This window comes from Anas platyrhynchos, chromosome 2 (genome assembly GCF_047663525.1).
Source record: "Anas platyrhynchos isolate ZD024472 breed Pekin duck chromosome 2, IASCAAS_PekinDuck_T2T, whole genome shotgun sequence".
Classification (NCBI taxonomy): domain Eukaryota; kingdom Metazoa; phylum Chordata; class Aves; order Anseriformes; family Anatidae; genus Anas; species Anas platyrhynchos.
In genome coordinates, this window is record NC_092588.1 from 33,467,134 (window position 1) to 33,755,491 (window position 288,358).

The window sequence follows — 288,358 nt, forward strand, 5'->3', positions numbered from 1 at the left end:
GGTGGTGGAGTCACTGTCCCTGGGGGTGTTAAGGAAAGGCTGGATGTGGTGCTCAGGGACATGGGTCAGTGGGTGACGTTGGCGGTAGGGGGATGGTTGGACCAGATGACCTTGAAGGTCTTTTCCAACCTTAATGATTCTGAGATTCTAAGTGAGGGTGTGAACACAGGCAAAGAGCAGCCCAGAGATGCTGGTGAAATGTCCTGGGAGAAAGGCAGGAAGTGGGGCTGTAAGGGACAGATCTGGGTGTCAGAGTGCATTTATGTCTTTAAGAGCACTTTTATTGTTTTAAGGCATTTTTGCCGTTATTTCCTGGATCTTAGAAGGAAATAAATATGCAGAAAGGATATAGGATATAGGTAGCCTGAACTTGACTTTTTTATTTTTTTTATTTTAAAAGTGGGCCTGACAGACTTCTCTGACAGAATGCAGATGTCACCAGTTGGTCCAAGCTTATAAAGTTTTTAAGTTTCAAGAGTGTTAGATTAAGCTTATTTTTTGGTAGTTTTTGTTGTTGTTCTGTTTTGTTGTTGTTTATTTGTTTGTTTCTTGGAAAATACCTTGAGATCCAGTGGCAAACTATTGTTTTCGTTGCTAATCAGTAATATATTCTGGCACTTCTGACGTTTTAGAGTCCCTGAAAAATATTCTTTCCCTTCCGCCCCCCCCAAAAAAAAAATAAAATATTAGTGGTTTCCATGTTCTGAAGGCCTTCCTTTTGTAGATCTCTACATAAATTGATCTTACATATATTTTACCTTACCTCAAGCAGACTCAAGAGTCCTAATCAAAAATAGCAGACAAGCTAGTGAGGTGAACAAAAAATAGGTTGCGAACTGAAAACTCCAAGGTCCCCTTTGCCTGCAGAAGTCTTTGTAGTGTTAATCCAGTTTATCCCCTTAGCTGTCTTTTCTTCCTAAAAGGCTCACTTTCAAAGGTGCTGAGCTTTTTCAGGAGTGTTGTACTACAAGGTTTGATGGTGTGACAAAGATGCTTCTTGGTTCACGCACCGTAATTTCTCCTGAATGTTACCTCACAGTTTCTTGTTTTATCTCATCAGTTGTGCTGAGCCATGAGAGGAACTGAGCCAGTAGACTTTAGAATAATGCACATATAAATCTTCATGACCATGTACCATACCTTTAGTTATAATAGTGGTTATATAGTATTAAATGCTGTTATTTTGAAACAAAGGTGAAAGAGAAGGTTTTTATACTTGATACACATTTAATCAACCCAAATGCTGCTCTATTGTAATATACCTCATTGAATTAGTTCAATGGCAGTAGTTATTCAATATAGAGCAATGAAAAAATCAAAGTAACAGAGCCTCAAAAGTTCACTTAAAAGAATATTACTGAAGTTATTCACTATATATAGAAAAAAAGGATCAGACCAGAGTTCTGATGTAATGCTGTCAAAAATAACAGAGGCTGGAAAATCACCTCTGCCTAGAAATTACCGGAAGTAACTTTCCATTCAGTGAAGGACTTTATGATTATGCTAAGATTATGAAAGGATAATGTCACAGAAATTTTGCAGAGGAATTGATATTGTTGTTTAGGCAATTGTACAGAAGGAAGGAGATGCAGTGAATTTCTCAGAGGAGAAAAATACAATGGGTGAGGTCTGCGATACAAAATAGTTACAGCTCTGCAAATGTATTCTGTCTTTCCTTGGTCCTCTGGTTACATGTCCGCAGTGGCTGTAAATGCTTTGGGCTTTGCAGACAAATATGGTTTAGTGGAGGACTTGTTAGTGTTAGGTCAGAGGTTGGACTTGATGATCTTGAGGTCTCTTCCAACCTAGATAATTCTGTGATTCTGTGAAAAGTGACAAGGCTGAACCAATGACTAGCTTGTACAGGCTGAGTACTGGGAAATTCCTGGGGTGCCATCTAAAAGCAAGATTCCTGTATGAGTACCTGTTTGGAAGATCTGGAAATCACTACAAAAGCAGCTTTGTGGCTCGATATTGTTGCTTCCAGGGGAACAGATTCCTTGTGTGACTCTAATCGGAGGGAGGGAAGAGCTTTCTGGTTAATAAAACAGAGGAAGTGTAAGAGAAAATGAGTGGAATCTTCTGGGACCTGATCAGGACAAGGGTATTGTTATCCAGTATACAGGTTCACATTTTGCCTTTCCTAACTTAGGTTACTTCATTCCAAATTACAGATTTCTCCTGCTTTATTTGTAAATAGATGTATTCTATGGATAGAATGAAAGGGGAAATAAAAGTAAATGAGCGACTAGATTTCCTGTGTTGTGAGTACTATTAACACATGCTAACACATTTGATTTCTGAAGCTTAAGCTATAGATCTCACAGTATGCTTTAAATACTAAACATCTTAATGGCTCATTAAGCTAATATATGTATGAAATAATAAAGGCTGCATTCTTCTCAGTTAATGTATTCTTCTCAGTTATTATGATGCAATTTTAGAGACAAATGTATTAAACTATTCAATATAATGAACTCAGCAGGGTCTCCTCCCCTTTGCTGAGATCCATTCAAAAGCAGAGAAGGCATCTCTAAGTATTTATTCTGCCCCAGCTGAAGATCGATTTTAGATGGTCAAATGGGTTAAAGGCAAGGAAGCTGACTACACTGTCACCACCAACCATGTCCACTAGCACATTTGCCTCACTGAGTATCAAAACAAAACAACAACAACAAAAAAAAACCACAACCTTTTCATGCTGCAGGGCACTGACCAGTCCGTCTTGCTACCAGAAGCAAATACTTGCTACATTTTGGCTTTGCTCTCTGTTATTTGTTTTAAGCAGGGGCATGTTTTCACAGCCCATATGCCAAACGCCTGATAAAGTTGTATGGAATTCTCCTTGACTGAGATTCAGGGCCAGGCACTTAAATCAATTAAACAAATTCATGGTGCTTAAATGCTTTAATGAATTTAAGTGATCTTTATAGATTATATTTTCTCTAAATGAAGACTGTCTGGTAAAGATATGCAGAATGAGGCCCTGCGTTACTGGTCAAGTACTGATCTCTGTGATGTACTGAGTAGTGGCTGACATTCTGCACTGTTTTCTTCACAGAAAACATTATCTCTGGGCTGATGATTGTTAGGAACCTTTTGGAAACTGCTTATTTAGAAGTAATAATTTATTTATGTGTTTATTTATTTTGCTTAGTGTGCCAGCCAGTAGGAACTAATAGCTTTGAAACTGTTCCCACTGTGAAAAAAAGGTCTTGGAAATGTGATTCTCTGGCTCTGCTGATTAGCTGAACATTGTTAAGTGTTTAGCAGACTTGGAGAACAGAGGATGGAGTTACAACATCATGAAATTGTGAAAATATTAAAAAGAGACATAACTTATGTATCTGTAAAACTGACAGAGATGAGTTATAGATAATACCAGAAAAACAGAAAATCTGAGATTCAGCTGAGTGAAACTGTATCTGGTGCTGTCATCAACCTAAGCTTCCAAATCAAAGGGAACATTTACATTTCCAAATAAAAGTAAACAACATTTACTGTTGTTTAAAATGTAAAAGTGGGAGGTTGCAGACTTGTTCTTATTTTTAACAGTTTGTAGCTAAATGGCTATTGTGATGGGCAATTCTTCTGAACATGTACATGATAACAAAGTAGTTTGTAACAATGCACTCCTGAAATGACAATTTTATTCATTCAGGGCTCTGGATACATTCCTGACAATTCCTGTGATTCAGTTCTGCAGAAGTCATGATTAGAAACTAAGGAAAACAAGACACACGGATTATTCAAAGATCAGTGTTAACTGTGGGTATGTACTGACGCGAAAGGAGGCAGAAGTAGCTGCATGTGCATGTGATGGTGCCTCTTTTTCTTTTCTTTTTTTCTTTTTTTTTTTTTTTCCTCCTGTGTGAGAATGAAGGTTCAGAGATATGAAAAAAAGTCTATATGTAGTTACTCTCCTCTGGTACTTTTTAGCTCTGTAGAACTCATATTTGTATTTACTATGTTCTTTATTTGTTCTGATTATTGGGTATCTTATTCTGTAGAACACTTTCACCAGTCCATGCTAAGGTAAACATACTGGTGGAACGTGTCTGAAGTGATCACACAGGGCTTGCTCATGTGGTCCTGATGAGAAGAGGGTTCAGGGAAGCAAAAGCAGGGAAGAATTAAGGCAGTAGCTCTACTGCTGCTGCAATAAGGAACTTCTGACTTAGGAGGTGTAACGTTTCATGCCCGAATGAAAATATTCCATGTGTGCTTTCATTTACTACCCTACACATAAGCCTCGGAGCTTCTGTCGTACAGCTTCTTTCAGTTCATTTAGGAATTAGAGCTGTGAGAAGTGTGAGATCCTTTTATCTGCTGTGCCTTGGGGCATGCAAAATGCCTGTATGTTTTGGCCACAGTGTAGCACAGGAGAGAGGTACTGAACAGCTCTGGCTTGCAGGCCGCTGTGCTGATACTGTGCCAGGCTGTGTATGTGCCCTGTGCGGGTATGGGTGTACATACATGGGTGGATATGGAGGCACTTGCTCCAGTTGTCATCGGTCTTGCTGCTGGAAAATGAGTCACAAATGTAAGATGTTTCTATCATGCAGCTTCCTGCTGAGGGACCGAAGAACGGGAGACAATGTTCCTTCCTAAGAATGGTACGATTATGCTTGCTTTTCACTTGGCTTTAATAAATCATTAAACTGACAGCATTAAAACATTAAAAAGGAAAAGGTGGTAAATGCAAGTAGTTCCTTGAGTGTCTGAGCTAATGAATCCTACTTCTTTATGGGTCTGTGGTTTGTGCTTGGATTCCTTCGTGTTTAGTAAGCTGCAAACACTGAAACGTTTCCTTCAGTTGGGGCATTCAGGATGGCTCCATTCATTGTGGATCTTCTGGAGTCTAATCGGAGTGAAGTTCACTTTGAGCCCTTTTCCTTAATGAATGCACTAAGTTGGAACAATCTCTTAAGAGGCTTTTTAACTTTAATAGTGGGGACATAGATACTGTACTGATACTTCACAGTCTACAGCTCACATCCTGCCACTGAGTAGAAACAAATAGACATGAATAGAGAATATGAAGAATAACTTCACTTTTTATGTCATCTGAAAAAACATAATGTAAGAGAGCAAATTATAAAAATAAGTAGATTTCTTTTGTGAACAAAGCCAATAATTTCATTGCTAGTTTAAATAGCTGCAAACATTAACATTACCCAACTTTTTAATATATATATTTTTTATTTTATTCTTTTCAGTAGGAATACTTAAATGGAATGGTAGTTTAATAGTGATTAGCAATGAATTGTTGCTGTGCTGATTTCCAGCATGGGACGGATGAAAATCTGTAGAAAATATGAGGATGAAGAGTGAGAAATATTAAAGAAATCATGCTTTTTATTATAATTTTAAAAATTGTTCCTTTTGGCAGTATTCATGTTTGGCTTATCTTTACTTTCTGCAGGTAAGATCCATTTTAGAGTTGTAATAGTTCTAAATGATTAAATACTTTTTAGGATACAGATTAATGCATTTGAAGGCACATTGGTGATTAACAAATATTTTTGTCTCTCTGACCCTGCTTCTGGTGGTCTTGTCTTCATTAAGGAGAAAAAATAGTATGTGTTTCACTACATCTTGATTTACCTGTGGCAACTAATACCTGCTGAAATCCTCATTAAGACAAAGTCAGTCAGTAGTTTTAAACCATGTTAACAGCTCTCAGTAAACTCTTCTTCTCTTGGGGCCCTGTTATGTTGTCTAACAAAACCACAGACCATTTTCTTCTCCATCTGCTTAATTTCACTCTGTCAAGCATCAGTAACTTTGGGTGTCTAAACAGTGAAAGTCCTCTGATGAATTAGTCACTATGAGTCAATAATGCATTTATTTATTTATTTATGGTGGGGATTATGTGATCTTCTTGTTTGAGCAGTACTTTTTCAAACCAAGCTAAAAAGAAAGAATTTTGTAAATTATTCAACACTGAATCATTTAGATACTTTTATAAAAAAAAAAAAAACTTCCATTGAAGCAGGTTCTCAGGCTTCATTGGGCTCATAGTGTTCAGCAGGGCCTTTGTTCAGCAGTAGGGTTTTGTTAACACAAAATGACAAAATATGAAGAATCCTAGGGTGGTAAGGCAGCGATAGTTTTCATAGATGTTGACTTGTTTTGGTTGGATTTCAGGTCAGTCCTGTACAATGCTGAGTATCTATAGATGATGGATTTGGGAGAAGTGAGTAAAATTCAGTCTCATTTTAAAAGCAAACATTAGAAGCTGCACAAATGTCTGTGCTTTATATGCTGGAGATCAGGCTTTGCATCCCTCTGGCTGAGGCCCCATGCTGCAGACATTTAGTTAATAGGACCCAGAGTCGCACATCCCCTACGTACTCCTTGTGGCTGAGGACACGGAATAAGTTCAGTCCCTTCCAACCCCAGCTGACCATCAGTTTAGCCCTGGAATGAGGGGCATTAATTGACGGAAGCCTTTGATTCCTGATCTATGGGCAGTGAAGGTAATGCCATGTCTAAGTTCCCATTTTCATTCTAGCAGAGAACAAAAATTTGAGTCAAAACCCCTGTGTTTTTTGCAAGATGCAGTTATGATTCTAATTTGTGTTTTCATTATGAACTAATGAAAAAAAAAGCAAAGTTACGTTTTGTAATGATGGTATCATTACACTGTGTGACTGAGGAGAAAATAATGCTGAAATACTGAAAGCTAGCTGCTTACTTATGTTAAATTGATTTAGAAATTTAATAGCTGTTTATGAATATAATAACTTCAGGAATGGAATCTGTGGTGCACATAGATGTCTGCTTGTATTTCAGTTTTTGGATGAAAACCTGTAAATAGTGAAAAATGCTATTTGAGAAGTAATTTGAGTTATTTTACTGGGGGAGAATTTATTGTCTGACAGTCTAAAAATGAGTCAGCTCTGTTAACAACCTGTCTTGGATACATCCATTAGAAGTAGGTTTTTCATTTGGAGAAAGCTACAGTTTAGGCAGTTAAGAATCCTATATCTTTTCAGAAAACAAAACAAAACAAAACATTTTTTGTGTGTGTGTGTGTGTGTGGCCTGGAAAATGTCTTTCTGTCACCGCAGACAGGTAATGAAGATCTTTGTAGACTCTTTCTCCATTTGCTTATGGAGGTAATTGAGAGTTGTGATTCATGAGGTGCTGTGAAACCTTTAAAAACGTCCAACCTACTACATAATACAATATAGCCTTTTGTTTGTTTTTCCATTTCTATCATTCATAAAGATAGAAGAATGGACATGGGTTTGTAGAGACTAAAAACAGAAGGCCTGAACAGACGTTACTCAGTTTTTGATTCTTTTTTTTTTTCTTTTTTTCTACATTCAATGAAAATTTGCATTAATGGAGTCAGCAGAAACACGGTATAAGCCTCTACAGTAAATTAAGGTTTAATGTAATGATATCCTGAGTAGGTTGATTTCTTTCCTAATATTTATATTAGAATAGCTTGAAATTTGTCTCCTGAATACATCAGAGTGGTGTACTTTTACCCTAGCCTGTTGGCATCTTAGTACATTGTGAATGAGATCTCTACCACCTGCTCAATTACAAGTCTGCTAGTACTTCTTCCTTTAGGACCTAAGTCCTACTGCATGCTGCCTTTGCATCTTAGCATAAAATGGTTTGACTGCTTTCTCTCTGTGCTTGTGTTCAGCCACAGGTCAGACTGCTCCAGTAGAATGGTGCATTTTCTGTACTTGTCTTTTTCTTGCTATGGAGTTGGAATGAGATGCTAGGGTGCTAGATATAAACTTATGTATTATTATACATGTTTACATGAGCTCCATAAACAAGAAATGAGAGAGAGGAGGAAACAGGAAAAGGTAAATAACCTAGAATGTGAAAGATCACATAATCTCACAGCATGACCGCAGAGATTTTTATCTGTGTCTAAACTACCGTGGTGTATCCTGCTCCCTTGACTGCCCAGACTCAGTGACTATTGGAAAATGCACCCACTCCATTACTCCTGTGTGGCTTAGTTTCCTTTCCATGCAGTCAAAATTTGGAGAGGAAGACTTGCACAGCCCTGAAGATGCGCTGTGGTGTGGGATTATAATGGAGTTGGAATGTGAACTTTTATCAGTTTTTTTGGTGATAACTTCAGGTACTATGGATATGTGTGTGGGCTGCAGAGAGCTTGTATATTGAGTAATATATTGAATAATATACAAAACTCAAAGTCCTCTCCTTAAAATGCAATTATTCTGATCAATGGTAAGAAGGGGAGACTGGGAAAAGCAATTAGAAGGATGTGGGGTTTGTTTTTAAAGGAAAGAGGAAGCTAGAAATGTGTTTAAGGTAGAACAGAAAGATGGAACAAATTTAGATTTATGGGCAGTACTACACATTCGGAAAAAGAACCAGAGAACCAGAGAAAGAATATTTGTAAATAAAAATTATACTCCTTACTTTTTGAACCATACAGATACTCTATAAAAGTTGCATTTGCAGCAAAACTATGCCTGTAAAAAAGATTAGTTATTTCCATGATTCATTTTGAAGGAAAAATGAAACAAACAAAACAAAACAAAAAATATTTTATTCCCAATACAAATTATACTTTCTCACAGTTTTGGGGCTATAAAAAGGTGGTCCACTTGCAGGTCCAAGTTAGGTTGTTGCTTACTAGCAAGGTGAACATGATAGTGGTTTATCTACCACTTCCAAATGTTAGGCTGAGGTACCTTGGTTTGAATATCCAGAACAAGCTACTAGGTATTTCCACACTTCTGCAGTAATGTTTACTCACCCTTGTAAAGCAATTTGAGGTCTTATATCTCTGACAGTGCAAGTAGTAATTAGCAGTAATGCTGAAGAGAGAGGAAAAAAAGGCTTAGAAGCACTGTATTTTTTTTAATAAACAATGGATTCTGACTTTATTTGCATAGCCAAATGAGTTATTTCTGTACACATTGTCTGCCAGAGATCCCTGTATAATAAAGTCAAGTAATGAAATCTAAGGACACTATGGATTATTATTTTGGTATATATGCAATGCTCAATGTAAAGTGGTTTCATGCAGAGAACTGAAATGAGACACAGATGATTCATTTACACATTTATTTACTATCCTGCTTATTCTATCAGACTGAAATGGAGAACAATGCATTTATTTTACAGACATTTGACATAAATTAAACAGATATTTTGATGTTGAACAATTGTACAGACTACAACATGCATATTAATATGTAGATTGGTGCAGAAATATTTAGTTGATCAGCAAAACCTAGTATGACAAAAATAATAACCACATTTCCTTTTTTATGAAGTTAAAATGCAGCTGATATGAAGACATTGATACGAATACCACTAAATGTGAAAAGTTATTACTCTAATGGAATCAGATGGTTAGCTGGAAAAATAACGCTATTGTCAAACAGTCTTAGCTACAAAAAGAAATTAAATCAAAATGTTTCTAACAAATACAACAATAATGAAAAAAGCATGTTTGATGCAATTACCATTGCAAAATGCCCTATTATTTCCCTGCCCCACCCCCAAATGCGAAGCAAAAGCAGCATATTCTCCCACAAAATGTCTGGGGCATTTTGTAAAGGCAGATGAATGAGATTAGACAAGACTTATCACATAAGCTTTTATCTCCTAGTGACAGTTCTTTGAAAGAAAGATATGTTGTTAATAGAGCAGTTTATGACGAAATGTTGCTAATTCTGTAAAATTGACCAATAGTGAAGACACTGCTATCGCGCCAAGAGAACTTGAAAAATACTGTTGTGCTTTTTTGTTTGCAGCATTCAGAGCATTCACAGAGGAATACAAAGTAAAGTTCATTAAATCAATAGAACTAGTAGTAGTCATGCTACCGTACCTATGAAACTAACACAGTAATAACTTATAAACATGAATCAGTACATATTCTTAGTTGATATTTACAGTGATCTTAAAGCAATAGGCTATGTATTCAACTCTCAGGTTCTTTGTACTCTAATCCCTCCATGTTTCAGCTTATCAGCACGGCTCCTTTGACTTTTGAGTTACATAGGTAAAACTCTGCATAACTCTTTGAAAATTTAGAGGTATAAATCCAGAACTCTGCATCCTAGCAGAAGTACCCATGATTGTCCCCAACTGTGTTTTTTCTTCTTTTTTTTTTTTTCTTTTTGCAATGTGTGTTAGAAACTGTTCCTTTTGACTAAAGCTATAATATATTGCTCCATCCTTCAGTTTTATATAGGCAGAATTCCCATCGGCTTTCTGCTTAAGGACTTCAAGAACAGGCATAAATGTTTTGTATTTGTATCTCCACTGAGAGATGCTATCTGAGCAAAACTTAGAGCCAAAACATCAATATAGAACATATGTCCTTAACCTTACAATCATTAAAAAAGTAATAATAATAATAATAAAAAAAGAATAGGCTTTTTGTTTCTTGCATTCCCTTTTACAAGATATGCCCTAGAGATCAGAGCAACTAAGCACATCATCAAACCCTCCTAACCATGCAACATAAATCAATTCCAACTGATGACCCACATGGAAAGATACCTAGGCATAGTAGTTGGGCACAAAATAGTTCTGATCTTCCATCACTGCTTAGCCGTTTGCACAGACATTCACTTTTATTCATACCAGTATAAAGAGTTACTGTTAAGTTAGAATTACTTGCAGTCAGTTTTATCATTCTGCTGATTTAACAATTTTGGAGTGAGAGTCAAACTAGGGCTGTCAGTACTGCTTTAGTCAAACATAATACCAACTTTGGAGTAAATTGACTGTAGAAATATGCAATATTCAAGTGTGCAGCCCAAATTGCAAACCACAACTATTCCAGTGTTCTGAAGAATATCAGACTGATTGGTTGAATATTTCCACCTAGGATAAGTGGGAGAATAGTCTGGGGACAATTTAATCTTTGGCTGTATATTACTCTTTTCATACATCACCATGGATGACAATAGCAAAATTTGCTTGAGTAAGAGATTTAGCCTGATTTCTGCAAAAATGTCAGTGTAAACATAACCAAATAATTCTAGATTTAGAAACACGCAGATACATATGCCTGAAGAATCCAGCCCCTTAATTAATGAATTACTTTTGCTGCACAAGTCATAGCCCCTCAATAGAAAATACTTAAAAAACAGTACCTCAACTTCATTTTGTTACAGTAAATTTCTAAGATAATGTAATGCAAGACACAGCCTTTAGGTCTTTCTTATGTACCAAAATTTTTCTTTTGGTAAGTGTACTCTGTTACTCCTGCTGAAGTTAAGAATGAATTTATATATTTGAGATAAAAATTACTAATGAAAATAATAAAATGATATTAATCACCCACACTGCTCTTACATTCAGGATTTGCATTAAACGCAGGACTACAATCAATGTCTAATGTAATGACATGTCACCATTCTGTTTGGTTCATGGGTATAATTAGGATAATCATGTAGGATAATAATATCTTTTGAATTAAATATTAGCTAATAGAATGTTCTTCACCTCAATTACCTCACTCCTCATTAGAGACACCAATAATATTTGTGTTCTACTTCCTTCTTCTATGATGGGATCCATATGGGCTTGTGTTAGGTGTCATAAAAGAAAATTAAATGGCAATTAGTAGTAATATAGGACTATGATGCCACTGCTGTTTTGAAAGAAATCTCCATTATGACTAAAAGGTAATACTTCTTAAATATTATAACACAATGTTTCCAAAATATATTATTTAACCCTGCAATGGAAGAAATACAAGGACAAGTATGTTAATCCATCTGTAATGTCACATGGTGTATGATTTCCAAACAAGAAACCATTGCATGGTTCAAACAATTTTGCATATGTCTGCCAGTCATCTAACCTTTCTTTGCTGATGGAACTGATATGGTGGCTGTGAAGGATTTTACTTCCAGAACACTCGATCTGCTTTACAATATGAAAATATTTCAGACAGAGTTTAAACTGAGTACCATTATGCTGGACAACAGACAAATTTTCATACTGGTACTGATAGCTATCTTATTAGCATGTAGCAGTGAGTTAGAAACTGCAAAGCTCTTGCAAAAGCACTGAACAAATGCATTGAAACATCTTGCAGGATGAGGAAGATACCAGAGGAGACAGAGCATTTTAAAGCCAGAAAACTTGTGCAGTTGTGTGATGGTATGGCTGCAACAATAACAGAAAGAAAGGTCACCCAGTACTTGTTCCTCAGTTCAAATGCAATAGAGCCCCAGAGTTAATATCTATCTGGCCATTTGCACCTGACTACAAAAATATTTTTCTGATAAATAAGACACAGCTTATTTGTTGGGTTATCTTCTGACTAATCCTAAGTAGAGGAGAATGTTGGTGTTTGGAGGGAAAAGATCAACAATGATAAGAATGCAGACTATCTTCTTTTTCAGGAAAGTCTTTTGGAAAACAGTTACAGATCAGATGTCCATATTAGATAAGTGGGTAACAACATTACTGAAAATCTCAGTAGAGATATATATGTTAGTTCTTGGATAAAAATTAAGATGGGCTAGGACTGTAATTAATCTTTTGTTACTGACATTTTTGCTTCATTAAGTGTGACCAAGGGCTATATAATATATGTTTTATTATATCTCTAGTTTATATAGTATATTAAAACATGCCTTGTCTACTTACGGTTTTCTGCCTTTCTTCCCCTTTGTTGTATTTGCATTTCCTGCTTGATCTGTGCTGACTACTTTCAAAAAAAATACATATGTTTTTCTTTTTTTTTCTTTGATTTTTTTTTTTTTTTTTCATGAACAAAATATAAATCTTCATTTTCTATCCAAATGACCCCAAAATTAACTGAATGAAAAGAAGACAGTTAGGAAAGCCCTGGACATTTTTAGTCCATTTTCAATGGGACTTGAAAAAGACAAGTGGTATTTGTACTAAACTGTGCCTCAGAGATGAGGTTGCAGTAGTTAATTAAACAAATTGAAGCCAAAACTTGTTTCAAACAGATTTAAGGAAACGGAAACAAGCTCAGGCTACGTGTAGGGGAAGAGATCTGGTTTTAAGTGAACAAGTTGTTTTTCATTTAGAGAGGAGTATAAGAGTCAAGAAGTCAATTGCCATTTTGAATTATGTATGTGTTATAGGCAAAAATACAGTTTTCTGCACGCACTTTTGGTTACATAATCTTGTGCTAAAAAGAAACGGCTCTTTAAGTCAGTTGCTCTAGTGTTTGGATCAGATATCACCTCTTTTCCATTGCTAATGGTTGAATTTTGAGACCAATTTTGAAGTGAGGACACAGTGCATTAGATTTCTGCATTAGCACAGAAGCTCCTATATTCTATACAATGAAGCATTAAAAGGCCTTTTGTGTTTTTGTTTAAAAAAGTGTATTTTATAGAAATTCTCTAGTGCAATAACTTCCTACACCATGTTACATTCTTATTTGCTTCCCCTGTAAACAACTTTCCTGCATGAACTTACTTTGCAGTTTGTGCGATATATTATTCCCCCCACCCTGGATTTGGATTAATGTGACTGTTTACCCCCAAATTGTTCTGATTACTCTGTGAGCATCCTTTAAATGTGTACATTTGGTTTAATCATTGAAAATTAATTAAAACTTTGAATAAGGATTTTGCAGTTAGTACAAAATATAAAAAATAGGTTGATTGCAAAGCTATCTCCCTGAACAATCTTCATTTTCCAGCAATACAAAGATTCAGACTCCTTTCAGGTGCACAGGGGAAGAACCTAATCTCAAGACTCCTTAAGCTGTTTTGGAATTCCACAACTTTTGGAGACTGACTACAGAACTCCCCTTACTGTGGTGGATGGGCAATAGGTCTGAAATGGCTTTGAAATTTTAGAACAGCAGAAAATATACTCAGGTAGTTTTGCATAATTCGCTACATAGCAATTCAAATTCACGATGAATGAAGAGATCCTGGACTGCGTTTCTTATACATGCTGTGCTAAAATAAAAGCTAGGTCCAGCCCTGAAACTACTCAAGTAAATACTTGGATCAGGAGTTAGCCATGAGCTAGGTATTCAGGAGTGGATCACATGTATGCGGCCAAGACTGGAAATACCAAATGTCTAAACCTGTGATTCTGGAAATAATATTCAGCATAGTCAAAAGCATATAACGAATCAATGAAATTTTAACAAAAGCACTTCTAAAGCTTGACCTTTTTTCTTTCAAAATTAAACAAACAAACAAACAAACAAACCACGTCTGTTAATAAAGAGAATTGCATTTCTTTTGCTTGTACAATTTCAGAATAACTGTGCTTCTCTGAAAACATTTAAAATATGACAGTGAATAAAGGCCTGGTCTTTTCATCTGGCTTATACAGTTAAAGCTCCTGTTGATTTTACTCAAGAGTCTTGCTGTCCTCATTTACTTTCAGTCATTCCCTTTTTCTGGCAGACTTACATTGGTTTCAGGGGGAATTCATATGCACAAGGATTGAGGTTTTAATTTTACCACTATTGAATTTTTAGTGATTTTCATAGGGCAGAATCAGGTTTGCATCAAGTACTGTTTTAGCTCAGGAGAGCTTAGAGCTCAAATTTCTGCTCCTGCAAAAAAGTTCCCTATGGCTGGACTTCTCCCTTTCCAAAAAGTGGCACAGATCTGAGGGGACTTTCTGAAAGTGTAAGGGTCAGCTGAGAGAAAAAGCACACAGTAGGAACAGGACACAGACCTCAGTCTTGCCAGAACAACACCATTATATTGAATGGGATTTTTCTGCGGATCCAGAGCATGGGATCAAGTCCTGTTTGGACTTAATTTGGTCTTCATTAGTCCACTAGGATGTAAAGGCAGATAGAACAGGCCCATGTGATTTCATTAAAACTGCACATAGAAAATACAAACCAACGCTTTAGGCATATAAAAATTGACCGGCATTTAGTTTTTGTCACTGAAAATATCTAGCAAAAAAAAAAAAAAAAAAAAAAGATTAATGACTATAAAGTACTTGAGAGCTAAGTTTTGGAACAGTGAGACAATATGATCAAAATGTTAAGCAGGATGCCATATAAATAGGTAAAATTGAATGCAGCAACAAGTTGCAATGAACTGCAACTAAGGACAAAAAACAGTTATTATTATTATTATTTTTTTTAATTTTGAGAATTAATGACCAGACATTGTTCTGAAGAAATAATATTATATTCCCAGTGTTTCGAATGACTGAAGATATACCTTGATGTTTACCTTGTTGTGGAAATCTACACTTACATATATATATATATATATATATATATATATATATATATATATATATATATATGTGTGTGTGTGTGTGTGTGTGTGTGTGTGTGTATGTAAGTACACATATATATATGTGTACATATATATATAAGTACATATATATATATGTGTATGTATATATATATATATATGTATGTATTTTTTTTAAACAAAGGGACTGTTCTGTGCTCATTATTTGGTCCAGCCACCAGAGTCCGTGTTTCAGAACTTTTCAAACTTGCCTCTTTTCCATGTGGCAGGCTTGAATGAGGTCTGTGGCATCAGCCCAGTTATCTCAAGCAGAGGGCAATGTTGCAATAAAATGCTTGTTCTTTTGCATTATATGTACTAGGTGCTATTTTTTACTCATTTAGATGACAGAAAATGACACATGAGTAAAAAGTAATCAAGTTCCACTATGGGAAATAGAAGCCTGTTGTTTTCAACCACATCTTGGTTAGTCTAAAGTGCTTTTAAGGCTCCCATTCTTGTCTCAGTCTTTTCATGTTTATTGTTAGACTCCTGACCTGGATTATCTCCCTTTTGTGCTTAGGGAAGTGAGAGGCTCAGTCTCAGGCAACAGGCCCATGGAGGGAATTCATGCTCATCAGACTTAACTGCTGGACCCTCTGACTGTGAGACTGGACTTACTGCTCTTACAAAACTTACAGCTTTGTAAGAAATTGGTTGAGGAAGCATCCAAATTCAGCAGAAATCAGAGGACAGAAAAAAAAAAAAAAAAGACATTCTGTTTTCAAAAAAAAAAATATAAAAAAGGACATTTCATAGGGCATGTATGTGTAGCTGCATAGTTTTGCTTATGATTAGGATTTTTTGATTTAGGAAATTCAAGCAATCTATAGTTATTTTATTATTATTATTATAGCACAGGAAGGTACTGGTGCTGGATAAAAAATTAATAGCTTTTTTCAGACAGTGGTTAAGTTCATACTTTGTAATGAAGGCTTTGGTTCAACATCTTTTACAGAATGGATACATAGCTGGAGAATATCAGGGAAAACAAAGATGCTTTGGCAGGTGTCTATGGAACTACTGACATTTCCCTTTGCAAGGAAAAACCTATGCTCAGCTTTTGCAACAGCCATTGGATTATGGGTTGAGGCAAAGCTGGTGAGTCAGGTGATACCTCCTGTCAGTTTAAGCTTGTCTCTTACGACCTTACCCCGTAATGACTTTAGTAGCACTGCCATTACTGAAGTGTGGGCACTGATTTGGAGCTAGAAGGGAAGGAGAGCTGTCAAGAGTTCTCAAAGATCACGTAGAAGCAAATATTTTTAAATCAAAGGAAAAAAAGAACATGGGTTATATTTTTGTTAAGATCAAATATACTATGATTGAGAACTTTTGAATATGTCTATATAGCCTTTGGCACAATTTATTGCCACAGAAATAATTCTATGTTGTTTGTTTTTTTTTTTATTTTATTAATTTTAAAATGGAACATTTTTTTTTTATTTCTTAGTTATGAGATGTTGGCAGTATTCTATAAAAGTATCAAATGCTTCAAGTTCTGGTCATTAAATCTTTGCTTTTCCTCACAGGATCATTAATTAAAATGACAAATGCAATAACAAAAATTATGCAAATTGAAAAAAAAAAAAAAAAACACAACAAAAACCAACTACAATTTACAGCACAGGTAAATTAAAATACTGTAGTCCCTTAATTAACAGATATATCATGAGCTTTTTAACAGAAAGCAAGATATGTGAGATGCTTTAAGTAGAAGTTGCAATTTTGCAACATAAGTCTGTACAAAACCTCCAGGCAGCACGCTGTGAAGGAAGTACCTGTGTCCCAGGAAATTCTTTTTCCATAAATCCTTGTTAACAGTAGCTTTCCCCCCAACCCCAAACTATTTACATATATATGCATTTTGCAAGCTCGAAGCACCTTGTTTCACATCATTATGAATGCATGCATTGACATTTCATCCTTTCATGTGCAAATTCTAAAATTCATTGTAACCAAGAAAACAAAAAAGTTAAAAGAGTTCAAAACCTGTCTACAATCATAAGTGAAAGGATCAAAAATGTCAGATGTTGCAGAACACTGGCTCCTAACAGAGCTCTCTTTATTTTATTCACTGTTCTTGAGTCAATTTTTTTCCTTTTTTTTTTTTTTTGTTTTCAATTTGTTACAAAAAGCAGTCTTATTTTTTAATTAAACAGTATTTAAACTAAACAATTCTTCATGCCATGCAAAAATAACATTTTATGCACTTTTTGAGGCTTTCCATGTTTTAGTTCATAGGCATTACTAACTGTGGCTTAAGAAACAGTTTTTTTATTGCTCTTGTAACTAGTCACATGCTAGTTTCACGTGTGGGACAGTAACCAGTTTCTCCTGGACTTGAATGAATTTCTGGGGCAAATAAATGGTTTTCCATTTTGTGACCTTCTTGGTTACTGTCTTTCTTTACCTCACCCACAGCATGGTAAATGTCTTGAGTACAGTTGTGACTCATGCTTTTGGGTGAAGAGCTGACCTGTGGCTCCTCTGTTAAATGGTTGCCATCACCGTGTTTATCCCCACAGCAATTTGTCTTGATATCCTGTTGTTTCTCATGTTTTATACCGTGTAACTCCATAAACTCTTCTTCTTCTCCAGTGTCTATTTCGGTGAAGCTTCTCCTTTCTTTTGACGGGAAAGTGAAAATTTTTTGTTTGGGAAACAGAGGGGATGATTTTTTGGAAGATCCCTGACAAAGTCCTGGTGCATCAGCACCAAGTAAAGGTCGTTCACCTTGGGGTGAATTTTCTTCCAGGAGAATGGTGCTGATGTGCTGAGGGGTAGCCTGGGTAAAGTCTGCTCCTGCCGTCACTGGCAGTGGCCTTGCAGTGCTAGGTGGCGTTTGTGGAGCACCACCTCTATTGTCTTTAAAATTAACCTTAAGGGATCTGGATTTTAATGGATTGCTACCTTTCAGAGAACTTTTGGGGCTTTCCATGGCACTGTCAAAATGTAAGTGACCATGCAAAACAGCTTGGGATCCACTGCCATCACTAAGAGCTCTGTCAATTGGATTATAGTCAAAGGTGATATCTGTTGGAGAAAACATTCTGTCTTTTGTGAATGGTATAAACTGAGAACTCCTTACTCTTTGGTTGTCTTCTGGGTTAACAGAATCAGTTGGGAATCTCATTTGCAAGTGAGAGCTAGGAAACAAAGAAAGGGGAGACCTCTCCGTTTCCGTGAAGTCAGTGGCACAGCTGGCAAAGCTGTCAATACTGGATGTGCTTCTCATGTCCGTTATGATGTCTGTAGGTCCAGGTGGCAACGGATCTCTCTGGCCTGTAACTTCTTCCATCTCTATTTCTTCTTCATACATGGGTGGCTTTGCTGACTGGTCTTGGTAACCGGCATTCAGATTAGGCTGAGACTGAGTTTTAGTAATTTCATTATATAGCATTTCCAATTTCTGGGCACTGAGGTGCTGTGGGCTGGAGGATGCTGCAGCATTGTTTAATTGCTCGTGGGAGTCTTGTTGACTAACTTCTTGGTATTTGTTATCATAAGACTTGTTTGAGCTTGTTTCAGACATTGTCCTTCTGGCCCATTTCCACCGGCTTGGGGAGAGGTGGTTGTCATCGACTGTCTCCTTCGGGTTAGCTGCTTCTCCAGGCTTACTTGGATCTACTGCTACATCTATCATTTCCATACTGCGAGCAAAGGCATCTTTCAGGTTCATGGAGACAATGCTGCCATTTCTTTTAGCTCGCTCAAGTGCTTCTCTCCTCTTAATTGCCTTCTCTTGTCTTTTCTGCTCCTTGTAAAACTCTGAGAAATTGTTCACAATAATTGGTATGGGCAGGGCTATGACCAGCACTCCAGCAATACAGCAAAGTCCTCCAACTATTTTACCTAACAAAGTCTTAGGATAAATGTCGCCGTATCCTACAGTAGTCATAGTAATTGTTGCCCACCAGAATGATGCAGGAATACTGGTAAATTTTGTAGCATCCTCATCCTTTTCAGCAAAGAATACAAGACTTGAAAATATCATTATTCCCATGGCTAAAAACAATATCAACAAGCCCAATTCATTGTAACTCCGCCTGAGAGTAAAACCTAAAGACTGAAGGCCTGTTGAATGTCTGGCAAGTTTAAGAATCCTTAAGATCCTCATAATACGAAATATCTGAACCACACGTCTGACGTTTTGGAACTGCAGTACACTTTTATTGGACTCTGTGAGGAAAATAGTGACATAGTATGGCAAGATAGCCAGTAAGTCAATGACATTTAATGGGCCTTTGAAGAATTTCCACTTATTTGGTGAGGACAGAAAACGCAAAAGGTACTCCATGGTAAACCAAGCAATACACACAGCTTCAACGTGTGCTAGCTGAGGGTTGTCATTTGGCTGCCCAAATTCATCTATTTCTTGAAGCTCTGGCAGTGTGTTAAGAGACAAAGCAATAGTGGACAGTACGATGAACAGAATGGACACAATGGCCAAAATCTGTAAAACAAAATAAACAATGTTTTGGTTAGACTGATGCAAGTGTATTTGTCAGGGTCTGTTTGTGTCAAATAAACTCAGAATGATGGAAGCTGTTTTGACTCTTGCATTCATTATTTGGTTTTAACGTTTTGATTTTTCCACAGAGAGAAAACATTAAAATCATCTAGACATGGTCAAAATCCTATTGTTTTACTGTCTGTGGTAAGCCAGTTCATTTCAGAAAGGCAAGCCATATCTCATCTTACTATTTCTTAAATTACAAATGAAAGTATTATGTAGTGTTGTGAGTTATCAAGTGAAGAATATAAAGGTCCTATCAGTGTGCAGAACATTAATCTATTAGTTTTCTGCATGAAGTGTAATTATGTAAAACTGTATCCAGTGCAGAGAAATGATTGGGTAATACAGTGTGTAAGCTGTCAGTTTAGTATGTGCGTACCTTCCTAGTCATGCATTAATTTATGAGTCAAAAGCCAAAACTAAGAAAACAAGAGGTATTTTTCAGGGGACTAGGCCTGTCTAATTGCAATATCTGGACAAATTTTAGGTGTTACAAGAACTGAAGATATTGACTCTGAATTAGGTAGAGAGGATTAATACATTAGAAAGTACACAGCAGGAAGAGAGTAAACCCAGTTTCTCATAATCATTAAAATATGGAAGTAGATGAATGTTTTATATTAATAATGCTTTGATTTCAGTCTCAGGAGATGGGTTCTATGAAATAGTTATCATTCATTTTGGTGAGTTTCAGGCACCTCATGCCTGATGCCCTGTCATGTTGCCCAGAATTGCAGGTCATCCTCATTTACAGAACCAATATTATGAAAACAAATAGATTTATCAGAGAACATAATGTTTTTATTACAAAGTTTGCTTATTCATATTCAAGGTAATATACATGTAGACAACTTTGAGATGGTGTGCAAAGTGTTAAAGTGATGAGAAAACTATTATAACATTTTACTTGGATAAAAATACATTATTGCTTTGGTTAGGAGTCCCAAGTAAATCCAGGTTTTCATTAGAAATACTGAAATTATTTTCTGTTTTAAAGCTCAGTTTAAGCTCATTCTTAAAAACATTTGCTTTCATTTCTCAGAAATGATGCTGTTAAATCCATTTGGTGATGTTTCGTGTACTTCCAAGGACACACTAGGTCTGATAAAATTGCTGTGATACCCAACCAGAATGAGATGCAGCTGGGCAGACTGCAGGTGTGATTAGTGTAAGGGAAGCGATTGGCCACAGCAGTGATAACAGTTCTAGAGATGGAAATGCCACCTCATTGTATCTGTGAGAAAAATAGCAGTAAGCCTGTTTCAGATGTGGGTTAATAAACACAAAGTTGGCTCTCTAAGCACAAACCAAAATTACTCATGAGGGTTCATATTTAGCATCATGTACTTATGTGCTGTATTTGTCCCTCTTCAGCTAAAAATAGTACAGAACAGGTAACACCTTTCATATTTTGAAGTGTTTCAGAAAAATTTGTATTCCTCCCTTCCAGTGCTGCTTCTGCCATTTTTCTTTTGAGTTATATTTGTTAGTGGAATAAGATTCATTTATTCCTCCTGTCAGGTGAGGTGTGAACCAACTGTCTTTGTTCTTCAAACAGCCCATCCAGAAGACATATTCTGGTTCATCTGTGCTGTTTAGGGGGTCATACATCCTTTTAAAGCTTCTGCTACCCACAACAGAAAAAGAGGCCAATCTTAGTAAAGATTTTGTCAACATGATAAATAAAATGTGGGCAATAACACTGAACACATAGGCAGGGCTGAATAATGGAATTTGTGATGGCCTGTAGCCAGGGCAGAGGCAGACAAAAAGAAACACTATTGTGGAGCAACAACTGCCATCTAGACTGTGAAAGTTGGCTGTATCACATTTCACTGTGAAAAGGTTTGATGCTTAAATAAAGTATAGTAGGTTCTCCGCTTCAATGAAATTACTGTGAAATAAATAGTGCATGCTTGAGTTCTCTAACCTACTCAATAATATAATTATGCTTTCAAAATTCAAAGAACAAATAAACACATACTAAGCATGGCACAGATCTGAATTGTTGAGCTTGCAGTTTCTGTCAGTCAAACTGATGGCTTCCTCATTTTGGCCTGCATCAGCATGTTAATAATAGTATGGAAAAAAAAAAGTTGTAGAATACAAGGACACAATTATTTGACATGCATTGTTCTTAGAAAATAAAATCATGAGAACATAGCTGTCTGATTATCATCACATTGATTTTAATTAGGAAACACTGGTCTTTCAAAGTCTCTCATATGGAATTTATTTTATGCCTAAATATTCACCAGCATACAAAACATCCTAGGAAAGAGGTGAGTCACTTTATAGCACCCCTTCTTTCACTGTGTGACAGTGTTAAAATTGCATACAAGACAGGTTATTTCATAGGTCTTGAATATATAATTTGCATGTCCAGAGTTGCTACCCAGAGTATTTCATTTACAATAACTAGCTATTTGTTCAAGCCATGCATTCAGATGGTGGTAACATGCAAATCTGAACTCTGCCAGCTCTTTTAATAAAATATACACAATAACAAGCCTGAGATTTTTGGTGTTTTATGTATACAGAATTCCAGAATGGTTTGGGTTGGAATGGACCTTAAAAATCATCTAGTTCCAACTCCCTGCCGTGGGCAGGGACACCTCCCACCAGACCAGGCTTCTCCAAGCCCCATCCAGCCTGGCCCTGAACACCTCCAGGGATGGGGCATCCACAGCTTCTCTGGGCAACCTATTCCAGTGCCTCACCACCCTCTGAGTGATGAATTTCCTCCTAACATCTAATATAAATCACCCCTCATTTAGTTTAAAGTCATTCCACTTTGTCCTATCACTACATCCCCTGATTCAGACTCCCTCCCCAGCTTTCCTACAGGCCCCCTTTAGGTACTGGAAGACCACTGTAAGGTGAGCCTTCTCCAGAGCCTTCTCCAGGCTGAACAAACCTAACTCCCTCAGCCTGTCTTTGTAAGAGAGGTGCTCCAGCCCTCTAATCATCCTTGTGATCCTCCTCTGGACTTTCTCAAAAGATGTTGAAGTCCTTATACTTGGAGTGCCCAAACCTGAACACAAGGTGACCACAGTGTAAGGTCTTACAAGAGTGGAATAGAGGGAGAGAATCAGTCCCTTGATATTATCTGTAAGTATGATGTAAGTACCATTGGGGAAAAAATACAGCAAAGGAAAGTGCTTTGGTTTATTCTGCTTCTAGAATCTCAAACTTTCATTTGTCTGAGACTTTGTTCTGTAATTAAAGTTCTGCATGAATCACACACAGCATGTTTTAATTATTGCAATTGATTAAATTTTCTAAGTCATTAGACAAAGAGTGACAGAGGATCAGTAGAAAGAACAATAGCAACTATGAGAAGAAGAGGAAGTGATTCTCTTTTCTGAGTCTACACTGCAGATCACATTTTCCTGGTAAATCCCCATTGAACAGATGTAGTTTATACCAAAAGAAGCACTGAGTTTATAAGAAAGGTCTGTAGCAATCTGCTAGGCGAGCTATGCTGATACAGAATAATAATAATAATAATAATAATAATAATAATAATAATAATAATAATAATAATAATAATAATAAACAATTCCCTGATTGGATCTTTGTTAGCAAAACTTCCTGTCTGTTGGGACATGTTTCTGGAACTGTATTCTGGACTGAAATGCCTTGAAAATTTTGTGCACTTCAGGTAATTAATCCATGATCACAGCTTAGCAATTCTTGACATATTATTTCTAATTTGCACACAGAAAATAAACAATATTCTGCTTAAGTAAGTTATTCTGGCATCTTATGTCATTTAGCTATGGTTCTACAAAAACACATTAAAAATTCAACTCTTATTAAACTTTAAAAATATTTCCTTATAAATTGCAAAAAGTTTCCAGAAGAATGGACATACTGAAAGTCCTTCCTTATGAGCTGAGTATAAGGCATTTGAATCTACTGCTGATTAAATGAGTAAAACATCCCTTAACAGGCTTCTCCAGATACTGTTGTTTCTCTTTTTTGTGTGTCAGGGAGTGGCAGCAGTCTCCTGAAAATTAAGTGGTCTTCCAGTATTAAATTGTGACTAAAACTCAGCTTTTTTTGGTATGCATCCAAGCAATATACTTTCTCATCTCATCACTCAGTATTGCAAGCACTGTGAGGACTTCTGCATAGAATGAGCATACAAACTGAGGCAGGAGATAAAGATAATAATAGAACAGGCTTCAAATTGCTCCTTGCAGTTCCGCAACAACTAACACTATGAAAAGGCTTCTGACATAATCAAGACACCAGTGCAATTGTTATATAAAGCAGAGAAAAAGTATACATTAAGTTCACACTTGGGGAAAATTCACTTGAGCCATATCTAACAGCCAAGGCAGTATATTTGATTAATACAGGTTTCAAACTGTAATTAAGTTAAAACAGTATTAGCAATGTTTCCTAAATTTTTATTCCAGGGTAGGATCTAGACCATTTAAGTAACAGATGACAATAAAGTTTCATTACTTTTCAGATCTGAGTTTGCATAGGCACTGAAGTTTATCAGGCCATTACATATTCTTCTCCTTCTGCATCTAAATTTATGACATTATCTTCTTATAAAGCATTCTGGCAGTATCTTTAGCTCTGGCTTTAGAAAAGCAGAACAGACAAAGAGTCATTGTTCAGCTCCTTAAAGACTTATAAGCAAACTGTTATTTTTGGAGAACTAACCAAGTTTTCCGGGCACTTAGCTATAGTTGCCTATATATTCTCTGAAGTGTTTGCTCTTGGGATAAGTGTGTTTAGATCTCAATTTGGGCAGATAGATAGATGAAGCTGGTTTAGGTTCTTCAGAGAAAAGTACAAGAGCTAGTCACAGGACTCCCAGCTTCCTTTGCAGTTGTGTTACAGTTATATTACAATTATGTTTGCAGTTATGCAAACCATCACTACAAATGGAAAATTTCCACTATTTATGTGTATCTACCCTTTCAGAGTACACCTTTCATCTCTTTCTACTTCTCTGGCATAACCTCTGGTTTCAGATGCCGGGAACAGGTCTAACAGTCCACATAGACTACAGTGTTTAATTTTTGAAAAATAAGATGGAGGAGAGGGGAATAATTTAACAGAACAACATGAATTTAATCCATTTTACAGCTCTATCACAATTGCCCTTTCAAGAACATGTCAGATAATGGCTCTGACAACATGTGTAATCACTGAACAGCTTCTCTCTGCTACTCTTGATCTCTTTCCTTGATGACATTATTTAGAATTCTGACCTTTCATTTCCTCTTTTCCATGGATCATTATTATTAATATTTTTAAGGACTCCATCTGAATGTTCTGCATTGATCTTTCAGGGATATTCATTAAGCCTGACATTAGCTCTCCTTGTTGTTCTCATCTGGGGACTAAGTGATTTGCAGTCTTTTCTTTTGTCTCTTTGCACTGGGATGAATGTCACCTTAAAAGCTTAGGGTAGAAATGCTCATCTGGGAGATTTTCACTGAAGATTTCTTGTCTAGCTCCATGCATACTCCTTATCATATCCTCAGCTATGAGAAGTGACTACTTTTTCACCAGTAGATGAGTAGCCACTCATCTGTTTTCAGCTCAGCCTGACAGAAGCAAGTTCTCAATAAGCTAGTGAATTCAAGTACTTCTAGATGCTTATTCATGGTTCGATGAAGTTCAATGGTGGCTCCACCTGAGTAGTCACTTCTTAAGTGGCATGTGTTCAGGGATGGGCTGTCCTGCACAGACTAGGAGCCAACACCTGTTGTAATGAAGATGAGGGCAGGTAGTCAACAGGACAGCCACTTCTGCAAAATGACCTGACCTTCAGGTCCCGCAGGTCTGAGGAGTAGCTGTTTGCTGCATACTAATTTCAGTATGTATGGGAGACTAATGATAAAACAATCATGATCTCAATGATTATAATAAGTCTAGCAGAAGAAAGAGTAATCAGTTTTAGGTGAGATTTTACCATTAGGTCATTGAAACCTCTTAGCACAGTTATATTTGAGCTAGGTATTTTAAAACCAGCTTATACTACTAGCTCAGGTCTACCTGAGCTGGAAGAATACTACTGCCTTGGCATAATTTTTCCTTCAGAATTTCAATCATGAAGCCTTTCTGTGTAACTGATATCCTTTCCTGCTTGAGAGCCCTGCATGAACTCATTTTTCTTTCCACAAAGTCTTACCATGTCTACTGGTCTTCCACGTTGTGCTGAACTTTCCATTCCATAGACTAGTATTTGCCTTAGAAGACCTAGATCCTCAGAGAGGATAAATCTGCTTAGTGAACGTTCCCATTTTACGTAGCCTGGTGTACTTCTGGTTTAAAGTAACAGTAACAAAAATGCATTTCTCCTGCATTCTGTCACAGGTAAATTACTGCTTTTTGCATTAATGCTATTCAGATAACAGTAACAGAATATGTCTTTCCTGCACTCTGTGGTGGCCAAACTGAATTTACTTACAGACTTAATTATTGCTTTAAGGAAGAAAGACTTTAGGGTTTGCACCACCTAGAATTTCAGCATCAAGATTTAGTAAAATGTGGCTTTGTCCACTTGATCGTGGCTGAATACAGAGGTCATTTGGTATAAGCCAATCTTCCCATGGATAACATGGGAAAATGAGGGCCCAGGGAGTATGAACTGAGTCTGTATGCATCTGAATATGGAGACCATTAAAGTTCACTAGAACACTAGTGGCGTATTAGGTACATAGTAGAAAATCAAGTACATATCCCTAAAATTTACTGGATATATTTATGTGCTGGTTTTACTCAGCTGGACAGCCAAGCTCCACCACAATCAGTGGCAACACAGGCCTGAAGAAACCTGCTGTAAGTGATTATGAGCATGACATGAGGATGATACTTGAGGGACCTGTTTGGCAAATATCAGAGACCTTAAGTAGTCACAGATGAAGGCTCTCTACACAGCCTGGGAAGAAGCATATTTATTCAGTTCAGCGTGAATGGAGACAACCCTGAATACTGTTTATTTAACACAATGCCACTCAGCATTTCTTGGATTTGCTAACAAAGATTAAGAGCCATACTGAGTCAGTTCTAATATTTTCTGTAGAATAGCAAAAGGCAATCTCAGCTGGATGCTTGAAATCAATTATGTCATGATAAATAGCAATTTTCCTACTACTTCTTAATGTAGAACAGCTAGAAGATCCAGAGCTGGTGGAAGTTAATGGGAATTGCTGGTACTGCTTTATTTGTTTACTTATTTATTTATTTTTTAATTTATTTTTTAGTAGGATTTGCATAAGTCCATGAATTTTTCAGTCATTATTGAAAGCAGAGGAGCTAGTACTTGCTCATAATTATTATGCAACTATTTTAATCAATTCATTGATTTCATATAGGTGAAAATATAAAGTATATCTAGCAAAAGTTTTATTTGCTGTATAAGAGTAGGAGGGATTTAACTCCACATTACAGATAAACACACAAAAAATAACTTCAGGAGTCATGCTAAAGGCTTTATAAAATAAATTCATGTCTGCAGAGCTTTTTGCCAGTTTCATTTGACCTCCCTACATTTCGTTTAGGGTTTCAAAACTTTTTCAAAAGCAAAGCAAAGCAAACCAAGCCAAGCCTCCCCCCTCCCTCCCCTAACAAACTGAAGAGGCAGGATGCTCCGCGACTCTGTTCTCCATCCAGCAGCTGGGCTGACGGTCAGCTCTAGGGAAGCGAGGGGAGGTTGGAAGAGGAGCCGCGGGGCGCGGGCAGGGGCGGGGAGCTGTCTCCTGCCGCGGTGCTGAATGCGGGCAGAGGCAAGAATCATCGAATGGCTCGGGTTGGAAGGGACATTAAAGATCATCTAACTCCAACCCCCTGCCATAGGCAGGGACCCGAACCACTAGATCAGGTTGCCCAAAGCCCCATCCAACCTGGCCTTGAACACCTCCAAAGATGGGACATCCACAGCTTCTCTGGGCAACCTTTCCAGTGCCTCACCACCCTCTGAGTGAAGAATTCCAAGAGTGAGCTATTGTGATGCACCCACTTACACTGCAGAACCATTTTATGCTATCACCTCAAATAGAGGAAAGTATGGAAAATAAAACACAAAGATGATACTGGAAAAAAAAAAAAAAACATCAACAAAAACAAAACAAAACAAAAAACCAAACAGATAATGCTGGCACAATATTTCTCAGACAAAATACCATTGAAGTAGGCTGTGAAATGTCTCCAGGGCTAAGAGATGTCTTTTTACTATGTGTTAATAAACAGGCTATTAATAACAGCTGGCAAAACTGTAATTGTTTTGCTCTAAATGTGGTGGAGCTAAACTCTAAGAACTTTTGGTTCAGTCTCCATATTGGGAGGAATCCTCAGATCTGTTGTACTCAGATCTGGTTATTTTGATATTACTCATTTTGATGTTAACATATATCTTAAAACATAAAGTTGTATGTAACTGTTTTCAAAAAGAGATACTATGAAAACTGAAAATTCATTTTCTTGGTTGTCACTGTTTGTATTTATCATTTAGTTTTAATGAAATTTGTCTCCAGTTGAGACCTCATATTATTAACCTGGAGTGTACACTCAAGTCTAATTTGCTGACAACCATGTTATGATTATTGCTAAACTGTCCTCCTTCTATTATCTTTCTACCATTGTCTGAAACTGTCTTTTAGCAATTTAATACAGTGAGCAGGGATGACCTCCCACCTGAAGACTGCTGTTATCTATCAAAGAGATTTGCTAGTCAGCCGTATTTGAAATTATGACAGGCACAGAAGCCAGACATAATCTTTACTCACACTTTTAAAATAGTTTTTCTATCTTGGCTTCATGTCAACTTCTATATATATGTCAGAACTGCAGCTCTATATAAAATGTCTACATCAATCTATAGTTTTATATAAAGAGTATGCCAATATTTCCCCACGCTTGTGGAATCAGAGAAATTGTTAGGGAAATGAATCTAGTGTGTTGCTTCCTCTTTTGTGATATAGTCATGTGTAGTTAAAGGCCTACAAATTTTATCTTTCTTCTTCTATTTTTTTTTTTTCTCCTAACTGTAAGGTGCCTCTCCTTTCTTTCTCTCTTTTCCACATGAACATTTTAGACTTCTACAGGAAATATACACTATATGATACATCTTCTCATTAGAACAGAACAGAACAGAACAGAATAGTTCAATTGGAAGAGACCTTCAAAGATCATCTAGTCCAACTGCCTGACCTCTTCAGGGCTAAGCTCATTTTTATGATATTAAAAATATTAGCTATAGCTTCAACAGAAATATATAAATCTTTCATATAATATTGTATGTTTGAGGATGCTATCACATTCTAGCACATGTTGCTTTATTAGTTACATATATTTCATGCCTCTAAGACTTTGCCCATAACAATGGGGACTATGGACTTATATTAATTAAACAAACAAACAAATAAATAAATAAAGTGGATGATAATAAATAGATCTGTTTATCAGCCTTTCAGTTTTGTATTTCCTGGAAAGAATAAATTCTATCCTACAGAGAGAAAGTGCCATATATATATATTTCCCCTCACAACCTAAAGGACTTAATTCACTGTGGGGTTTTCAGCTCTCTGAATTAATACTATTTTCAAATTGTAAATACAAATTTGAAAATACAAATATATCTAAAAGGAACTTTGATTTAACTTAAGAGTCACGTCCTGATATATAATATTTTTGTTTTATGTCTATCTTTTTACAACTCTTTACAGAATATTATACTGCAGGTAATTGATATCTTTTCAGTATATTTTATTAAAATATATTTAGTATACTTTAATTTGTTTTACAGTATGTTTCTAAGTATACAACAATCTTACCAAAGCATACTGATAGCACGGTCATCAAATAATGCAATTACTTGATAATTCCTTTTTAACTTCCCTGTGATAGAAGGAACTTCTTAATCATTCAATCTCATGCTGACATTTTAAAGATTTTTTTGTCCTCCTGTCTCTGGTTCACTGCATTATGATTTTCATTAAGTTTTAAAGTCTAGAATCTCTTTTCTTAAATAAAACCCTAAAAGTTAAATACACTATTAAGGAAAATTAATTCTAAGAGATGAGAAAATACGCATCAGCTTAAATAAGATTCTAGTCTTAATCCAACCATTAAAGAAACAAAATTGATTTAGTCAGATGTAGATATACTGTGAAAATTTCCTACCACATTCAGCACCAGAAAAATAAATTACTGGGAAGCAAAACTGACCACTTGGGAAATGAGAATAAACCAAGCAGTTAGTAAAGCCAAAGTATTATGTAAACATAAAGCAAAAGGTAGCATTCAGAACATTCTACATTGCACACTGAGGCAGAACATAATCCTGTTTAGACTAGTTCTAAACAAACCATCAAGGACAGCAAAAACAATGAAGTTGTCACAGAACAGAATCTGTGTTTCTTGCATAAAATATTAAGCAGCTTAAGTATCAGCATCATCAAAAATCAGATGGCAAACTTCAGTGAGTGCTGTTGGAGTAACATTACAACACACAGCAGTCTGCTGAATACATTCATGGAACTCAATCTCTGATATTCCCTACCACAAATCATTTAAGGAACCTGAATGGTGGATCCTTTGTAACTGTTTGCATTATTCTTGTTGCTGTTTGAAAGGATGTAACTCAGGAAGCATGGGTTTTACCACTGTTAAGTAAAATTGCACTCTGATGCTTTAAGCACCTTAGTGGAAACAGGATACTTAAAATAAGGCCTAAGCCAGCCATAGATTCAGAGAGCCTCTGAAGGTGTAGTAAATATTTGAGTACCCTATCAAATGATGTAAATGAGGTATAATCAGATCTAATTGCTGATAACTGGTAGTGAATTTAGTGTTTATCGTCTTCTAATCATTCAACTTCAGCAGCTATGGAATTCCAAACATTTAGGAAAAGATACAGTCAGAATATTTATAAATTCATGCAGAGTTTAGCCAACCTTTATTCCAAATGAGGAGCATGACATTGTTGTGCTGCTTTGGTCTTCTTTTTAACCATGGAGAAACAGTCCTGGTAGAGCTATCATGAAAAGACTGATGGGATGAATCTGGGAACAGAGCTAGGTATTTTGAGTAGAATTCCTTGCCTTCTTTTTCAAGTTTGTCATTGATGTGGTTAAGAATGTTAAAGCTGTGCTGCCAGGAGTTTCATCTCCCACTGTGGCTACACAGACAAGATGTGCAAGGATAGGTATAGATTAAGAATAGTTCTTTGGCTGAGTTAGACATTAAGCAAAGGGCTAAGTATTCCAGACTCAGGAAAGATTTACAAAGCCATGCCAAGATAGCCATTACAGCAAACAGGATGACAGATAGGGATGGTAGAGCCCGACACCCCAAGTGATGTCTGATAGCACAAGAGGGACTGAATTATGCCCTAAACTGTTCAGATTCTTTCTCTATATAGTCAAAATTTAACTGAAGCTGCAGAAAGTTAGTATGAAGTCACAACTATGCATTTGTGATTCTTTTGTAGGGTATGTACAGTCTTTATTGGATAATCATGCTCTATTCCTACATAAGCCAACGTTCTGATTTTGTTCATTGTATGATCATGTTTTAAATTAGCAAATTTATTTAAGCCATTTGGAATATGGTATTTTGAAAATGCATAATAAACATTCCCCAGATAAAATGACCTAGAGGAGGTATAAAATGCAAATGTTGGTTCTACCATTTCAAGCCTTTTTAAACCATTTTCAAGCCTTTATAATTTATTTATTTCAAGCCTTATGTATTCTGATGTATCCTGTAGCACATTCACAGTGTACCAGTGCTCTTTAAACAAATATATAGAAGTCCTCACATCATGTTTTGAAAGGTGAAGTGGTAATGTTATGATGATCTGATTCACAAAATATATTATCTATTATTAAATTATTATAAGGTACTGCTCATGCTGCTGTGAGCTCAGACTAACTACATACTAGATAGAAAAATGCCTACAAGTTACATGAACAAGTTTAGGGCCATAATTTAGACTCAGATTTTAGCAGGCATAATCTGAGCAGGTGCTGAATAGGGTGTTCTAGGAATGTCCATTTTTTCCTATGAGGTAGGCCAGAAACTGGCTGAATATTCACTGTTCTGCAGAGAAGGCAAGTTTTGTCTAGTTTCGTATAAATCTCTATTCAAACACTCATATATAATCTCTCTTCAAACACTCATATTCTACCTGTGCCATGGAGCCTGGTTTTGTTCTCAGGAAATCAAAGGAAATTTTGCTATTGCCTTCAACCAGAGTACTCAAGTGGAATTTGAATACCTTGAAAAGAGTTATTTGGAATGTGCTGATCCCCAAGGGAAGAAGGCTGCCTATTTAAAGGAAAACATATTTTGGACATCAGTAGTGGAGTGAGGAGGCAAAGGAAGTCTGACAAGCCTTAATCTAGCATTCCACAAAAGGTATTTTGGTGTTTTTCCTATTTTGTGTTTTAGCCAGTAGATGTCTCTGTTTTATCATGCAGCTATTGACAAGGACACAGTATTCCTGTTGTCACAACATATATTTAGTAAAAAACATTTTTTTTTTCCCTATGGAATGAATATAGACGAATGTAAAAATACTTATTTAATGCTCTTGGCATAGCTTGCTGATTTTCTGACCGACCAAAGCCCCTGGAAGCTTAGGCAAGAGCTCTGGCTGCTAAGCAACTTTGAAAATCATCCTTATGGAAATGTCCCATAGGATTTTAAAAGGACAAAAGAGGAATTGAAGGGATTATATGGACATTCATCTAAAAAATTAATAACTTTATTACAGCATTCTTTATCACATGGGAAGGCTCTCTGAAACAGCTTATAGAACAATATAGAGTATTCTATTTCTACTCAATGCCTCAGGAAAATTCCAAGATGTGATAGATGAATTATCTTCTCTGCTTCATGAATGTGTAAGATAATATTATTTCAGTATCTGTAACTATCAAGAATAATAATGTAGATGATTTGAAACATTCACACACAAACTGAATATCAGGGATGCAATTCTATTCAGACATTTATGCTTTCCTCATCATTGAGAAACAATTAAGATATACATATATAGTTATTTTAAAGTCTTTACAGAAGAGATCACTAGTTTTAAAATTATATTTAATTTAATTTTAAGTGTATATAAAAATTAGATATAATTTCAGAAAGTATTACTTCTTGAATTTCAGGAATTTCAGCAATTATCAGAGAATATATATATATTTTTTCTATCTATCTATCTATCTATCTATCTATCTATCTATCTATCTATCTATCTATCTATCTATCTACCTATCTATATATAAAGCTTTAACCTTATTGTCCTATGGCAGTAGTCCATAAATTCAATATCAGGACCTAGTTTCTTGGCTTTGTTTTGCAGAGTATCTTTACATTTGATATCCTGAATTAACTCAGCAGAGAGACAAAAACTAGAGACTGTGTCTGCGCTGAGCTCTGAACTGCAGCAAAGATTTTTATTTGCAGGTTGCTCCATCATGGTCAGGTGTTCCCTTGTTTGAAATTCCCCCAGAAGTTGTTGGGATTTGTGATTGTGCCACATACTAATTATATTGCATAAGTATATTACCCTGGAGGAGAAAAAATGTTGCTTAGTTTAGGTGGTAGATGTGCCCTCATGAATCAAGACGTTCTCTCCGGCTGGAGGGAGCACTGCATCAAGGAAATACAATGCATTACAGAGTTCTCCCACGTGTTCACACTTTCACACCCTGTGGCTGTTTCTTCACCTGTTAAGTGGAGCCAAAGGAGAGCTAGTTTTCAGTCTACATTTATACTCTGAATGCACTGTGATGAGAGCTGTGGAAGGCCAATCTCTAAATGCCATTAGTCCTGTGCTACTGGTTCGGCCTCCTCACAATGTGGCCATTTCTGGGAGCCAAGCAGAATATGAAGTGGTAGAGAGAAATATAAGGTCTTAAACTGAAATGAGTTACTGTTAGAAACCAGTGTTCCCCAAATGTATGGACAATAAGGAGCTGATTGCAGAAGGGGAAATAAGTGTTGAATAGCAGCAAAAGAAGGTCCCAAATGTCTGCCGAATCTTCCTGATTGTCAAACTGACTGCCAGGCCACAGAAACCCCAGAGGTTTCCATGGCTGCATGTATACAGCAGAGTTTCTACAGTTCACTCAAACTTAAGAAATAAACCTGAAAATAAATTTGTCAGGTATTAACTGTTACAATACAGCTATTTGCAGCATGGCTATGGACAATAAAAGTCATCCTCAAAGAACCCTTGAGCAGGGCACAAATACATAATACTCTAGCTGTTCCCGAGGAAATAACTTTCCCAGGTGACAATTTCATAATACACACATATTTTTTCCTTTAACTGCCAGCACCTGCCAATTTATGATAAAGACTTGGAATGGAGGCTTTGGGGTATTTACAACTGCTTGTATCTACACAGAAATTATGCAGAGGCCTATTTCCACTTCCTGAAAGCCATATAACAGAGACTACCACCAACAAAAAATCAAGAATTTACTGTAAGGGCAATGATACTCTACATTTTGCATGTCTTTATGATAAGGGGTAGCATTGCATGAGGAAGTTATAAAGACAAAAAATTGTGCTATTATTTCATCAGAAGTTCTAATTAAAATAAAGTAAATATTTTCTTATTTATTTATTTACTTATTTATTTATTTTTACTGTGGAATATATTTAAAAAAAAAAAAAACAAACAAAAACTTGGGACTTCTAGTACTTTATAAAGAATCCTGTCAGTACTTGAAAAGGACAGTATAATTCAGGTAGCAGTAAATTACACCTGGAATAAACAGGATCCACTGTGTATAAAGAATATATGTAATACACTGTACATGATGTTACATATGATATCTCTTAGATGCAAACATACACTTATGTTCTTTCAAAAGGATTATTTACTATCGATCTTGCAGATTGAAATTTCTTCTGCTTTACACTGGGTCCTTCATGTCCAACTATTTTTTATAAAAAATGTAATGAGAAACATATTTTTTTTAACAGGAAAATACCTTTTTTACTATACCTGTAAGCAAACAGACATTGATATATTTCACTGCTATTAATAGAAATGTGGCAACGGCACCATGGCTGTGGTTTGCTTTTTGCAAAATGATTTATCTTATAGTCATGGAAGTACATACTCCTATAATTATCCCATGCTTCTCTGAAGGTTTAGAATTGGGAAGGAGATGATTTGTTGCCTTCAGTACAATGTTTGACATGACAGAAAAGTTGATGTTAGTCTGAAAGCAAGTAAGTGCCAATACTGCCTTTGCTGTCATATAAGATGCAGAAATTCATGTGATGGGGAGATTACAAAGTCAAAGCATAGGAATAATGAGGTGCTCTTCAAAATTTGGGACTTGAGTTGTGAAATGAATTTTTCAACATCTAAGAAAACATTCCTCATCTTTGAGCTCTTGCTTATCTCACCTCTAACAGATCCTACAATATCTCAACTTCTGTCTTAATGGTAATATTTCAAAAGCAATCTCTTTTCAAAAACAATATGGGAATATGGGTTTTTATTAATTTACAGTGATTTGGGGAAATATACCATCCTCCATTAACCCTAACATCACAGCCTGAGGATACATACATGTATATGTTCAAATAACTACTTCCCTGTTTTGTTTAGAGGTCTTAGTTCACTTCCAGGCTCTTTCTGGAGGCAGGTAATCACTTCCCTCTGAAATGAATCCAATTTTATTGATAATATACTTAAAAAGAGCAGTATGAACAAAACACTGAAGTCTAAAAGCAGGAACATGGACCTTTAGACTAAATTTGCTCATGACATCCATCCCTGCACAGAGCTCTTTTGCTGTAGATGCCCCTACTGGCACCACTAAAAATGACGTATTCTTTCAGGGGATGAGGTTGTCTATATGCTCATGCTGAGCCAAGACAGACTTTTTCATCACTGTCAAAAACACATTTTCAAATGTACATGTTATAGCTAGAACCTGGCACTGTATCTGATTTATAAGAGAAAGTACTCATATAGTAACTGTGTGATGTTACTGTGCATATTTAATGCATCTGTTGGGGGAAGCATACTATATGTAACTCAACAAGATAAAAAGCAATTTCTATGGATTTTTATCAGCAGGAGGCTTGTTTCAGAGCAGCATGATTTGGGTAAGAAATTCCCCTAAAGGCATGAGAAATTGTAAAACAGGAATGCAGTTTCCAAATCTCTCTCCATGGAAATCAGAGATCCAAACAGTAAAATGGTGCCAAGCAGAGAAAGCGAGTAACAGATGCACTTCCATTTCCTCATCCTTCTACTTACTGTTAGTCTTGCAATATGATGAACATCAATGTTAACATGAAAACATGCAAAATAAATCACATTAAAAATGTTAAGCATAAACAACATCAGTAGGGTCGCTAGCTGCACACTGAATCTGAAAGCTGAGTTGAAAGAGATTAAGTCAACCATCACATCAAAGGAAAGCATGGCTCATCTAAAATACCCTATCAGCCAGAAAAAGACACAGTTCCCTCCCCAACAGAAAACATTGTTCTTTTATTAAAATTAATATAGTTTCTAACTCAGAGGATGAAAAGAAAAGCAATATTTATTTTGGAGTTTCCAATTGCTTTTGAACTTGACAAATGAGTTAAATTATTTGCTTATCAGATTTAGTTTAAGAATGAATTGCATATTTTTTTCCAGAGGGTGTTACTTTTGATAAACTGTTTCATCAATTTTCCATTAGTGTAAGTCAGTCTTGGTAGTAATTACTAAAGCAGTGGCATCATATTAACCTCCTTGTACTAGAAGTTGGGATTAACATATTATTACTTAAGCAACATGGTCCATTGGTGACAAGAGATTAACCTGTAGAATGCTGTGCCACCTGTGAATGAATCTACTGCATCTGGTCTTGTACATTTTAAGTAGTGCACAAATCCTTATCCAGATCCACAGAACAGAGCTGGCATTCACTTGCTAACATCATGAGCCAAAGGCCCAGGTAAACAAGGTGTCAGGGATCCAAAATGCTACCGCAGTTTTCTGTATCTTAAACCAGCTCAAAAGACTGAATGTTCAGCTGTTTCTTAAGTTTTCTATTTGTGCACTCTCTACAATAATTACTATATTTTTGTATGAGGTGGTAAATTTCAAGTTCTTTTGATTTGTTAAAGCATAGAAATTAGAGATAGATAAGACCTATTAAGACATGGAGATTAATGCTCTGATAACATCACAGAAATTAATTTGCCTTTTGCTGTCCAACAATGCTGGAATTGACAATATATCTAAAACAAGAATATATTTTTGTAGCTGAAACATTATCACTATAATATGTATATTTTTTGATCCATAATTTATGCACCAATATATGCTTTGAAATCTGATCACCACAGTAACCCCAGCTGTAATAGTCTCATTGCTTTAAGCTAAAATCTTCTAGAAAGGTTTAAAAAATGGCTTGGTAGAATTATGGTGGCAAGTAGTCCAATTTTAAATTCATTGACTGAAACAGTTTCTGTCTGGTTTAAATCGCTATCTTTTTTTTTAATTTATTTATTTTTAATTGAACTAGTAGTTAGACATTGCAAGGTAGAAAAGAAGCAGCAAATATATAGGCATAGACAGCTTATAGAAAGTATTGACTTTTCCTTCCTTCCTTCCTTCCTTCCTTCCTTCCTTCCTTCCTTCCTTCCTTCCTTCCTTCCTTCCTTCCTTCCTTTTAAAGGTAACATGTCAGGAGTATCATGGGAATAAATTTATGAAAATAATTTGTTCTGCATAATTATTGCCTTAAGCTTTGATGGCCCATGGGTTACCAGAACTTACAGTTAGGTTCTGAAATTGAAAACTAGATGTCAAGAGTTAGCCTTTCTAGGCACAAGCTGTTTAATTTTTGAGAGAATCAAATGCAAAGTGCTCCTGGTGGAGGGCCATGGAATATCATGTCTACTGCATCATTTTTCCTAGCTCTAAATTTCCAAATATAAAACTTCTACTTAAAACCTCATGTATAATAGCTTCCAACTTTGCATTGGTCTTCTGAGGATCAATTAATTCTGTTTGGCATTCAGTAAACTTTCAGAGATCAATTCCCATTTAAATCAAAGAACCTACACACCTTTTAGAACCTTATCCACTCTCTTTCGTACAAAAGAATAAAAGATGGGGTGTTACTGTTACTGTCCTACCATGCAAGCACTCAAATGTGTGTTGGCCACAGTCTAAGTCTCTGCATTGTTGCTATCAGTTTTTGAGTGGTTTGGGGAATGATACCACACTGCACCAACTATTATCATTAGCCACAACTCCACCATCTCTCTAAAGTAGTGGTTCACATGACATGATTTTGTAGCATTGGATAATCTCTTTTCTTTATAACTTATTATTTACTACTATCCACATTGCATTGCAGGGAGAATGTAATTCACTTTAAATTGTACTCTTTACAGACAATTGGCAGACTCTTGTCTAGGTCTAAATTAAGCTTGATACAAAATGAACACAATTAAAAAAATAAAGAAAGATAGAAAGACAGGAACACTACCCTTACTGGTCAAAGCTTAATAACACATATTATATGCTTTGTATGGTTTTTGTATGAGTGCCTTTAGATGGAATGAGTTCCTTTACGAGTTCTGAGCACTACGTAATGTTAAGCACTCATGGTTAAAAAATACAATTATTTTCTGTGATCATTATATTTACATATGATTTATATATGCAAGGCCTGTTTGTAATCATAAGAAAGGTAAAAGTGCTCTTAGATTAAATGAGGTTATTACATTAATAAGAATTTTTGCTTTGTCACAATTAATGAGAGTCCTCAAATACAAGGAAAAGGCCTTAGATGGGTAAACACTGATCCAGAGTTTCCTAAGATCAACTAGTGAGGGTGTATTACATTAATTCTCTTCACTTTCTCCCACACCTCTGACAAATAGCAGATAACATTTCCAACTACTGTTTGACTGTTCATTCCTTCCCTTTTGAAAGGCACTCGCAGAAGTTTTGCCAAAAACATGAAAACATGAATAATGTATTTATTTTAGGCATCTTTCATGGGAGAAGGGAGATGTAAGTATCCCATCTGAAGAAAAGCCTCTTAACAAACTGGAACTCATCATTCTCCTCTGCTCCCCAGTAGCCTGACAAGCTGGAAGACTTACAGTAATAGTTATTCTCACTGAACCATCTTTTCACTACATTTTGTTAGGTCTTTAAAGTTCCAATTTAAAATTGTATAAGCTTTCCCTTCAGAAATCTGTATGAAAAGACAATATTTATAGCATGCATTTGTGTGGGGGTATCTATCTTAACTACAGCATCTACAAAAGCAGAAACCTTAATGACCTTAATGTAATCAGGAAAGCAACTTTTGAATCCTTTCAATACAAATGCCTTCTTAATGGCTTCTACAGTTGATTTGCAGAAACATGTGAGAATCGCTGATTTTATGCTGATAGACAAGAAGTGAAATATCTATAGGGACACATGCATGTATATTACTGCTGAAAGCTTAAGCAATTTCTTGCATGCATGATTACTTATAGTGTTGAACAGTGAAAAAAAGGGTATTGGTTTCTGATTCATATCTCAGATACATAAAGAAAACTGAATGTGAAACAGATGTTCATGAAGCTTGTCTGGTTGACAGATGCCATTTGAATAAACTTTATTAAATATTAATGGCCACTTAAGCGGATTTCCTCTGCTTTTTTTTTTTTTTTTTTTTCCCTTGGAAAATTCATCAAATCCCAAGTGATCTGGGCTGCACTGCGGTTCATGAAATATGCCTATACTACTTCAAGGTCATGGCTAAGGCCCTTACATGAAGAACCTTCTTCTTTCTAAATCTCCACAGCTGTGGAAGTGAACCTATCACTTGGAGCAGGAAGACTCACAAGTAGCTGTGGAACAGGAAGTATGGGTTGTAAGAATCAAGACTTCATGTTCAACATAAAACCTGCTCCAGATCATTAGAGGTACCAGCTAGATCAGAAGTTTGAGTTCATGCATTATTGGGACTAGTTTCTCTTTACATACTTTTAGGGATGATTATTCTACTTTAAAAATGTTCTTGGATGCAAGGACACGTTGCATGGTTATGAATAAAACAACAATAAAAATGTTATGTGTAGTTTATGAATAGAAGTATGTAAAATAAATTTTGCTTAAAATGATCCAAGGGTTCTTAAAACTTAGAATGTTTGATTGCCATGAATGTTATGATGAATAAATAGTGCCTGGGAAGCCCACAACTTTCTTTTGAATAGATATATGACCAGGAACTGCTCCTGTTGCTCCTAGCATTACCATAGAAATGACACATGAAAAAAATAAAGCTGGGGACTTCTGAAAACCTTTGTGTTTTGTAACACACAAAACAATGCAGTTCAGAACAAAGGGCAGCATCTTTTCAGGATACATGAAAAAAGCTAAGCAGTATAGAAGCAGGAACTTTAAATAGAATGAGCCACTTCTCATACCATGCTTTGTAGTAGCCTCTAGTAACAGTAAAATACATTCCCTCAGAGTGAGCTTAATTTTAAGACATCTTCTTAATAGTGTATTAATATTTTGCAGCAGTAGGGAGCATTTGAATCACAAGCAAGAGGTTGAGACTATCTGAATTACCATTTCAACACTCTCTTACAAAGATTACACTCCAGATCTCCACAGCTGTTCATATATTCATATATTGTACAGATGAGGGGGACAAAGATATCCGCTCAGACTACTTACCTCTTGCTGTCTTTTAGATACTTAGAGTAATCTAAAATGTACAAAATGTAAATCTAAAACATCAGAACATTGTCAACATTGTCTCAAGATTACAAATTCTGCAGCAGTCACCAAATCTCAGATTTACTCTTACACAAAACTGCCATTTACAAATCCCTAGATTTCATGAGAGGAGCAGATGGCGAAAATACATTTCTCTGCTATGCAGTGGGATGAATTCTTTTTGCTCTCCTCATAAGTATCCTTCCAGTATAATTCTAATTTATCTTAAAAACCGAAACTGGTTATGAGGTTGTTTTTTTCCTCCATTTAAGTTTGTTTTGTGTTTGAAGCAGAGAATAAGTAAGGCTTATCTTCACCTATATTTCAAATGCAGCACCTGTCAGCATTCATGTGCATATTAAAAAATACATATAAACACACATACACATGGATATATACATGTGTATGTATACTTCTACAGAGAGAAAGCCTTGTTAAAGATTTTCAAATCTAAAAGACAAAGGCTTAATTTAGGAACATTCAGAGTTTTGGGCTACATTGCTGGCATGGTGCTAAATGCAATTTACTAAGCCCTTTATGCAATGTTTTATTATACAAAAAAAATGCAGATGTGCCAAAAGTAACAAAGCAGATTGGTTTGGAAGATTTAATGAATTTATGTCAGCTCTAAAAGCCCGAGTCAAACATATTCCTGAAGCTTAATTCAGATTGTTAGTGCTTTCTAAAGTAATTAAGAGCAGAAACTTAGCAGACATTCAAACTAGGCTGGAAATACTGTTGGAAAATATAGTTTTGTTACTTTTTTTTTTTCTTCATTGTGTTATGTTGGTTTCCTTTCTTTTTTACTGTATACTGCTTTGCCAAAGTATATGCTAGTACTGCTCAGACTTGCACTTCCAGTTACGTCAATGTTCTCATCCCCCACTGATTTCTGCAAGAATCTCACCTATGGGCGAACGGCAAGAAAGAATAGCTCAAAAATAACAATGAAAATGCATATGTTCCATGTCAAACATCCACAGACTCTAAGGATTTCATATAATAAATACATGTAATATGATTTTTTGTTCATTCGGTATGATAAAACACCTAGAATACTTCTTCCTGAAGTTCTGTCATGTTTTTCTAAAAAAATCCAGTCACAATATTTCCTGATTTGGTTCACCAACCTGATTTCATTTCAGCAGTTCTCTTTGTGAGGAAGATGGAATAGAGATCTTCTGACAGTCAGTTCAACTCTAAATTCAGTTATACAGAAATGTTTTTAATGTAATATCATACTTTGATTTATGCCCATTTAGCAAGGACAAGCAGTAATCAAATCAAGAGAAAAAAAAAAAGAATGAAAATTATTACTAGGTCTCACCACATTCTTTTACAGGAAAAGCAAAATAAAAGGGTCTCAAGACCCACTGCTGCCCACTACAATAGTTATCCAGGTAATATTGATAAGTTAAAATTTGGAGTATCTACAGAATACTGAATGAAGCCTGGAGGTATTTAATTAGTGCTTTGCTATTCATATGTATCATAACCATTGATAACTAGAACACATGAGTAAGCAATTATTGAGGAAAATTTTGGATGAAATGAAATAAATATTTTCTCTATATATCTTCTTCTGTTTGAATGGTAAAAGAGAAATATTTTTAGAAACCTTCTCAGCCATTGCAAATGTTAAGATGTTAAGATTTTTATTTAGAGGGAAAAGCTTTTTAAAACGAATTTCAAACAGTAAATTTCTAACTCAACTAGAAAATGAGAATTGAGCTCTGAGTACATGCAGAAAACAATAATATACTCTTGGTGTTACTGTATTACTTCATTGATTCTGGCAATCTGCATCACCAGTTGGAATGGTCAAATTCTATTTTCCCAATTTAGCTACCACTTTGCCTATATTCAGGTGGATGAATCTCAGCACAAATGTTTAACATGTCCATCACAAGGTGATGTGTTTCACTGAACAGCAAACTAATCCTTGAAAGCAAAGCTAGCTCAGTATGTCCTGTATGAGATCATGTTCCTGTCACTTGTACATGTGTAGCTCTGGAGATAACACCACAGGCACAATGGAAGAGTATCTGTCTTCCATCTATACTGAATTTAGGAGGATACCATTGTGACAACTCTTTTGAGTCCATAAAAATTAAGGGTGTTAAGTTTAAGTGGAATGGATCTGAATTCTGATATCCATGACATTTCCCAATAGTTCATATAATCATTACTTCACATATAATTTCTCTCTCTCTCTCTCTCTCTAAAGGTAAGATTGAATAATTACAGTGTATTAACCTTCTCTTAGCTTGTAGATGATATATATGGGAAAAGTAAAATTCATTTATCTAATTGCAAGGGTTTTTAATATTATTCAGTGGGGTATCCTCATGGAAGGCATGTTCAACCACTTCCACCATATCCTTCACAAAACAAAGTAGAAAACACAGTTCACCAAGCAATGTCATAAATGGGATTTTACAGAATCACTAAGGCTAGAAGGGACCTCTGGATATCACCTAGTCCAACTGTTCACTCAAAGCTGGTCATTGTCAACTAGAGCAAATTTTTCTGGGCTGTGTACAGTCAGATTTTTAGTCAGATTTTGCCTATCTTCAGGGACAGAGACTATACAACATCCCTACTGCTTGACCACTGTCATAGTAAAAAAGATTTTTTCTTTTATATAAATGGATATTTAGATAAAATGGAAATTCCTGTTGATTTATTTAATTTTATTTTTACTAACTTAAATAATCAACCAGCTTTCCTGGACAACTTTTCTCTTCAGGACTGTCTTCCATCCATCATATTTATCCTAACAGATATATGAACAGGGCTGCATCTGTTTATATATTTATAAAATGTCTATCATGACATCCAGTGTTGTGGTCCCATTATTTACATTGTTCCTTCTTCTCAGGAGCCTGAAATATTCCCAAGTTACTGTGCCAAGGCTGCACCTGATCTTCATATCTGACCCTGACCACTTATTACTTGTTTGTGAGCTTGAGGTCCATGAGAGTACATGTCATTGTTGACATGTCATTGTAATCATCTGTGTCAGGAAGTTGTCATGAATGTGCTCCAGAAATTTCCTGTATTGTTTAGGACTTCCCTTGTTTCTAGGGTCAGAGATACCTGAGGGTTACTCTTAGCAGTGAAGAATGAAGCAAAGAAAGCATTCACTAATTCTGCCTTCTCTGTATCCTTTGTCACCAGGGCACCCACCTCATTAAGTAGTGGGTTCACATTTTCCTTAGTTTGCCATCTGCTATTGATATATTTGAAAAAGCCCTTCCTGTTGTCCTTGACACCCTTTGCCAGATTTAACTCCAAATATCTTCTACTTTTCAAAGTTCCCCCAATAAGCAGATAAAAGGAGAAGAGTAGGTCATAAATAAGTAATGGAACACATGGAAAGCAGTTACCATAATTTTTGTTTATATTATAGTGCTGAAAAATTTCCACTCTGAAGAGCAGTTTTATGTTCCATGTAGAAGAACATTTTGTTACTATGAAGTACTGAAAGTCACATCTTATGACTTGTTAGATACGGCAGAAATTGATTTTAGCACAGAAAGTACAAAGCCACAACAAAATGATCAAAACTATAAATTATAGCTGAAGACCACCTTTTTTTTTTTTTTTTTTGTCAGGTGATTATATATAACACATCATAAATTCAAATGCACTTTGAATGAAAGAATTTAACAGATAAGATGAATAACTATGGAAAGGATTTCCTGGAACTGAGAAAGGCCAAAGTGAAAATAAGAATGAAACATAATTATAATAAAGATGACTGCTCATGAAATATCTACTGTTTGAAATTTCCTGAGACTCTCTTCCAGCTTCTCTTATGCTGTAATAGGCTGATTTCTAACAAGTTGTTTCTTTGTCTTACTGATACCTTGCTCTCACCTCTGAAAAGTGATAAGAAGGATATATTATACCAGGTAATGAAAAATGTCTTTACCAAAGAAATATTTTCCAAATATTTCTGATTCTTTCTAAGTTCAAACAGGAGAGAAAAAAAAAAAAAGGCCTATGATAATAAAACAAACTTTTGCATGCTCATCTTTTCATTAGTTTTGTTGATACGGTGCAAATAAGTCAGTAATAGGCCATCTTCAAAAAGATTTAGAGGCCATAGTCAAAAGGACACTTAGAAGGTCACCACCTATATGGAGACCAACTGTATGCAAAATTCTCCAGTACATGGAGATGAGACATGTGCCAAGGATCTTGGGGACAGTGCTCAAAGTGCCTGTGCGGTGGGTTGTCTGAGTGGGTAGGCATTAGGGGAAGGAATTGGGTTCACAGTCACACTTTTAGTCCCGCTGACCAGCAACACTACTTAATGCCTGCAGATAAGAGTCATTTGCATAGCCTGGGATGTGCAGGGGGATTGACTGTATCTGCTGAAGGGTGTAGATGAGTATGAGATGCTGGGGCAGAGACATGGCGTATCTCAAAATATATGCCATTTCGCCATTTTTCTTTGAGATTCAGGCATAGATAACCTGTTAGAGTACATGTAGTTTGGGGATTAATTAATGTACCCTGGGTGTGAAGTGGAACTAAAAGATACTTACTTGCTTACCACTGTAGTCACAAAACAGCTCCTTTTTGCAACCTCTGGCTTGAAAAATAATTAAATGACATTTCTGAACTGTCATTGGTGGATTATTGTATTTCCCCACGGACATATATATGAGCTTTCTTGCCTCTGGCTGGAGCATGCACTTCATTTTCTGAACCTTAGAATTTATTTAATATATTTACATTGTAGGACTGTCATTCTATAGCACATACCTAAAGTCCTGAGATCATTAATCATCTAATATGAAAGATATAAAGTTGCTTGAATAGAATATTGTCACCAGACAAATTACAGTATATTTTTGACCTTGTACCTTAAATATTTATCATTTCTGTAAGTAGATTTGTGGGACTGCTATTTTTGTGGGACTGCTATTTTTGTGAATATGAAGAAAGTTGCAGTGAAGGGAAGCTTGTCACTTTTTTCTATAGATAAATAGAGCACTTCAAGATCCTTCAATCTGAAGGATCAAAACAATAAATGCATTTTCAAAAGGAAAACCTTACACCTTCATTTTTAGATTTAATCTGTCATCATTGTACACATATGTTTGAATTGATGATTTAAGAGAAAATTTTAAGCGATACAATTTGGTAGTTAAAAACATTTAAAAAATATATTTACAAGGTATAATGTTGAGCTTCACTTTGAATTCTATGTCATTATGCTCAAATCCATTTCCAGACTTTTTTAGGGAGTGTGGTAGAGAAAACTCATTGAATCAATCAGAACTTCTGAAGATAGGTTTGTTACAGTTGTCATTTATACTTCCCGGTTCTGACATGCCCCAGAGAAAACACTCTCACCCTTCCCCTTTTGGTTGTGTCTTTCACAAACAGGAGATATCTCCCACCTTCATTCCCTATAGTAAATGAATCTTAGACATGAAATGCAGATATGCCATGAGATAATGCACTGCAGAGTTCAGTTCCCATGGGAAGGGAGTAACAAAAAAAAATAGAAAGTATATATATATGTGTATATATGTAAAATTTTTATTTTATATTTATTTTTTATTTTTACTTTTTCCCAAGAGATTGTCCTCAAGAAAGACAAGTCTAAGCTGAGGAAAGTGTCTCATGAATCCTGTGAGATTTTTCTTCCCTCCCTAAGCTGAACAGCAGACACTAATGAAACAGAAAGCTTCCTCATAGGCTTGGTGGCCATTTGGACTGATACTTGAACCACACTGTTAACATTTGGCAAAAGAGATGTTTAGAAAATCCTTATTGCTAGCATTAAAATTTTGAATACAGCTGCACAAGGATGTTATGACAGACACGCAGACACACAGTTCTGCTCTCTGGAGGCTGCAGCGCAGAATTTATTGGTATTACCAGATGCAAAACTTGGTCTCTCATAATAATATATACAATAATTTGTAGCTTTGGTTGAATGAGAACTGTACACAGCTCAACACCTCTGAAAAATATATGTCCATAATATATGTCCATCAGCTGGAGGCCACAAACACTTGAAATTTTATTTATGTTGGAAGGTTAACAAATGAAAGTTAATTGCTTTTTATTTATTTATTCTTTAATTTTGTTGCCAGTCGTGATTACGAGACAAAATGAGCAGTCCTGATTGAGAATTTATCCTTAAGCTTATGCCTGATGATTGAGTCTCTGTGCATCAGCACTGTCCACGCGCAGCTTGCATCCCTGCAATGGCAGCTAGCTGTTCTGCAAGGAGACCTGTGCAGAGCAGCAGGTGGCACATAATGCCACACCTCACTCCTGTGAAAATCTGGAACTAAAGCATGACAACACATGACAGAGAAACTGGAATAGCATATTGCTACAGACACCAACAGAGGCATTTTGTGATTTGCATGTAACCAATAGAAGCATATTCTATTATGGCAGCCCAGGCAAATCAAGTGTATCTTCTTATGTCATATAGTATGCGATTCAAAAGCATATGTGAATAATGTAATATTAACAATACCAAAGTAGTGTTACAGAAAGGATAGACATGTACAGTCAATACAAGACTCCTAGTTTCACAGAATATTTTGCCCCTAAATGGAACGTACATTTGTGGAGATCAGGCTTCGTTTCCTCCAGGCTTGCATCAAGCACAACTGCAGCAAGAAATTAGTTGATGAGTTGATAAACTATGTTTTTAACTTACAGAATAAGGTCATGGTCAATTCCCTTGGGAATCAGTTCATGAAACACAGGTCACTGACAAAATTCTTATTGATTTTTGGCCACAATCTCTTCAGCTGGGAATCTCATTTCAGCAGGATCAGGACCAGTTTCTTAGATGCCAAAGGGACAATTGTCTAAAATAGAGAGATGACTCCATGTGTACTGTGGACTGCATTCTGCAAATACTGGGATAACACATTGGGTATTCATGATTTAGTAGATAGTAAGTCAAGGAAGGTGTTTCAGTTCTGGAAATATCATCCTGTATAACACAATATAATGAAAAACTCCCACCCCTAACCTTTTTTTGAGTCCTCTTTTTGATGGTTCCTTGCAATTCTGAGTATTATTTGCAAGTGTGTTAGTTGATTCAGTTTAGTATGTGTTTGTATTAAAAAAACAGCCAGTAAGTAAGCTATACATGTATATCCTGTGCACTGACATCAGTAAAATTCTTGTCCTCTCCTCTACTCTCATGTGATTGATGGCTTTCAGGTGCTACATTTCATTACAGTTTTAGCCATTTCAGATCAGCAGTTGACCTTTTCATTTGTTGTATAAAACTCCATACATATTCCTGGAGCCACACAAATGTTAAATTAAAAACACCTTGTCCTTAGCTGGTGCACAGCAGAAACCCTCCATGCTAAATTTTCCAAAATCACAATCTGCCCCTAGGGGTTCATTATTGTTAACAGCCAATGATTAGGCCATGGCCTAGAAAAGCTTTTTAGAATGATGTATTTTAAGCAGTTGAGAGGAAATACATAAATAACTCAGTTTCCAAGTTTGGTTAATAGAAAAAATAATACATACAGAAATCTTGCTTTACAGCTCTAGCTCTAGCTCTAGTTCTGCCTCTATTCTTTTAGACTTCATTTCTTGAGCTTCTTTAATTCATCTTCCTATCTGTGGTCTGTGTTTGTTTTAATGGCCTAGTATCTCATGCATGTCATTCAATTAAGTAATAATCTAATAATGCCTAAAAATGGTTCTCTTCTGAAATGCTCTTGAAGAAATATCAGACAGTTTGTCACCCTGTACTAAGAAAGAATGAGTAAGTGCTAAAAGTGGCTTCACATCCTTACTATATATAGAAATCCTATTACAATTACCCTTAACCGTCCTTTGCCTTTCTGTAGTAGTTTCCTCTCTGTGTCCTCTGTAGCTGCATAGGTAAATACTGTAAGATGACAAGGCTAACTTGTGTGTATAGAAAGCAGAGGAAATCCCAATCCATTTTTAGTGTATAGATAATTTCCAAGCAAACATGAACTATCCTCATCATTATCCTCACCTTTGTTTCACAGTAACTGTTCTTTATGCCGTATCTATTTCTACATTTTGTCAACTGAAGTATTCTTCAGAGTAATTTCCACTGACAGATCTCTTATTTGGAGTACAAAGGAATCAGAAAAGAGTCGGAAACATTAATATTGTCAGAAAGCAAATCCGTGAAGAATTCATGGTCTGTATAAGAAGAGAAAGTGGATTTTAGTGAGGGAATATTAGCACATGCCACAGATGGATAACAGTTGTAATGACCATCAGTGTATCTAATCACATTTTTAGCAGTTCTTTAAAAGCCTTCTTTGCTGCCAATTTTTTTCTTCCCCTTGCTGTAAGTGCATAGCCTGTTCCTTTGTTTCCAAAGATTAATGGTCAGTAAACTGCTCATGGCTGAGCAATGCTCATTAAAGCAATATTCTCTAATCATCCACAACATTGCCAGTCTCTCCTTATTCTAAGCATATAATTTTGTGGAAACAGGATCAGAGATTAATTCAGTCAATTAGCAGCTAGATTTACAGAGAGTTTGGGAGAACTGAGATTTCCCACTTACTGTATTGATTTGTGTGCAAAATGGCATCTAATTTTCTACACTTCTAGGACTGGCAGGCATCCAGTCTGTTCTCATTCTATTCTAATGGCTAAGAAAACGTCACATGATCTTTGCTAATAAATTGCATATATATATATATATATATATATATATATATATATTTTTTTTTTTCAATCTTCAATCTGAATCCAGTTATTCCATTTAGGTATTTGGGGGTGTTTAATAAAATTTTCAAAAATCAAGATATGTTGCTGAAATACATGCCTGGCCAAGCTTACTTCTAAGACATTAGCTGTAAATCAGCAAATTACATTGATTTTCCAACTGACAATGGTCCAAGTTCTGTACTAAGTGATAACATCTGAACTTCTAGTGAATCATTACTTTTCTCAGAAGAGGATTAGCCAACAGCAAATTCCCCAGAATGCATATATATTTTAAAAGTTTTGGCTTAAATACATCATCCTTTGAATAAAATATCCACTCTTCTCTCTCTTCCCAGGTCTGGTCTCTGTTATTTTTTATCTCAAGACAGAGCTGACAAAATTGACAGACATCATTTGGCCATTAACAGGGATCAGGACCTGGGACTGGGTTTTGAGTCCAGAAAAAGAACTGCTACCGTTTCCTAGTGTGCTAGACATATGTCAGAACAATTTCATGAAACTAAACACTGATGCTCAAAGGGTGAAAACTGCATCAGAGAAAGTCCTTCCTATTTAGCCTTTTGTCTTCCATCCTAGTAGTTCTCAGGTACCTCCCAATCATTAACAGCAGAAAGCTCTTATTATGTCTTTACAGGATGTGACAGAAATCAACCATTCAATTTGTAGGCATGTTTGTTAAAATAAATGAGATTTCATGTGGCAGAGTACAGTTTTGTGGCTAGCTCTGAAAGCTGTAAGGTTCTGTCTTCTTTTACGGAGTTGATCCCCCTGGGTGGTGTGGGGCCTACACCCTCCCACACCTCTTCCTCCCAGCCATTGCTTCCACAGTTGAGTGTGGGCAGTTGCTGCAGGTGAATGTCAGGGATTCAGAAGCACAACATGTCCTTGGTTCACATTAGAAACCAGGTTCTGAAAGTGTTGGTGAGCTGGCACAGCACACTGTTAAACTGCTCCTGCTGAAGTGTGTGGCTTCTTTTGTTGCCTCCTCCTTTTTCCTGCCATCTGAGATGCTCTGCTCTTCCCATCATGCCACGCAAACCCTGGTATTTGCTCTCTCTCTGATGGGAATCAATTTTATTTTATTTTATTTTATTTTATTTTATTTTATTTTATTTTATTTTATTTTATTTTATTTTATTTTATTTTATTTTATTTTATTTTATTTTATTTTATTTTTTTCCCTCTTCTGGGATCCTGCTTTTTCTGCTGGAACTTGGGGAATTCTATTCCACCTGACACATAACAAAGGGTTTCTATCTCCTTCCTTCTTAATTCTTACCTTTGGTCTCCTCACTGCCCTGTTTTTTCTACTCTCCCATGTGCTTCATGAATGCCCACATTGCCTGTCACCAGCCACTGCAGGATGGCTGAAGGGCCTTCCTCCAGCTCTCTGTAATCAAACCCCATGCTGTCTCAGGGACCCTATTAATTCTGTTTTGCATAACCTACCAAGAGGCAAAGTGAGAAGACCCAGTCACTGCTGAGGACGACCATGCTGGCAGAACCATATTCTCCTCCTGCACAAGTAGATATACACTTACTGATGAATCTCTCTAGACTTGTTTGACCTGAAGCCTCAAAAATGGTTTTGAACACAACTTTTCCTGTCAGAAGTAGAATACTGTGAATACTGTGAAGAACGTGTGTGGAATACATACAGCTTGTTATGATAATGGGTAAAGAAGTGGGCATTCATATGTTTCTGTAAAGGACTGTAACACTAATCTTTTTATTTCTCTCTTAAAATAGAAGTTAGTGAGGCAAAAACAAAGGTAGGAAGAGAACAACTTCAAAGCCTGATCCAGACAGCATTTAAGTCATTGAGAAGTGTCTCAATTATTTGTGGGCTTTCACAAGGATGAAAGAACCTCCATTACAGAATGTAAACATTTTTAAGTTATGGATTGTGATCACCTACGACTCAAATAGGGCTATGCTTCATGAGACAATCAGGCTCCACTGTACCAGGTCACGTTCTTTGCCCCCACTATTCCTACTGGCAGGATATTCCTGGTCATTACAGCTCTGATAGAAACATTCTTCTATTTTCCAGTTTACATTCATTGTTAACTAGTGTGTACTGGTTTGTTCTTGTGCCAATATAGTTAAGGTAGCTGTCTTCCGCCCTGGTATTTGCTTCTCTTATTTACCTACAGAAAGTCTTCAGTTTGGAAGGCTAAGCAAGCCTTTTTGAAGCTAGATAAGTCCTTAAGTCTCTTCCAGTAGAACAGGCTCTCTACTGCTCTGATTATAATAGTGACCCTTTCTTGCCCTTGCTTCAATTATCCTTGCTTGAGCAAGGAGTCAGAACTTCAGTGTCCAACATTTTCATCTAGAAGCTTTTTGCTGTTCGTGTATCTGGAGCCTAAAAAGAAATTCAGAGTTTTAATCTGCTTGTTTAATAAGGTCCTTAACAGCCTTATTATCCACCTCCACAGTTTTCTATTGGCAGGTACTACTACGCAACAGAGTGGAGAAAGAACAGACCTAACTGCCTGAAAGAAAGAAAAGACAAATAATGCAAGATTACATGAGCTGGTTCATTAGTGAGTTTCCTCTTCAAATCCAAAGGGAAATTCAGTGCTCTGGGTTGGTGTTGCACATACTTTTTTATTCCTGAATATTATTCAGTGAAGTTGGCAAGAAATGTGTTATTATAAGAAAACACAGCTTTCATTTGCTTAGTGGATATAACAGACTCTCAGCTACTTTCTGTAATCAGATTTGCTTCTTTAGCTAAATCATGGTATCATCTTAGCTTTAAAAAGTATGTGAAACCTTGCTTTTAACTCCAGCAGTCTTCAGCCTTTTTCTCATCTGCTAGAAAATGTTACATGCTTGCCATTTTCTTTTCAGGATAGGGGAACAACTCTTGTGCCATTTTCTTTGAAAGAAGCATTTGTAACTGGCTTTTTTTTTTTTTTTTTTTCTTCTATTTTTGATCTCCATTATCAAGTGCCCTTTTGCTCCATGGCAGGTAGATATTCTTCAAGGTGACAAAGCACTATAGGAGGAACACTGCAGAAATGAGAAACTTGCAGTTGGATGACAGACCCAGAGTCACATACAGCAGAAGTTCTGGTGAAAGTTGACCCCAGAATTTGCCATAGGACAGATAGCTGAGCAGGCAATTATTAAAAATAGTGTGATTAGCCTCTGACTTCCCAAGAGAGAATCAACAATTGTGTGAAGAAGATAACTGAAGTCTTTACACCATACTGAAGAACAGCAAACCTCTCCAGAATTATGTATCTCGTACTGGAAACGAAGTTCCTACTCACTGTATGCTGCCATGTCCCTGCTGTATTTTTCAGTACACAGCAAAGTTAAAACTTTTCTGTTCTGTGAAACTGACCATCTTGCACAAGTTTAAGGGCTCTAAGGATAAGGAATACTAAATTCTATTTTTTATAATACTGGTGACACAGTAGACATTCAATATCACAAGCAAAGAGGGGAGGATCCTTTAGGTAAATAGACCTCAGTGTATGAATAAAAGTTCCAGACATAGTGCAAGTTCCCCTCTCAACCTTTTAAAGCTACTCAAACCCTACAAAGTTGTAGAAAAGACCATAAACCTCAGGTCTGTAGCTATCTCTTAAAGCTATCTCTGATGTCTAAGCTAACCTTTGCTATTGTGCTTCACTGTTAATGAGGCACCAGTGCAGTAATACACTTGAGCATGGAGCTGCATAAGCTTCTCTGGAATTGATGGATTGAAAGCATATTTCTGAAGTGAAATGCATTCAAGAACTTTACTCAGTTGTACTGTGTGTGACAGTGGATATTAATGGTGCTTTAGAGCACATGGCCAGAGCCAAAAAAAAGCATCTGCAACTGGATTTAGATAGACATTAGTCATGGAAGTCTAAAATAATTTTAAAAATACACTGCTTAAAGAACTACTTGGAGGTCTATAAACTCTCTTGGTGTCTTTCCACTTGAAAGTCTCCTTGGAGAGGCTGCACGTGGGCAGAATGACCCCATGTGAACTGCAACCCTAAGCTGTCTCTAAAGAAACTAGGCAGACCAAAGCTTATGAACAGCAAAGCCAGGTTTGAACTTCAGGATAAGAGTGTTGCAATGTGCCCTGCAGTCCTGTGTCTCTGCCAGTAATGACTGAGAGACCGACTGTAATTTTTCTTCTGGTGGAAGCCAAAGCACAGGGGACCTGTGACACAGGGGGTGGGAAGGCTGTGGGCACCTCAGTCCCAACCTGATAAATACTCAGGATGTAGCTGGGATGCACAGCCAAGCCTGAGAGCAGGACAGTGCTTTTGCACCCCACAGCTGAGCTGCGGTCTGAGGTCCAGAACTGCCAGGCAGCTTTTCTTTTGTCTAACAAGAGGCATCTCTGATACACAAGCCATATAAAGCAGCAAATGTGTGTCCCCTGTTGAGATCTCTCTTTTAATGGTATCCCATTTACAAGCTGGTGAAATGCACTGGGGTAGCTTTTCATAGCTCTGATTTTCTAAACTCAACCAGCCTCTTAGTAACCCAAGGAAAGCAAAATTCAGCTGCATTTATTTGCCCATCTTAAAAAGCATGCTATTAAACACACTGCAATGCAAAGAGAGGACAAATTAGCACATCTGACCACAAACAGTCATTCTTCTAAGAGTGGTATGTTTAGAGAGAAATGATTACTCAGTAATGAAATAGCAGCAGCAGTGATGAACCTATTTCCTCAGTTCTAATTACATGGGCTCCAAAAAGGTGTAAGCTATGTTCTCCGAAAAGCTAATTATTGCAGCAAGAGCACTTTCTGCATTACAAATAACTTAATTCCTGCAGCAATAACTGAGCTGAAGTAAATCTGACAGTGTTTTTCCCACAGGGAAAAACACAGGGAAAACATTTCCCATAGGGAAAAACATTTGCTCCAGAATTGTTAATCTTTCAAATACTGGAAAAGCTTGTTCCACCCCAGCTCCCCACTCTGTACTCTATACCCTCCTCCTCCCCCCAAGTTTTTTTTTTTTTTTTTTTTTTTTTAAGGTTCTTGTCCTCTTTCTATTTAGTTATTCATTACAATGACCATTTTAATCCCTTTCAGATTTTTCAGAAGACATTACCTCTGATTTCCTGTCTAAAGTTAGTTACTCATTATCTTTAAAGCACCTTAATAAATGCTTTAATATGACTTATAAAAGGGATTAAAAAAGATAAAGTCAAATGTGCTAAAACCGCAACAAGTGCTGGACTGAAGAGAAGTTCTTCATATAACCTTAATGCGGTAATAAAAATTAATAAAATAAAAATGATCTAAAGTACATTGCTGCATTATAGCCTATTGCCTAGCAGTAAAGGAGATGCTTACTGAGAGCTCAAAGGCTCCCAGAAGTCAAGACATATAAAGGGGACTTTGGCACTTGTGTTCAAAGCCCTTTGTTTACAGACATACCGCACAAGCCTGGGCAAATCTGTAAGACTGCTGCTTTCCTAATGCTGCTAAAATGCAGGATGCTGTAGCAGAAAAGACTTGTCTGGGGTCATATAGGAGACACTGACAGACCAAAGGCTAGAGAAACTGAAGATGAAGGTTTTTCATCCCAGCTTGCTTCATTGTCCAATTCTAAAATAAGATATAATTGATTTTATTTATAAAGATATACTCCCTCTTGCAGCTCATATACTCTAGCCCAGGCACTCAGGTGACTGGACAACATGTTATTATGTAAAGAGCCTGAGTACCCTTGGGCTGCATGCTGAGAAACAGCTCAGCAGCCTCTTTCCAACCCTGAGATGAGTTATACACCCCTCATCACCACAACCAAATTTCTTTCTCTTTCTACAAGAAGCAAAGCCTGTCAGGCTATGGAGTGAAGTTACCCATTATCACAGAAAGAAAGAAAAATGTTTTCTTGTGGTGCAGTCTCAGCATGAGAAAGAAAGTATGCTCATCTTTCACAGGAGCTGTCACCAAGCAAAGTGCTTAAGTGTTCTTCTGATCCCCCCTGGCTTTAGCTCTCTGAATTTTGGTAAACCACATAGACTCTCTGTTCCCCAACCTGTAAAGCACAAAAATACATTCCTTTACCTATACCACAGAGATGATGAGAGGGCTAGTTAATAAAGCTGTTTACCAATCAAATATTTTTAAGGTGAAAAGAACAAGGGACCCTTATTCACCCTCAAAACTAGACATGCGTTTTAGTTGTCTGGTCAGCTTATGTTGCAAAATATGAGTAGACAGTATTTAAAAATAAGCAAAATAATTCTTGTTTGCAGCTTTGAAATCTGGGATACTTGTGACACATTCTTCCTCCTCCTCACCACTTCCTGAGACTAACAGCAACAGAGTTGGAAATTGAAGGAAAGAGCAAAGTCCATGTGGCTTGCAGCACCTCTAATTACTCCCTCCTCTTGCCCTACTGCTGGGAAGATAAATGCAGTTCATCCCTATGTACCTAAATGCATTGGCCAATACACGCCAGTGGGGACAAAGAGAATTGTCACACTCAGTTCTAGCACCATTTGGGAACTTTTCCACTTTCTATTTCTTATTTATTTTGTTTGTCTGGTTTTTATTTTGAAGAAAACCACCAAATTGAAATAAACTTTGACAGTCACAGATTTTTTTTTTTTGTATATTAAAGCATTAGCTTATCTTAAGCTAAACTTAAGAAATTTCTTGTGAAAACCACCCACTAACCCACCCTGCAGATAAGAAGAAGGGAGTGAGCAAGATGCATTTTTAGCTTGTTAAAGAACACATTCAATACCCATGAAAAGTGCAATAATATATTTTAATCAGGTAAGTTATAGTATGATCAGAATAGTAACTGGCTTCAAATATTTAAGTTTCAACCAACAGATTGAGAAGGATAGTTTATATTCACTGAATGTTTTATAGTACCTAATTTAAGTACTTAACATTACAAAGAGGATTGATAGAACTAATCCAAAATCTTCATATACAATTAAAGAACATGAAAATGAGAGGACATACAGTTGCAAGCTATGAATAAGGTTAGAGCCTTATGCCTAGAGTAATAAGAATAAAAAGCACTTAATTTTGAACAAATATAACCAAAGGGTATAATGGACACAATAAAATAATAAAAATACTGGGGAAATTACCTCAGTGTTCCTTTGTTCCTCTAACAAATTGTCCTTATGGATCTACATGGGTAATTTGACATAACTGCCCACGATAAAGAAATGAAACAGCAGTTTGTTGAGGAGCTATAGTCTTGTCATAACATTGGGATGCTGCATTATGTTTTTAGTATGGCAATTACATTGAACTGAGATGGATGAGACTTTCATTTAGTTTTCTCTTTTACAATCTGATCCCCTTTATTTAACTGAAAAACAGTAAAAATAAAGAAAAACAGAACAAAGTAATTGCTTTGCAATCCATTAGATGAGGAAACATGTATGTCTTTGGCTAGGTAATAGTTTTCTGGGAACTAATGAATACTTGAGATTCAGTCTGGTAATGATGCAGCATAAGAATACGGCAAGGGAAGGAAATACTAAATGCAACGTGGAAATCAAAGGCTTGAGGCAAAAGCAGAGGCAATTTAAAAAACAATGAATATGTTAGAAGAACGACAGATGCAGACCCGTGTAGAAACAAACTTTCACTGTTTAAATGTAAGAGTGTATTTTAAAACTGGTTTACTTAAACAGTGAAAGTGTGTGAGTAAAAGTGTACTTTGATGTGTTTCAGGCTCAATCCAGCAAGATGATAAATTGAATCAATGTAAGTATTTGAACAGAACAGGCCTAACACCTGATACCTCCACAACAAACTTTAGTACTGAAGGATGCCAGCTTGAACGGAGAGAGGAGACCTGTTTTCCTCAGCACTACAAACTTGACAAGCCTGGCCGCTGTGCTTTACACTGTTCTCTGTACAATGCAGACCCAAGTGAAGGTCATAGTCATCATTTTCAAGGCATCTCCTGGCTGAAATGGAGTATTTGTAATATTGACTGAAACAAAAGGATGTAGACAAATGACAACTCTTCTCATCTGCTGGAAAGGGATGATGAGCTTATCTCTACAGAAAATGAGGCTGGCACGTTCGAATGCTGAGCTAAAAGAGCATCAGAAACCTTCAGGTACAAACAGAAAGCACATTTCTTTCACCTTGTCTTCTTACATGGGTATTAACATCTCGTGGTTAATGTGTATGTGAGTTTTCAAAACAAAACTCTCAAGTACTCATTTCTGTCTCTGTCAAAAGGATAGGAGAACAAACACTGCTTGTGAGGTATTTTATACAGCACTTAATGCAAGATAGTAAGGTATTTCAATACAATTTCAAAGGTATTTCACACAATACAGAGAGCCAACAAAGAGGGGGTTAAGATGTAAAACTCTTGGAAGAAAATAATATACAGAGGTATTAGAGTGTAGGAGGAAGAGGGCAGGGATGGAGGGAAAGAGTGAAGGAAGGGATTAAGACAAGCACTTTTAAATAGCTTCCTTGTCCTGCTCTGACTTTATGCTTTCTCCATTCATTAGCCTTTCTTTTAATTGATGCAAGAAGCATTTGACTTTTGGAATGGGAAGAATAAAGGGAAGTGCCCTTGAAACATACTCAGCTGCAGAAATCACCTATGCTTTTCTTCTGCTTTTCGGTATTAATTTCCAAGAACAAGCAGGTATTTTATTTTATTATTATTATTATTTTTTTTCAATTTCTCCTATTAAAAAGGTCTTATTCCTTTCCTAATGCACAGTCCACTTTCTATAAGAAAGAACCAGATTGCTCTGAACAGTGATTCCATCTAATTCTTGACAGTATTTGGTTACCAGAGAGAGACAGATTGCTAGTCTAGCATTACAGGCAAACGCATCTTTGTTTGACAAAAGAAGTCACAATGACTGTACAACCTCATTTCCATGGCACTTGCAAAGGAACCAGTGCTGATAATTAAGGAGATGGCAACTATTCCCCCATAGAGCTACTGGCAGAATTTTGTCAGAGACAAATTCCTTCATAAACCCTGTCTTCTGCATGGCCATTCAACAGTATGCCCTGGGGCTGAGACCTTCTGTGGAACTGAGCTTTTAGCAGATCATAATCTCATGCTTTGGCACCTTTTGCAATGAGGGCATGTGAGGTGATCTCAGGCTTTAGCCACTGCAGACTTAGAAACCAATTCTATTATTATCAATAGAGAAATGATAGCAAATGCATGTAAGATTTATTGCATGTCACTAATTCGCTTATATATGACTGTGTAGAAAGGTACTTAATGTTTTCTAGGAAAAGACCAGTATCTCCCCAGCTGGGGAGATCTATGGGATTAGACTGCATCTCTGAAGACTGGGCAGATGAAATTTAAAGTGATTAATATTCCACAACAAGAATTTATCATGTTAGAGCAATAGTTACTGAAGTATGAATGAAGAAAGAGAGGAAATTCTACTGAATCATGAAGCAACTTCTTTGGAGGAACTTGTGGTTCTTCAAAGGTTTAGATCAGTCAAATGACAGATCCTGTAATATCTATATTCCAAGTGCTTATTCTCACCAAATTGTGATAAAAATATGATAGGTAAAAGCTTTCCAGGATGGCCTTAATAGAACAGCCTCTCATCTGATGATCTCACATTTTAAATTCACCTTCAACATTATACATGACAGAAAAATGCTTATTTCCCAGACTTCAATAAGCTTACATTATACTTTTAGGTTGCATGAGACGAGGGTCTAGTTGTGTCAGATATTGCTGTGGCAGATTTAAATCCATGCTAGCTAACTTTAGTCAGGTTTCTGAAACATTTCCATCCAAGTCTTTCCAGAAAGTAGCAGCATAACTGAGGGTAAACAGGCAGGAGAAATACTTCATTAGCATCACTTCTGAGTATTTTTTTTTTTTTCTTGCATGAGATGCTGGAGATACATGGAAGCTATTTCTAGCATGTGAAAGAAAGGACTGTAGTATTTCTTGAAAATTATTATTTCTGACAACCAAATGTCTTATATTGCAACCTGCAATTTTAGCACATACATGCCCTCTAATAGAGTAGCCAGTTCCTTGTTTTGATTAATGTCAGCAAAACCAAGCAGCCAAGGACTTGTCCTCAGATAGCTGAACTTATCATTTCAGAGTGGTATTCATCAGGGCATGTTCTGCTTTTTTTTTTTTTTTTTTTTTTTTTTTTTTTCCAGAGGACCAGAAGAGCCAATAAGCCACAGGAACACCAGGGAGCAGCTGCAGTGCAGATGCCCTCAGCCAAATTGCCTGGGCACATTTCTGCTCTGGAGGTGTGCTGGTTCCATCTCTGCTCATTCTGAGCCTCCTCACCAACACTGGAGTCTCCCCAAGAAATTCCCCAAATGTTCTTGCCAGAACCAGCTGCTGGGGAACTGAATATATTCAGGCAATCTGCTTTATTACCAGAGATATGATTCTTTTAAAAGCACAAGGGTGAAAGGCAATTAGTACTCATGGTGAGACATTAAATTAAAATTCTTCTGGAGAGGGAACACTAGGAGAAAGAAACATTTTTGTCTGATGTTTTTCAGCTACCAAGACTATTTCTAGAAAAAAACTAATAAGTGATTCACTCTGAGCTTTTTTGTCACTTTTTATTTAAAAGGAATTATCATGGCTTGGCATTAGTTCTGAGGTATAATTCACAATGTTTATTATAATAAATCTGTAAGTTCCTTTTGGAAAACAGATCAATAGAAAGGGCAGGCAGATGGAGGTCTGCATACTGTTTTATGTCCAGCATTTCTTACATTTGGTAACCACTGAAACCCTTAAGCTTTAAATCTGCTCTTTCTCTTATAAAATACTGTGAGATTAAGAGGCCTGCACTAATCAAATGCCAACATAAAAAACAAGCAAGCAAACAAACAAACAAACAAAAAAACCCCACACCACACACACAAAACACCCAGTGTGAAGCATCCCGTGAAGGCCAAGAGAAAGACTTGCCCCAAGTTCTCAAAGATAGATCTCAAGTATATTTTTCTCAGCTGATACGATTTGCTAAAATTTCAAGGTAAATGCTTATTTCTGAATCTCAGTAATTATTCCACAAGAGAATAATGCACTAGTTAACATAGCAAATAAATAAATAAATAAATAAATAAATTAAAAAAGACCTGTTTCATTTGATCTCTTCAGAGCCTGTGGGATTCACACTCAGATTTTCTCCAATGCATTGTGAAAAGAAATATATATCTATATATTTAAGCTTCTTAATCTTATGGTTGGGGTAGACGAAGTGATCCTAGTGTAGATGCCGAAAGAAGTAGAAAATAGCAGAAGAATCACAAAGGAAATTTTCAAAGGTATCTACTACAGGTACAACTGTGATTTGGAAACGTAACTTGTTCACACATTTTTGTACACACCACAAGGCATTTATTCACACCCTTCTGTGCCTAAATACCTTTGTCTAGTTTCTTATTTGCCAGAAAATGCAGCAACATGATTCTTTAAATATTCAGATAGGTTGTACTAATTTTGTTAATACTTTTGTAAAAAAAGTTCTGGAAAGCTTTCCTTTCTGACATTTTTAAAGGAAATGCTTTAAATTTGAAGTTACATTTTAAAATAATAACAAATACACAAAAAAAGAGAATCTTTTTAGGTCAAGCAAAATATCACTTTAATTAAAGATGATTTTTTTTTCACTTTGCTGTGATATTTTCAAACATGAAACTGAAAAATCTACAGCTACTAAATGTATATCTATCAATCTTATCTAGATACATATATTTACGAAGTCCCAGAGACTGTATTGATATTTTGATTTCTATATTGTTTGGCTTCATGGAAAATCTATATCCTCTTTCTAAGTTCTCCAGAGATAAAAGAGAATATTAGAGAAGTGCTAGTATTAGTTCATTAGAGTCTTGTGATTGAGGGCTGTAAGCTGAATATGTGTCATATTTTACTCTTGAAAAGATTCCCCCCATATTAATAGAATTTTCTAAACATCCTTTAAAGCATATTCCTTCTATCATTATTATCTTATCTCTTTATTGAAATCAAAGCCCAAGAGTATTTAAAATGAGGCCAATTTTGCTACATTAAGAATAACGATTATCAGCTATATTGAGGACAGGACTATGCTGCCTTACATTAGCTACTCAAGAAGGAATAATATAATTAACTTAATTAACAAGGCTTCCTCTTCTTCCTTCTAAATTTGTCAATATAATTTGATTTAAAATTCCCATTTTTTTAATCTTATGAGCCAGGGGCTGGCTGAGTGACTGGAATTTGGAAGAAAAATTTTTAGCGTGATGTATGTGTCATAAAGGGGTTGCACTGAAGCCAATAGGAACTATGTAACAGACTCAACCAAAAGATGCATTTCAACTGTGAAGTTCAAGGTTGTTCAGTAACCTCTTAGCTAGTAAATATGACCTATATTTTGTTGTGTAGCAGGGCTTAATATCAAGAATATTACAGAAATCAGCAAGGAAAAGACGTAAGGCACCAAACCATTAACAAAGTGTTCATTTCAGTTTTGGTTTAAGCATAAGAATGCTTAAACCAATGCCTCTTGACCACTTCCTGCATTCCCCAAAATGTTCTGGGACTGAGGGTCAGCCATAAGCAAAAGTTACAAAACAATAACTCTATTTTTTCTCCCCCATATGAATGATCATCACAATATAATGGAAAAATCTCCACCCCTGTAAGATTCATTTCATCAGAATGCCAGAGGGTAATGGAACATGGAAGTGAATGAGTTGGCAAGCCCACTGTGGATTTTCTTCTGTCTTTTATAAAGGTTGAAGTTGGACCAGATGATCTTTGATATCTTTTCAAACCTTAATGATTCTATAATCTGAAAGGCTGGCATTTTGAAGGCAGGTGTATAGTATTTTAGAACCTAAAAGTATAAAAGCATGTTCGCAGTCCTCCATATAATCCTCTGATTTTCAGAGGTACAAAACACTTCCATCTTGCCCTTGATCTTAAGAGACCTAAGCAGTTCTGAAACACAGAAGAGGGGACTTTGTCCTGGGCATTCAGAAGCTGAAACATACAAGAAGTGAACATTTGAAATGCATGTTCAGGAAAAAATCTTAGCAGGTCTGGATTTGAAATCTGCCCATTTTAAAACCTAATTCAGAAGCACATCTGTAAAACTGTTCTGTCATTAAAAACAAGGATTTAGAATCAACTGTATGATGTAGATATCATGGGAATAAATACAGAAAGCTTTCCAGAGAGGTCAGCTTTTGGTCATAGCAGTCTTAAAACTGTTACTTTGAACAGCAGGGACTATCAAACATCTCAAAATATTTGATGTAAAGCTGCAGCTCAGCTTTCACTGGCTTTTAACCTTCACAACTGTGAAGAACAGCTTGGAAATGTGACAGTCAGAGTATGATTCAGTGACCTAAACATAGGCATCTGGTGTCATTTTGGATGCCCTACAGGACCCTGACTAGCCTCCAGCTACTGCTCCAGAAGGGCACAGGTCTGCTGCTCCAGTGTCACATCTGCGAGAGTCATGCAGATGCCCAGTATAAGGCCCAGGGCATCTCAAATGATAATAGATGTCTATATTTAGGCAACTGAATGTAGTCCTCTGTGTGAAAAGAATGCAAGCAGTAGGATCCAAAAGAGATTCCTCAGATACATAATTATTTTAAAATTATTATAATTATGGAAAGCTCACCAGTGATTTCAGAATGCTTCAGCTGGCAATACTGGAGTATGCAAAGTAATTTTTTCAGATGTCTGCAATTAATTAGGCACTGGAAGTATTCAGCAAAGTCTTCTCTCTGATGAGCATTTACAGAGAGGATAGTATTTTGGTGCAATTCTTCCACTAACAGGCTGCTTGTGAAACTGCAGTGTTTTGTGAAAAATTTGGACTGACTGCTTCAAAACCTTGACAATATGTTTAGTCTGCATAAATGAGGGAAAACATATTTTGTTTTGTTCAGCATGCTCTGAACTTTCACAGTTACATAATTATCTGCTCAGATGGTCCCCACAGTCTTATTTTGACTGAAAGGGAAATTGGAAATGTTGATAAAATAAACCCAGGCTGGAAGCTTGGCAGCTCTACTATTTGATATAGACAAAGACACCCAGGTTCAGGACTTTTTTTAGCGTAAGATATTTATCACTGCAAGCCTTTCACAGACACAGTGAGAGCTAGCAACTATAAGGAGACAAGAAATTTCTGGATTATGCTTTTCTGGCCTTCTCTTGAAGACAGATATTGTGAGAGGGTTGATTTGCATCTTTTTTTTTTTTTTTTTTTTTTTTTTTTGATATACTGGCACTACATATTACCCAGAATCTGAATCAAAGTGACTGATCTGACTTTTGAAATGAAACATTCAAGGGTTTTGTTTCAAAACTTTAAACTCAGAAAGCTGTGTCTTCCCTTTCTGAGTACCACATACATAAAATGATAATGACAATGGTGTCCTTTGCAAAGCACTTAGATGTTACTAACACTATGGGTTGCTTCACAGACAGGTATGAAAAATGAAAAGAGGCATGTGTGACTTGAATAATAATAATAGTAAAAAAGGATAAAAATAAAACTGAACCAAAACATTGAGATACATTCCCATCAAATATTTTGACAAGCCCAGTGCATTCTCATGAAATGGATTTCAACAGTTGCCCTCCGTGGAATTTTCTGCTGGGAATTCTCCAAAAACGGTTATCATTTGTTTCTTCTCAACAAGCCCATGCATTCAGGTGCACTTGTATAGGATAAGAAAGCTCTTGCTCTCCAGCTCTTTGTTTTAAGACTGGGTTACAGCAGAGGTGTCTAATTTCATATTAGCCAAAACAAATATGGCCTGAAAGTACAACTGACCATGTATCTAGTCTACCTTGGCAAAGAGTGCAATTTGTCTCTGAAACTCTAGTTGTAAAAACATTAGCTTACATTCCTCATCCTGAGGTATAAATGCCATCACAGTGTTCAAGCCACCTGAGGCTCACATTGTTATTTTCAGTGTGTTCCCCAAATGTATATTCTTGCTTCTTATAATTTCAGTGGGCGTCTTATTTATGGAAAAATCCAAACCGCCTGCTACTGAACCAGCAGTGAATAGATAGGCTTTAGGCAAATCAGGAAGTTATGTCTGCTCAAGATTAATGGCTGCAGGAAGTGCATTTTGATAAAAAAAAATAAAAATAAAATCTAGGATTGCTAAAGAAATGCATTGTTTTTGGCTATTTACTTTAGAAGTTTCACAGCAAAACTTTTCTGCTTACTTCAGATTCTGCTGTTTTCATGCTTTCTTTCTTTTCAAAGAAGTTGAATAAGTCTATCAGGGACCCAAGGGCACCCCGAGCCCTGCCCATCCTGGGGCTCCTCCAACCCTGCCCAGTACCCCATCAGAAAGGCCTAAGCAAGGCCATGGCAGGGTTGGTCTTCAGCTCCCTGCAGCCCATCCCTGTCCTGGCTCATCCTGCCATGGGCCCCACCAAGCTGGGCCTGTCTGTGGGCCATGTCCTGGACTAGCCTCAAGTCAGCCCCAAGCTGGGGCTGCCCTGGTGCCCCCCAGCTGCCCAGTTCCTGGTTTGGGGCAGTGGGATGAGATGGGCTGCCTGGCCCAACCCTGCTGCCTGGGGGACCTCCAGGAGCCTCTGGCCCTCACCATGCCCTGACAAAAGCCTCTCAATTGTTATCAATAACTCAACATTTCCATTAATAAACATGGCTATTATATGGGCAGATAGTGATAGGACAAGGGGGAATGGTTGTAAATGAAAAGAGGGGAGATTTAGACGAGATGTTAGGAGGAAATTCTTCACTCAGAGGGTGGTTGAGACATGGGCACAGGTTGCTCAGAGAAACTGTGGATACCCCATTCGTGGAGGTGTTCAAGGCCAGGTTGGATGAGGCCCTGGGCAGCCTGATCTGGTGGATGGCATCCACTAGATGGGTGGGGGCTTGGAACAATAATCCTTTAGGTCCCTTCCAACCCAGGCCATTCTATAATACTATAGTTCTATGATTTTATGATTCTGTGATTCTATAAAACCATACCAGAGTGGATCAACGCCTTTGGTAGTTATTTGGGAAGTCCTTACCCAGGAAGTGGTTTAACACTTAATTGACCCAGCAGATAACCACTGCAATCATATTACTGGAATACCAAGCTCTTGTACCATGCCTCCACACCAGTTAAACAGAGATCAGGAAATCAAGTTCACCTTCTCAAAAAATCCCGTGTGTGTCAGGATGACACGAAAACTTTGGTGAAAACTGCAAAACCTGACCTCTCCTCAGAGCAGGATAAAGTTAGCTGTAAAAATACTATCTGTTTTCATACTGTATAATGCTCTTGATTAAACATGAACTGCTCAAATTTTTTTTGAGCCTAGGGCAGTCACCAAGCACCAGCTGATAAATGTTGCTTAAATGAAAAGACATTTTTGTTGTGCTCCTGGCTATTAAATAATGATGTGGACAAATCTCTGCCAGACCCTGCAGATTTTCAAATATATATATATATCTATTTCAAACGGCAAGATAACAATAGAACAAATCACTAATTTTTGGCCCAGAATCAAATCCCACAAGTATAAAGTTAATTTCTTCATAACTCCTCCACGACCCTGAAAAAAATTTTGTTTGATTTCGAAAAAGGTTCCAGAAACACACACAAATCCATGAGCTGAAATACAGAATATATATATAAACCCTTATAAATGGCACAACAGATGAGACATTTTGTTTTCTGATAATGCCTGAGGGCCTCTGAAGGAACCAGGTCCTATGGTGCTAGGTGCAATAAGCATGTAGTAGTATCACTGCGGAATCTTGAAGATTTTGCAGTCAGAAAAGGAGTTTGCAGCACAAAGCACAATATAATTGCTGTTCCAGGTCTTGAAGTTAGTCCTATAAAATGCCTCAGGTAAGGTAAGAGGGGAATAACTTACCTCATTTTGGTGTAGGCTCTAGTATTACAATTATATTATAAATGCCATGTCATGACACAGGATGTTATGTAGGCAAGCTCTCTCATATATCCAGTTGCTGAAACTGGGAAAACTCTTCTTGATGAGCAAGTTAAATTCTTTAGCAGTTTAACTTTTAGTATTAATCATAATGTTAATGATAATAAAGTTCATGCTAATAGCAGCATTCTATAATTTAGGGATCTAAATATAGCAATTTCTTGAGGCTCTTACAATGTGAGGTATTAGTCTTTCCTGACTGGTATACTGAATGGGACTCTCTGCTGGGAGCAGTATGAATCATGGATTTAATGTATGTAAATTCTTTAGTGTAAAATCTTTCCATGGTTTACAACCAGACTGCTTAGACTCATAGTCCACATTTGATATCACTATAAGAAGGAGTTATGCAATATTTTTTTTATGGTGGCATACCATAAAGGAAAAGAGTAGTTACATGTTACAGGGGAAAGGTAGAAGTTACAAATTCCTCCTTGTAGTACAATATTAATGAGAATGAAAAAAAAAAAAAAATGCAATCTCTACAGCACTAGTGTTTTAAATTTCTGAGTCATTAGCTTTCTAGTACAATAAGCAATAAACATCTTTTAATAGGCAAAGCATAACAAAGAAATCTTGTTGATGCATTTTAAGTGATTAGACAGCAGTGATCAGCAGGTCTTAAAATTAGAAATAATTTAAAATAATAATTTAAATAAACAGAATTACTTCACTTATTTGCTTAAAAATTCCATTCCCAAGAAACTCTCACTTTGTAAAGAAGACACATTTAGAGAAGACCTACATGCTGTTTCTGCCACAGTGAGAAATGGGAAAAAGAAAATGGCCAATGCCCTGCCTTATGTAAAGGATATTGCCTATCCAAACAAGAACAGACTGCTTTTGTTACAGCTACAATATGCTGTTCCCAAGGAGGTGATGGGAACATGTTTGCACAACATATAGCATGTCTGTGGAAAACAATAATCCCTTTTACTTCTTAGTCTTAGGGAAAAAGTCTAGAGCTAAGAAGTCAGATGTAAATTTAACTTGACTGGGGAATTTAATCAATTTTGGACAAGATTAGGTGTCCTTCCATGCAATCCAGCAGCTGGGTAGTGAGGCAGCAGTCTTATGAAAGAACATGAACCACTCAAGTACTGAGTTTGTGACCACTGCCTGACCTCAAATGCATTCTACACAGACAACATTCTCACTTGGCTGCTGGCTTCTGTAACATGGAGATGAATCCAACAAATCTCATCTCCTGGTGAACCTGCTGACTAACTAACTGAAGGAAGCAGGGGGCTTCTCACCCTGTGGTCCTGGGAACAGGTGCATGTGCCATCAGGGTGGTCTACCTGCTACCACCAAAATCACTCAGAGGCACCTCTGAGATCCATTGCGTGCAGTGAACATTGACTGGTTTCAGGGTCCCAATGAAAAAATTATGGCCATCAGCTCTTGAACTTCATGGTCTCTTTCTCCTTTCTTCCAAGTAGAGAAGAAGGTTTCCATCCTGCTATATCCTTTTTTTTTTTCAGTAACTTGACCCATCTTCACAGAGTATTTATGGTGGTAATAATAACAGGCCCTGACAGCTTTGCCTGGATTCTCTCTGAATAGGAAACAAAGTATGGGACTCCTGCTGGCAGGCTTTTTCATCTTACCTAAGGGAATTTTGTTCAGAGTAGTCTAGAGAAAGCAAAGGCTCAACTGTCCTGCTCATAGTTCTAATGCTCACTGAGATTCTTTCAAATCACAGGCCCCACAGCCTGGTCAAGTAGTGGTATATTGGTACCCCCTGCATGAGGCATTAGGACAGAAGAGAGGGGAGAATGTTGCTCTCATGAATGTATGGGTAAAATCTAGACAATGGTCCCTTATTTACAGGGGAAAGATAGACAATTAATACCAAGAATAACTTTATTACTGTATGCGTATACATGACTGTATCCCAGTGTTCCAGCTGGTTTCCAAGACTCCCAGGGTCTGTGGGGGAGATTACAGTACCCACAGCAGTGTGACCCTAACTACAGGTCCTGCAAATTATTCTGTTGCATAGGTATATTAATATTTCTATATGTTTTATATATACTATATGTGAAATCATGCATAATATTTTATCTTATACCACCAATTTACTGGTACAAAGAGTAGGAAAAAAATCAACATCAAGAACATTTTTTTTTTCTACTATTGCTTTTTCCATATTTACCTACTGCCCTACTTATCTATTAGTTTTCAGTATTTTAACTCATTTGATACTTGAAATAATATAATAGGGTATTTTTATTGTCAGGAAAACTTCATCTATTTTATTTTTTATTCATCTGATATAGTTTTCTCTCATCTATATTTTAGCTTTCCTGGATAAGCACGTATACTGCACATGTGTACCTGCTCCTTTAGTTCTCTGAAAGTAAGATGACCTTAGCAATGAAATTCAAAATCATTTTTACTTCTGAATAGGGGTGGGCCAACTAAAAAGTTGAAACATTATTTTAGTGTGATCAGAAACTAAATCTAGAGCTGTATTTTTGAAAATGATCAAACCAGAAGAAGCATGATCTATCAAAAATCCTTGTCTAGAGCCTTGTCATTTTTTAGTTATGAGCCAATTTCTAGAATTTTCTATTTTTTACCACCATAAGTAAATTACAAATGTCCCCTTCTTTTATATTTTCTTGAGAGAGGGAAAGAAAGGAGAATTGTCTTGAAGTACTTTTATTCTTTGTTTCCCACATATTTACCAGAAGTTACAGGAACTTTTTAGGTGGAACTATATTAGCATACAAAACCTTTTTAATCATAATCATTATCCTCCCCATAAAAAATAGTGCTTTGTATCCTTCTAAGTAATGTTATGGGATGTTTGCAGGATGTAATAGTGCTACATCAGTCATAATTTCAACACAAATATAGGAACTCAGTTTGGTCTAAATTTTCTGCTCTAGTAACATAGCCAGTGGCATGTGAGCTACACCAGGAATATATGTTCTGTATGGTTCAATAACAAACCCTTTTATATTCTCTTCTTTTGTCAGTGCTGGGCTGAAGTACTTGATAAATGGAAAGGAAAGTAGTCTCTGAAGTACTTTTGTGATGGGTCTTGATGGATATAGCTGTGGAATAAAGTCAAGATCTAGTGAAGAGTCTATAAATCCAGAGGATTTCCAGCTTTGTATTAAAATCTGTCCATAGATGAGGAAGAAGTAGCACATGTTCAGAAACAGAGGGCCTTTGTGTATAGGCACAAAACATGTGAGAAGCCTGAGTAAGTGCCTGAGAATGTATTCTGGAGAAACAAAGCAAGGTGAAGAAGGTAGGAGGTTTGGGACAACAAAACAGGTGACTTCCTAATTCAGGAATGAACCTCAAAGTACAAATGTTCAGCTTGAAGTCAGTGTCCAAATGCAGCTTTCTGAATGGATTGAACTTTACTGTATTCATTGCTCTGGTTTATGAGAATCCTAGACAAAGTCCTCCGAGCAGCTGTGGGGATCTAAAGTGATCAAATGGAGCCAATGTTATTGCAATAAGAGTACACGTCTACACATTTTTGAATATGTCACCCTTGACTTTTCCAATGTTGGTATTAAGTTATAACTTAATTCAGTGAGAAGAGTAAATGATGAGTAAACAGTGATTAAAGAAGAAAAAGAGTAAACAATACTTGCTACAAAGTATCTATGTATCTATGCTATTTCAATCACATTAATCACTTGTTTTGAGCATATGGGCTTTTATTTCTTGCACAGTGAAAAAATAATAGTTCTTACAGTGTTTTCTTATTTTAACTGATTTTTCAACATGTCTCTATATCAGAGCCATCTGACTGCTCAGTGCGTGCCATTAGCCAATGCCAGTATGGAACACTGATCAGTCTCCTCTATTTCAAGTCATGTGTGTGATTAAGAATGGGCCCTGACCATCTTAGGTCCAATGAAAAATCAGAAAATTGCAGGTACTTTTTTAGTTTGCCTCATAAAGACCCATAGGAGCACAAGAGTTTAGTCCACATAGTTGCTGTGAAAGCTACATTCTCTGAAAATATTTTGGGGAGTGTGAAATATGGGAATGCAATTCATACATTTGTTAATCCACCTGCTCAGATTCTTTTTTTTTTTTTTTTTTTTTTTTTTTTTCTTTTAAGAAAGCACTCTGCTACCAACACATAATGCACAGGAATGTTGGCTAAATGAGTTTTGGCTAGGTCAAAATGTCTGTGATGTTTTCAGAAAAGACAGATTATTCCTACAGAATCTCCTTGAGTGCTGCCACCACAAGAAATAAGTTAACAAGTCACAGCCCTGCAAAGTAAAAGGCAAGCTTGAGAAGATGAGGCATCTTTGGGCAGGGTGGCACTGCATTTTGCATGCATCCCAGCACTCACAGCTTTTGAAAGGGGGCTTTAGGCTTCTATTAGAAACTTAACACCTGCTTCCTGCAAAGATCAAAAGCCAAAACACTCCAATCCAGCGACCCCTTTGTTTCTAACAACAATAACTTTCTCACATTTCATTTAAGGCAAACAAAATGGAAGTTTCAGCTAATGAGCTGTGGCAGGACAAGCACTGCCTGCTGAGCAGAGCAAATTCAGGGAGCAGTAAATCCCTCCACCCATTAAATCCAGGTGGTCCTCTACCCAGTAAATGATTTGTGAATTGAATATTATTGCTACTATATTCCTGGTGAAAAAAAAGGACCTCCTGTCTCCAATTCCACACTGTTAAATCTTGGGACAGTTTTTCCTGGGGTATTACAGGTATGAAATCATTCATGTATTACATGATGGAGCAGTGGTACTGGTTTAGCTGTGATGGTTTAAAGACACATGGCACAAGATTTGCATGGAGATACGATATATTTTACTAGATTAACCAGCAAAGTGTGAAAAAAAGGATAAGCTATTGAGTGAAAAAAATCCTTTTTTTTTTTTTCTTCTTTTCAATATCTAAGAGCTGCTATAATTGGCAAGTATTTGACTAAGGATGATCACCATTTCTTAATATTTGATTATCCTGTCCTGTGGTCATATGATAGTAATTTCTACAGTCTATTTAGCAATTCATCATGTTATAATGACAATGATAAGAACAACCTTTGGATGAAACATTAAATATCAAGGGGAATTTTGCCATTTATTCTGCTATTTCCAAAGCCTGATCCAGTTTTCCACTGTTCTTATTACTTCCAAAGGATTTTTTCAATGTTTCATTATTTTCTTATCTCAGACCGTGGCTCATGATTGAAGGATCGTGAAGAGAATAAAAGAAAAAAAGTGGGAAGATTATCTTATTTCTTTTTGGAAGAGGAGTCAATTATTTGGGTCAGCTGTCACAACAAATGATGTCATGTATATCTTACTTAGCAACATAATACAAATAATAAATATTGTTCCAGTGAGTTCAAAATACTGTAGATTGTGTAGATAACGAGTTTTTAATGGCCAAGTTCACTTGGTGCAGTCTTAGAAATGTTCCAGTAAATGTTGTTTACATCATGAAAAGTGCACATTAAGTACAGTACAGTTTACCACTCTGTACTCACTGCACTTACTGGAGCACCATTAGAAAAGAAATGTGAAGAGATTCAAATTCTGCTGCAATTACTTCGCATGAAAGAGAAGACTTATATCAACAGCCAGTGAAAAGGGATATTTTAGTAACAATATAAAGTTAAAGTACCACAAAGGGGCCTAGAATTTCGTAAGTATTTTGTCCTACACTTTAATCGGCTACAATTTAATTTCAGGTTAAATCTAGAATTGTAGCTATACAAAACCCAAAATCTTCTATTTCACTTGACCTTCGATTTGCTATTATAGAGCTATTCGTGAACACTGTAGCTTTTCATTATGGAGAAAGGAACATATATACAGACATATGCATTTTGTTAAGAGAGAAAAATAATGAATAAAAGACAAATTTTGAACCTCCTCACTATTATAGTACCTTTTAGCTAGCAATGGTTCAGTTAATTACAAAAGTTATGACACCCTGGCTTCCCAGAGTCCACACATGCTTCCTTTGGAAATCAGGAGCATTTTAATACGACTTCAAGTGTATTCATGATATCTTCCTCCCTGAAAATGCTATGTGCATCCTGAATATTCTGTGCTTTGTATAACTTGAATATGTTGTTTCTAGAGTAGCTGCTGAGGAATTAATTTGAATGTAAAAATCTAGTAATTTCAGCAACAGCAGGGTCAAAGTTCTAATTATACCCTTGACTATTGTAAAGTGGCTTTATAATTGCATGTTGATAAATATAGCAGTATCATTGGAAATGTTTGATTTGGGTAGAATTAAACCATTTTGTTTTCATTTCTACTTAGCCTTACAATTTATTGTGTAAAATTTAAAAATTGAACACATTCACTATGAATAGAAAATGTTCCAAAAGGTTAAAAACAGTTAATTTTGGTTCTGTTCTTTTTGTTAAATCTATATTTTTCAGTGGAAAAATATTCTGTCTGAAATTTCCTAATTAGCTTCAGTGGTAGATGCAGTACATAAAAACTGCATGGCAATTAGTACTCTTTATCTCAGGAAATTCTGCATGGCATGGCTACTTTGCAGTTCCTAGTATATAGAAATAAAGCAGATCAAACATTTACTCATATTTCTATTTCTCCCAGTAAATTACCTGAGAATTTACAAATTTATTTGTTTTGGTTCATTATCACAACCTCCATCTTGTATAAATTAAAATTATTTCCAATGTCTTGCCTTTTCTGATCCTGGTTTCCAAAATTTGCTGTTAGTTTATTTTCACATAACCTTGTTATCCAGTGATCACAGATTGCCTTTGCTGTGAGTTTTCTCCATTTCCTTGCCAAACATGCTTACCCTTTGACAACACTTCACCAGTGTTCATTGTCACTTTGTCAGAAATCTGCAAATGCCCATTCAAGCACTAAAAAGAAATCCAGAGATTCTAAAATTTTGTATGAATGTTTCTCGGGTAGCTTAAAATGAGCACTATGGTGCCTACCCTGGCTACATACACGAAACTGAGAATTAACTCTTTATTGATCTCTAATTTGTTGATTAAATATTTGCTAGCTGTCCTTTCACCTCTACTCCATCCTGTTGGCCATGGCTGTTTGCTTACTCATCAACCCTTTGAAACCAATCAGCCACCACAGTAATTATCAGCAGTGTTCATAAACCCCACTGACTTTGTAACAATAAGGTACTGCTGTTTATTATGGACTTCACAGTGATGAGGAATATAGACAGCAGTTTTACCCCACAATTGCAATGTGGCTATTTGGCTGCAGACAATCTGAGCCACAAAAGCAATTCTGCACACGAAATGTCTGTATCACCTCACTTGTGTGGAGAAACACAGCTGTGGCATGAATGTCATCTCTGCACCTCTGGCTGACTTGGAAATCACCACATTCCCGTAACAGCAGACTGAAATGTTGATCTATTTTTTACTGGATGCTATAAAACCTAGTAGGTTGAGAAATAATAACTTTGTATTGATTTGCTATTCCTTTTAAAAGACTGTGCCAGAAGTATTAGGATTATACCATCTTTAAGTTAATGACATACTAGTTTTTATAGCTTGTTTCTATTGCCACCATAGAGAACAAGACCATAGAAATAGCAAGACAATTTGTTCTACATTACAGAAGAGACTGTAGTCAATATTTTGACTGGGCCTGTGAAGAATAGCACAAATAAGGTTATACGAAAAAAAAAAAAAAACACAAAGATGTCACTTATTAAAAAGGTGGTTTTGTAAAACAATACACAATGGGTCAAACCTGTTAGGAAGAAAAAGAAGTATCAAGAATTGGCTGGGGTGAATGCTTAGCAGCATTCATAAATTAGCTGATGCTTAAAATATTACTTATTATGCTCTATTTATCAGCTTGCAAAGCCTCTCATTTTAATTTATAATAACACTCCTCCTCAGTCATCAACCTTCTGCCTCTTTTCATTAGATTAGAAAATTCAGTATTGCATACCCTCTTCTTCCACAGAGGAGCAGAAATTTGCTTTCCTGCTCAACTTTTGACTACAACATGCATTCTTGCCAAGATCCTCCTGACTTTTACTGGTATAATAATTTACTGGACAACTCCACAGGTCTCTTGGTGGGTCATCCAAGAATGTGCTCATGCGGAGCACACTGCATCTTGATTTTTCTTCCTGACAGAGTAGAATATTGAAATCAATTCCAAAGATAAAAACGCCATCCAGTTTGATTCATCAAGTGGAATAAAGACCTCTTGCTGAGAAAGCCATTTGAGCACGGGTTAACTGTGACCTGTGCTCCTCTACAGTCCTTGGAACATCTGGCCATATGGGCTGTAAGCAGATTAATCCAGTGCTTTGCACTCTCCTCCTTTAAACAGCTTAAAGGTTGCTGTTTAAATAGCACGGCATGCAATTTTTTTAAAAAAGATCAGCAAATATCTGAAATAACCGAGACCAGATGAATAACCCCTCTCCACAGGGTTTTTTTTCAGAGGACCTGAAGAAGCAAAATGTTTGAAAATTACTTGATTTTATTGTCTTTTTTGTTCTTCTATTTTAACTTGATATATCTAAATTTAATCTTTCCCAAAGTTGTCAAATCCTATCTAGCTTACATGATTGAATGAGACGTACAACTTCCACTATCCCTGCTTCTGACAATTGTAATAGACAGTTTTAAGGTCTGGCTAACCAGGGAGCTGTGGGTAAGAAGGACCTGTAGTAGCACCAGCTTGTCTGGATGAAGGCTGTGTGCCCAGAATGCTGGTAGCAACGTACTTGTAACTTCAGCTGTAGCTCCGATAAGCTGTGAAGTACAGCCTCACAGCACTGACCACCCAGCTGGTGTGTGTTAGTGCCCAGAGCTATGTCAGCATCTCACTCCATATGTCCTCTATGGAGCAGGGAGCCCGGGCTCTGGCTATTCCTCATGCTTGTTTCTGGCTGCAGGAGCAATCACAACTGGATCATACTGATGTGCCAGAGGTCATATGGAAGGCACAGACAGAGATTATTTTTTTTTTTCCTTCCCAACAGCACTTGAAATACTGTAGCTGCTCAAATAGCTTGTATTTTTTTTTTCAACTTTCTATAAAGTTTTGTTTTCTTCTTTTTCAACTGAAAATGGCAAGCTCCCCACAGATGAGAATTAGATTTTTTTTTTTTTTGAAAGCAGGAAAAGAAAAAAACAAACAAACAAACTTAAAATCTAAGGTTTTCTAGAGAAATAATTATTTTAAACATGAGTCAGGGTGAGGGCAAGTTCTGAAAAACATGAAGTCAATACCAGAACCCTCTAATCCTCATCACTGCTTCTGGGATTTTATCTAGTAAAAGCAAAAGCTAAACCTCCCGGCACCAAACCTTTGACTTGTTTGACATTGTACTTTCAGGTTGTGAATTGCATCTGAATTCCTGTTTTGCTGTTGATTTCTTCCAAGCATTTCTTCTCTCAGCTGTTATATCCCATAGTCACTTCACTTTAGCCTCAGATGACTATGCTTTATGTGTGTATAAATGATGAAACCCGACCTTTTTCTATATTGTTTGAAGAAGTTTTCTTCTTCACAGGTGCTGGTGACCATTTCTGATTCGAAGACAGTCTGAAATTGTATTAATTTTGTGTAACTACTAATTTTAATGTTGCCTATCAAGGTTACTTCTGGAAGTAGATCCTGCCAGTTCCCGACCAGTGTGTGTTCAAGAGTGTCTCTCACAGTTTTAAGAGGGGAACAACCTTGTACAATGGTAGGTACTGCGAGAAAACTTGGCTGCTACGCTTTGAAGCAGTAGTGGAAAACAGCTTGTAAAGTTGGAAATCTTATTAACATGCAGAGCAGCACATTGCCTATTACTCTGCATTCCTAGTTAATGGGGAAATTATTAGGAGACAGCACTAAATTAAGAAAAGGAATGATATTTTGATTCAGTTATTGAACCGGCTCTGTTAAAGAAGACTCCATCATTGAGCTGACAGTCCCTGGGCCTCATTCTGTTGTGCATCTTCTAGGAGGGGACCTGAATGAGAGCTGCGTGCCAAAGTCTCCATATAAAGCAGATTACGGGAGCATTACCACAGCTAAGGCACTTGTTTTAGGGACTAGATCTCACTTCTTGCTTAGGTTGTCTGCATTGTGCACTCCAAAAGGCCAGTTTGAAAGAGAAAACTGGCAGCAATCCACAAACTTTTGGCCTGATCCTGCCACTGGCAATACTCCATCAGCCAAGTTAGGTCAAAAGAGTGTGTGATACATAATCTTTGTTAGCAATTAACAAAGGACTTTGTGAAACACTGGAGCAGTGAGCAATTCTCTCTTTCAACTAAAACACATGCAGCATTGACACAAGAATTCTCTCTTTCCTTGTAATTTCATTATGATTATTCTAAAAGCATGGTGGAAAATAATTTTTCAGTCCTCCAAATGTTTCTGATTTTACATTTTTCCCATCCCATCTGGGTTGAAAATAAGACCCCTCCATCAAAAGTCCAGATCTCAGGATAAAATAAGAGGTTAGGATTCTCCTCTACAGTGGAAGATAATCCCATCTGAATTTCCTTCAGCTCCCAATTTCTGCCAGACATTTCTATTTTAGCAGCTCAGTTGGGATTCCTGACTACTAGGTTACAGACTCGATATCTCTTGCTGTGCCCTGGTAACTACTCAATAATTTAAACATGGAATAGCTCCAACAGATGCTATTACAAGAAACATACTTCATGACAGAGCCGTCAGAGCATTCATCTGGGACACTGGAAATCAAGGGTCAAGTCCTTATACTACAGAATTTTAAAATCTTCATACAAAGAATTAAATTTATGCTAGGAGAACAACAATATCACTAGGTCAGGATATATTGGGGAACATAAGTTCAAATGCTTGTTCTGGGCTATATCCTCTCCTAGCATGGAATGAACTCTGTCTTGTGTTATTGGGAAAATAATTCATCTATTGAATTTTGGAAGAAGTGAGCTGTTGCATCTTGTATGACTGCATCCTTAGAAGCAACAGAAAACCTCTCAATTCCATAGAGCAAAGGTCTAATTGGCAGTGTTACAGATGCTCTGGTAACTATGGGTTATTTAAAAAAGCTATTTTGTGGAAGTACAGAAGTTTTCTTGAAATGGTATGGTATTAAAGCAAAGGGCAAAGGGTCCTATGCAGCATTCAGGAGCTGCCATCCATTGGTTCAGCCCTGGCTGCCCTGACACAACCAGGCTGTACCATGTCTGGGGTTTCTGAAATCGGTATGGGGGGTGGAAAGCACTGGATTAATCTGTAAGAAAAGCAATGATTCACAGCAAACGGTCTTGATTTCTTGTTTCTGAAACTCAATGGTTTTATGCTATGAATAATTCTCTGACTCCTGTTATGATAATGTCTTTGTTCAAAGTGATATCCTGTAATAATTTATATAAAGACTGTAAATTACATATTTGCACTGTATATCAATTTTATGTTTGTGCCCACTGGCGTCTCTCATAAAACAGACAAAATTTAACACACTTTTCAGATGCATCCCTGGCAGCTTGCCTGATTTCTTAAAAGCAAACAAAAACAGTGTAGGTGACAGTCGAGACTGGCCAACTCAGGCACTCCCAAAACATATTTACCTTTCATCACTGCCTTTTCTTTTCTGATTCATCTATAATGAATATCCTTCTCTTTTTAGTAGATTCAGTTACTGTATCTTTGTATACAGCAACATAATCCACATGGTTTAAAAACACAATTCACCTCCACATGCCTATTCCTTTCCTCTTACCATTAACATAATTACAATGAAACTTTGTGCATGAGACCTACAGATGGAGTTCCCAGTACTGAGAAAGAGGAGGTTAGAAGTGAGACCTTTATGGATAAAACAAACATACCATAATATCTACTTAGTGAACAAGCCTGGGTTTCGTGATTATCTCAGCACCTGCTGCCAGAGTTACATACCAAGAACTAAATGTGATGCTCAAAGGCAGCATGAGTGTGTCTGACAAGGTGGGATGCTTTCCCCTTGCCATTTGCTTCCAGGCAGAGCAGGAGTGGAGCCAGGTCCTAAAGGCCACCTTGCAGCAGCTTCTCAGTCACTGCTGCTGCTGCCAACGATGTTCAGGAAAGCACCTGGAGGTCTCCTTACGGCTCTCCAAAATATCACTGGAAGGTAATGGGGTGTCACAAGAAAAAATGGAAATGATTTTGACAAGATGCAAATTACAAGACTTCTATACTTTGGAAAATAAATCCCTCCCTCCCGCCCTTCCCCCACTAATTTATCTTTTCTGGGATTATTTTTGCAGCCATGGATTTCCCTTACTTCTTCACTAAGTGAATCTCCAAAGTAAGACTTCAGTTCTAAACCATATGGAAATCAAACAAATCAAGATGCATATAAGCTGATGCCCTCTGGATAACCTGTCATGTGTGGAAACCGACTTAATCCCCAGATTTTGGAGCACATCCAGTCTACAGAAGCACATGGACTCAGAGGAGTGGGCTGGGAATCAGGCAGAGCCATGGGAGGCAGCAGGTGCTGTAGCTGCTCAACAGTACCCTCAAAAAGGCCCCATCAGAGCATACCCCACCTCCTCCCCATCCCCATCCCCAAAATCTGCAGGGGGGTGCTGCTTCTCAGGTGCTGCTTCTATTTGGTTCTACTTGTAATGGAGAATGCGTTGTGAGGTTACGAGCTGCCACAGCCTATTGAACTGGCTTTAATTAGTGCTAAAGTGCAACCTTCAGGTCTCATCTCTTGACACTGAGGGTTAGAGTTAATGCTGCAGCACATGTGCTGGTATTTGTTTCTGCCAGAAGTGCTCTATTTCACATTGAGGGGGGAAAAGAGCAAGCTTCTAACTGGTGTTTATTTCAGTTCTCTTGCATTTCTAGAACAAAATCCAGCATGAACAGTGAGCATCATTTGGAAAGCATGCATTAGGAACGTTTTACAGTAAAGAACTGAAGTCATCCCTTGGTGTAATGCTGCCTGCTCTCTGTTGGTGTTTTATAAGTTAGCGGCTGCCCCTGTTCTGCTGCTGCACATGTGCCTGTAACTTACCCTGCTTGCTGCAGATGGAGTGGATGGCACTGCCTCACTATTAAACCACTGACTGCCAGAATGAACCAAAGTGCTTCAGTGAGCATAAGAGGACCATGCCAGAGATTTCCCAAAGAAATACATTGTAAAATGGCAGTACGTGAGACCTCTGAATCCACCTTGTGCTGCATGCTGGCAGGGAGGCAGGGTGAGGATTAGTGTTCCCAACCCCAGTGGTGTAGCAGCACCATGCTAGTCCTGCCTGCCAGCTGAGCCCATCGGCACCACGAGTGAGTTTGCTCATTGAGCCATGCCACTGGCCAGTGGGTCTCTCCTAGCCCATGGGCCAGAAATGGGAAGCAGGTGGCAAACTCAGTGTGAGCCAGAGACATGAGTCTAAGGGGCTGAAGGATGCACCGGTCCAGAGCCCAGAAAGGTGGGAAGAAGGAGGCAAGGCTCAGTACTCCTGTCCGCAGGAGGAGCCAGGGCAAGGATCAAGGAGCAGAAATGGGTGTGCTAGGGGAAGGATGAGGAACAAGGGCTCAGTAACAAGAGGGGTGCACAACTATAGCTGAGAGAGGTGGTGAACAGACAGTGCCAGTCATGGGATTCTCCTCTACCAAACAAGCAGGGCACACATTTTACCTCATTTTAGCGGATCATCTTAGCTGAAGAGTTGGGCTGCCAGGCTACTAGCTTGAGCAGAGCCTGACAAAGCCCAACCCAGAGCACATGCTGCATTAGCAGAGGGCTGAGGAGGTGCTGATGGAGGAGGAAAGCAGCTTGAATAACTTATTTCTCCTTACTAAACCTACCTGTGCTTGTGGATAGCTGGAACTAGAAATGTTTTGGCAGAAAAACGGATTAGATCTATTTATTTATTTATTTATTTATTTATGAACGCTAAAGAATCTTTTCACAAAGAATAATTGCCTTGGGATCTTAGGAACATGGTGAAAAAACTGGAAGGAGGCTGAAAGGAGAAGCACAAATGGCCGCAGTGTTCTGTAAACAGGCAGGGCTGGCTGGAGGTGGCTGGAGCAGGACAGCCCATGCCACCATGACCTCCTGCTCTGGTCCTCCTTGCTCCACAGCATGGTTAGCTCCATCAGTCCTAAACATTGCTACAGAGTCTTAAAGGAGGCCACAGTGCAACAAACTTTCAGAAAAATGTACTGGTGTGCAGAGCAGACTCAAGGACATTTTTTGCCTCTTGATATTTAACAAAGTTTCCAGACTCCTTTAAGCCCTCGCTTGTGGTCTCATAAATAATATTCTCTCGCAGGAGGAGCACAGGAAAGAAAAGGTTCCTTCTAAAGTTCATTACAGAAATACTGCATAAAGCAGTACGCTTGAAATGGTCGTTAGGTAAGATATTAATGTAACTGAAAATGGCTGAATTATATAAGCTCTAGTATAAGATTTTTCACATTTCATGGAAACACAACTACAAAACAGCACATTTGTTATTCATGACATGAATCTCCATAAAACCCCAGTCTTGTAAAATGTAATGTCAGGAAAAATCTGATTAAATGGTGCTGTCCTCCCTCAGGGAAAACCTACTTCAATTAGAAGAAATTGTGTTAAAGTCTGCATTTCCTGCTCCATTTCATGTTATTTATCATTTCAATAACTTTCTTTATGCTAGGCTAAAAAAAATACAAAAATCAGTGAGTGGCAGGTGAACATTAAAAAATATATGCATTTATTATACTTACTCCTTTATACTTGATGTTATTCAGTTTTCTAGTTCCAAAGCTTAAGTACTATCTTTGGGCTTAGTTTTGTCAGTTTGACATTTTTAATGATCTAAATACATAGCTATGTCATTCTCCGGCACAACTGGAATCTAACTGCTCTAACTGGGAGCAATAAACTTGGTCAAGAACAGCCTTTGAACTGGGGTCGTCAAGGCTTTTCAAAACTACATTTAAGTTTTCTCTGGTATTAAGTGAAGCAGCTAGCTTTTAATCAATTAAGATATTTGGTGGTTCTTTCCATTAATTACATCTAACTTTGATTTAGGAAGCCAGTTGCTGTATTTTGAATGATTAGACAATTACTGAGGATATATTTCTGGAGATTATCGACTATAATAGATGTTTTGTCTTTTTCTGCCTCTGATTTGAGTTTCTCTACTATACAGCTGTGAATTTCAGTGATTATGTTATTATTCAAGTGAATATGGTTGCTTCTCTGTTTTGTTAACACACAACCAACTTAAGAAACACTAGCTAAGTTTGTACCTTTGACCACCGATACATATGGCAGAGGTAATGAAAATGGAGCATGGTACATGGTTCCTAAAAAAATACTGATGTTCTTTGCGTGTTTTCTATTGCATATGCTAGACTGCAAGAGAATATGTTGCCCTTGCGTGAAGTGCATGACATCTGCTTTGGCTAACAGATATTAATGAGCTTGCACATCTGTTCTCATTTGATTCATTGAGCTTGGTGTAAAACTGTGAAGGCTAATGCAAAGGCAGCTTTCATTGAGCACTTCCTACATGTTGAAGGCAGCTAGGGATAGCTACTAGAGAAGCTCAGGGAAAACTTGGGTGAATTGTCTTGTGATACGATAGGGGACACTACTCAGCCAGCTACCAGTTATCACATCAGTGCAGCAGTCTCTGCCAGCCTGTCCTTGCCAATTGCATGCTCTCCTCTACTTCAAAGTTTATGCATGTTTTATTGGTGATAATTTTGGTTGCCTTCAACGCTGCCTAATGAATCAGATGTACAGGGACAAGGCCAAGTACTACTTGTCTCTGTGCAAGTAGGACCTGTTTTGCAGCATTAAGTGGTATTGAGAATATTCATTTCAGGACAGTGACTTTTTTAGTAGAAGAAACTTTAGAATTTATGAGCCTTTGGTAGTTTTTTTTTTTTTTTCTTTTTTTTTTTTTTTTCTTTTTCGTTTCACTACCTTTTCCAGTAGTAGGGAGGGACCATCTGAAAATGGACATTTTTATAAAAGGCCAAGATGTGGATTATTCAAACTTTTCAACTGATTTTTCAACAGAGAAAAAAACCTACAAACAGAAAAAAGGGACTTACATGTCACACCCACTTTTTCTATCTGCTTATTGATAAACACAGGAGTTCAATAAGAAAGCAAAACAAATGTATCACTCCTCAGTTCTGATTTTTCAGAAATTAACTTTCATCAAGTACAGACCGCATGGTGTTTAGCAGGATATCACAATGCAAAGTGCACAATATTAATCCTTATGCTTTCAGTAAGATAGTTTGCTGATGTACTTGAGGGCAATAAGAACTTTGTCATTCTAATGTTGAGCACTAGGATGTGGCTTAACTGAAACCTTAAGGTTTAGAAAAGGATAATTTTGGCTAAAAGGATGCAGAAATTCAGCGTCAAACTGCAGGTAACACTTGGAATAGAACTTTTAAAAACAATAAACAAGGCAGAAAGGAAAACAAAAATAATCAGTACACCACAAATAGCAGGGACTTGATGGAAGAGTTTGTTATAATATATATATAAAATCTCTATGTAAGTAATAAAAAATTATAAAAAAAGAGGAACAGAATAAATTTCGGACTGTAATAGACTCAGTTGGACATAGATAATGTATAATGATGTGGCAAAGACAGAAGTTTTCACAAAACAGCAGAATGAAGTATTGTAAGAGAAAGATTAAGTACTTAAGGTCACTTTTACAAAGGATGTATTGCACTTTCAAACCTCATGTGCAGGGAATAAGTAATTTTCAAGATGCAGTCCTGAAATACTTGCACCAAGTAGTCCTTGTAGAAATGCCTGAGAGATATAAGCCTAACTGTTGCAATTTTAAAGATAGCCAACGACTGGAAAAAGACTAAATGTTATGCTGGTATTCATTCTAAAAAGGCAGTGGATCTTCTGAACAACAACACAGGTTGTTGGAAAAAATAATATGGACATCAACTGATGTGGAATTAAAAGATAGGGTATAATTCCCGTTAGTCATCATGGCTGTGTACCAGACAAATCGAGCACATGACTGGATGAACACTGAAGCACATTGTCATAGTAAGTAGCAACTAGTAGATGAAATGGTGTAAGAATTAGTTCTTCAGTGCAGAAAGACTTAATTCACTTCATATATAGGAGACAGGAAATACATTGTTCAGCTGCAGGAAAGCAGAACAATCACAAGGATAATGAAATTATTTGAATCGTTGTATTAGGCATCACTGAACAATGCAACCAAGTTATGAAACACTTTCCTGAGGACAGGTTTGCAATAGGTCCTTATATCTCTGGAACTCACTAGGGCTCTTGAACAGCAGAGAGCTCATGTACCTTTTATTAAAACCTGTATTCAGTTAATACTTAGTGACCTATAGTTTGCTTAAAATGCTAACTCTACAGCTTGTCAATACCTCAACTCCAAACAAACACAGTGTTTATAACTCATTAGCAAATAATTTGGCATGACAGGATATGACCAGTGGATCAAAAGACTCAGTGCTGAGGCTTCTACATAATTTCAGATACAGTTAAAGGATTTTACTTTGAAGTAGAGTTTGCCTGGTTCCTGAGACTGAAGATCCCCACCTTGTTCCAGCTCAAAGCTGCTCAAAGGCCAGTTGTTTTGGACTCTGCTCTCAGAGCTGTCATGCATTAATGACCACCTGGTAGGGATTGTCCAACTTAGCTTCTTCCAAAACAAATTTAAAATTCAAAATTGTTTTGCCAACTAAACCGAAACATACTATACAGAGATGATAAGGGAATTTTCTGCAAACCAACAAAGCCCTGCTAAGCATTCATCTAAAGTAACAGAATAAGGGCAACGATTTCCTTACCCTCCATATCTCATCTGACTGATTCTGCCAAAAATCTTCCCTGTGTTTAAGAGGGATAATTCATAATACAACCAAAGTGTTGCAAGAAAAAAAAAATATCACATTACATCACTGTGTGTCTTCTCTAAAGTTCTCTGGAGGATTAGCTCTCATTTTGGCAGCTAGACAGTTCTAGTTAGCACCCTGTCAGCTGGTAGGCTGAATAAGCAGTTGTGCGGGTGTCATGTCGCATGTCATCTTCCTCAGGTAAGCTAGGTGAAGGGGAGAGCAAAAGCCATGAATCAGTTTATAAGGCAAAGACCTACAACACCAGAATTATGACCACTGCTGGAAAGTTTTACTGCCTGAGGGAAATAAACAAACAAACAAACAAAAAAACCAGCAGGGCATGAAAGAATGAAAAGCAGAAACTTACACAACTTCTTCAGGGCTAAAATGGTATCTCATATTTAGGAGCTCTTGGCATCAAGTATCCTTAGGTACCCATGGAAACTAGGCCTTGTGTGAGTCAAAAGCACACAGCTGAATAAAAATAAACACAACTGAAAATTTTCATTTGAGTTGATGCAGACAATCATATTTCAATGTGTTTTCTTCACTAAATAGAAAAGAATATTTGAAAACTGTAATAATTTGAGACCATTTACAATGAAACTAAGGAGAGTAAGGAAATTGTGAACTCCTTGCATAACAAGATTCAATTACCTTTCAAACACCAAGGAAGATGTAGCTATGAAACCTGTGCAGATACTATTATATTCTGTAACTCAAGTTGGCCAACAATGAGCAAGGCATTTCCCTGGCACGAGAACCTCCTGCTCAAATAGTCTGACTGATTCAGTGCAGTAACTGGAACTTTGTGGTGGTTTAACACCAGTGTGAGAGCTAGGCATCACCATGTTGCTCTCTCACTCCCCCTCAGAAGAACAGGGGGAGAAAATACGATGGGAAAAAACTTGTGTGTTGGGATAAGGACAGCAGAATCATTCACTAACTACCATTATGGGCAAAATAGACTCAGCATAAGGGAGATGTAAATAATTTATTGCCTATCACTAGCAGACTAGAAGAGTAAGAAACAAAAAGCTAACAACAAATACCTTTCCCCTGCCTACCCTCTTCTACCTCCTCCAAGAAAGGGGCACAGGGGAATGGGGGCTGTGGTCAGTCTCTGACACTTCATCTCCTCAGCCCCTTCACGGTCACTCTCTGCCCCTGCTCCACGTGGGGTACCTCCCACGGGATGCCCTCCTTCCCAAACTGAGCCTTCGAGGGCTGCCCACAGGCAGCAGCTCTTCAAGAACTGCTCCCACATGGCTTCATACCACGGGGTCCATCCCCCAGGAGCAAACTGCTCCAGCACAGGGTCCCCCATGGGCGGCAGCTCCCCACAGACTCCCTGCTCCTGCGTGGGCTCCTCTCCACGGGCTGCAGCTCCAGCCTGAGGCCTACTCCATTGGGGGCTGCTCCACGGGCTGCAGTGCGGAGATCTGCTCCATGTGGGACCCATGGGCTGCAGGGGGACAGCCTGCTCCACCAGGGGCCTCTCCACAGGCCACAGGGGAACTGCTGCTCCCTGCCTGGAGCACCTCCTGCCCTCCTTCTACACTGACCTTGGGGAATGCAGGGCTGGTTCTCTCACATTTCTCACTCCTCTTTCTCCCAGCTGCTGTTTGTTTGTTTGTTTTTCCTTTCTTCAATCTGCTCTCCCAGAGGCCCAAACAGCATTGCTCCCTGGCTCGGCTCTGGCCAGCAGCAGGTCCCTTTTGGGGCCAGAGCTGCCTCTGACATGTCTCTGTCTCAAGGGGCAGCTGCTGGGCTCTGCTCACAGAGGCCAACGCTGCAGCCCCCTCACTACCAAAATCTTGCTACATAAACCCAATACAAACTTATCTCTCTACTCTAAACACAGAACTGTAGCCATCAGACTGTATGTATGGTGTAGACAATGAGGAGTCTCCTTCAGTTCCTTATTTTGGCTGAACTACTACAAATGAATTTAGAGTCTCAGTTATGGAAAGAGAGAGAATGATGCTGAGCCTGTAGCTACTGCGCTAATAATGAGTGGTTACTACTTTTCAAATTAAAACTAGAAAGTTTTAATTCATTTTCCTGTCAGTTTTTAAAGAAAACATGCTTCCACTGACTAGAAAAATATTTTTTCTAGAAAAAGTTCATGCTTTCTGCAACATCTTCAGTCTAGTCCATGGTGACATGGATGCTGACTTTTTCATTTGCATCAGCATCAAAGTCAGCATCAAGACCATTCTGCGAGTACAGTCATAAGATAGATGTGTACCAAGTACAAAAGTAGAAGAGGTTACAAATTGAACATTTGGTAAAGATGGTTAGTTTTTTTTTTTTTTTTTTTTTTTTTTTTTTTTTTTTTTTTTAATAAAAGACTTTTGTTTAACTATTCCGAGCTGCAGTAATTTATATAGAAATGGGCTTTTGAGTGTTAATGTATGTGTGCATATATAAATAGACATACACACACATCGTGGTCTTAGTTCAAACAATGTGAATATGCCAATCTTGTCTCATTACTCATAGTTATGTTAATAAATCCAGAATAAAGAAGCATATGTAATTCTTTGTCTTGCCTACATCTAAGCACAGTGTTTCTTTGAATCCTGATTTGGAAGGAATACTCGTCCTCCTAAACTTCTACTTGACTTACTTCTTTTCAGGTGAATAACAAGATATGTGGGTTCCCAGAAATGATAAGCCTAGCAGACATTCCAAAATAGTTCAGGATTTGAAACCTCAGAGATGTGAGCAGGAAACCAAAGAAAAACTATCTTTCATATACTTTTGACACTTCTCGATTCTAAACCTAGCCTTTTGCATATCTTAACTAGTACCAAAATTCAAATGACATTTCACAGCTACATTATTTGCTCCCCAGTGGGAGATACCCTTATGCCCTTCCACTTCAATAGCTCTTATTTCTCCTTCGCACATGACAATCACAATATAAGGGACAACGTGCCAGTCTTTGGGAAAACGTTCTTCTACAAACAAGTCTTCCAAAGGTCTGTTCTGTAGTGTGAAGGAAGTTCTTTGGATCAGCAATGAAGATTTCTCGGCTTCTTTTGAATGTCACATTAATGGCTTGATTTGCTAATGCGTTCCATTTTAGAGACTGAGAATTTGTTCTTGGTAAGTAGCAAGTCCTATTTTTTTTTTTTTTAATAATTTTTATTTTTTAATTTAAGATATTTGACCTTGTGTATACTATATGTGAAAGAACAACCACCTCAGGTACAATGTAGCCTTGATATTTCACACTTAGTTTCATATTCTTTTTATACAGAATGGTCTGGCATATTTTTATTCAACTATATGAAGTTTCATGTTATGACTCCTGCCAAGTTATTTTAAAGAGATTTATAAAGACAGCTCATAACATCTTCAGAGGCTGAAAACCCGTTATGTCAGTAGGAGGGAAGGAAAGAGAATCTGAAAACTGTTTTCTGGAAGGGACTAATGGCTGAAAGCATGAGAAGAACCTGAGAACAATTTCAATGATATTTACAAGAATGCATTTTTCATTTAGCTCTTGGAAGAGGCTCTTACACAGGTCAAATGTGTCTTGGCAATTTGTCAGGAAAATGCAATTTGAGTTTGAAGCACTTTGAATTAAGGTTTCCAGGGTCTCATTTTTGGCTTGAAGAGGAAGGTTTCATTTCAGTAACTGGAAACCTGTTTTTCTACATCTTTCCTGAAACCACTAATGTCACTGACTCAGTGAATACGTTCCCAAAGTGATATAAAAATCAGCTCCTGAATGTCAACACTAGGGCAGCTATCACCAGGACATCGTGCTATAGAACACTGGGTTATAAAGGTGGCTGGATTTCTGTCATGTAGATAAGGGAAAGGTCAAAGGCAAAAGTGGAGATAAGAGAAACAGATCTTAGCCACAAACCTTTTTACTCTGTGACCCCTCATTGTGACCTAGGCCTTTTTTCAGATTAGTCTCAGAAACCAGATGAACTCTGAGGCTGAATAATCTATGCCAGCTGGTCAGAAGAGTTCCCCACTGAACAGGCTGTATGAAATAATGATGAGAAACAATAACAAATAAAGCTAGTAGGCACCCGGGGTTGGATTAAATCCAGAAGCATTTAAATGCTGACAGAAAGGAAAACCTTAAAAAAAATCCTACTCACAGAGATGACAAATTTATTTAAAAACTGCATGGCAATTGAGGGCAATCCACTACCCCTGTATACACATTCCTTGTGAAACAGCTGCTTCACAGTCATAGAGAAGTTGTGGTCCATGACCCTCCATACCTCACTTTCCACAGATTCCATGTGGAAATTTTAATGTCTAAGTCCTGCTTCTGGTCAAATATAACTTCTATTGAGTTCTAATGCTCAGATACAAAGGAAAGAATTCATAGGAATTTGGGGAAACTCTTCTGAACAACACACCCTGTTGATGTACTTTTATGACAGTAGTTGTAGTTTTCTATTTAAACTCATGCCTGTATTTCACACACATCCAACCAAACTAGAGTGCCATTTTTTTTTTCCTAAGTAAAAGGAAATAAAATTTAATCCTGGTTTGAAGAAAGAGCACCTAATAAAAATAATTTATCCTCAGAGATAACAGCATTTAATTTTTATTTTATTTTTGGTTCCAGTCATGAGAAAGAACAATGACACTTCATGAAAAATGTTTCAATTTCCACATAACAATCCTTATCAAATTGCAAATGATTTTGCGTTATCACTGGAAGTGATAGTAGGATGCCTACACCTCAGATAGTCTTTTGAAAAAAACAACCAAAACCAAAAACATAACAATGCAGTGAGGAGGACATAGAGGTAAAATATCCGTTAAGGATAACACATTCATCTAAAGTAACACTATTGTTTAGGATAAAAACTATCATTTTCCAAAAAACAAACAAACAAAAAAGGATGAAAAAATGCCTCTGTTTTTTACTATGCTACTACATAGACACTTGGTGAAGAAACATGCTATTACTCTAAGTCAAGCACCACTAGTAAATACATCATTACATGGAACACTGTCACAGAACAGTGACTTCCACAAAACTTATCTTAGACTGGTCAATTCTAGTAATTTATGCCTAACATCACCATAAGCAAATGAGATGAAGAACTCATTTGTTTTATTGCTAGCTGAAAGAAGATACAAGAGTATAAGAAGTAATGGCCTGGATCAATATTTAATATTATTTTTATTTTATTTTATTTTATTTTATTTTATTTTATTTTATTTTATTTTATTTTATTTTATTTTATTTTATTTTATTTTTATTTTATTTTATTTTATTTATTTTATTTATTTTAATTTCCTCATTTAAAAAATGGGTCTGCTTGTCATCTGTAAAAACATAAAAAAGGCACAATGTTGTGCATTGACTACGACATTGGCAAATGCTGCATTATAAAAAGAATCTATAAGTGTATATGTATCTCCAAGTGGTTAACTAATGACAATAAGAATACAGAAAGAATAAGAAAACAGTAAGAATAGAAGTGGATTTTTTTGGATTTTGTAAAGTCAATAAAACTCTTGATTGCATACTGTAAATGGGTTCTTTTTTGTAGTCCTCAGTCTGAAACTTATCTCATGTTCTGTATAGAAATGAACGGCTTGTCCAACTCACCTATGATCACACTTAGAAAATAAATGCCTTCTATGGCGTCTTAAAAAGTTATTAGCTCAATTTCTGATTGATTCGTGACTTAAAGCCAGGACATCTTAATTAATTAAATATTAATTAATTAATGTGTAAATATTATTTTTAAGGTTGCTTATAGAATAAAGGAGGATGAAGGCAAGACTCAGAAATATGCATATTTCTCTTTCTATATAATATATATGTATATTATTTGATAAGACTCCCACATGAGCATCATTTTCCCCGGAATTGAAATATTTCCAGGTCTAATGTAGATAAGCACACCTAGTTTGAACAAAATGACCAATAATGCAGAAATGGTTAGAGAGGAGGAAAGAAAAATATTTTTTCTTTTAGATAAACTCCAGAGGGAATTTCTTAGATAGAATGCATGAAAGCCAGTTAATTAATATCAGATAGTGTTTTTGACAAATGCTACAATATTTTTGAAAAAAAAAATAAATACTGTTATATATCCAGTTTAGAGATCTAGCTGAATCACTCACAAATACATTTTTGAATATGTTCTTTGACATGTTCCATGGCATTTTAAGAAAAATGTACAATGAATACATTTGCCCATTTCTCATATAATTCAAACAATTAACCAAAACTGGGATTTGTCCAGGACAAAAGGACTAACAAACTTAGTCTTATAAAAATGTCATGGGATTTTTTAATGACTCAAGAATTATAATACAGCTTCCATTGTGTTTTCTGGACTCATTGGAGAAGGTTAATTAGGTGCAGGAACATGGTCTAGTGAATGAGCAGAAATACTGTCTGTGGTTAATTACTGGTAACCTGTATCCAAGCTGCAGTATGACTACCTTAAAGTAGGAGAACTAGCAGGGTCTCAGCATGAACCAAAAGCAAGGAATATGGGGCAGGATAGAAAATATGAAATGTAGAAGCTGGGGATGTCTTCACATTCAAAGACCCCATTTCAATGAAAGAATTTCATAAATGTAAAGATATTAAGCACAGGGAGTTTAGGAAATGCTGGAATTAAGAAATACTAGAACAGTTTCTACTCAACGTTTGTCCTTAATTTACCCTTCCCCCTCAAGTATTATAATAGTTTTTAATGTGTTGAGCACATATGATTTTTTCCATATGTCTCCTATCTCATTCAGTGACTGCATTAAATAGCGCATCATGTTCTGTTTTCTTCTTGCTCAACACATTGTGTACACTTCAGCAGAGAAGTTATCTCCTGAATATAATAGATATCCTCCTGGGCTGTTCTGCAGTACGCACAGAACCACCATACATTTTGCAAATTAAATGTATTTATTTTCTTTACCTGTAAAATGAGGGGAACCGAGGCAAAATTAAAATTAAAAGTATCTACTAGATTTAAGCTGTCATTTTGAGATGCTGTAAGATGGACTTTTTGGCACAGTTTGTGCAGTGGTTAACATATTCTGAGAACAGCTTGCAAGTTCACCTATGGCTGGCATTACCCATGTCCCACCAATTAAAAACCATATTGCTCTCTGGATAGGCACAAATATACCAAGAAACAAGGCAGTAGTACACCAAGAAATATACCGAATGACTGCACAAAGTCTGGTTTATGTGACTTGCCCACTAAGGCAAAGGAAGCAGCAGGAACTAAGGAAAGAAGTTTATTTCTGTGGACCAAAATAGCCTTGAATATGAAACTATACAATCTCCTCTGGTAGTCCCCTGTCTCATGCATTGCACACCTCAGCTTTCACAGTGACAGAACAGCACTCTTCTTAATGATACTTAATACTTTGACTGAGTAACTGGCAACATAAAGTAGCACTCCCTTATGACAGTGCAAGAGGATCCCCTTCCAAAGATAATGAAATTGTCAGGACTAGCTTGAAAAAAATTACAGAAATGTTTTTAATTAAAAATATAAAATAAAAATAATTTGAACAAACTATTCTAATTCTTGTAATAAATACAATTAATACAGGACCTGATTGTATTATTCAGTTCACAGAGAAGGGGAATGAAGTGGCAGTCACCAGGAATGAGCAAGGTATGTGTGGTTTATTTATCTGTTGTGACATGTATCTGTAACTTCCCAATATAATCTCCAATATATGCAGAAGCAAGCCTCATCTGAATGGATTCATTAGTTCAGAGAATCTGAACTGCCATATCCACCCCCACATTTATGATGACAGGAACCAGTTGCATTTTGCCACTTACTCCTAGAAATTTCATTATTTCAAATGGAAAATATTTTAACTTTCTAATATAAACTCATTATAATAATAGCTATTTCTTTCCTTTTTAAATAACTTAGAGCAGTTGGGGACTGCTGCCAACCTGGTTCCCTGAGTCTCAGAAAGCATTAATAGAATTATTACCTTAGTGTCACCCTTCCCTAGTCTTAACAGCATAAATCAAATTATAAACTCAGCAATCACAATCCCAGTCTTGGTACTGCAGCCTAGCTACTTTTCTGCAATATCTTTCTGAGAACATTGTGTTTTCCTAAATACACTGGTAGCTTATTAGACTTATAAGGTAAATGAGGTTCTATTACCCTATGACATCAATATTGCTGTGGAAGTAAATCAATACAGAGCCTTGTATAGTCAACAGCAAAGACATTAGATTATCGCTCTTTTTCTGCTGCAGAAAAAGCAGAGAAAGAGCATTTTATTCTGAAATCAGTGCAACAGCTTTCCTAGCTAGTGGGCTGTGCTGGTGAGTACTGCTCTGTTGCTGCAAAGATCTGTGTTTAAGTCACTCCAGAGAGGGCTGATGAAAGGACCTCTCATCAGGTGAGGCTTGTCGAAGGTAGCTCATGTTTCAGCTGATATTGTATTCTGGTGCTGAAAGCTGAAGGCTAAAGTTCTGTTTAATCCAGTTTCCTTTCACCATAAACACTTTATTTTTTCCCCTGAAGATTCATCAAATTTAGAAAACCAACGGTCCTTGGCAGCGCTGGCTATTTTTCTGTAGTCACTAAATATGCAAGAGGGCTTTGACTTGTAACTTCTCTCCAGATTTTCAGATCTCTCTGGATTCTCCTGAATGAGCGAGCAAAAGAACATAGTTTCAGCAAAGCAATCACTGACATATTTACAGCAATGGACAGTTCTCTCTGAAGTATTTTTTAGTCTCTGCACAGGCAAATAAAGAATTTAAGTGGGAGTTTTGCCTGTGTAATGAATTTAGAAAGGCTTCCAAAATAGGAATAGGATGTGTGGGTAGCGAGAGTGCAATAAATAGCCAACTTCTCGCCCCCCACCCCCCCAATTATCTGCAGAGCAGGAATAGAGATAGGACTGAAGAACAGAATTTGGATCCATATTCATGTTTTAAACTACCAGTAAAATGATGGCATTCAGATATAAAATTTATTTCTGACCTATGTACCCCAAAAAGACAGACATGCACATTACATATAGATACCAAGAGAAAGCTACAATTATTTCCTCTGAGTTTAGAAGCATTTTAAAAAGTATTTGATATTAATTTTAATTATTCATAGCAGGACACATGAAGATAGATTCCTGTTCTGCAAAGGACAGGCCTGTGTGGAGTTTGTAAAAGAAAATTCCAGATGTGCAGCTAAGTCTTCTCTGAGTTATAATCACATTATGTTAATATTTATCGTTTACCAGATTGCTTTCCTGGGTTTTGTTCACTTTGTTTTGCTGCAGAAAAAGAAATAATGTATGCCGTGAAACTGTTTATTAATCCTGAAGACATGTTCTTGAGGAGAATAAATTAGTGTAAATGCTGCTTATTAGATGGACAATCAAAAGTGACATAAATTGGGACTTGAGGCAGAGCAGGGGACAGAACTGTAGTCTCCTACATCCTTTGAAAGGAACATAATTACTGAGCTCTTGGGTAAAATCAGTACTTTTGTCTTGAGACTCCTGTGACTCCAGCTTGTTTCCCATAGGCTTTTATGACAAGCACAAGAAAGCTCATACTCTGTTTTCTGTTGAAATAATTACTTTCTTCAGCTGGGAGTGAATGGAATTAAGAATTCCATCTGAGTAAGAAAATCTAAAATGTCTATCTGCCATATTGATCTGACTAATATTTGGTTTTGAAGTGGACTCTGAACAACAACAAGAAAAAAAATCTATTGTTACATCCCTTTAGTGAAACAGAATTAGACCTAGCAGGAAGTTTTTAGGTCGTTTAATGTAACGACCTTCATCCATGGTGGTGTTGAAGAATTAGGGTAAGAAACCCAATCAATGCTAACTCTGACCAGTCAGCATTCTCATGCAAATAAACAATGTTAAGAGGCAGGGAAAAAGAGCCATGTTAGTACAGGTGGCTGATCCCAGGCCCTGAGTGAAGCTCTTTGTGCTGTCTCCACTAAAACAAGTGCTACAAGCTGGATTCTGACACTAATGTGCAGATACCCTTCAGGTGGGCTTTCTTAGCTACCTTGATTTCTCTATAACAAACTTCAGAAGTTACTCCCCGTGTGCCAAGCCTGTGCATGCCAGCCTTTCATGAGATGTCTGCTTAAAGCAATAATTTGTTGTTTGGAACAAAGACTTTTGGCACAATATGTATGACTCTGTCCATTTACATAATAAAATGCTATGTTAGTCTATTATCTTACCCATTGACCAGTCTTCTATGAAGTATATCATGAGCTAGTTGCTAAAGTATTTGAAATAATGATGCTGAAAATAAAATAGGCTTTAATTTTACACAGGCTGAGGCACAGCTGAAATCTCTCCAAAGTCAATGTGTTACACAAACAAATAATGATTTCAATGTGAATTACGGAAATATAACCTCATGTGAGCCCTTCTAACAGGCTGGAATATTTGGGATCTGAACAGTTGAGGTTTATCTGCCAAAATACAAGTGACAGTGAGAAGAATGGCAAGTGCTAACAAGGAGTTTAGGAAGCCAGAATCCTTTCATCTTTCTCATTTATATATCCTTGGGCTGGCTGGGCATAGCACTAATGTGCTGTCTAGACATTTATATAGAAGCTGATTTGGTTTGTACAATGATGAATTATATAAATGACTAATTACCCTGTATCTTACATGAGTTGTCTTTGACTGACATATATTTTATTGAGATGAGCATATTAAGAGGCATAAACTCTACATGGCAAATCTTGAAAAGTCCCATGTAACTTAATTTTCATAGATAAGAAATGCAAAATAGTCTTTCCAGTGTATAGTGATTTTCTTCAGGGAGTAAATCCATTAGAAAAATAAAGCTTCCTAATGCAATGGCAGGGAGCACAGTCTTGTCCTCTGCAGATAGGTCTGGGACTCACAAATTATTGTACCAGCTTCCACCAGGCAGCTGTCTTTACCAGATCTAATTTACCCATCTTTTATCAAGCTATGTAAGAGACATCTTAGTCAAGAAGGGAGGGATTCATCCCACCAAATGTCAGCTGTCTGAAGTTAGGCAGATGGTACCAGCTAGTCCTCAAGGCTATGCTTACAGTCAGAGGAGAGGGATATCTCTTTTAGATATGTTTGGTTGGAGTCAGTGACCCTCTGGAACGTGCCACCTCTTGCTGCAGACTATCAAGAGACCATAGACATCTGGCTTAGACATTGTTTTTAGCTTGCTGAAGCGAGGTGGGTTGAATCCCATATTTCTTTCACAGAATCATAGAATCATAGAATATCCTGAGTTGGAAGGGACCCTTAAGGATCATCAAGTCCAACTCTTGAACATTGACAGAACATTGTCAGAGGTGAACCAAGGGTTTAAAATTCAATTCTGAAGCCTAAGTTTTTTCCCCAAATGCAATGTCTTTGATTTTATTTTATTTTATTTTATTTTATTTTATTTTATTTTATTTTATTTTATTTTATTTTATTTTATTTTATTTTTTCTCCAATCTATTACAGAAAGAAGATCTCACAGGTGTTTAGACTGATACTGAGCTCAGTCAGGATAAACTAAAGGAAATGTCCCCGTGAGAAATAAAACACCCACCTGATATGACTGCTTGACCCTTAAGGCAGCTGAAGACACAAGAGAACAACACAATTGGTGACATTGCTGTTGCAATAGTTAGTATGTACAAAATGTGACACAAGAACAATGCAAATAACAGATTTTCCTTATTTTCAGCATGAATATGAATGATAAATATGAGGCATTATGAATATAAATACTTCATCTGATGCTTTGTAGCACAATTCTGAATTTGAATAGACTGAAATAATAATAATATGAAGGTGTTGAGATAGTTGCCTAGATCATGCTGGATATCTCAGTCAGCAGAGATAATGAAGAAATGCTTAGATAAGAACACGAAAAAGATGTTTAATTTGAACATTAGATATGATTTTCCACAAGAACTTGTTGAAAACACATTCTCATCTGCACTTCCTTAAACAGTCTCACACTTGAACTTTGCTGTGCCCTTGAAACAAGCAGGTTGAAAGCTTCTTTAAAACACAAAAAAATCAATAGTGCTCAGAGATGCTGTGGTTAAGATGGAAAGCAGTGCAGGGTCCATAATGTTACATCACGAACCTGAACTGTTAAATCTTCATTAATACCTTAACAAAAACATAAGGTTATGTCCTGTAACACTGGTTAAGATAAATATACTTACAGGTTTTATTATTACCAAATAGAAAACCATATGTATTAAAATAAGAGTACATGCATACTTTTCACTAAAAAAATTATAATAAAAAAATAATTATACTGACCAGCTTCAGTAAAATCACAGAGATGGACCTTGATGTTAGTCAAGTAATTTTCACAAATATGTATCTTATATTTTCCCTTTTCCTTTCCTGCAAATGAAGTTAATCTATATATAAGCAGTGTAAAATAGAATGAATAACTGCTGTGAGGTCAGAAGTGGTTCAAAGATGGATAAAGATGAACTAATTTGAAGACCAAAGACCATTGTATTTCAGATATTCAGGTTTAAAGGTGGAATAACTCTAGAAAACATTAATGCAGCTTGGCAGTTGGTGTGACTGACAACATATTCTGGCAGTCACATTCAGTTTGGTTCTATGGAGTCCACCTGTGTGCAAAACACCACTGATCTGAAAACATGACAAGCTATATGGGAATTGATTTACTGTCATCATCCACAAGAAACACATTAACTCATCCAATTTAATGAATTAGTTTGAATCAGATTCATTGATCTTCTTTAGTTTTCTGGGCTAGGTAGTAGTCTCACTTCATTATAATATGCCAGAAAATTGAATCCAAATATCACATAGCTATACAAAGACTAGTGTAATCTAATATTGTTACCCTACTAAAAATGAAACACCTGCTTTTAATACAGTGAGCATACACACAACTGCTTTTACACATATCAATATCAGGAATTTAATATCATTTAACTACAAAGCATTGTCCTAGATACCTGCTGATGAAATACAGTAAAGATAAATTTCATTAGACATAGTCAGAAGTTAGAGATCTTTTTGAAAAAGTTATTGAAGCCCTGTCTACATGGGATAGATCTTCCTCTCAGATTGTTTTAATTTTCTTCCCATTTAGATATCCAGTCTCAGGCCAGCAATTGCAAATACAATGGAACTATAATACTACTGGAACACTGCTTACGGGGGCGGTGCAGGGGACAAGCCACAGCAGGGTATTTTACTCTAAGCCAATTGGTGCAGATTGATCCTAAGAAAGAACATAAAAGGAAAACTTTAAAAGGCTAAAAATCCAATCTGACGCTCCAGTACACGTCCAAATATCTGTACTTTAATGACTTCAATTATGGAGGAAATGAGTGCATTAGAGATAATGCTGCCCTGGCTAATACAGCCCCTTCTTCCTCAAAAAGGCATTCAATTGACTTTCAGGGCTGTGAGATTTTTTACACTAGTTGATGTCCTGTGCTTTACCTCACAAATCACTGTATTGGATAAAATTTCTGCTTCCTCTAATAAGCAGCCACCTTAAGTTTCATGACTATCAAGGTAGAATTTCACAAATTTGTCTACTTTTCAGTCTTCCTTTGGCATGTAGCAGCCTGAACTGCAGTCGTATTTAAGGCCATATCTGGAGCAAGCAATTTCTTCTGCTTGATTTTAAACCCCTGGATTTTAAACCCTTAACCATCTAACTACAGTTATTGGTAATGGATGATGATAACTGGCTCTGAAAATTAGGCCTCAGATGAATGGCTTTCAGTACACGTGTACCGTAACTTTATGTGACAGAAGGACTACTTCAGAGCCGTGTCCTGACTTTATTCCTCAGCTGGCACAGTGCTTTCACACACCTCCAGAATCAGCTATCAGTCAAGAACACTCTTCCTTTTTGCAGCTGAGAATACCCTGTCCATCTGGAAGGTCCTTCCAGCACTGAAGGCAAGTAGCCAAGAGTAAAGAATTAGGTGCCATTGTTTGTCCAGAAGGTGAAGACTCGGCATTTTTGTGGTAGAATATGTCCAACAGGGGAGATGCCAGTCAGACCCTTCCCAGGGAAGTTTATTATCTTCCCAGCAAAGTTCTCTCAGGCACAACATTGTTCTAAACTGACTTCAGGCCTACTGCTGACTTCTTTCTAGACAGCATGGAGTACGACCTGCAATGTTTTGGTCCATCTGCTTCAATGTGAGTAGCCAGCTCAGTCTCAGCAGGAACAAAGATCACAGAATCATAGAATATTCTGAGTTGGAAGGGATCTACACGGATCATCATGTCCAACTCCTGGATCCTCTGTCCAAGCTGTGAGAAGAAGAAACCAGGATTTTATCAGCAATGTGACATGTTTCAGATTACTGAGCTTGATCCCCAGCTGGCAAAAATCAACATTAGCCAGCTCATATTTTTTGTTCAAATTTTACTAACAAATCCATTGTATTTTGCATCATTGGAATGTCTGAACTAAAATAATTACAGTGTTTACTGTCTTGGTGTTTCAGTAATGTGCTGCAGAGTTCTGACAAAGTTATAGAGAAACTTTTCTATGATCATTAAGTGATAGAGATAAGAGCACTTTGAAGACGAAATACAAACTATGCAAACAGTTCTGAGAATTTATATAGTGCCACGGAACATTTCTCCTGAATTTTTGTTTAGGAACTAGGTTTTGCTACCAGTAAGCAAGCCCAGGTGCACTGGCTGACATCCATTTGAATAATTTAGCTCATACGAAGTTCTCTTTTCAGAGGGGCAATGTATTCCCTCTTCATCCTGACACATTGTACTGTGGTGGTGCTTATTTCAAAGCTGTGCCCAGCCTCAGAGACAGCTGCAGTTCAGTGATAGCTGAAACAATCCTTGTACTCGTAGTTTGTATTCTCTTTCAGACTGCCCTGTTTCACAGAACAGACTTCAATATTGCATGTCTTGTGTAAAGGTGCTTACCCTCTTTTGCAAAAAGCTTTGCTCACAGAAGAAGTGAGTCACCTGGATGATATCTGATGCTGCCATGACTGTGTAAGGAATGAGAAAACAATGGGGAGGAAAAGAGCTCAAGATAATAATGGCAGCTTCTGTGTTCACAGACATAGAATATATCCCTTTGTAAGTTCACCTCAAAAAGTAGAGAATAGCTCACATCTGCACAGAACATTCAAATATATTATTTTTCCCAAAGGAAGAAAATTTCCCTCTGTTTTTTCATGTCCAGTATCCCACCTCAAGTGGGATGCTAGGGAGCATCCTTATAACTCTGCATTAGGCAAATTGTGTCAGGACGAAGTACTAACTAATGTGTGAGTACATGCAGCAACTGTACCTTTGACTGAAAGTCAAAGGACAAGATAAGTGTTTGGTAAAGAAAGGACCTTACCATTCATCACTATTCTCTTTTTTTCAATCTTCCTCTTTGATTTGCCAATTGCCCTCCCCTTTTCCTTTCCTCAGCTAGGGCTTTCTGTCTCAGCGTTATCATTTCTTAATTAGGTTTCACTACCAAGGGAGGTTCGCTTCTAAATCTATTTCATGTCTTAAAATGTTTATCTATAAGGCATGGAAAAAGACTCTTTGTTTCTCTATGGAAGTAGTAGCTCGGCAACCTGATATCTGATGCAGTGCCATCTAAGACCATCCTGCCTCTTTCCTTCCTCTTCTTTAAATCAGTGTCTCCCACTTTTCAGTGTTTCTTTTCTCTCTTTTTTTTTTTTTTCTCTCTCTCTCTTTTTTTTTTTTTTTTTCCTATCATCTTAATTCATATCTGAATGTGGTTCAACATCTTTGAAATGATACCAACACAGAGCCAAATGCTGTTCCAGTATGTAAGTGGCTGCTAGTAAATCATGACATACTCAATTTTTGTTACATTAGGAGTTTATTAGGCAAGCTATCATTAACCATGACAGCATCATGGAGCAACAAAGGCTTTTTATGAAGATAGTATACAGGAGAAGTTTTTCCTACACAAAAAGCATTAACAGATATATTTATTTTATTACCAGTCAACATATGGGAGGGAAAAATAAACTCAGTGGTGTACTTGCCAAATGGAAATGAACCAAGTTGGTTAGCAGGGAAAAAAATATTTTCAAACTTCTGAGAAGCTTTTTCATTTAACAGAGAAATGGGAAGTTAAATTAAACAAAATAATATAAAAAATACATAACTGTGTTATTTATACCACCATTGTTTATTCCTCCTAATAGTCCTGTTTACTCCTTTCCTGCCTCTTTTGATCAGACTCAATTGAGTTGCCACCCCTTTCTCTGGTATTCATTGTAATCTCACACTTGGCCAAAGAACAGAGGAACTGAACAAAGCTGTTGATATGTAAATAACTGCTTTGAAGATAGTACCAGATTGTTCCCCAAAAGAAAAAAAAATGTAGTCACTTTTTTTTTTTTTTACCAGATTAAAAAAAATATATAGCCTGCTGTATAATTCAAATGGTGCCTGAAATCAAAGATTCCATTATCTCTGAAGAATAATCATTTCAGTCAAACACGGCATTTCCAGAGAGCTATGGGAATTGTATTAAGAGTGCAAAAAGTTACATTCTAAATGTTGTTGACAAAATTGCTTATTTCAACCCTATTTCAGTTTCCATGTATTTCATTACAAGTACCTTTTGATAGGACATTTTAAAAGATGGGATGATTTTCCCCTACATAAAAATGACTGAAGCAGGAGGCCAGATTTTGATGTCTGGGCTCACAGTAGGTGGTATTAGAATCCACGCATAGTCACTGTGATCATGAGCCTCTCCCCAGAGAACAGAATTTATGATGGACAGGCTCCAAAACTCACCAAAGTCAATGGCTATAAAATTCTAACTTCTGGCTTTTGAATAGAACCCCGTATAACTAGAAAGATGAAATTATGTCCAACCTCCCGTGGCTGCAGCATAGTCTAGTGTGCATTATTAAGGGCATAATTCTGTATGAAATCTGTCCATGGAGTCATTTACAGGGATGACAGCTTTCACTTCTCAAAGAGGTGCCTTAATACTTTAGTCCAAGCATACAGTTAGTGGCAAGCAGATGATATGCAGATTGAGTTGCACTTCCACAAATGCCACAGAATGAGCCTTAGTAATGAAAGGGGGCTTAATCCTAAACAGCTTCAAATGGCATTAATTACTGCTGATGCATGCTGGCTCCAGATCTAGCCCCAGCAATTCCCAGCTTGCCTGTGAATGCCGTCACTTCTGATGGTGGAATATGTTTAAAGGTAAGAAGGGACCATTTGCAATTATCTCATCTCCAATGAACAAAGAGAACACTTGTGTCATTTCAACATCAGGACCACTTCAGTTTAATGGTAGTGCCTTGATACTGTGCGTTGGGGAGTATTTATGATGCCTAGCAACAGGAACCTGAATCTGGTCCAACACCATGGCTGCCAACCCTTCCTCTACAAAGGGGAAGTCACTGTTTTTGGTGATACTGACTGTTGGACATGGCAGACAGATTGCTGATGCAGATATATGGATCAACTGCAATAAGACTAGTCTTGGATGTATCAAAGTGGGTTCAAATACAGAGAAAATAACACTTAACACTTTCAGACCAGCTTGTGTTGATTAGTCAGCTTGCATAGACAGGGGACAAAGGCAGGGCTGTCAAGCGGCCTCAAAGACTAGGACTGTACTTCCCACTGATGAACAATGAGCTTTGGGTATCAAATTTAGCTGGGAATCTATCTATCTATCTATGTTAGGTTCCTTTTTTTTTTTTTTTTCTGGCATTGCAAGTATTCCCACACTCCTGTGTCTGGGGCTTCAAGGGTAAAAGTGAGCTCCTACTTTCTTATCTTAACTTCTCAGGTACAACCTGCCAGTGAGATATTTCCACACTAACCTGTGACCCTACTTTACCCTAACCATCTGTGTTTGCTTTCTTGCTCATCTCTCATTGAGTGTTTCTTGCTTATGAGTCTTTCTATATTCACCACATATTCTTGAGAAAAACTGCATGCCTTTTCTTTCTGACCCTATATCTTCTTCATCTTTTTGTGCTGTAAGTCTTCAGAAATATCTTAATTATTTTTCTCCTAAGCACAACACTGCGGAAAAAAAAAAAAAAACACAAACATTTATTTTTGCTTTCCATGACTAATGTTATGTTTGCTTTCCAGTCTAATGTTACTAAGATTGTATCAAAGAGTAAACAAAAAAAGTAAAACTTTAAACAAAGTAGAACTTGTCTTTTCTACATCTGCATCTTAGTAAGCAAATCTAGTTAAAAAGCCTACTTGCCAAGAAAATGTAATCTTATGTCCCTATTAATTCTGAATTGGTGCCAACTTCATCACATTATAAACTTTATTTATTTATTTAACCTTTTAGCTGTTTATCACCAGTGATATTCACCCATCATTTATCATCATACAGAACTATAACCCTTTGGACAGCAGAAGTCACCATCACTTCAGCAGTTTTCAGAATATGGACAGAATCAATAACAAACCAAAATGTCTCCATTAAAGGGTCAGAAGAGAGAAAATGCTCTTTAACAGAGACCAGAACATAATTTGTAAAATACCTGAACTTTGTTTGAGATCCTCCTAAGCTGCCCCATGTTTTTTTCTACAAAACATGAAAATTTAATTTGAAATTTTAATATTGCTCTACCAGAAGACATCAAGACTTTTTTCCTCCCTCTTCTACAAGAGCTCAATGTTTTCTGTCTGGCATGCCCTCTAGAGCAGGCATTCTACTAGTAACTGACATCCATGACAGGTGTGCCTCCTTCAGGCAGTGTGAGATATGTAGACCACTGTGGACTTTTTTGTCCCTCTGTGCTCACCCACTGAAGCAGCTCAGATGGACACTCCATTCCAGAAAAGGGGACAAAAGCAAGGTGGAAACTACCATGTGAATATTCTGCAGGAGACTGTTTGGATCAGAGCTTCAGATTACAGTTCTGTCTGAAGCTGCTGCAAAACTACGTGCTTAAGTGCCAGGCTGAATCAGTGCCTGAAATAAATTCTCCATAAGAAGCAATTCAGCAGCTCTCTAGGGGTGTTGGGTTTTCTCATCTTGTCCTTGGACTATAGGAATGCCCTTGGTTATCAGCAAGCAGTTTAGAAAGGAGCAAATGACTTCTCACAGCATTCATTTGACTGAAATCAGAATTAAATGCTATTCTTCTCATCTCCAAAACCCTCAGTGGTGTCCAAACCCTCAGTGGTGTCCAAGTCCAGAGAAAGAATAAAGACCCTGGAGTCCATGTTTTTCAGGATAGCTCATAGTAAAAAAAAAAAAAAAAAAAAAAAAAAAAAAGCAGATTTGAGAAATTTTATCTTACTTTTTGAAGCATAAGCAGAGTTAGAATAGGTTTAAATCTCTGGACTTTAAACTCATACAGTCCTAGAATATATATATATATATATATATACGTATTTAATGGCATATAATAGTAGTAATCCCATTTACCTCTAAGCAAACTGAAAGATTAAAGCTTCTGCCAATCTACTAAGCAACAAGGCTTTAGCATCATACGTTCCCTCTGAATATTCCAAAACAAATAGAGTGCACTTTTAAATAAAGCACAATTTGGACAAATATCTGACTGACCCAGTTATTAGTCAAGTGTTAGGCTGCCCCCAGAAACCGCAGAAACTACAAAAAGTAACCCAAAAATTGTACATTAATTAAACAGAAGCTATAGAACCTCAGGCAGAACATTTTTTTTCCTATGGCTGTGGATACATAACACAAAAGAATCTCAATCCTGTTGTGACCTTTCATGCTGCTAAAAGATAAACATTTACTACTACTATTGATATCATTTTATACCTATTTATTTTGACTCATCTCAGAGATATTTTTGTTATGTAGGCTGGAGTTTGGATAATGAACTATTAGCACCATTGTGATGTTATCATGTAGAGAGTAGATGGTACTTTGCATCAAAAGATCTCAAAATACTTGAAATATATTCATCATAAAACTTTAAAAGTTTTTAACTCTTTTTCTGCAACTGTGCATCCGTAAGATCTTTATCATTGATTTGATGGATTTTCTAGTGTATCTATCAGTCCTAAATGAAAAAAAAAAATGATGCTGGGCATTATCCTAGTGCTTTGAACTTATTTTTTCACAAGGAATTCTTAGAAGGATCAAAAACGTGGTCTTTTCTTATTTATTTAATTTGATTCTAGTAAAATGTGTGCAAGCGCACTAATGCTACTTAACATTTGAAGAGAGCCTTTCGCGAACATTGCTATTAAAATAGCCATGATAGTAGGAAGCAACTATAATTTGGCTGTGAATCACAGAGCTATTCACAGGAAGGCTCTCACCAAAGACAAAGGCCCTACTGTCCATTATAAACCCTTGAATTGCCTTCAGATAAATGCAGCTTGTCCTTCGACATAAAGCTCCTCATCACAATCCACCCAGCAGCCTTCATTGTTCACCCTAATGAAAATGCACTCCGTAATGGAGAAGCTGTCTAATTCATTACAGCAGAGACTATTTTTTTTTTTTTACCCAACTGCTTTGTACTGAAAACCATAAAAATCTCCAAAGCAAGTGACAAAATATCTTTTTTTTTCTAAACAAAATTTAACTTACATTTGCCAATGGCACAAACTCCTCTTTATTTTTAATAACAATTAAATAATAATGGTGTTTATTTTGTGCTTATTTAGCAGAAAGATTAATCTTGAAGAGCTTTCCTCTACACCATCTATAAAAGGAATCTCTTCTTTTGTGGTTTTATGTATCTACAGAGACTTTGAACAACAGTTCAAAGACTGCAATTTCTTTCGCCACATTAATCTTCCTTCTGGCTCTTTTCAGTTAATATTTGTCTAATATTTGTTAATTACTGCTAAAGGTGCTGTATCAGGTAATGTATTTAATTTACCTACTGAGCCTGAAACCACAGGACAGAAATTGTATCTGTGGATATGCCACTGTAGAGAAGCAACAGTAGCTTTGGGCTACAGATGCTAAAAATAACTTCCTCTGTGCTGCAAATCAGGTATGAGGGATTCAGACCATTCATAAGAACTGCAATTAAAAGCATAAGATGGGACAGAAATATCCTCTTCCATCACTCTAGCAATTCACTTTTGATGAGTCTGTGCAGTTTTTCTCATTTTACTTGTTTCAGCTTTCATGAAAGGCACAATATCTCTTTTGATTTCTTCTCAGCGAACCACTATTATTAAACAGAAGTAGGCATAATTTTAATTCCAGACAGACTGCACAGAAAAAGAAAAGATAATTTTTCTAGGCCAAACAATGCTAGACTGTTGGCATTTTATAACAAGGCAATCAAAACAGTACCCTTATAATAAATACATTCCCTTCAACATTTACATAAAATGTGGCCTCCAGTATACCTTTAATTAGCATATTTTTCTTTGTGTAGTCTCTAGGGCCAAGGTCGATCTGCTCGTACTGTTAGGAAAGTGTACGTGCTGGATAGGTAGTTCCACCGGAGCTGAAGAGATTGATCACACAAGTAAACCTCTTGTCAACTTGGCCTCTTAATAAATGCCACACAGTGACAGTCGGGCGAATAGCTCAAGTCCTGCCTGTCAATCTGTCTGGTAAACCAGTCTTTAGGAAGCCATGAGAAGTCAAAAGCTGTAACTCGTGTCACACCATGCAGTGCTGGAGCCAGGGATAGTGGCTTTGAGCAGCACAGGCACGGTGTCCCACACAGCGGCATGGGGTCCCAGCCCTGCTTTGCATGGGAACAAGTGGCCTCAGTCAGCCCTGACCTCACACGAGCTGTTCCTCCAGGTGCTCAGTCTGCTCTTTACCTCTTATACACATGGTTTGGCTCCATTTCTCTGACTCCTGTGCTGGAGACAGCACCAGCTTGTTGGTGGTGGCAGTCTTTCTAATGTTTTCCTTCTCAGGATATTCAGTGTCTGAAAGAAGACATGCTCTTTGCTCCATGCTAAGCAGCAACAGCACAGAGGCAGGCTCAGTGGTCCTATTAAAAGTGATGATGTGAGTGCTGAGAAAAAAAGTATGTTTTTGCTTTCTTCCAGTTAAAACAAACTGAACGATATCTTTTTTTTTTATTTTCTTTTTTTCTTTCCCCTTCTCCCTCCCCCCACTTTGTTCTGCCAAAGTAAAACAAGAAGATTTGCTTATCAGACTATTTTTGTGTCAGAACATCTCTTTAATCTGCCACAAAACACTTTGTTTTGTGTCAGGCTTACAAGAAACAAGAGGGAATGAAGAAATAGCTGCACCTCTATCTCTGCATCCTTTTTGCAGAAGAGCCAGTGACCAGGATGCTCCTGGGAGCCGAACTCCAAGTTCAGGTCCCAGCTCTGCCTGAAGGGCTTTGAATTTGCATCTCCTGCAAAATGAGCTTGCCACTGCACAATGCCATTCTCTCACTTGACAGCTGGTGTTTCAGTATTTATAAAAATCAGTTTCAGAGCTGTAAATATTGAGGGAAGCACACACTGGGATTTTTATTTTACCCTGATGGTTAAGGCACTCTGCTGAGGTGAGAGAATTATAGTCTAAATCAGCACAGGCAGCAAAAGAGTCTGAATGCAGCTTTCCCACATCTTCCTTGACTACATTAATCATGGGACTCTTAAACAGCAGAAAGGACATTATCTGTCCCTCTGTCAAGATATGTTTGCTCCTCGACAGCCTAAACATGTTTGCAGCTGAAACTACTTGACAAATTTGATTCAAGTCCATGTATATTTTGAGCTGCATTGAACTGCATTGAAACTATGTTTTGGCAAATTTTCCCTTCTATACTACTTGTAAATTTAAATCCTCTTCTGCTCTACTGTTGTGCAATAACTAACATGGAGTCATTCAAAAATAAACAGTATATTTATTCATACTTTTGAATGCGAAAACTGAGCACATTTTGCATGTGAAATATTTCCTGTGTTAAACACATTCTCACAGTGTTTTCTACCCAAGTTTCTCCATACTAATCAGTACCCGCTATATTCAGCATATTCAGGCTGACATATACAGGATGATAGTGATTTAGTACAACTACTAAATTATTCATGCAAAAACATATGTTGCACTAACACTGCCAAAGTGTTTATAAGCAATATGTCTGGAAAGAAAAATAACAAGGGATGAGAGAAGGATGATCCCTAAATTTAAAAAAAAAAAAAAAAAGACAGCTTGTAAAATTGTCATTAATAAATTCTGCACAAGACATAGTAGCGTGCTAATGAAAGCTGATGATTGCACCAAAATAGGAGGTGAAGTCCACTGGGTAAGGACCAAAACATCATACAGGAACAAAGAAATGAGTACTGTTATAAAAACAGGGACCAAGCAAAATGGTAAAGATGAGGGTTGTGTATACTGGTTGTTTGTACTGCCAAATAAAAAAGGGGCAGGTACACGGATCTGGGCTTAAAGCCAAATGACAGCTACTTACTCAATCCGCAATGCTTAATTCCTCTCTGGATTTGTCTCAGAAGGAGCTTGTGGGTATGGGCCGTACTTGAGGCAGTGAGCCAGGCAGCCACAAAACAATCACTTTACGGAGTGATTTCCTCCCACCCCTCAGCAAAACACAAAGTTTCTGTGGTTTTGTGTGTGATAAGCAACACAACCTAAATTATCTGTCAGTTGTAACACCTCGGTCTGAAATACCCTGGCTTTTTCTTTGTGTTGTAAATGGAGCCCAATGCTTCTGGGCATGATCTAGACAAATGCACAGAGACAGACCTTGTTCAGAAGAGCCTTTTCTGGTGCTCACACTGCTATTACAGAGCAAACAGACTCTTGTAGATGGCATGATATAGTCAGGAGCTTCCTGCTCAGGAACTGCTCTCAGATGTGTATTTTCATTAACTTCAAGAGCGAAAGCATTGCTGGGGTCACCTGTTCTTCATACGTATCACGCAGGCAGGGGCCACCATTGAGAATATTTTGTGTCATTTCTAAATTCCTCTCTGATCCATCTTTTTCAAGAACTTTTAAGGTCAGCAAAGAGCAACACGTGCAGCACACAGATTTAGTGGGCAGATTAGCTAAGTGACCTCAGAAAGGGAACAAAGTGTGCTGCTCTTTCAATCAGCATCTTATTAAATCTCTGTTAACTAACATGGAGATATTTGCTTTGACACAAGAGTTTGCTGCAAGAGTTTCCATGGTAATTCTTGGCCTCTCCAAAAGGGGGGCAATTTCAGCTAGCTCCAGCAGGCATAGATGAGTTTAAAGATATCTTCCCCCTGACTCCCGTGGCATTATGTCAAAGATGAACATTTAATATAGAAATTCTCTCTTTGTGTTTAAGTGTCACTACATGGGGAAAGAATCTAGCCCCATGGCTTATGTTTTTTTTCCCATCTCCACAGACTATTTGCTGCACATTCCCCGGGATGAGCTACGGCACAGAGGGAAGGGAAAGAGGATGCTCAGCAGAGCTGCAGGGTATAGCTACATGGTGCTCTGCAGTGCTAAATGAAGGGGGAGCCAATGTCTTCTCCAGCTGGTAAATCTACTTTCAAATTGGATCAAAGGTGGGAGATGCAGGACCCTGGTGGTGGTGAGCTCCTGCTGCAGCCAGAGCACAGATCTCAGCTCAGCAGCTGGTGGCCAGTGCCTGCCGTGGGCTTGCAGCCTGGTGTCCACAAGGACCCAGTAAAACCTCTCTTGTTTTTTTGCTCTTGGTCACCTTCTGCCTCAGACAGCACAAGGGTGCCCAGCCAGGTGAGCATAAAGCTTTCTTCTCACCACTGACTGCCAGTTGCTCTTACAATGACAGTTTTTATTCACCTTTCTGAACCACATTTACTACTATTGTTCCTCAAAATGGCTCTCCTGTACAGCTCTGCACAAATAACACCTGGTCACTGGGCTGCGCAACCAACCCGATTACATTTTGTACATGTTTTTAGCATTGCAGTGTTTCACTTTGCTGTAATTGGGAAGAATTGTTAATACATAAACAACATGCCTATAAATGTATATAATAGTATTAGAATGTAAATATTTCATCTACGTTACAAAGTATTACTTATGTCATATATTATATGTCAGTAGGCATGCATCTATCTACACTTATAAAGACATATACATAAAAAGATTATGCAACAGGCTACGAACGCAAAACTTGTTGTTTGCTTTAATTATGAAGCAAGCAAACGTCTCCTATATCAACATCTATGATGCAGAGTGGCACAGGAATAAGGATCTTCCTTAATAAGTCTGCAAATTTTAATGATACGAACCATCTCCCTGCACCAAAGAGTGGTTTTGCAGTGATGTGTCATTGTGACATATAATACCTCCAAATTTCTATCAAGCATATTTCATACTGAACTTGCTTATATGTGCATTGGCTTCTGGTGTACAGCACTTGCTCTTTCTCTTTTATTCTATTGTTTTGAATTCCATGAAAGAAACCCAGAACAAAAGGCCAGGGTCAATTTCGCACAAATATTGAATGTGTTCTGTGGAGAGCATTTCCATTTTGCTGTTGTCAAAGCTGCTGCCAGTTAGCACAAAAGTGTGCTGCAGGATGCATATAACACCCAGCCCAGGCAGGCTTCCCACGCACGGACTTACATCTTTGGTGCGCTCAAATGGCACCGTGGTGCTATGGGATGGTTCCTCTGCTGGGTGACTTGAACTCCCCACCCTTCATCAGGTGGGATGCTGAGGAGTGCCACACAGTCGGGCAACAGGCATGAATTCTCACCTGACACCTCCACACCCCAAGGAAAATCTGCCCTGAAGAATTTAAAACATGAGCAGGACTGCAGTGTTGTCAAGCAGAAGATGCTAATTGCTGCAAGGCTAACAAAGCAAACTATATGGCTCCAACAACAAGAGGAGCAAGCATCCCAGCTTGGCTTCTCTGTTGTCCCATGGGGCTGCCTGGTGTCAGTCTTCAGGGACATATGGCTCATCCCAGGGAAGGGCACCTGGGGTCTCCATAGGCCCCCATGGGCACCGGGAGCTATGAGGGAAAGGGCGCCGGCCCTGTTCAGGAACCTTCAAACATTTCAAACAAAGGCTATATTTTCTGTTATTTATCTCCAGACATGAGCTACCATATATTAAACAAATATTCAATCTTAAAGTCTTTTCTGAGACAAATCTTCTGTAGGCTTCAGTACGAGCTTTGTGTAACTCCTACAGAGTCATTAATATACTTGGAGATTGAGTTTTATCCCTTTTTCTTGTCCCCTTATTTAATTTAACTATTTATATGAAATGAAAACAAAACTTGCAAAGATCTTCACCTGAAAGTTTGTAATCTTATCATCATGCCAAGATAAGTTTGTAATATAAAGCCGAAGCAAAACGAGGAAAAAGGAAAATAAACAAGCCCAACATGCTCTCGAAGGATAATTATACTCATATATAAGGAACAGGATGCGAGGAAAAGCAACATAGTTTTTCAGGAATTTATGCACCAAGGAGAGCTATTACAGACAAAATGAGTTGTTTTTGTTGTTTTTATTTGTGCTCAGAAAGAGACAAGAATATTTCTAGTTTTGAGATGTATCAACCTTTCCTAAAAGGACTGTTTTGGCTAACAGCTTTTAAATGCAAATAATTCTTGTTCCTTGCTTGGGAAATATTTTAGTTTAGTTTTGTTTTGCTCTGTTTTATGGTTCTAAGACTACAAAAAAAATAGGACAATTAATTTAGTTGGCTTATCATGTATGGTTTTCTCCATCAATCAATAACGGGCACCAGGAATAAGCACACTAAATGCCATTAATCTCATTGATTTTAATCCTTTTATTTTACTACTTATTTGCCACCTTTTTAGATTTTGCAAATGTTTAGGACGGAAATATGTTTCTTCTTCTATATGTTATCTTCGTTCTGATGGGCTCTCTGCAGCTGTCATACCAACAGTTATGTTTAATTAGAACTTTTGTATCAGATGGGGATGATGGGACAGAAACTATTGGCTCGATTTTTCATATAACATGTTCCTGGTGGAGAGAAGAGAGAATAACAATGAGAACCTCTGCTCCCTGCTCTAATCATCTCTTCTGTTGTTTACCCCTGAGAGGGATCTCAATAACCAAGACAACCTGTGTCTGGGATGACACCAGGGTAGCATCGATCTAAGGATGTGCTGAAGGGAGAAGAGGATTTAGACTTGTCTACCAGCTTCTCTGGGCTGCTGGTGTGGCTGGCATGTCCTGAGGAGGGGCAGCTGTGTTGCAGTGTAGTCTGGGGTACAGAAAGCTGGGTATTCTTGAAGGTGCTAACTTTGTGTCCTCTGAGGGGCACACATCAAAACCAGGCCAAGTCTCTTTATACTGCATTCAATGACATGAATGTTTTTGTTCTTGTGTTGTACTGCATTCCAAAACTACATGTTAACACTGGTAATAGTGTTTGCTTTAACATATCTGGCACTGTATTGGAAAATCATTTTGCTCGTACTATTTACAGCCTTATGAAGATTGAAATTGATTTTGCATATATGTATGTGTAGCTCTGTGTATCCATGTAGCTTTATATACAGAAGTGATCTCTAATCATTCTATATAAAGAGATTAAAAGGTATATGTGCAACTATGCATACAATTGAACATATTTACATTTGAATGTTACACAGTATATAATGTGTTCACAAATAGAAATGAAAGATAGAACTATTTCAAAAAGACAGTACTTGCACCAGATCTTGTCTTTCACCGATCATTTCCATTGTGTTTTATAACTGCTTATTGAGCAGTGAAGAATAGTCATGACACAGGGTGGAAAAATTGCATTTACTTTACAGTTATTTTAATCTGAAAAAGTATCTAATACTGCTGTGGAGGCATGGGAGGACTGAGAGAAGGACCATATGGATAGAACAGTTAGAATATGAAACAGGAAAGACTGAGGGGAAGATAACATGAACAGAAAAAAAAATCTCTCTTTCTCAGGATCTTTTGTGTTTCTCTGTAAGAAGAAGAGTTCACTGAAATCAGAGATAGCTCCCGGAGAATAAAGAGAAAAGAAAATAAGATGAAAAAGGCCTTGGCAGAAAATAACAAAAAAAGCTGTCGCTCTGAAATAGCCACCCTAAACAGTTCTATGTGTAAATATCATATGTGTACTATTTGTCCAAGATTATTTGAGTTTTCATGAGGGATTTCATCTCTAGGCTTGGTACACTTTTCTGTTCAGATCCCTGAAAGCTCAGTCAACATGGTTTATTAGATGGAGCTTGTTTTTGATTCAGGCACATCTTCCTGGAGATATAAATACTGGGTGTAAACTTTTCATAAAAAAAAAAAAAAAGAAAGAAAAAAAAAGTGATAAAAGCAAGCCTTATTTTGATGAAAGTAGGTTTTGTTCAGTTGTGGATTATTTTGCATGCATGGTACCATAAGATACCAGGATACATTTTTTTTTTTCCCAAATCTGTAATTTTGGGGCTCTGTTTTGTCTTGAACACAACACATGATTAATCTCTATGTAAGATTTACAAAATCCGCTTTTAGCTGTAGGATATACTCAAAAAAGAGGAAGTAAGATGTGACTTGTGCTAAACTTAGCAGTTCTGGCAATTAATCAACTTTATTCACTGTTCTAGTCAAGTGAAATAGTTTACCAGATAAATACAGGAATTGTTACTGCAATTTTGGATACTAATATGTAGCCAGCCAAACCGGCTTTAGAGTAAAGAGGCCAGTGTGATTTATTTGTAATCCCTTTAGTTGCGTTTTTATTTGTTCTTTCAGATTGCAGAGACTAAAAGAATATGATAACCAAACCCTTGGATTTCTGTGCGGAAGGTTTGACTTTAATGTTCTATCTGCATATATGATAAAATCAGATGGACTCTAGTGGTCCTGGTACAGTCATGCATTCTTATGCCCACTCTTCTCTGCCTGCACATGGTTGGGCCCATGTTAGCTTCTAATAAAGGAGGACATTATGGCAAACTCTGTTTATCCTGGGAGCATGATCAGATGGAGAGTAAGCTGGTCAGGCTTTACTGACCAGGTCCCTTCACTGCTCTCTGTGTGTCTTAGCTAAGCTGTTATTTCAGCATCTGCCTCTAGACATATTTCAATTAAAATTATATGAGGAAGGGACCTTAGAATCCCACATCGTATATTCTTTAGCAAGAAGGAACCCAAATTTTGAAATCCTATTGGGAACAGTCTCCAGCCCAATTCATCCCTAAATGAGCCTTTGTCTGTTCAGATCCCAACTTCAAGGGCCTTTCCTTTCTCCTGCCTTTCTCATTCTGACATTTTAGAGCTCTGAGCTGTAAACCTAAGGAAGAGATCTCTGATGAGACCACATTGAGGAAATGATCTCTCTCAGTAGTTACCAACACTGCTCTCATCTATTTGGTGTGTGTGGAAGGGACCAAGGGAGTATCTGGAGCTCTAAAATGAATTCCATGCAAAACAGCATCCGAGTCTTGAAAAGAAGACAGGGAACAGAAAACAGATGGTTGGAACTAATGTGGAAGGAATGCCATTTATTCTTTTATAACATTAAGGATTAGAATTAACATACTATATGAACATGAATATGCACTGATGAGAGACCCTAATAAGATATTTGATTTTAAAACCAAAAAATCTGGTTTGATTTTTTTTTTTTTAAAGGATATAAAAAAAGGAAAGACAGGTGTAACCTACCTGTCTTCTGCACTTGAGAAGCAGCTTTGTGCTGTAGAAACACTTCAATTGTAGAAATGGTGTTCTACAATTTAGAGAACTCTTGCCAGTGGATTTTCAACTGTTTTACAAAGCATGTCAACAGCATGGCTCATGTTTCAAAGAGCATATGTGGGACCAGAAAATGAAAAGATTTGCTGAAAGTCACTTCAGGTGGGCCATGACAAAATCAGAACTTCAATGAAGGTCTCTTCAGTCTCAGTCCAAGATGCAGTCTCAGTCCAAGATTAAGATAGAAATGAGTCAAATTTCAGCCACAGTCTTGTCGTGGGATGAACCTCTATCATGAGGTAAGTCCCAGTGTATCATTTTTGTCTCAGTTCACCATAGGTGTTTACTATGCAGCAAAGTGCAATACCAAATTACATCTTGAGACACCAGGTATGACTGTATCATAAGAAAACAGGGCTGCTGAATACAAGAAGTCTTTCACAATATAAATTACTGCTGAATACACCTGTAATATCCCTGGTTTTTCTTTTAGCTTCATAGTCAGCCTACATCCATACACCAGCTATTCATAAGGAAAACAAGGAATAGTAGCACCGCTTTGTTTTTGTACCATTAACTGAAAAATGTTGAGATGATAAAGATATAGAATGGCATACTGAAAGGCCTGATCCATGTGGGAGTCTAGACCTCATGCCAGGGCTTTACTGCATCTCCTCCACTTGTGACATTATGTTAATAGTGACTGCCATTACATCCTGCTGCATGCTGCTGTTCTTGTCATCCTATAATTTAATATGCAAGGATATATGTGCTGAAAAATAAATGAATATATGTTTAGATGTGCTGAAAAATAAATGAAATTCTTGGGATCACCTGGCCACAGGGTTGAGTAGCAGGTACTTCAGTGTGAGAATGAAATGAATGTCTATCTTACAGTACACACAGACTATTCTAGCAGATTACCAGTTGCTCACATTTATTTCTGAATAAAGATATGTCAGAATACCCAGAACAGCTATGGATGCAGGAGCTAATCAAAGGTACCACTGATATCAGCTGCAAGATGAAGACTGTCAACATTTTCTCAAACCTTGGAACAGAAATTAAGGAACAAAAATATCTGAAAGAAAACCAAGAAATAATAGGTAACTTTGTGTGAAGTCTTAAAGTCTCAATATACCTGAACAATTCCACCCTAAGTTACCTAGATCTTTGCAGAAACATATGTATCACAGGTCTTTTGTTCAAACTTGAATCCTAAATCCTTTTGTTTTCCACTTTGAAATTAAAAGGAGACTTCAAGAGCAGTAATTAGGCAGAACTAAGAAACATGGCACTTGAACTGCACTTCTGAAAAATTCCAAGTCAAATCTGAATGTAAGAGTTATACAAATTTATTCTTACTCTTATTCATGTTATATGTGCCTTTGTGTCTGTGCTTTTTTGAATTACACAGTTAAACAATTATACATAGCAATCCTGCACGTAGCACTTTTTTTTTTTTCCACCTCTTGGGTTTGCATTTATATTTTCTTGTAAAGTAATACAGACCTGGATCCTGACTATGTACACTAGTGATGCTAGGGGCATACAGTTTTGTTCCAGATTCTATGCCTCAGATTAGTACTGTCTTTGTTACAGATAACCCATAAACTCTTTCCAACATTATCTAAAAAGAAATCAGTGTGATCAGTAAGCAATATTTGCTTAGGTAGATAGAAGGAAAGATGCAGATGGACTCTGTAAGAATACAGAAATACCCCAAATTAAGCAGTGTATTCAATATTTTTTCTACAGTCTGGAAGTTACCATTATTCTTGCATTTAATTATACATGAAACAGCTGCAGTTTAGATCACTATAAACCTAAGCAAATTGGCAGAGGTCATTTAAGATTAATGGTATAAATATTATTAAGACTTGATATATCAGCAGTACATGGTACTTGCTATTGCTTTAAAGGGGTGCCCTGTTATATTGTATTATCTTGGACTTAATGTTTTTCCAGTCAAGATCTGGGCATCTCCTACAGTTGCTCATTTGTTGTGTAGTACAGTAGTAAATGCACCATGTTAAATAATTCAGCAGTGATCATTTCACAATCTCAATTGCAGAGGGCTTTTGCTTGCCTTTTGTTTGTTTTGTTGTTGTTTTATTTGAATATTATATAATAATATAACCACAGTGGTCAAAGCTAGTCTCAGCAATTTCCCTTAGAAATTGTCCTGGTGTGCCCCAAAGGACTATCAGAAAAATAAATCCTGTTTCCTTCTGTGCAAGTAGATACCCTGAGGTAATGTCACCTTGTTCTCTTCTGAGTGAGAGCAACATATCCTGATCTGCTTAATCATTGCATGGAGGTGGGGACAGTCGCTTTCTTAGACTCTTTTGGAGGTAGAATAGTCAGCTGAGACTTTTTTGAAGCATCACAAGTAAGTGCATAGTTTTTTGGTTTTGGTGCACTTACTGTTAAAACGAGTAAAAAAGTTCATTTTGCATAAAAAATTTCCCAAAATGTGTTATATGCTGTTGGAAGGTGATAACCACATGAGTACCCTAACTGCCTTTTGCTGTGCTGTTATAATTTTGGGATGGTGCCTTGCTGACACATGAGACCATGCAACATTTGCTGTGTTGCTTTTGGCACATCTTTTGGATAAAACTCTGTCACACATAAAACTACACAGGCCACATTAGAACTGGAAAACTCAAGGAAAAAGCTATTCATACTCAGCATGGTTAGTCCTCTCCAGCCAATGCTTATGCTAGTCTGTTGTATGAGGTGGTGCTTCACTACACAAATCTAACCTACATAGTTGATTAAAGTTTTTAAGTCATATAATTTTATGAGTTATTAATTATTATCCAAGCCCCAGGCTTGGGAAAAGGAGGCAACTGTTCTGAATTGAGCAGAGAAAACATTTTACTACCTGAAGACAGATCAACAGGTCTCACATAACATAACAAAACAAAACAAAACAAAAAAAGAAAATCAAACAAACAAAATAAAAACAAACAAACAACAAAAAATCAAACAACAACAACAAAAAACACCACCACCAACAATAAAAGTTACTTTATTGTTGAAGAAGGGCAGCTATTCATTACATGTTGTTAATGTTATTTTTAACAATTTTTATTTTTTAGTCATTATTCACAGAAATAAAGTAAACCTAGAAATTCCAGTATGTTAGTATTCAAATATTCTAAATAAAATTAGTCTGTTCTGTAACTTCACTGACCTCTTGGTGTTTCATCAGAGAATGAAATGGTCCACTGTAATCAATGAAATCTTCTATAATTCAATGGTTACCATCCTTCTTAAATTTTTCCCTAAAGCACCTACAACAAATTCAAGAGGTGAAATTGACCTAGAACAGAACTTCAGGCTATAAAAATAAATCTGCAGTACAATTATTTGGGGGAACAACTAGCAATTAGGAAAAATTACATTCAAGGACACAGTAAGGCATTTTATGACTTTGCTAAAAGTCAGAGGCATGATTTACTTTTTCTCTTTGATTAGGTCATCAGAAAAATAGCATAATTAAGAATAATAATAAAAGCCTTGAATTTCAGAAGAGACACCAGCCAGCTTCCTCTCCACAAAGAGTAAACATATGTGCCTTTGAGCAACCTGTAATATAAAATATATTTCAGGTGTCATTGCTATCTTTCCTCTCTGAATCCCATTGTCGAACCCATATCCTCTTAAAGCTTTTTTTGCACCCATGACTGCTTTTCATCAGTCATAATCACACACTTTTACTTGTAAATTTGCATTTTGGACATCATTTCTTGTGAGACATGACAGGGTCATAAAATCAATTCCAATGAGCCATACAAAATTAACAGATGAAATGGTCCGTTAGGTTTGTTTTCACCACCATCATCATTAAGTACAAAGCTGGCTCATTATGGGGAGACAATGTTTAATCATCCTCCAAATTTTGCAGATGGATTTACGTCTGTGCGTATCCTCTTCTGTGATGCTCAATAGCCAGACACAGTCTGTTCCAACAGCCTGTAAACAGGACCCAGTTCAGCAGGCTGTTCTGATTTAGCAAAGCATTTCAGCATGTGTTTGCATCTTGTTGGTTTCAAAGGAGTTTAAACCCATGCTTAAAGATAATAAATCCACAATAAGGCCACATGCTAACAGAAACTGGGCTTATGCTTGTGCATTGATGTTTTTGGGAGCTGGAGTTCACCGCAAGCTGGAGAGGTGAGATAGGGAGGCTACATGTAGAAGCAGCAGTCCTGGCAACTGCACCTCGATTAGAGAGTGCTGCTACTGCAAAGAAAGGGTGCTATGATTGAAGACTAATCCCTGAGTATCAGAAAGCAGGAGCAAACAGTGAATAGTCATTTTCTTCACACGATTAGAAGAAATCCTAAGCAGAATTAAAAGTATGTACCATTTCCTTGTCACATTGCTGGCAAAAACTTGGGGTTAAATTATACTTAAAGGAATCTTATTTTGGTCTAATTTCTCAGCATAATTATTTTCCTCTCAAAGGGATGACACACGTGGGTGGCAGTGCAGAGCTCTGAGGTTCCTCTCCTCAAATGAGATAAATGAGCAATGATACTCAGGATTTGCCGGCGGGACTCTACTCAGCCTTGCCCTTAACCTTATGGACTGAAGAGATCATGAAAAGCATAACCTGGCTCCTCCCAAAGAAGAGCATCTTTGGCATTAAGTCCAGCACTGAAGATAGTTTTCTAGGTTGTCACTTGCTGGTAGCAGATTTAAATGGTGACTTTAGGAAAACATACATGACTCACTGCAATAAATTTTTGGCTAGTATACTTCTACTAATCCCATTGGGTGAATACCCAGAATGAGGCTAGTTTTCTACATTTGACCATGTTATTTTTTCAAATAAAAACATGTTTTTATTTTAATAATCCAGAAAAGTAGAGCATCAAGGTTAAGAAACCTGTACTTGGTATTGACGGGATCTACTGTACAGGTATGAAGGAATGCATGTCAGTTGCTTAATGTCATGGCAGAAAGAGGACATCTGGTACATGGTTGCTAGAAAGAAGTAACCAGAAATACCAAGCTGTCCAGAGAATGGAAGACAAACAATATCGATGAGACAGAAACTCGTGTTCAGTCTCAGTCTTCACTGGGACAGTTACTTTTCAGGTCAGTGAGGTCTAGACAAAGCTCACATGAGATTTGTGTAACACATCATGCAGCTGATTGCTCAAATGCTTTATTCTGAGGAAGCTATTTACTAAAAGTTAGTGCTTTCTTAAAAACATTAGGATAAGCAATTCTGCAGGTTCAGAAAAAAGAGCTAATAAAAGTTGAGCTAATAACAGTGCATGATAATGGAAAAAATTCATATAGGGAAATACAGCAACTAAAGGTTTCATCTTTCTGAAGACTCACAAATAGCTATTGCAAGACGCACTGTGAAAAGCAGTGAATCAGATGAAATTCTAAAAGGCCCCCTTTACTGGGGGCCTTGGGGTGTCTACCAAGAGATAGAGATTGAAGTTTAATTTTTATCTGCAAACAGAGGTTCACAAAGAGGGCTGCAATCTTTTTGGAGCTCGCTTGCAACCAAGGGTGTAGACCAGGCTGTCACTGATGGCAGTAAACAGGAAAAATATGTGGATCAAAGAATGCAACTTTCTCTACATGAAAAATGTATGAAAAACATTCAACAGAGAAGATCAAATAAATTATACGCTATCACTACTATTTATATCTTCTGAGGATAGCAGATATGGTACATCCCAATGTAAACACAGAAATCCTAGACAAATGTCAGTAAGATGATCCAGGTGACCCTGAATCTGGTACTGTTAATTAGCCTTCTTGCCCTCTAACCTTTCATAAATTACTGACAGAAGTATAAGACAAAACAACCTTTTCCTCAAATTTATATTATAACAAAACCAAGTTGTTATTCTTTTATTCCTCTCTCTCTCTCTCTTTTTTTTTTTTTTTTATTATGAAATAAAGAAAACTTTTAATTGGATTATTTTTTAGCACTTCTCAAATTAGCAAGCTTAAGGGACTTTCAATACTAAGATAAAATTGAATCCTATATTCTTTTGGAATGAACTAATGAACTAGACACATTTAATTCACATTACAAAACTTAGCAAAATCTACATCTTTTCTTATTTTGCATTTAAGAAACTTGCAAATTCACAGTCATGCTCTAAATACAAATCTGCCAACACATAAATAATGATGCATTATTATTTTATTATCATTAATAAATAATAACAACAACAAGAAATTTTGCCTGAGTCAGAACTCCTCAGTTTGACTCCAAGACCAGAACTTGTTTTTTGAGTGAGAAGAGAAAATATGGGATCATGATGGGATGATATGGGCCAGCATCCCAATGAAAAGTATGAGAGGCACCTATTTCATGTTGAAAAGCCCATTTTTCCCAGTGATGCAGTATGTGTAGTGATCTGATTCAGAAAAGGCATAGGCTTATGTGAGTATATCTGTGCTGTAGGTTGACTTTTGTCAACACGCAGAAAAGCATGACTACAAGTTATATGGAATTAAACACACTTCTCTCTTTCCAGAAAAAAATAGATGTTCTTTTAAACAGACTTGAAAGAGAGGCTTTTTCATGCTAAGGCAGATTCACAGCAGTCAGAGACTAGTTAATAATGTGGGCAGCTGCAAAAAAGGCCTTGTTATTCAGCTACAAATAAAATAGGGGATGGGCAACTTCTGTCTGGTTGTGAGTAAATAACAAAAAAGATTACTGGCCACAGTGCAAGCTAGGAGCTGAAAAGAGGATTAATGTGATGTTTTCCAGCAAGACAGCTTTTTTTTTCCAAGCTCTAGAAAAGATACATTAAGAACAATCTAAGCTTTTATTTCTAACAATGCCAGGAGAAGGTTTCGCAGCCAAAAATTCATTTCTTACATCCTAGAGTGTGCCTAAGGAGTTCATGTTGCTTCCATATACAGCACTGCCTGCTGCTTTGAAAAACAAGTACCAGGTTATCAGCTAGGGACAATAACTGGAGTTATTTCTGAACAACCACCATAATTAATCATGGGATTTGGAGGCGTACCTACTGTTGTATCAGGGCAGGAAAGCCCTGCCAAGTCTATGACTACTCCAGCTGGCAGTAGTGCCGTTCAGGGGCGGCACAGGCAGAACTTGCTGTGCATCATGCAATGAGGTACTGTTGAGTTTTGCATACAAACCCCAGTGTGAGGTGCTGCTTTGGACTTAGATGGTGATGGTCAGAAGTCAGATGCAGCTGCATCAGTGTTTGCCAAGGCAAATGACAAGTGTTTCGAGACAAAACCCTCTCATTCAATTTTGCTTTCTAAAAAGCTATCCTGCATGCTTTGTGTGGGGAGCTTAGATTTCACTCAGGGTGCTTCTTTATTACTAACACTAACAGCTAAGTGGCACATATGGGACAGTCAGCAGGACTGCCAACAAAAGTCAGGCTTCCACCTCAGACCTCTCTCAGTACCGCATGGCTCATCTGGAGAACACCCATTATAAGATGAGCATCAAGAAAGAGGAACCTGTTTCTTCCTGGATGGATGTTTCCTTCCCTGAATCCACCCCAATTTGGTCAGCTTCCATATACAAAATGACCTCTGAAGACCACTGTTTCTTACCCCTAAGCCACACTGCATGGTGTTGAGGCTATTACTAGGGCTGACAGCCCTGATGAAAATGTGCCATGCATACAGGACTCAACAGTGTAAGACTGTGTATCAGGCACCTTCCATGCATGTGCACAGTAAAATGCTTAGAAATGAACAAAAAGGAAAAGGACTTAAAATAACACAATTGGGGAAGTCTGAGATCTGGGAGTTTTGAGCTGATTACAAATTGTCTGAGTTGGGATGTGTTGGTGCAGGGCCATTGTTTGCTGACAAGTAGAGACAATGTACTTGCACAGAACAAATTTGTTCCCTGCATACAGAGAGCTTTTTCAACAAAAAGAAAGAAAATGGAACACAGAAGGGAGCTTAGGGGGAGCTTAGAGAGGTTTCAGACATCATGTTTGCATTATTATCTTTGTGTAAGTTTATATTAAAGAAATCAAAATAGTTACATCCCATCAGAGCAGTAGAGAAAATCGATGTAGGAAGGAAAGGGAGAGGTAAAGGAGTTCTTATGAAGTTGCATAGTTTCTAAAACTGTACACTAGTTTTGGCGATTACCCATATAATAAGCATGGGTTTCAGGTAATGACATATACTGCAGTAATTTCATGTTGTCCATATAGATCAAAATTTAAGACGCAGATCCAACGCAATGACCAGACTGCTAGTGACATAAAACATAAGTAATAACCTTGTCAACATTAGATGACATGATTTAGCAAAATCAGGTACAAAATTTAATGTAGACCAGTCCTGAGATGTTGATGGGCAACTGAAAAACAGAGTGTGGAATCACTTAATTGTACATTTTGTAAGGTTAAATTTCAGTGAATTGTCAATACTTTAAAAACCAACAGCATGGTCTGACCAGAAGTAGAACCCAAGTGACAACTGCTGGGCTGCTGTCCTGTAACAGTTTATACAAGCAGATATGCCACCTGTATCCCAAAGGTGTAGATAGGCTTTATTTCACAGTGACAAACAACAACTTTCTTCTGACAGCTTTTTCAATGCTTCCTTGGAGGAAATGGCAGGTCAAGCTTGAAACTGTTCTAAATATAGCAGTACAGAAAAAAAAATAAAAAATGAGGGGGAATAAAAATGTATGTTGGGATGGTCTGCTTTCTATTACATTTTTTGCAGGGTTAGTACCAGCATTAGATCATTAAGTGGTCCCCAGTGATCTACCTTGGAAGAAACCCTCCTGCACTCTGTGGCTCTGGTACTGTCATGACAACCTGCCACCAAAATGCTGAGGGATGTGTAAGGGAAGGTTTCCTTTCAACCAGCTTTCATGGTTGAACCTTCCTACGCTGTTCTGAATTGTCACCAGAGACGCTCAGATCTGCATCGTTGCACTCATCCAATTTGAAACAGACATTGATAATTAATTTCCACCAAGGGATATAAAGCCTTTCAAACCTATTTTTAGCCTCTTCATCATAATGTTTTGATAGCCCACATGATCTTTAGGCAGCTGAAATAGCCACGACTCTTCCAACTCAGCTGAACAGTACTCATTTGCCCTGATGAGCAATGCAGCAGGGCAGCTTCCTCCGTGTGCCTTTTACTGCCTCGTGTGTGACTGATGCTGTCAGGCACAGGAATGTTCCTCATGCACTTCAAGTAAAATTAAAGGGCTTTTACAGAGGGTTTCAGCTAACCTCCCACATGAAGCTGAGAGTTCTGAAATAAGCTCAACTTCCACAAATCGAGAGAAATCCAGATGGGGAGCTTGTTAAATAAGCACAATCTGAATCTGAGGTGGGTTTGCAGTTTGGAGGTGTTTTTTTTTTTTTTTTTTGGTAAACAACTTCTATTGGCTATGTAAATAAATTATCACAATAACAGATTAAGTTCTTCTATGAGGAGCTAGCTAGATGTTTGAGGAGTAGACCGATTATTTGTGCATACTGCATTCTGCAACATTCCTTCTGTTTGTGAGTTATTAACCTAGTACTTTGAGAGATTTGTCATCCTCTCCTAGAAAAACATTAAAAGATGTTACAAGTAATAACACATTATGCTAACAATTCCAGGGTGGCTGCTTTTCGAGAACAATTTCCTTCTCTAAACATGAACTGAATTTTATAAATGCAGACATTTTCTTCTTTAAAATGCAAAGATCCTGCTGTTTTCAAAGAATATATATTCTAAGTCTCTCAAAGCTTAATGCCACAATTATTCCACCAGGGTTCTATAGTGACTTAACATTACTTAATCATTTCCTGTCGGTTCTGACTTGTCCTTAGCCCAGTTAAAAAAATAAATAAATAAAAAACTCAGGAAATCTCTGAAGTCTCTCTCTCTTTTATTTTTATTTATTTATTTATTTATTTATTTATTTATTTATTTTAATGTGATTTATTTAAAAAATATTGAAGATGGAGGATTAGAAGTACAGGAACAAAATATGCAGGGCCAGATTCTGATCTTTTTGTTGTTTAGGAGGGATTCCATTGACATGAAAGTAACTAACATGGCAAAGTGAATGTTAGATTAGGACCTGGACTGCAATGGTCAGAAAATCCGTGACAGCATCCAGCACTCCCTGTCTCCATTGGACCTTCTCATATTTTGCCTTCCAACATATCTATGAGGTGGTTTTGGCTTACTGAGGCTGTAGGTCTGTACATTTGAAACATAAAATAATTCACTTGTTATTTTCAAAATGCTAATTTACAACAAGGCTCCAACTACTGATTCTTTAGTGCTGTGGATTTCTGTTTCTCTTTTTGACCCCTGACAGTGTCTAATGGGGCTTCAAACTTTCCTTATACCTTCATCCCTAGAAATTTCTGTGTCATGAGGTCTGTGTGAAAGACTTGCCCTAGATCCTTTACCTCACATATACTCCTGCTCGCATGCCTTGGAGCTTGTGTTAGTTCCAACAGCGGTCCAACACATTGCCATTTGATGGATGTCAGTACAGGCAAAACATTAATAAGTACTCAGGAAATGGGAAGCAGGCCCTTATAAATACAGAGCAGAGTTCAAAATTAGCTTGCATCCAGTCTAACCCTTACTTCTTCCACACTTGTCTTCCAAATCCTAGTATGAAGCCTTTCTGCTCAGAGCTCCCAAGAGTTTAGTTAAAGAATGAAAAGATCCTTTTTCTGAAATCAGAAATGCCATTCTAATTCCAACAGTCAGAAATGGTCACCCTGCTTGGACTTCTTTCATATAAAAATATATACTTGTGTACGTACTGGGTACATGGTCTCCTTAGAGAAGCAGGAGATCATTTTGAGGCTTCTTTTAAAAGGGGACTGCCAACACCTTCCCATGTTTACTGAAATGCTTGGAGGCTTTCCAGTGTGGGTGGCAGCTCGATTGTGCTAACTAGCAAGTCTTTTACAGAACTTGGCAGTGCTGTTACTAACATGCAGTGGTATGGAAGAAACATCAGTTAAATGTAATTCAGAGGCACTGTAAATACTGTGCCAAGTTGTTTGTAAACAAGCCTCAACAGGTAGAAAGTTTGGACTGGGTGTGTGCCACTGGACTGACTGCTCCAGTAAGCCTGAGGAGATAGCTCTGGGAAATTGGTTACCGGTGAGAAGGCCTGGGGAGATAAAATCCCAACTTTCTGAGGGCTTCTCTGTGAATGGGCTTTCCCTTTCAACCTGCAACTCCTCTTGCTCTTGCACCAACCCTCTGATGATTTCCAGTTTGCCAGAATTAACAGTTATTTTTTCAGCTGTCCACCATTCTTTCTTCACTTTCTCACCCTGTTTTTATTCCCTGCTTTCCTCCAGTTCCAGCCTTTTTGATCCCTTTTTCCACCACAAGGATACCTGTCTGCCTTACCACCGTCTGCTCCCCCTGCTCCTGCTCTGCTCTCTCATCTTTGTGGGAGTCCCAGCTGCTTCATCTCACCTGGCCTCTGCTGAGAGATAGGCATCTGACCCAAGCAAGTCCTTCACACATTCTCTGCAAGCAATGTGGGAAACAGGCATTTCCAGAGCATGGGACAGTCCATCCTAAAAGATGGATCTATTCCAACTCTCATATTGAAGGCAACTCCCACCCGCAACAGTTACAGTTCTACCACCCTCCTGTTCCACAGCTACCGAGCTGCTACAAACAACAAAGTCTGACATTGAGGTACATCACCCTGTGGCCAGTATCTTGATCCCCTTTATCTAGACATTGATTCTTATGAAGTTCTATGAGCTCCTATTTCCCTGGCGTATTTGTTCAGAATTTCTTTACGGTGAGAGGGAGGATAATTGGACTGACAGAGGGAAAGATGCAGAGAAAGACAAATAGGCTAACTGAGCCTGGTTTAGACAACACATACAAAACGTATATGATTAAAATTTTCCAAGCTAGTCTTTACTTTAGCTCTGCATTCTTTGATACTTCATCAAAATGAAGAAATCTCTTCTTTATGTTTTCATCAGCTTATGTATCTGTAGTACATATATTTGTTTGGCTTTTTTGACCTTGCATATCTTTCCTTTCCTGGTAGACATCACAAACTCTACTGGAAAAAAAAACACATTCTTTTCTTAACACTTGGAGTATGACTAATCTGATTTTAACAGCCATTTCCTCACTCTGCATTCTCCAACACATGAAACATAACCTGTTCAGTTTTGTAGCCCTTCCCCATCCACTACTGATCTTTTCCTATATATGATACAAAAGTTAATGCATGAAGAGCCAATGGTACCTGACACATTTAGTCTGTTTTCAAAGAGGCACCTTAATGCTGCATCTTTGTCGTGAACTTTTCAAAATCTTTCCATTACACTCAGTTCTGCAGAGGCTACAATTTCCTGCACCCTTGGTCAGTGCTCTTACGGCACCCAGTTCTGGATTCCACCACAAACAATTTGAGAGAACCCAGGAGACAGCAAAGCAAATGATCAAGTGTCCAAAAACATGATCTATGAGGAAATAAGTATTAGTTGCTTGATTTGAGATAAGGATGACATGATATAATTTATGTCAGATAAATGAAAAAGGACTGCTGCCATCAGCTCTCGACATCTACTGTTGAGATGACAAGATTTAGCAGCCTTCAATTTTAGCAAGAAGCTCAGAGGAAAATCAGAACAGATTGTCCGGGAGGTCTGTGAAGGTGCCATCACTGAAGGTGTTTAAGAAAAGATCAGAAGTCTGTCAGAAGCAAAGCAGGTGTATTTGATTCTCGGCCCAGGGGATGTGCTAAGCACTCTCTTCGTGTCTCTTCTGCTTTATTACAATATGGCTCAAAGATAAACACCTGCTAAGTAACTTCATTGTGCTTCTTGAAATCTCACTATACAAACCTCATTCATCATAATCAAGGAAAAAAAAAAAAAAAAAGTCCTAGTGCTTATTACATTGAATAAAATTATCCCAGATAAGTTATGCTCACTTCTACCCATTCAGGCATATTAACTCATTGCATTAGGATCATCTTTCTCTTGTTAGTTCACTGACTATTCCGACCACATTAATAAGTATATATTCCCAGGCCTACACACTACAGTACAAAGAGCATTCAAGAAAGACATCCATGAATGGGATGGTAATTCACCTTGAAGCCAGTCAAAGTTAGAATTTACAGTGTATGTGGAAGCAGTAAATCAGTTCCAACCCACTCCTTAAATGCTCTCAGAATGCTTGCTGTCCTGCAGGCAGGCATGGATCATGGTGGGAAAGACATTTTTTGTAGTCTTGGAATGACGCATTAGAGAAAAAAATACAGACTTAACATGATGTCTGTGTTCAAATTCTGTTGCTGGGCTATTTTTTTTCTCTATGAGACATCTGGGGGAAGTTCAGGAAAGAGTAATTACGTGTTTTTTATCTATCTATCTATCTATCTAATCTATCTATCTATCTATCTATCTATCTATCTATTTATTTAATTTTCCTCTTGAAAACACAGTAGTAATAGTGCTGGATCAGTGAAGGACTTCTGTACTCTCAAGTCTGTCCAGTTTTTCCAACTACCATCATCTGGTCTGATGCAAGATGTTATGTTTCCCTAGAATTTCTTCCTGTTTCTAAAAAAAAAAATGTATTTTAGTTTTCAAGCATGCAACCAAAATACTGCACCAAAAATGGAGTCAAACGAAAAAAATATTGTAATTCACTGAAAGCATTTTACCACTGAGAATATATGCTGGACACAGACACTTTAGGACATTTTTCATATTGATATAGACAAAACAAAATGAACCACTGACAAGTAATGATCTTTAATGACATTCTTAAAACACTAAAAGCTCCAGGACTCCTATGTTGGGTTTCAGGAACAACCAAGGCTTTTTTTGCTTGACAAAGCTCCAGTGAAGGTTGCCAGGTGGGATACACGGATACAGGGAAATAAATCATCCCTCAGCTGCCTTTTCTGTGTGCATGCCAGAGGATGCCACATTCCTTTAGCAGTGCAGTAGGCTCCTGCAGTCACTGAGATGCTTGCTGGTGGCAGGGAGGTGGCCAGGAGCCTCTGGCATTGCCCCTCTCACCAGAAGTTCTCTGATCACAGGCCTAGTATGGAGCTTGTCTTCCTCTTCCTCCTCTTGTGGCTCAGCCACGTCTCCCTGTCTCATCTAATCTTCTCCAGATAATAACCAGCCTCCTGGTGTCACTATTTCTTCTGCCCCAGCCCTCTTTTGTAATTATAAGAAAAGATGTGGAAGAAGGGTGGCTCAGTCTGCCAACCACTAGTGCAAACTGGGATGAAATGTGGTTCATCTCATCTCCATAACAGCTAATACATATTTACAGGGGAGAGCTTTCCTTCAGATGTCCTTGGTTTCTTTTTTCTGTCTGTCCATCATCTCTGACACAGCACCTTGGATGAGTGAAAACTGGGAATGTTCAAGTGACAATCTTACAGGGTAGATAAAATAAGCAGTTCAGATTCATCTTTGTGAAAACTAGACAGAACAAGAAGACAGCTGGTTTGGCACTAATGCATCTGATACAATTGGGTTACATGAAACAAATTTCTTCAAACACTGTTAATACCATCTTGATGTTAATTCATTTGTTATGGCTTATGAACATACTTTGCATACTTGTGCTTAAGTGAAGTTTTTTCACCACTCATTTTACTTAAAAGCTAGTGTTTATGTATGTTGTTACAGTGGGTTACTTTGGCATTAAAAATGGGAGCTGGTCACTTGAAGGAAGGCCACAATAAAGATGGTAATTTTGGTCCTGAAATGCATCACATCTGGGCACAATTATGCACTTGGCTTCCATGCCTGAGCTCCAGCTGGCCAGAGGGGACCCAGCCAGGCTGGCTGCAGGGCACTGATCTGCTCCCTGCGGTTAACTCTTCTCCACATCAGCAGACCCACATGAGTTCCTCTGGAAGATGAATATGTCATTGTAAAACAACAACATCAGAAGACCTAGCTGCATGGAATAACCTCATCTATTGACTACTTCATTACAATGTTGAATGTTTAGATCTGAGGCAGGGGTACAAACTGGAAGATAATGGCTTTGAGCTTGCTGTCATTATGTACAGCCTAGAAAATACAAAGATTGGATTAACATTATCCATAGAAAAACTGTTAAAGGGTGTTTCAGATCAAGTGCTGAGAAGGTGAAAATCAAAAAACAGAGAGCAGAATAGGAATGAAGAGTAGAGGGCGTTGGTAAGGTTGATGAGTTGTTCTGCTTTAGATGCATGACCACAGGGAACAAAAGAGCTAATAAACAAATCAAGATCTACAAAAACAACAGCTGCAACATTAAAAAAGCTTCATAATTAGAAACAACTGAACACCAAACCTCAGTGTTAAGGGAAGGCTGAGAAAAGTTGTAGCTTTTTCCATCTTACAGTAGGTGTGAGATATTGAGATCCACTATATTTTCTGTTTTATTTATTTTTATTTTTTTTTCCAAACAAATGATTGTGTAGTGTCAGAATCAGTTAAGTTCAACTGGAATTTGAATTCCAGGTTCAATTTCGTATTTTTCAATATTCCATACTGTTTATTTTATACAGCCAATGCCAGCAAGAGCAGCACAAAGGTAAACAAAAATCAGGCTACAGTGACATGCCCAGAAAATACCAGATATCAGAGTTAACTGTCTTTCTAAAAATGAAGTATGGTCTAGTTTTCTTACAACATTAGGGAAATTCAAATATACCATCGTGTCTCCTAAGAAGTAATACTTTTAAGCAGAAAGGATTGAATATACTATGTGAAGAAGACAAATCTAAGTCTTCTTGACTAATCCTTACATGATTCTCATTTTAACCCCCCTCACTTTTTCTTACAATTAATATACTCTTATGAGTTTCAAAAATCTAGAATTTTCTAGAATTAGACTACAGCCTTTTATGTTTGCCTTAGAAATATATCCAAAGTTTAGATGGGTTGAACACGTATTTTATTTCTTTCCACAGAATTACAAAACCACTGAGGTTGGAAGGGACTTCCTGAGATCTTTTTGTCCTTAGATCTTTTTGTAGCTTAGCAGGGTAAGCTACATCAGGTAGCTTGGATCAGGTCCATTTGGGTTTTGAATATCTCTGGTCTATAACAACTCTTTTTGCAACTGCTATTTTTAGCCTTCCTACCTATAATTCTTTAGCTTTCTGGTGACTTGTTGTTGTTTGTTTGTTTTTAATTTCCTTATTTTATATCTAGCGACACGCATGTATCAGCTCCCTGAGAGCTAGATTTTGTCAGGGGAGGTCCAGAGAAGACTGGGTGGCTGAGATTCTGACCCTGAGATCTCTGAGTGCTTCAGCAAGGGAGCTAGTGGCAAGACAAACAGATGCATTCTCATGATTTTGAAATATGGGCTTGTTAGACTGAGTTGTTATATAAGCACTTTTATCGTTGCATGCTTAACTTGCAGAGCTCTACAATCCATCCCCCAAACTACCCTGAGGAGTCATCTTCTTCTTAAATTTCTCTTATTTAATCATAGACTTGAGTATATACTTTACAGTTTAGACATAACATTTATACATTAAAGACAAGATTTCAAATGGATATTTGGATCAAATTTCTCAATGAATCAAAATATTCAAGGGTGAAGTTAACTTTTACTGTCTGTATTTAGGCCCCAGGTAGTCTTATTCATCTGGTATTTAAGAAGAAATATTTCAGCTGGGTACAGAATGCCCACAAACAACTTCATTTTATATATTAAAAAAAAAAAAAAGAGAGAGAGAAAGAGAGAGAGAGAAATCACATCTAGTGACTACACTGACATTAAAACACATGTATTGATCTGACCAAAAAGTCCCTGAAGTCCTTGGACTTCTTTTATTTGGATTCTATTGATTTGGGAACTAGTGAATCAAAAGAGTTCTTCACGTATTGTTACACTGGTTTCTATCTCTGAACAAGTATTTTCTGTACCACTTTACCACAAATATTACTTGAACAACTCCTTTGATTCTTGTTAAATTAGAGAATAAATCTAGCCACAGCTATAAAGCAAAACCATTTCTCAATATAGTCCCCTCTGAAGGCCTTTACAAAATTATTGTGAATTTAAATTACAAAACAATTCAAAGAACTGTAGGTATTGTTTATAACGATAAATTTTAAAAGAGTAAATAGGACTCACTTGGCCTTATACAGACTCAGTTATTTCCACTTGCAACCACTTTCATAGGAGAAAAATATTTAATGGGTCTGCTTTCATGATTTTGTGATGTATGTGTTCATATGCTTGCAGGTTTGGATGTCAGGATCTGATCCTTCAAAGTTTTAAACAAGTATTCACAATATAATCAGTAGAACTACTTCCTGGTATGTAACTCGTGAGTCCTCGCAAATGTATTCCTTAGGGGGAAAATTGATAACAGCAAACAAATACTGATGGCTTTGTGAACAACAGTGTGGAAGGGGATTTTAAGAGCTCATGACTACTGACTGTGAATCATATTTGCTATGCAATAGAACAAAAAAACATGTAAGATGGGATGAAGTTTCACCAAAATTAAGGGGAGCAGTGTGCTCATTTCCCTTACATGATTCTAAATTATATAGCACATCAATTTTACCAACAGCCATGAGGTTTTCTTCTGCTGTTTGTGCCTTTGAAAGCAATGTAACAACTCAGTGCTATGTCAGTCAGTAAGACTGGAATTTTAATGGCAATATAAGAATAAGGACGACTGTTTTTACAAATTGCATGAAGTTCAAACAAGCCCAACTTGATGAAAATGAATGAGAATTTATTTTAGATTGTAGAATCTGAGGGTTAATACCAAGGAACTGCTTAAAATATTTATGTTGAAAAAAATATGAGCATCTATGACATTTGACTGATGCTATGTGAACCTCTATGTTTAGAGATTGAAATAGCATAATTCTGCCATGAACAAACTCTTTTTGAAAAGAAAGCAGTTTTTAAGCAATAAGCTTTTGTTACTCTTCTTCTTCTAATGTCTTCTTAATAATAAATGGTAATACTTTTGCCTAAAGTGGAAAAACAAAAAAAGAACAAAAGCTAAATTCTGTTCATGCCAGAACAATGTATATGGAAGTTTTGAAGCCTACATAATGCCTTTTGTTTGACCTCCTATTTTTGACTGCAGAAAATTATGATCCCAAAGGAGGCAGAATATACCAACCGAGCAGGCTAAACTGAGAGTTTCTAATGCATGTACAGAAATAGTCTGTATGTATGTAAATAGCACCTACATACATACATAAAGCTTTATTCATAAAGCCTATTCCTGCATCAGTGTTGACTTCATTAAGTCCTAAAAATAGCCTTGCAAAAGCTTTCTTCTTACAGGAACATAAACTATAATACTATGACTGTTCTATTATGGACAGTGGTAGGCTGGTGCACTTGTACTGTCTGAGAGAAACTGATGTGGCCTTTGAAATTTTTGATTCTGAAGAGCTTAAAAACAATCATTAATTTATGAAATGGTTATCTCAAGGAAAATAAAAACTAATTAAAAGGTTATTTAACCCTTTGAGCACAGGAACTCTCAGGGTGCCAGCAAAATCACTGCTTTGGAAAATACATGTTGACATCTATGCTACATACTTACTCTCCAAAGGGTTACTGTGAGCATTATTAAGGAAAACTGTCAGCTTGAATTATTGCAGCATTAACAATCAGGTTCTCCCTGGTAGCTTGGAAGCCTTATATTTTATGCCGAGATGACATCTGCCATTTATAATTGCTTGAAAGTGACAAAAAATCTCCACTACAATCTCAACTGTAAACTTATGTCTTTTATCTTTCCTTCTGCACTTTGAGCTTCAGAGCTATTTATTTCTAATATATACAGAAAGAACCAAGTCTAGAAATGATGAAGATAGACCTCAGCAAGGTGACAGTGACATTTGGTGCTTGCTCTTTTGCTATCCCTTGCTACATTTTTAGGCATGAAAAAACTTTCAAGATTAAATTGTGTAAGGCCTATGGACTTGTGGCCAACAAAATGGCACAACAGACACTGTCTTAATATATTGGCAATATAGCCATGATCTATCAAGCTCTGGCAGTACATGCAATAGTGTCTTGTTTTCTATTTAATTGCTGTTGATCAGAAATAGTTCACAAAAATAAATAATCTGGCCTCAAGCCATTTTAGCAAGAAAATCAAATGAAAAAAAGAAAGATATTTGGAGTCATCCGTTAAAAGTAAGTGCTACTCTGGATTGTATCTACAGGAAATAGAATAAAAGGAAAATTCTGTTTTAAAATACCTCAGGTATTGATGTCTGTGCTCACGCTAGCTTTGGACATTTCTGCTGTATAGGTCACTCTGCAGTATTTGCTCATCCAAGTAGAAATTAGAGAAGTCTTGTTTGTCTTCTTTCACACTCACATCTGCCATTTAGGTATGATCAAAGCTAACGTATACAGCCACATGCATTCTGCCTTGGCATCACCTCCCTGTTCTCAGCGTGTAGCTTTATTGGGTGGAGGAAGACTCAGAAGAATAATTCTGCCAATTTTCTGCCATAAATGGACCTTCCTCAAGCTGCTATACTGCACAGAGCACATTTATTTTAAGGATCACAGCACAACAGTTATCCTGGTTCTCTGTATCTTGGTTCTGTCTATAGAGACATGATAAACTCATGCTATTTGCCCTAAGAAGTGTGAGTATCAGACTGGAACAAATAAATATATGTTAGTAATTCATACACAATGCATACTTATGTGCAACTTTGCTCTGCAATTGTGCACTGAATGTATCATTTAATTCTGGATTTCTTAGTAGTTGCTTGGCTGAAGTTCTCTACACATCTTTCTCTACTCTGCCATTGTAAGGTGGCATTTTTTTTTTTTTTTTTTTTCCCCTCCCTCTCAGTTAGAAACCCTTCCAGAGTTTATGCAGGAGCTTAGAAGAGTGTGACAGTGTCTGAGAGTCTGCTTCTTTTTGCAACAGGTATGGCTGTTTGGCAATGGCATGAAGTCCTTTATGATAAAAGCCCTGCTTGTTGTACCCTAACACTTGGAGGGGCTGTTACAGAAATGTTTTTTCTCTACTATTTTGCATTTGTTTTTGACAGGGTTTACTCTGCACCAAGAAAATTAGAATTACAAATTAATGAGTTCAGTATCTACTGTTACTGTGTGTTATTATGTACCTGCATATCTGGAACAAATGGGTTGCAGGAAGAAGTGATGATGAACTTAGATTCTGGATCCTCTCAAATTCAAATTAGAGGATTGCTTCCAACAGGGGTTTAAGTTTGGGACTCTCTGTCTGAGAGGTAAAGAGCCACCACAGAGACAGAAGCAACTGTTTTGTGTTTATTCAATTCAGTGGTTGCTTTTAACAGAAAGTATATGAAATAATTTGCAAAAAGTGGGATAATCCCACTTCCGTGACTGCAATTTTGTTTTGGAATTAGCATAAAAAGCAGCCCCAGCCTGATTTTTTGTCCAGGGTTTTTAATTTAATTATAAGATCTAAGACCTGATGAACTTTTCTGTAGCTTCCACAGATGATAATTCAGTTCTATTCTTACTTGTTCTCCTAACAACACTGGGTGTGTGAGTGTGAGGGAGAGATCTACAGTTGCTGGAAGCTTGTACACAGACTGAGTTCTCATAAAATAATAACAACAAATGAAAAATGCAATAAAAGACATGACATGGCTTTTACTAGCTAAATCTAATTTATAATCCAAAAGCTTCCTTTAATATAAAATGTCACCACAGTAAAGACATGGTTATAAAGCTAATAGCAAATGCAATGAAAGGAAAGGAAATCCAGAGACATATTGTTTGCATCTTGCCAGTCACTTATTCTTCCCACAGAAACATAGTACAGAATAAAATTAATATTTATCTTATTTTATTTTTCCAATGTTACATGGAAAATTAAAATAAAGGAAAATTTGAAAGGTGGATCATTGGCCCATTTTTTGTGGAAGTTCATGTTGGCATTAGTCAGAGGAAGGATTCAATTTAGTGCCAACTCACATCCTGTATAGCTGTCATAGCCCTAGAAACTCAGGAGCCAGGTCTTGAGAAGAATGCAAGTGCCTTAAGTAGGATTTGGACAGGTTTCAGTTATCAAAATCCAAAACTACAATTCAAGAACTTCCATTTCATGGATGTTACAAGTAATGGCACTTGCTGGGCACCTTCCCTTCTGACACATGTCCAGTACTCCCTCATTCTGAGCAATGGCTGGAGTGATGCAGACACAAGGTGACACAGAAACAACAAACCAGCACCCCTGGGCTTCCCTGAAGAAAGCAGATTACCCATCACTGATAGCACTTGGTTTTCCTCAGCCCAGGTGTGGCTGGCTTGTGCTGAAGTACAGCCAGAAGGGTAGGTTGCTCTCCCTCCTGTATTGATGAATCACAGGTAGAAAACTTGCCCAGCAAGGGGAAGAACTGAGTTTGACACCTTTTTCATGTGAAAAGTGCTCAGATCTGTGTGTCCGACACCACAGAACAACCCAACTCTGGGTTTGACATCCTGCTGAAGGGCTGTTATGGGTGTATTGCTCTTTGCTCTTTCAAAAGAGAAAATGAGACATGTCTCTGACTACATGACTGTTGACTAGGCTGGGCTACAGTTCAAAGATCCATCTCTTGAGGTGGTTTTTTTTGTTTGTTTTGTTTTTAATTTTTATTTTTATTGTAAGGAAACAATTCCATTTTTATTTTTTATTTTCTTTGAAGAGCAGGCACAGACCCCTCTCCTCAGGCCAGGAGAGGAGCCAGACCTTGGAGCGCAGCCTATCTGTAGAGAAGCATCCCTGTCTCTGACACTGAAGCTCTGGAGAGGACCACGATGATGCCAGTGTCCAAGATTTCCTACTGCTATGCTCCAAATTTTGGATTCAGATATCTCTCTCCCTCCACCAGCTTTGTATGGACACTGAGATCTAATTCTTTTGGAATTTAGGAGCTTTAGAATGAAACAAAGATTTACAGTTATTGGACTACTGTACTACTACTTATTGGACTAAGCTAAAAATTGGACCTCCTAAAAAAGAGGAGTCACAGTATTTGCTACAGAGGCCATCTCCTTGGAGGATTCAAGAGGCTTTGGAGTTTGTGGGTCAGTGTCAGAACTTGTGCAATTGTTCTGTGTCTCATTTTTTCACCTTTGGTAAGAGGTCAGAATTATTTTTCTCCTTCTTGTTGTCTGTTTCATCAATTTTGTGCCACACTGTTAGACTTTTGTCCAGAGGAGTGAATTGTGGTACTTTGGTTACCACTGACTGTACAGAAACTCCCAATCAAACTCCTCATCAATGTGATGCAGGGTTACTTACAGTCTACCAGCTCTCTGAACTGAGTGAGTCTGTTCTTATGTGTTTCAATGGTATTTAACAAAATAAACACCCGATTTTAATAAGTTCAATTCCTCTTGTTAAAACACTAACAAACCCTTTGTGTTTGTTACCCCAGACACTCTATTTATGCCCCATCTATGTATGTGACTAGCCCTTGATAGTTTAGCAGGAGCAGACGATACTCAGTCACTTTCTATAGGGTCATTTTATTAATTTAGTTCATTGGATTATATTAACAGAGCAGTTCTACAGAGATGCAGATTTTTGGTTGACTGGATGCACTCTAACAGGCATTTCAAGCTGAAGATGAGAGTATCCTGTCAAATTTATATAAGATTTGGGCCTTCTGCCAAATCACTATACAGTTGCAGTTTTAATACAGCTGTCAAATCACTAGGCAGCTGCAGTTTTCATACCATTGGCTTGTGTAGCTCAGAGCTGTCTTCATCAAATTCAGCAGGCACAAAGGTGCTACTGATTGTAATGTTAAGTAATCTGTAACAGTGGGGGATAAATGAGAAATGTTAGCATCGGATGGCAAATATCTCAATCCATAATTTTACGTCACATTACAGATTTAGAGTTTTGACTTCCCAGGAAGTTAAATGTAAATTTTGGAGGACTTCCCAAAAGGAAAATACTTTCCCCTTCTTTCACTATGTTGCACCTAAGTAGGAATGTTTTCTAGTTATTGCAGTTACAATCCTCTCAGAGACTGAATGAGAATTAAACAAAAGATCTAGTCCTAAATTATCTCAGACATGATTTATAGGAGAATGAAAAGAAACATTTTTAATCAGAGAGACGAATATCTTGACTCTGAGGTAAAGACTGGTCTATAATTTTTGCTTTGAACTTCATAATTACTACCGTGAACCATGACATCCTGCTCCCCCACTGCTTCTGTTAGTTTCATGTCATAAATGTTCTAAGCTGATAGAAGCAGATGTTCCTGTTTGCACAGACAGTATTAGAGGTCATGTGTAGTTTCCCATATAGTTCCTGACTGCAAGACAAAATAATCTGATTTTTATATAAACAGATTTTTTTTTTTTTTTTTTTTTTTTTTTTTCTGTCACATAACAAAAGCTCAGGTACATATGAAGTTGGATGTTCTCTGTCCAAGACATATATGGGAATGGGATCAGACTGTTGAAGTAACTATATGACACCAGCTCACACCAGCTCGCCTTTTGGAGGCCTCCATAGAATGGGGAAGATTAAATGAATTTCAGGAAATGCAAAGTATGCTTGCATAAAGGTAACATAACCAAGAGAGAACACTGTATTTTAAAACCATTGACTGTCCCTTTTTCTTGGTAAGTTAGCTGCAATAAGCTCCAACAAAAAGAGTCCTGAATAATAAATGTGAAGAATTGGATGGTACATGGAGTATATGTAATAGGGAGGGGGTGGAGATGCAATTACTGATAACTACTCCGAAACTGTACAGAATGCAGAGCGTAGGCTATTTGGGCGCTTTGCCATGATTCTGAGTTAGCACTAAAGTTTTGCGAGTAAACCATGACAACTGCTGTTTTTATTAAGTTCAGGAATGGAAATGTATCAGTTTGCCACACAGCATTAGGATGTGGAGCACGTCAAAATTTGGGATGTTGTTGCAGCCTGAGGGTAGAATGAAATGGCTGGAGCAAGAAATCAGTGCTACAGGAAAGGAGGCTGTATGTAACACCATCAGGAGGATTTTTAACACACTGGTCATGTTGCATGGGTGAGAAACACACACTTGGTCCCAGATTAAGCAACATTGCAACATCTGCAACTGTCATGTTTGCAGTAGAGCATCAATATCTCCCTTCTCCTGGAGGCATCTCACAGGCAAGCAGAGCTGACCAGCCCAACTGAAATACTGGTCTGGGGGAGGAGATTCTCGCACCACCACCAGGACACCTGCCCATTGTACAGGGGCTCCATGTTCAGCAACCCCAGCTCCTCTGACTTGTTCCCTCCTAAAAATGGAGTCACAGCATCTGCTACAAATGCATGGGTATCTCCACCTCATGTCCTCTGTGTCTCCTCTTCACTCACCTCTTCCAAGGGAACTCATGCAGGTTTACCCCCTTCTGATATGTATCTGAAAACACATGCAGAATATCCAGCCAGCTTGAAATATTCGTTTCACTATTTTCACTTTTTACATATATGGATTCTTCCTACAGATAAAGCCAGATTTTCAGAAGAAAATCCATTGACAGTAAGTTGCAGAGCTAAACATGTCTCACTGTACTGTGCATAAATTAGAAACTACAGTAGCCAGTCTCATGAAATACTTAGTAAACCATATCATTATGGGAGTTTAATTAACAAAAATCCAGCTGACTACTGTACAGGAACAGACCCATTTCAATTAGTGTGTGTTGATGAGGACAATATCCCACCAATTAAGTGACTGTTCCAATTAGAAGCTGAAGAAAATTAGCCACCAAAAGCAAGCTTATAACCAGGCAACATGAAATTTTGGGGGAGAGTGACCAAAGATGACCTAGTTGTTTCTGAAAGTGATAGTTAATTCACAAGTTTCTGCAAAGCAGGAGTAAACAGTTCACCAGTGACAAAAGATGGAATATTGTTTCTATTCACTGTTTTCCAAAACAACTGATTATTCTTCCAAAGCATTATATTCAACTTATCTTTGCAGCAGGGGATAGCAAAATATTCTTTTTCATATTGAATATGATACTGCTACCCAAGACAAGGAGATAGATACTGTCAATCTGTATATTTTTGTTCTTTTTAATTTTGTATTTTTTCTCCATTCAGAGATGTGCCAGATAAGCTGATCTAAGAACTTGCTATCACCAAAGTGGAGTCCCAATGCACTCTTTTCCCACGTCTTCTGCTCCTGATTGCAAGCTCCTACTACTGCTCTTATACCAGACCTCACTGCATGCTGTTTTCTTTCATTATTTTTAGAGGAAACTAGAGTAATGGGGCAAAAGAAAATTAATAGCTTTCCTCCAAGCTAGATGTTTGAAACAGCTCTCTCTAAGAACTGATGAGGGACAGAACGGAACGAGCAGGACAGTGTGGCTGAGAGTAGGGATAGGAAAAGCAGGGGATGAGGGTCAGAGAAATGAGATTGCCCCTTTCAGTAGCAGTGAGCCAGCAGGTCTGGCACAAACAAGCATCTAGCTACACATTCAGCTTCTCTGCAGCCAACAGCTCTGTTCCTGCAGTGCAGCAGCACTAAAAACCTGCAGCAATTACTTGCTTCAAGTATTCACACTGGCCAGGGGACTGCTAACTACCTCTAATTGCTGGCAGTAGTTCAAGTACCAGTAATTCCGGGACATGGGACTGCATGCAAACATTTGAGACAGTGGTTGCAGGTGGCATTCACTGCCCCATTCTGGTGGGGTTTGAAACACTGATGTCTCAGGTGGTTACACATAGAATCATAGATTGGTTTGGATTGGAAGGGACCTGAAACATCATCTATTTCCAGCCCCGCTGCCATGGGCAGGGACACCTCCCACCAGACCAGGCTGTTCAAAGCCCCATGCAACCTGGCCTTGAACACCTCCAGAGATGGGGCATAACTTGGTTGTGAATTGCTTATTTCAAACAAGTAGTTCCAGTCAGTGGGAACTTCACTGGACTGCTGCAACTTCTCAGATATACGGGAAAGTGATTTAGAAGCTTTATCTATGAATTCCCTAGGGACCTGTGGATGCATTACAGCAGGTCCCATGGATTTATGCACCTCCAGGTTCCTTTGATGGTCTTGAACCTGACCTTCTCCTACAGTGTGCAGTTCTTCATTCTTCCAGTCCCCACCTTTGCCTTCTGGGGCCCGGCTACGTGTCTGGAGCTCTTACGAGTGAAGACTGAGACATAAAGGTCACTGAATACTTCAGCCTTCTTCATACCCTGGGTAACCAAGTCTCCTTTTTACTTCCAGGGAGGGCCCACAGTTTTCCTGGTCTTCCTTTTATCACTGATGTACTTACAGAACCTTTGGTTGCCCTTGACAAAGTCAGTTCTATCAGGGCTTTGCCTTTCCTAACCTGATCTCTGGCTGCTCTGACAATTTCTGTTTTTGCTCCCAGGCCACCTGTCCTTGCTTCCACCCTCTGTATACCTTCTTTTCCTGTTTGTGTTTAGCTAGGAGCTCCTTGTTCATCCATGCTGTCATCCTGGCATTTTTCCTGACTTCCTCTTTGTTGGGATGCATCATTCCTGAGTTTGGAGGAGGTGATCCTTGAATATCAACCAGCACATATGCACCAAAAGAGGTTCAAGTTTGGGAAATGTGCTGTATATTGCTCACTCAAACACATATGTCTCTGAGGCAAAGAGGCAAAGTAAGCTCTGGCACTCAACTCTGTCAGTACAGCCACTTTTTATTTCATGACTTGTTTGAAATAAGCAATTCACAGCCAAGCCATGCACACAGTGATAAAGCATTGTAAAAATGACTTGAAGCACAACCGATTCATTCATTTGCTTTATGGGGCCAGGGAAACTGTATGAGCTATGTCAGAGGTTTATGCCAGAGATGGATGAAAAAACAGAGCTTTGGAAGAACCTGCCATTTAGAGGAATAACCTGTGTCATCTACCTGCCTTCAGGTAGTGAAACAAATGCCATTGACTTTCATTATTTCTCAGGACCCTTGCACTTTTTATTAGGATGCCAGATACATCCATTTTTTTGCACTGTGAGGTGTTCAGGATGGAGTGTTCATAACTGACATTTTGTCAAATAAGGCCTGCGCTGAAACTAATTGAGTATAATCCTTAGTTTACAAAGGAATCCATTTTATCATCTCATATTAGGAAAAGAACAGATACTCAATTTGAAAAGATAACTCCACTGTTTTTCATTTCACAGTTTAATTTGGAAGGTGCAATCAAGAAGTGAATACTTTGCTACATATCGCAAACACTATTAGGCATAAATACGGACACATATTTTGAACTGGAAAGATCTAACAGAGGCCCAATACAACATCCATTGAACAGGGTAATTCCTATTGATTTGTCCATTAACAATGAGGGGATTAATCACTGCAATTAGCTACAACCGAGTAACAATATTTAGATCAAAATTATTTGGTTAAAGATGTGGGTGACATTTTAAAGCATGATTTTCACCGAGAGGATAATTCTAGTAGTACAGCTGGGGTCCAAACTCAAAAAGAAGCAAACTATGTATTTTTTAGGGAAAGATAAACCCAGCAACAAGTTCACATAATGAAACATACACACACATACACACACAAAAAAAAAAAAAGAAAAAAAAAAAGGCTGCCACAAAGCAAAGTTTCACCAAATCCATGAATGCCTCAAATGTAACATTAAGTATAAACACACTGTGAAACATAAGGTCCTTTCCTCCCAGGAGAGACAAATAAGTGTAATAGAACATGCTTCTCTTAATCAGGATGTGCGTAATCAGGATGGTGCCTTATTAGGATACATCCCTGAGAACCTGTTTAGCTTAATGATAGTGAATGGTAATGACAACTGCTTTACCAGGATAGTATTAGCAAAAATTTCACTTAATGGGATACATGCAAATTGTGTCAGAGGGGTTAAGTGGTGTTTAACTAAGTGTGAAATTCCAAGACCACGTCCTTTAATAAATAAATTGATGCACAATAATTAAAAGAAAAAAAAAATTAAATGAACTGTAATGAATAAAATTTGTAGCCTTCTGTTTACAGACAGCAATAGAGTGCTAGTGCTATGTCCACAAAAAATGCACTGCAGAAAAACAACTTTTTTTCTTCCTAAACAGACTGCTATGGTCCAGCTGCTCTCATTATTTGAAGAAATTGATAAACAATTTTTCAAAATAACTTTTTAGCTGAGGTTAACCTGAGGCAGCTTGTTGCAAAGGTTATCTCTTCCCCATGTGAACTGTTTTACCTAGATAAAGAGACCATGTGGTAAGTTGCTGGTCATAGGATGGACAGACATAGTGTAGACTGGGGTTAACAATGAGGAAAGCCAAGATCTGAATTTAGAATTTATTGTCTGATGATGCTTTCCAAGATTGGCTTAAAATTTAAAGTTCAGTGAATGTTCTTCAGCTAATCCATTTGCCAAAAAATTTCATGACAAGAAATAAGCAAAGCTGCACTGGCAGGCAAGAGGCATTGTATTTTACAGTTCAGTGGCATTTCACAGGAAACTGTTTCTGATAGCTGAGGGGTCATTGCTAGCTCATGACCAAGGTAATGTTTAAGCTCAATAGCAGGGAGAGCAGATCTAGTGCATGCCTTCCCCGCTTCCTGCATGCCCTGCAGAACAAGGACTTGTGTCTCCTTCAGTTCTCATCATGCCTGGGTGCTGGGTATCATTGCCCTGATATAAAGCCAGTTCCTGAGCATGCCTTTAAGCCAGGTCATCCGCAGAATGGGGAGAAAGTTGGAAAAAAGCAGTGAATGCCCCATCAGTATGGGGTACTGATCCAACGCTCTGCCTCATAAACTGGGATCTCAAGGAAACCGTAATGGAGCTTTTCATGCTAGCTAACATAATATTTATATGACTTAACATCCTTCAGACTACTTCTTTTATGGCTGCTTCAAATCAGGACAGCTTAATGAGGGACAACAAATGGCTGACGGATGCCCTTATTAATGAGAATTTAGTGTACCATTCCTACCGTGATATGCCTCCCTTTGGTATTTTGGAAGAAGCTGGCATTTGAAAATAGCTGCTAAGTTAAAGACTCTTGAGATTCCCCAGCAAACTGCTCAGATTAATATTATGGAGCTGGATGAGGGATAGCTTGCAAAGTATGTGGTCCAAATATTTTGTAGCTGATGTTAGCTGTTCAGCCAGTATGACTGCTCCTATCCACAGAAGTGCTTCAGTATCATAACATTAGTTGCATTTATAATATAGAGTCAATTTACACTGGTGGAAGGATGTTTTTGGAGACTAGCTCCTTATCTGCTAGCTGTTTTTTTTTTTTTTTTTTTTTTTTTCTTACTAGTTTGTCCATTATCTGCTAGGTGTTCTTGTGTTCTTTACTTGTGTGTCCACAATGTTTGAGGACAAACACCCTTGAACATCATAGGGACTCTTGGAAGGGGCTAAGATATAGTCAGTCATCTGTCATGAGAGACTGCTTCTCCTCCTGAATTGAGCAATTAAATATATCTGTGCAAGATGAAGGTAAATTTAGCAAATTACATTTAAAATACCAATATATCCACATTTTTTAAGTATTATTCCATGAGCATTCTTTGACAAGTAAACATTTCTAGTAAAAAAGTAAATAAAGAGACTATTAATGCTACTGAAGAAAACAGAAGGTGGTTGCCTGCTTTTAATTTTTATTTATTTATTTATTTTCTGAAGGAATTTTGAAAGTGTGTTTTCCAGTATTCCACATGCCTAGTTGTCATCATTTGCAAAATAAATGGTAACATTATTTATTGATTGATAGGGAATACAAGGACATGTCCAAATAGACACAGTTCTTATAATAAAATTCACCTTTCCTAATGAATTTGCATGTTTACCTCAAAATATGGGTCGTTGTGCCTCATTCCTATTTTTCATCCTTAAGAGGATTCAAAAAATACAGATGTGTTAAAACTATTTCATTCCAAATAAAGGAAATTCCAATTATTTTATGAGGATTTTCTGATTCTACCAATAATATAAACAAATACCATATCAATGATAAATGATGGATAAATTATAACATATAAAATTATAGAAATTTAGTACTGAATACATTTTGGTAATGATAAATCATCAGTATTATTTTGCTTTGGGACTATCATAAAGTCATTTTATATTGCTGTTTTCATACATTTCCTTGTTTTAAAGTTTTGTTCAGAAAGAAAATATTTCTGTTGGCCTTTCATTCTGGTTCAGAACTTGAGAAATTACACTTGGTTCATCTGATTGTCTCAGCTGGCTGTATGGGCAGTGGAATTATTTCCAATTTACCAAGTGGAGAACCAAGCTTGGACTTTTAAGAGACTTGATGAAAATATCTGGCTGCGGAACTGCTCCACATGCAGCAGGAGTTCTATATGTGGCCCATTCATCACCAGCCTTCACCAGGAGCATGCAGTCCTTCTGTGCTCTGACACACTGTGGATTTGAGTTTGCTGTAGCCCTGGAAATGCACATATTAAGCCTCAGACACAAAGGCTGTCTCTTTTGTGGGCGGCTGTAAAGACTAAGACTAATAGCTCTGGAGTCTTGAGTCCGACTGTTAGCAAGGATAGCAGACATCAGGAAAGTGGGAGCTCATCCAGGAATGAAATGCATTCACTGTGCAAAAATATGAATTATGCACGAGAAAGGTAATGCAGATAATAGAACTTTATTGCATAAAATAATAATGCACTGCAAATAAACATGTGAATCCATGTGAATCCAATTGTTCCTTCTCCTGTACTTACTATGTTTTATTGGCCCAACTGAGATAGGGGCACCGCCAATTTTCTTGGTTTTATCGTATGCAGAGCATCTTCAAATCCATGTGAATATTTTCCAACACACTGCTGCAGAAATCCATGTGTCCACTTAACTGAACAAAACATCACACCACCAGCTCCTACAACTGTACATTGCCACTTTGCATTTTGAAGTGCAAAATCTCAGTAAACAGACTCAGTCTGTCTTATTCTCAACTGTATTTTATGAGAACAAGACTCCTTAAGCCCCTGGTGGGGTCAATACAGAAGGTCACAATCAAACTATGGTTAACCTTGATATGGTTAACCTTGAATTCAAGCATCCAGTCCATTTTCCTGCTGTAATAAGCTTCCCCAATGAAGTAAACAAGAAACACGTTTCTTTCTGCATAGGCATTTCGGAGGAGTAATCTTGGAGTGTTTCTGGATTGCATAGGGAAAAAAAAAAAAGAAAACAGAAAAAAAAAAAAAGAACACTAAGAGGAGACAGGGATGACGGAAAGACATACACATCACAGCTGTGCAAACCCGAAAGCCTCATAATCTAGATGGATTCTCCTCCCCGTCAGTAATCTTTGTTATGTGCTGGCTGAGTTGCTCAATCCTTGGATCAGCCAGCCCCAGGAGTGAGCCCAGGACTGCCGCCTGCAGAGGCACTGCTGGGGCTGCAGAGGAAGAAGGGATTGGTTCGACAGCCGACTCATAAAGTCTGATTAAGTGATCCGCTGTTGGTGAAGTCCTTCGGTGACCTGCCTGCTATTTCTGTGCCTAAGTCATTTGTGAAACAGCCCCAGCATGTGATGCCCTTGCTGACGCAGGCACACACCTACTGGGCAAGGTGGCCACTGGCTCTTGTCTTACAGCTAGGAAAAAGCCTACATGCATTCTAATCCAGGTATTGAAAACTTCATGTTGGATGAGAATGGGAGGTTTGTTAACAAACAAACAAACAAAAAAAAAAACAACCATAAACAAACAAACACACCCAACCAAACAAAGCAAAAGAAAACAAAACTAAGAAAAAACAAACAAAAGAACAACAACAAAACAAAAGAACAACAACAAAAAAAAAAAAAAACAAGGACAAAGAGAAAGAAAATGAAAAACAAGGAGATTTCATGATAGTTTTTGTATTCTTTGATTAATTTGAAATCATTTCCTTCCCACAGCAGAACTGTTTAAAAGAATCAAATTAACTTTAAACATTGCATTTGATCTCTCTGATTTTTCCCTGCTTTCTTGTGCACATATAATGGAAACAGTCAAAAAATAACCTACAAGAGCATGTACCATGCCCATAAATCCTTGAGGAAGATGTTACGAGAATTAGAACGTTTTAAAAATTCAATTTTTGTCAGTACCACACACAAAAAAAGTCCTTTTATACTGTAAAATGTGATCTACTGCACTCCAGATGATTCAGTAACTTGTACCATTTCATCTTCCCTCTGTGAAGTATTTATCTGTTTCAGTATCTGAGTTAGAATTGTATTGGATGCAATTAAACTAAGACGTGTACATGCAGAGTAACTCTTTAATGAAGATTCTCACAGTTGAAAATACTGACACATTTTCTTCTTCCTTCAGAGAAAGGGAAAATGAATGCATTTCTTTAGTGTATTTAATTATGTAATGAGGTTAACAAGATTCACACACACACACACACACAACAAAAAAAAAAGTGCTTTTGCTCGTCTGAGTAAGTCATTAGCATAATCAGAAAGCCTTCCCAACAAAGATGAGCAGGCCTACGTTTACTGTTGAGTTCATTCTTGTGCCTGTTACCCAACTCCAGGGCCTGCACAATCCATCAATAACTATGCTTCCCATTGCTACCTAGGTTGGGGTATCCTTCTGACAATGATGCCAGTAGCACGTGCTGACTACACTTGAGCCCACCAGAACCACTGCCTGTGATCTGCAGTGATAACAGCAGTGTCAATGGCTGGAAGTAATGATGCTTGGCCTGTGCATCCACTGTTATATACTGAAAATCTTTTTTCATGGGATTATCTGGTAGGTAGATTACCCTTGTGAAACAGCATGCTGGAGAAAACCTGGATCTGTCATGCTGCTTTATTTTGGCTTTGTGTGTGTGTGTGTGTGTGTGTGTGTGCGCGCACACGTGTGTGTGCGTGTGTATTCCAGTATAAATCTTGTTTGATACCAGATTTTGGGAAGCCTCTTTTAACCTCTGGAAAGGGTGAAGGGAATCCTTCTGCTAATAACCTGTGTAGACCATAGTGTATCAATCAGGTGGGTATTAGATTTGGTGAATTTCTAGGAACTGCAAAAATGGCAACACACTTAATTTCTTTGTCAGTGATGATGTCAAGATAGGTCTTACACTGAATCCCCTTTGCTGTGATTTCCAGGCACCATAAGATTGCTGGGGATGCATGTCTAAATCAGAGGTGGTGGAATATTTGACTCTAAAATTTTAACTTCACACACAAACCAGACAAAAAACCCTATGTATTGTTATTCTTTTGGGGGCAATAAAACACTACTTTTGTTACCACTCTGCCCCTCATGTAACTACAGACAGGTAGAAACCTCTGTATTATAGAGTATTAAGAAGACTACTCTCAGAGGAATCATGTGCCCAACTTGAAATAAAGGAAATATACTATCAATATTAAATACATATCAGGATGAAAACATCCGTTTAAATCTGACAGAGCACCGTTCAAATCTGCTCATTCATAGATCAGATATATGCAGCTAGGGTTAGGAGGAACCCACCTACAAAACAGACCTGAGCTGCTTTCAGAACTCCTGAAAGCTGGCCCCACTCTGTCTAATGTGGGAATAGTATGAGTAAAAAGTAAGGACTTTTGGAAAAAAAAAAAAAAATGTTATGGAGCATGTAGTCATTACCTGTGGCCTGGAAATGGATGTCAGGAGATGCTCTCTGGGACACATTGGCAACTGCTACCCAGCACAACTAAAAGGCACTCAAGGACATAACAGGTCATGGCTCAGTGCCCTCTGAACTTAAGAGAGTAGTCGTCACTAGCAGGAGGACAGTAAGATATCCCATACACCAGAGTGTGGAAGCTATGTCTTGTCCTGGAAAGTGTTAATGACATTCCTATGAGACTTTTCTTGCATCTATCAATAATTTCATGCTGTGGTAAACTACTGGCATTTTGGAAAGTGAAATGAGAGCTGGGAGACAAGTTCAATAAAGAAAATAACCTATTCAGCCTCTGCTGCTCTGTTTTCATTAACAGAGTGATGTTCAGCAGCTTATTTCAAGCACTGAATGTAAAAATGAGAGGAGATACAACATCAACTACAATACAATGAATTGCTTCTATCTGTCCTTCCAGACAAACAATGTCCTCACTCCTGCGGGGTATGATGGAGTCAGCAGGCACCTGGAGCCAGACTTGATTGTGGATGTTCTGTTTTATAGTGCCTGTGGCTGCAAAATGCCTCTTTCCAAGCAGGGTCCTCTGCAAAGGCAGTTATTGCCCCTGTAAATTTATGTTCAATCACCAGTTCTGATGACAGACCGATACATTAAAAAACAGCATTACCCACAGTGCCAAACACCTGACCGACATGGCAATCCATGACACAATTTAGTCAATTTTGTATAGTGTGCACCCCGAAGAATTAATTAGATACACAAATTCCATTAACAATCTCTCTTAAATGACTTGCATTCCTAATTTTCTTCACACAGATAAGAACTGTATTCAATTCATCCTCACAGCATTCATTCCATTTAATGGGGGCATGCAACTGAGAGTCTATAGGAAACATGATGGCAAAGGCAGCCCTGTTTGGAGGAGGTGCAGATTTAAGACACTCATTTCCATCTTAAACACTAAAAGCACCTGCATCTGAGACTGAAATGGAATTTGGACTCTTTATGCTATAGCAGACTCCTTTAAGGCATGTTGGCTGTCATCTGGGATTATACTGGATTACGCTGGTTGAAGCAAGCGTTACCTGAGAAATGACTCCTTATGCTATTTAAGTCTAGATCAACTGATTGTACATTAGGAGAAGAAGGAAAAAAAGTCTTTATTTAGAGGTTGATAGAACCTTAAGAAAGATATAGTACGTGATTATGAAGAAAAAGTCTTTTACAGACCTTATTACTTTATCAGGTAGATTAATAAAAGTAATGAATGAAGGAAGATGCCATTTCAATTTTAGTGATGCATTCTAGAGTCTCTCAAAACAAGTTTTACTTTCCTAATTGATACAAATTACCCTGGAAATAAACACTATCAGGAGGATTGAAAACTGGCTGAAAACATAAACAAAAGATGATGATGAATGACAACTCTTCAAGCCGTGAGAATGTGCTTACTGAAGATCACAGAAGTCAGAGCAAGGCATGGTTATTGCCGAGTATCTCCATTAGAGGAAGGATATAGTTATAGAAATGAAATTTGTACATAATGCAGAATAGTGAGGAATATCCAAGTGTTGATGATAAAATAAAAAAAAAAAAAAAAAAAAAAAAAAAGAAAAAAAAAAGGGGTCTTAAAATTAGAAACACTAACAAAATAATAGTGAAGAATGATTTGCTCTGATAAAATGCAGAGTCTTAGATGAAAAGGAATGTATTTTAAGGCTTGTCTACATATAAAAAGTTAGCCGTGCAGCTGTACAGAATAATCACATTAGTAAGACTACCAGGATATATCCTCGGTGCAGCCATTCCACTTTTATTCCAGAAAAGCATGTTCCCAAGGGAAATTATGCCAGAGTAACTGGATGCAGATCTGATGTGTGCTGGAGCCCGTGAGCAGGTGAGACAACAGCTCTGCTGTGGCAGAGCACCTCTATTTGGAAAGCCCCTAAAACCCAGCCAGAGAGAAAGCCAGGAATGCCGAGGGGCCTGCAAACTCTCTTGGTGGTAGGCCAGACATGATTTTACGATGTAAAATTTTGTTGGGGGTACAGGGGAACCGGGATGGGTGCAAGGGAGGTGGCCTGGTGCTCTCCATGGTGGTCCTTTTATGCAGCCCCCTTATGTAGCTGTCCCAAGAAGGAAGCATTGAGCTTTGTTTGCTGCCAGAAACACTCAGTGCACCAGAGGGACACATGAAAAGAAGCAGTAGAAATAGCTGACTCACAAGGAGAGGCCTGAAGAGTTAAACATGGAGCTGGCTAAAAGCAGGCTGAGTGGGGAACCCTGTAGTACTTTATAAATACATGACTCTGGAGATGAATTTTCTTGGAGTGACACTAGAAATCATAGCACGCAGCTAAGAAAGGAAACATTTAGACTAAGAGCCAGATAAAACTTCCTGACAAGGAACAACATTAGCCTTGGCAACCCCAAAGGGAAGAGGAGGGGATGAAAACTCACTTAATATGTGGGAGACCATGTAATCTGATTTTCCTGACTTGAAGGAAAGGTGAATTCACAGCAGGAGTCACACCAAGTGGAAAGCAAAAGCACATAATATTTGACTCTTACTATGAAGAGGTCAAGAAGGTGAGCCATAAAATGGCTCTCAACAGAAAATGGAGCAGAGAAAACAGAAGAGAGGGATTGAAAGACGGCAAAACTAGGAAGTGCCCAAATTAGAGGAAAGTATTTACATAATTGGTTGTGTATCCACAGAAAGCAAAAAGGAAAGCTAAGGTTTTTATCCTTTACCTTTAGCCTCAGAGGGCAATGCAGACACAGCCTGAAGAATTGCTTCCCCAGAAGGGCCATACTTATCTGGCAGTCACCTAGCACAGGGAGCCCTGAGGGCACCGTCCTGGGAAAAAGCACCATCGCACAAGCATCATATGAATGCCTTACATTATTTAATGTTTAATACCTAGAGCAATTCCATAATGCTTCAATTGAAAAGTATCAAAGTGTTGGCACTAGCTGCTATTTCTTAACTGAAAAGCCCTGCTGACCCTTGAGACAGCATTACCACTGCCACGAGATAAACCGTGAGCACAAAATCCTTCTGCTGCTCCTCAGCCTTAACATATGACAGACACACAGGGGGTGGGGAGGGCAGCCCTTGGCTATGACAGACGCAAAACTAGGGGATTACACCCACCTGGATGATAAAGTGGCACTTCGCTCAATTTGTCTGGCTAATATTCCACACTGCAGCACGGAAACTGTTCTCAAAATAGGTTTCTAATTTCTGGAGAGATTAAATGCAACCAAGCTACTTTACTTGCTGATAATTTATCTAATACCTCTTAGCTGTGCCGTCACATTCACTACAATGAGTTGGATGAGGAGATACCAGCTGTCCTGCAGAAATTCAGGGAATTACCAATAAAGGAGCAGTCTGCTTGGATTAGACACACATTAGAACTGCTCTTCCAGGCTGGCACCTCCAAATCCTTATTCCTCTAGCTGTCGGAAGCACATCCTGCCCTGCCTGTCGGCATTCATCTCATGTTTGTTAAATTGCTGTGCCACATCATAGTTCAGTTCCCTCCCAAGAAAAAGGAGGAAAATACAGTGAAAGATAAGGATTTGTGTCACTATGAAGGAAAGGAAAGCCTAGAAACCAGCCTTCCAAAGGAACTAGCTGTTGTGTTATCAGAAGTTATGCAATGGGGACCACTAGGAAAATTCCCAGAAAACAAAACAAAACAAAACAAACAAACAAACAAACCAAAACAAAACAAAACAAACAAACAAACAAACAAAAAAAAAACAACAGAAAAGTGGAGAACTAAAGCTTTATATGATCCTTTATGTAGATCTGTATTCTTATACAACTGAAGTCCCTACTCTTGGGGCAGAGATCAGAAAGGTGCATCTTTTGAAATTCTCACAGAATATCTTTACAGGCACTTCTACAAGGAAGAATCATCTTGCCTTTAGGTTTAAATCCTGCATAACTCAAATATTTCCTTACTAGTTTATAATCTCACAATATACCCATATAAAGGTGACGTAGTAATATTTTTACTTCAAAGCTGTTATTCTGAATCTACACAGCTGAATCTGGGCTCATAACCAAGTAGTAAACAGTTTTAAGCGAAATGAAAGGTGTATGAGACAGAGAGACTCAGTAAGTGTTAAATTGCATTTTGTATTTCAGAAAACAGCATCCCCAAAACAGAAGTATTATCTCAATAGTTCAAGTATGTGTTTCAAATCCCTACGACTGAGAAATATAAACAAGAAAAGAAAACCCAAACAAGAAGATAATTTTGGTTTGTTTTGCAAAACGAATGCATCTTGTATGCTTTCAAATGATCAGTTGGCAAATTCTAGAAATCAGGTATCTATACCAAAAAATGCATTAATATGCAAGTTACATTGGTTAGAATTCAGTGTCCAGAAATCAACTATAAAGGTTCTTCCCTGAAAATAAAACAAAAGAAAAAATACACCATGACGAAAGTAAAACAAAACCCCACAGCTAATGATGCTTTTGAGAGACCAGCAAAGCAGCATGGCTAGGCTTATCCTGCCCCAGCTCCACAGCTCCTCCACAGCAGGAAAAACTAAAAGCCCAAAGAGAATTCTGCAAAACCTTAAGGAGAGGTGACTAAACTGGCGGGAAAGCTTTTTTTTTTTTTTTTTTTTTTTTTTGTTAAAAGCACTACATGAACTCTTTTACTTATTTTCCTCTGAATCCCTCATGCTCCCCTACTTTATTTGATGGAGATATACTTTCTGTCAGAAGTGATCAAATTAAACCTGTTTTAGTGTGAGATAAGTAGCTAGGGATGTTTCTACACTTTTTCTGTGTAGGGAAAGGCAGATACAGGCAAAGAGGAGATGAAGACTGTGAGAATTCCATACTGTTTATAATCATCTGCCACTTATAAATGTCTGAGCATATTTTGCTATTTATTATCTGCTTTATCCTATTTATTATTGTTGTGTTTATTATTCCAGGCATTTCACAAAATGAGAAAAGGCATTCTCACAGGAAGCATTCCTTGTTTATTAGGAAACAGTGATTATTACAAGTAAAAATGGTGCTATTAGTGATTTAAAGAAAGATGAGTGTCATTGGACAAAGCCTGCCTCCGCAGTAATGCCCAGAAGATGTGATGGTCTGGTGATAAATGCTGCTTGCTGTAGGCCTGTTTGTTTTAGGAATAATAAAAGAAATATTAGAGGGTCCAACATGTGGCTGGAAGCTAACACATGCTATGAACAGACGCTTGCTAGTAAAGACTGGTAGTTCATTCATGTTGAATTAAACTGTAAATCAAGGAACTATGGAAGTGTGGGAGGAGTGGATTAAAAATTTAACAAAAAAGCTTTAGGTTTCTTAATTCTATGCTCTGTCACATCCCTCCATCTGTGCAAAATGCGTGGGTGTTGTAGAAAAAGCCCTGAAAGGGTGGGGTGTTAAAATGGTTTACACTGAGACTCCTGTGCAGTGTGGCTGATTTCTACGCTTCCCAAGCAGCACCATTGCAGAACACCTCTTCCTTTCTACGGGATCAAGCCAGACATATTTATCACCAGTCAGACAAAAAGTGATTTAAATAGCTGGACTGAAAATGGAAATAAAGGCCCTATCATGCTTGAAAAATGTCATTTGCTTTAAAGTGAGCTTTTCTACTTTGTGAACACTGATTTGAATAATAATAGAAAATAGTATTTGATGTAAGATTCTGCCAGTTTGTATTTAGAGAATCTTAGGCAAAACAGAATTCACTCTTTAAGAAACAACTAGACAGACAGATTATGTGAGATATGTCTGAAAGAAAATGATAAATAACTCCAAGGTTTTATTTTTAGTTTTACTGCAAGAATGGAACTTGCTTTTACTGAGCTCTAGCTACCGATTGCTACACGTTTAAAAAGCAATTGAGGGAGGCTGGTCCCAAGAAGCAGTCCCTGACAAATGCAAGTACAACACTCAGAATCTGACAAAATTAACCAAAAAGTGAATATATTTAACAGTCAAATGAATGATTTAAAGTGCAAACTCCTGAAATAATAGCATATAATTCACATATCTTCCCAAGTTGCTGGAGTTGTTACTTATTTTAACTGTCTGCATACTCAAGCGTGGAAAAAAATAAAAAATATGCTAAGTAGATCATCCCTAACTATAGTGCCAGTCTTTATGCAAGGAAAGACCATTGAAAAGCCACTTGGCTTTGAACACAGAAGGTTTTGGTGCAAAATGACTGGCAGCAACACAGCTGGCTAGAGCAATAAATGTAGTAGAAGCAGACTTTGTACTGCAACAGGTTCCTACATGCAGCTCTACCTCTGTCATGTATGATTATGTCCTGAACGACTGCCCGTCTGGACAAAATGAGGGGAGTAAAAATCATTTGACAGGAGTATGGAACCAAACCGAATCGATTCACAAATTCTCCCTATTGCACAGGGATCAAAATATGAAAGATAGGTCAAAGTGTTTTTTCTTCCTTCAGAGCATGTGTTAACTTATCATTAACAACAACAACAACAAAATGTTTTATTAATTGTTATATTCCACTAAATCCTAGGTCAGATAATTCAGAATTCCCATCTGGATGGTGTTTGGGAACTTTCATTACAAGCCTTTCATATTTCTGGTGCCTCATTATCTCTGGAGGAGTTTCTCTTACACTATTGGCAACCATTCCAGCTTGTCTCTGACTGTGAGACTACTCACAGCATTACAGAGAGAGAAAAATAAAATAAAAATCCACTCAGCAAAAGTGAATGATGATAACTGTAAGAAGCCTCAGAATCTTTCTTTTCTCTGAAACTATGACAAAACTGAGAAAAAAAAAAAAAAAAAAAAAAGAGTTCTTTGAAATGTGGGCTGTGTGGGTGAAAGCCTGGTCAGCAGGCTCTAACTGGTTGTCTGGTGGATGGGGAACTGCAAAAGGATACCTACAAAAGAAATACAGGGAGAAAGAAATGGAGAGAGATTGTTCATTAAAAGGGAAAAACAACAGTAAAAGCAGATGATAATTCCATCTCTTCTGCCCCTTTCTCCACCCTGAGTGTTGAAAACGCATGGTCGAGGTCCAGGATCTTGTCCAGGCAGCTTTTGAAGATCCCCAAGGAGGGAGACTCCACAACCTCTCTGGGCAACCTGTGCCAGTGCTCCATCACCCACACAGTGAAGAAGAGCTTCCTGATGTTCAGAGGGAGCCTCCTCTGTTCCAGGTTATGTGCATTGCCTATTGTCCTGGCACTGGGCACAAAATGGGCAAAACTTATTCAAGAATGTGGATAAAACTTCGGTACTGAGAATATGACCACTGACTTACTGCATCTTCACTCCTTGCAGTTCCTGAACTAGTTAATTCCAAGTTAGTCGAGGCTTGCAATTAACACATTTTAATACTATGCTGGTTTAAGCTCCATAAGGTAATCTACCTTTTATGATTCCCTTATGCAGCAAGCAAGATCAAAAAAACCCCTTTTTCTGATATTTATGGTACTTGAGTGCAGTATTGTAGATAACAGTCTCCCCCAAAGTTACCTTTCAACTGGAGATGTTTTGCTATTAGCCAGGCACAGCCAAAAAGTCTTAGATAATATTATGTGTGAGAAGAATCATACATATTCATATTGCATATCTGTGAAGCAGTGGTTCTTTCAACTATATGTATATCCTTGATCATAAGACTAATAGTTTTAAAAAGTAAAATGTTAATATTATACTGAATCCATGATTTTGTTTCCAATTATGTTAGCAGTTTTATGCTTGCTGTATCTTATATCCAAAATACTCTTAATAGGAGGAGTGAGAGAATATTTACATTTTAATTAATAAATATGCCAATAAGATGGAGCTTATTATTGGAGAAAAACAGGGAAGGAAGAGTAGGTTACTGCTATTTAATTTAAGGGCACCAATCAGCTTTTTTCACTGTGGCTTTTCTACAAACAATTTATTCAGTAAACGTATTTTTTGTCATGCAAATCACTCGGAATGAATATTATACAAATTTATTCACGAAAGACTGCAAGTACTTTCCAAAACAGTAATAAGCTTTAAGTGGTTTATATCAGAAATGGATTTTCCAAGCCTGGTAACCACTGAAAAGAGAAACAATTCACAGAAAAACTTCAGTTCAACAAGATCACAATCTGCACAAAATGGATCTAATTCTCATCACTTTTTGCCACTATGTTAGCATTATGAATTCCTTAGCATTACTACAAACTGCATTCCCAGGCACTATGAGGCAGCCTTTCCACACAGATGCCAGGTAAAACAGCCTGGATGTAAATGCAAATCTCTTTCCCGTGGCTGCAAATTCCTGGTAAGATCCACTTAATGACAAGGAAAGAAGAAAATGGATGTCCTAGTATGGTGCTTATGAAAATTTCTGTTCCAAAGAAGAAAATGGAGGTAAAATTGGTAGAGCATATGTCAGGCTTGGATGGTGGGAGGAGGGAATGCATCTTGAGAAAAGTCAGCTTCCAGTATCTACTGTTAAAAATATCTCACAGAACTCACATTTGATGCCTAGCACTGATATACGTTTATATGAACACAAAATATATAACCCAAGTCAAGTGTCTTAAACCTAGGACAGAACATAAAGAAGAGATGAGAAACTCAGAAGGAGTTTCAAACGACACCAAGGAGTGTCCTTCAGCCAAACAGCTGAAGGAGGCAGTACTTCTCCAGTCCAGAAGAGCAGGCAACTCAGCAAGACCCAAGAGCAGGGAAGGACACCTGCTTTTCTCTACTGCAGGCTTATGTCAGTCTTGCTGTGTGTCACTAAACATAAGCCACTGTACTACCACTGGATCCTAGGCTGAAAGGTTTACAATGAATAAATGAGCTAAGACCTTCAAGCCCAAATATTGTCATCACTTCCCAAACAGAAAACAAGAAGGTAAGCAATTATCTTATCTCACTAAAGGCAGCTTCAACTTGGAAAAAGTGAAAAGTGAGGCTAATATTGGAGGGGAAACCAACTTCCAGAAAAACCCCTCAAGCTTCTTCTAAAATGACTAACTGGAGAAGAATGACTCAAAGAAATTAAGTGGATCTTAAATCACATTTGATTTATTTACTTCTGTGTTCACTTCACATTATTCCCACAAGAAACTAACTGATGTCCCTCAGGTCCTGTTTGGGAAATTGTAAACAGCTCCACCTCTTCTCCCTGAGACTTTCCATTTGTTGAGTGTAGCTCAGAAGAAAACTGAAAAACACTGTACAGGAAGAACTGTATATACTAGTGGTTATAATTTCAGGTCCAAGCTCATTTTAGTAGAAAAGGAATCTACCTAAAGGGACAGATATCCTCCCCTCATAATACAGGGATGCAGGACACACACCATGATTTAAACACATCTGACATCATCGGTATCACATTTTCCTGCTCAGATCTGGGATTAGAAGAGACACTGTTCTCCAGATAATTAAATCAACATGGAAGTCAGCTTCAAACCCTTCCAGAAAATGTAAGATGGGTTTTAAAAGTAAATAACATTGTTTAAATAAAATGAATTAGCCTTCTGACTTCTGAGCATTTGAACCAATGCATTTAAGTTTCTTCCCACAAACATGACAGCCAGAAAAAAACATTTAAAAATTACATCAGAGATTCTAACAATCACTTGTTTCTGAGCTTTTTACATTGAGTATCACAGGGTCTGCAATGAACTGTGAAGATGTGGCATCTCTACATGCAGCACAACTTCTGGACTTCCTTGAGCTGCCCTCGAGGAGTCTATAGATGTTTTGGATATAGATGTTCCTTGAGCATACCATATGCAGGAGCTCCTGGCTGTGTGTGTGAGCTACAGCCAGTTACCTACACTTCCCAAAATGCACACTTTCATTTTTAAGTTTCACCTAAGTGCACAGAGCAATGCAATCACAGATTGGGAAGAGAGATCCATCCACCCCTCCAGCTTGGCACCGCACAATACAATGTGTATTTTCAAAGCATAACTTCAGAAAACAATGCCAATTTGCTGAGGTACATCATTCAGAGATCCAGTTAAATGTTTCAAATCAAAAACTTCATAGGAAATATTTCACACGTTACTCATATTAGCTGAGAGCATGTGAAGGGTTAAAAGCTCAACTATGAGAAACATGTAGGTAATCTTATATAATGGCTGCAATTTCATACATAGTAATAGTAGCTGGATTATCAAATGATCAGCTATACGTATAACTGGTCATTTGCATTTGGAGTAATTATGACTGGAACATAATCACAGTAACTAGCCTTGCTGTTGGCTCTAGGTGTAGCTGAGAACTTAGCTCTACGGTTTTGTATTTCAAAGCAAACTATGTGGAAACCAGAAGTTTACCCCTCATGACAACAGTCTAGGGACTGTGCCTTTCTTTTACAACACCTGATGCTGCTGTTTACACTAAGACAAGGCAAAATGACTTGAAATATTCTTGCCTGCCACAATCAATCTCAAGAAAAAAAAATGAAAGTGTATATTTAGAAGATAATTAAGCTCTTTGTATATACCTGAAGCAGTGCCTTTAACATATATTTGGGGAAACACAGTAGTCACCAAGAATGGAGCTTCAAGGCAGATTGAGTCATATTACTGCTAAGTTATTAGAGACTGAAATATAACATTAGCATAAGCTCATAGGAGGCCATAGATTTGATTCAACTTCCGCCAGAGCTGAGGGAAACATTGCGCCTGGGCTTGAGTAAGCTTTGGATTAGTTATCACTGCATGCATGCACCAGTCTTCAGTGTCCTGGTCTGAGTGGATGCACGTGTTCAGCGCACACTGCCACAAGCCTCTGCTTTGGCACTGCAGCAAGGTCAGCACGTGGTGGTATGGGTGCATGTAGTGTTGCTCTTCTCCTTCTGCTGGGAAGCCCACCTGGCAAGGGGCCCACCTGTCCTTCTGGCTGATGTCATCTATATCACACCTCCTCAAGGCACTGGGAAACATGGGGTGGACCATCATTCGAATCTTTGAGGCAAGACTGTCTCTCCTATCCCCATTATGGGCTGCGGTGGGGGAAGAAATGTTCTCTGCTCCTCTGATACGGGCTGTCTAGTATCAGCCTTGATACCACCACCTTTTTGCTGGCTGGTTAAAATACTGGTTCCTGATAACTCACTTCTTTTGCAACATTAATAGCTTCCATGCCTGCCTTAAAATATGACTAAATAGAGCCCAAATAAATTTAAATTTGATGTCCTAATGTCTCAGTGCCTCTGGATTCTGATGTTATGAACATACATAATGTATAATCATATAATATATATACATATATATAATATAATATATAATATATAATATATAATATATAATATATATAAATATATAATGTATAATAATGACAAAATGACAGCTGCATGTTGTAATTCAGACTTTTATTGCAAATAAATTTTGAAACAATAGTGTGGTACAGTACATTTCTTTATATCTTCTGTTTTAACTTGGCTTCTAAATGTTTTTTTTTGTTTGTTTGTTTGTTTGTTTTTGAATCTACAGCAACAGCAAAACCAGTTTTACATGGTGTTTTATAGAGGTCACATATACTTTGAGTGGAAGTTGGGAAATAACAAATACATTTGTATATGTGGTTTAATGAGGTTTAAAAAGACCTGCTCAGGTTGCAGACCTTTTAAAATGTATATTTGATTATTTTTCCCTAATAGAAAATATCCTTCCAAATTGGATTCCAGTACTCTGTTACATATAAAGAGAAAATGAGCACATATGTTGGAGGAAGACTAAGAGAGATGGAGAAGACTGATGATGATTTGATATAGCTTTAGTTTAGCAAGAGAGTTTAGTTGATAGTTACTGAAGAGACATTTTAGTTATGACTGAAGATGTATGTAGCACTTAGAAATGCTGTAAATTGCTATTTTTATATGGGCATTATGTAATTACTGTCCTAAAACACATCTTTCATTTTTACTGCATTGTTTACTAGGCTGGTTGTAAATTCTGAAACATCTTTTCATGTTGATTGTATTTAAAACTTACGAACTTAATTTGTAAGTCACTTTACTAGTGATGCAGATGGAGCTACACCCCTATTTGGAAAATCCCTCTTACTGCCCTTTGGAGCTGGATGGCTTTGGTGTGCACTGAAGTGCCTCCAGCTGGGTACTGAGGTGCCTGAAATCCAGTTTTCTTGCCTCAGGAGGGGGACTGACAGTGCAGAAGTTCAAGTCCCTGTCCTGGTGAGATGGGAACCCCCCAAAAGGCAGGTGGAGAAGAAGGCACCCACAGACGGCCAACAGCATTCATGTTTATCTGCACTGGTGTTGCAGGCAGTGGTCAATTAATTATTCTGTTAGGTTTATAGCATAATGTAAGTCATCTTACAAAAGGAACTGCCAAACTAAGCAAAACTCCCAGGAGCAGTACTGGTATCCATCTTCCTGACAAAAATGGGTTTCAGCTCCCTACCAAGCTCAAGGAGGTGCAAACCCTCAGCTTTGCTCCCTGAAGAGCATGCTCTACATACAGCAAAGAAATAAAGATATCCTGGACTGAGGTCCTCTCCCTCCCAGCCCTGAAGCAGGCTGGAAAGATGAAAAACCCATGCCATGAGCCATGTGCAGCCTGTCTCTGGCTCCGAGGGCAAATGCACCAATAGCCAGACTGTGTCTGCCATAGGGATTACTTCATGAGCCCCAAAGAAGAAATGATGAGTATTTCTGTATGTCTGCATGTTGGATATGTAGTTTCCTGAGTAAAGCCAAAAATATATTTTTATGTTAAATATTTAAATTTAAACATTTAAAATTTATAAATATTTTAAAATTTGTAATATATGGATTTATAAATTAAATACATACATCTATATATACACATTTGTATGGATATATAGATATTTTTTTTCACACTGATTTCTTCTCAAGAGAAAAGGTATTGAATATTTTGCCAGGATTTTTCTAATCTCTAATAAATTCCTGGCAGAACTACTGTATTCTAACTGAACTACAACCTTTGAAGACTCTGAAGTGCTTTAGGCATCACACAAATGCAAGGATTATGAAGTTGGGTAAGAGCTAGCTTCATGCAAGGAATGATGCTATTATTTTTCTTATTTTGACTAAGATTTCTCCTCAGCATTTTTTTTCCTGAAAGCTTCTAATTTACAATATTTTCAAGTCTAATTACTTCAGATTGTGACCTGTCATATCAAGCATTTATTTACATATAAAACAGACAGTAATGCATCTGCTTAAGAGCAAGAACCCATCACTGTTCCTTAAATGCCACAAAGCAACATAGCTTTCTTCATGAAATCTGTGCATGGGTCACAGCTCACAAGCTGTCATGTTCAGAACATGCATTTACATAATTTTGATCATGCTATGGGACTTAAACAGACTGAACTGTTTTGAAACAGGGCAAAAACCTTTTGTAAAGCACAGAGACAATGGATTACCCTATGATTGATGAAACCAAAGCAGAAACTCAACTGCCTTCACCAATAGACACAAATTAAGCATGTTTGGGAATGTGAGGTGCTTGGAAACCCAGGGCAGAGCAGGTCAGGGAAGAGCTCATCAGCAGGAAATCTCCCCCCTCCATCCCCGAAGTGGCTGGGAAACATTAGAAAGCTCTAAGGGTCAGATTGCTCACAGCTGATGCTGGCAAGCATCTACCCACATAAATACTGCGGTGACTTCAGTAGAATTACTGGTGTGAGCAAGGGCTCATGTGTTACAACAGGGTTACACTGTCTGTCCCTGAAACAAGCAAAATGATATTCTGCACCTTTTCAGCATCTTTTATCTCAGGTTCTCAGACTCAGGCACTTACAGCACTCCTATTATTATCAACCACTTGGCACCTGGAAATAAAACCACAGCTGATACCTCTTCTCTGCATTTACTGTGAGCAGCCTGTTACTAAATTGTGAGAGTGTGAGCCTGGGAGAAAATTGCAGATACCAAGCATCTGGAACTGAAATATGCCGTTTTGCAGCAAATACTTACAAACCAGAAAACTGAGTCACGGGAGAGTGAAAAATCTGCTAAGGCCAAACAATGAGTCAAAGAAAGGGTCAGAAAAAGTTTCAGGTGTTGTGAGTATATAATCCTTGAAATAGTAACAGACAGTACTTTGTTGTGATAATGATGGCGACTTATTACAGAGGCAGAAGTTGGCATTTCAGTTTGCAGGCTTGAATTCAGGTAAGTATCTTTCATGGTTATGACCAGAATCCCAAACACACCACTTTTTGTTGGTTCCACAGACACATATATGGTGCAGCAGAACTAGGCCTCAGTGCCTTGTTGCTTCATTTTTTAAAAGCAGGGCTCATTTTGGGGAGTTTGTGGGACTACTGCATGTTCACAGCTCCTGGGTAGCCTGGTTCTAAGAGGTGGGGTCAGAGTCATGCTTAAAATGGATGTGTCGACACTCCATCTCCACCCCACCCAACATTTCACTGAAAAAATATCACAGGTTTCAACGAGAATACACTTTTAGCCTGTGAGACAAGGGGAAGCCAGAGAGGGGAAATCCCACAACAGAGGGACACGTGTGTGCGCCGCTCTTTCAGAGGGATGGCACAGTCATCAGAAGCGCTTTTAGGCTGTCAAGTTGAAGGATCTAATGCGTTGTGCCACAATTGGGTTGGTGTTGTCATTATTCTTTTATGTGGCATCTTCCTTCCTCCCTGTGCACTCTTGTCAGCTGTGTGCCTGTACAGGAGCACTGCAAAAGCTGCTCACTCGTATGGGACCAACAGCACTGGGGTCAAGGGGAGGTGGTCAGAGCACTGAGGTTGAACCCACAGCACAGGCAAAGCCGTCACTTGGAGGATGCAATGATGAGACATGATGCAGAGATCACCCATTGTGCACTTCGGTGCTGTACAAGTCCATTTGTTCTATCAGACTTGGGCCAGGTTTGGGAAAGATTTGAAATAAAATAGACTGAAAAAAATCACATGCTACTGAGTGAGGACAACTGCATTTAAAAAATGGCTTTTGGATGGTATTTGAATCTTTAGTCTGTGAAAAGAAAATCTGATATTTATATCTAATAATATATAATATTATCTAATAATAATAAGCCCACTTATAAAGTCTTTTTCTGTTTCTTTCTGATTCTGAAAGCTCTTTCTGAAGACAATTAAACACTATGAGAAATGCACAGCACTCCCTTTTTTGGTGTCAAATGAAGTGGCTTCAACTTTGACATCACTTTGATATTTTTATGGTTCCTTCAAACCCAGAAGATGTTGGAGGGCTGACACACTCTCAAAGATCAGAACCACAGGCAGATCTTCCACAGGTCCTTGTGAGGAGGTACTGCAGACTTGACTGCAGTGCTGCTGTTCCCAATTTTAAATACACCTCTCCTCCACGCACTCTTTCTAGGCAAGTATTTTTCAAATTCCTGCTGGAGTGCTGTCAAATGATTAAAAATGTCATGGAGTTGTTTCAGAATTGTATGATGTTGCCAGAGGAATGGCTGCATGATAAGGCAGTAACTTCCTTCATATTAAAGTAAAAATTATCAAGAATCACTGGATAATTTCAGTAATTCCCTGAAATTTGAGAGATCGTGCCCTGCATATAAAGACAATCAGCAGAGTCAGGCTGCTCATATATCTGCATGATGGGAACTGGTCACAAAAGGGATCCTGTGAAGGACTCCGGTCATACTCATACATCCAGCCAAATACTTCCCCTGCACCAGAGCAATCCAAAAACAGAAACACTGGATAGTCTCTGGCTTTACTTACTGATGCAATAGAGATGCTGTGCGGACAGGACGAAAGGAAACTAGACAGAGAGGGTACAAGATATAAACACCCATGAAACCATGGAAAGAATAAATCCAACTGAGCAAATGGTTAGGAAAAAAAAAAAAAAGGAAACTCTTGGAGACGGGCAAAGAGAAGATGATTTGCAATGCTGGAGAAAAGACAAGAGACTAGGCTGGTGAAGGACAGTCAAGCTGAAGAAAGAGAAGGAAGGAAGCATCAGGAGACAGGCAAAGACGGGAAATAAGAAAAGAAAGGGGGAAGACAAATCCCTGCTACTCAGAGTGACTCCGTGACTCCTCAGTGAAGGCAACTGCTTTTTCAGTGCGTGATAGACTTAATTTGCCATGAATGATAGATTGGAGAAGAACTTCACTTTTCAATACATACTGTGAAATGTTCCCTGCTCAGCCGTTCCTGTAGAGTGGGGAAAATGGCAGGAAATCATTGTGAACAACAGAGAGTGTTATTTTGAGGGAGACATAATGGCTTGTTTGGTTTGACATCCAAAACAGATATAACTGCGACAAAAGCATTTAAATGCTAATCTGTCATTTACAGCGGGTAAACAAAAACTAACACGCATAAAATCTGTGGTACTTGTGAGCGAGAGCTCTAGAAGCCTGAAATGGTGCTTAATTTAGAGAAGACAGATATCTCTTTGCAGACAGAATTTATACCTGAAATGTATTAATGTCAAGAATAAAATTTAGGTACTCAGACTTCTATTTCCTGATGGCAAATTTGGATCATACAGTTAGGAACACTGAAGGGAGCTATTTTTCATTTGCAGTTTCCATATTTCTTAGAGATGAAAATATGCAGGCAAATATTTTCCTGGAGCAGTTTACACCTGCTAGAGAAAAGCAGTGCCTCAGTCCTATCAAAATGTACTTGATATGTGAACAAATTTAATAGATCACAAACAGATCCTAGATTAATCACACGTTCACCTTTTGTACAAGTTCTTTTCCACAAAGCAATGCTAACTCTGATCGAAACCCAAGGAAGTAAAACACAACAATTCAGTTGTCTTCTCCTTGTAACATGGTGTGGTTTATCTGCTTATTATCTACTGACATGGCTTCTATCACCCTGATTTCCTTGTAAATGCTGAGTAGCTTTTACAGAAAAGTTCCATCCATCTGGATCTGACCTTGACATGGAGAGACAATCTACGACAGAACTGATTTTAGTCCTGGGCCTTCACGTCATAACAGTCCTTTGCCTTTCCATTATTTACACTCTTCTATATCACAAGAAAGAGTGAAGAACTGCATTTGCTTGTGATCTCAACGTTTTATAAATAATTATGTCCTGTTTAACAAATACAGGACCTTGCAGTATAAATGTGAAACTTCTCTTGAGATGGCAACTTTCTGAAGATCCTCAGGTGGAAGGTTATTTGCTCTATGCCACAGGCAGATGCTGGTTCATGGGAGGTCTCTTTCTAAACATCCCTCATCCAATGTGAAGGAAGGCTATGCTTTTGGTACATTCTTCAAAATGTGTGTCAGAATCATCTGACTAGAAATCTTAGGCATATTCAGAATGAAATCATCTACCGTTTCTCTTGAGATATCTATCCACAGGAGAAAATGTAATCATCATCACCAAAATTTGATGTTCTTTGTGATACTCCATTTGTGTTTGTGTCCTGCATTTGAAAGCATAGATAGGATAAAGATCTGCAGGAGCACCAAAAAAGTTACCAGATTGATTTAAAGTACCCAGTTTCAAGGTATTCTAGAATGGTTTTAAAACTTCTCTATTGAATAAAGCAAACCCAGTATTCAATCTTACTTTTGAAAGTCTGTGAAATCATTATATTGCTTCAAAAATGTTTGACTATACTTGTGAGGGCTTTGATATTGCTCTTTCAACTGACAAACATAATCTCATGGTGTGTCTAAGCCTCTCCACATAGATCTTACAAGCTTTACTTGGTTGTCAATATCCTCCCTTGGGTTTCATGACCTAGGTACAGTGAATACTTCAGGACATCCAGCACATGGCATCAGACATCTTGATGACACCAAACCTTGCACACTGCTGTTTAATGACCTCTTGTATTATTTTTGGCTGTTGACTTTCTAAACCCATCAAAGCAGATTACAGCCACTTATAGTGTGCATGTCTTCTGAGTCCTCTGCTCTGCTTAATTCAGCAAGGAAATCACCTTATCTGTCAGATATTCACTGTACCCCAAAATCTCTCTAAAATACGTCATAATCCTTCAGTTGGTCTAAGAAAGGATCCACTTTCAAAGATAATTACACAAGGTGTTTTAAACTTTTTGTTTTTGTTTTTACATAATGGGACATATTTTATTTTTTAATTCTATTCTGTCATTCAATTCACCACTGTCAATACAGTCAGATATGAACACAGGTGGCAGAATAGCACTTTTAGCTATATATTTCAGGGCCACACATTTGTAAAGTTACTCCAAACCAATATGACATTATTAACATGCAGAAAACAAGCCCAGGCAATACCGGCATTCATATTTCTCTGATAGACATAATTCTTCATGGTTTTGCGTGTTTATATGCATGACATTTGCTGTGATTAATACAGTTGTGTTTGTCTTGCTTTAGACAGTCACTTTTTTTTTTTTTCTTCTCCATTGAGAGGGTGATTACAGAAGACTTTCTGAGAGCTGCTGCATCCCCATCCTCTGTTTTTGCCCCTCTTCTCAGGTGAAGAAAAAATAATAGGAATAAATATATACATTACTGTTGTAGCAAAGTCAATGCTCTACCATTGCCCAAGTATTGTTTCAGAGTGTGTCACTAGTGCTGAACAGCACAGGCACAAAAATAATTTTGTTCGACCCTTTTGCTTCAACATATCTTTGCTCTGGATGTATTGCCTGTAACCACCAATCAAACCTTGTGAAAAAATGCTGAGCTAAAGAGAAAGAAAACTTTTTTTTTTTTTTTTTAAAGCATCTGTTAGTGTTTTGCATTAGCAAGGAGGTTAACATAAGTAATATATTTAGTTGTTTTGTTTTTTCCTCAAAGAGAGATGACATGCTGCATTTTTGCAGGAGAATTTACTGCCACCTGACTAAAATTAGGCCACATTTCTGCTTTATGTCATTATCTTGGGAAGAGTGTGGGAGTTTAAACCTATAATCTCTGCATACATAGAAAAAGGATGAAGACTATTCCTAATAAATGCAACAGCTTCAGAAATTCAGGTCTTAGCATTTGACTCTTTTTTTAACGAACTCAAAACATAGGTGCTGGAAAGTAAAAGCCTTGAGGGAAGAGGAAGGAAAAGTAACCAAGTGTATGTACCATATGGGTATTTAATGTATCTGCCAACCTGCTGTTTAACCACTCTGGAGTCTTGTAATACTATTAGCTGAAACAGACGCGTGCACATGGTTATCAGACGTCACTGACGGGCTAAGAGACACACTGTGCCGGTAAGCCCCAGCACTTCAGTCTCACCGCTGCTGTGTGAGAGCTGATTTAGCTCTTGCTAGTCATACTTTCAGATGGCCAGCTATTTAATAGATAACGAAACACTGCTAGGTGGTTTGATAGATTTTCTGATTTTCCTGAACATCTGAATGCTTCACTGTGTTCCTTCAATATTCTTCAAAGTGAGCTCAGAGCCCAGAGCCTTTGTAGTATGCCACTGGCAAACTTAACTGGGGGAAGAAACAGGAGCTCTGTTTCTAGTAAATAACACCAGTTCTCAACAGGTTTGTGTGGATCTGTCAGTGACAATGTCAATTTCTAGCCCTCAGACCAGTATTTCCATGGTAGCTTTACATGTTGCAGAATATTGCATGCTGCCTCTCCTTCCTATGATAGACAGTAAACTCAGAGAGGCAGGAAGTAACTAGCTAATCCAAACCAGGGTCAATGTCATTTTGTTTGGATCTCACCTCACTGCAGCCAGTTGCCCTGTGTCTTTCCAGAAGCGAGCTCTTACCATGAGCTCATGTTATAAAAATGGGTGCAAGGCAATATTAAAATGTGATGAAAAATATCTCAATTTCCTTCAGATGCCTATTTCCCGTCAGCCTGAAAAATTAAGGTGCTTCCTCACCTACCTGACATGTCTGTCTATCTGTAAACTTGATATTCTATGTTCCAGGTCTATCATAGGCATGCAGTTTTTAATCACGACACAAATCCATGATATTGATATCCCTTGAATGGCCATAAGAGTCATAATGACTCTTATGAGCCTATTGAAAGTTATCTGCTCTTTTGATTTGCCTCAAATTCTGTACTAAACTCATGAGAAAGTATCTATCATAGAACAGAATCATAGAATCTTTAAGGTTGGAAAAGACCTTCAGGATCATCTAGTCCAACTGTCCACCTACCACCAATATCACCAACTAAAATATGTCCCTAAGTACCACATCACCCCTTTCCTTAAACATCTCCAGGGATGGTGATTTATATGGGCAATCTGTTCCAATGCCTAACCACTCTTTCTGAGAAGAATTTTTTCACAATTTCCAACATGAACCTTCCCTGGAAGAACTTAAGCTTGTCCTATCACTATCTTGTCCTATCACTATCTTCTCACTTCTTGTGAGAAGAGGCTGACCCCCAGGTTCCTTTCAGGCAGTTGTAGAGAGCAATAAGCTCTCCCCTGAGCCTCCTCTTCCCCAGACTAAACAACCCCAGTTCCCTCAGCCGCTCCTCATAGGACTTCTGTTCCAGGCCCTTCATCAGTTTCATAGCACTTCTATGGGCATGCTCCAGGGCCTCGATGTCATTTCTGTAATGAGGGACCCAAAGCTGAACACAGTACTCGAGGTGCAGCTTCACCAGAGCAGAGTACAGGGGGGGATTGGATTTAATGGATGTGAGAAAGTTTTCAGAAATTCCTGACAGACTGGATCACATCTCACAAAAGGAAAAGCAACTGTGACCCAGAGAGCATATAAACAGAAACCATTCATCTAAAAGCCAGAATACAGCAAGGCTCCATTATGAGACCAATTTTGTATTAGGAAAGCCCTAGTTTCTCCCAAGGCTATGTCATTTCTCTATTATCTTAAAGTCAAGAGCAGGTATCTGTAGAACAGGTACAGATGTTCCTCTGTTTCTCCATGAAATTATTAACTAAATAGCCAAGATAACAATTGTGCATCTCTCTGTACATATGTACAATCTTGCGTGTAGATTGTGTACTTGTTTGTTCATGGGTGAATATGTGTGTGTATGCTCATGACAACGGCTTTTCAGTAAAATTAACAGGGCAAGCCCTGCAGGCCCAATTAATTTTTACTGCACAAACCCTTGGCAAAAAGTTCTAATTTCCTCCCATTTAACAGCTTGGAATCGAATGTGCTCCATTTCTGCACAAGTCAAAATCTAGCTTAATTGTTTTCAGCCATAATAGGAATGTTAGTCCACAATGAAGAGTGTTTTTCTTATTCAGACCCATCTTTGACTGTGGGCTTAGTGCAAGATTAGAACAAAGGACTTGAGTTTAGTGGCCTTTATCTTGTCAGAACAGCTGTGAATAAGAGAACTTGTAATATGCAGTGATTTCTAAATTTTATCCAGTAGAAAAGTAGAAAAAGTAGAAGTAGAAAAATATATTTTAATAATACATTAATAAATATATTAACTAAAATATATATTAACATATTCTACTTATTAATAAATAAGTAGAAAATATATAATTTCTGGGCTTCGTCTGATGCTAAACCATTTTCCATTCTTTCCTTATGTCAGATGCCCTTTGATCTTGCTCATTGTTTTGCTGCTTCCTTTAAAATAATACTTTTTCTCAGGTTAGGTCTGAACATGAGAAGCAGACCAAGGCTTTCTAGTTGGAGTAGAACTGTTTCTTCCATATGCCTTATGCTGCTAGTTCAATATATGGCATGTTTTAAGTGCTGAGAATACATCTGATCTGAACTATCCCATGGCTAATAAAATAAAGTTACTGCAATGTGATTCATTTGTGAAAAATATAGAACACTGTCTGTTTCTATGTTGCTCAACAGAAACAGTAATAGAAAAGTTTATGCAGACTAGCAAATTATTCTCACAGCAGAAGACATATTTAGAGACTCTGAATTAAAAATGAGCACATATGCTTTTATTCCTGGAAGCGTGACATCCACAGTATTGGCAGTTTGGGACCCAGTGTAACAGATTCTTAAGCAGTTTCCACCCTTCTGGAGTACCAGATTAATTCTCCACAGATGAATATGATGTAAATATGAAACACTTGGCTCGAGCTCGAAGCAGTCAAAGTGATTTGCTGACTATCCCACCAGCATTTCAACAGGCTCTGAGCTACCTTATTATTCCTGTCAGCAAACTCTCAGATGGTCAATGCCAAAAGCTTCTGCTCCTTTCTCAACGCTGTGGCAACAGCTAGTGTGATACTCAGGCTACATAAAACTGACCAGAAAAAAAAAAAAAAAGAAAAAGAAAAAAAGAGAAGTTTAATTTCAGATTCTGCATCACTGAATCAAAGCCAAACATCTGAGGGGATGGAGGACCTGGCTGTAGTCTTGGAGTATTTAAAGTGTGACAAGTAGCTTTGTGAACAGTCATAATCAAAAATAGCACTGTGCAAGTGTGATGCTTGCATGCTGTATGTGAGAAGCAACTCTTGAGTAATAAAAGAGGCAAAGAAAATAGTATTTTTGTTACTTCCATTGCCAGGCCATGCTTTGATCTATATAAATATACTAGTTATTTCTGTGTAAGGCTGATTCATTTCTTAACAGCATATCCCACAACACAAAGCTTGGATATTATACCCTTGATGGAAATCAAGAACCTGGGAAATGACCAGAGGATAATGTAACCAGTCTTACAGAGGATTCAGATCATTCATATAAATGAGGGTGCATCACAGCATTTTGTTTTTTGTTCCCCCACCCCCCTTTGCATTATCACATTGTCACAATGTCTATGAATCCATTCTAATTTTCCCCAAAAAGTAGTAAAACTTTTTGATGTATTTTGCATTTCTGTACCTGTGACTATATGGAATTCCATTTAACAGTGAATAGTTTAAAATAATTCAGCATGTTTTGAAATTAGTTGACTGAATTTGAAACTTGATGCCAGCTGAATTACAAAGTCAATCACTTCTCCATGAAACTATCACCTGAACTGTCTTACCTGAGTGATGTTTCAAGGACTTAGAAAAAAAAAAAAAAGGTTTTGATGAGCGCTGTTTGCTCATTTCACAGGTGGATCATGAGACCAAAAAAGTGCTGTATCTCAGCACTTCTATCTCAGCACATCTCTGTCTCACTAAACCAATCACTTGTACTTAGATGATGAATTTTAATAGAGGAATTGCAGTTAGGTACATGCTAAAGTTCACACCAAATAATATGTACAAAAATACACACAAAAAGCCAAAAGGAACATGATAAAAAGAATAAGATATTCCCTCTTCCTTCTGTAGAAAATATCTTAACTTATTTATTTTATTTATTTATTTATTTTAATGTTAACTCTCACAGATTCAGAGACCAGCTATGACAATTTCTAAGAAATGTGGTATGTTGTATGCATATCACCAAACATACTGTTTTGTTGATATACTGCAGTGGAGCAGCTCTTGGGAAGGAGCACGCCTTTGTGTGACTAGTTGCAATCATGCTCTTCAGAAGCTAAGGACAGTTTAAAAAGAAAAGAAAACAAAAAAGGCATAAGTTTAACTTTTGCTGTCTCCCAATATCTGGCTAAGTTTCTTTGGAATGCACTTTGTTTACTGCTGTGCACTTAAGCAAGGCATCATAGCCCATTAGATGATGGATATTCACTGAGACAAATGTAACTCATTTATTTCAGCACAAATCGAAGATGCTCTTTCCAAAGGATCCTCAAAGCTTTGTGCCAAATCCAGTTCTTTCCTATCAGTATTTTGGAAAAGCTGCAGCTTTCATCCAGACAGAAGAGGATGGGAGAAGCTATGCAGACAATTGACCCTGTTGCCAAAGGACAAGAAAACTGAATGGTCTGAACACAGTTAATGTGGAGGAGGACACCAAAGCCTGCTTTGTCCTCCATTTCTCATACATCTGTTAAAGCCAAACCTGATGCTGTTAAGCTTTTGTGAGCTGCATTTGGTGATGCAACACTGGAACTTAGCAAATCCCTAAATTCCTACCTGTGCCAGGCAAGTGCTCTGCACGAGGTACATACTGCTGAACCAAGACACATTGGTTGGAACCTTGAGCTCTTTCTGTGGTCTGTGGAGAGGGGCACGTTACCCAAGGCTGTGCTCCTGTTTGCCTGAATGTGGAATAGCCTCAGAGAAAAGCTGTCTCCTGACTCAGCCATCTTGGCTTGGGCACTGAAGATGAGATGAATCCTTAGCTCTCCTGCTGCAGTTCCCTTTGCAGTGCTGGAACTGGAGAGCCAGTTCAGCTCCCAGCAACAGGATTCCTGCTGACATAAAGGAGGGCTGAGTTCTGTCTGTTGCAGATTTTTTCATCGGCAATGTTGCAAAATAATCCAGCTGAGCCACTGTTTTCAGAAATAAATTAAACATCTCAAAATTAAAGCTGAGAACAAGATTCAGACACCTAAGTAAAATTCAATTAACATAAAACAGTTTGGGGCCAGTTTAAATGATTCACCTTTACCCCTTCCACACTATAATTTTTGCAAGTCTGAAAACAAACCTTGGAGGAAATACTCCTTCCACAGGTTGTTATTTCAGCAACAACAGAAGCTGCAGTAACAGTAGTTCAGTTTAGAATAACTTTTAGCTACTGAGTACTTAAGGAAAAATATTACAAAACAGGACACCCTGGGATTTATGTCAAAAACATTTCTTAAGGAACTGCTTATGTTTTCTTCTCTTCTCCACAAGTGCTAGAAACTGCTGACAAGGATTGTAGCTGAATATATACATATTTATGCACACAAGCACAAACTTTTATACACATATGTATAAAAATACAGCACTCCAAATCTTTCCAAACAGAATAGACATACTATAGCTATAATTGAAGAAGCTTACAGGGTCTTACTGAAACACAATTTTCTAGAATATTTTTCTAGCAATGGGATATATGATAAGTCTCTTCAAACATAAAAATAAAAAGGAGAGGTCAAGGCAAAGAAAGAAATGGGAATCAATTCTAAAATACAGGAAGCCCTAGCTCTACGATCTGAGTGCTCTGGATTCAGTTAGAAGTTCAGGAAAAAAAAAAAAAAAGTCATCTAAAGAAAGGCCCTGCTCACACCTCTCTAGGGCAGTCCAGTGCTGTAAAAGTCAATGTGAATGTAGGGTGGCATGATGAGTACATACCTCCTATGCCCATGCATTCCGTGTAGTTAAGTTCAGAGCCAGACCTGAGGGGATCACACATCTCGTTCCGGTACAGGGCTGGGGCTTCTGTCCTTGGCTGGGGATCTGGAGGCTTCCTGTGAGATGCTGCTGAGATTGCTGGTCCAGTCACCTACCTCAGCAGCACCACTGCAGGGCAGAGGCTGTGCTGCCACCCTGCTTCTGGGCACTGTGTAGGGAACCTTTCATGCCTTCTACAGTTCTTTTGTCAACCAAAATTATATATCAGACCTTTTGGCTTTGTACAATGTCTTTAGGCATTGTGCCATTATAAAATGTTGGTGAATGGGATTACTTCCTATCACGTGACCTGCTAACACTTCAAATGTTCTTTTGATTTCCCTTTTATTTGCACAAGTTGTTAGCCTAAAGAGCCAGACACCATGTCATTTTCCCTCACACAGATCACCTTATTTCCTATTGTTAGAGAAACCAAACCACCGTGTATTATGTCAAGTGACATTTCTTAAATGCCATAAGATATACAAAAAAGCCTGTTCTTTTCTGTTTTAGATTGATACCTCAATTTCTGTTGGATTTCATTGCACTGAAATACTTAAGTCTACTGGGTAATAAATATTCCCTACTAACCCTTTGAAAAATCTCTATATGTAGACTAAAATTTGCTCCAAAGACATTAGATTCTGAAGGACAAACAATTGAGAGATTATTTTTCTTCAGCAGATTTTCCAATCACATACAGCCTGTGCTTCACTACCTGAGTATATAATGAAGTCCTACAAAACCTGTCATATTTCAGTAGCTCTGCACTGCTGGAATGGAATTTTTTATGAAATCAGTGGCAAGAAAGAAAGTTTTAAATTCAAGAGTCAATATACAGAAACCACAAGCTATACTCATGGTATTTTAAGCATTGCCATATTTGTACTTACAGAATTTAATCTATTTTAAATCCAATACAAACAATAAAAGTTTCATTGATAAGAGAATTTTGAAAAGTGTGGATTTTGCCTCTTGGAACACAGAGTGAGGGAGGAAATCACTGGACTGTAACATGTTCTGTAGTCTGAACTTATTCTTTGTGGCTGTCAAATTTTATCCAGTCACACATCTGTCTGAGGAACTGCAGGGAAGGAGTAATTGCCTTCCAAATGAATCTTGTTTTTTAGCTAACCTCTAATGAAATCAGCATTGTAGGACAGAAGGAGCACTGCTGCACGATATGAGGGGGAAGATTTCCACTTCAGCTTTTCCTGAAAGCAGGTCCAACATAAGACACTCCCTAACATGCGCCTGCTCAATATTTGCTTTCCACAAGGACTGTTACGATTAATGAGGGATCATTTCTTTGCTATTTGTCAATGATTCACACTAGCCTTCAAAAGAAAAACATTCTCCTCTATTTCTCTACAAATATTTTATTACCCCGAGAAAGCCTAGTAGCTAAATGCTTTCAAGGCACAAAAAAAATCAAAACCACAACAGCCTCATAAGATCAAAACCTGGCTTTAGCAAAGAAAAACAATGGTATCTTGTGTAGATTCAATGATGTAGCAAAGATGCTAACCAGCTGTCAGGGAGGAAAGCAGCATTGTCTTCCGCATTGTTAGAAATAGGCCCCAGCTGTGCCTTATCACCGACCTCCTAACAAACCTAGCTACTGTGATTTGGGGGGGCGGCATATTTTTCTTGACATTTCCCTTGGGTGTCTTTTTATAACTATGTTTCTGCTAATTAACTTCATCTCTGAGCTGTGGAGAGTAACTGCTTCCCCTTCTGACCAGGGACTGACAAAAAGCCCCTACAGTTGCACTTTGATCAGCTGTTTGAGTATGAACAGCACAAGGACAGGGATTCAATAAATAAACTTGAACAGATGAAATAGCACTGTTAACAGGAAACAAGCAAACAAAACTCATCTCAGAAGCCATTTGACCTTGAAATATCTCAAACATGCTCAGCAATGCCCTCTCAGTCAGAAAATTCCTAGCAGACCAAGATGCCAGGACACAAAAAAGGTGAATGAGCATTCCCATAATAACATGCATGAAAATGTCCATACTGGGGCAAAGCAAACGCTCACAGAGCTCCTTGCCACACATCAGGAAGCACTCCTTCATTGTGTGGGTAACAGAACACTGACACAGGTTGCCCAGAGAGGTTGTGGAGTCTCCCTTCTTGGAGATCTTTGAAAGCTGCCTGGATATTGTCGGCGTTGGCAAGCAGCTCTGGGTGGCCTTGCTTGAGCAGGGGGGTTGGACCAGATGGCCTCCTGAGGTCCCTTCCAACTTCAGCCATTCTGTGGTTCTGTAATTTCCCCCAACATGTACTCCCAATCCCAGAAACCCAGGACTAGGGACTTCCAGAGCTGGAAGTTAAATCCATCTAATAGCACATAACAGCATTCAAGAGATCCATCCTTTTCTTTATGTTCTTCTCTATTTGCTTGGACATGAGTTTCACTTTCTGAAGGCTTACTTATTTTCAATTAAAAAAAAAAAAAGAACTCTTAATTAGCTGTTTTACCATTTTAGCTTGCAATATTATTTTTATAAGCGTTATTGAAAAGGGAAAGGGGGAAAAATATGATGGAAACAGCTCAAGGGTTGATATAAATTTGGGGAGATCACTCAACAATTATCCTCACAGACAAAACAGACTCAGCATAGGGAGATTTATATAATTTATTTCCTTTGACTAGCAGATTAGAACAGTGAGAAACTAAAAGCAAACTAAAAACACCTGCCTCTCTCCCTGCTACAAAAACTTTGCCACATAAACCCAATGGAGCAGCTTCCTTGGTTTCCTTCAGTTTTCACAACCAGATGTATTGTACAAAGCAATGCATTGTACAGCTGTAGTTTTTCATTCTGTTTGTATCTGGGATTCCGGGTTAGTCCTCATATAGCGAGCTCTTTACTCCTAATGTGCGCAAGCTTCCCTCCAATGCTGGGAATTAATCTGCCATTCATATATACTTTGTAGCCTGACATTACAGGTTGATGAGTTTCCTTTAGGTAAATATCTGGAACTAATAATTTGGGTAACATCCTTGAATATAGTTAGGCATTTCACTTTACACACTTCATATATATATAGATAATAAGTTTGTGTATCACCCTAACATCTGTTGGTTTATCTGTTTTTACATATCCGGATTAATAACAACTTTGTCAACACTTTTTACTTTTCTTTAAATTTAATTTGACTTTTGAATTAAGGAGAGAGCTTTTTCTACTTTCCATCTACTTGATGGTCATCCATTAGCTTAGTAATTTTTACCCATTCCACTTCAAAATTTCAAAATTTGAAAACACAAAACAAAACAACAGCAAAAACAAAAACAAAAACAAACAAACAAACAAAACAAAAAAACAACTCACAAGCTCACTGCTTGACAAATTTGTTATTGCTATTTTACCGCACTACATCTTGACTTGACATTACATAGGACTTGCTTTCTGTGCGTAGTGAAGCTACATCATCATCCTCTACAGTGAATCTTGAATTGCTTCAACGTTTTCTCAACTCACAGCTGTCTTTCGGTTACTAAAAACATTCACAGCAATGCAGAAAATGCATCATGGATCTTGTCTAAACCCCGGAAACTTCCTCTCTTAACAGCAGGTCATATTTTCACTTGCAAAACCAGTAGGCAAGAGACCATCCTGTATGGCTTATGTTTTATTATCACTATCTGTCTCTCTGAGAAAGGAAAATTTGGCAGCTCTGGGCCTTTCTGATGCGTCGTTGTGACAATAACTATACCTTAATTTTCCACTTGAAACCACAGTTGAGGGGAAGCATTGCTGGAAACATCTGGTAAGCAAGGGAAGAAAGAAAAATCTGATATAATCTCACTACTTTCTCTCCCTCATCACAATGAGATTTCCACAGCTTCAGCTTTGCTACACAAGTATGTCTTTACGCTCATAAACAGGCAGTGTCAGGCAGTCAAACCTTAATACTCTGGCCACGTTACAGGTCCATTAGTGTTAGATTATTGTCCAGGGGCTAGATTATTGTCCATGTTAGATTATTGTCCAGGGTTAGATTATTGTCCATGGGGAGACCTGCCTGCTGGAAATTCTTACATCTCTGACAAGTTTCATGCTTAAAATACACAGTTCATGACACCCTGGAGAGATATTATGATGGGCTCAAACTCCCCTTTTAGGAAAGGAGCATCCAAGCTCCCCACACACACACACAACCCAGCCTGGGCCCATTAAAATCACTGTCTCTGTACAGAAGAAGCTCAAATTGTCATGAATGGAGATCAGACCAACACCAGACACTCCTAAAGACTAGTGTCCTTTTTCAAAGAAGGAGGGAGGAGCTCATGAGGGAAACGGAGGGGCAGGCGCTGAACTCTGCTTTCTGAGGACAGTGACAGGACCTGAGGGAATGGCATGGAGTTGGGACAGAGGAGGGTCAGGCTGGGTGTTAAGGAAAGGTTCTTCACCCAGAAAGTGGTCAGGCAGTGGGACAGGCTGCCCAGGGCAGTGGTCACAGCACCAAGCCTGCTGGAGTTCAAAAAGTGTTTGGACAATGCTCTCAGACACCCTTTTTTTGGGTGGTCCTGTGTGGATCCAGGCCTTGGACTTGATGGTCCCTATGGGTCTCTTCCAAATTGGGATATTCTATGATATATGAAAGAGTACTTTAGCTAAAAACAAAGTACTTACTTTAATGCAAAAGATAACTAAGTAAGGGTGTGCAAATTTCAACTCATGTTCTCCTAGTGGCTCTTTCTGACTGTAAAACGACTCTTTTAGTTTAACAAACATCTGATCCCATCTGATGAGCTGCAAGAGCTTAATAATATAACTGGTCTGAGACTGCTTGAAGGACGGGACTTGCTGCTCTTCTGAATACAAAAGAACCTGACAACACTCATTGTAAGCTCAGCTCATTCAAAGTACACTGGAAAAGTATGCAGGTTGCAGCCTTTTAAAGAAGGTGTTTCACTTCTGCTTGCTGGACATAAAGAATTTTCAAGTTAACAGACCGGAACAGAATGATGGTGGTTATTGATATGGATCTAAAGCAAAATCTGGATGCATCTTTCTTGCCCTTTTATCTTTGCTCTTAACATTCCTTTTTCTTTTCCCACCTACAGTCTTTTTTATTGACTTTTTATATTGACTTTAAATTAAATATTAATCCACTTTTCATGCTATACTGTAGAAATCTGATCAAAGGCAAATGGTTGCTATGATAAGCAGCAGTCAAATTCCATAAGTATAATGTAATATATAAATTTTCCTTTAAACAATAGCAGTGGGCTGAGCATGTCAAAAGACTCTAGGATCAATCAGTATGTATGTCATTACACAGACAGACTCCTAACATAATGGCTAAATTATCTTATTTCCCATTAAAATAAATAGAAAAAACACATCTGAGTCCCTTAGACCTGTATGCTTGAAAATCTCTGCCAACATTATCAAACAAATACATTATTTAATTTGTAATGGTACAGGCGGTTAAACTCTGCCTGTCTTCTCAAGGCTAACACATGTGCAACCAGATTTCCATTTCCATGGGAAAAACAAACAAAAAAACAAACAAACAAACAAACAAACAAAAAACACCTGTCCAGGTGTGTTGGGGACTGTTTAGGACATAGGACATTAGAGATTTGAGTCCAGCTCCCTGCTTTGTCCTGGACTTGCTGTATGACCTTAAAGTTATGGTACTGTACGTCACTTCCACATTTGTACATTTTGTACTTCTCTGCTCTGCCAAACTACTGTAAATCTTGATTCACTCAATATCACAAGGCACTTTGTACTAAAACAATGACATCAGGGACAGATGAGAGCATACATCCACATGTCCATATTTAATTTGTAAGCAAGGCTCATTAATTTTACTCCCAAATACTCTAAAATGTTGATGCTTTCTTTAATAGATGACTTTTCGCCATGGAGGTGAGCTTGTGACACTAAATCTTTACAAGGAGTGACAAGGAGCACAAAAGAGCTCACAAGATCAAATTAAATTTTTCTCAAGCAAGCTGTATGTGTCTCACTGGGGTACCTTTGGGCTGGAGCAGTGACATGCTTAGGTAACCTCACACAGCTGCAAAGCACCTCACTTTGAGCAGTACTTTTTATAAGCCCATACCTAACACATGCGCTGTCAGTAAACATAAGGGAACACTTGTCCCTTGCTTAGTTTAAAATTCTGTGTTACACAGTTGGAGAAAACACTGATTTGCTTTCACAGAATGAATAAGCTTACTCACAAGCAGGTTAGTTGTCAGACCATCTCTCATATAGCTTTCACTGTGCTCTAAATATCTCCAGATAGCTGTCACTATGCTCTGTGGTCTTAAGGTGGCCTACAGGAAAGCTGAAAGAGGACTCTTTGTCAAGCAGTGTAGAGATAGGACAAGGGGGGTGGCTTTAAACTGAAAGAGGGTAGGTTTAGGTTAGTTATAAGAAGGAAATTCTTTACTATGAGGGTGGTGAGGCACTGGCACAAGCTGTCCAGAGGAGCTGTGGATGCCCCATCCCTGGAGGTGTTCAAGACCAGGTTGGATGGGGCCTTGAGCAACCTGGTCTGGTGGGAGGTGTACCTGCCCATGGTTAGGGGGTTGTAACTGGGTGATCTTTAAGGTATCTTCCAACCCAAACCATTCAGTGATTCTGTGCTGGAATTTTGTGCTAGGAATTAAGACATGGCAAACTGAAGAAACTTTGCATTGAATCATACGGACATTAGCTTTGTTTTCTGACCAACAACAGAACCAGAAAGTTATGTAAGATATCTATCTAGGGATTTTGGCAATAAATAATATAGCCAGTGCTTTTAGACAAAAAAAAAAAATAAAAAAAAAAAAATTCATTTCTTCAGCATACTTAGATATTATTCACTATTTCTTATTTACTCCCTATCTTATACTTGGTCTTCTTTTCTGCTGATCTCTTATCTCTTCTAGCCTTGTGGAAATTATCCAATGACTTTGACTACCTATTGCATTTTTCTTGAACCTTTACCATATGAAATAATGTCAGCCCTATAGCTCAAAAATAAAGCTACCAAAAAGGATGCAAAAGTAGCTATACAAATTACATGAGTTATTCCAACTAATATGCATCTTGCTGCAGATACGTCTCCTCTCTAACACAGGACAATCCGGCCACTGCATTGATCCCTTGCTCCATCCCCAGGGCAGCTCATCTCTGAAATGGGCTGCAGTTAGGCTGCCTCCAAAGAAAGACCTTAGCTTGTGCAGTGCCCTTCTGCTGCACAGAGGCTGAGCTGAGGCTCTCAGCATCACTCAGGGCACTAGCCTGGGGATTTTTTTTATGGTCATAGGACTAGAGTGGAGATTATATACTGTTGTGCAAACAAAACAGTATTCACTGGCACAACTGCTACCACAGATTTTATGTGGAAAGGGAAGAAAAGAATGTCTTTACTGTTCAGACACAACCTGGCTCTGTGCTTTACTTCTTTTTGATCTATTATCTCACTCCATTTTTTCAGAGTACTGTAAATCTCCTATAACAACAACTGTGTTTCAAAATAGCACCCCTAAGCCTAGGAAATCTACCTTATCTGTGACAACTCACCAAACAATGAAGTATTTAACATCATTGTATAAATTTATCAGGCTTCTTCATCCACTTAAAAATGTTTTTTCTTTTTTTTCTTTTTTTTAAGTACTGTATCCTGTTACAGCAGTTCCTACCGGAGCCAGTATAAGCACTTCAGCAGACTTAGGTGAACATCTCTCTGGAGGGGAGGTTTCACCTTAGATAAGTTTTGAAACAGCAGTTAAAGTAATATTAAAAATGTATACTTTAGAAAAATGGTAAAAATATTTTGAGAGTCTTCTACTTAGACCTTAATAAAACAGAAATACAACACTGTAGCATTTTGCTTGACTCCTTTCTAATTGGCACAGGGAAAAAAATCGTACTTATACAGAAATAGGGGATAAAAAGGGAAAATTCAGATAAAAAACATTATTTTTCTTTTGAGTTTTATTCAGGTACCTCTGTGCAGGCTGTGTCATTTCTGTGATCATATGACTGTGTTAACTGCCTATGATAGGACAGTGAAGGAGACAACCACTGCTTTCATCAGCAGTGCCTCAGCTAGACCAAGCAGTGATTCCTGTGTGGTGGTGTGTGTGCACTGACCTGCACAGGGATTCCCCAATTACTGTGTGTCTTTGAAGGGTTTCTCCTCCCAAAAAGAATGCTCTTCAGCTCAGTCCATCTCTCGACAGACTATGTCCCTCTTTGGATAACTGGAATATGAGCAAAGATTCAGAGATTTTGTAGGTTTTCTTCCCATCTTCCCCTTTAAAAAGAGAAGGGAGAAGGAATGAAAGAGAATTACAGTTCTGCCTCCTGCTTGCAGTGAGGGAGGTGGGCTCTCCTGCAGCTTGCACGTGTGCTTTCAGCTTGACTTCACAGGCAGAAAGCATCTGTGCCCGCACAGTGCCCAGGGCAGCTGCATGGTCCCTCTCTGGAGCAGCCCAGAGGGATGACACCTCCATGAAAGAAAGGCAGCAAAAACACTCTGAGCAACTGTGTTCTGCCAACCACTCCTCTGTCAAACACAGCCTCCTTTTCTGGAAGCCAGCCTTAGGTAAGGCTAGTTTTTTGTTTCTAAATCAAAACAGGAAGGAAAGAGATGATGCTGGAGTTACAAATGCTGAAGTTAAATTAATGTGAATGAGGAATTTTTGGAAAGTAAATATCAGACGTGTTAGTAAGAATTCAGTGCAATAATGGATACTTCCAACATTAGGCTTACGTTTTCAATTTCATAGCCCATAAACTAAATTTTTTATTTTTAAATACTGACAGAAATCAGCTCAAGAGGAAAGGAGACCTGTGAGTCAGACATGCCAACTCTCTTCAAAGGAGGCTCATTTGCTTTCAGAAATAACAGAGAAACATTTCAGAGAGCTTATCCTCCACACAGATGTTACTAACATCAGTGACATAATATTGTAGTAAAAGTTGTCACACTATTCTGTCCCTGCTGGTGTTAGCAAATACTGAGAAAGCTTCCTAAAGAGTACATCTACTCCTCATCTATTTTCTGTATAGCAGTCATCACACAGAAAATTCTCCTCTGTCCAAGACTTCTCATCTCCAATCAGCTACACTACTTAAACTTTTAACATACTTAATGTATCTGAAAGTACCCATGCATGTATGTAAAAAAACACATTGTTTCTTCCTGAATCAAAAGACTGAAAAAGGTTCTGAAAAACTAAGAGGAGTTATTCACCCCCCAACTATCATTGTAGCAACTACATAATGTTGGGTTAATTTCCTATATGTAGCTTAAAATGAAATCCATGCACACCAACTTCATCATTGGGAAGCAGAATATAACTGCCTAAAATTCTGATTACAATAAACTGAAGCATGTGTAAGGATTGACCTGAGGGTTAAACACTGGCTAAAACACTGATAAAATATAATATTTACCATAAGAAATGACATGCAACTAGCAGTTATGAAATTAATCCTATCTGTATGTCTGTGGTATGAAGCTGAATTTTCCCACTTTAAAATGGCCATCTGAACCGTAACAAATGTAAGTGACTTGACCAAGACCACATCAGAGCAGACTTTGGTCTGGTTGAAATTTGCTACTGTATATTTTTTAGCTAAAGAAGTCATGTTCCATGCAAAGTATCTTTGCCCCTCTATGCCCTCTACAAGTTCCCATTTTTTTTTTCCTCTGTTTTACTATTTTGAGAAATCCACTTTTTTCTTTTAAGTCAACTTAAAAAAAAAAAAAAAAAAAAAAGAAAGAAAGAAAAACATTTCAAAGACCCAAAGAAAATCTACTACTTAGCATTCAGCTCATAGGATTTAGCTTGCATACCTTCTAAAATGATTGGCCAACTCTGTTCAGATTTGTTTCCCATACCACTTATTGACCTTTGAAAGAATAAACAGTAGAGATGTAGGAATTTCTCATTCTATTTCTTGTCAAAAACAACTGGTATTTTTCTCACATAATGTGTTTCATACAGAACTTTGCTCTGGCATAAAAACACACATCATACTTTTCTTCTGTCTTTAAGCCTTCATGTATTAGTTAAAATGAAATATCACCAATCTAGATTTCTAATCCTATCTGAAGAAACATTTGCATTCTTCCCAATGCCCAAGGTACTTGTTGAGTTCATCCACAAGACCTTCAACCTCACAGTTTATCTTCAGAAGAACCATCTTTCTCTTGGACTTGGTGTCACTCTCCTGACCTCAGCTCAATCAGACATAGCAAACTACATTGAAAAGAACTGCAGTTATATAACGGGCTGTAAAATGACACAGAAAATCTTGAATCATAACACACACACACACACAAAATAAAATAAAAAAAATAAAAAGCCTTTTAGTTGGAGATCCAGAAGTGGATAGTTATAATTTTAGCCATAATATTGCAAATACTTGCCATTATTGAAGTTACCTTATATGTTGTCAGTAGAGAGACCATGGTGGCCCAAAGGGCTCCTAAGTACAGAATATATTTCTGCTTACCTACATCTCAAACTACTAAATAGCCTCAGTATTAAATTATGTCTAAATCATTTGTTCATCCTGCTTGAATTCTAAGAAAGGCTGCAGGCCAGTCATACAGGACTGGCCATAACCTTGGCACTCTTCATTTTGTCAGCTAAATGTTGGTAGGAATGATTTAAAGGTCTCTGAAGTCAATGCCAGTGTTCTGACAGAGTTCAGATGCGGTGGCCAAGTTTTCATGAGCTATAATGTGATAAAATGTATTGGCATACATACATAGACCAAAGTACTTCTGAAACAGTGTTTTCAAATGACATTAAATTCACAGGAGAATTTATACAAAAAAAGAAAAATAATTAAAAGATAGCATATGACAATATAAAGGTTTTGTTAAAATAATAGAAATGGAAATGAGTTCACAGTTCTCAGAACAAATCTGTAGCACTTTTGAGATGACCTCTTGTAGTCTGCAAAAGAGCTACCTTAGGCACTTTAATTTAGCAATATCCACTGCTCTCCAGAAAAACTTCCCCAAAAGCCAAACACATGCTTCAGTAAAGCAGAACAGACATCTCACTGGAGGACCCTTCAGTAAGCAATTCAAAGGAGATTACAGTGCTCGGGAAATAAGCTACATGAATGTGAGCTGGAGAACAAAACTTGATGCCATTGCAGTCTGTCACAGAAGCGTGACTGACTGAAGAAGTACGTAAAGTCGGACCATCTCAGGAGTTCACTGAAAATACTTCTAGCAGTACCATAATTCAAGACAAGCTGGGCTGACTGTCACAAAGTATGTCAGCATCTAACACTTCCTATGGGGCATTTTGAATGTGGCCGGTGACACCTGAAACTGTTACTGCGATTTGGCTGCCCTTGGGACAGCTCTGGTGTGTGCCATACCTGAGCTATTTATAGCAGTGTCTATCCCTTAAGGTTGCATCAGGAGGGACCCAATGAAAGATGAGTGAAAACACTGATCCCTCGGTAATGTGTGCTCTGGTGTTCTGCAGTGAAGATCATTACTCCTTGAAGAAAAAAAAATCTTCCTTCAAAAGCTGTTTTGTGAAGAACTTCAGTCCTGTTGGGCTTTTATTTAACTTGCCTTTTAGAGGCTAGAACAGAAAAGCTGAGATAATCCTAGAAGGGTTTTTTTATTAGTCCAGTGAAGTGCCAGTTTTTAGGCAGGAGCTTAGTGAAATACAATACCATTTCCCACAAGCACCAGACATAAAATATTCTCAGTGAGGAATGAATCTGAGCCTCAAAGATCAGGCAAGACTTGTCCAACTTCAAGAGTTCACCTTGTCAAATTTCCTCAGGCTTCAGGTTTGCATCTCATGTTCTGGCTACTGCCTTTCTCTATGTTTTAAAAGAAATCTTGTATAACTTTTTAGAGCAAGTAGCTACAAGATGACTTGAAAATTCAGCAAGTATGATTCAGACAGTTTGTAGGTACAAAACCTGTTTGCCTCCACCATCTCACACATTTTCTCACTGTACAATATTGAGAGGTAACAAAACATAAATGTCTTTGTAGAGTTACACATAAGAATTGCATGACTAAAAGCTCCAGCAACACCCAACACACTTTTTGGAAATAAGGACTAGTATGTTAATATGTAGAGTAACATTTCAGTGTCTAAATGTGTTTTTCAAAGACAACTTTCTCTTCCACTGCTGCTCAAAAACAGTAGAAGACCTGTCTCGGTAAATGGAGTATGAGTATGAATGAGTATTCATGCACTCATACTGCCATAACATTCATGTGGAGAAGGCACTGTACACTTAACAGAACAACTTCAAATGTAGGGCTGTTCTCTGGGCTACAACTGGTGCAAATCAAATAAACTTATATAGAAATATACGTTTGTATTCTTCCTGAAAACCTGCCCTTATTGTATGCCTCCCCAAAGGGAGAGTTATCCATGCATATAAAGAGCAGACTGTGATGTCTTCCTAAAAAGACTCTACTGGGACACTTTTTTGATCTCAAAGTCACTTTGAAACAGCTGTGCCAGTGATACATGCTTTTTTTTCAATATTCCCTCAAAGGACTTGGGGTTCAGCACTAAGCGTCAAAGACTCAAGTATCTTCACCAAACAGAAGACTTCTGATTCTGCCATATGTCATGATAAACACCATGTGTGTTTTTTTCTTTTCAGAAATAAGTAACATGCAGTAATCTCTGGCTTTCTGGTCACCTGGGAACTGTTTTTTGCTCTTCTATCTCGTGGAACAAATCAGAGATTCACACAAACAGGGCAGTTTGCAGGATAGCTTATGTATTGGTTATGCTCTCAGGTTTACAAAAGGAAGACAGAGCCTGTTCATCCAGTCAGTAGGTGCATCCCTTTGCTTCCAAGAGATTTGGTCTGGATAATCCTCCAAATAACATCACCTTTGTGTCATTTAATTTATGAGTATGTATCACCCTGTTGTCTGTTTCCAAATATCTTACGTGACAGAAGACAATGCACTGCCAGAGGCTTATGAAAACACGGAACGGAAATACAACATTTTTAGGACATATGATCTGCCTCTCAGTGAAGTGAAAGACACAACAGTCTGGTTTGTCCACTCACACATGACACAGCTTAAGTGGCATGTCACAGCTGAAAAGTCAGCTCATGAGATGCTTCTGACTTTAGAGAGGGGCATGGCATAATGCGCAAAATATGACCATCCTAACCAGAAATATTGCAATACATCTTCTAAAAGATATTGATGCTGGACTAGACTCAATGAAGGGTAACAACTATCAGAAATAAGATATGATGAGTGGTTAAAATAAACAATTATTGTAGAATTGCTCTATTAATTTAAGAAGCACACATAGGGCTGGGGTAAATTGGAATAATGCTTTCTACCCATTACAGGAAAGGGTATACTTTGTAGAATAGGCTGTTCTCATGAGGATTGTACCTCCCAATAATTCACGGAAACCTTGTATATTTGAAATCCTGGCACATGTTTCTGTGCAAGAGCCAGTGTGCAATTCTGTGAATGGTGACACAAATCCAGACACATTCTAGTCATTACTTTAAAACGTCATTTTGTAAAACATTACTAGATCTTAATACAGAGAATAGATTTTCCAAAGTTTTAATATAACTATTCTTGACTTTTTCTCCCTTTAACAAGACTTATCATGAACCTTCTTTAATTTTCATTGATGTAACCATTAAACCAGAGTCACTGAAGTGCTTTCTCATAGATGCAGGTAGGAAAGGTGCTCTTCTGTTCATGCAATTAACAGGGATACTCCCTGGTGCCAGTGTTTGAAGCCAGTGGTAGACTGTCTGAATATGACTCACTGCATCTTTGCCCCTGGCACTGCTTCCATAATTTAAGCAGCTGATTTACTGAGAATTAAGTGTCAATAATAAACAGGTCAGTTCAAAAGACATTTTACTCATTTTACTCTAATAGCAGTTTTTAATAAGTTCTACTTTGCAGCAAGACCTTTCAGCACAGCAGAGATAAGATCATGCAGCCGGAGGGAACCTTGATATAACTGAGGCATTAAACACCTCTGCAGCAAGATGGATCAGACAGGAGCTCCATTCCCATGACATTTAGGTTGACCAAAAATGCTGAATCATGTGTTACACGATACTGCACAGAAGAGGAAAAGAAGGGAAATAATCTTTTAATGACCAATTCAGCAGTGAGCATACACAAGCTCTTAAAACAAAATCAATTATCTGCTGCCAGTCTACTGTGTTCCTTGATATGATATCTATTGAAAAAACAATATATTCAGTTATCTTTCAAGATATTAAAACACTTTAGTTATTAAATATGAATGACTAGGATCAAATGTAATCTTTGCCTCACAGTCACATTGACTGACTTTATTGTTTGGCACAAAAAAATTACTTCACCTTAAAAGCAAAGAGAGGTAAGAAGTATCCAGGCCAGAAATGATGGTGAGATGGAGATACATGTTTATTACCAGTGACCATTCTCTGTACTTTACTGCACCTTAGTTTCAGCAACTGTTTGTCTTTAAAGTATTGGGAGTGACAAAGCAAACTATAACATTCCTGGTAGTACATTCAGATAAAGGCTCATAACAGGTTCTCTGTAAAATAAATTGAAACCAGAGGTCAAATAGAAGTTCAAACTACATATCAGCTAGAAAATACCACTCATCTTAAAAAATAAAAGCTATCATGCCCTGAAGTATACTAAATACAAATACTTGTGGGAATTAAAGTAATACAAAAGTCATTCCTAGTGCTTTAAAAAAAAAGACAAACTTAATTCTCTGTCATCTTCAAACTCGGTCTAAAATTAGATTAGAAAACACATAAAATATAAGTTTTGTTGGGAGAAATGTAACAAAATCAGGATGATAAAAAACATTTAAACCTAAAGCAAAAAAAAAAAAAAGGACATATGCAGGAAAAGTGTCTTGTTCGTGTAATGTGACAAAGGATGCAAACAGAAGAAAATGTATTTCTTTCACTTGAACAGTTTATCTTAAATACTTAGTGTAAACATTCAGCTGTTGACAGAATCCTTTCTTATCTGTGGTAACTCTTTGCAATGCATGAATTTTTTCCTGAGGTTCTCTAAGCATTTATGATGTGTTTGTCAACCCAAAAGAACCAGAAGCATACCATCAATTATGGTTTGCTCCTGAATGAACTCTGCATGACAATCTAGGTTTTAATTTATGAGGAGTTGCAAAGGAATGCAGAAATGTTTTATATGACACTCAGCTCTGTTTTGAAGTCACACACAATAACTCTGCTAATTCACATTTATCCCATGATCACTCTTAAGCTGCTCTAGAAAGTCTGAATAGGAATAAGAGTCAGTGTGCATTATAGGTAAAACACACCCATGGAAAATAAGAATAAAGTCACAAACATATAATAGGAGTGCCTTTTCTCACCAAGTCAGTGTGACAAGCTGAGCCATAATGCACTCAGTAGCTAAATAAATGTTAGTGGCCTGAATCTCCCCATCATGCTTTCTTTTATTTTTAATAGTATTTTTTTCATTGTTATTTTATTTTCATAGAGGGTTAGTTACTAAATGCAAGACACAAACTCCTCACGATTTCCAATCAGGCTTTGGATAATTATACTTTCTGCAACCCACAATCTGCTAGTTAGCTGATAAATTATTGTGCTTTTCACAAAGGAAGAATACTTATTACAGCCAGTAATGTAAAGAAAAAAAAATCAACGAAATAAAATAAGGAAAAATGAGCCATGCAGTGAGACAAACAGAATTAACTTTCAATCCCATCAGGTTTCACATAACCTTAAAGAAGGTAAACCACATGCTGCAGAGACACAAAGGCCAATAGTTTACCCTTCTGTGTATGTACATCAACAGGGGTTATGAGAAAATCAAGGATAGAATGTGACTGACTAGTAATTTTTTTAATGACTTGGCTTATTTATATTATATTTTATATTTGATCAGTTAATATTCACACTGAGTTTTAAGAAAATATTCATGTGAGAAAGAATTACTTGTACAAGTTGTGTAGAGTCAATCCCAAGCAATTACTCTCCAGTTACATTCAAAGGGCCAACCCGCGATACAAGATACTGAAATACCAAAAAAGGAAAATTATATTGACATTTATTGATAACATTACTGCAAGTTATTTAAAATAATCTTGTATATACCAGTGATAGTGAAAGATGATTGAGGCAGTTTCAGATATCTCTAAGCAGAAATAGGCTCTGTATTTCTCTTAGATATTCCACTAATTTCTGAACTCATTAACTATGTTTATAGTAGCTCATCTGCACTCGAAACATTCCATATTTGTTTAGGATTTAGTTCAAGTGAGTCTCATTGATGTAAAACAAGTGTGAGAAAAGAATCAGGCTCTTAAATTCTATAAACAAGAATGGCATGAAGAGCTCATGCACTAATACTCTGAAAAATAAATAAATAAATAAATATAGGGATTTACTTGATTCACAGTTGTTCCAAAGTAAAGCTCCTCTGATTTTAAGTGTTCTGTACAGAACAGTACAACATATATGTCATTATAAAGGCTTGAACTCAGCTAGGTTCATCCTTAATATCCCTATGCAATCCACCTGAAGTCTATTCACGTCCACGGAAATCAATACTCATTCTGGTGTCTCTTGAGGACTTTCAGACTACTGATAGCTTGTTCAGAGTTACTGCTTCTTTCTTTACTCAAAGAAAGCTGTTTTAGGTGTAGAAACTGTAACTAAACAGCCAAATTATGGTATATTTTATTTCCCAAACAAAATCTCTAAGGTGAACAGGATATTTCTGGAGAAAAATTGATGTACTGTGACCCTACTCTGGACAAGGTTGATTCCACTTCAAATTTATGTGCCATAATGACTCACAGTACATTTTTGTTTCAGTTTTTCTTCACTATAAATTGGTAAAATAACTTCTTCAAACAGTTTTCACAAAATACTGGTTACACATAAAATATAATCAAATGGCTGGTCTAAAAACTCAGGTGTTACACTGGAATTAAAGAATGACAGAATGTCACAAAACTCTCTGGTTTGAGGGCCAGGGTTAGAAATTCCCTGGGATGTAGATTACAAAAAATTCTTGCTTTTCCTAATCCCTAGGACTGCTTGTCATTTCATATTACTCTGCATGCATGAAATAGCCAAACCTCAGGAAATTCTTTCTCTTAACCCTACTTGAAAAGTTTTTGAACGAGAATGCAGGCAAATAGAACCAAATCCTTCATTCCTTAGTCAAAACCTTAACTGAAATCATGGAGAACTTTGCAGGAGTGAGAGCTAAGCAAGAATTAACATACCTAGGAGAAACCGGTGACTAAGATGAGGTACATTCCTACGTTTGCCAAAATAAAAAACCCACATAGTAAAGAGTATCTGTATTGCACAACATAATTTGATCTATAATACTACTTTCTTACTATCTAACCATACTTTTAATTCTTTGCCATGCATATTTATCATCCTTTCCTATTTATTGTCACAGATACTGTACAATACCAGCTATTCATGCGCTCTGACCTTGCTGTCTCTCACCTTGCTCTAAGTGAAGTCAATGCAAGCCTTCACTGACCTCCAGAGAAGCAGGATTTGTGCTGTGATACGTAATCCAAAGCGGGACTCCCCCTTGATTCAATAAGCTTTGGATCAGACCTAGAAGGGATCTTAGCAGAATCAAGAAGCCGCAAGCCACACCCACATATCAAAACCACACCTGAGTGTTTACCTCACTTTCCTAATCTTTTACGTGAAAGAGATTAAAAAGCAATCTGTTCCTTTCAACTGCTTAGGTGCTACACAGTACATGAATAACTACTTGAACAGTATCTGTAGGATAGCTATGTACGTTGCCATGTTTTCATTTGCTTCTTCAGAAGTTAGAAAAGGATGGAGTGTTTGAATTTAAGGCTTTATGGTAGTATTTTCTACTTTGGTTCCTAACTTTTCTCTACTTCCCTTCCAAGGAATCATCTCCAGATGAGATGCTCATTGCCAAGCAGATCTCACAGCTGTTCAGCTCAGCTGCCACGAGTGGTGGAGATAAACCCCTCATCCCTGGGAAAAAGGTTGGCACCTCAGTGACATGCCCAGTTTCCTCCTGCCTGGGGCTGTGGTCCTGGGCTTACAGCCTGACACGGGATTGCCAGGACAGTGGCTGGTTGGCTTTACTCCTACAGAGGAAAGAAGATGGTTCTGCCCCCTGTTTTGGGAAAAATTAGCAATTTGCCACATAATGAAACAAAAGATGAGAAATCTGAAGATGATGTTATCCAAACATTTCAGATAAGAATCTTGCCGTGGAGCCTCACACAGCCTGCGATGGCTTCAGACTGAGAGTACATCTGACTGATTCCAGCATATCTTGTTTTACATGCAGCTCTGCTTGTTTGCTTATGTTCCAGAAGTCTGAATGTGCTGCGACAGTTTTTGTTCTCCTTTATGCTATGCAACCGTGTCATTCAGCCAAGTTTCTACAGCCTTCCTTAGGATGCCATGGGTGCAACGGACTATAATTTTGGCTTATATATATATTTACAGACTGAGTATTGCTAAAAAGAGAAACTGAATGCATATAATATGGTGACTTCCAGCTGCTAGAATCACAGGAATCACATGAAATGGCATTAACTTAGACACAAGGCAATTGAAATAACGCAAACCAGCTATCCATTGCTACATGTACACAAGTGCAACGTGAAACTCCCTGTAGCAAGGAAATGTAGAATGTTAACATTCAATCAAACCAGGAGATGAGGGAAAAGGGAAATGAAAAAGTAAACAATACCCATTTAAACATCTTGGAAAATGAAAGAAACAGCCACCTTCATTTGCAAAACCTGCAGAGAAATATAGTAGTTTAACTGTCCTATGTTTCTGCATTTATCTACCAAGCCAAAGAGTGTTTGAGTGCTAATCAGTCATAGGCAAAGAACTGTAGAATCACTGTTTTAGTTTTGCCCTATTCATCTGTTCCATCTTTCTGTGCTGACTCCTAAGTTTAAATACTCTTAGGAAAACACTAAGTAAACAAGTGTCGCAAGCCCTGTGAGCCTTCTCTATGTTAAAAAGAAATCAAGAGAAGATTCTACAAGCACACAATCCATTTCCATTTCCCCCGAGCCTGCCTGCCAGGCATGGTGTGACATGTAGCTGAGGCAGTGCCCATGGCAGGCCATGTCCCAGCTTGGGCACAATGTGTCCTGCCCTTGTGGTTCCTCCAGGATCTTAGTCCCTGTCTCCTGCTCACCACCGCATGCCAGGAAGCCAGATCCAGCTACTGCTGCCTCATTTTTCATGTTTGCAGACAAGTGGGAGAAGATAAGGTCTATTACAGGTCACATTGGGAGTGTTTTAAACAGTGAGGGACTGAGAAGCTGGTCCCTGACTCCTGCAAGCCATGTAGCAGCTGTGTCACAGAAATGCTGGGGAGGGGGGCTGATGGAGGCTAACTTGTACCAGGGGATCACAGAGTGCAACATGGCCTCCCTGAACCCTTTCTGGCACACCTTATGCCCATCTGTTTCCCCTCTGCTCCTTCTCCTGGAGAGGAACATATGGCCCAGAATATGAATCTCCAAAGCAGAAAATGTATTCATCTTGTTTTGTAAAATATCCTAATACCCTCCTTTTTTTCTCCTATCAGCTTTTAGTCCAGTTACAAACCTTATATTTTGGCACCATAAATAAGATTTTGAAAAAGGTCAGCCCCTGCTTAAACAGTTACACAGTCCACAATGAAGAACTAAAATTAAAATAAGAAATCATATATTGCATCTCAGTTTTAAGAAGTTATTATTGCAAGAAAAAGTCCTTGACAGGATGTGGGGTTTAGTACATTCCACCATCATATTTTAATACTTACCTTAGTCCAATGGGGTTGCATCCAACAACAAATTAATGACAGAAAAAAATTAATCCACAGTTAAGCTTAACATGGACATCTACATGCTGAACATTTTCACTCTGAGTGGTCCAAACTGGAGACAGTTTTTCTCATATTAAATAATACCTCATGTCACAAAAAGAACAATCAAGTTCCTCAAGAAGCAAAGACAATTTTTTCTTAAATTGTAGCATCAAAATCTCACCCTAAGTGTGTGCACTCATGCAAAGGGAAACTTTTCCATGATATCACTGAGACTTTCATCAGTTTGTCTGTTTAAAGACAGCAGAACAGGGTTTCTTTCACGTGAATGCTTCCTTACCTCTATCTGAATATCTATATTATATATAATATGCATATGGTATACATATACATAGATTTGTATATACATATATTTGTATATACACATAGATGTGCATACATACATATATATGTGTATATATATGCTTTAATGTGTATATACATGCTTTAATACTTTCATATAGAACACTAATTCTTGACCACAAAGCACAGTATAAGAGAGAACATACTGCAACCCTTGCCCAATATAAAACCATGACAGACAGCGGCTGTTGACACTATTCTTTCACTATTGCTTATCACACTTTCTGAGTCAGTGATATCACATCTGTGCAATGCCTGTAATAGAACAGGTATCAAAACTGTAACAAATAATTGAGGGTTTAATAGAATATGTTTCTCGTAACCAAATGCATTTCTAACAAGTAAGTAGTGTTCTCTAGACGCATTTTTATCAAAGAGTTTAATGTGAAGTTCATTAACAGTCACACGTTTCTGTTTATATACGACAAATGTAAAGCGTAGCACATATCTAAAATCAACTGAAATCAACAGGATTTCTTCTTCTGATTTCAGTGGATTTTAGAACAGATTTGGGTGTATTTATTTCATGATATGTAGATGTTTAGATTCTTCTTTTCTCTAAATATTTTAGTGAAAAACATTGATTCATGCATGTCTGGACATTTAACTCCTGCTTGTGAATTAAACACACTGTTTATCCTACCTTTGCTGCCACAGATGAGTTGGGTTTCTCCAGCAAGTCCCAGAGTTTCTTCCTCTTCTCTGGGCAGCATGTATTATCAAACTCTTCCCCTTCTCTCTCTCGCATTGTCTCTGCCTCTCTCCTCAGCTCTTCATTCATCTGCTCTTTCTTTTGGTGGTATCTTGCCTGGCAGCAAGATTCTAAATATATCTCATCAATCCCCCAGTAATCAAGCTCCTGCCCAAAAGAAAGAGCACACATTTCTTCCATCATATGTAGTTTCCCTGTCCTGTAGAAATTCAAAATGGAAGTGAAAGCCCCTGGGTGTCGATCAAAAAAGTATTCATTTTCATTTAAGTTATAGTCATCACATACTTCGAGCAGAGATTCATGAGTATTACAGTCTCTGAGCTTTCCTAATCGTGTCCTTGGAAGTCTGTCCAAAGTCCTCCACAGCACTTCATGGTTGAGTCCACCAACATTTATTTTAACTCTCCGCGAGCAGGCTTTGCTCCTAATGATCTCCACTGGTTCTGGTGGGAGAGAAAGGGTAGACCTTGAAGACTTTTTGTTGATCCCTGGTGGAGCCTTCTCAGCCATTTTAAAAAGGGTGCAGTTGTAATGCCGGAGTCTTTAGGAGGATGAGCTTGGAGACTATAAATATTTGGAGAGAGTCCTTTTCAGATAGACTGACCCATTCCTGAAGCTGAAAAAGACAAAAGTTAGAATATTGCAATGCAGAATATAATCCCCAAATGCTCACTCCTTCTCCTTCCACAATTTCATATACAGATGAAAATATAATGATGGTAATTTGCTCTTTCTGAAGTGAGAATCTCTTGTGGTAGTATAAGGATCACTGGGACAACTGGTATGTGTAAGAGAACTATATTTAAGCAAAAGAAAAAAAACAACAAAACAATAACAAAAAAAAAAAACTAGAATTTCTACATTCATGAAAATCGAATGTGACAGTTTGTAAGGAGAACTTGTTTTGTCAGTTTCTAATACAGCCATGTCACCTAAATCTAGTTATTTAACTATTAATTTGTGAGGCAAACTAATAGAAAGATTGTAGGAATATGCATAAGGAAAAAGTGAAACGGGGACTACCTTCCCTTTACTGAAAATGTCAAATTTGGCAGATACATTCTGAAATTGAATGAAACTATTAGCACATATAAAAATTTCCTGTTAAACCAAACTGCTTCCCTCATCCTCCTATTCCAAATATCAACTCACTGTATTATTTCATGACCAAAAATTACACACCAAATCATACAATTGTCATCCTAACAAGTCAAATTATCTACTACCAGACACTGCTGATTTCTAGACCAATTTAGTCAAGAGAATCCTAACTCTTTTGAAGTCACTGAACAGTAGTAGAGGTATATAGGCAAGGAAGTTCAGCTGTATCCTGGGCTGCATCACAAGAAGTGTGGCCAGCAGACTGAGGGAGGTGATTCTCCCCCTTTGCACTGCTCTCATGAGACCCCACCTGGAGTGCTGCATTCAGCTCTGGGGCACCCACCACAAGAAGGACGTGCACTTATTATAGAAAGGCCAGAGGAGGGCCATGATCAGGATGATCAGAGGGCTGGAGCACCTCTCCTATGAAAACAAGCTGAGGCAGTTGGTGTTGTTCAGCCTGGAAAAGAGAAATCTCTGGGGAGAACTTACAGTGGCCTTCCAGTATCTAAAGGTGGCCTATAGGAAAGCTGGGGAGGGACTCTGTGTCAGGGAGTGTAGTGACAGGACAAGGGGGAAACAAGCACTGGAACGGCTTGCCCAGAGAAGCTGTGGTTGCCCCATCACTGGAGGTGTTCAAGGCCAGATTGGATGGGGCTTTGAGTGACCTGCTCTAGTGGGAGGTGTCCCTGCCCATGGCAGGGGGGTTGGAAGTAGATGGTCTTTCAGGTCCTTTCCAAACCAAGACATTCTGTGATTCTATGATTCTATGACTGTATCCCATTTCCCAGCTCATCAGAAAGGCTCTTTGTCCCACCTCTTAGGCCACTGCAGGGACATAACTTCATGACAGCAATCAGCAATCTCAGTTTTTGTAAAGTTTAAGTTCATCCCCATACACTGTGCACAATGCTGCAATGAATTCAAGCGAAGCTGCTCACCACGAAACTTGGAATGTCTGTATGAAACAGGAAGAAAACCCACCCACCACGTCTACTGTGGTTTGTTATCTTACACAGTGCTTAAGTAATAACCTATCAATAGTATCATGTCCCCAAAAGAATAATATTAAGAATGCTTTGATAGGCTTCTTTTATGAAGTAGGAAAGTCCTCAGTAATTTCCATGAGTTGATGTCTCCTCCTCCCCTTCTCAGCAAATCAACAATTCGACACTTTGCTCCTTCTTTTGAAAAGAAATAAACTGCAGCTTTAAAAAAGCATTTGATGTGAACAAGAATTTGATCCTCTTTGCAGAGTAAGCAAGAAGGTTGTGATGAGAGGGATTGTTACCTATAAATATATCAGGGGTAAACACCAGGGAGGGAGAAGACTATTTTTACTAAAGGACCATGATGGCACAAGAACAAATGGATACAAACTCACCATGAAAGTAAGATGGACATCTGAAAGGGAATTAGAAGGTCACAAAGATCGGGTCCTCACTAGAGCAAAGAGAATCTAGAATAATCCTCCACCAAAAGTACAGAGCAAAAATCAAAGAATTATTTCAATGTCATATCTGACATACTTATGATGAGGTTGACTATATTCCTAGTATAAAATTAAAAACATTAGACCTTATTATATTTAAACTTTAAAAGGTTTTCTCCACCATCAAATAAACTAATAGTAAGGCTCAGCCCCATATGATATAGGTATTAACAGATTTTCATGTACAAAAACATCAGGGAAAAGGAATGTTCCCTATAAAATTACCCATCAGATGTTATATTTACATTCATAGATTTTCTATTTCTTTTTTTTTAGATTTTCTATTTCTATTTCTTCCGAATACATAACACACTGTCTTGTGTGTTTTGGCAGATACATTCTGAAATTGAATGAAATTATTAGCACATATAAAAATCACCTGTGAAACCAAACTGCTTCCCTCATCCTCCCATTCCAAATATCAACTCACTGTATTATTTCATGACCAAAAATTACACACCAAACCATACAATTGTCATCCTAACAAGTCAAATTACCTACTACCAGACACTGCTACCCCCATACTGGGGATAGCCCCAAACACCTCCCTGTTCTCAGTTTCAATGTCAAGCTGAACCCACTTCAGACAAGAGCCAAAAGATTCTGCCTCTTCCCATTGTGCCTCCAGCCCTTCACTGTAAATCTATCTCCACATCAACCAGTGCACCTGATTATTTACATAAGGGTTTAAGCCTTTAACATTTACCTTCATTCATTAAAAAGATAATCTGATAACTTCACTTGTAAAGATAAATGTCATATCAAAACCAAAGCCCTGACATCGGTAGGTTTACATAACATATATTCCTTTCTTTTGTGTGGTGTTTTTTTATGTTGTTGTTGTTTTGCTTTGTTTTTATTGTCTTCCCCTGAGGCTCATTTTTCCTCAGATACTACCCTTCTCTTTGTTGCCTTAGATGAAAGGGGAAGATGCAGGAGGTGGGGGGTACTTCTGAGATGCAGCACAGGTGGCTTTCTATACTCCAAGAACCGTGCACCATGGGGCCTGCTGCCATTGTACCAAAATAACAGCTGGGCAGCATGAATTAGCACCACAACCCAATCCCACTCAGAATCAAAACACAGCAACTGCCCTTCTGCACCCCAGTAGATGGGGGGACTCAAGTCTTTGCAAAGTCTCTTCACTTTAGCATCTCCTAGTGGTCTGTGATGCATTTATACATCTTCTAATATACAGAACATCACATAAATACTAATCAATTGTAAGAGGATATTTCTCCACAAACGAAATATATATATATTTTTTTTAAAGAAAAATCTTTTCAGACTTTAATGCACGATGATGTTTCTCCTTTAAAAGATGTCTTACATAACAAAACAAAAGAATTTAAGAAATTCATAGAGAAGTTCTGTCACTCTCCATGAAATCAGTCAAGTCTTCAGGCAATTTCTGCACAGCTTCACTCGTTTATTCACTATTGAATCTCAGGGATTTCTTCTCTTTTCTTATTAATGTATGTTCTTTAATATTAACAATACAGAGTAAAGCAGTAGAAATCAAGCAGTTGATCTGATTAGTCTTATGTTAACCATACCTTCATTTGCTTTCTGATTAAAAACATTAAAGATATGCAAGGCTAAGCATTGTTTTAGCTTTTATGCAGTGTAGTTACCACACACATTTGTTAAACAATGCAAAATTATAGTGTCACTGATACTGGTCTACAGCTGATAAAACATTTTCTGATTTGACAGTATAATTATTGGCTGCATCTCCCTACTTGAGGAACTGTGGCTTTTCTAAAAAGCTTTACCAGTCCTGGTTAACTGTGGTCATACTGAAGTCAGCTGTGAAACACCATTCAGTTAGTGTTTATAAGATTGTATCCAAGGTGCTATGTATGTATTAAGGTATATGCTAGCAATCACAACATGCAGCATTTTGAAAAAATTAAAAATAATAATAAAAAAGAATTCTCAAATTAAAAATCTTGAAAATTAAAAGCTGTTATTGCCTTTCCACAGAGCTCCTTTCATTGAGATATATACAAGCCTTGGACTACATAACTTTTAAGAAAATCTTTTTAGTCTGCTTCCCAAGTCTCTTTCTTCACGTATTTTATTTACTGTGGATAATTTTTAAAAATTTCTTCCTGTGCAGCTTTTTTCCCCAAACCTGGACTACAGAGTGTCTCTAACTGTGTCTTTAACAAAAATATAATCAAAAGCCTCTACTTCAACTACATGACACATTAAACTTTATAATCTAATTTATGAATTTCACATAAGAACACCAGATCTTTCATTATAACAAAATTATGTAATCAAGGTTACCTTTACAATTCATTAAATAGCTATTCTGGCTTTTAGCTACTGCTACTAATTTTTCAGACACTGCAATTTTTCTCCTGTGAAGGTTTAAAATATTTTGGGGTTAAGTTTATTGCCTCAACTTTCTGGTTGTGTACAGATCCACCATACACTTTTTCCACCCTAGGAAAAATGAAAACACTACTAGTCCTTGGCAGGTGATGCCAGCCTACTGCTTACCAGTGCTGCATAGCCATCAGTAGAGAAGGACATAAATTATAACCACAAATACATACTAAAAACAACACACAACAAAAAAGTTTCCTTTCTTGCCAAAATGAAATGACTTTGCAGGAAAATACCAATAATATTGAATAAAACTCTTCCAACTCAAAGTCAATTCTTTGCATTAAATAAAAGTGAAAATTGCAAGGACTACTACTCAAAAACCTATAGAAAGCCAGAATGAAGGTTAAGTTTCTTCCTCCATACCATACGCATGCAGATTTTAATGGTGTAATTTCCCCACCACCAATCCATTCTGCATTACATGAATGGGTAATTATTTACCATTTCTTTTTATCTTTCTCATTCAGAATCTGGCCTTTGATGTTATTTAGCACGCAAACCCAACACTATAAGCAAAGTGATGAATTTCCCCTAGGGAGTTCTCACTGTCTTACCTGAGTGCTTCCAGGGTACTTGAGAGTTTAGCATCTTAATATCACTATCAGGCTGTTATTACCCTTACTTTATTGGGGAGAATAGCAGGATGCACGAAGTATCCAATAATTTTGGCTGCTCAAATGAGCCAGTTGCTATTTTTCAGTCTTTAGTATTGTTATCACATTTGATGGGCGCATCCACATGAGCAGATAAAACCCTCCGGCAGAGGAACTCAGTTGCCTGTGCTGTTACATTGCTAGGACACTGCCTGGCACAACACAGTCAGGACTCTCCCAAATAGTTTGCAAGGATGGCTGGAGAGTCAGCATGCTTCAAGGTCTGCTCCCAGCAAGTGGTTTGCTTGCAACCATCTGCTTTGGAGCCTGCATGAGTTTAACCACACGGACACAGGTCACCATGCCAGCTGGCCCAAGCAGCACTGGGACCCATCTACCAACTAGCCAAGCTGCACCCCACATGAACAAGACCTTGCTCCAAAGAGATTCACATCCAGGCAGAAGAGTGCAGTGTCTCTGGAAACACAGCCTGGCCCCCAGCACAAGGAAATTAAAAAAATGTTAATACTTCTGAAAAGTTTCGTATAATTGAGATGTCAGGTAAAGCTGGTGTCCAGTTCCTTAACCATAAGCTTCCCACATCACAGCTATCACATTTCTGATCTTTGTTTCAAAATATGAAGAACTGTAATTTCTCGATGGTGAGCTGAAGGATCTTTATGAATAGTTTTATCTTAACTTCAGTCTAAAAAAAAAAAAAAAAAAAAGGTGAGATCATAGCTAAAACTCTGAAAAACAAACAAACAATCAAAAACCACTCAGATGAGGTGCTCAATATTTTAATTTCCCACCCTGATAGGAGTCACATCTCAAACAGTTAAGAATTGGTAAGCTGAAAGCACAGAAGTGTCAACCTGGTCTAGTGGGAGGTGTCTCTGCCCATGGCAAGGGGGTTGGAAGTAAATGATCTTTAAGGTCCCTTCCAACCCAGACCATTCTGTGATTGTATAAAACATGTCAAAGAGACAGTAATCCTAAGCATCGTATGCATTTCTCAGAAGACACACATCCACATGCAGGAATGCATGTATGCATGCACAGCAGGGAAGCTGAGCTTTGATTGTTCAAACTACCACTGAGAGGTGTGTCTACACTTAGATTCAAGTCCTCAGAGACAAGGAAATGAAGGGGGAAAGACAGCCTCAGCCCATCTCCCCCATGACTGAGCTTCCCTGCAAGCAATGTCTGGCTCAGACCATGACCATGGCCAGGGCCATGGCAGAGGCTGTAAAAGAGCAGGGATGTTTCCTGAACTAAGTCAAAATTGCAGCTGTAACCTTGTGAGCTTTGTTATGGACAGGTCGGACTGTGGAAAGTAAGATTTTACTTTGAGAATAAATCCTGCAAAACCAGCTCTGTGTTGTTCCTATAGCTAACTGGTATAAGATGATGATTATTTCTATTTCATAACAGACCTCACAGATGATCTACTTCTGGTATCTAAAAAATTAAATATTGGCTATATGAAGTCTGAGAGATTTACAGGAAACATTCAAAAAAGATGAGTCCTTTTATAGATGAACTTTTCAAACCAATGAAATCAGTCTGTCTGCTAGCTCCCTGTTCTCACCATCTTGAGCACAGAAGTGTCTTTTAGATGGATGAGCTGAACTTAACCAAGAAGCATAATGCTCAGGGGCTTTATATATTCCTTAAGAACCTTGAATAAGAAAAGCCAGACAGAAATAGGTAAGGAGACAGAAGACAGGAAAAGTAGGGAAAGTATAACTGATAAAATGTTTGTAAAATCCAGCAGTCACAGAAGCTTGGTAGTTTTGGTTTATTGATTTATTTATTTATTTTTAAATACCATAATATCATTTCTAATTACTTACTGTAATTACCCTCCAGTAAAGCGTTGTAGTGGGCCCTAGCTTCCACTAAGGGTGATGTGGACAACTTTAAACCAAAAGGCTGAACACCCTCAACAGCACTCTTTGTAAATTTATCTCAAGATTCTTACAGGATTTGGGCCTTGAGTATCCCTTTCTTGAGTAGTACCTCATAGAAAAGCCGAAGCTGAGAGCTGGATTTGGAGCACAACTCTCAAGAGGATGATGAATGACTTGGCAACCTATCATGCCACTTCAGATGCCTGTCCAGCAAACTCAGACAAGAAGTCATGATGAGCAAAGCATGCAATCTCAGTATGCCCCTAACCCCTTAGGCTGCTCTTCAAATCCCCTTAGCTTTTAGACACCCTATCAGTGATGAAAGGATGCTATCTCAACTACAATATACCACATAGACCAAATGCATGTACGGGCATTCAGCACTAACAGACCTCATTTTTTCATGGATTCTTTTGGCTTTGCATTTATACCCCTACTGTATGAAAAATGCTCATGAAGGCAGTGCACAGGAATTCCAGTGCTCTCCTTGTGTTTTGGGGCACCTGATTCAGCACTGTCCCAGTGCTGAATTAAGATCATCACCAGCCTTTATTCCAGGCTAACTCTGCTTCTTTGTCTTTCTGTATCAGTAACACTCTGCTGTTTGTGCTCCTGACAAGTGTGGCTATATGATCCTTGCAAAACAATGCCAGTGCATTCATGCTCGGTTTACAGAAATGGTTGCATTTCCATCACAGCCCAGGTTGAAGCATCTTGTTTAGGATGTGGTTGTCTGTGGTGCCTGCACTTCACTATTGGTGTTTACAGCTGGTTGCTAAGTACTGAGTTGCTGCTTTTGCCAAAGGTACTGTCTTTCACTACATATTTAGCCCTCCCTGGAAATTTCAGAGCAGATGAGCTGTCACAGAGAAGTATAAGGCCGAATGGCAGATCATTTTCTTTAATTTTAAACAACCAGATATTACAGAAATGTGATTATGTAAGATCCTCATTTCAGGGCTAAATCAGACTGCATATTTATATACTGGCTAGCACTCTGGATCCGTAGTTTTGATCACTGCTCCCATACAGCTCTATAAGGATGTACAAATACTTTTTGCAGGATATAGTAATAATAGTAAAGACATTAATATTAATAAATCAGAACTTTGAATTGCAACTTATCTAATAGTTGATATATTTATTTATTTTTTTCAAATTATATTGCAGTGCACTACAATGATGAAGGAGCTTTTAATATGTCCATTGTTCTTCCAGGAGGCACTGTTGCAACCAGTTGACCTAAAACAACAGGTTTTAAGGCTACTCTAAGCAAGTTATCTTATACCACCCCTCAGTCTTCCATTGCTCCCTACCAATAATAGCACTTAAAGCACTGAAGAACTTCACAGATGTCTTTTTGTTCTCCACAACAAAAGCTTGCACAGTGTGGTACTGAACTATGATTCCGGGTTTCTAGGCAGGAAAATATTATACAGTAGACAATATTACACTATATATACAGCAATGAGGTAAAATGAGAAGCATCAGATTTTAACGCTTTTTGAATGAAACTGCTTCCAAAACTATAGCCATAGCACTTTACTCAGAATTCTACTACAATGTTTACATTTTATAATAAACATGCAACCCCCCTATCCCATCTGTTATTAAGGAAAGCATGGTCATATGTGACTTTGGAAGTGAAAACATTCTTGTTCAATTTCTGCCTCTAGAAAAATTTCATGTTGAGCCATTTACAAGTGGACAGTTCCCTAATTCAATCAAGCAAAATGGTAGGCCTAGACTCACATGTACAATAGACAGGAAGAGATACATCCAAAGTTTTCACTTAGAGGTGGGCTTATTTACTCAAGAGATGCTTGTCTCAATCCAGACCCAACAGGAGTACAGCCTACATTCTTACCTCTGGTGCTTCACAGAAGCACTGAAGCTGGAAAAAAATGATTCAAAGCTTGGATTTCTGGGTGACTCAATTCTGACGAGTGCCTTTGTACACAGCTGGAAATGTCCCCAAGGTCATAGCATCAGCAAGTCTTCACAAAAAGCTTTTATCATTAAAAATTAAGATAAATGTCAGTATAGGCTTGATTCAGAAGAGTCCAAACCTTCAACATTTTGATTTCTTAACCTATGGAATGCCTCAAAACAAACCCAAGCTAGTCACTAAAAGTTGACACATGAGGCCTCTGACAACCTGTCATCTTATTTTGCCAGGTGTTTATCCGGAAAGCAGAAAACTTTGATTCCTGACCTTATCTAAGGGGCTTTGGTTCTGCTTACTGCACAAATTTTCATAATGATTTTTAATCATATCATGAGTAGAAACAACATAAGTTTTGTTAAGCAGAATGTCAAGCTTAAGGGCAGCAGATACCAGGATGGCATGGATATTTTGATCCCCACATTGACCTAAGAATGGAAAAAAGTGAACACTCACTATCATGCACAACCGCATGCAACAATGTTAATTGCTGTAATTCTTAAATTAAGACAAGCTAAGAAGAAAATCTGTGTAAAACTGCCAGAATAAATTATTTTATTTACTGCTCTCAAAAATGTATTTTTTTTTCTAAAAGACACAACATCCTCTTAAAGAATGTGCTTGGTAAGTGCCATTAGTTCAGGTTTCTAATATTAAACACGCAAGACCCAAATTTAAAGAAGAGTGTGGGAACCTCTAGGGCAGGATTAACATAGTCAGAAGGAAAAACTCTTAACATTCATCCACCCTCTGTGCACAGTCTGGATCAAAAGGGAAACAACACACCCTGACGTTCTGTGTCTGGAAGCCTCCTCCTATAAACCCAGCCCTTCAGAGGACCAGAACAAAATCCAGTCCATAAAGTGCTCCTGGATATGGTGGCAACAACCCGGTCACGTAATTGCCTGGTTGTTAGACATTTACCCAGGGACTATGTTAGTCCCTGGGGAGTCAGCCCTGTGGTTCATACTTTGCAGACTACTGCTGCTACCATTAAGACACAAAATGGCTGCATGGATGGAGACCACCTTCCCTGTTTCTACAGTGTCAGATTGAGGCAGAACAGGTTAGAAGGGGACCAAGCATGATTCTGTATCTGTGGGCTATGAGCAACTCTTTGGCCAGAGGAAATCTCAAATTATCAGAGGTGAAACATTTGTTTGCATCATGTTAATCTAAGAAAGGCCTAAAAGCTCATCGTCCCTCTTCTGAGTGAGTAATCTATTCACTGACTACCTTTGCTTCTGCTAGGTGATCAGTGAAGACAAACATACCCACCCCTTCTTTTCTTCAGTGGGAGCAGAAGATTCTGAGTGCTGCTAGACCTTCTCTAATGAAATGCTAAACTAGGGACTAAAGTGACTAACTATAGGTAGACAGATGCGTCCTGAATAAAAATTCAAGCAAAAGGCCTACCCACAATGAAGACGCCTGTTCTGTGTCAGCAATAATGAGAGTGGAAAAAACATGAGTTGGAAACATTCTAGAAAGCAAGACCTTCTAGATGGCACTACTGTCGAGGCAGATCAACTTTGTGTATTATTAATCTCAGTAACCACTGGATGAGCACGTTCAACAGCGTCATTCAGAGCTTTGTTATTTCAAGGCCAATTAGTCCAGTTCACTGTTTTGAGTCTGCTTAAATACATTAGTGGGATTTTTCCAGCTGCTGCGGCCTGCCAACACTTTCTGCTCAAACTGTCCCAGGATCTTTCTGATATATTCTAATTCACACTGAATGTATGGCTGTAAATTATAGTAGGATTATTCAGTCACCTGAGAATACATCCAGGTGAAATGAGATCATCAGCCTTGCAGGTAAACCAAAAATTCACACTTTAAGAGAGCAGAAGACACAACTGAAACCTCTGCAAGAAGCAGCATTGTGGCCTCATTTTGAGCTGCTGAGCTTGGTTATTATTTTTATCTTCATTTACTTAAAATACAGCTACTTTTCTAAAAGTTAACAATTGATGAGGTACTGTGAAAAACTGTTTTATGAGCTGCCTCAAGATGTCTTATTAATGTTCTGAGGTAAATGTATTCTGTATTTGGACTGTACTGCCATAATTGATTTCTCTTTCTTAACTTGTTAGGCAATCAGGGAGAGAAGCTCATCTCCAGTGTCAAAGAAGATTATGTTTGAGAGCTTTGTTCAGTTAATTATCAGCACAGCTTTGCCTTCACTTCCTTGTTACATTGTTATACCTAAAGAGCTGATGTTCATTTCCTAACTAGGTAATACCCAAATATGATGGCAGCATGAAGAATATGCTGCAATAGCGAGCTTGACTTCCCAGGCCAGCATAGAGGATTCTCCTGCATCACACACCAGTGCTATGATAACAGGGATGTTTGGCCCCTCTGTCTAGACCTGGATCACACCTGCCCTTGTGCAATTTCTCAATATACTGTGGTCCTACTGTTGAGGTATTATGAGAGGTAAATTGGTAGATTGCCATTGTTCCTTGTAAAGATGACAATTGCTGCTTATCACAGACTACTCCTAGATACTCGGAGCATTATGCATTATGCCAGTATTACATATATTATTTATTATCTAATAGATTGTTGGTTCTGACTCTCTTTCTGCTGCCAGCAGTGATGCTACTAACTACTCTTTATAGTCATCCGGAGGAGGAATAGGGCTGTATAGAAGCCAGATATTTAAGTCAGAGCTGATCTGCCATTATAGCTAAATATAGATTTCCTGCATTAGAAACAAATAAATTAAAAACCTCACATATTTTAGTGGCCTAAGACTTTTCCATTACTGCTTTCATACTGCTCATGTGGTCACCATAATTCATGAACAAGAGCATTCAAAATAGTATTCATTATTTACTGATCGTGCAGCTAACGTCCTCATACAGAGCTAGTGAAAAAGTAGCAATGCAATTGCTCAGCTTACTGCATCCCTCAAGCCTGGGAAGAAATGATGTATTGTACAATAAACAAGTGAACTCTAACTTCAGTAAAATATCGATGTGTGACTTGCACTGAAGTTTTTGTATGTACTGTAACATGCATCAGGAAGGGGAAAAAACAGAATAGACTTTTGCTGTCCTTCCACCTTTAATGGAGAATACAGACAGCTTTAAGCTTAATGTATTTTAAATATCTTGACTGGTGCATATTATAGTAAAATATTTAATTTAGTGACTTGTAAAGCTAACTGGACTTGTCTTTATACCTACAGCTACCAAAGATAAGAAACTTCCAAACTCTGTTTAATAATAAAGAAACAATAGTTCCTCAGCTTCTCTGTTCACTTTTTTTTATATTTAATCATACGATTTAATATATTTACATTTTACTTTGATTAAATTTGAGCATCACTAAGCTGTCTATTTATCAGAGCTTCTGATAATATCAAAAAATGCATACCCTGGAAGAAAACTAAAAATAACAAAATTCTTTCCAAATCCTTTCTATATAGACAGAGAACTAATAGGTGAAGAAATATAGAATGCTATGGGACTGCACAAAAATCTACATTTATGATACGAAAGAATCCAGTCTATAACATCCCAAAGATATTTTTTTTCACAGTATCCCACAGAACACTGTTGTACATCTTAGAAATGTCTGTAAATAAAAATTATAAAATTTATTTTCATTAACAGTTAAAATTATTGTTAGGAAGTAGGCACTCATTTCTACCTGCTAAAATTGAGTTAAAACCATATGTCCCAAAGATTTATTATAAAATTCAAGAAATTAAATATTCAGTGTTACTATCTCAGCAATAATTACAAGATGAAGACGTCAGTTACTTTTGAGAAATCAAAAATATTTTCTCACAAGTTGCTCATATGTTGATAAGAATAGAAACAGCACAATCCCCCCAAAGTGAAAAAGAGACAATTTTTATTTTGCATCCAGTTTCATCTTACCCAGACAGCTATTAGGTTAAAAACCTTATTCCCAAAAATGAAAAAATCCCCCTTCATAATGATATAGAAAAGGGAAAAGTCCTCGTAGAGGAGGTCATTATTTAACTCTAAGGGCTGCGAGCATACTGTTGCTGGGTCAGAAGGTATTATGCAACAATGTGATGAGTTAATAGAAATGACCCCAGAAAATACATTAAAACAAAACACCATTTTTAGAAAATGTGTATGTCTACCCAGCTGAAGCCAAATTGGAGTGGCTCACAACTTTAAGTGTTTCCCTTTCTGGCTCCCAACTTTCCCTCCTGGGTTCTGCCTGTGAAGAGCAGCAGGTCTGTGCTCTGAGCAGCAAACACCTCCAGAGGAGTCTGTAGATGGGTCCCAGCCACTGCCCACTTTACCAGACCCTTCATGTCTCATTCACCAAGATCTTTTTCCCCTAAACCATGCAGACTGGTGACCAGACAGCCCCTCCCCAGTGTGCTGTTTATGTAAGAACAACACGCGGAGTAAAACACCAACTGAAATGTCCTCCAGCAGGTAGCTTTAAATATAGCAGTGCCTTGGAAAGTACCTGCACATGTACTGACGTGAAGCTCAGGGAAGTCACATAAGATCAAGATTTTCTTCTAAAAGTCACAGTAGCAAGCTGTTTGGCAAAATCCCAAATGCTGGCAAGAAAGATATTGCGAATCTCGACTCCTCGCTTTGCCTTGAATGGCAAGCCAGAATTTGCCAATTAACTTGCACTTAGAAAAAAAGGCTGAGCATGAATAAATAAATACATATGATGTGGCATTGTTACAGCAACAGTACATTTCAAAATGCTGAAGCCAGTGGAAATACTAAGAATGAAACATGCTACTCCAAACATCACTTCTCCCTCATCTTCAGTTGAGGATGTTTTCATTTTCACTCTCTGCATATGTTTGAATGAGGCCAACCTGCTGAGCCCCAATGACAGCATCCAGCTGAGAGAGAAGGAGGCTAGAGAAATTTGAACACTGTTGTGGGAGCTGCTTGTGGAAGCATCATAAGAAACAAAAGGCAGCTGCAAGTTCCCGTAAGGCTGAGCTAAGAGACTGTTTATCAGCTCTTGTTTGAATGAAAAAGACAGCGGCATTAAGAACATGCAACAAACTTTTTTTTTTTTTTTCATCCCCCTGACAAAGATTTCCACAGCTTTGACAGTGCATCTTAGGTGATCACAGAGCAGACAGATCTCACGAGCATCATGTGCTGACTGACCCTGCTACCCTGAAAGCTTCGTCTAGTCAAACTCCCTGGCAGGAGGATCACACCCCTAGCTTGGTAGGACATTGAGGTTTCAGACTTTGCCCAGCCTCTCAGGCTCAGTGCTAGCTCTGCACTAACTTGGATTCAACTTGCCAGCTGAGCAAACTTGAACGCTTATTGTTTTTAAAGCTAAACCTCACTAGACACAGCTTTTCCCACTCCTGAGCCTCTCCAGTCTCGCTGTTACTCTTCCTCTTCTAAACCAGCCCTGGCAGCTCTTCAGGGCTTCAGGATAGAGTTGCTGAAATCTTTCTCTTAAATGTCCTTTTAGTAGCCAGGTCTGCCTGCCTATGGATTTGCTAAGGAATGTTGCTTCCACCTGATGCTACTGACACTTCCCTTTTTATACAAACATTTGAAAAGTGACAATTTTGGCAGGAAGTCTAGAGATGGTCCTCTCTGCGATGAACTAAAATGTCCAAGAAACAGTAAATATACCACTTATTTATATCTTAATCATTATGTAACTTGAATGAAGTCCAAGACTTCATAAATATGGTCTGTACGTAGGTATAAACAACGGTCTACCTTCACACAGGCACTGAAATACAGATAGGATGTACTGAATGGTTTGTACAAACCATGCAGTGAATATGCCCATTTCTACAGACGTTTGGGTTTTTAAAGCCAGGGGAATGACAGCATGCTACATATCTACAGAGAGAATTTATGCCAGTATATTTCAGGCTAGCACAATGATACAGTTCTTTCAGCTTTGGTAGTGGGGATTTTTTCAGTCGCTGGGTACACGGGGTAATTCAAATGACAGTTATCTTCCGAGCCGCTCAGGGTTTATATCATCAGGTTCCCCCAGCGCTATTAGAGCATCGGAAACAAATGATGAGCCTTTATCTTTAAAGCTCACCCACGGCAGGAGGTAGAATACTACGAAATGCCATCCCTCCCCTACCCCCCATCCCTTTTAGCAGCTCCGAAGGAACAAAAACACAAGCCACGGTTTCCAAAGCTCTCCGGCGTGAGGGCTACACGGTTCTCCCTCGCGCTGATCCAAGCAGCCAGGGAGAAAAACACGTTCCCGAGCCTGCCCCCTGAAGCCCTCGGGGCCGGGGTCGGGGTCGGGGCCGGGGCTGGGACCACCCTATCGCTCCGGGGGGTCCCCGGGGCTCCCCGGCGGCCCGGGCACCGCATCCCTCCGGGGGCCAGCCGGCAGCTCCTGCCTCCCTCGCAACTCGCATCAGTGCGGGAGGCGTGGATGACTCGGTCTCTCCAAAAAAACAAACAAAAAAAACCATAATAATAATAATAATGATGGGAAAAAAAAAGATCAAAATAAACCCAACCCGCATCCCTCGGCGGGAGGAAGGAGAGATGCCCCGCCGCTTACCTTGCTCCGCGGGAGCCCGGGGCACCGCCGGGGGCTGGAGGAGGGATTCCCCGGCGCTAGCAGGGGCTGCTCGGGCTTCCCCGGGCAGTGCGCGGCCGCCAAAGCCCCGGCGAGAGGTTTGTGCCGGTCGCTCCTTCCCGGGGAGGGCTTTGCTCTACATTCCCGGCTCCACATCACCGCCCCCCCCGGCACGGAGAGGGCTGGGGGTGGAAAAACCGCGGCAAAGGCATCTCCCTGCTTCCCCCCCCCCCCCTCCTCCGGAGCTGACAAGCCACCGACCGAGCGGCGCGGCGAGCGGCTGTGCTGGCGGGCGGGGATGGGGGGGCCGGCAGGGAAGCGCTGGTGGAGCTGGGGGGGCGGAGGAGAGGCGGAGGGGGGGGGATAAAAGCCGAGCCCGCGCTGCCCTCGCCCCGCTGTAATCCCCGGCTGCATGCGAGCCGCCGCCGCGGCCGCCTGGGTCTGCGGCTGTGCGCGGCGGCGGCGGCGCTGGGGAGGGCTGGGGGAGCCGGGGGGGCACGGCCGATCCCGGCCGGGGCAGGCGGGGAGACCCCCGCACCCTCCCTCCCCGCCTGCCCCCACCTGCGCAGGATGCGCGCACCCCGGCGCCGCGCTCCCGTGCCCGGCCCAGGGTGGGGAAGGGGGGACGCGCACACGCTCCCCCCCCCCCGCCCCAACACCCCCCTGTTAAGCCTCAGGTGGGTTGTGCACACACGCTGCAAGACCCCCGGCAGGGGAGGCAGGGGATGCACACGCACACAGGCTCACGCTACTCCCTCCGCAGCAGAATCCCCTCTCTCCCCCCCCCCCCAGTTACTGAGCCCCCTCTCCCCGCACGTACACCCACGCTGCCATCCCACCCACGGGGGATGCCCCACGGGGAGCACCGAAGCTGCCCCGGCTGGCCACCAGTCGCCCGGCCTCGCTGTTGGGGCGAGGGGGTCCTGCCAGGGGCTGAGCCCCCCGGGCACAGCCTGCAGCCCCCTCGGTCAGGACCCCTCGCAGAGCCTGGGGTCGCTTTTAGCACCGCGTCTTTGATGGGGCAGCTGCCTGCCATCAAGGCTCCTGCTTCTGCCACTGCCTCGCCCGCCTTCCCATCGGGTTTAATAGTTCTTCTTTATTGCTTTTTAATGGGAAGTCCTTTATCATTCCCGATAATGTGAGGAAGTCTGTCTCCCCCATTCAGTGCTGCCCCTCTGTATTTTAGGGATGGGATTAGAAAGCTGCTCTCCTTTTCAAGCTCTCCTGTCTTCCCTGGGTTTCATAACAGTTCCTATGTCACTTTGCCCTCTGCGTTGTATTGCTCAGGCTTCATCCCTTCCTATAGCTCTGAGGTCCTGCCCTCAGTGTTGCACATTTCTCTGCTGGGGTGAAGGCTTTCCAATACAGTGCTTCTCAGCTTCCATTTTCTTTTATTTTCTTTAAGCCAAAGACCTCCTAATTCTTTTGAAAACCCTCCAAGAAACAGATTGGGCAGTATTGCCACTATAATTTCAATTAAAAGCAACTAAAAATTGGGTTAAACTTTGAATGCTCATTTATTGTCTTAATTTCCCCTCATTTTATTGGCTTCCTCGACCAACAGCTTAGAAACAAAGCTATGTGATTTCAAAAAAAGGTCAACCACCTTTTGCCAGCCAAGCCCCTGACGTTTTCTGAATGAGTACCACAGCTTGAGACCGGCTATTAATGGTAGTCCTAAGTGGTGCTGATTCCAGGTTTAATTTTCTATGGAGATAATGATTTGTGCTGAAACCTCCAGCAAAATGCACTTTGTCTGAAATCTGGACATCGGTGAGGCAGATGTCTATCTGTGCTTACAAGGGTCACCGCAGTCTACCCCAGGGGAAATTCTCTTCCTGATCTGGTAGCTGGCAAGCAAAGCCCTGCGAGTGTCCATTCCTGCCCCTGCCTACCAATGGGGTCAATCACCAACTAAAATGTAGGTGTCTGTATATTCCATATGTTTCACCCCTCCTATGTGCCCCTTCTGTCTATGTATTGCTTTACCAATATTTGAACCCACAGATCATCTTCAGCTGAATACGAGAGGTGGGTAAAACTCTCAAAGACAATTAAATTCCTACAAGTTTGAGAAAAAGAAGACAGTCAGGGGAAGAGGCTCTTTACACATCCTTTTGCGCCCAGAGCGTGGTGAGGGTGTCATCCGGAGCTCAGGTGGTGTTGCATACCTGAAAGTCTGCATGTATATGTCACATCGATGAGAAAGGTTCAGCTGGAGCTTCTGTCTTCTTAGTCACTGCCGTCAGTAAAGCACATGGTGCAGAGCTGTAGGAAAAGTTCATTCATTCGGATGCTCATGAAATACCAGCCTCTCAGGAGCTCCAGTGCTCCGCTACTGCTTTTCATGATGCAGTGAGTGGCTTTGAAGGCTGGGCGTGTTTTATAGAAGCAGGCAATGTTTTCATAAGATTTTAATAGTTGAGGTTTTGGTAGTTTTATAAAGGGAGATTCTGTTATTTCTCTCTCATACACATACACCCAGACACTAATAGGACTCGCTTGTGGGGAAAGCTGTCAGAAAGAGCAGTTGATAGGAGAGTTCCCACAGCTCTGCAGCTATACTGGTGCACATGCTGAGTAGACACTGCTCCCAGAGAAGCAGCTTATCTGCTTTCAAAATGGAAGAATTATTCTCTAACAAAAAAATAGTTATTGAGCTACTGAGTCCACAGTAAAAATACCTTTTCTTCGTGAAAGAATTTTTGCATACAGAAATGTGTTACCACACCACAATATATGTTTATTTCACTGTATCTACATTATTCTATTTTCCTTCATAAACATATTCTAAACATTCTTGGCTCATTACTTTTCTAGTTTTGGGGCTTTTCTGTACACACAGGCTTATCTTCTGTTCTTACAGCAGTGTGTTTGGAAGTTGAAAAGAAGCTTTAGAGATGCCCCTATTTACTAGAAAGGAAAAAAAAAAAAAAAGTATGGCCATGCTGATGACCAGTGACTTCCAGGAGTGAAAGATTTACTCAGAAGAGTTTTGTTTCAATTGGTCAGATAAGGGGAAGAAAGACACAGCTTGAATGAAAGAGAAATCTCTTTCCTACTGAGCATTCTGTTACAGAATTTTTATCTCTCGTTACATCTATGGTCTTCAGAGCATCTTTCATCAAAGACTAGGCTTATAAACATGCTGGACCTCTGCCTTCTCACTTCACATCTGGTTTGCACAGATGAGCCTACAAGCTCTCAGTGAGGCAGAGCTTCCCAAATGCCTCCCTGGCATTTTTCCTCCATTCAAGCCTCCCTACAGGAAGAGGAAGGTGTGAATGGAGAAATGGGCTTGGAAAAATACAGCCAAATGTTGAATTGCAGCAGAAGGATCATTCAAAATCACAATCTAACTGCTACAAGGTAGTCATCATCTCCACTGTTGACCATCCTGACCACACTAGTGAACTCATGTGACCCACAAATGTGCTTCATTTTGAAGAAAGAAGAATCATTTTGCATTTGCCAGGGCCATGAAGGCACTACCAGGCCTGCTGGCCATGCCCAACTTCCCCTGGGGTCTCCCCCAGCCCCTGCCCATGGCCAGGTCCCCATTTCAGCTCTGCCTGGCACTGTCAGTCCCTGCCCCAGAGGCAGGAGTGCCAATCCCCAGCCCTCCTTCCAGCCCTGCCTCTTGCTGGGCCTCAAACCTGCCCTGTAGGCAGCTTCCTGGACAGACCTGACAAACATGTTGTAGCTTGTCTCTGGTCCTGTCTCTGTCTCTGTCCTGGGTGGACTTTGGTCTCCTGCTGCAACCTTTTCTCCAGACTCATCTCTGGCCCCATTTCTTCTGCTCCTGCCTGTATCCCATGGTTGGACCCTGGAGCTGTTTCTTTGTGTGCTTTGTCTTGGACTGTCAATGGTCCCTGTTCTGCTGGCCAAATGTGAGATGGTGCTCCATGGGTGAGGACACTCCCTGTGCTTGGGTGCTTAATTTCCCAGCTCGCTTCTCTCTCAGGAGCAGTCAGCCGTCATCCTTCTCCTAACAGCAGACATTTCTGAATGTTTGCAAAGACCTTCCTTATACACAGAAGCTTTCAGAAACAAAATCCGTATCTTTACTGTGGAAAACTAGCAAGGGTGCCTCCCTCCATGGAGAAGGGAATGGTCCTCTTATGGCCTGGCTTCATGGCTGTTAGCTGCTTGGAGGAGCAGGAATTACAAAAAGCACCAGCAATAGAAGGGCTGCTGTCATCAGCATGAAGATTGGTCTATCCATACAAATGGCTGATCGTTTTCTTGAATGCAGTCACCATAATTCTTTCGAGGCCAAAATGTAATGGCAGGTGGTCTGGAAATGTCTCCTGATTTCACAGTGGCGAGTCCAACAAATGTCAAAAAGGAAATGGTTCTGTTCTAGGAGTAGAGCAAACTCCATCCCATTGTACTTTCTATCACCCAAGACCTACGGATAAAAACAAGTAAAACAAAGGCAGATTCTTGGCCAAGTCTAATATTCTCTTAAAATAAATCACATTGGAAATAGCATCTGGCAGTAGCACAGCCCACCACAGTTCAAACCATGTCTGGTCTGGATTAGGGGACTTCCTGAATCATGGGATAGCTTTCCTTGCTTCCTAATGAATGTTGTTTTGTTTTGTTTTGCTTTGCTTTGTTTTGTTTCTCTCTCTTTTTTTTTTTTTTTTTTTTTTTTGGTTTCATTTTATCAGACTTCTCAAACTCAGAAGAATATGTTCTCCGTTCCTCTTCCCTTGGATCAGACTCCAACATGCTTTCTCCAAATCTCAGGTTCTACAGGGTCTCCTGGAGGGGGCTTCATCTCTTCCATAGGATGCAGTTTCACTCTGTTTAAAGGTTATTTTTTAGACACATAATAAAGGTATGGTATGCTGCTGGACACAGGAGCAACAGTGGCAGCTTTTACTTCCCCAGCACATTAAGTGGAAACTTACAGGACTGAGTATCACACAGACAGCAGTGGAGCTGAGCAAGAGCATAGACAGGAAAGACAAATCACGGGCAAGATGCCACTGTCAAATTAGCCACAACTTGAATGGTTTTTTAGGGTGGTGGTGATTTTTGTTGTTGTTGTTGTTTTGTTTTTCTTTTGTCTGTTTGTAAAAATTGATTCATTGTTCCTTTCTTCTCTGGGTGGAAATTTAATTTTTTTATTTTTTTTTTATTCTGGACAAAGCTGGACAAGAAAATAGAAATTGCTGTCAGGGATAAAATCAATTTTAGACACAACGCAACAGAAACAGAAAACAAATTTGAACTAAACAAAGGCATATCAATATGATTATAGCTGAATCAGAGTTGTACAAACTGATTTACTTCAAATTTGGGCATCTTCTCATATGTAGAAGTCTAGTAGATAGGATTTACTGGCTGGCATTTTTTGTCAAACAGACAGAAAGCCTGCTGAATGGCTGCTGGTGCTCCAGCCTGCAACACTTAGATATAGTGCTGTCCTTTGTGTAATGTAAGGTGGTGATGGTTTCCACAGACTCAGAAGTGCTTTTTTGCTTTTTTAACTTTCTATAGTGGATTCATACAGCTCATGTTTTGATTTAAAATAAATAAATAAATAAATAAATAATAAAAAACAACAACAACAACAAAACATATATTTTGTAATGTAATCTTTTTTTTTTTTTTTTTTTTTCTTCTTTTTAACATGAGCCAAAGTTTAATCCTCTCTGTCAATTAAAATGTTATCCAGTGTTATTCACAGACCTTTAAACTGAGATCCCTTACTTTGGCCCCATGCCAGGCCACAACCTGGGAAATGGTTCAGTTTTGATCATGAGTCCCAGGTAGGGTATATCTCAGCTTTAGACTTGCTCTATACTTTCTGGAAGTTGCAGTGGCTTGGTCCAAGTTTATGACAAAAGAGCAGCTGAATAAAACCTGATCCTGCCATTCTAAAAACCAGGTGTTTCTTGATTGTATTATATAGGGGTAGCCCTGGCTTGTTCTTTCATCCTAGCAGAGGCAGAACCACAAGAGCAGGGCTCTCCCTTCCCAGGTGACCCACCATGGAGGATGTCCTTCTTGAGCTCCTTTGCATGCTTGTGTTTCCTGTCCTGGGTTTACAGGACAGACAGCCCTTCATCTGCCTTTCCCCAGTCCAAGGAAATAAGAGTAGGAATTTTTAGACTTTTCACTTCAGATTGTTTCTGCTCTGAGTCTAGTGCAGTTTAATGATGGATTAATTAAAAGTAATCTGTCACAATAGTTTAGGCATAAGCAGAAGTCTTTCTGATGAAGTTGCAGGTGAAGGAAACAGAAGCTGAGGACAGGAGCTAGGCTGAAGCACGTTCATCAGCCACACAGAATTACTGGCTAAATTTCTCTCTTTATTAGCAAGGGAGAATGAAACACCCAGGAGCTGAGGATTTTGCAATGGGAAGAGGCCAATTGCAGAGGGAGGAGGATCAGACTGTGATTAGTTGTGAGAGGTATGAAGCTTCTAATTATACAGGCAATCCCTATGCTCCTCCCCTGCAGCCTGGCAGAAGAGGATAGAGACACAGAGCTGGGAGATGGGGCCCCACATTTGGGAGGAGAACTCCTTCCATATCACTCACTCTAACAGGCTCTTTGGGGGAACTATAGGGAGATTAGTTTTCCCCAAACACAGGTTGACCCTTTCCCTGGGCCGTTCTGTGGGTATCGGGCACTGGGCTATGTACAAACAGCACAGCCCTCCTCTGACATTGTAATGGGAGCTGAAGAAACAGTGGCAAGGTGAGTGAGCTTCCCCGAGATTAGGCTGAAGCTGCTGTTGACAAATCTGATAAATTTATGCTACTGAGAAATGTGATAAATTAAAGGTGGATAGTTTGTTTAAAACTTCTTGTATTTGCAAGGGAGGTGTTAGGACTTTGTGGTCTTGTTCACATCCTTATTTTTGTTTTCAACTTGTTCCCTGTGGATCAGATCTCAGGTCTGAGATGCCAAAAACCTGAGGACATTATCTTTCTTAATGAAATGTCTTGATATCTCTGGCAAATCCAGACCCAGAATTAAGCCCTTGTTTCTTCAGTTGTGACTGACACATTCGCTGGAACATCGTTCTGCTCCCAGCCTGCTGTACACAACTAACAAGATAAAAGCTTTCAGCTATTTTTCAGGCAGGGTTTGTGTGTGCATATGTATATATATATATATATATATATATATATATATATATATTATTTTTTTTTCCCAGTGGGATTGTACACTAATCTGATAGAGTAGTAAGGTAACTTAATTGCTTTTTTTTTTTCTTTTTTTTCCTGTGGCCTTCACCCCAGTGGTTCCCTACAGCCTTTTTATCCTTTGTGATGCCTGTAACAGAGTACTGAGTGATGTGTGAATGGGACACTTATCCCAAGTGGAACCTCACCGAAGACAGACAACAATGAAATTGCTACCAGACAATGTTTTCAATCTGTAAAGTCTATTTTGGGAAAGAGACATACTTTTTCTTAAAGCTGTCTGAAAAGCAGAGTTTGCTGTTCATGAGAAGTCTTTCCAACTGGAGTGGCAGCAGCTCAACTGAAAAAAAATGCCAGTTTTCCTTAGAAGCTACAGAGAAATCCCAGAAATGGTGGTACGGGATGAGCCCCACTTGGACACAGACATGGTGAGCCCAAATGAGGGTTTTCAAGCTTCTAGTCCTTGCTGTGTGACCTTGAAAGCTTGGGGAATGAGGAATCTATCTGTCTTCTACCTCACTGCTGCAAAACTGGAGGAGAGCCCTAATTATGTGGATGGTTCCCAGTTTTCCAGGGATTCCGCAGGGACATCTGAACATAGACCAGGATAATGGGGGTCAGCTATACTGTCTTGACTACTTGACTCAAAAGACAAGCCATGAATATTGCTTGTGACCAGGCGAGGCAGGCTCTTAAGCAGATTAGACGATTTTTGGTTGAAGTGGTTCTTGAAGAGCAACATGGCTCCCGGTTCCAAGGCTGTCAGCCAGGAAAAGGAGTTTGTTTGAAGCTGGGCTTTGGGATGATAAAAATTCACCAGACCAAAATAATTTCAGATGAACATTTTGATACTAACATACTGGCTTTGTTGGAACATTTCTAGAAGCCCTATATATATATATAACTATCTTCAGAAATAATAAACAGTAAGGGAGTAACATTCTGAAATATTTTCCTAAGAGTTTTAGAGAATCTTATGGTGAAAATATGTGTTGTGGATCTGCTTTATGTTCTGTAAACCTGAAGATGGTGGCTCTGTGGGATTTGATTAATATCATAGCGTGCTATTTAAGTCAATGAAGTCTAACTTTTAAAAATTACAAGCCAAGTCCTCAGGTTTCTCTGCAGTATATCAAATATTTCATTAGACATTATTGTAGTTCTCATGGCTGTTTTTTTATTTTATTTATTTAAAAAAAATATATCTGTAGAGTCGGTTAAATGGCATTGTGGTTAAGAAACCCCACATTGGAGGTGTAAATTTACATATTTTCCTAAATTTTCCAAAATTGGCTAGAACATATTTCTGACTCAAAAAAACCAAACCAAAACTAAAAAAAAAACACCACACAACAAAAAACACAAACAAACAAACAAAACTACCACCACCAACAAAATCACCCAACATTTATTCTTAAATTACTTATGTAAGTTATTTGCAAATCAGTGGAAGAATGCAAAAATACTGCATAGGTACCACAGTGAAACAAAGTTTTTTGAGGACTATGAACTTACATGGTGACTTAAATGTGGAGGCTGATTGGGACTGGAAGCAGAGTCATAGAACTTCATGTTCTTACTATTAAGCAGGTCATTTCCAGGGTTGCTCTTTATGCTCTAGTGACCTTTATCTCTTACCACCTTCAATTGTACTTGAAATGTATTCCAAAAGCTCCACTGTCCTGAAACACTCCTTCTCTTGCACAAGTATACTCGGTACGCTCCATTCATTGTTTCCTATACTCTAGCTGCTGGTAACACACTGTGGGTGACTCTGAACTGTATGTACTGAAAGGACAGTGTTTCCACTAAAACAAGCAAATAACATTAAAGGTGTATTGCAGCCTCAGCAGAAACACTAATGTGGGTCTCTCTCCTCCCCTGTCACTATTTTTCAAGAAACTTGATAAGATGTTTGAAATGGGCTAATGGATTTTGAAGTGATGGGAAAGAGATTGTGGGGAGGAAAATGGACCTGAAAGGCAAAGGCATAGATTTTTCCTTAGGTAGCCAAGCTGAGCTGTCATATGCAGAGCTGAGCAGGCAGAAGAGTTCAGAGGACCCTCTTGCTCACTGCTATCTGAATAATCATTTATATCACTGCAAAGTCACTTTGAAGAAGGTGGGAAATCCTACAAAATCAAATAAATAAAATCAAAAGTATATTGAAAAATATACTCATTCTACACGATTTGAGATAACAGCTCAGCATACAAGTAGCAGGAAATCAGATTCCATACTTTGCTAGTGACACTCAAAACAGACTTCAGTGATTATTATTATTTTGCTTATTATTTTAATTTACCTGCAAATGACTTAGACAAATATTCCAGTTTATGAATTGTTTGCCTGGTGCACAGTTGTTGCTTGAAACGTTCATTATTCTTATTTGCTATTTGCATAGGTGTGGAGGAGAGGTATGGCAAGACAGTTCTATCTTGAGCTGCTCATAGGATGTGTTGCAGAAGGGCAGAAATAAGCCATGGAGGGATATAGTTCTTTTTCTGCTTTTCTGTCATCATGATTTCCTGGCTGTTACAGTGAATACACACTTTTACTCTCTAAGACAGATGTTAATGTCAGATGCCTTACTTAAAGTGTAGCTAATCTATCAGAACAAGTTTTTCAACTTGAATCTTTTATTTTGTAGGCAAACAAAATCATTCTGTCAATGAAAAGGATTTGCTATGGATGTGACAAACTGTATATACATCATCTTTGCAATGATGAATACTTGTAACCTTCCAAACAAGAAGCCATTAGGTCATTGTGCAATCAAGTGAGGGCATCCAGGGTGAGCACTTCATGTGAACTCTCAAATGACCATTTCTACCTATCAAAGAACCATTTATTTAGAGAATCTTAAAATTATTCAAAGGAATTCCCACCATCCTTTAAAGAAAATATTATCCATTCTGTAAACTGAAGATGAATTGACAATTTTTTCCAGTTCTCTGGTAGGAAAGTTCTTTCAGTCTTTTTCTTTTCACACATAAGAGACTAACTTTCCCTCAGCTAAAGAATAAATCCAGGCAGACTAAAAAACAGAGTGATAAGATCTGTATCTAATTCTGTAAAATAGAGGTAATTTTAAAGTTCATACTTGTTGAAAACAGAGGTGTATTAGATGAAGTCAAAATCTACAAAACTGGACTTCTGTTTCAATTCCTGAATAAATACATGGCCGCTTTCTCCTCTAAGTTTCTGGTTATTTAGTACAACTAGGAGCAACATTTGAAATTCGTTATAAGGAGAATGCTTCCCAGAAAATACCTTATTTCTTTCGGTTATTATTATTGAAAATGCTTAATGGTTCTCACCATCTGAATATTTTAAGCAGGTTCACTCAGAGTAATGCCGATCTGCATTATTCTATTTAGCTCCTTTTAGCAGAATAATCCTGTAGTGAGTGAAAAGCCCTAAGGCAGCAGCTGGTTCCAATTTTATAATCTTGTGGTTTTCATCAGGTAGTGGAAAAAAAAAAATCTGTAACTATGGAAAAAGCTGCACTGTGAGCTATTAGGCACCAGAGAATTCACCCCAGAGAAGCCCTTATAAATATCCCAGTCACAGAAAAGACTTCTCATGAACATTACAATTTAGATTCAGTACTAACTATCAGACACAGATCTTCAGGAAATTGTCTTTCATTGGTTCTGATGTTTGACCAATTGTTGTTTGCTAAATTATCTCTAAGTAAAAATGTGTCGAACACCACTCATGCTTTTCTTTCTGACACAAAGCAGAAATGCATCCAATTGTCTGCAGAAGAGCAGTTACATATCTAATTTGGCTTGTGTGCAGTGAGCTGGCATTGAGAGCTACAAGACATCTGGGACTGGGCTGTTGGAAAGGCTGGGTCCAGCATGAGGAAGCCTTCACAACCTTCAACACCTCACAGCACCTGCCTTCTCCTGAGATGGGGCTGCATTGTTTTTCCTTCTCTTACTGCACAGATCATTTCATTTCCACTTGGAGCATATCTATATAATGCAACAAAAGTGCAAGGGTCACTGTAGCCACAGTGCTGTTGGCATAATACTCTACTGCTTCTTCACTGTAGATACTGTCACACTGTAACTGAGGCTGCCACCAGTTCTTGTCAAATTGGAGGCATCAAGGCATTTATCAGACCATGGCTGAACTCCTAAATAAGAAGTATTACTTGCCTTGCTTCTTTTTTTACCACTGGCTTTGCAAATTAAATGTTTTAAACATGATGAAAATGTCAGTTTCACAAATGGTTTATTGACCAAGCTGTTTTATGTTTAGAAAGAAATGTTCCTATAAGTAAGAACTATATGAGCTGGACAGGGCATATAAACTGAAACAAAAGAATGCCTTGATTAAATGTACTTAAAAGTTCGCCATCATGATTAATGGTTTTCTAAGCTTTCAAGAGTGCCCCAATGACCATATATTAAATCATGAATGCTTTTTTGAATATGCTGTATTGGCAGATGTTCATTAAATGTACCCTTATTACATGTGTATGTATTTTCTTGAGTTCTTTACAGATTAATGTTTACACATACGCGTCAGCCTTCTTACAGGAAAAAATAAATAGATAAAAGAAACCACTGTCACCCTCAAAAAAGGTACCTTGTACTACAGTAGTAAATATGCTTTCGGTATGCTTAATTTTGTAGGCTTCCTGAGCTGGCCCAATCTCATTGCCAGATTTTAACGTACAAAAACTTATTATGCTTACTATATTTAGATAGGCAATTCTGCATAATCTGACTTTCCTCCTAAATTACATACATTATGACTCTTTTGAGCTTTCTTATTACATTATCAGTCTAATGAACAGTTCCAGTATATTGATTCAGTGACATAAAATCCGTGCAAAAATTTGTTAGTTGGGGCCTGAGCTGTTGGCTACACTCAGCTTGATTTGCATCATGCCATGCCACTGTGTGAATGAAAGAGGTAGGCACAGCACAGGGACAGCTTCCAGCAAAGGAAAGCTGTCATGCTGCCTCTTAGTACACAGTGACAGGCATTAGAGACACCATCGAAGGACACAGAACGTGTGCGTAGCATGATGAGTCACAGGTGCCTTGAAGTTCTTGATGAGCTACGTAAATGTATGCATCTCTTAGCAACTCTAACTTAGCAGACACTGGAAGCATGGAGGTTTCAGCTGTTAAAGTCATGTTGGCATGCTCACGTATGCCTTTACTAGAGTCATACAGTATACTCCTTGGACATAACTGAGGATTGAGATCAACATGTTTAGCTGGGCATCTGGACAAATATTAAACCGTTTTTGAACAATAATTTAGAAGAAAGTGCTCACTGGTTATCTGGAAATTTTTTATTATATGTGAAATGGTTGATATATATGAATATGAATGTATGATATATGAAATTGTTTAGGATATTTGAAATGTTGAGATCACAATTAGGAAATGAATAAAGCCTGTGATCATTCTAAGTGTTTTGTATCTCCTAAAGCTTTATAAGGGCTTTAGAATTCTCTCTCTCCCTCCTATTTTTTACTTTTATTTTTGGGTCAGGAAAGAGATACATTGCCACTACTTTTGATTTTTGGACCTCCTTGGAATCAGAATCTTGGTCCCTAATATCTCATTCAAGTAGCTGAAGAATGGATGGTGAATATCATGACAAAGAAAAAAAAGCTTAATTAAAGGGCATTGAATTTGGGAATTAATCTTTCTAGCCTGAAAGCAGAATAATTTAACTAATTCCACTATCTACTGTGCCCTTACATGTACAATGCACCTATAGGTTCAGCCTGTCAAATTGGAAGGTACTGATAAAAATATCAATTTCATTAGTCAGTTAATCTAAGAGTTCAAGTCTGGTAATGAATCATTTCCATCAACATTCTTATCCACCGCTACAGGATGTGGGGCTGTTCAAGTGGGTCCAGAGGAGAGCCACAAAGTTGATCAGAGGGATGGAGCAGCTCTCCTATGGAGAAAGGCTGAGAGAGCTGGGGATGTTCAGCCTGCAGAAGAGAAGGCTTTGGGGAGACCTCACTGCAGCTTTTCAACACTTAAAGAGGATTTATAAAAAAAATAAATGGAAAACAACTTTTTACTTGGGCTGATAATGTCAGGACAAAGAGGAATGGTTTTAAACTAAAATAAGGTAGATTTAGATGAGAAGTGAGGGGGAAATTCTTCATGCAGGTGGTAAAGCCCTGGCACAATTTGCCCAGAGAAGCTCCATCCCTGGAGGTGTTCAAGGGCAGGTTGGATCAGGACTTGGGCAGCCTGTTCTAGTCAACAGCATCCCTACCCATAGCCGGGTGGTTGGAATTACATGATCTTTAAGGTCCCTTCCAACCCAAGCTACTGTATGATTCTATAATTCCATGATCTCTTTGCAATGCCTATCTACCTTTGAGCAAGTCAACAGCTCCTCCTAATGAAGTGTTGTCTGCAAACTCATTTAGTATGCATTCAAGTCCTGCATCCAGGTCATTTGTAAAAAACACTGAAGAGATCTAGCCCTAAAATGGAGCCTTGGGGAACCCCTTCAGTGACCGGCCAACAACCTGGTGTAACACCATTTACTATAACCCTTCAAGCCTGACCTGTCAGCCATCATATTATGTGTTTGTCTTGCTTTATGGTGAATATTTTGTCAAGAGGGATCATGTGAGAAACAGCATTGAAAGCTTTGCTTACATCCAAATCACATACACTGGCTTCTCTTGGTCAAATAGATGAGTAATCTTGTCATACAAGGAAATTAAATTGGTTAAACAGGACTTTCCCTTCATGAACCTGTGTTAGCTATGACCGATGGATGACTGGAGGGGTGGGAATGTATTGCTGCTTTAACTAAAGCAGAACCTGTTGCACATGTGCCCTTCTTCATGATGTTCTTGTTATTTCTGTGGCTTTTCTTAATGTCTTGGCCACTGTTGCAGACCTTCCTAACTGTTTTTGTGAATGTTTATTTATTTATTTATTTATTTATTCAGCTAACCATTTTGCTGCATATTTGGGGGGGGGGGGGGGGAATAATTATGCATAACTGCACTCTCTCTTTCTCATTTTAAAACCCTCAAGTCTAAATGAAGACACCTGAATTTTCAAAGACTGGTGCTGGGTACATCTGTGCTCATGGCTTATTTTCTTATCACTTTAGGAGAAGTCCCTTTTAGGTTCACTTTCTAGCAGTCAAGATGGTATCTCAGTATAAGACACAAGGAGATAAAAGTGCAAAATGTGTTTACTCCCATCACATTGCAAATGGGGGACAATTATTGTTGCATGTCTAGAAATTAGGTTCTGTGGATAAAAATAATAAAAACAGCAACAACAACAGCAACATTGAAATTCATGTAATTCCTAGAAGGGAGGCTGTGGAAAAGAAGGTATCTTTGACAGGGACATTTCCCCTTTTTCCACTGACAACAGGAAGGTGATATTCAGATGTATCATAAGCTATACTTTTACCAAGTTACAGATCCTTTCCAAAGGAAAGAGTTAATGTACAGTGAAATTGTGGTTTCAGATTCTAAGATAATGCTGGACTGCTGTCCCTGTACATCAGGTGAATGGCTTACTCTTTAGTCAAACATGGCACAATATTTGATGAAGCTACCCATTAGGTCAAGACATCAGACGCCCTTGTGACACTACTAGGAATCAATGTGAAACTTACTTGTAATAGCAAATGAGCTCAAGGTAAACACTGTCTTTAAATCATGCCATAATGACATTAGTGGTTCATGATATCACTCAGTGATCAAAGCCTTCCAGGAAGACATAGGCACAGAAGACCAATATTCTTGGTGGTTTGTCTCCATTTCTTATCAAAGAAAATGCACCAGATTTGAAATTAGCTGGGTATTTACTTTACTGTATCTAGGGCTCTTTTATTGCCTGTAAAAGCTTCACAGAGACCTAGCCAGTGATGACTGTAAACAAGAACCATCAGACCATTTTGTCATTCAACCATTATACCAAGAAAAACAAATAAATACACTTCTATTTAGTACCTTTCATAATGTAAGAGGTTTTTTATGAACATACGTTTATGAAAATACATCTTTAAATTCAGATGGTGGTCCAGGCCCTGATCCTGCAGGCCTTGTTTAAGCACTCCTTTACACAAAGTTTCTTCTTCTAGTAAATCTTGTCTGGGTCATTTAGAAGACAAAAATTCAGGGTCAGATTCTGCTCATGAAAATAACAACCAAGTGCCTGTTGTGCCCAAATCCCCCTGCTGTGTTCCTTGGGGGGTTTTCTGACTGCTGATACCACCTTTCCTCTCTTGTCATTTTTGTCAAGAAATATTAGCTTTAAATTCTACTTGGGTTTTGAAGACTTCACAGAGGTGCCATGCCTTTCTCCGCATCTGGCTATCAACACCCATCTTCTGGCTGTGCTTGTATCTTGGGAACTTTTTTGCAAACTGGCAAACCCACAGCAGATGTTCCACTCACAACCACCCTCTAAGAATGCTCTCACAATCTTCCAAACCATCTCAAAGGCCTCTCTCCCCTACCAGGTTTTACAGCTGGTAAAAAAGTAACTTTGCCATGGCTCCTATGGCCATCATACTGAAGTTTTCTCTATCATTTAATGTGTTTCTAATATATATTTCTGGCTGAAATGTTGAATTTGAATGATGAATGCTTTTATATTCACAATTCACAATGCTTTTATATCTGTTTTTGCAAGTCTTTTATGCAAATTCAGTACACCTAAAATGACCAGTACATACATACCTTTTGATAACTGTTCTTTCGTTTTGTAAATAAATACTATTTTGAAGCTTTATTCATAGCCTTCAGAAGCTGATTTCCCTCAGGGAAAAGCACTACCATTAAATGTAACTCTACTTCTTCTTTCTGGAATTTGTAATCCTTTGGGGAAAAGCGTATTACAAAACAAAGGAAATAATAAGTCTTTGTACATGAAAGGCATTAAATTACTTCCTTATTGTCACTGAATTCAAAGTTGTTCTAAGTAGGAACCTTTTTTTTTTTTTATCTGCCAAAATGTTATAGAGGGTCCAAACCTTTCAATAATTAAAATGTGTGATAGATTGATAGATTTAATAAGCCTTAAATTCAGGGGGAGAAATACATGATTCCCTTATTTATACCTTATTTATATATTGCTAAAGATGTATGGAAACAGAACTGTCTTTTATACTTTCATAGAGATACCCCAAGATGTTTCCCAAGTTTGTCTGATGGTATTATAAATAACAGGTTCACGATACCAGTGATTTCTAGGGATTTCTAGGGATACTCCATATCTAGGATGTTGATCAAGTTATGTCTTTTTTTTTTTTTTTTTCCACAAACTTGTCATACTTTATCATCAACTCATTTGGAAAACTCACCAACAGTAAGTGTTGCTATTTATTAGTACAGTCTGAAAAGCACCTTCTTAAGGAAGATAGATGTTAGAGTTCTTCAAAATACTGGATTTCCTCTTGCAAGCTGGAAATGCAAATGTTTGTACAGAAATATTTGTCTGGAAACAAATGCAGTTTCCTAGCACATGCCTTTGATACTACTTCTTTGGTCCTTGGTAATAGTGAAGTACAAGAAGCACCAAGGGAAATACTACAATCTAAATGAACCAATAACAAGAGAAATCTATAGGGAAGCAGCACAGTAATTAAGACCCTGCAAATTCTGTTGTTCCCTTGAGCTGTTTGTGAACTGGAATAACCACTCCATTTTCCACAAGCAGCTGAAGAAAGGCCATCAATGAAATCACAGAATGAAAATGTCATTACACCACCCATTCAGAGTAATTTTTCAGTACAGGACCCTGCAGGTTATATGAATGCAATGGAAGGACATTGACAGCTATGGTAGAGTTTGTCTCAAGATGAATGCCTTTCTGCATTTTAACTATGTTTTCTTCACTCTCCCAACCACCACCCCACCCCACATGCACACATTGTGGTTAGTAACAAGTGACTCCATCCTATTGTTACTCAAGCAGACCATGATACAGTAATAATTTATTTACACCTGCTTCTTCTTTTCAAGATTGTCACTTCCACAAATAGCTTTCTTATTTTAACACACAGATGCTTTAATGTACTGAAGTGTTTTGAAGGAACAGCCAGGGACCAAATACAAAAGTGAACCCGCACCAAGTAATTTCATCATCACCAGATATCATGGTGGTGGAAAAAAACATCATCAGCCACTCACTGTAGTTTACATTTCTCTAGACCTTATCTGGCTTCTGTTGAAGTTGTTGCAAATATATCCATTAACACTGAGTGAATAAACTGACACTCCAAATTATCATCTGGGAGATGCAAATATTACTTTGGAAGGAAAAAACTCACATCTTGGTTATGCAAAACTTTCTCCAATTGGAACTGGAAGAATAAATGAAAAATTAACGTTTGGAATACTTCTAATTCTTTGTGATATACAATAAAATCGCAGAAGCAACAATGGAAAGATATTGGGAACAAACATGCTTGAATAGCAAACTGAAGTTATGACCAATGAAATGTATTTAAGACACAGAATTCTTTTATGTAGAATCATACTCCTGAGTGTTTTGAGTGTTTTGTTTAATGCCAACTCTCAAAATTTAAGGCTAAAAACCCCAGAGATTTTAGGAGGTGAAATTCTGCACTGATTGTGTAATAAAAATAATTCCCGGTCTCCTGATTATTGAACAGAACACAGACACGTTCTATTGTGTTACTGGAAACAGGCTCATCTGTGGCTCTTCTAAACTTAAGACAAAAAACAGTTTATCACTATCTCCCTTTAAAATAAATAAGACTTTAATAGATGAAATAATACATATATTACTAGGTATTTTCTGCATGTTGAATAAATAAGAACTGAAGTTGAATAAATACCAACTCAAATACAACCAACTTATTTTTTTTTTTTAAGACATTTTCAACATTTTGACATTTCAAAGTCCTTTGATATGGACACAAAATGCTTATTTTTATTTTTATTTATTTATTATTTTTATTTCTATTTATTTTTATTTATTTTTTCTGTAGAACCATATGGAAATTGCAGTTCTTGTCTACAGTCTCAGGCATTGTGACAAGACTCTCTAGATGGACTCTACTTCACACAAAATCTCTGCAACCTATTTCACTGAATTTAAATGAATTAGTTTTCATAGTGCAGCATGGGAACTGGGTTGCCTTACTTTCCAACAAAACAAGCATATGTGATAACAGAAATACAGTTCTTCATTGCTTTGTTCATTTCTGAAATTTTCTAGTGTTGTCCCAAAGTCATAATCTTCCACTTGAAACTGTGGAGGATGATGTTCAGTAAATAAAATTTTCCCTAAAATTGTAAATTAAAATTTCTAGTTAACTCTAATATTCACATCATCATGGACCATGTTGTATGAGTGAACATAAAGCATGCTACTTCTACTGTGTTAAGCAATTAATATTATGAGTTAATGAACATAGCACATCTATAAAATACACAAGCTCCATTCCAATAACTTCAAATTTTCACTTGCTGAAACTTGGACTTGGACTTGGCCCATTATTCTTTTCAAGTAAAGAGGAAAATAATGCCTTATGTTGTGATATGGCATTAGATCAAATTGTTTCTAGCTATCAACACTGAAATCAGCTGCATCCACAGGGATTTGGCCCTATGCTTATTAAACAGTAATATTTTTGTCAACAGATGGATTTTATACTGCTGATATCCTGACAAGTTACCAGAATGAATCTGAAGATTCCCAGCCATAACACAATCCTATTTTAACCTTGGTTATTTTTAAAAACCCAGTTTAAAAAACATGACAAGCATCGATGCTTAATGCAAATGCCTAGCAATGTGTGTTACCTGGTAACCAAATGGATGGTGTGTTGGAGAGGGAAGTGACAATAGCAAGTGAACATATGCCAGATCAGCTTCTATCAGATACAGAGATGGTCACCATGGATTTTGCCACATTGAAAGAAAAGATCAGTATGACCTGATATCATTTCATGGGAGAGGAAAACAGGATTTTCCTTTTATACACTCCTATAAAAGCAGAGAACATTCATATTCTCTGGTATCAGAAGTTACTAGAATTGTCACTGTTTTCTGTCTATAAAGGAGAAAAGTTCTCACACATAGGAAATAAAATGTACAACATTTCTGCAATGAAACAAGCTTGAAAAAGCAAGCTGTAGCATTGCAGCAAAAGCTGGTCACAGTACAAGGTTCCTGAGCAATGGGCAATGGTCATTCTGCTTGATTGGCCAAAACAGAGAACTATTTCTTGAAGAAATCAAAGTTTCTTTTCTTTCAGCATTCAGGGTTCAAAGATTCTTATTATATTTATTTATTTATTTATTTATTTTCTCCTGGCCTTTCCTTATCAAATAGTAGGCAACCCTGACTTGCTGGAAATTCGACATGTCAAAGAAAAAAGACGTTTCTTTATTTTGGGAAAGGCAACCTGAGATCTCTGTCACACAAGTTCTAAAGCTAAAATGAAAGTTTAAAGTAATGATCATGGTATCAAAAGTATATATATATATTTTTTTTTCACCTGAAAACAAGAAAACCATGCACTTTTAAAAAGAAACGTTTGCTATAAAATTCTTTAAAAATTTTATCAAAATAGCCTACAAAATAAGTAGAAATCAAAAGGATGAATATAGGAACTAAAATATTGGAGCATTATGAAAATATTTCTATTTATGGAAACATCGGTGTATGTTTTTTATTTCCCACTGATATACAGGACAACCACAGTTTATACTGCCTTTGAAGTGTTTGGGTTTGCAAAGCAATCTTAAAATAACTTCCAAAAATGGCTGTTTTTCTGAAGCTATTCTTGGCTGCTGCCTTATGTTGCATCATTTTAGACTAATGCTGGGAGTAGAAGTGTCAAAGGCCTAGGTGAAGGAAAGCTGATGAGTGCCAGACAGTCTGCCATACCTTTACAAAAGAGACTTGCAGTTCTGGACTCACATAGTTCAGTTTTTAGGACTGTACCAAGTGTCATAGTTTGCGCTTTCATATGCGTTGAGGAGTCTAGTACTTTTCAATTTCTGTGGTAGATTTCACATTATCTACGCCACTTGCTGAGGCGATTGGCTCCAGGGCAGACGCGTTCTGCAGCGGCGCAGGGGATTGGACAGGCAGGGCTAATTTTTCCCGCACCGAGCCCACTCAAGGGAGCTGCCAGGACCCGGCAGCCCTTGTGAGCGAGGTGAACGAGGTGAGAACGAGGCGTAGGCAGAGCCAGAAGTGAAGGCGGAGCCAACAGCTCCCCCCCACCCCCCGGCTATTCATAAGCTGCCCCGAGGGAGCGTGATGACCAGGACGGGCAAACAGGGCGTGGCACGTCACAAGGGAGAGGCGCGGCAGTTAGCGCGGCAGTTCGCGCAGGCAGGGCAGAGCGTTCCCCCCTGCTCATACGAATACCTCCTCTAACAGTGGTCTACCGCTAGCTCAGCTGCAGTGGTGTACACCGGGCACAGTGCGCTCTCCAGGAAGTCTGTACACACCCAGACCGACTGCCCACTCAAAACTGCGGCAGTTCAGGTCTCCGGGTGCAGGGAGTGCCTGAGCCTGCTGCTACCACCTGCGGGGGGCAGAGAGACTGTGTGCGTGAGGTGCGAACAGGTGGACGACCTGGTCCGCCTCGTGGCAGGACTCAAGGAGGAGGTCGAGAGGTTGAGGGATATCAGGGAGTGTGAGCGGGAGATAGACTTGTGGAGCAACTCCCTGCACGGCCTGAAGGACAGGTACTGGGGTGAGACACCCCAAATGGGGGTGGACCCCCTGCCCTGTTGCTCTTGGGCAGAGGAAGGGGACCTAGGAATTGAGGAGGAATGGAAACATGCTCAACATCACAGGCGATGCCCCCCCTACCAGCCCCACCTTCCCAGGTGCCCTTACGCAACAGGTTTGAGGCCCTGGAGCTTGAGAGACCAGTAGCTGAGGAAGAGATATAAACCCAGGAGGATGCCTATGGCAAGGAAGTCGACTCCATGCCTCAGGACTGCCTCCACCAGGACAGAAAGAAGGGTGATTGTTGTGGGTGACTCCCTTCTCAGGGAAACAGAGGGACCTATTTGTCGGCCTGACCCTATCCATAGAGAAGTCTGCTGCCTCCCTGGGGCCAGGGTCAGGGACATTGCCAGAAAGCTTCCCAACCTGGTTCGTCCCTCTGACTATTATCCTTTTTTAATAGTCCAGGCTGGCAGTGATGACATTGAAGAGAGAAGCCTGAAGACCATCAAACGAGACTTTAGGGGACTGGGATGGTTAGTGGATGGAGCAGGAGGACAGGTGGTATTTTTGTCCATCCCTACTGTGGCAGGGAAGGGTACAGAGAGGACACGGAAAGTCCACTTAATAAACACATGGCTCAGAGGCTGGTGCCAACACAGAAATTTTGTTTTTTTTTGACCATTGGGCACTTTACTCGGCACCCAGCCTGATGGCCGCAGATGAGTCCCTATCCCTAAGGGGAAAATGGATCCTAGGCCAGGAGCTTGGAAGGCTCATTGAGAGGGCTTTAAACTAGGTGAGAAGGAGGACAGGGCTGAAACAAGGCTTGTTAGAGCTGTGCCAGGGGGAACAATGGCAAGGCTGGGAGAGAAGGCAATGGCCCAACTGAAGTACATCTACACTAATGCACGCAGCATGGGTAACAAACAGGAGGAGCTGGAAGCCATCGTGCGGCAGGCAGGCTACGACTTGGTTGTCATCACAGAAACATGGTGGGACCACTCATGACTGGAGTGCTGCAATGTCTGGCTATAGGCTCTTCGGAAGGGACAGACATCATAGAAGGAGTGGTGGTGTGGCTCTCTATATCAGAGAGAGTTTTGATGTTGTGGAACTTGAGGCTGGGAATGATAAGGTTGAGTCCCTATGGGTTAGGATCAGTGGGAAGGCCAACAAGGGAAGCATCCTGGTGGGGGTCTGTTATAGACTGCCAAACCAGGATGAGGAGACTGATGAGGAGTTCTACAGGCAGCTGACAAAAGTTGCAAAATTGTCAGTGTTTGTTCTCGTGGGGGACTTCAACTTCCCAGATATATCCTGGAAGCACAACACAGCCCAGAGAAAGTAGTCTAGGAAGTTTCTGGAGAGCGTGGAAGATAGCTTCCTGACGCAGCTGGTTAGTGAGCCTACCAGGGGAGGTGCCCCGCTAGACCTTCTCTTCACAAACAGAGAAGGACTGGTGGGAGATGTGGTGGTCGGAAGCTGTCTTGGGCAGAGTGACCATGGAATGGTAGAGTTCTCCATTCTCGGACAAGTCAAGAAGGGGACCAGTAAAACCGCTGTATTGGACTGCTGGAGGGCTGACTTTGAACTGTTCAGGACACTGGTTGGTAGAGTACCTTGGGAGGTGGTTCTGAAGGGCAGAGGAGTCCAGGAAGGCTGGGCGCTCTTCAAGAAGGAAATCTTAATGACGCAGGAGCAGTCTGTCCCCATGTGCCCAAAGGTGAGACATCAGGGAAGAAGACCGGCCTGGCTGAACAGAGAACTGTGGCTTGAGCTTAGCAGGAAAAAGAGGGTTTACAATCTTTGGAAAAGAGGACGGGCCACTTGGGAGGACTATAGAGATGTTGCGAGGCAGTGCAGGGACAAAATTAGAAAGGCCAAAGCTCATCTGGCGCTCAATCTGGCTACTGCCGTCAAAGACAACAAAAAATGTTTTTACAAATACATTAATGCAAAATGGAGGAGTAAGGAGACTGGCGCACGCTTCGTTGGGTTAGAAACTGGCTGGATAGCCGGGCCCAAAGAGTCGTGGTAAATGGAGTCAAGTCCAGTTGTAAATGGAGTCAAGTCCAGTTGGAGGCCAGTCACTAGTGGCATCCCCCAGGGCTCGGTGCTGGGGCCGGTCCTCTTTAATATCTTCGTCAATGATCTGGACAAGGGCATTGAGTGCACCCTCAGTAAGTTTGCAGATGACACCAAGCTATGCGCATGTGTCGATCTGCTCGAGGGTAGGAAAGCTCTGCAGGAGGATCTGGGTAGGCTGCACCGATGGGCTGAGGTCAACTGCATGAAGTTCAACAAGGCCAAGTGCCGGGTCCTGCACCTGGGGCGCAACAATCCCAAGCAGAGCTACAGGCTAGGAGATGAGTGGTTGGAGAGCTGCCAGGCGGAGAAGACCTGGGAGTGATGGTGGACAGTCGGCTGAATATGAGCCAGCAGTGTGCTCAGGTGGCCAAGAAGGCCAACGGCATCCTGGCTTGTATCAGAAGCAGTGTGGCCAGCAGGGCTAGGGAGGTGATCATCCCCCTGTACTCGGCTCTGGTGAGGCTGTACCTCGAGTACTGTGTTCAGTTTTGGGCCCCTCGCTACAAGAAGGACATCGAGGTGCTTGAGCGGGTCCAGAGAAGGGCGACGAAGCTGGTGAGGGGCCTGGAGAACAAGTCCTACGAGGAGCGGCTGAAGGAGCTGGGCTTGTTCAGCCTGGAGAAAAGGAGGCTCAGGGGCGACCTTATCGCTCTCTACAGATACATTAAAGGAGGCTGTAGTGAGGTGGGGGTTGGCCTGTTCTCCCACGTGCCTGGTGACAGGACGAGGGGGAATGGGCTTAAGTTGTGCCAGGGGAGTTGTAGGTTAGATGTTAGGAAGAACTTCTTTACTGAAAGGGTTGTTAGGCACTGGAACAGGCTGCCCAGGGAGGTGGTTGAGTCACCATCCCTGGAAGTCTTTAAAAGACGTTTAGATGTAGAGCTTAGGGATATGGTTTAGTGGGGACTGTTAGTGTTAGGTTAGAGGTTGGACTTGATGATCTTGAGGTCTCTTCCAACCTAGAAATTCTGTGATTCTGTGATTCTGAGAATCTCCACCCTTTACTGGATGCAGGGGGGAACTTAGTTACAAAAGATGAGGAAAAGGCAGAGGTGCTTAATGCCTTCTTTGCCTCAGTCTTTAGCGGAAAAAGCAGTTGCTCTCTGGATACCCAGTACCCTGAACTGGTGGAAGGGAAAGAGGAGCAGTATGTGGCCCTTACTATCCAGGAGGAAATGGTTGGCGACCTGCTACGGCACTTGGATGTACGCAAGTCGATGGGGCCAAATGGGATCCACCCAAGGATACTGAGAGAACTGGCGGAGGAGCTGGCCAAGCCACTTACTATCACTTATCAACAGTCCTGGCTATTGGGGGAGGTCCCAGTTGACTGGCGGCTAGAAAACGTGACACCCATCTACAAGAAGGGCTGGAGGACTGACCCGGGAAACTATAGGCCTGTCAGTTTGACCTCAGTGCCAGGGAAACTCATGGAACAGATTATCTTGAGTGTCATCATGCGGCACTTGCAGGGCAAGCAGGCGATCAGGCCCAGTCAGCATGGGTTTATGAAAGGCAGGTCCTGCTTGACGAACCTGATCTCCTTCTATGACAAAGTGATGCACTTGGTGGATGAGGGAAAGGCTGTGGATGTGATCTACCTTGACTTCAGTAAGGCTTTTGACACCATTTCCCAAAGCATTCTCCTCAAGAACCTGTCTGCTCATGGCTTGGACTGGCGTACGCTTCGTTGGGTTAAAAACTGGCTGGATAGCTGGGCCCAAAGAGTCATGGTGAATGGAGTCAAATCCAGTTGGAGACTGGTCACTAGTAGCGTTCCCCAGGGCTTGGTACTGGGGCCAGTCCTCTTTAATATCTTTATCAATGATCTGGATGAGGGGATCGAGTGCACCCTCAGTAAGTTCACAGGTGACACCAAGTTAGGTGTGTGTGTCGATCTGCTCAAGGGTAGGAAGGCTCTTCAGGAGGATCTGGATAGGCTGGACCAATGGGCTGAGGTCAACTCTATGAAGTTCAACAAGGCCAAGTGCCGGGTCCTGCACCTGGGGCGCAACAATCCCAAGCAGAGCTACAGCTAGCAGGCTGGGGGATGAGTGGTTGGAAAGCTGCCAGGCGGAGAAGGACCTGGGAGTGTTAGTGGATAGTTGGCTGAATATGACCCAGCAGTGTGCTCAGGTGGCCAAGAAGGCCAACGGCATCCTGGCTTGCATAAGAAGCAGTGTGGCCAACAGGTCTAGGGAAGTGATTGTCCCCCTATACTCGGCTCTGGTGAGGCTGCACCTCGAGTACTGTGTTCACTTTTGGGCCCCTCACTACAAGAAGGACATGGAGGTGCTTGAGTGAGTCCAGAGAAGGGTGACGAAGCTGGTGAGGGGCCTGGAGAACAAGTCCTACAAGGAGCGGCTGAGGGAGCTGGGCTTGTTCAGCCTGGAGAAAAGGAGGCTCAGGGGCGACCTTATCCCTCTTTATAAGTACATTAAAGGAGGCTGTAGCAAGGTTGGTCTATTCTCCCACATGCCTGGTGACAGGACAAGGGGGAATGGGCTAAAGTTGCACCGGGGTGTTTTAGGTTGGATATTAGGAAGAACTTCTTCGCTGAGATGGTTGTGAGGCATTGGAACGGGCTGCCCAGGGAAGTGATCGAGTCACCATCCCTGGAGTTCTTTAAAAGATGTTTAGATGTTGAACTTAGCAATATGGTTTCGTGGAGGACTTGTTAGTGTTAGTTCAGTGGTTGGACTCAATGATCTTGAGGTCTCTTCCAACCTAGACAGTTCTGTGATTCTGTGATCTTGCTTACTGGAGAATGTATTGCAAATATTGCCAGCTTAGCAATATTTTGATTTCATCTTTGAAACTTCAGGCTTCAGAAGGAAGAATGGAATCCAGCTGTTAGCAGAGAAGGCACTCAGATCACTAGCACAATTAGTGATAATTAGAAAAAGGCCAAAGCCTGGTAAAAGGAACAGTACCCCATTCCCCAAGGAAATACTTCTTTACAATGGATGCTTTCTGGATGTCTCTGAAGACCATGGGAGCACAGTTTGTGCTTGTTGAAACCTTAGTTGGAGCAGCCTACTTTCTTAAGATCTATATCTATCTGTTATTCAGTTATTTTCCAGATTTGTCAGTCTAGCCCATTTATTAAATATATCCCAAATAACTAATCAAAAAGCTTTTAAGAATGTTTACATGCAAAGACGAGGAATAAATTATTCAGTATCTGAAATCTAATCATACACAGATTTCTGGAAAGTACTTCACTACATGCTTACATCCTTCCCCAGCGAGGCAGCAGGCACTTTCCAAAGAAAAACAAGGCTTGTGCCATCCAGCTCTGCCATACGTACCCAGTTATGGACCTACCCTGACAATGTTTTTTATACTGCTAAACTCCTGATTTCCATATAGATTGTGTAGGAACGTTGCAAAGCTGCTGTTTTTAGGAGCCATTGGGTATTGTGCTGCATACAACAGCATAAAGTTAAAAACAAAGAAAGGTGTAAGCCTGAAACAGTCTCTGGCATGAGGTTAAGCATGTGTTTTAAGGATGAAGTATAGGCTTGTGTCCTCGATTTAGCACTCATGATTAAGGTTATCTCCTTCTGTAACCTGTTCATGTATTCTACTGCAGATGATTGCTGAATAAAGCTCAGAAAAAAAAATCCAGTCAGGAGGGCCTTGGACTTCTGCTACTTCCTTCCCCTGGCCTCTTTTTCTGGGCTTCCCTTCCAGCCTTCTGAATCTGTAAGAGGAATTCTGTCCAGACCACCCTGCAAGAGTTAGTGGTTCCACCACCACGTAAACAGGTTTTTCTTGTATTGAGGGCTGGCTGGCACTTCAGGCACTAAATGTCTTTCCAAGTATGCGCTTGATAATACTTAAGCACTTGAAATCAATGCTATTTGTACATCAAACAACAGCTTCTGCTTTGTGAGTGGCATTACCAGGAAGTTACAAGTGAAATTCTGTACTTGTATTTTAGAAGGTAGGTCTGACTCATGGACCTACCAAAAGTGGGAGTCTGCTGTGGGAAAAATACATAAAAAGCAATCAAAATGAAAAGATAGGTGTTGCTTTTAGTTCAGTGTTTTGAAGATTAGCACTTTTTAATTTTATTTAATTAATTAATTTATTTATTTTATGCTGGGTATGTTCAGCTAATATTGTGATTGCAGGCCTTACAAATGCTTTCAATAACTAGCAGAGAATATGTCTGAAACCACTTTTGTATGGGATCTTTAGGCAGAGATCTTGACCTGGTAACTGTACAGAGAAGATTTATGCTCATGAAGCACAGCAGTTTCTAAACATGTTTCCAATGTTATTTAAGGAAACTATATTCCTGCTTCACCATGGTTTATTTAATCCCTATATAGATTCCCTATATAGATCTTAACACAGGGAAGTGTTTTGTCATTGCACATTAAATGAATGGAGTTGCTTAATATTTTTATTAATGAGGATACCAAACACGGAACTTCCATCAGACACTTTGGCCAGGGAGTTGTTTCTAGCAATGTGTCATCTCCACTTCAGTTCTCAGTTACATTGATGGCATTACTCGAGTGACAAAAATAGCAAGATTATTGCTCATGTATGTATGCATTGGAGTTATTTGCATGAGATTGACAGGGAATGCCTGCATGTCCTTAAAAACAAGCCAAAAAAGGAAAATGTGGTATGATGTTGCAAAATGGCACGCGAATTACCTCACTTTCTCATCTCAGTCTGTCTCTCACTACGACTCATGTTATAGACACAGTGGAATACTCTAAAGCTTGAAATGGATCTACCACTTAGAGCCCGAGGACTCTATTAAGCTTGCTAATCCATTGGAAAAATAGCTCATTCCTTTAACCAGTGGACACTCTCCATTCAAAACAGGCTTAGCACTGAGATTCTGTACATGAAAACATGCAATCACATACAGACAGACACACACATTCATATATATGTATATTTAAATGTTTTGTATTTATATATATAAACATGCATGTATATATATATATATACATGTATATTCTGTATACACAAGTATCTTATGTATATACATGTATAGTTAAAGAAACAAAAAGGTTTTTCTACATTCCTACAGAATAATGTGGCTTTGAAGAAAAAAGCACTTTTCTGCAGTATTGCAACCAAGCATTATGGAGCTGCCAGCAGGAAACCTAAAATGACTACAGCGTTAAAATAATTTTCTTAATTTTAATGATCTAAAGTGAAGGGAGAGTAAGGGACCAAGGGAAAAAGAAAAAAAAAAAAAAAAAAAGAGAGAGAGAAAAACAAAGAGCTCGTAAACAGCAGAAATGAAGATATAAAAATGTGATTTTTAAAATACCTACTAATTAAATAAGTCATTGCTTGCCATTATTATCATATATGTACTGTCCTCTCTTCTGAAGGGTTGAGAATCTTCTATGAGAAGTTTACGAGAGGTAATTTTTAATGTCTAACTATAAAGGGAAAAGAATCTGACAAATTTTAAGCATTAGCAGAGCTGGGTGCATGCCTACATGCATGTGTAAGGGTATGTGTGTATGTGCATATATATGAGGAAGAAAAGTAGGAATCAAAGAATCTGAATAATCTTGCCAAAAGAGATACTTGTCTAATTTTTGCTTAGTATCAGGTTACTACTACCAAAAATTACTGATAGTCTTTTGAAGTCAAAAACTAAAGGAGTCATTTCATTATAGGCTGCAGAGAGAGATGATGCCTTGGTGATTTCTCTCTGAGCTGTATTTCAGCTGAGGTCATGAGAAATCCTAGCCAGTAGTGAGCATTAATGAGAGGCTTGCTGGATGTTTATGGCATTGAGCTTGCAGCAGTTGAGGAGACAGCAGAAAGTATTAGCAAAGGAATTATTTACTAACTTCTCAAGCAGTTTCTGTTGTGGTTCATTTCTGAGTACTCCTCTAACTATTGTCACTTCAGCTGTGATCTCACTGTACAACAGAAAAAAATCATGGACATTTATCTGACAAAAGAAACACTTTCTTCCATCTTTGTATTGCCTTTTGGATAAATGAGACATACAGGAGAAATAATTATCCTAGGTCAGTGCTTCTGTCCCCTGGTAATCATAGTTTTTGGAAGGCTGTTAAGAGCACTGAAAATTAAATGTAAGATTTTCTTTGGATTCTCTCTGTAATTATAGCTTCTCAGTCATAGCAATTTTGAAGACAGGGCATCTTAAGATGCAAGACGAGAATGTTAACACTTACAACCAGTTTATGGAAATTTGTTAGTTGAGTACTTCATTTCATGCCCCCAGTACATGAGACTTACACACATACATCAGTTCATTTTATCTTTTCTAAAGCCCACATTTTTAATCAACAACTGAAGCACTACTGAAACCAAAGAATTGGCAAGCTTAAAAGGTAGTAGATAGCTACACAGGCAGCAAGAATAGCCAGTTATAAAAGTAAGCACTAAGAAAAAAATATATATATATTTTTTTGGTGGATAAAAACCTCAGTTTTTATAGCTAAGTTGTAATAGTTGTAATAAATATCAAATGATTTGATAGATTGTCTTGAAGTAAATTTTGACTGTGGGGTGTCCACGAGCAGATTTCAACATCTTCTACTGTCTCTGTACCACTCACTATTAATGATATATTTACTTCTCTTAGAGATTTGGATACTGAGATGACTTCAAGTGCAGATTTTTATGGAGGGAAACTCAAGGTCCCTGACTTGAACTATGAAAACAATCAAGTGAAAACATGCAAATATGGTTCTGGCAAGGCCAGGCACAGACTGCTACATGTACTTCTCCAAAGTAAATCTGATTTACTCTTCACCTACATTGTGAACTTAGCCATAAATGCTTTGGTATTGTGGCAGAACATGAGACATATAATTTAAAAGGGATCAGTGGTATCAGTGCTTCGTAACTCTCTTTGACACCAGGGTAACCCACTTCAATAGCCATCGAATAGCACAGCATAGCATGAGTGTTTTCCTGCTCTGTTCTTAGCAATATTACGTTTTAAACCTCCACTTGGGACTGCCTAGAGCAATTATACCCTTTTTTACTTATACATATATTTAATTCTATTGTTCCTAACTCGTTTTCAGTTTGTGACAGTGTACCCCTTGGGCCATGAAGCCCAGACTGTCAGGTGAACCCAGCCTATCATGGAAACCCAGAGCTTTTGCGGCTGGCTCAGGGCAGTAGAGCTTTACATCCTGAATAAACTATTGCATGTGCATATCCTCCAAAAATACTTTTCCTTTGAATGTCAGTGCATGTCCGTGATTGCATTTCTTCTTATATAAGGGTCAGAAACGACATGTGAGTATAATAAATACACATACTGATATCAGTGTATAATTATGGGAAGGATAATTTAGCAATGTGATTTATTTATTTGTTTGTTTGTTGAAGACAAACAATGAATCTTCTAAATTCTTTCAAAGGAGTCTTAAATGCTTCAATATCCATTGTTAAAGCATTTCTCTTGATTGTGAGTTAATCTTTTTGCTATCCCAAGTGTATTTATACCCCTGAATTGTCACAGTTGGAAACAACGATCAGAGGAAACTATGAGAGAGTTAATTACATCCTTTCTGCCATCCTTGACACATTAAATACTTCCGCTGGTCACTACAATTTTCAGATTAGATCCAGTATTACCTACTGAGGCAATTACCTTTAATTTTTGCCTTGCTAGGAATACTGCTGGGATTGGAGAGATTATATTTTGTACAATTAGATCTGCTATACAATTAGGTGTATTATGATGAGAGTTGTTCAAAGTGATAAATGTATTTAACTAATTTGTTGTTAAGGAGCTTATTTTTTTATGACTTATTTTTTTAAAAAACAATGTGTTCTTTTTTTTTTCCCTGTCTGATCTGATGGATTGACAATGACAATTATATTCATCCAATTTCATGAATTTTAGCTCTACCACTTAGAAGCAGCATTGTCGTATATTCGGTATGGTTTCATGATGACATCTGATTTCTTAATGAAGTAGTCAGTTTATTTCCATGTAATCTGGCAGAAATAATTTTCAGACAGATTTCTGTTCCTGAGATAGTCATTCATTATTTTTCTTTCATTCTCAGAAAAATGATACTGGAAATTTTAGAAAAGTTAGAAATATGTGACTGAAATTCCTTCACAATTCTCACTATTTATCATTATTTTTATGACAATGTCATGTGTTTGTCTGAGTTATATGTGGTTTCAAAAAAAAAGAAAAAAAAAAGATTATGTTTTATTTTTAATTTAAATTCAATTGGGCTATGTATGTACAAAGACAGGAATTATGAAGAACCATCAAAACCAGGTTAAGCTCAAAAGCCATGGAGTTAACTCACTAGTTCTGGCAACAATTTTGTTATTGTTATTGTTGCTGTTGTACATTGCAAAGCAATTCAAAGGCTGTTTTCCTATGATAGCAAGCCTGGAAAATTATGACTTGAAAGTTTGGTATCATCAGAATCCAGACTAAATCCTTGTTCAAGAACAGTCGCCTCATGTTCAAATTCAATATTGTAAAATTCAGTGCTGTAGATGATAGATATAAATACTATACATTCAGTGTTTTAAAATGGTAGGAGTGATCTCATAGCCACTTACTGAGGAATGTTTTTGCGTTTGTAGCCCTGAAATGTTAGAACTAATCATTTGAACCTAAGCCTGTTCTGGTTTTACTGCAAAGCTGCTTTTTGGGCAGGGTTAGCATTCAGAATGTGGTGCTAAATAAGCTCAGCATTTCCCCTACAGTATAATGAAAACATTGTTTTCAAAAATTCATTTTTCACCGTTCAAAACCCAAAGCCAGCAAACACAAGCCAGCTGGTGAGCAGCACAAGCTTGCTGCTAAGGGTAGCTACTGGTGTGTCAGAGTAACTGGGTACATCCATGATCCCCAATGCAGCCAGGGGGTAGGTGGGATCTTCATGAAGCTCTGAGGACATCTCAGACCACTGACGGGATTTAGGGAATGCTGATATGCACGATACTTTTTTTTTTTATGTTTTCTTCATGGTCAGACATGGGAGAATCCAAACGAGGCAGTACACATAGGTATGGGGGTTGATTTTGGTAAGTATGCCATAACCAGCTTGTAATTTTACTTCCTTTGAACAGATTCCACTTGATTCAACCTGACCAGACTCCAGTCACATTACAGAAAAAATAGTAATTGTAAACAACATCAGACATTCATATTCTAATTCTCTAGGTTATGATCTGCAGCACGCTGAAATTCATGACGAGGATTTAAATCAGGCTGTCATCCCCTTGGTTGCCATCTTGGGTTACCTTTCAGCATGTAGAAAATAAACCAGCCTTTTCTGACATCCAGAAACTGAATATTTTACATGAATATCTATTTTAAGCATGATATTAAAAAGGCAAGTCTAGACAATATTGAACAGAAACAGACCTTTACATATGCCATAAAGGAAAATGGGAGCTGTCTCCTAAGGCTAAAACTATGTATTAAATATGACTTATGAAAAAAAAAATCTCCATTAAAATGAAATTGTGCAGTGGACTGCACTATTAATACTGAAATTAAATGTGAACAAATAAGACAAGGAACTGAATGAATAAATAATCCATTTTAAAGGTCATTTTAATAGTTCAGAACAGCTATATGGGATAATTTGGGATGGAGAAATATTTTGTTTTCAAGCTGTGTTGAAGTAAAAACTATTTGTTGCTATATGAAAGATAACTTTATGTGAAAATAAAATGCTGGAATGTAAGGTAGAGTGATGACAGCTTTGAACTCTAAAACTATAGAATCAAGTGCTGGCAAAGTGAGCACAGGCCTTTTATCTTTCTAAGTCAGATCACTTAAATTCCATACAATTTTCCAAAAGAAATTTCAAAGACTTTGATTCTGGAGTTCTGGATGGGATTTTGGCATTCTGTAGTCCCTGACTGCCTATTTTGCTGTCTGATATTTCTTATTACTTTTCCAATAAGAAAAATAACTTCATACATACAATTAAGACCTCTGCAAATTTCTGGATTTGTCTGCTGTATATCTAACACATTAAGTACTTGATTTGACTCAGCACATTATACTGTCAAACATTTCTGAATAAATAGAATAAATAGTGCTTCTGTTTGCAAATTAATATTTTGACAAGGAAATTGTTAAATGGTCACAGAGTTGTCTGGTTAGTCTACGTTACAGGATGGAGTGGAAGAGATAGAAAATAATATGTCACTGTTTTTTTTGGAAGGTGCGAAAATCTAGAATTTGGACTAATGGTAGTTAAATCTCCAGTTACAGAATACCATGAAACAGAAGACATTTTTTTGACACACTGTTATATCTCTATAAAGATTATTATGTCACTGAACCAAACTACTGCTTCCAGTGGCACATACACCCTGTGCTGCATGGGGCAGTGCCCCGTTGGGCATCTGGAAGTCCCAGGCAAAGGCAGCAGTGCCCATGCAGAACAACTCTGCATGTCCAAAGAAGCTGTAGTTCTTGTACATCCAGACTGTAAGGGACTTCCTATTCAGACATACAGTAGTGTATGAGAATACCATTTCTGGACTATTCGACACCAGTAGATCTGCATCAGTATAGATAAATAACTGAGCTTCATGTAGAGGTTACTCCTTCAAGAAAAGTCAGCTCTGACTTTGGCGTCAATGTGGCCATGATGGCATTTTTAAACAACTTCGATGTCTCCATATCAGCTAAAAACTCCTGATGACTTTTTAGGAAAATATTCCCCCTTCATGTTCCAGGAAGCCTTCAGATGACCCTGAAAATGAGGGTCATGCAGTGTACAAATATTGCAGCCTTTTTTTCTTTTCAGGGTTGGCTCCCTAGATATGGTATTATAATTACAGTCTCTTATTCATTTCTGTTGGTTCATAAACTCTGCATACAGTTTAATTGCCAAAGGCCCAAAGCTGCTGCCACTCTGCAAAAACATATTTCTGATTATTTTTCTGACATTTTCGCCAACTTTCATCCTAGAGGAGTGAATAAGAGAGTCCAACTCAGTCGGAAATTTGTAACATTCACAGCAGTTTGGGTAAGGAACTGGAGTCAGGTCCTGACTTGGTATAAATTTTTCTATAGATATAAAAAGACCCCTTATGGATCTTTTTAATGGAGCCTCAAGCTTCTGAACATGTGGAGATTCTCTCATAATTGATCTCAACTGGATACACAATGAGTTGTAACATTACATTGGAAAATTCTTAAAACAGTCCAGATGGCAGTAAATCAGGAAGGCTGGTGTTGACTGCTGGCACTGAAAGTGAATATTTGACTTTAGGACAAGACTTTAACCTTTTAAATCCATGTATTAAATTGGAATACACTCTCCCAGATCATTGGGATGTTAGTAGGATCTGAAACTTATTAATGTTTACAAAGTTCCTTTCAGATTTTGGCAAGGAAATGTTACAGATTTCTAATGTGTCATATTTTTATAACAATATCTTGAACAATTTCAGGTTCTTGAATACCTAAAATAGCTGATGAAGATGGATGAGCTGATTAAACAAAAGGAAACAATATCTTAGTGGTGAACATCACAAGTAATGGAAGAGGAAATGCACAAAAGCACATGACATTTTAATTGAATGTTAGCAAAACATGCATTTAGTAAAAGGTTATTGTGTCTGAACATGCCAATGTTCTTTGCAGTTTTTTATATCTTTTGAGTAGTCTTCTAACAAAGGGGTGTTGTTGCAAACTGCTGTAATAGGCATCAGATTTTACTGAATTATTTGTGGTCCCCACTGAAGAGTACCCATCATTCTAAGCAAAAAGGAGGGGATGAAACAGGCTGCAGAAAACTCCAACCTAAAGAACTGGATGTTCTACATTTTTAAGTCCCAAGGATACCAGCCTGTATTCTAGGCAGGTTAAAGAAAACACTGAGTTGGCACTGGTCATCTATTTTCAGGGATTTTTAGATTACAACTTATTTTTTCATTCCAGACTGACTGACAGAACTATTTGAAGAGAGAATACTTTTTAAACCTAAATGCTTGTTGCAAAAAAAAAGAAAAGCACTGTTTTCTGAGTTGCTGTCACAGAGATTGCAGCTGATTTTGAATCTGTGACTGAGACTAGCTAGAGATAAAAAACAGAAGCAGGTAAGAGAGAGCCTAGTACAACTCGGAGGGACCTGAAGAAGGAGATGGCTGCTGCCTTACATGGGAGCAGACAGGACACTGGGTCTGATGGAGGGACAGAACATCTGACAGTGGCAAGCACAGCTGGCACCCCCAGGGGGATGGGTTACTGTCCTTGAGTTATAAAGAGCTATTTGTGTTCTTGGTGATACAGTGGAGTGAAAACAGGGTGTACGAGAGAGATGGAAGAGAAAACTCCAGCTTGCAACAGTAAAGAACATATTCAATAACCTCTGAGATGTGATTTCCTTTAATTGGTATATAATGTGAGGAGAGCAATGCACTGCAGACTGTGCCTCTCTTCTTCATAACTGACATAATAACCTTACCCTGGAGAAAAGTAGTAAGAAGTTTTATCAAATTATCCTAATACTTTTTTTTTTTTAAGATTTCTGAATCATGATAAAATCCATAACACCATAGTTCTTTTTAATGTCAAAGAACTACTAGTTCATACAATTTTATATGAAGAGATAGTTCCTGTTTTCCACTGAAATATTTGAGTCAAAACCAAGTAAACAAGTAAATAAATAATTACATCCAAATTATCATCTTTGCACAAACAAAAAAAAATACCTGATTTCCCTCCAAAAAAAAATACCATGATTTCCTTTTTCTAGCTTTGATTCAACTGAATTTCTGAGTTTTCAGAGTTTTTCCCAATATGAATTCTATGATAAACTGTGAAAAACTTTTCTCAATGTGTGGAAAACATGCGGTTCTACTAAGTATTGCAGATTTACTATTTTGTTTTAATAAGGTTTGAATGTTTTGCTACCATGAGATTATGTTGTCAACATGTTGTCACAGTATATAAAACATCATATTTCTATACAGAGGCATACTCTGCCTTTTTTTATACCTTTTATGTATATATATATATATATATATATATATATATATATATATACATAAAAGGTATAAAAATATATATATTATTATTTTTTTTTTTTTTTCAATCACTCAGATTGTTCCAATTTCCATCAGCATAAACCAAAACAGAATTTGACCTAATGGGCCATATTTATCCCTACTATAATTCCACTTATTTTACTGGCTTAGCTTAAGGATCAGTTTAACCTTAAATATATTAACTTTTTTTTTAATTTATTTTATATGTAGAGTTGAATTTTGAAAACATATTCCCAATGATATTGTTTCTTTTCATTGCAGCAGAGACAGTAGCTGAGATTTCCCTGACAATATCATAAATAGCAACAGTTTTACTTGTTCCTGTTTCAATGCATTTCAACTTTAAAACAGCTTTACAGTTCTCAGAAGAAGGTTTTTTCATAATCTGATTTATAGTGATCCCAGGCACTTGGCTGAAAGCAAAAGGGTGGGGCAGGGTTTGGGGGATGGGGGTTGGGGAGGAAATAGAGTCTAAAGGGCAAAATCAACTAGGATTCAGTTCTATTTATAAACAGGAACACCATAATATGATGCCCTTCATTGGCAGTTGTCTCCATACTGAAATGATATTATGACCAGTTACAAGGTTTGAAATGAATTCTAAAGCATTCAAAGGAAATTAGCCTTTACTGGTCCATTCAACTAGATAATTGCTACAGCATTTTATTTCTATGGGGTGATCGATACAATAGATTATTTGTGTAGGACCAGACAGTTAATGATATTACCTAATTGATATTACCTATCATTTTTAACAAGGATATGCCAATAAAAACTCCTGCCATACATTACAAAATGAGTAAGTATAATTGTTTGGCATTCTTTACCTTTCATGTGCTGTACAAAGAAAAAGCATCTGAATTCTCACAATGCTTTTGTGAAGAAGGGAAATAACAATTACGCTATTTTAGGAAAAGTCTGTAGCTGCAACTACTTGTACTTTTAAGGTTTTATGCTGTCAACACCTAGTGGACCCTTAAACATCTCCTCTCTTTCCCCTGTTATCTACTTCGTTATCCAGCCAATAATTAAAAAACATAGGAAAGCACTTAAAATGCAGAAATATAAAAGCCTACAGAAGTTCTATATGTGGCTATCACAAAACCTCTACTTCAACCTGACAAAAACTAGCCAGAAAATATCAAAATATTTTTTTCTTTGAAACAAAGTGATAGTGGATGTAACACAGATTGTCTACGAGGAAAATATAATTAGTGCATTTACCCACTGATTTGTTTGTTATTGTTATAATTAATATTCTGTTTTTAACCATTTCCAAGCTGGGGGTAGAACAGGGAGAATTTTAAAAACAGTTTTTTACTTGAAGATTACTTTGGCTTGGTATGGTCTCGTTTCTCCAACCTGAAAGGGCAGACAGTAGCAAAAGACAAGAAAAGTAAATCTTCTACTAGGTCATGGTGATATTTTCAAATGCTGAGCTGCATATATTTGGTTAGTACCTTTTTGTGATGCAACAGGACATATCAATCCAGGTTGCAATATTTTGCTCTCTTTCTTTATGGCAAAGGCACAACAGCTAAAAGCACCAAAATATGGAGCCTGCCCTAATAATGTCAAAAGGATTTTATGTGTAGAAATCCACATGTGAATCCAGATGGGGCTGGACATTTCCTCAGTTGGACTAAGAAAGAAAGACACTGTTGGATGTGAAAACAAACATTCTTAACCACTTCTATTTATTCATTTATTTATTTTATCTGTGATTTGTAAACAAGAACATCTTTACCTCTATGTGAAATGGTTATAGGCATACACCATCATAAGGGGATTAGCAGGGGAAAAAAATCCCCCAAATATTAAATGTTTCTAGGAATTGTGAAGACCAGCACCACAGTGGACTAAAGTGGGTGCCTAGAGAAAATAGGAAAGTATATGTACTGTCCCAGACTCCAGCTCTTACCAGCCCAAAGATTTCCTAATATAGAAGGCCTGTTTTTAAATATTTTTGTAGCCCTCAGTGGAATCCTCTATCACAAGGTAGCCCATAAACCCATGTAAAATCTAAAACTTTTCAGTTTCTGGGAACCAGAAGATCCACAACTTACCTGTGTTCCCTAGTGTAAAGACTGGTCTCCCTCTGTTTGCCAGGGACCTGTCTCGTCTTACTACCCCTTGAGGTCCACAGGCTCTTGTCCTGCAGCAGACAATGAAGAACAGATTCCTCTTCTTTTTGCTGCCATTTTACAGACCTCTGCCATATCCTCTTCGAAACCAATGTGATTTTGTTTATTTAGTCATTCCTCCATGGGAAATGTTCTTTTCCTGTGTCCATCCTTTCTGCTTTTCTTTATAATCTGCAGCTGCTGCTATTACACCTTTCTGGAGATGGGAGAATCAATCATTCTATCAGACCTTATTGATATACAATGAGACACTGTAGAAAGCTCACTATGGGCTCCTATCAGTGCAGCCCCTTCTCCAGCATTGTCCAGCTTCTGTGGGTAGCCATCATGAGCAAATTTGGGCATGATGTATCACAGCTGTTTATCTGAAGGTGGCAAGCACATGGACTGTTATGATTAAGTCTTCATCTGGGCAAAAAGGATTAACTTTCCTAACAAATCTGAGATGGAGCAATGATTTTTTGCAGACTGATATGTAATTGAACAAAATAAAAGTGAAAGAACATTGCATGTAATCAAAACCAGGTGGTGGTGTTTCAATTCCAGTTTGCACAGATTTAGATCACTGTAGACAATGAGAATCCATGAGTATGATGCTCCTGCAATTCCAGAAGAGGAATCACAGACCACAGGTTTTGATTTGGACCCACTTCTGTATGAATGCACTAACAAGGTTGCTTTAGCTCTTAGGATGTCTTGACTAAAATTCTATCTGGGATTTCTCCTCAGAGTTTGTGGAAGTAAGAAAAATATGCTGTGAGGAAAAAGAAAAGATTCAGACTGGTAAGATATATCATCTTGTGAATATGATGCTGTAAATGTGAGAGCCATATGAAATTTCTAGTGACAACAGTAAATAAGTGTGCACGACATTAAAGCTTCCTGATCCAAAAACCAATGGACTGTTTTCTAAATGAATCCCCAAGAAAACAGCCAGAGAAACACAGACAGCTACCTACCTGATTGCCTTTACACATCAAAAATATTGCCTTTGCAAATAGTGAAACATACCACACTCATGAACAAGTTGCTAAAGTTGTTCATGTTGTAAGAAAGTCACTAATAAGCCACTTAGAAGATCACAGCCATTCTACGATTTAATTTGTGGCAACTGAAGCTGAGAAAATAAATTTCAGTTGGCTGAAATTTGTAGAAGATAATATGCTTTCAATACTTCATGTTGATTGAACAGAAGACTAAGTGTAATTGTTTGAAATATGCCAGAGGAAGTAAGTACAGATACAAAAGTGTTAGGCTACTTTCCCTGTGTTTACTAGAGGCACATCCTGAAAATGGATGTTATATCCAATGATGTTGTTCTGGAAGAAACACATTTTATGTGTTTTTCTGTGTGTTGGGACATGAAATTTCTGTTTCCCCTTAGAATACAAACATATGCAAAACATTTTGCCCTCTTCACACTTAGCACGGCAAACACATTAAGCATTTGTATTCTTTAAAGAGTTCTGCATAATTTTCTAGTTACAGCATAAAATACAGCAACTCCTTGTTAGTCAGGCTGCAAGTCACATATTCAGGAAAAAAATGTATCAACCTTTCAGGATGAATTAATGCATCTAGTGTTAGGGTGCTAGAATTCTGGTCAGTATAAGAGCCCTAAACAAGCCATACAGGTCCCAGATTTTTATGTATAATTCTTTACAGTATAATAGCCAAATTCTAAGACTGATAACAATCTAATGAGGAAGAAGAGGTGCTTCACAATAATGCATACAACCCTACCCATTCTGCTGGAAGCACTGACTCAGTGCATAGTCCATGATGAAGGTGTTAAAATAGGCTTCTGCCCAGGTGATGAAAATGTTGTACATTTGTTTCCAAGTAAAAGGGAAAAACAATTTTCAATGCCAATGTCCATAGTCTCCTCCCCTTTTACTTTAGAGGACTGCTTCTACCATCCCAGAGCTTTCTCTGGGTGCTTCATCCTGTGAGCTTCTATGCCCCCTCTTCATCTATATCTGTATGTAAAAATAATTAATATAAAATTGTAGGAAAGAATTAAAGAATCATCTGGATGGAAAAGAAACAAAGTAAGAATGGCCTGAGTAGGTCTAACTTAAATGGTAACTATACTGAAACAAGGAAAGCTGCAATTGTGACAGCACAAAACAAACAAGAAGATAACCATTTAGAAGTAATCAATAACTATAAAGCAAGGAGCTGAAGAAGTCATGGAAAAAGAGAAGTATGAGGATGCTTCCTATCAGAAGCTATGGCTATAGGTACACTGGAGACAGCAACCATCCATCAACAACTTGCTAATAGGGAAGAGAAACATGATTTTTTATGTGCAACCTGTTCCAAACAAAAGGTACTTAGGGTTTCTCATTACAAACTGTGACTTAGGTGATAGTAGAAATAATTTGCACATGGTCAGGAAGTGTCTAAGAACTAAAACTCTCTCATTCTGAAAAAGGACTGGAATCTCTGTTAGGAGATGCATCTGAGGCACCAACAGTAACTGATCTGGGGTTGGAGTATGCCCCTAGGTATCATTTCTACATTGGTTTTAAATAAACCCCTCAAATGCTGGGTAGTAAACTTCTCTCTCAGATGGTCGTCTCTTCAGGGTAGGAAAAAGTTCAGCTAAAACTGTCAAGTAAATCAAACCAAGTTTATTAGCCTGTAATGAATGGTCTACGTGAACAGAATCAGGCAGGAAGAAAAGAATTACCTGGAGCAAAATGGGCACCTGCTACTAGTGGGTACCAGTAGCAGTCATATAGCTAGGGAATTTATACAAATTACAATATATTGGATTTCAGACAAGGCCACTAGATCTACCCCACACAACACTGATGAATTTAGAAGGAAATGAGAAATACTACTGCAGTGCAAAAAACACTGCAATCCAACCTGTACAAAGCTTCTCCTTGCACGGAGCTGATTGTGTTCATCTTTTACCTGGGGAATTTCAAAGCCAGGTGCCCCACTCCCACTGAAAGTAACTCCTTCATAGCCTTTTGACAATGCAAATCCTAAAAGCTAATGCAGCTTTATTCAACAAAACCCCTTTTAATTTTTTTTTTTCCTACTGGGTTCTGGTTACACAGCCCTGGTCTAACAGTGTTACAGTACCTGCTTTCAAGCTTGTTTTCATAGCTGATGGAAGGAAAAGCACTAATATTAAACAAATGGAAACTGCAGGTAGAGTTCTTCCATTGGCAGTTTTTAATTGGTTTGTGTTTGGCCTGAAAGAGTGTAATAAATACCTTACAAGAAAGAATGTACTTAATTCACAAGACTTGATTTGGAGTTAGGGGAGAATAGAGAAAGAGCTCTGGTCAATCATTTCTCTTGTTTGATATTAAAAATGAATGTACTATGTTCTCAGCCTGAAGAATTTAATAACTTAGATAAGGTCAATGATGTAACTAAAACTAAGAATAGTAAAAACTGCCCAAACCTGTAAAGGTGACAAGTAAACAATACAGAAATGTTATATATCAATATGTTTCCATCTCTTTGACAGACAGTTCAGAACTCTGGCAAGCTCAATAAATGGAGTACGTTAAACAATGGAGCAGCAGAGTTGAACTTGGTTAAACTAGTTCTTGTTGCTTTATAGATGATTACACCATCAGCATCCACACACAAAAGATGTGGACACATTCTTTTTTACGTATCTGTCTGCAAACTGGATTTTTTTAAAACTTTTCTGTGAAATAGACATTGTTATGCAATATCTTAGCTTTATCTGAACCCTAGGTACCAAAAGAGAATTATTTAGATATCAGTAGTCTCCTGAAGGAGGGGGGTAGCTCAGTACATGCATGAAAAATTATCAGTGGGTCCCGAACAGGAGATGTGTATTCAAAAATCTCCTCTAAATACCAAAGGCAGCTTTCTCATTCAACTCACCCTATGAGACATCTTAGCTGGAGGGGTAGTTGAGCATGAAAACAAAGGTAAAAGTCATTATGGTCACTAGAAAGTGATGGAAAGTTGCAGAGCCTATCAACCTTCTTTTGTGAGCCAACAAAAGCGGTTGATGCTCAACAGTCTTACTGCTTACTGTGTCAACTGTCTACTGTGGAATGTGAGCAAATGCCAAAGGAGGGCCTGCCCAGCTCTACCCTTGAATGACATGTCCTGTTACTCCAGTGGGCAATCAACCCTGATCTGCCCTCAGAAATGCCCTGCATCTTGCAAGGTCCTTCCGCCAGAAAGTAAGTCAATGATTTTCGCATAAATAATGTAGAGATCATTTTTCCAGAAGAAATTTATTTTGATCAAAGGTTTTTTTTTTTTGTTTGTTTGTTTGTTTGTTTTTTATTATTAGTAATTCACAGAGGGATTAAATTTTTCTCAAAACTTTTACTCTTCATACTTCATGTTTGGCAAAGGTCACCTTACAGAAATATTTTGGTACTCAGTTAAAAAGCCACTTTTTTCAGGATCACCTTAATGAAGCTTAATGAGAATCTCTCTTCACCTATACCTGGCCACACAAAGATATTTGGATTTATAGTTCAACTTATTTTGCCTCACAGAACTTATGTAGGAAGAAGGAGGTTCTTGCATTTTTTATCATCTCTCTTTAATCACAAAACCACTAAAAAAAATTGCAAAAGGTTAATGAAGTCCATACTTGTCTGTCAGATTCTAAAGTGGGAAAAATGTCAATTGCTGTTACTTTAAAATAAAATGTCATTCATACATCTGCTTAATTATCTACTTGGGATATGATTATCAGAGAGCCTTTTGGCTGCCATTAGTGAATGAAGAAAAATTTTGAAGACCAAGGCTAGAAGTCTCTGGCTAAGCCCCTGCCTTCTCTTCTTGCTTCACTTCTGTGCATGCAGAAAAACACACATATATGCATTGTGATCTCTATCAATGACAGGAATGAACCAAACAATTTGAAGAAGAGAAAAAGGGTCAGGGATCTAAGGAGGTCTGATTCTAAAGAGAAAGTATGAGTGGATTTTTTTAATTTTTGTCTGTAGCTTCTGAACTTCATCTGCCTAAAACTGGAACAGACACGTGCCAGACCCTAACCCTGCACCTGATGAGCATGGATAACTTTCTGGCTTCCCTGAGAGCTGCCTGGGTCAGCTTTTTCCATTGCCAGCACTTGGGAGCCTAGTGCTGAGGAAGGACACAAGATAATAATATGAAAATAACATTGGACAAAGCAAAGATTTATAAACGTGTTATGGTTGGTCATTTTGATAAACATCAGGTATGTTCAGAAAAGGGCTATTCAGAGCTTGTGACTGGAAACTGCAGTTCCTCACATTTTTACATCTGCTCTCAGAACAGAATGATGGGCTGATGGATCGACTGGAACTGAAGCAGAAAAATATCTACCTGTTTGATCTTGCTAATGTTCCTTCAAATTTATCCACCTCAATGCACATGGGCAGTCAGTACTGTCTCCATGCAAGACTGCTCAATGTGCACAGCACATTGTAGTATTGATGGGTGTTTCTGTTGAGGCTTGAATGTCTTCTTACATTTGCCTAAAGCTTGAAGGCTACCGTTCTGAGTGATATGACATTTTGCTAGCAGACAAATTGTCAAATGCCAGATTTGAATCCTGACTCTGACTTCTGTGCTAGCCCCAGATGTTTCCTAGTATAAAAGTTTTCAGTTGTTTTATTGTTACCAAACTTGAAAGACACATGGTGAATAAAGCTAAAAATGTAAATCACTTAGCCCAGATGCTTCTAAACAAGATAATAACAATGGTCTAAGAGTGTTTTGTGGGTTGCAAAATCCATCTAGAATCATGGCTACTACTTGGGGCTGCAGCTGCTGTCAGCTCTATGAGTCATGGAGACACTGCTGTTAGTACAGGGCAGCTCTCCCACTGAAGCCTTTTTTCGCACTATAGTTTACACACAATCCTCATGTATTTTCTGGAATGAGCACGAGGCACTAATCTGCTGTAAGGACAGTCAGTCTATAGCTCTTGGTAATCCCTCCTCATCATCCATCATCAGGGTCTCCTCCATCTCTGGGTCATTTCCAGTCCAGACATAGCATGCATTGGGGTACCACATGCCCTATCGGGTTGTGAAAGTTAGCTGCAGACCCTGGGTAGGGAGAATAATGCTCCTGGTGAGTTACAATTTTCACACAATTTTCACACAGTGTTACACTACTACAGTCCAATCACCAACGATTTTCTTTTTCTTTTTCTTTTTCTTTTTCTTTTTCTTTTTCTTTTTCTTTTTCTTTTTTTTTCTTTTTCTTTTTCTTTTTCTTTTTCTTTTTCTTTTTCTTTTTCTTTTTCTTTTTCTTTTTCTTTTTCTTTTTCTTTTTCTTTTTCTTTTTCTTTTTCTTTTTCTTTTTCTTTTTCTTTTTTTTTCTGACGGGCAATCACAGAAATCTACTATTTCTCTTTTAATCCTTCTGTTTTAGAAAACCTGGGTCACTGTAGGGTCAGACTATTCTCCAGTGACAGCTGGCTCACAGGATCACCATGTGATACTACCTGGCCTATTTTCTGTTAGTGATCAAAAACGCTGGACAGGGTAATAAGAGTTGACCATTGGAACATTTTCACTGTAACTAAAGAGAGCTAGCACAGCTTTGTTATTAAATATACTCATCTCATTTTACTATGTATGCTGTGCTTTTGATTTTTTTTTTTCATTTTAATTTCTATTTTTATTTTTTTCTTCCCCTTCCGGGTACTAATTTTTCCGCTTTTTTAATTATGTTTTGCAAAAGAGAAATCTTATGGTATAGGATAGCATGGTGTATTGTAGTATAACATAATTCTAAAGAACTCAATTTTCCAGCTGTTCCCACCCAAAATCTCTTAGCCTTTTAATGCAATTTTAATGGCAGAAAGTTTTGCAGACATACAAAATCAGCACTTTGTCTCTTGAAGCATTCTCGCTGGAAAGAAGTACTCTCCTTGAGTAGAATGTTGGATCCTTTGAAGCCCTAGATTTCCATGAGGTTAATACTTGAATCTTTATTAAAATGACTTTGCAGACTGAGAGTTCGATACAGGGAACACATAAATGTCTTAGGCAAATGTGGAAAAAATAGCAGTTGCCTGAATACAAGATTTCAGCAAAGAGAATATGGCTAATAACTACCAGATTCTCATTCCTCTCTTTCTAATACAGTACTTTGTACTGCTCAATAGCAAATCTCACAAACTTACATAACAAGCAGCAGAGCTCTTGAAGTACTGACAATGTTTAAAATGAATTATATTCCATTAGTTAAAAACACTTGCTCAGGCTTTCAGTGTTTCAAGGTTTTCTTTCTTTTCTTCTCTAGAAAACTTCAATTGTTACTGTGATTGCACATTAAGGAGAGAAATTTCATCTTGTGTTATTCTCATCATTCTGTTTGTTCTCACCTCTAGTGTTTTCTGAGAAATCTACATCACATGATAATTGGAACATATTTTTTCAATAAGAAGCGGTCCTTTTGAGTATGCTGAGTTCTCTTTTTTTCCATCTTCAGTTGCTACGTTTGTCTTCTTATTTCCTTTAGTTGTGAACTTGGTAGAAGTAAAAATTTACGATTGTAGAAACAGGCTTTTCACTTTATCAATTCAACTGGTGTGTGATAACATGCATAGGTTGGGTGTGAGTCTTTTTCTTTCTTTCAGTGCTCCTGTTTGGGGAAGAAAATGTTCCTGCTTTGGGTAATAACTATTTTGAGCTCTGGCATAGAACTCAGATTCTTAAGAGATCATTTATATTACAAAGGCTCACTCTGTACTTCCTCACTGCTTGGAGGCACATTTCAGCTTCCAAACCATAAGCTTTTTATGGGTTTTGAAAACAAATTAGGGGTTTTACTTGGGCTTTTTTAAAAAAGAGAGAAAAAAATAAGAAAGCAAAAAGACAATTAATATTCTTTTCTATTTGAAACAAAGAGAAAGTTGGTCCATCCTTCTCTATATTTCAAACAGTTCTCTGAAATATATTTGACTCTCACGCAGTGTCTGTGTAAAAGGGATTGTATTTCTTAAAGCTAAATGGGAAAATGATTCATAACATCCTATTCAAGATGACAACTGGGCTGATGGTTTAGCTAACTACATATCTATTTCCAAATGTACTAAATTTAAATTGATGTAATCATAGTATTTAGTACATACGTGATGTTGCATGATGGTTAGACAGTTTAGATGCATTCTTGCAATAGAATTCTAGTACATGAGGGTGGGTTTACTCACACTGTTTATCACTATCACACTATCATTTAACCTGTCTCTATATATGCTCCACTTGTAGGCCAAGAACTGTTCTCAACAAAGCCGGTGAAAAGTTTCCTCAAAAATCCAGGGTAAAATACAGTATATGTCTCTTCATGCTGTGAAAGGGCTTTCTATTTTATTGCCTGAAAGCAGTATTTTGATATTCAATATTTATTCAGTAAATTTTCAAGTATTTTATTTGCCCTTCCATTAACAATGATGTATTGCTCTGCTTTAGTTGATATATTATCAAGGTAAAAGTCTGTTTGTCCTTCTTAAATAATCAAAGGAAAGAATGAACCTCCTGTATTACCGATAAATATAGTTCAATGGGACAAAAATAGGATGAAGAAAATCAGTTTGGAAGCATTTTAAGACATCCTTTCTTTTCTGTTGTTAGTGGTTGATTCCCATTTTTTTAATTGACTTAAATAATTGATGAGTATCCAGTTTGACACTTTGAATTATGTTTTTGAAGTTCTATCCAGTTTGACACTTTGAATTATGTTTTTGAAGTTCTTTCCTCAAGCTCTTATATGCTTTCATTTTCTGAGAAAAGCATTTGTCTGTACCAGTGAGTACTCTGTTCCCAATGAACTATGAGAGCTATGCTTCCCTTGAGAAACTGCCCCTCACCAAGCAGCAAGCTCTGATGCGCTGCATGATGTGACTGAAGACATGAGAAAGGAAAGGACTTCTACAACGGCAACAGCAAGAGAAAGAAGAGGAAGATAACCACCTAGCAGTTAGTACTTGTTATCTTGAGGAAAGCTGCTTAAGGAGGAAGCTGAGACTCTACAGAAAGCCTTTCAGGAGAAGGAAATCAATGAGAGTGATGGACAGCTTTTCTCCAATCTATATTTAGGGAAAGTGAAAATGTACAGATGAATGTAGCAAAAAAAAAAAAAAATTAGAAAAAAAAAAAAAAGACAAAAAACACTAGGAGTAAATTTAGTGCTTCTAATTAAATTGAATGATCACTTCATAGTCCTGATTTTGCTCCCCTCTATCTTGGGTCAGTAGTTCCTTATTCTGATCATCCCATGAGGTTCAGTAGGAATTCTCTCAGTGTGACCGAAGGTCTTCTTTGCGAACCCAGGAAGTACAAGCAGCTTTATCTAGAAGGTGGCAAGTGAAAAGACATATGACATTTTGTATTTTTGCATGCAAATAATCAGAATCAGTTTGCCAACCAGGAGACAGATACTAACAGAAATGTTTAGATGTTATGTAACAAATTCAAAAACGGCACTAGCTTTTCTCTTTTTACATCTGACATATACCTGTGCCCATTATTCAGAAGTTATTTAAATAACATAAAATCTCTGCACTCTTCTGGGGAAGCCTTTCCTACTGCTTTCATTTTCTGCACCTATTGTCTAAGTAGCTTCCTCCCACTGTTATGTATCTGAAAGTCTGTGCTTCTGCAAGCCAGGTAACTGCTTTGACAAAAAAGCGTATTAGATGCCTGCAGATCCCACTAGAGCAGGCTCTGCACCTCCAACCATACCACACTTAAAGGGGTATGAATTATGTTTCTAATATTATCACTTTCTTGACTTCCACTTGGGAACCATCTGTCAGAGCAACACCACCCAAATTACAGCAGGGTCTCCATGATGCTGGCTGGTCTGAGCACATGTGTAAAGCTTCTGCCCAAAGAGATGGGAAGAAGAAATGGTTCAAGTTAAATAAATTTACTGCTGGTATTCACAAGGCATTGTAAAACCTCTGCCTTAGAATTTAGTCAGTGATTCAGTGTCATGGCAGGAGGGACATGGCAGTAATTGTTCAGGCTTTAGCACTGAATTGTCATAAATTGGACTAGTCTGTTTTTTGTCTCTATTTCTGTCTCAGGCATCTGTGTGGGATACTCTCCCACACAGTCCTGGCTGCTGGTAGTGGCTAGGTAGGAAATACAAGTGGAGACACCTTCATGTGAGAGATGGATGCAGCTGTAAATGTGCCACTGCTGAGCCATCTGCACATGACTCATAACTGCTTAACTTGGGTGAAGTTTTGAAAGAAAACTCTTGGTACAATTAATAAATAAAAGGCTTTTCTTTATATATTACTTCTCTTTCATTGCTTGGGTGCTTTCATTTCTGCTTATTCCACATTTCATGGACAAAACATACGCTAAGGGTTTTTTTTTTCCCTTCTGAAAACAGTTTTGTGTGTGTGTGTGTGTGTGTGTGAAAATCTGCATGAAAAAGCCCTGTTTTTGTTAGGATTTTGGTAGTCAGGGTTTTTGGCTTCCAGTGTTAACTTGCAGGTATCATGAATCACTTCTATCTTGGTTTGGGGCCATTTTATGAAATAAAGTAAATGTGAAAGGTCACCTTGTTCATGAAGCTATCATCTAGCATTTCAGATGTGAAAATTCTAAAAATATTTGAGAAATATATTCAGTGGCTTTAGTTTATTACTATTATTATTATTATTTATTTTATTTTAAATTTAAGCACAGATGTACTCCAGCTAGCTGCCTTGCAAATGTCTCTGGGGTATTTGGGCAAGGTACTTAACCACTGGCCAGTGCAAACCCATTTTTTAGAGCTCCTTTTTTTAAGGGACCTTCTTAGAGCACAGCTATTTAGCTGTGTGTTGCTGTTAAATGTGGGCATATGCTTATGAGGAATTAGGAAAAGATTGGGAGGAGAGGAGAGAGAGATTTTCTTGTACAAGGTCTACTCCAAATTTGTGTGGTTGTGATTATAAAATAGCTGGATACCATCTGAGTCTTGGTGTCAGGCCAAGATGACTATATGGGACCATGACTTAAAGCAATATTATACTTCACACAACCCAGGTCTGAAAGACAGACTTGTGTTCATTTCCTTTTGTTAAGTCCCACTAATACCCACTTCGGCCAAAAGCTGTCCTCTGCTCTTAGGTTAGTCCATCTGTGATACTAGCTCATACACTGGTAACAGAGAAAATGTATCTGTACATCTGTGCATTAGGTGAACACAAACTCTTACGCATAATCTACACAAATAAAATGTGACACATCCTATCTCAAGTTAGGTACGTCCTTGAAGCATTAAGGTCGGCAGCAATATAGCTTTGTGCTTCATGTATGGTCAGTGGAGAGGAACAATCATCTCCAGGAGGCTGCTCTGGTCTTCATATCTGAATGCCCTGCAGAAAAAACTTGTCTCTCTCCACTGCCAGCCTCTTCACTGCCAGTAATTTAGGTACCCCTAAGAAGTGTCTGATGTTAGCAGAATAAGCCTGAGCCTGGGCTGTCACCTGTGTGGCTGCAATACACAATCTCTGTTGCTGTTGAGAGACTTATGTGAATGACAGCGTAAGTATGTGAACCCTTCTTGCGATTCTGTCTCCCTCTTCCAGTGTAGACCTAGGGGATTTGGAGGTGTGGAAATATAGCAACAGAATGCAACACAGCAATACACACCAGGAAAGAAAACGGGAAAGGAGGCTTAATCTGGGTTAAATAGTGTCCCTTGTCATCCTCCAATATAAAAGGGTCTTTCAGGAGGTGTTACTTCAAGAATTTGGAGGCCAACCTGCTCATAAAATCTGAGACACTGTTGTGATTGGAAATGGTAGTGAAAGCATTCTGCTGGGCTTTCTGAAATCTTTAGTATATTTTCAGTGGCTGACATCTGAGAATTGCAAGTGTTGATTTCTAGATGGCAGAAAAAGACTCAAATGTCTACTCCCATATTTCAAATAGATTTCTATTCCCTTGAAAAGTCCTTTCACACTGTTCTTTTTCTGACTTGACTGGTGTGGTTTAACCTGACAGGCAGCTAAGCACCACAGAGCTGTTGGCTCACTCCCCCCACCACTGGGATGGGAGAGAGAGTCAAAAAAGTTAAAAGTGTGAGAACTCATTGGTTGAGATAAGGACAGTTTAATTAAAAAAAAAAAAAAAAAAAAAAAAAAAAAAAAAAAAAAGAGGAAAACCAAAGAAGATAAAAAAAAGAGTGACGCACAATTCTGTTGCTCACCACCAGCTCACTGATGCCAAATCCCCCCAGCATTATTGCTTAGCACGATGCTACACTGTATGGGACATCCTTTTGGTCACTGGGTCACCTGTCCTGGCTGTGTCTCCTCCAGCTCCTGGTGCACCCCCAGCCTCCTCGCTGGCAAGGTGGGGTGAGAAGAGTCCTTGTCTCTGTGTAAGCACTGCTCTGCAACAACTAAAACATCGATGTGTTATCAGCATTATTTTCCTCCTAAATCCAGATCATAACACCATACTAGCTACCAGGAAGATTAACTCTATCCCAGCTGAAACCAGGACATCTGGATATGATCATCTGAGGTACTTCAGCAGAGTAATTAGAAGAATGGGGTGCAAACTGTAACACATTTAAATGAAGTTATGCTAGATATCTCCTTTCCTCAGTGATTCTACTGCAGCTGTAAGACCAAAACTACATTAGTTTCTCTGTACATTGCTTTTATACTTCAGTATGTTACTGCATATGATAAATATTTTGCCTAAAGTTCTGTGTTTAATTGATTAATAGGAAGGTACTAATGGGGGTTTCTCTGGCACATGACACAGCTTGTGGTGTACTTTTCACATTGCACGCATTAGGGAATCACCACATCCAGCAGCCTAGCAGACCCAAGACTACTGCATCCCCAAACCCCCAGGTCCAACTAACGATGGGGCTGAGCACATATTCCTGGTAGGCACATGCACACAGAGTACACATAAACATTATGTATATAAATATATTCATGGCCAGACACATAGATCACAGACAAGTATTCTGAGCACTCACCCAAATCCACACCTCTCTAACAGTCTCATATTGTTCTCCTCCTCGCAGGTTGTGCAAGACAGAGGCAGACCCTTTAGGAGGAAACATGCATGCATGTGTAGAAGGTGGTTCCTCCAGCAGATAGCTTGAACATTCAATGGATCCATCCAGTAAATGGCCTTAAATACAGAGCCCATCCACTAGTTGGTCCTGAGTCCCTGGAGCCTTCCTCTCCCATGTGGCCTCCTGCAGAAAGCAACGCACACAAGCAGGTCTCTAAGCTGCCCCATGGTCTTTCTAGATGTTGTCTTGGACCTCCTGGTCCCTCTTGTAGCCAGCTCCTCCTGTTGCTGTTGAGAGACAGCACAGAGGCACACACATGCCTGGCTCCTGGACCATTTTTCCTCCTTGCTAACTGGTCTGGCTGGCCAGATCTTCACCAGTGATCACACACTGACTTGGGAACTTTCTTCTGCTCCAGCTGCTGGTATCTAGACCCATGGGTCCCCTGCCCCATGTTCTGACTCTTGTTGCTGGCCTTTGTACCCTCTTCACACACATACACACAGAATGGGGGACACTAACCCAGGAAAATAGTTAGAAATGGATTTCAACAAGAAACCAGGGAAGACTGCAGATATGACAGATAGGGCATCAGCAGACCAGCAGCCTGTTTACATGGAACTGGCCCCATTTATTCTTTTATGACTCTGTTTTCCCGCTTGTTGCCCCCTAAACCACATTCGTCCTTCCCTTTCCCCACCTCTCGTTTCTCCCCTAACCATTCTGTAATAAACCTCATACAATCCCAAAATGCTTTTACCAGCATCTCATAATGTGTCCCACAACTCCTAAGCATCTCACAGCCATAAGGTGCTCTGCAGAGCCTTCAGTTGACAGTTGGTGCTGGGTGTCCCCCCAGCCCATGGAGATGAGGCTCCCTGGGACAGCCCTGATTGGGCAAGGCAGGGAAGCCTTTCCCTGCTGCATTTTTGGGGTTCTCTCACCTTCCGTGGTGTTCCCAGGCTCCTCTATGTCTTCAAAGGAGAACCTTTAATCCCATAACCTAACGTTGTGATGGTAAGCATAAAGCACGAAGTGACAGCATTCTTGTAGAAGACATACAAGCCTTGGCATGAATTCGGGAAATCAGATCTCACCTCTTCTGGGTACCCACATGTACACAGGAGAACATGTGTCTGTATGAAGCAGACACATGCAGGACAGGTGTAAGAAGCTGGGAAGGGCCATTGCAGTAGCCATGTCCACCAGCCATGGTGCAGCCCCTGCCTCCCACTCTGTGTCCCCACACACAGAGCTCTTTGCTATGTCCCTGTGCCCCCACAGTGGATGTAGGATGGGGGGTAGCAAGGCAGCATGTTTTGGGCTGGCACTCTTCAAAGGAGGCTGGAAAAAGTGATTCAATAGTCAACATGTGAGATTTGGCAGGTCTTCAAGCCTGGTAGTGTTTCTTCACATGTTTTGACATCAGCTACTGACCTCCTTTTAGCTCTCATTTATTCAGTCATCACTCTGGCAGGGATTTCAATATACGAGGAGTCGCACAGACCATGCTAAGCAGAATGGATCAAATAATGAAAAAATAACTTCGGAGATTGTGACTGAAGAATCTGATTAGCCTGTATCTGCCCTCTTATTATTCATTGCTTATATATGCTCCAACAACTGAAAATGTGGTGCATATAAATATTTTAAGAAAGCAAATTTCAGGCTTTTATTCCTGACTACTAACATCAAGGAATTATTCTGTTGTTCATCTTTTGTTGAAGCAGAAGTAACCTGTTTTTTAACAACAGGTTTTTCTAGCAGTATCTACAGCTTCAGATGCTGAAGCACACTACCCATGTCAGAAATGTTATCTTTTCTTTCAGTTCTGATGCATGAGATCTGGTGAGAAGAGGGAAGCAACTTCCGAGGATGAAATACTTTCAGTTGTACCTCCAATGATAATGCAACATCAAGTCACTTTTTCAATGACTAACCACAAAGCAGAAGAGCTTTGATTAAATTCAGCTTTGATTAGGTACTTGAATAGTCGCTATGATCAATTTGTGAATAATCCAGGGATCAAAGAGAATCATGAATATGACTGGTTTTAGTAGTCTGTGTAATGAATATGTTCGTATAAAGCAGAATCAGGGACAATTTGTGAACAGAGAAAAGTTTAAATCTCAATTAATTGGTCATATTGAGAAACGTGACCAGCTGTAGTAATGGATCAGGAGAGACGAAGTCTTTCAAACTAGAAAACTTCTCCTGTTCTGCAAGATCTGAGAGACATCTGAAAGAGCTATATTAAAATGTATTCTTGAAACAACCCCATGAAAAATATACTAGCACTGCTAGCAGCACCGGTAGCTGATGAGGATTACTGAAAGAGCTCAGAAATGCATAGCTCTGCTCCAGCAAGAGCCTGTCAAGCCTTCCTGAACCTTCCCTTGGTGGCACTTGCAGGGCTTGGATCTGCCCCTGAGGCCAGGGAAGTGCAATGCAAGGCTTGTGGAGTTTTGCTTGAGTTCACCTGGACTTTCTTTATTCTTACTCAGTGTGCTCCTCCCCATATTCTTTCTCCAGCCTCAGCTGGCTTTTGGGGGTAATGACTAGCAACAACATTTGTTAAGGACTGAATTTCCTTCTATTAACACCTCAGACATTTCCATAGCCATGTGATAGCACAGGACACCAAGTGCAGTAGGCATGTAAGAAAATGGTGGACATAGCAGTGTGTGTGGTCTAGATGCAGAGGTGTGCTACTTCTGCTGTTTTCTGAGTTGATTATTGAAGTGGGTCAGTGTATTTGGGCTGTCCACAAACAAAGCTGTTGACATTTGCTTTTTATTTTTATTTTTATTTTTTTTCCAGAAAAACTTCTCACTGTAAAAGGAAACATACAGCCAACAAAAGGATGAAAATGCAACACCTGTAGTGTGTTAACCAACTGATCAGGCTGATGAAGAAGCAAAAGTCCAAACTCAAAGCAAGCTTTACCCCAGAAAGGAAGGCAAGACAGAGACATGGGTAAGGCCATTAGGGAATAGTTTCTGGCATATGCAAGCATACAAATAGCAGCTCATGAGGTCTGAAATCACCAGCAGGTATCTCTGGATGATACTAGACACCACTGGAAGCATAATACTTCCGGATGAAAGCATATAACTGCAGAAGAAATATGTTCCGAGATAGATCCCTGGCAGGACTCTGAAATTACTTAGCACTGGAAACGCCGTAAGTATGTAGTCAGTGAAACAAAAGCCTGAGGTCAGATGTCTAAGATGCCTTTGGGAGGTGCAACAGCATGAGGTTAGGAAGCAAAAGTGAATCACTGGTCAGCAGACGTAAACAGATCACTTTGGACCAAGCCAGGACAGTTGTACTGCTCTGTTAGAAACCTGGGACAAGCTCCTGTTTTTATTGCAGGTTTTGTATTCTCAAGTGATAGGTTCAATGTTTGCCATCTTAGTTTGGCCAGAACCAAAAAGCCTTCTGAAGAAAAACAGGCAATGTTCCTGTTTCCACAAGAGGTTGTGAGACTCTATTTTTATTTTATATTTGTAAAATCTTTTTGAGTCTCTGAACAGTGAAGATCCCATTAAAATGAAAGCTACGTGGTTCCTTACCTCCTATTTCTCTCCACATATGCAGCCAACTTGCCCTTCAATCAGCTCTGTAGAGTTATCCACTAGATCTCTTGGATGCTATTGCATCTCTTCTCCTAATGAGCCCTGCCCTGTGCTCGGGCAATGTATTTACAAACTGTTTCATGTTGCTCCTCTCAATAAAAACACCTGAAACTGGTGAAAACGACTTATTGTTGAATCTTTACAAAATAAGAATGCACAAGTTAGGAGAACCAACATGTTCTTTCCTTCAAACCTCATAAAAATAAGGATTTCTTCAGCCTGTCAATAAGTTGAAAACTACGAGAAAAGGGGTGCAAGATAGTTTGGCTAAGGGCCTTTGTAGTGTCCAATATAAGTGCACAACCATGTCCCACAGGATGGAGGAGCACCATAGTGCTGGGAACCTGAGAACAGCTGCAACCTTCTATTCTTGTCAGAAAACTAGAATGTGAAAAGTCAACAGAGATGACCTCCCACAATAGTGGACACAACTATTTTTGAAGATATGGGCACAAGCAGGTATGACCGGGTTTCATACACTGGGACCTCAGAAGTCCCTCAAAACAAATGCTGTTTCTTCATGTGAGGTTTCTTGCTTCTGCTACCTCTACGACTTTAAGTACCATTCAACACTGAAAAGGCGCCTCCTCTCTCTCTTCCTATGCCACAACAGAAACAGAGAGGAGCCTGAGGAACACAGAAACATGATTATTTTTGTGTTCATAAACACAGAAAGCCTCATTCCAGTTAAGTAAGGCAGAATTATAAATGTACTGATTTATACAAATCACAGCAACTGCCTTCTCTGTGTGACCCTGGAGTTTCTCTTAGCAATTTTTGACCTTCAGAGGTCTGGGTGCTTTTATCAGATTAAGAATTATCCCCACCCAATGAAGGATTTACACCAGGAAAGGTTTATTGGAATATGGACTTACTTTCTGTGAGTTTGCCATATGCCACTATACATGGCTTGCCCGGTGTGGCAGGCCACCTCTAACCAGTTAGCTGTGTTTTTACTGTTATGCTATATAGCTCTTCACTTTCTATCTCTGCTTAAAAACAGAGATATTGAAAATAATAATTTTTTTTTTTTTTTTAACTAGGAAATAAATACGTGAATACGTGGCAAAATTTTAAAAACATGCTTTAAAAATGCACAGATATCCTAACTCTTAATGGTTCTCACAAAGACTTCCAGAGCTCTGAACAGGAAGTCTTAACACCAATTTCACCTTTTGTGGCAGTTGCTATTGCAGCTTTTTGGTGACTGTACCATCCTCAGTTTCCAATTCTCTTTTAAAGATTATTTCTGTAGTTGCAAATCCATAGCAAACAACAAATTTAATTTGATTTCTTCAGGGCACCACTCCAACAAAACTTGATTCAGTGATAGGATTTCTTTCCCTTGAAAACTGGCAACAAATTCACTTTGTTTTTCCTTCTTTACCTCTGCTGCTAATGAGGGTGACAACATGATTGCAGTTGTTTTTTGTTTGTTTGTTTGTTTGTTTGTTTGTTTTTATCTGGTAATCAGACTTGACTTTGCCTCCCTGCCTCTGTTTTGTATTTTGTTGAAATACATTTTGGTTAATGTAACCAGCTGACTAAATTGTGAAAACAGAGTGAGGACTGTGCAAGAAAAGCACAGGACCATAGGAATTTCTGCCTAGCAGTATTCCTAGCAAGAGGTCTTACTATAAATATAAACAAGTGTCATGATAGTAAGTTATGTTATCTTTTTGCTGATTTTTTTTTAATGATATTTGTTTAGTGGTCGTATTCTACCTACAGTATGAAAATGTGGATAGCTGAAATTAGATAAATATCCTATATGATGCACTTTTCTTTATAATTAGTCTGTGTTAGCATTCTGAAACCAAAGCAGCCTCTACTTTCTTCTCACTGTACAACCCTGTTACACTTGTGTTAGCTTCAGTTCTAATACCTGCTGTTTTACAAGCATGTGAGAAGAATGAGATGAATTTCTGAGAGAGGGAGATTGGGAATTATGGGTTTAAAATTTTAATTTATCCAGTTCGAATATAGAGCAGAGCTTCAGAAAGAGTAAAACACATTCTTATTTCTGCAACACAGAAAAATGAGGAACAGAAGCATCGTTAATTTAGGTAGAGCGTTACATTAGGAAAGAAAATGGAAATTATTGATCTGTTACTAATATTTTTACCTTAGGAATTCTTTGAGCATAGAGTGCAATTACATGCCTAGTATTTCATTTTGGTACCATCTTCCTCACTAGTATGCATACATCCAAATTAAATGAAGGAACAACAGCAAGGAATATAAGATTTGTTCGCTGTGTCTGAGTGCTATATTTGACACCATCACAGCAACTCTGAGAAAGTCAAACTATGATTTAGTGGGTGGCATCTTAGTTAAAAGATAGTAACAGCCAAAATAAAGACATTCAAAACCTAGTGTGTAGTGCATACCCACAGCAGCGTGACTACTATGTTATATACCTAGAATGTTACTTTACTGAAATGGGTTGAAGTGCCTTGTTAATTTGGGAACTAGAAACATGCAGAACTTTTTATTTATTTATTATTATTATTTTTATTTTATTCTAGTGAAGAAATCTTAGACAAATTATACAGGCTGATTTTGTAAATAACATAAAAAAGTCACTATAATACCTGTCTGTTTAATAAATTTCTTGAAGAATGGGGATACTTCTAAAGTGCAGGCTCTTCTGTGGTTAGAGAGGTTTGAAAATATGTGAGAATGAAATCAGAGAGAAGAAAAGCATAAATAGACTCAAGTATACCTAAAGTGGCCTAATTAATTTAACAGAAATATTTTTCCTTCTTCATTACCTTGTTCATTTTCCTTATTTTTCTATCTACCTACTACATAGGCTAACTATTGAGAATCTCAATGCCTTCAGTCTACTGACATCTACTTGTCCTCACATCGCCCAATGATAAACCTCATATCAGAGAAATAATACCTTTACATAGGACAATCCCTCAGGCTCAAACTCTACTTGATCAACTTAATTTAGTTTTGAGAACTACCATGTGTCAGTTTGACTCTTGTAACTAATTGCATCTAGGGCAGTAACTTCCAGTAAAGTCAAGGCAAGAAGTTCAGGCTTAAACATCAGTGGGAGACAGATACTCAGTGCTGAATAGAGAAGTCATAACATACACATTTAAAACACCATATATTTTAAATATTTTAAAATTTGTGTTCCCAAGAGCATTCCTGAAAATTCCTGCCAAACTCATTCAAGTCCCATAAATTTGCCATGTGCTAAATCTCTGGGTAATGTAGGAATCAGGTATTCTGGTGTTTGAAGCACGTGTGTTAGGCTCTATCAGACATCAGTGGTGGCAGCCTCTTGCATGATGTCAGACTTTTGGCTATTGGAGTACTCATCAGGGAGTTCATCACACCAGAAACTTTGGGTTTTAGCTCCAGTGTGGAGGGAAAAACAGTACGTTCATGAAATTGTTTCTAATCTTGCATCCAGAAATGGAAAATTCATGCTAACAAGGTGAAAGGAAATTACTTTGAAGCTTAGAGAAGGAACAATAATAAGGTTTAATTCCTCTTGCCTTAATTATTTCTACTCTCAATTTTTTGGGGAAAAAAAATAATTGTTGTTTGTGATAATAAACAAACTCATATTCTTTCTATTCTGTTCTGTTCTGTTCTGTTCTGTTCTGTTCTGTTCTACTCTATTCTACTCTACTCTACTCTACTCTACTCTACTCTACTCCTTTTGCTGCCCTCATCAGCACATTTGAGCAGCAGAAGTGCATCATTCAGTACAGCCACTGCCAGGCACACATGGTTCCTCTTTTCCCAGCTGCTCCCTGAGGAAGATCTGTTTGCTGTATCGTGTTTCATTCTACATTGTTTTTTCTTTTAATGTGCCCTTAGCTAGGTTCATGGACTGGAGCCTTTGTAAATGCTCATGTCCCTCTTAGACAGTTTGGTGTGTACCAAAGTCACAGGACAAATATCAACTATAAAAGTCCTTTCACTCAAAATGTTAACACACTCTGCCTATTGATATGGACAGATGCTTACCTGACAGGCTGGTACTACCAGATGCCACTCTCTAGAAAATGGCATATTGAACAACAAGGAGTTGAACCAGTCCCAGGTCCCAGTTGCCTCCAGGAACATCACATGCAGCCCATTAGCTTCACCAACGATGGCTCTCCACCTCTGCAGTCAGCTGATTCCAGGGATCCTCTTTAAAAGTAATGACAGGCTCAATGGCATAGTTATTGAAACATTATCTTTGCCTTATATGCTTATACCTGAAAAGTTTACTCTTATATTTCCAGAATAATACAGTACTTAGAATAAGCATTTTTAATTCAGTGCCTATAACTTGTAGATATCTCATTACATTAGTAATAACCACTGCTAAATCTCTATTATTTTTCCCCATTTTGGTTGGTGATGATCAGTGCCTTTAGATTATTTACTGTAATAGTAAAGCTAATTTAAAGGGTTAGCTAAAGAGGCTTTTATAGAAATAAAAAATTGAAAAGACTCTGTCTTCAAGGTTGATTTGCACAATGGGGAGAAAGTATAGTAGCCACAATGAAAGAAGAACAGGGGGATACAGGCCTCCTGAATATTTTTAATATACACCTGATCAACCAAGCGAATGTTCTATCCCAGTAAGATTTCCAGCATATTAACCTTAGAATGTTCTTGAGTCCTTTTGTATCCCTGAAGCACAGTTTATAAAAACATATAGCAGAGTAAAAAATGGGCTAAAATATGCCATATTGATTTTAAAAACATTTGAAATGTAGTGAGCACTGCTGCCCTATGGAGAAGATTGTTCAAGTACATCTCCATAGCAGGGGGTTAAATGAGTGTATAAAGCATGTAGTCCTGAAGAGTACCATAACAGAACAGCAGTTTAAAAGGAGACACACACATATATATATATATATATAAAAATATTAGTGAGAAAGAAACATATTTCAAATTCAGCTAGATATCTATCTTTCACTTGAGTCTTATTGTTTTAGCTGACCTTGGCTGTCATTAGTCACATAATAAATTAATCTATAAACATAGCTAAATCTGTATTTGTTATGGATTGTATCTATAAAAAACTCAAGAAGAGATGCATTTTCTTCCCTCATGATGTATGTGTCAGTTCACCAATTTGGAGATTGCTGTAATGCAGTTTGAGTATAGATTTGAAACAGGAGACAAGTGGAAGTTTTGTTTCAGGGAACACTGCACTTTTCTGTTTGGTTTCTCATGCCCAGAGAGGTCATAAATTAGATGAATGGACTCTCTCCTCTAGTTTCCTCTCCATTTCTCTATGCTAAGTGCTACCATCAGACACCTGTGCCACAGCCTCTTCCCTTGACAGTCCTAGCTAATCCAGGAAACATCAGATGATTTAGTATCCAGAGAGTGATGTGCAGAGTGGACCAAAGGTGGATGCATTCATCTGTAATTCTCCTTGTGGTGACCTGCTGGCTACTGAACCATTCCCATTTTCCTGCTGTCACAGCTGCCATCACTAGAAAATGGAGTGAATTCACCTTCTAGTGCACTTCTCCCATTCAGATGGAAACCCCACTACTCAGGAGGTGTATCATGGTGCATGTCTAGCTCAGAGCCTTGTAGTAAGTAGTTTTGAAGCAGCTTTTCTGATAATTATTCTTTGTTGCCAGTCTTTGTTTCCCAGTTGAAATAACATTTTAAGTAGTTTAAAGACACAACTACAAGACAAAGCCTGTGATTCAGGCTTTTTAAATCACTTGCATGTTATCTCAGACTTTTTAAAATTGTTTGAACAGGTAGACCTTGACAGACATAAAAGTATTCAAAACTCCTTTAGTATCTGAATTGCTTTGTTGCCATCAAGTGGTCTAAAGAAGCATTTCACTGCATCACAGGTTGATAAACCAAAACAACTGAAGTTACTCTAACAACCAAAATTAAGAAAGGTGGTTTTAAAATGCAAAAAAAAAAAACTTGTGTGGTAGCTTTTGTTTGGAATTATACTGAATTGTTTTAATAAAGTGAAATTTCTGTACTCTAGCCACAGTAATTATAAATTACTACTATGAAACAGATGCTGTTGGAGAAAGTGCCATTTATTTATTCTAGCTTTCACTTTCTTGGCCAAGCACAATTTATTTGCAAGTGGATGTTACAGATAAATGTTGTTATCCAGCACTGTAACTAAGTGAACAATTTTTCTCAAATAGCACAGTGTTTTGTACAGCATCTGAATTATGTTAAGGCAATGCTGATGCCATTTTGTTTTTAAGGAGTATCTGCTTTTCTACTGATACGTATTCCTTAGAATTCATCTTACTCTTATTTCCAGCCTTCTGTCTTTCTCATTATGTCAATGTGTCATGCTTCTCAAAGCACCATATCCTCATCATTTCTTTGTATTGCCTTACATAATTTTAAGTACAGAAGAGCTTTGTTCACTATGGAGGTGAAGAGATTCATACTTTCAGATATAAAGCCCCTTTGAAAAGCAACAGAAAGGACTGCCTACTACTCAATTTTGTTGATTGTTTTCAATCTCATCAGTGAAATTTCTGCTGGAGTGCATTAACACTGCTCAATGGTAAGGCATTTCTTTCATTATATCTTCACATTTTGCCCAAATACAGCACATGACGACTGCCAGGATTTGGCTACAGATGGATCTGGTAACAGTCAAAGTTACAAGAGATGAGACTTAAAGGGAAAAAAAAAAAATAAAGTTCTTATTATAATCCAGCTTTAGACTTTACGTAAGTACCACACAGACCTAACTTAAAATTTCCGATTTATATGTAGCCTGACAGAGAATGACACAGAGAATGACACAAGAGTTAAATGATCATAGAATCATAGAATCATAGAATATCCTGAGTTGGAAGGGACCCTTAAGGATCATCAAGTCCAACTCTTGACACCGCACAGGTCTACCCAAAAGTTCAGACCATGTGACTAAGTGCACAGTCCAATCTCTTCTTAAATTCAGTCAGGCTCGGTGCAGTGATCACTTCCCTGGGGAGCCTGTTCCAGTGTGCAACCACTCTCTCTGTGAAGAACCCCCTCCTGATGTCAAGCCTAAACTTCCCCTGCCTCAGCTTAACCCCGTTCCCGCGGGTCCTGTCGCTGGTGTTAATGGAGAAAAGGTCTCCTGCCTCTCGACACCCCCTTACGAGGAAGTTGTAGACTGCGATGAGGTCTCCCCTCAGCCTCCTCTTCTCCAGGCTGAACAGGCCCAGTGCCCTCAGCCGTTCCTCGTACGTCTTCCCCTCCAGGCCTTTCACCATCTTCGTAGCCCTCCTCTGGACACTCTCCAACAGTTTCATGTCCTTTTTATACTGTGGTGCCCAGAACTGCACACAGTACTCGAGGTGAGGCCTCTAGTTCTAATGATGTGCCTCTAGTTCTAATGGAATGATTTTTCTAGTGATATAATAAAAGAGCAGATGGTGATTTCAAGAAACTGAATGCTTTCATTGGCTGGAGGTTAGAGAACTAATTCATACAGTGATATTTTATTTAATACTTAGACATTTTTGAGTTCATAAATTTGGTACTAATAGATTCCATAGAAAAGTATAAATCTATAATTTGGCAGTTAAATACATCGATCTATAGAGTGCTTGAAAATGTCTATTTGTGAGTATTTGATACCTGAAGTGTATCTTTTAGTTTGAAAAAGTAAAGCAAGTTTGTTTGTAGTTGTAGTTTCTGATATCTGGCATATCAAATAAGTTTGATTCCTAGAATCAGGTTTTCAGCATAAGCAAGCCAATTTACAAGGCTAATGACTTCCCAAGAATAGGTACTAATAACTGCCTAAAATGTTTTTTTGTTTGTTTGTTTGTTTTGTTTGCTTGTTTATTTTGTTTTGTTTTCTCTGTAGACAGCTCCCAAAGTCATCCTGCTCTGTTTGCTGGCAAATTAAATGAAGTGGTCCAGACAGAGAGGAAGCTCATTTAGTTTTGTATCTAAGCAAATTTTAGGAAAAAATATCTTGCTTCTCTAAACTCAGGTTTACTCTGCCTGCTGTTAGCATGAGAATTACCTCTAGCAGTCCTGAGTGGACTTGGTGGACAAGATGGACTGTCATGTCCTAAGATTGTACAAATGTTGCCCTTTGAGTGTTGATTCAAGAGAAACAGCAAAATGCACATGAATACTCTTTATTCTGATTCAGAAAAACCCATTATTTTCTCAGCAGTGCATGAGGTGAGGTAAATAACAGAAGAGTGAAGTGTATGCTTAAAATTCCAAAGCTTGGAGAGGCAAACTCTTTTTTTTTTTTTTTTACAGAAATTTTATTTCAGCTAGTGGAGCATGTATATAACCTCTAATACCTAGAGCATGAAGATTGCCCCTCACTTCTTGAGGTTTATAACCATTTTGGACATTTTTATAGTATAGTTCAAATTCATCAGTACTGGTTACAGCTTTTAATGTATCCATTAGTCCATACATCTGTGTGAATATATACATTCATGTTATAATATACATGTTATGCATAAAACTACATATGATCTGGAGAAGAAACAAACCTAAATCTAAGCAATTTTGAGCTCTGTGGCCATTTCCATTCATGTCACCTTACCACAGAACTTATTTCATACCAGGGCTATGTCCATCTTTCAGATACAATAAAGTGTTAATGTGAAATACCTTCTGAATCTGTTGCATAGGTTGGCTATAGGCTTGAGCAAACATTGTTACAACTGGGTTGGTAAGAGTCTTGCATTTGCACATGAAGAACTAGACATTTTGTCACATGACTTTAAAAGTGGGAAAGCTTTTTTTCTAGCCTAGTCCTCTATACATATTCTGACTTTATATATAGCGTCTTACAAAGTTTCATTAATCTTTCCTTCCTGACTTGTATTATAAAATGTGACTTAAAACACAGAAGTTGTTCTTGGCACCTAATGAGTGTAATAGGAAACAGATGTTAAATATACACTTAGAGGTTAGGCTTACACAGAGGAAACAAGGGGATGATTTTTATATATTGAAAAGACACTTGAAAAGGCATCATAATGGTGAGGGCAGACCACCTACTTCTGATTAATCTGCTACTCTATAAAAATTGAGGGATTTTCCATGTCAAAAGATAGCATGTTTAAAATCAAAATAAGTGAACCATAATCTAGACTAAATGATTCTTTGCCAGAGAAAACAAAACTGTAGAAAGTCGAAGACCTTAAAAGACCCTAAGTCCATTCCCAAAGAAGGAACAGCTTTCTGCAAGACAGAACTGAGGTAATGAATTTGGCTGAAAGAGACATTTATCTGTATTGAATATATATATATATTAAAATCCCATTTATATTGTATTTCAGAAGACCAATAGGCAGTCTTATGTTGAACTCTGCATTAATAAATACCTATTTCCATTTATTTTTCATTTTAATTTCTAAAGCAATGAAACTGGCAAACAGAAGGGAGAAACTGAAAGGTGAGATTAATGAAAACGATAAATTATTTGGTTCATTTGATAAATAAGCAGACTATTTTAATAAGAAAATAATAATCTGCAAAGACTAGTAAGAATTTTTCACTGTTAAAAATACCTACCACATCAAAAGAACAGATTCATTCTCCCTGACATCAGGGAACATCAGTGCACTTAATAAGACCTTCAATGAACGAGGTGTACTTTGTCACACTGCTAAGTGCAGACTCGTGAGGAATGTCATCACCTTCAGAAAGACCAGGCATATGTCTGTAAGGACATAGATTCTTACCTACACTGACAAACCCATGGCAGGTCTGTGCAGTGGTATGATCACATCCATGGTCCATGTAGCACTTTGTGATTGACTATAGAGAAGCAGCATAGGTTCTCTGGAGGTCACAGCATGGGATGTTCAATGGAAGCTAAACAGGGTAAGTACACTAGGAACAGTGATAAGCAGAAGTGCAGTTATTGCTTGGGAGGAAAAAAAAAAATGTTTTGGCTACAATCTAGTTACTAGACTGCAGTGGGGGACAAGAGGCTAAAACTGGAATGCATACTACTACTACTACTACAATTAAATAATCCCTTAAATTTTAGGATGTGATATGACTTTGCTTGTGTTTCCACATGTAGGTTTTTGCTTGTCTTTCCACATGGGTTTGCATGGCAAGGTTTTGGTAGCAGGGGAGTCATAGGGGTGGCTTCTGTAAGAAGAATCCAGAATCTGTCCCGTGTTAGATGAGGGCCACGTTACTGGCCAGAGCCGAGCCAATAAGCAATGTTGTTTGTGCCTCTGTGAGAGCATGTTTAAGACAGGGAAAAAAAAATTAATAATAATCACTGAACAGCAGTTGGGAGAGTGAGGAGTGAGAACCAGCCCTGCAGACCCCCAGGTCAGTGCAGCAGGAAGGCAGGAGGTGCTCCAGGCATGCAGCAGCAGTTCCCTTGTGGCCTGTGGAGAGGCCCCTGGTGGAGCAGGCTGTCCCTCTACAGCCCATGGATCCCACATGGAGCAGATCTTTATGCTGCAGCCCCAGTGGAGCAGGTGGATGTGGCCTGGAGGAAGCTGCGGTCATGGAGAGTCCTCACAGGAGCAGGCCCCGGGCTGGAGCTGCAGCCCATGCAGAGGAGCCCACGCAGGAGCAGGGGGGTGGGCAGAGCTGCCGCCCACCCATGCGGGACCCATGCTGGAGCAGTTTGCTCCTGGGGGATGGACCCCGTGGTATGGAGCCATGTGGGAGCAGTTCTTGAAGAGTTGCTGCCTGTGGGCAGCCCCCTCAGGCTCAGTTGGGGAAGGATGGCATCCCATGGGAGGGACCCCGCATGGAGCAGAGGCAGAGAGTGACCATGAAGTAGTGGTGGAGATGAAGTGTCAGGGACTGAGTGAAGCCCCCATTCTCCATTCCCCTGCGCTGCTTGGGGAAAGGATGTGGAAGAGGGTGTATCAGGGGAAGGTGTTTTTGGTTTGTTTCCTTTGTTTCTCACTTCTGTAGTTTGTATTAGACAATAAATTTTGGTGCCTCCCTACTCTGAGTCTGTTTTGCCTATCAGGATAATTGTTGGGCAATCTCTCCGTCCTTATCTCAAACCCTTGGGCCCTTTGCATCGTATTTTCTCCTCCTTTTCCTTTGAAGAGGGGGAGTGAGAGAGTGGCTGTGGTGGAGCTCGGCTGCCCACCCGAATAAAACCACCACACCACGTACCCTCAGAAATTAAATGCATGTAAGAAGGTCCAAATAACACAGAATCTTCCATGCAAGGATCTCAGTGCAGTGCTTTATGAAGGATTATGCAAGACAGAATAGTTTTGTGAGGTCTGTAAATTAAGCTGGATACACTGAATCAATGTAGCATGGCTGGATCTGGTATAACAATCAGTCTATATTGTTTGTTGTCCTCTGATGGTCAGATATGGTATACAGACTTTACAAATGTGTGAAACAGAATAAAAATTACACAAAACAGCTTGATTTTATTTATGTAGATATTTAAACACTGGAACATTTTTACTACGTATAATTAGAAATATACAATATACTGCTCTCTATGATGAGCACAACAAAAAACTTTGATCCAAAAAGTAATAGAGGTAGAAAGATTAATTCAATATGGAACAATTCCTTTAGAGTTTTTAAAGTTTTTTTAATATCATTTTATCACATCAGCATTTCTAATGTCTGTCTATGAAAGGCTCTGAAAAAATGAAGGGGGATTTGAATCACAGAACGACAGAAACAAAATCATAAAATTACAGAATCCTTGAGGTTAGAAGGGACTTCTGGAGGTCATCTGGTCCAATCTGCTTGCTCAAGCAAGGGCGTACAGAGTCAGTTGCCCAGGAATGTTTCTAGGCAGCTTTTGAAGATCTGCAATGGGGAAGACTCCACAGACTCTCTGGACAACTTGTGCCAGTGCTCTGTCCCCCACACAGTGAAGAAGTGTCTCCTGGTGTTAATAGGCAACCTCTTGTGTTCTAGTTTGTTCCCATTGCCTCTTGTCTGGACCCTGGGCACCACGGGACAGATCCTGGCTCCATCCTCTTTGCACCCTCTCTTCAGGTATCTATACACATTCATGAGACACCCCTGCCCCCCCCCCCCCAAGAGTCTTCTCCAGGCTGAGCAGTCCCAGCTCTCTCAGCCTTTCCTCATAGGAGAGGTGCTCCAGTCCCTTCACTTTTTAGTGGCCCTTCACTGGACTCTCTCCACTATGTCCCCTAGGTATCCCCTGTACTGGGGAGCCCAGACCTGGACACAGCACTACAGGTGGCGCCTCACTAGTGATGAATAGAGGGCAAGGATCACCTTCCTTGGCCTGCTGGCAAAACTTTGCCTAACACAGCCCAGGATACCATTAGCTTTCACAGCAGCAAGGGCACTTTGCTGACTCATGTTCAACTTGGTGTCCACTGAGACTCCCAGGGCCTTTTATGCCAGGCTGCTTTTCAGCTGGGTGGCCCCCAGACAGTCCTAGTGCCTGGGCTTCTTCCTCCCCAGCTGCAGGACTTTACCCTTTCCCTTCCTGAGCTTCACAAGGTTCCTGTCAGACCATTTGTCCAGCCTGTCCAGGTCCCTCTGGATGTTGCCACGACCCGCTGGCATGTCAGTCACTTCCCCCTGCTGTGTGTCACCTGCAGACCTGCTGATGGTGCCCTCTATGCCATTGTCCAGCTCACTAATGAAGATGTTACACAAGACTGGACCCGCTATTGATCCCTCGGCACTCCACTCATTATTGGCCTCCAACTAGACTTTACACCACTTATCCTTACCCTCTGTGCTCAGATGTTCAGCCAGGTTTTTATCCATCTATCTGTCTACTCATCCAGCCCATCCTTCAGAAGTTTCTTTATAAGGATCTTATAGGACAATGTCAAAGGCCTTCTTGAAATCCAGGTAGACAATATCCACTGCTCTCCCCTTATCTACCAGGCTTGTCATTTCATCAGAGAAGTTTATCAATTGGGTCAAGCATGACTTCCAACAAATTAGCCAAGCATAATTTTCTTTTTTTTCATCAAAGAATAAAATCTTACCTTGCAACCTCGTAGATCACTGGAGACTTGCCAGTGTGGGACTATCATATAATATTTACAAAATATTCAAATGATAAAGAGATAATGGCATATTACCCAAACATAGGCTAATTTTTTATTCATCGGGAATGTTCATACTCATTTACAGTAGGTCAAAATAGCTACATTTTATCTTTCATGAAAGTAATGGCTCTAGGACATGGAGGCCAATGAACAATTAAGCCTAGAGCCTGGTGTTACAATCACTCAGTAGTACTTCTGCATTAATTCTCCTAACAGCTGGACTGTTGCGTGGTTCTTCATATTTCCATCTGTATAGCCAAAATGTTAAAAAAAAAATAAAATAATAATAATAATAATAATAGAGCAACAGATACAGAATTACTCAAAAGAGAATAGTTTCCATTAAAAAAAAAAAAAACAAACACAAACAAACACCATTAATGCTGAATAATTCAAAATGAGTCCACAAGACTATACAAGATTGCTTTATTGTAAATAAATATTTTAGATGTATTTTACAAGAAAATATGCCCTAGAAATGATTTATACCTACATAAAATTTTACTATTAAACATAAATATACATAAATATAAATATTATTACCAAATGCAGTAACATTTGGCTCATCTTTGAAGTGCTGAGGCTGGACAAACTCAGTGAAAGCAAAGGGGCATTCTTGTCACTGAGCTCTTGAGAAAGGCAGTTTCTAAGGCCATAGCTCTTGAAGATATGTTTATTTCACACATTTCTTAATGTTGGGAAATCTCTGTTTTGGAATTAAAGGCCAAATACATAGAGTATATAGAATAAAATGTCAGATTGCAATGGATTTCCTCCATTTCCTCCATGAAAACAAAAGTCTTCAAAGTTATTATTTTTTTTTTTTTTTTTATTGGAAAGCAGGCTTTATCATATTGCAAATATTCTTCCAGACAGATGCAGACTTTCTTGAGAGATAATCTGATGATCCCTGCTCTGGCTTTCCTCTTTTAAATACAGCTCAGCTGATGAGTCAGCTGTTCCACAGTCTCTTTTGCCATCTGTTTTGATTTAGAAATTAGTTTAAATTACAGATATGAATATGATCTATTCTTCCTTTTTCCTGATGTTTTTAAAGGAACAAATTTCTATTAGGAAAGGAAGAAAGAGAGAGGACCATTCGGTTAGCAACTGTCAGTAAAAGATGTAATAATTTACAACTCTCAGAGCAACTTAATTTATCTTCCTCTGTCTGCTTTGGAGGAGTATTTGACTACTTTTGATTTCATAGCAAGTAATTACTGGGGTTGTTTTGTTTGCTCAGCTGGACAATTGTATAATAAATGAGAGAATATTGAATGAATTCAGAACTGCTGAGAAGTCAGACATCCAGAGAAACCATCTGACGGGCATTTGTGTCGGTTTATCCTTGTAGTTGAAGAACATATCTTTGTATCTAAGGAAAAGCAACTTTTCTCACAATATGTAACAAAACCAGCATGATGAACTTCATGATAAGGGTTAGCTGTCCCTATGCAACTGATTGTAGTCAACCTATAACCACAAGAGATCCATGAGGACCTCATGAGCATCAATGTCTTCTGAAAGCAGCGCTCAAAGACATGAAGCGTGTTTGCACACCTTCATGTAGAAGCAGCAAACAGCATTCAGGAGTCCAACTATCAGTGTTGCTTGTTCTGTGAAATTGTTGCAGATCCTGGGTTCAAATAGACTTTCATCATTTTTCCTTTGCTACATGAACCAGGAAATAAAATAAGACTAAGTCACATGCTTGTGCTTGCAATCTCACAATGTTTATTATATATTTGGTAAAAACTACAGACTCAGCATGGAGAAACTCCACACTCAGCAAGGACTTAGTTCCTATTTCAATTGTGAAAAAGGGGCATACACAGCTGTGAAAACATGAAGCCAAGCAATGGAAAACGTATTTGTTCAGGTCTCACAAGTATTATTTTCCCTTCTAAATAAAATACCCATCAAAGTCTCATTACTTATTTTTAGTATGCAAACTTATTTTTTTATCTGACATATTTATGGTAGGATATACTTGTAATTAAGGAATACAATTAACTTGGGTAGGGATAAGTATCAGAAAAAAATAAAAATAAAAAAAAAAATGGTGATGCTGTTGTGCACTTCTCCACAATACCCTCCAATAGATTTCAAAACTGGAAAGTACACTGTGTGTATTTCTGTTTCCATTCCCACTCATTTCTTCACTGATGATTTCTATTAAAGCTATTTGTAATAAACACATCTGTTTTGGTAGATATTCATAAACTGGCAAATCTCAGAAGTTTCAATTCTTCTGGAAGAGTATATGACATTTTTATGATTTGAAATAACTTAGAACTGTGAATTCAGGAAAAAGACAAGAAGATGATGTTGCAACACTAATATTCATGTCCATATATCTTGTAGAAATACCATAAATTTATTTGTAGTGATTTTTTTTTTTTTTGAAAAAGATGAAAGAAGAAACAGAAGTATTAAGTAAAGATCACCCAGGAGATAAAGAACATGCCCACCATGCATAAATTAAAAAAATACTGACTGATAGTTAACAAATTCTTATATACATCACATCATTATTTATGGATGATAAACTGTTCTATCAGTTGCTAAGCACTTAGTTGGCAGCAGATGACAAAGAAGTCTGCTGTTGATTCTGGCACAGAAACCTAACGTTACTCAGCAACATAGTTATGAGCATTATAAATACAGCATATGGAAAAACCTACAAGCGGCTCTTTGGGTGTGCAAGTGATTAAAATTCCATGTACTTCATTGTGTAAGGTCAGCTGTAAACACTCATTAAAATTAATTCTATGTCATATATCTCAGCTGCTTAGCCTGTCCTTCTTTCCTGGGGGTGTCTTTTCTTCGTTTTAACTAGAAAAAATCACAGTGTTTTTCCTGAATCTCTCCTGGTGGAGGTCAACTACAGATCCCCAAATCTTCATCTCCTGCTGGTTCACTGTTACCTTTGTAGATGGTGAAGTCCTGTCTAAACCTTGAAACAGAGTGATTCTTGCCAGCAGAGGCTGTACGTAGGTCACATAGATATCTGTGGATAGTATTTGTGCCTTTGAACATCTTTTTTAAAACAGAATATGCAATCTAATGAGGTGGGTGTGAATGTAGATGGGTTATCTTAAAGTTTTTATTTTCATTTGTTTTTGTCCTTGAAAAGTGAAGAGAAAGAAGTGGATGCTGAAAAACAAGATGATTTCTTACTTTTTCAGTATCTACCTCATCAAAAGAAAAACTCCAGCCTGTTTGTAGAGCATAGGGATATGGTTTAGTGGGGACTGTTAGTGTTAGGTTAGAGGTTGGACTCGATGATCTTGAGGTCTCTTCCAACCTAGAAATTCTGTGATTCTGTGATTCTGTTTTTTTCAGGCTTGGTATTTCTATCTTTCCACACACCCAGTTACAGATCCAGTTTGGAACAGCCTCAGAGCTCGGGGAGGAGCGTGCCCAGCACTGGCCCAGTGGCACCTCCTAGGGCGATGTGTGCAACTAGACTATATCCCTCAACACCATCACCACCATCATCATCACTACCACCACCACACAATAGTGTTGCCCAATGGCCCTGCTGTGCTCCACTCTCCACCAGGGGGATGCTGCTGGAGGTGGAGAGCTTGTAAGAAAGCAATGGGGAAGAGGAAGAGTTGGGCTGGAAAATGCCTGGGGCTAGGGCTTCTGTTTGCCTCTTCTTTTTCTCTTGTTTCCATCCCCTCCTCTACTTCTTTCTTCCTATTAGTTTTTTTTGTTTGTTTGTTTTTTTTTCCTTTGAGAAATCTGACCTGCATTTCTCCAGTCTTCTCATGGCACGGCTGGGATTCCTCCTAAAGTGCCCAAACAGTGATGCAGTGACCGGCTGTGTCATTAGTTTGTAACACATCATTGCTTATGTCAAAAATTGGCTACAAATATTGCTTCTTCACCTGAGAAATCATTCTTTTTGTATATTAATATCTAACTGGAGTGGTTTTATAGCTGAGCAAAGAGATATTTCTTTTTGATTGAAAGTTTGTGCTAAAAGAAAATTGCCTCAAATTCACTGAAGAGAAGAATGTTTAGGGCATCTGTAAAGACTTTGCAGGCCCTGCCAGAGATCCTGTTCCACCTTGCATGACACTGCTTGCTGCTAACAATCCTCACCTCCACCACACTTGAAGGCAGCAGCACTTACTGTTCATATGGATAAATGCATAGGAGAGTGCAAGATGCAACCACACCACAATAATGAGACACAATAATGAACAAAAGCAAGATACATCCTTCATGATCACTTTTCACTGAATAAAAACAACACAACAACAAAAACAAAAAGAAAACCCCCAAACCCAATCACCCACTCAGCAACAAATCAATTTAAAGAAGTTTTTTGTTTAATTAGAGTAAATAACATTTTTCCTTGTTTAAATAGCAGTAGTTGTAACTTTGGTAATGTTCGTTGTAATTAAATGTTTAAAATTAATCTAAACTAGTCGTAACCCACTGTTCTTATTTGGGAAATGGGGGTGATACTAATGCAGAGTTTTTCTGCATGTATCCAGGACATATGGATGATGATTAGATTCAGAAACATGCATGAAAGTTGTGGTCAAGTCAAAGACTAAGGGTACTTCACTAATTTCAAGCCTGCAGTCACAGTACTGGGACAAAGGCAGATTTAGCCCTGATATACCGGTGCCAAATGAGACACTCCACATAGGAGTGGATCCATAAACTCATTAAACAAGGCAGAGATGTGCATAACAATAGCAGGTGGGTGGAAAAAATGACATGAGCTGCTTTAGCCCCTCGGAGGTCCTCAGCTCAGGCATGAGAATAGGGGAAATGCCATGCCACTATTTATTAGTCATATATTCTGTCTGGCAACAGCTAATACTATTTGCTTCACGGAAGAGAATCCTGTAACAGGTGATCACTACACTGCAAAGAAATCTGCTCTCCTTTAGTGAAGGATGAGTTGTCATCATGCAATAGTAATACTGTACTGTGCTAGTATACGTATTTATCTCATGATGCAGCACATTCAATTTTTTCCAATTAACATTTCTAATTTATTAATGGAGTAACATAACAGTAGACTATAATTCCCATATACAGATGAATTTAGTTTTAAATGTCATGTATGAGACCTGTTCTCTCACATGCATAGGAATATCCAGGTATTGTCAGCTCATGTAAAGAGAGCTGATCTCAAAAAGAGGAACATATGTAATGTTATCACAGTAGTTGTAGTAGTAGCTTTAAATGAATGTGCCTTCATGTCAAGAGAGTATGTAGTATGGATACTAATGAGATTTTCAAACTTTCATTTCCTTCTTTCCCTTCTCTTTCCCAATACCTGCAAAGGCGTTTAAAAGATTTCCCTTCTCAACTCAGAGGTAATAGCCATTTCTAATTTTCTGGTGGTTGATTTGACAATAGAGAGAGTAAGAGAGAGCCATTGTCCATCCTCCTGGCTCCTTCTTAACCACAGCCAAGCAAGGAGTTCAAAGCTCACTGAGCTCTGAAACCAGGGCACTTGTCTAGCAATGATCGCGAGAGGGAGCTGGTTCCCTGTCCCTCCTCTGAAAGCTGCTCTGCCTCCTCCAGTGACTGATAAAGCACAGGACTGGCCCACTCCTGCTTCTGTCATGAGTACATCATCTCTGGGGAGGTGCCCTGGGTTGAGTCTGCAGGGAGATGGGGTGGAGGAGGGCCAACCCACTCTCCAGAGCTCACTTGGACTTGGACATCAGCTAAGCCCGAACTTCTTCCTCCTGCCAAGAGAAGGATTCATCCACAGGGTGGTAACTTTTAGCAACTTGACTTCTCATAGCAGGAGATGTCAGGAATCAGCCATCAACCCCAGCCCAGGGATGGCAGCCAGGTCTCTAGTGATGGGGCGGGCTGAGTGGGACCACGGTGGAGCATCAGCCATGTGCAGCATGAGGACCAAGAGGGAATGCATGAGCCCACTCCTAAATGCAGCTCCCCAGCTGAGGCTCTCACAGCGCCTTTTCCCAAAGCTGACCCCTTCCTGATGCTGTGCTGTAACAGGGCTGACCCTGAGCACAGGCAGCCAAAACCGGGAAAAGAGTATTTCAGGTACCTTGGTATTCTTATTTGGGATCTGGTCCATTGCTTTCCATGTTGCAGAGCAGGAAGCCCATGCCACAAATTTCCTCCATCCCTTGCAGTTGCTGAGCTTGTAAAGAGACAGGGTGCAGGCTGGAGGCTGGCAGGATGAGTCCCCAGTGACCTTCTGTTTTCCGTGCATCAGTGCCTGACCAGGCATTATTTGCTCTTAAATATTTGTTTTGCAAAGAGACATCAGCGACATGATACTAGCCACAAAACCCTGCAGTAAGCACTTCAGAATAACTATAAGAATAGTTGAAGATTAGAGGAAAAGAAAGACAAAGCCCTTGAGTCTTTTATAATATGTAATTAAGTAGGAAGCACTTTTTTTTCTTTTTTTTTTTTTTTTTTTAATATTCCCCCACACTGCACAACTAAACTGTGAAAATACTGCCATCATCTGGATGACTTAAAATATAATCTTGATTTTCATTCTATTTTTTGGCAAAAAATATTTGAGAAAGCAATAGAGCAAAATCCTGCTTAAGTTAAAATTGTGCCAAATCACAACAATGAATATTTCATGAGCAGAAAAATGTAGTACTTGTGATAGCCAAAGGCTGCAATGTGGCCAGATTTATATACCAGTTGATATAGTTGGGGTGCGTGAGGGTGTGTGAATACATGTGTCTAGGGGGAGAGAAACTTCAAGGAACTGGAAAAGTGTTTGTATGTCCTAATAGATATATATAATTAATATATTTTTATGGCATTCAACAGTTTGTTAAAAGTTACTTTCTTCCCCAACAGCACTTGTCTATTTTTGACAGAAATTCATAATAAATACAATCAAATCTCATAGGTTTCCTCTAAATGCAAACATTCTTTGGAGTCATTTATGTTTTGCACTTATGATTAAACTTTTACATGCTATTTCTTTCACTCTCCCTTTCTTTCTCCATTTCTTACTTCCAATAATAGCCAAATTTGTAGGTATATATGCATTAAAAGTTACTAGTACTTAAATATTATCACAGACTCAGGTCGCAGCTTTTTGGCAAAGATTTATAAAAAAAAATAGTTTTCCAAATATTTTTAAGTATTGTGTGGAACTTGGTTCTGTTTATTATTTCTGCATCCAGTAAGAAGCAGTGGCTTAATTTGGTTTTAAAATATGAATGATCCTTTCATGCATGCATGTATGAGCAAGTTTGTTAAATGAACTGCACCTTCATTGACTTTTTAAATTAACAAGGACATAAATGACTCAGAGACTGGAAATCTACTTTGTATTTTTGTTCATTAGAGGAAAGCACAACCTTACTGCATTAAAAAATAAACAGACTTATTAATTCCTTAAACTTTGAAGTCAATCAAAATAGCATACTGGAAAGATAGATTAAAACTGGAAGTCCATATTTTATATTCAGTCTTAATAATCAAGAAAATACATCAACAATACATCAAAAAAAAAAAAAAACACCAACAAACAAACACCAAAGAAACGAACAAACAAACAAACAAACAAAAAAAAAAAAACAAGGACTGTGAAAATCATAGAATCATAGAATATCCTGAGTTGGAAGGGACCCTTAAGGATCATCAAGTCCAACTCTTGACACCGCACAGGTCTACCCAAAAGTTCAGACCATGTGACTAAGTGCACAGTCCAATCTCTTCTTAAATTCAGACAGGCTCGGTGCAGTGACCACTTCCCTGGGGAGCCTGTTCCAGTGTGCAACCACCCTCTCTGTGAAGAACCCCCTCCTGATGTCAAGCCTAAATTTCCCCTGCCTCAGCTTAACCCCGTTCCCGCGGGTCCTGTCACTGGTGTTAATGGAGAAAAGGTCTCCTGCCTCTCGACACCCCCTTACGAGGAAGTTGTAGACTGCGATGAGGTCTCAGGAATACTGAACAGACATTCCTGAGGTCACAGGAATACTGATCAGACAAACTGCATAGTTTCATAGTGAAATACTTCCACAGTGACTAGATTACCATGGCACCTTTAGACTGTCAGCAATCTGCAAAAGACCAGTTTTCTGAGGCCTTTCTGAAACTCATGGCTATAAACTAAATTTCACCTCCTATACCTGTACTTGAGTGTACAGTGTACTTCTTACATACCGTATACTACGTAGGGAAACATTATAGGAATAGAAGTGGGGGAGAGCAAGAAAAAGAAAGAAGAGTTTGGCTTCTTCAAGGGTCTGCCAGGTAGAGTTCAGTGAGATAAAAACCTGCACAGAAGAGGGGCCCAGAAAAGCTGGTAATTATTCAAGGATCACCTCCTCCAAGCTCAAGAGAGGTGCATCCCAGCAAAGAGGTAGTCAGATAAAAATGCCAGAAGGCTTGTGTGGATGACCAAGGAGCTACTGGCCAAACCAGAACACAAAAGGGACATGTACAGAGGAAGGATGGGTAACCTGGAAGAAATACAGAGATATTGTCTGAACATCTGGGGGTGAAGTTAGGAAAGCTAAAGCTCAAATAGAAATGAGTCTGGTCAGGGATATCATGGACAAAAAGAATGGCTTCTACAAGTACATCTTTAACTAGTGAAAATGCGGGCCCTCTGCTGAATGAAACGGGAGACATGGTTTCATAGGCCTGTGAAAAGGACAAGGCACTGAATGCCTTCTTTGCCTCTGTATTTCCCAGCAAGAATGGCCTGCAGGAATCCCAGGTCCCAGAGACCATGAGCAAGGGAAATGTACCTCTAATAGTAAAGGATCAAGTCAGGGAATACTTACATGTAAGTACGTGAAGCCTGGGGCAAAGCAATTGTCACCCTTATCTTCAAAAAGGGCAAGAAAGAAAAAGGGAACTATAGGCCAGTCAGTCAGCCTCGCCTTGATCCCCAGGAATGTGATGGAGCAGCTAATCCTGGAAACCATTTCCAGGCACATGAAGGAGAAAAAAATCATCATTAGTTAAGGGGAAGTCATGCTTGACCAACCTGACTAGCTTCCACAATAAAATGACCAGCCTGATGGATGAGGGTAAAACAGTGGATGGTGTTCAGCAAGGCCATTGACAGTGTCTCCCAGATAGTGAGGTGGATCAAAACCTGGCTGAACATCTGAGCACAGATAAGTGGTGTAAAGTCTAGTTGGAGGCCAGTAATGAGTGCAGTGCACAAGGGTTAATAGTGGGTCCACTGTTGTGTAACATCTTCATTAGTGAGCTGGACAATGGCATAGAGGGCACCATCAGCAAATCAGCAGGTGACACACAGCAGGGGGAAGTGACTGACATGCCAGAGGGTCGTGGCAACATCCAGAGGGACCTGGACAGGCTGGACAAATGGTCTGACAGGAACCTTGTGAAGCTCAGGAAGGGAAAGGGTAAAGTCCTGCAGCTGGGGAGGAAGAAGCCCAGGCACTAGGACTGGCTGGGGGCCACCCAGCTGAAAAGCAGCCTGGCATAAAAGGCCCTGGGAGTCTCAGTGGACACCGAGCTGAACATGAATCAGCAAAGTGCCCTTGCTGCTATGAAAGCTAATGGTATCCTGGGCTGTGTTAGGCAAAGTTTTGCCAGCAGGCCAAGGAAGGTGATCCTTGCCCTCTATTCATCACTAGTAAGGCGCCACCTGTAGTGCTGTGTCCAGGTCTGGGCTCCCCAGTACAGGGGATACCTAGGGGACATAGTGGAGAGAGTCCAGTGAAGGGCCACTAAAAAGTGAAGGGACTGGAGCACCTCTCCTATGAGGAAAGGCTGAGAGAGCTGGGACTGCTCAGCCTGGAGTAAAGAAGGCTCATGGGGTGCGGGGGTGTCTCATCAATATTTCTAATATATAGAGCCAGGCTCTGTCCAGTGGTGCCCAGGGTCCAGACAAGAGGCACTGGGCACAAGAGGTTCTGTGTAAACACCAGGAAGCATTTTTTACTCTGTGGGTGACAGAGCACTGACTGCCCAGAGAGGTTGAGTAGTCTCTCTTCTTGGACATCTTTGAAAGCTGTCTGGATGTGGCCCTGGGCAGCCTGCTCCAGATGTCCCTCTGCTTGAGAGGGAGGATTGGACCATATGACCTCCAGATGTCCCTGTCAACCTTAACTGTTCTGTGATACAGTGATTCTGAGAGCAGCTCAATTTTAAAGAGTGCATATTTTCTGCAGGATGAAACCTAAGAAAGAGATCAAAAACATGGATCTTTGTATGTAGGAAGAAAATCATTTGTTATTGCACACTATTTTGACAGAAATCTTACAAATGTATATAAATTAAGCAGTCTGAAATACCTAACTCTTCTGCATATTTAGATCAATAGTAAATAACCAGTAGCTAGACAGTAGTAAATACAAATCAATATATTTTTTTTTCTGAAAAAGCGATGGTGCAATTGAGGTGGTAAACATGTCATATCATTTAGGACAAAGATGATACAGATAATGTCTATATAAACTTGTGTAAGCCCAGATATGATAACCACTGTAAATGATATCAACTTTCTTGCCCCAGAGCCAGCTGATCAAACACCACCAAAGTTTGCAAAGCTCAGAAAGCAACTGTTGGAAACTTCACATAGTGGTTTTCATAGATATATTATTGACAGAAGTCAGAAGTAGGGGATAAAATTTGAAAGTGAATTTTAGAAAGCAGTGTGCAAAACATATACTTGGCTTTGCAAAACAATTTGGAAATGATGAAGTCTTTCTCAAGAACAAGGCTATGTCAGGTCAAGTGAAACACTGTGCTAGGGATGTTGTAAAAAATGTGTGGGAGTAGCCACTACATGACATTGAAAGCAGTGAAGGCAAGGTCTGGTGGTGGTTTGAAACAGAACAAACAAAGCTTTTCTTCTTTTAAAAACTGTAAACAAAGGGTTTGTGCTCATATATCCATGGAGGATTGCTTTTTTGATAGATGCGATAAATATTTTCACTTTGAATGATAAATTGCTATTTCATGCTTCAAGAACAGAATTTGTCATTGCTTGGGCATACTTTAAGGATCTTTACTGCCTCCACGTTTTTCCCTGCATATCTGTTGATGCCTGTTGCATTCAGGCACCCAGACTAGGAAGAAGAGGGAGAGGCCAGGCAGATCTGGCTTCTCTGCCAGGCACCCCAGCAAGACTGGCTGCCTTCATCTGCCTGCAAAAGCAAACTGCACAGTTGGCAGGGGTGTGCTGCACCCTGGGCACTTCCAGTGCCTCCAGGTGGGGAGGGAGGGCACTGATGCCACATCCTTGCAGCAAGCTCAGACCACAAAATGTTTCTGTACAGAGAAAGAAACGGCCTTTAGGAAGAGGCCAGGCAACTAAATTGTCCTGGAATCATAGAATGTCTTGGGTGGGAGGGATCCACAAGAATCATTGACACCAAATCCATTGAATCAATGTTTTAATTAAAAT

The 288,358-nt window shown here is 38.4% G+C and overlaps 1 protein-coding gene and 1 long non-coding RNA gene across 2 annotated transcripts; one reads left to right on the forward strand and one right to left on the reverse strand.

The window, feature by feature from the left end:
* Nucleotides 1-15,235: 15,235 nt before the first annotated feature.
* Nucleotides 15,236-209,659, reverse strand: KCNB2 (potassium voltage-gated channel subfamily B member 2). Its single transcript, XM_027452347.3, has 3 exons — nucleotides 209,188-209,659; nucleotides 193,141-193,825; nucleotides 15,236-19,701 (listed from the first exon to the last, which is right to left on the reverse strand). The coding sequence occupies exons 2-3, from the start codon at nucleotides 193,717-193,719 to the stop codon at nucleotides 17,542-17,544; spliced, it is 2,739 nt and encodes a 912-aa protein (XP_027308148.3). The 5' UTR covers nucleotides 193,720-193,825; nucleotides 209,188-209,659; the 3' UTR covers nucleotides 15,236-17,541.
* LOC106017624 (uncharacterized) lies at nucleotides 160,806-163,698 on the forward strand. The gene is made up of 2 exons (XR_001191172.5): nucleotides 160,806-161,361; nucleotides 162,292-163,698. It is a non-coding gene; the product is annotated as an uncharacterized lncRNA (long non-coding RNA).
* Nucleotides 209,660-288,358: the final 78,699 nt, after the last annotated feature.

Bases quoted from the DNA above. Each gene is read 5' to 3' on its own strand.
- KCNB2 (XM_027452347.3), bottom strand. From the start codon at position 193,719: ATGGCTGAGAAGGCTCCACCAGGGATCAACAAAAAGTCTTCAAGGTCT. The intron at 19,702-193,140 runs GTAGGATAAACA...TTTGTTTTACAG, and splicing joins ACTCATCTGTGGCAGCAAAG to ATTTTGGCCATTGTGTCCAT.